This window comes from Ceratotherium simum, chromosome 11, assembly GCF_057802395.1.
Source record: "Ceratotherium simum simum isolate JZ-2026a chromosome 11, ASM5780239v1, whole genome shotgun sequence".
NCBI classification, from domain to species: domain Eukaryota; kingdom Metazoa; phylum Chordata; class Mammalia; order Perissodactyla; family Rhinocerotidae; genus Ceratotherium; species Ceratotherium simum.
The window spans coordinates 13,483,290-13,746,700 of record NC_141910.1 but is presented as its reverse complement, the minus strand read 5'-3'; the positions used below and the strand labels follow the sequence as shown (position 1 = coordinate 13,746,700).

General features: G+C 50.0%; 3 protein-coding genes and 1 pseudogene across 9 annotated transcripts; 1 reads left to right on the top strand and 3 right to left on the bottom strand.

Annotated features, from left to right (window-relative positions):
- Positions 1 to 20,289: 20,289 nt before the first annotated feature.
- On the top strand, positions 20,290 to 37,067 carry EMX1 (empty spiracles homeobox 1). 2 transcript variants are annotated; one of them, XM_004435541.3, is made up of 3 exons: positions 20,290 to 20,815; positions 26,651 to 26,835; positions 36,515 to 37,067. In XM_004435541.3, the coding sequence occupies exons 1-3, from the start codon at positions 20,290 to 20,292 to the stop codon at positions 36,680 to 36,682; spliced, it is 879 nt and encodes a 292-aa protein (XP_004435598.1). In that variant the 3' UTR covers positions 36,683 to 37,067. The 2 variants fall into 2 exon arrangements, with proteins under 2 accessions (XP_004435598.1, XP_087292706.1); XM_087436580.1 differs by having other exon boundaries at positions 20,351 to 20,819; positions 26,655 to 26,835.
- Positions 37,068 to 44,670: 7,603 nt separating this feature from the next.
- SFXN5 (sideroflexin 5) lies at positions 44,671 to 157,895 on the bottom strand. Of its 4 annotated transcripts, XM_087436575.1 has the most exons (15): positions 157,769 to 157,893; positions 147,134 to 147,202; positions 135,594 to 135,671; positions 121,049 to 121,075; positions 120,443 to 120,497; positions 118,387 to 118,412; positions 99,707 to 99,760; positions 98,589 to 98,645; positions 97,093 to 97,158; positions 87,686 to 87,776; positions 83,082 to 83,144; positions 72,210 to 72,325; positions 70,070 to 70,155; positions 63,804 to 63,921; positions 44,671 to 47,791 (listed from the first exon to the last, which is right to left on the bottom strand). In XM_087436575.1, the coding sequence occupies exons 1-15, from the start codon at positions 157,874 to 157,876 to the stop codon at positions 47,714 to 47,716; spliced, it is 1,092 nt and encodes a 363-aa protein (XP_087292701.1). In that variant the 5' UTR covers positions 157,877 to 157,893; the 3' UTR covers positions 44,671 to 47,713. The 4 variants fall into 4 exon arrangements, with proteins under 4 accessions (XP_087292701.1, XP_004435597.1, XP_087292703.1 ...); XM_004435540.3 differs by lacking the exon at positions 83,082 to 83,144; XM_087436577.1 differs by lacking the exons at positions 63,804 to 63,921; positions 72,210 to 72,325; positions 83,082 to 83,144 and having other exon boundaries at positions 157,769 to 157,895.
- A 1,671-nt stretch (positions 157,896 to 159,566) lies between these two features.
- On the bottom strand, positions 159,567 to 198,406 carry RAB11FIP5 (RAB11 family interacting protein 5). Of its 3 annotated transcripts, none has more exons than XM_014791424.2 (6): positions 197,840 to 198,406; positions 176,194 to 176,630; positions 175,348 to 176,044; positions 166,079 to 168,046; positions 162,094 to 162,283; positions 159,567 to 161,818 (listed from the first exon to the last, which is right to left on the bottom strand). In XM_014791424.2, exons 1-6 carry the CDS (start codon positions 198,268 to 198,270, stop codon positions 161,615 to 161,617), a joined length of 3,927 nt encoding a protein of 1,308 aa, XP_014646910.1. In that variant the 5' UTR covers positions 198,271 to 198,406; the 3' UTR covers positions 159,567 to 161,614. The 3 variants fall into 3 exon arrangements, with proteins under 3 accessions (XP_014646910.1, XP_014646912.1, XP_004435596.1); XM_014791426.2 differs by having other exon boundaries at positions 166,079 to 167,734; positions 197,840 to 198,405; XM_004435539.3 differs by lacking the exon at positions 166,079 to 168,046 and having other exon boundaries at positions 197,840 to 198,404.
- An 8,192-nt stretch (positions 198,407 to 206,598) lies between these two features.
- Positions 206,599 to 207,024, bottom strand: LOC101403688 (ATP synthase F(0) complex subunit C2, mitochondrial pseudogene; annotated as a pseudogene).
- Positions 207,025 to 263,411: the final 56,387 nt, after the last annotated feature.

Below are 263,411 nucleotides of genomic sequence, written 5' to 3'. Positions count from 1 at the left end.
GGGCACATTGTCCTCCTTTGGCCTGCTCTTCTCCCAGGTGCTATCACTGCTGGACCTGAGGATGTGCCTTGGGCACTGACTCTGGGCTGCAGAGGTCTCCTTTACCCTTTCTTATAAGGAGCCCTGTTCCCTCTCTCTCTGGTGACTCTTTCCAGGTTGTCATCCAACACCCCCATGTGTCAGGAAGTTCTTTTTTGTGTTTGCACTCCCTCCTGCTTTAATCTAAGCTATCATAAAGGGATTTTACAGCAATGAGGAAGAGGACGCAGAAACTGCCCAGAAAGGAGGGCAGTCTTTTTTTCTGGTACTCCAGTACCAGAAAACAGGGACCCTGGCCGAGGGACACAGCTCCTGTGTCAGGGCTCTTCCCACAATGCCCTGCCCACCCAGTGTTCCCTCCCCAGACCCACGGAACTGACCCTTTCAAGATACAGAGAGTACAAAGGCCCTGCACCCACCCCACAGGCTGGCAGCCTCACCCCTGACCTGGTCTCATCAAAGCCAAGCCCGACCCCCAGGCCATCTCTTGCTCTTTCCTCAGATCCACCAACCTTTCTGCCCAAAGGTTGGATGGGACATTCTGGGCAAGCTGTGAGCGCTCATGTTGCTTGAAGCACAGTGTTCTGAGAGAGGAGATGAGGCCTAAGCCCTTGTATCTGTAGCTCCAGCTCTGTTTTTTCAGGAAGGTGAGAGGCCATAATCTGGGCTATGTTCTCTCCTGGGGCTGGGGTCTCTGTGTGCACACATATGGATACATATGAACCACACATGGGCCTGCCCTGGGCCCCAGCCACGTGTGTGTGTAACTGTGCCACCTTAATATTAATGTTAGTCATCTGGGTGCTTGAACATTTGGCTCTGCTTATGCATGGAGGGAAAGTTTGTGTGATTATGTGTGTACCTGTGTATAAGTGTTTTGATGTAAACCTTCCCAGACAACAACATGTGCATGCAAATGTGGGTTTGGGTGTATAACTGTAAGCACATGCCTATAAGACTATTGCGTGAATGTGAGTGTAAATGTAAACTACTGTGAGTACACACCTGTATTTACATTTGAATGGCAGTAGGTTTGTATGTTTAAACCATGTATGCATACAACAGCATGCATACATGTCACTATGTGTGATTGTGTGTACCCACATGTTGTGTCCCTGCGTTGCTCTCAGTTTATAACTGGGTGTGCATGTGTACACATGCAACAGAGTATTACCTTGCAAGCGTGAACCTGTGCAAAGCAGTGCATGTGATTTAACCAGCGTGTGTGTGTGTGTGTGTGTGTGTCTGGGTGTGATTTTGACATGGTGCAGGTGTTCCTGGGTAAATGGATGTGTTCAGGCCTGTGACTGAGGGACAACAATTGTGTGTTGACAAACTCCATCCACCCCTTAAGCCAGGTCCAGCGAGAAGGAAATGTGTAAAAGTGTTTGTTGAAAACAAAACAGAACAGCAACAAAATGCCAGGTCCTGCAGTGGTGAGAGTACATCAAGGAAGTTTCTCCTCTCTCTCTCTTTCTCTCTCTCTCTCCCCAGTATCTTGGCCCCTCTCTGGCAGTGTTCCCTCACACCTAAGCCCAATGGTGTTTTGCAGTCTTTCAGCTGTTACCTCAGTCCCTCCTCGCCTCATTCCCGATTCACTCCGTTGCTATAGGTATGTTTGAAACCCCAGCGTGGTAGATTTTAATTAGTCTTCCTACAGATGGCCAATTAACATTCATTACTTTTGCCTTGAGCGATTAATTATGAGTTTGGATAGAAAAGGAGAGAAGAGGAGAGGAAGATGGGCAGGTGAATGAAAGGAGAAAAGAGAAGGGGGTTTGATTGGGAGTTTGGAATTTTTACACAGAGCAGGAGGGTGGGGGAGAGGGTGGGAAAGAGCCGTTTGAATCCCCTCGCTCCCAGCGGCCTCCCTTGGCCCACAGCTGCTCCTGGGCCCCTAATCGGCTTGGCTGGCCCAGCCCTCCAGGAAAACAGAGCTCACACCCTGTTTGAGAGCCTGTAAGCCTTTGGTGTTCCCTGACCCTGGCCCCTTTCATAATACTGGCCCTCTTGTTGTTCGTGCCAGAGCTGGGTGGGAACTGTGTCAGGAATCGTCCAAAACACAGCAGATAACCCAGAAATGAAGCTCCACTGACGTTCTCTCATTCTTAGAAATGTAGCAGCTCATTGTACAGATGAGGAAACTGAGGCTCAGGCAGGAAATGACTTCCCCAGCTCATGGGTCTCAGAAAGAGAGTCCAGCTTTGTGATCCCGGCCCGGTTCTGTTTCCACTGCAACCAGGGTGTTTGTAAAGCCTCTGTGCAACGTTTAACATTACAATCTGGAACATACTCCTCTGCATCAGACAGAAGCGTTCTTCAAGATTTCGGATATAATTCACATCCTCCAGTGTTCACCCAACTGTCGAATGCTCTTGTGGTTTCCCAGCTCATTAAAAGACTCCCTGGGAGATGTTGCTGGGTTTAGGAGCAGCAGTTATGTTCTTAATCCTAAATTCATTCCAAGAATGGAGGATGGACTCCTAAATGTAAACAGTGGTCTTCTGGGTGGTAGGATCACAAATGATTTTTGTTTTCCTCTTTAAAATCATCTTTTTTACTTTCTCTAGCACAAATATATCACTTGAACTAGATAAAGTATATGAAGTATGACTATACTTGAAATTCTTTCAAAATATATTTGTAAAGAGAAATAGAAAAGGAGTCCATGTTAGTTTATGATCTTTTTTCAAAGACCACAAATATGTACATCAAAATTTTAACACTGCTTATTGCTTGAGTTCGTTATTGCCTGCCCAGATTCAATTTGCAGTTCTGCCTCCTACTTAAACTGTGTCTCGGTTTCCTCATCTGTTAGGTTGTGTTAAAAAAGAGTATTTGTCTCATAGCATCATGAGGATTAAATAAAATAATGCATGGAAAGTCTTAGAACAGTGCTTTGTATCTAGAAAGAGCTCAATAAATATTAGCTATTATTAATATTAATAAACAGTAAAGTTTTTAAAATGATATCTGGGTGGTGGGATTTCGAAGAATTTATGTAGCTCTTTCTGCTTTCCTGTATTTTGAAAAATTTCCATAATGAACATGCATTTCCTTGGTGATAAGAAAGTATAATACGAAAGAGAGAGAGAGAAGGAAGGAAGGAAGAAGGAAGGAACGGCACATATATTTATTCTGCTCAAAGCAAATGTAGTTCTGCTGTTTTAAATTTCTATTAAATTTCTACTATTTACTCATGCTTCGGTGAGTGCAGTGGTATGGCCATGTCCCCTGGGGGTCTTACTCACACCATGACAAACATTCTCACCTCCTGAAAACTCCTGATGGGAGCTCAGTTTCCTGATCCTTCACATCCCCAGCAGCCTCTCTTGACCTATCCCACTCCTTGCTCAAGCCTTGTCTAGGGCCCTGTCTCAGCAGGTCTCCTTCATTTTGGGGTTGTGTGGTTCACTGTCCAGATGCCTGGTGAGCAGGAACAGGAGCCCTGAGCCTTCCCCCTCAGGGGCCCACTGTGATGTCTCTGCCAATCAGCTCCCTTCTCCTCCCTCTCTCCCAGCACCCTTCATCTTTGTTCCCTCATGACTTCAGTGTGCAGGCAGCCCTGTCCACAAGGCCTAGACACACCTTTAACTGCAACTCCCCTCTGTGTCTCTTAGCTCACATTTCTGAGAGTGAGCCCCTTTATAGGTCACTGGCCAGGCCAAGGATTGGCTCCCGTGGATCGCAAGTCCATTCTTGGTCTGATGAACTGTGGAGAGGTGGGGTGGTGGGTGGCAGAATAGGACTCTTTGGGCCAGAGTTTCCTCAGATGGGGGTTTGGGTGGAACCAGAAATGGTTGGCATCTTTGACATTGTGTTCTTGCCATGTGCTCCCAAAACGCCTCCTGCCACCCACTCAACACCATTGCACACTGTGCCATCAATGTCTGCTTGCTTGTTCTCTTCCACCCAACATGCTACTTGCTAAGCTCCATGAGAGGGGCACCATGTTTTGTCTTGCTTGCTGCTTTGCCATCAGCACCAAGTACAATGCTTGGCATGCAGTAGGTGTTCAGTAAAAATCTGTTGAATGCTGGAAAAGTGCTTCATATAATCACTGCATTCTATATATTTATAAACGTCTTATAGAGATGCAAAAGGTGAACACATGTTATAGAATCATTTGTGAGCTTCAGACTCCTCTGGAGAGAACAGGCAGATCCAAGTCAGATTTAGAGTGGTCAGGGAAGGCGTCCTGGAGGAAGAGCAAATTGCACTGAAGGAAGTGATGGGACAAGAGAAAGCTTGGCTTAGCATGTCCTGGCCTTGTTTGTGGTTCATGTCTGAGCAACCAGAAATTCCACAAACCAGTGTCAGCACTGAGGACAGGTCAGGGCCTGGAGTCAGGTTCCCAGACAATGGGGAATGGGGCCAGCAAGATTGAGTCCTGAGCTGCGAGTGGTGGCAGGGTGGGAAAGGAAGGGCAGACTCAGTGGTGCAACCGAGGGGACAAAGTCTGTGATCCCTGGAGAAAGAGGAGGGTCTCGAGAAGAGCTGCCAGCCAGCTCATTAGGATAACGAGAGGCTCACCCCAGCTTACTGAGAATCCTGGGCTCGCCACACCTGAGCACTAATATGCTCATTAAAGGATGGTGGCTGCCAGGCGCTGGGGCTGAGGGCCTGGGCTGATGCTGTGGTATGGGGCAGAGACAGGGGTGCCCCCGGGGCTGGGTGGGGGTGACTGGGTGAGCCACAGGCTGGGAGAAGCATCTTGTGCTTTTGTGGAGGCAGAAGGAGAGAGAACAACTGGAACCAGAGGCTCCCTGGACATGGGAGGAGGAGTACTAGAAACCCAGACATGGAGGTGGGAGAAAGGAACGTTGTCTGACTCTCTTTTCTCTTTGGGGGGTGGGCCATGGAATGAGGCAAAAGAGGGGTGTGGAGGGCCTGAATTTCTAGTGTGGGAACCAAGGGCAGTGGCTGCCTTGTTCTTTTCATGCCATGGTCCTAGGGAGTCCCATGTCCCTACCACATGCATTCCCTGAGTTACACAAATGCAAGTGTAGGTAGTGGCCTGAAGACTCCAAAGGGTGCTGTTTAGGAGAGGGAAGGTGGGAAGGGCTGCCTGGAAGAAGTGAGACTAGAACAGGCCTTGAAGGTGGAGCAGGGTTGGCATTGGTGGGGAGGAGGAAGGCAGGCTAGGTGGCAGAAACCTCACGAGCAAAAGCACTGAGGGGGAATGGGCATGGTGTGTGGGGACTGAGACACCAGCTAGCCAGGTGGCCCGGGGTCTGTTAGAGAGGAGTGGACAAGGCCAGATGACAGATGCCTTTGAGGCACCAGGGCTGAGGAATTGGGGCTTATAGAAGCTGCTCTCCTGGGGATGAGTGTCTACATTATCAGGCCCCATCCTCAACACCAGGCTCCGGAGACTTCCCAGGGCTGTCTCATGGTCTTCCTCTAGGCCTCTCCCCAGCTACTGATGCCACCAATACTCCAGCCACCTTCCAGGGGATCCAGTAAGAGGTCAAGAGTCGTCCTCCTGCTCTGCATTCCACTCTCATCACATCCTTCACCCGGCCGGATTTCCTAACTCTGCTCTTACCTAACTACTCCATTTCCCAAGGAGCCTGGTGAACATCTACTGTAGGGGGACAGGAGGAAACGAGACATGAGGAATGCTCTCAGAGGCTTAAGAGCTGCTTGGGAGACAGACGTGGGGGAGCAGTTCCACAGTAAAGGCTGTGCTCCTGGCCTTAAGTACAACTTAAGCCTTCTGACTGAAGCCAGGATGGCTTCTCCGCGGGGGCTGCTGCCCTGGGCTCACCCTGAGACCTGGCCCTCCGGAGCTCCAGACAGCGTCCCCACCTCCCTGGTTTGCTGCCCCTCTGTCCACTACCAAGTGTCATTTCCCCTCGGGTCACCTAGTTCAAATGCCTGAGAGAGCATCTCTTTGCTTGAGCCCAGCCCTAAATCAAAGTCATCTGCAAGCTCATGGTGACCACCTGAATCCAATCGGCTGTGGCCAGGAGGAGGGCCATGCGGTTCACCCAGGACAGTAGGGTGTATGTGAAGGTGTGGACGTGACAGGCAGGCACGCTGAAAATTCTTGCCCGTGTTTAGCTGTTTCTTCGTTTAATATACTGTTCCTCTAAACAGTGTGTCTGAAATTTCTTTCCTTTTGCTGTTATCGGCTTTTGAAAACACAAATTTAGTAATACAGCTACTATTTATTGGAAATAAACATTTATTATAAATAGTTTTTCTGATGTAGTAGGGGAAATATACTACCTGAATTACCATGAAGTTTTTTTCTTAAAACAGTTTTTTTTCCACTTTGAAATCTTTGGGGATTACTTTTTGGCATAATTTCTCCATTCTGTCCCAAATGGTTTTGAAATATTTATCACTTCTCTCGGATGATAAACCATGAAATTTTGCTTCTAACTTTGACAGCAAAGAGAAAAATGTCTATAGCTTCAATTAGAAGCTCTTTAGAAAAAAGCAAATTCCTGCAATGCTTAGCCCATTGTTTAAAATTTGTAAACAAAAGGTGAATTCAAATTTGGAAACCAAAGTCAGCCAAGACCTCACTGCACCAGCCACCTATGTGGTTCAAGAATAGCTTGATACAACTTCCCATGTTTGAATCATCTACAGAAGTCCCTCAGTCACAACCAACAATCCAACATGTTTTCAACAACCTTGGAGCTTCCTGTATGTTATGCCTTCACTCCGCTTACAAATGTTTGAAAATTTGCCAGCTTTTCAGAGATGCATGAATAGTATCATACAAAGAATTGACAGTACTGAGATCATTGCGGAGTTCTTTCATACCCCGACAAACCTCAACACCATTAAACCCCCAAGACGTGAATGACAATTTGTGTAAAAAGCTCTTGGCTCATCCTCCATAAACGTTGGAGCAACAACATTAAATCTTTCACTTATGTCAGCAGCTCCTGTGTAGACATAGCCATGCATTTTATTAAAATCAGCTTCCGTAATAATCCAGTGTAAGAGCCTCCCAATGATCTTATCCATACCGGTGGCACCCATGCATGTCTGCTTAATTAAGATGGTTCAGGACATTTTTTGCAGGAATCTTGCACAGGTTGAGAGCTTGGCATCATTACATCATCAGTTGTCTTGTTGTATCTTATGAGTAATTTACAGAAAATGTTCATCTTTATTATTTTATTAATAATTCTAAATGCTTGCTATGTGCCAGCCACTATTCTAAGTGCTTTACATTTATGTACTCATTGAATCTTCCCAACCAACTACGAGGCAGTTTCTATGATTTATTCCCATTTTTCAGAAAAGGAAACTAGCACTGAAAGGTTAAGTAACTTGCCTAAGGTTCACAGCAAGTTTGCACGATCTGTAGAAACCAACTTAAATTAGTTGTAAGTTTTCTTTATATTTCTCTTTGATTTCCAACCCAAAATACTTGCTCTTGTTCACAAATTAGATTCCCTGTGCCCTTGATAGACATAGTTTTCTCAGAAATAAAATATTTTCAACTTTAGATACATTCTACTTTTCTCACTGGGTTTCAATTAATCAGATAATAGTTTACAAAAAGACAATGTCACCAAAAGGTAGATGTTTACTACAAAACTACACAAATATAAATGCATTTCACATTTTTTCTGGTTTTCTGCAATTTTCCAGTAATTTTTTCGAGTTTTAATTGCTCTTTTTTTCCTGAATTATTGTTAGCAGAACAACTAGAATGCGTAACAGAACAATACATCTTTTATAATGCTCTGTTCCATCCATCAACAATCTGATTACAAAGGTTTTAAAAGAATATTTTAATTCGCCTTGAATTTTTTTGTACTCTGAAGGTAGCTTCGGATCGATAAGGCCTATGATTTTTCTTTCATAAATTTCAAAGCATGCACAGAATCTTGGCTTGAAACGTGTTACTCTCTGTATCAACCCTCCTGTCACCCCTGATTAACTCTTGAGGGTGAAATACTTGATTACCCCTCACAATACTATTGGCATCATCATTTGATGGTAAACTCTTGGAAATTTTTGCGAAAAATAGAAACTCAAACTTTTGTTTTGACATCACTTTTTAAATTCCTGTGATTTAAGTATTTATTTAGAATTGCTCAGTGATTGTGTTCCATCTCCAAGAAGAGAATGCCAATGACAGATTCTCTAACACTTCTTGTTATGACACTTTCCATGTTTTCTCAGTTATTTTCTAACCAGATTAATGTCCCAAAGCAGGGCTCTTTCAGCCTAGTGGCATACTGCTGGTATAGCCTAGAAACCACGGATTTCAGATTTTTTTCCGCTCACTACAGTTTTTATTAAGAAACTGTTTTATTGTTATTTAATTATCTTTCATCCTAGATTTTTTTTTAATTCTATTTTTTCCTCTTTTACTAATTGGGAAGTAATACCCTGTTTCTATTCTTTTGGTGGTTACCCTAGACATTTTATCAGGCATATTTAATTTCCAAAAATCTGAAGTTAATCACTATCTTTACCTTCCTTCAGAAAAATACATGATCCAAATATGCTTTAACTTTGATCTTCACTACACCCCAACTTACATGCTATTGTTGTTCAATATTTAGTTCTGTTTTTTCAGTCCTACAAATTATACAGGAACATTAAGGTTTATACTGTCAATATTTATATTTGGAAGAGGGGGTGTTGCTAAGTGTTTATTTTGCCGAAAAGATATATTTAAAGACACACACACTACTTGCTATTGTTATCATCTTATTTATTTATTTTTTATTTTTTAACTTATTTTTTATTGTGGTAAAATACACATAACATAAAATTTACCATCTTGACCATTTTTATGTGTACAGTTCAGTGGTGTTAAGTACATTCATATTGTTGTGCAATCATTACCACCATCCATCTCCAGAACTCTTTTCATCTTGCAAAACCAAAACTCTTATAGAGTTAAGCAATAACCCCCATTCTCCCCTGCTCCCAGCCCCTGGCAACCACTATTCTATTTTCTGTCTTTATGATTTTGACTATTCAAAGTACCTCATATAAGTGGAATCATACAGTATTTGTCTTTTTGTGATTGGTTTATTTCACTAAGCATAATGTCCTCAAGGTCATCCATGTTGTAGCACATAGCAAAATTTACTTCCTTTTTAAGGCTAAATAATTTCCCCTTGTATGTATATACCCCATTTTGTTTATCCATTCTTCCACGGATGGACACTTGGGTTGCTTCCACTTTTTAGCTATTGTGAATAATGCTGCAATGAATATGGGTGTACAAATATCTCTTCAAAACTCTGCTTTTATGTATATACCCAGAAGTGGAATTGCTGGATCATATGGTACTTCTATTAAGTTTTTGAGGAACTGCTATGCTGTTTTCCACAGTGGCTACACCATTTTACATTCTTAACAACAGTGCACAAGGGTTCCAATTTCTTCATATCCTTGCTAATGCTTGTTGTTTTCTGTTTTGTTGATAGTAGCCATCATAATGGGTGTGAGGTAGCATCTCATTATAGTTTTGATTTGCATGTCCTTAATAATTAGTACTGTTGAGCATCTTTTCATGTGCTCACTTGATGTTTCTATATCTTCTTTGGAGAAATGTCTATTCAAGTCTTTTGCCCATTTTTGAATCAGTCAATATTTATTATATTAGCTTTGCTCACCATTCATCCTTTCATATCAAACTTTCCTTCTTGCAATAATTTTCCTTCTGCCTGAAATTCCTTCATTGAGGGTCAGTTGGTAGAAATTTTCATTTTTGATTTGCCTGAATATATCTTTATTTCACTCTTATTCCTCAAAGACCATTTTTGCTAGAAATACAATTCTGGGTTGTAGTTATTGTCTCTCAGTGCTTTGAAGATATGTCCCACTCTCTCCTGGCATCCATTGTTGACAGTCACTTGTCAGCCCTATTGTCATTACTTTGTAATAATCTGTCTTTTCTTTGGCTACTTTTAAGATCTCTTTTCCTTAGGTGTTCTGCAATTACATTGTCTGTGTGTGGATGTTTTTTATTTATCTTGTTGGAATTTGATGGGCTTCCCTAACCCAAGGATTAGTGTAACTCATCGATTAGAAAAATTCTTAGCCATTAGCTCTTCAAACGAAGCTTCTGCCCCATTACCTCTATTCCATACTTCTGGAATCTCGATTAGATATAATCTTTCATACACAACCCTCCATATTTCTTAACCTTTTGATAATTTTTACATCTTTGCCTCTGTTTGTGCTGCATTTCTTCAACTCTTCGGATCTTTCAGTTCATGAATTCTCTCTTCTACTATGTCTAATCTGCTAATTTCTTATAAATTGAGTTTCTAATTTCAGTGATTATAGTTTATATTTCTCTTTGGTACTTTTGCAAGTTTGCTGGGTCCCTTTTGTTTATACTGAGGTAAAATTTACATATTGTAAAATGCGTAAATCTTAAGTGGACATCATAATGAATTTTTAGATATGTGTACATCCATGTAAACACCACCCAGGTGAAAATATAGAACATTTCTAAGACCTCAGAATGTTCCACTGTGCCACTTTCCAGTCAATAATTCCTCAAAGGTAACTATTATTCTGACTTCTATCAATCTAGTAATGTATCTGAGATCTATCCATGTTGTTGCATGTATCCATTATTCATTTTTATTGCATCCCATTGTGTGAATCTAATAATTTATTTATTCATCCTACCATTGATGGGCATGTGGATTGTTACAAGGTTTTGGTGATTATGAATAAAGTCTTTTTGTGGATGTAAGAGTGCATTCTTCTTGTGTATATACCCAGGAGTAGAATGACTGAATGGGTATATTTTAACTTTATTTAAAACTGCCAAATAATTTTCCAAAGTTGTACCATTTTCCACACCCATACTAGGTATTTTTCCTATTTCTTTTTAACACTCTTTTTTATTTTTAAAACATATTAAACACAATTATTTTATATCCTATATGTGATAATTCTAATGTATGCTGTCTCTTCAGGTCTGATTCTATAGTTTGTGGTTTCTGCTAACTCTCATGGTAGATTACTTCCCTGTGTATTTTGTGATTTTTGATTGTGAGTTTATCTTCCATGGAAATCTGTCTGGGGGAGTTATTTGAAGTTTGGCTTTTAAGTATATTCCTCTAAAGAAGGGGATAAATATACTCATTTGCTTCTGTCAGTGGATACTAAATTTTCATCTTGGAATCTTTTAGGGCCTTCTAAAATTTTTGGCCCCAAATCCAAGTAAAGTGGAGCTGTTCTTAGGAACTCTCCAGAAAACATGTTTTCTTTTTTTCCCTTCCACACAGAGCCAAAGCTAAGCCAGACACATATGTCCACTACCTCCCTCTGTGGGGGCGGAATTTTTTCTCATTCACTCAGTAAAGATATCACCTTTCAGGGGTCTCTGATCTGACCTCCTGTCCCAAGATTTGTCCCCTGTCCCTCTCACTGTGGCCCTTTAAAGCGCAAGCTCTTGGCCACCTGTGAACTGGGATTTGTTCCAACACAAACTCCGGCTTCAGAACTCACTTCCTTGTCTCAATTTAAGCGTTCTATAATTTCTGGGCAATTGAGGATTTTTCCTTATTTTTGTGCCAGCTCAGCCATCATTCAAAAAGATGTTTTTAAGACTGGCAAAGATTGATAATTGAAGTTGAGTGATAAACATGTGGAGATTCATTATACCATTCTCTCTACAAAGTGTGTTTGAAATTTCACATAATAAAAAGTCTTGGTTTTTTAAAAGAATTCCCCATAGAGATTCATAGTGAGATATTTAGGGCTGAAACATCATGATAGCTGTAATTACTTTAAAATGCTTCAGAGAAAAAGGGATGAAGCAAAATGGAAAAATGTTAACTATTATAAAATCTAGGCAATGGGGTACATGGGTGTGCATTATACTATATTGTCTACTTTTGTGTATGTTTGGAAATTTTTATAATAAAAAGTCAAAATATAATAAAAAGGATTCTTAGGTGTTCTGTGCTGGGAAGGTTTTCTGGACATCTAGTCTACTGTGTTATTAGAAACAAATTTGACATCATATTCATTGATTGCACTTACAAATAAAGTATCCACAAATGACCCTGGCCAAATTGTTGAACAACTGAAGGAGAGTAAGAAATGTGTGTACTGAGTGATGCAAAGTTGTCCAGATCCAGATATAATCAAACAAATTTGTGTGAGTAGGCAGTTGGGGAGGCGGGCAGGTGAACAGGTTGGCGGAACACCAAGTCAGGTAGGGATGGGCCCGCTGAAGTGTTTGTTTTTTTTTTTTTTTTTCAAAGATTTTATTTATTTATTTTTTTCCCCCCCAAAGCCCCAGTAGATAGTTGTATGTCATAGCTGCACATCCTTCCAGTTGCTGTATGTGGGACGCAGCCTCAGCATGGCCGGAGAAGCGGTGTTTCGGTGCGCGACCGGGATGCAAACCCGGGCCGCCAGCAGCGGAGCGCGCGCACTTAACCGCTAAGCCACGGGGCCGGCCCCGCTGAAGTGTTTTGACATTGAGCTGTACCAAAGGGCTTAGTTTGTCATTGCACAACCCAGATGTCTGCTAGTTGATAGCCCTACCCATGTAATGGCAGGATATTGCTCCCCCCCCTTTTATAGGTTCAGCCTCTCTAGATTTAGGGAGGGAAGATTGTCTCCTAGCTCCAGCCCAAATCTCACCAAGTCCTCTCATTCTAGCCTTCTGCTGCCTCACAGGATGCCTTAGAGTCCGTCACGTCCATCATGTCCAGATCTCCCAGGGTCTGGCCTTGCTGGAGTCCCACTGGGCCAATCTATCACTACATAATTGCCTGATATGAGTACATTTCCCAAAGTCTGGGAATTCCTTCTGGACTGAAACCTGACTGAAGGCTGGAACACCTTCTGAGTGGGCGTTCAGCAGAATCAACAGCTCAGGGTGGGGTTTGGTAATTCTGGTCAAGACCCCTCTACCAATGAGAAGTGAAGATAGAGGCCTCCCTACCCTTCATTTTCCAGTTCTATGGAGAACTATTTAAATAAGAATATGTCCACACTCCCAAGGAAGAGCCTTAATTTTCAGGAACAGAGCAGCCTAAACCCATATGTTGAAAAGAAACATTTCCCTGAGGTAATATTAATCCGCAAAGATAACATCCTATTACAGAGAAGACATTTATATTGTTATGCAGAATACTGAGCCTGGGAGCTCTAATTACTCCATTTAAGAATTGTGCCTTTGGTTTATCTTTCCAAAAACAAGGCATCCATTGAAGTGGTCTTCCTAGAAGAAACAGATATTTGCTCCAAGTTCACACATCTTACAATATAGAGACACACAGGAAGTTTTAAATTTGTATTTCTCCCCACCCAAGAGTTTAGCCAATTACTGGGCAGGATCCAAGTTCAAAGTGTCTGGGTTTCCTTTCCCATCAGTTAGAGGCTCTGCAGGAGAAATCTTCCAAGATGAGGCCTAGGTCCAACTCTCCTTTCATGGCAAACCTTACAGGGCATTTTCTGTCTCTTCTTTATGTTCTATTGTGATGAAAATTTACATTTTTACACTGTCTTAGAACAAACATCATCTTAAATTATGTTTCTTAAGTTCATATGTTCAGTCAAAAAATCTTTAATGAGCATCTATTATATGCCAAGAAACTGTGCTGGGTTTTGGGAACACAGCAGTGACCAAAACAAATGCAGTTCTTGTGAAATTGGCGCTCTATAGAGTTGGCTTCATGCGCTTTTGACAATTTTCCTCTTCTCAGAAGCTGGACTGACACATGCCCTGGAGTAATGTTTTTAAGCAAAGCTTGGAGGGGAAATGTATAGGGCAGGCACAGAGAGCAAAGAGTCCCTGGATGAATGCCTTGGGTGGTGGCGGTATTGCCACAGTGCAGGCTACCCATAGGTGAGCAGAGGACATGAGGCTAGAAAGGTAAGGACTTGCTCACGGATGGCCTTGAATGCCAAGCTAAGGAGTTTGAACTTTATTAGAAACAGTGACACTAATAGTTAATGCTCATTGAGTGCCTACTCTATGTGTTAAGAGCTACACATGAATTACTTCATTTTAGTTCTCTCAACAACTCTCCAGGTACTATCATTATCTCCAGATTGCACATGAAAAACTGAGCCACAGAGAGGTAAAGAAACTGCCCTGCATCCCACAGTTGTGTGGAAACATTTTAACAGGGTAGAGTTGTGTTGTAGAAATCTGGCAGCCATGTGTAAGATTAATTGTAGAGAGGAGAGACCACAAATGGTTATCATAAGAGAATCACCAGGGAAAGATAACACGAGCCTGAAGTAGGCCAGTCACAGGGGGAATGGAAAGAAAGGAACGGATGCAAAGACTGACTGGATGTGCAGGGTGCTGACTGAGAGGAAAATACTGCAGATGCCTCTTAGCTGCTGAGACGGGGTGTCCAGGAGAAAGGTGGGCCCATCATGAAAGAAGGCTGAGCCAGGGAGAGGCACAGATTTGGTGGGGAAGATGTTGAGCTCAGTTTTGGGGTATAGTGAATGTCTAAGGAGCCTGTGAGACCCCAGGAACGCATCCCACAAGCATTCGAAAATTAGTGACTCAATCTGGGGAAAAATAAAGAGTTGGCATTACAAACGTGTACAGGGTCTGCATCAAGGTATTAGTTGAAGCCGTGGGAGAAAAAAAATAATGATTGATGATAGATAGATAGATAGATAGATAGATAGATATACAAACAGATAGACAGATAGATAGACAGATAGATGGAAGGAAGGAATAGACAAAGATGTCCACAGTTAGGAGAAGAAAGGGGAGCCCACAAAGGAGCAATTCCCAGAGGCGGCAGATCCAGGAGAATACTTTGTTAGAAAAAGGAAGGGAAGAGGTGAAGAAATGAATAAAAGGGAGTGAAGGTAGTGAAATGCTGAAGAGTCCATGCATAATTATGACCTAAAAAAACTGGAATTTGGAAAGAAAGAGTCCTGATGAACATTTTAGAGAATGAAGAAAAACACTTAAATTCTGTTCATGGGAGAATAAATGGCTACAACATTTCCAGAGGCCAAACAGGCAATGCGGATCAAAAGAATTAGAATATTGCATATCTGGAAATTACATTTCTAGAAATTATACTTCTAGAAATTTATGTAGAAAAGTAGTACTAATGGACATGCAGTAAATCACAGCTATGGGGCTGTTGGTCAAAATCTTGTTTAAAATAGTGAAAATTTGTAAACAGCATAAATGTCCAACAATAGAGAATATTTAATGGATACAAAGATGCTTGTGATTGGTTATAAAGATAAAGAAGCATGTTACAAAACTGTACAGTATGATCCCCCCTCCCTTTTTAAGGGAAGCACATAGAGAGAACTGGAAGGATATACTGCAAGAATTGCATGATGGTTGTTTCTGGGTGGTAGGATTTGATAATATGTTTTCCCTTCCCCCACACCATTTTACCCTCCCCCACTCTATTGGATTATCTGTATTTTCTATAACAACTCTGTCCAGTAGAAATATAATGTGAGACACGTACGTAATTTTAAATATTCTAGTAGCCACATTTAAAAAGTAAAAAGAAACAGATAAATATAATCTTAATAATATATTTTATTTAAACCCAATGTATCCCAAATATGATCATTATAATATGTAATCAACACAGAAAATACTAATGATACTTTACTTTTTTTTTTTTTACCACTCAGCCTTCCAAATTTGGTTTGTATGTTGTATTTACAGAATATCTCAGTTTAGGCCATCATATTTCAAGCACCCAATAGCCCCATGGCTTTCATATTGGACAGCACAGCTCTATAAAATAATAGCTAACATTTTTCAAGTGCTTACTATGTGCTAGACACCCCATTGGGTGGGGATTATAACTCATCAATCTCACAATGACTCCATAAGGTTGTCATGCTTATTATTGTCTCCATAAGCACATGTTGCTGTTGCAATAGCACCATAAGAAAAGTTTTGGACTTTTTGCAAGTCATTTTCCTAATGTGATGGGAGTGGAAGCCAGGTTGCAAAGGCTTACTGAGTCAAGAGGAAAGGAGAGAGTTGGAGAGAGACAAACTGATTCAAGAAGTTTGGTGGTGAAGAAGGAAAGTTAACAGAGCGAGGGAAACATGAGGACAGAAGACTTTTTGTAGGGCAGCGAGACATGAAGATGAGTGTAAGCTGAACATGAAGGAGGGAGATGAAAGGTAAGAGAGAGATGGCTGGGGATGTTGTCGGACCAAGCTCTCCACAAGAGTGAGGGCTCTGTTGGATAAACATTGCCTGGCCTGTGCCGGGGGTTAAGATGTACACCACAGGTCCTCAGCTGGGGATAGGGGCGGGTCATAGCCTAGTGAGGGAGAGAGAGGAAGACACAGACAACTCCATCCTGCAGGTCAATGTCATGGGGCGGTGGAGGGGGCGGGGCACTTCCCTGGGAGGAGTTGAACTGAGTTGTGAAGAGTGAAGTTAGCCAGCAATGAAGCAAAAAAGAGAGGCAATATAGACTTGAGAAGTACTTGACTACAAGACCCGTGACTGGTTGGATGTAGACAATGCGAGAGGATTTGAGTATGATTCCCAAGTTTCCCACATGGGCAAAGGCAGAGACAGTAACATTTACCGAGGGCCTCACCACATACTTATCTCATTTAATCCTCACAGAGGTCCCCAGTAATGATTCCATTTCACAGACGTGCAAGCTGAGGTAAGATTATTGGCCCCAGGTCTCACCATTAGCAAATGGAAGAGTTGGGATTTGAGCCCAGGTTATTCCAGAGACGGAGGGAGGGAAGAGAAAAGTTGATGTGGGACCAGAGCCAGGACGGATGGTCCAGGTCTTATCTTCTGAATAGGCATTAGGCTCCCCTGCAGAAAGCAAAATGCTGGGTTGTGGGAGATGGGAACCCCGAGAAGGGAGTGGGGTACGGTCGGTCGTGGAGCAGAAGGTAAGCAGCCCGCAGATGCGTGGGACAGGACGGCTCCAGCATGAGGGAGGCATGATCAGCCTGCCTGCTCCTCAGAACTCTGCAGCTTGAGAAGGAGGACAGGAGGGTGGAGAGGAAGGGTTGGGGAACAGAGGTGGGGGGGGCATCAGGTTTGGGTTAAGGTGGGGGCTGTCCACTGGTGAGGAGAGGAGGCATTTGTGTACATGATCAGCTGAGGGGGGCTGGGTAGTCGGAGAGATGTGAGAGCTTGGCAGAGACTGGGCAGGGGAGACAGCACAGGAAAAGACTGCTGTGAGGTGGAGGGCATTGATGCTGGATCCAGAACACAGTGGCAGGCTTAGAGACCCCCTGATGGTGACAAATTCTTCTCTTAACCTACTGTGCAGGAGCGACAACAGGGGAAGAGGCCCTAAGAGGAGTGGAAATAGAGGAAACGGGGTAAGGCATAAATATCTGCAGAGAGAGGGAAGGGAAGGAGGGAAATTAGGGAATTACAGGAGAGATGAAAAGGGGCATTGGGAGAGGGAAAGGAGAGGAAAGATGAAGGTAGAACTCCCATCACCCAGCGCACTCCAGCACCCCATCCCTAACTCTGTGAATGTCCGGTCTTGGGAGAGTCGGCTGCACCAGCAGGGATGTGGAGTGGGGGAATGGGGGTGGAACCTGAGCCAGGCCAGGACCACTGAGCTGTCCCAGCTCAACCCAGATGGTGACCAGACTCAAGTCACTGGTCCTGTGCAGTCTGTTGCTTCATCTGTGAAATGGGGCTAATGACAGACAGCTGGATGTCAAAGTATTTCAAAAGCACCACCACAAGGGAAGGTGTTGTTATAAACGTCTATCTATTTAGATACGAACATGTACACTCAGAGCCATACGAATGAAAGCAGACGTGGCCAGTGTAGATGCAAGTCTAGGAATGGCCCGGTAGATTCCAAGCTCCTCTGCCTGCCCAGTTTAGCGAGTTCTCGGTCAATGCCCAGCCTCGAGGTGGGGTAGGAGGTGGGAGCCTGTGGCTTGGCAGATAGGGTTCATCTCTGGCTAGAGGCGCAAGGCCGTGGGGCCGCGTTCAACTTGCTCCGGCTCTTGTCTTCTCCGTCGCAGCCCCCAATAGGTGGTATGACGCCGCAGAGCACAGGCCCAGGCAACGCTTATCCAGCTGAACCCGCGTCCCTGCGGAGACCTTGCACCAAAAAAATCTCTTGTCATCTCCTTCCATATAGAACGAAAATCTCCTCGTTCTGTGCCTTTGCCCAGCTCCGCGCTCTCGCCCCCTTAGTGATATGGCTTGGTTAGGTCCTTGTGCCCGCTTGGCAGAGCTTCCCCTTTTCCAGGACTGAGGATGGGGCAAAGGAGGAGGGGGAAGAAATAGAGGAAAAGTCGGGGGGGCGGGGGTGAGGAGCAGGGAGGCAGGAGAGGGGGGAAATAGAGAACCTGAGACAGAAACAGGAGAGAGGGAGAGACCAGCACAAAGAGCCAGAAAGATCCCGAGAGGCCAGCAAAGAAGACACAGCGCTCGTCACGGATTCGGTAACGATTCCTTCCTCAGGCGTTTCTCGGGCGCCTCCGCGGTGCTCGGCCCTGGGCTGCCCAGGACGCGTAGGGCTGCAGGGTGCGGTCGCCTCTCCTCCCCCCCATCTCGTCACCCCCTCCCCATCTCTCCTAAGGGGGCCGGAACGGCGTCGGCGCGCAGGGGCTTTTCGGAGCAGTCGAGTGGAAAATAGACTTTAACCCGCTTTGTGGCGAAGAGGACGCCCGGAGCGCTTTCCCGGACTAGGGCTCCCGGCGCTTAGGCGGGCCACTCCCAAGACCCGGTCTGGAGTCCCTGCAGAGTCACGCGGCACGCGGACCCCTGGCTTCGGGTCGCCGGGAGACCCAGCCCTGATCTGCTCACCTCGGCCGAGGCCGGGCCGCTCTGACTGACCCAGGAGGCTGCGAGGAAGCGGGACGCGCTGATGTCCCCTCCTCGCAGTGCGCCGGCAGGGTCCGGGTCCCAGCCTCCCCGCCACCGCCCAGCGCCCTCCTAGGCCTGGGCCTGGAAGGCCCGGGTGAAAAAGTTTGCGGAGTAGTGGTTCTCATTGCCACCCGTCCTCTCACCGCCGGGGAATTAGTGCACGAAATGGAAACTGGCCGGAGCAGAGCCGACCGCTGTTCTGCGGTCGCGGGTGGAAGGGGAGGGTCGGGGGAAACCAGGCCCCCTGCGTTCCCTGGACTGACGGTGTGTATTCTTGGAGACGGGCTCGGACTGTTCGGCCAGCTCCAATTTAAGGCAGTGTCCTCGAGGCCCCGGCCTGGCCTGGCCCGCCTGCACCTGAGCCCCAGGACCAGAGAAGGCGAGGAAAGCAGATCGCCCTGCGCTGAGGCCCGCCGTCCCGGTCTGAGCCGGCCCCCGTCGCAGCGGCTGCGCCAAGCAGCTGCGAACTGCTGCTTGAGAGCTGCGGGGTGACCGCTCTGGCGGCTGCTGTCGCGCTGTCCCCGGCCTGGCCCCTTGTGAAAAGAACTGAGCGTCCCCTTTACGGAGCTGTCCTCCGTAACACCCTGAAACGCGAAACCTCGAGAACGAGGCTGCGGCTTCAGACCGCGGCCCGGGGGACGGATGGTGGGTGAGCAGGAGGGTCCCGGAGGCGAGGGGAGCAGGGACCTGGTTCTCGGGAGAACCTATTTGTTAGACCCCTAAACACCCACCCTCCACTCGGATCCAAGTTGTCTGAGAACTGAAACGACATCCCGGTACCAACTGGAGAGGGTTCAACTGAGTTACACACCGAGGAGTGGGGTTGGAGTTTCTCCCAAGCCCCAGGCCCCTCGGACGCCTTCTTCGGCTCCCACGGAGGTCGAGGACGGTTGCGGCGGCCGCCAGACTCAGCTAAAGGGCGGAGAGGAGACGAGATGCCAGTGGCGAGGGGAGGAGGAGGCCTAGATCGCCCTGCAAAGGCTCCAGTCCGGCTTTTGCCTCCGACTGCTGGCTCCTTCCCCACCCGCCGTCCCTCGCCCCGCCCCGCCCCGCCCCCCACCTTGGGGCAGGTGAGCGGCGGCCAATGGGCGAGCGCGGGGCAGGTGCCCGCTAACTCTCGCCGCACGGCGAGGCGGCCGGGGTCGGGCTGGGCAGTGCTGGGAGGACCGGGGGCGGGGGTCGGTCCCGGCTGGACTCGAAAGGGAAGCGGCCGGGCTCAGCCCCCAGGCCGTAGAGGTAGCTCGCAGCATCGCACAGAACCCGCGCCCGTGCCCGCGCCGGGAGCTGCCCGCTCGGCCGCAGAGGCCGGCGTGCCTAGCTGCGCGCGGTGGCCGGACTCCGCGTTCGCTCGCTCGCAAGCCCCTCGCCGCTCCGCGCCAGGCTTGCCGGCAGGGGCTGAGCGCGGGCGGGCGGGCGGGGGAGGTGAGGGGCGCTAGTGTGTGTGCATGTGCCTGGCTGGGTGCACACCCCGCACGGCGGCGGCGCCAGGACGCGGAGCGCTCCCCAGAGCCCGGCTGCCTCGCTCAGCTCTGGCGACCGCGACCATGTTCCAGCCCACAGCCAAGCGCGGCTTTACCATCGAGTCCTTGGTGGCCAAGGACGGTGGCGCCGGCGGGGGCACTGGCGGCGGGGGCGCGGGCTCCCATCCCCTGGCGGCGGCCGCCTCAGAGGAGCCACTCCGGCCCACGGCACTAAATTATCCTCACCCCGGCGCGGCGGAGGCAGCCTTCGTGAGCGGCTTCCCGGCCGCCGCAGCTGCCGCCGCGGGCGCCGGACGCTCGCTCTACGGTGGGCCCGAGCTCGTGTTCCCCGAGGCCATGAACCACCCTGCGCTGACCGTGCACCCGGCGCACCAGCTGGGCGCCTCCCCGCTGCAGCCCCCGCATTCCTTCTTCGGCGCGCAGCACCGGGACCCTCTGCACTTCTACCCCTGGGTCCTGCGGAACCGCTTCTTCGGCCACCGCTTCCAGGGTGAGTGCCCACGTTGTGCCCGCCTAGGCGGCCGGCCGGCGCCCGCGCTGCGGTGGCACGGGGGAGGCTCGGGTGGCGCGCGAGGCTGTTGAGAAGTTGTTGCGAGAAGCTTGCGGGTCCACAGAGGCCGATTCCCAAGGTGGGAAGAGCCGCGCCGGGTCCATCCGTGCTTCCGCCGCGTCAGGTTCTCTCTCAGAGCGCCAGGTTGGGACCTCCAAGCTTTCCCTGGAACGATGAAGGTCAGGACGCCAAACCCGGGCACATCCTTGGAGCCTCTCCTGGTCCTCCCAGCGGCCTGCCTTAATGTCTCCTGGCTGAGCCAGTCCCAGTCCGCAGAACAGCGCCCACCAGGGCCCTCCCTCCGCCCTGGCTGGACCGGGGACCATACTTCGCTCGCACGTTCACCACCAACTCCCAGGGATCCGCCCTCGCTGGCGCGCCCGGGCTGGGGAAAGTCCACCCCGCGTGCCCCGGGTCTGTGGGAAGAAGGGGCAGCAGGGAGGGCAAACTGGAGAGTTAATGTTCAGTGTGGAGTGCTCTGCTGTCTTGGTATGTTTCTCAGCAACCTCGGCCCCACTTCCCCAAGTCACACGCAATAGCAAATCGGCTTCCTCCGCCGTTCGCCGACTCTGGGAGCCCACCTGGCTGCTGGGGGACCGACCGCAATCCTCCCAGGCAGGGGGCGGGGGCAGAGGGCTTTTAAGGTCGTAGGCAGTCCGAGCCCCCTCGTCTGCACCGGGCAATGGGTTTGTTAATGAAGATCCCCCACTGGCCTTACACACACACACACACACACACACACACACACACACACACACGTTTCAATTATCTGACTTTCCCGAAGGAAAGAGAGTTGCATTTCTTGGAGTTTGTTTTCTTCCTTGAATTTGTTGAAGTTTGTTTTTTCTTTTTTCTTTCTTTTTTTTTTTTTCAAGAGTGGCCTTAATTTGTGCAATAATTGCTTTAGTTTCGGATTTTATTTTGTTCGTGTAGACCGGTCCTCAGCGTTGTGAGGTTCCGTGACTCAGAGGTAGGTAACCGGCTTTTAGTGAAACAAATGAAAAGGACACGGCTAGAGCTTAGGCTCCTGAAGCTAATCTGACGGTAAACCGGGTCTACATAGTCAAAGTAAATTGGATGTGTGGCACAATTATCTAGATAATAGAAGAAAAATGATCTCTTGAAGCTCTGGTTATAGCTTCTTTGCTGTTTCACGGAAAGCCACTTTCCCGGGTCCCGATTTGTCAATTTTCTCAGTCCCATCTGGCCAGTGGATACCAGCAGATCCCACAAAATAAGAGAATGTAATTACTTGAACAAGAATTTTTGTGGGCAGACTCGTCTTCCTGGGGATTTCAAAGATTTGCTCAAATCATGTGAAAAAAAAAAAGCTGCTTAGGGTGTCACCCGCTTTGGGCAAGAAACCTGTCAATTAAATTCAATGTTTACTGATAAGATGACGTTTTGTTAAAAATTGAGCAAACCACCTCGGTCCTCCATGGACTCGGTCCTCGGCCTGGGTTTCGAAACCTGGTGCCCACGGGCTGATTTGAGAACCGCGGCTCTTGGTGAACCTTCCGACCGGGCGGCGGAGGGACGGGCGGTTAGGAGGCTCAGAGGAGAGGGTAGAGCCGGTCCCAAACCCTGTGGTTTCCGCTCATCCCGAGATGGCCTCCTCGGCGGCGCTCTCTGCTGCCCACCCCGCGCCCCACGCCCTCCGCGCCGCCTTTCCCGCCTCTGGCCTCGCCCGCGTGGGCTCGGGGCGCCGAGGGCCGGGGGCGCTTCGCGAGAGATCCAGCTCCGGCTCCGAGCATCCTCAGCCGCGCGAGGCCTGATAAATCCTCCCCAAAACCCTCTCGGAAATTGCCGCGGCTCCCAGAGCCATCAGTCCCGCCGGGCACGTTGTCGAGTTGCAAAAACGGTTGGATTTTTCTCTCAAGAACCGTGTCTGGAGGAAGAGATGGAGCCAAGTGTAGCCGCATTTTTGAACTTGGAAATTTGTTGGGCACTGAAGGACTTTTCGAACCCTGAGACGTTTTAGCTTCGGGGCCGGTCATCGTCGCCGCAGATCCATGCGCTCCCGGCGGCCGTGCGCCCTGCGGTCCCACCGGGGCCTCGGAGTTGCGAGCCGAGCCGTCCCAGGCCCTCCGGCGCCGCGTTTTCTAGAGAACCGGGTCTCTGCGATGCTCATTTCAGCCCCGTTTTAATGCAAGAAACGAAACCCTACATGAACGAAAAAGAACATGTCTGTGCTCTGTGCGCAGCGCTTTCCGGCAGCGCGGTCCCGGCGCGCAGGGAAGCGGCTTCTCTGCTGAGAAAGGCGGTGGAAAACGAAAAGTGAGCGCGGGATGGTCGGGACCAGGTGGCGGGACCCCGAAGCCAGAGGCGGCTTTCGAGGCCTGAAGGGGAGGAGCCGGCGGCGAAGGGGAGTTGGCCGCACTTCGGAGCTATTTCCCGGACAACAGGAACTTTCCAGGCTGGGGAGCAGCGTCGGGAGGGGGCCGTGGGAGACCCAGCCCTCTGGGACCGGCGATGGTAATGGGCCGGTGCTTCAAAGGGCGCCTTTGTTCCGGCTGGAGGAGGCAGAATGAGGTTATCTCCGCTGCCTGGCCGGCCTCTCCCTCTCGTAGCCCCAGGCCCCTCCGCCCTGCCATCCGGCCCAGAGCCCCTGGCCGGCCACGGTCTCTCCAGGTGAGACTGCAGCTCCAGCCCCGGATGCTTCGGATCCCTAGCTCCCACCTCCAGCCGCCTCATTCCTGAAGTCTCTAGTTCTAGTTCCCAGCTATTGCCTTGAAGGGGCCCTCAAGGAGTGGCTAGAGAAACGGAGTGGGGTGGGGTTGAATTCCTAGCTCCAGGGAAGGCTAAGCCAGCCCCTTTCCACTTTTCCACCTGTCCTTTTCTGAAACTGACAGCCCACTCTCACAGCCCAGAATGACTGCATCTAAACAGGCCCCACAGGCACCCCAGCCCCAAGCTTGTTCTGCCCTTGTGGGCCAGTTACCAGAAACTGAAGCTGTGGTAGAGATGGTTGAGTTTCCCTCCCCACAGGTCAGAGTGAGAGGGTCCCAGGCACATAAGCACGTAAAGCATCACTCTTGTCCTTACAGAAACATGTAGCTATTGATCAGTTTCTTGGGATGGTTAGTTTTGTACTAAACATCCTCTTTCTTATAGGGAAAAACGTTGCTTCTTTTGGAATCAAATCTGTCATCACTTATCAGCATCTTGAATAATCTTCCTGCCCCCTGCTTCTTTGTGGTTGGGTCAGAAAGGACCCCGATGTTTCTGCACATGCATATGGACATAGACTGCAGGACACACGCTATCCACCCGACAGGACATTACAATGAACTGGGGCCATTCTCTCAGTGAGGCAGACCCTAAGCAACCTAACTTTCCCCTAAAATAGCCAGACTTGAGGCAAAGGGGCATGTGTATGTCAGAAGGACAGAGAAGCTTGTGGCTTCCATCCTCTACTTTGGGTTTATGAAAACAAACACAGAGAACTCCACCACACAAGTGACTGACACACACCACAGAATTACAAAGCAGCTATCAAATCACACACATTGAGGCAGACCGCAGTCCTGCTTTCTCAGTCCTGCACTGCCCTTCACACCTCCGCATCTCATTCCCTCCCACCCATGGGGCCTCTCCACCACACCCGCCTCACTTCTGACCAGCCTGGGCCAGTCGAGCTGCTGAGACCAAACACTGAGAACTCTGGGATGAGCTAGGCTTTCTCTCTCCCTCCCTCTCCACCTCATTTGTCCAGAGGAAACCACTGTTGGGACTTCACCTCGGCTCAGAATGATGTTGTTTTTTGAAACAAATTATTTTAACATCAACAAGAAGTGTTTGCTTCCCACCCACCCCTCCTGCCTTTCTCTGGCCTGTCAACTGGTCCCCACTGGAGACTTTAATCCTTCTTTCTCCTACCCAGATCAGGCTCCTCCTTTCTCTCCCTCTCACCCCTCTCTGCCTGACCATCTCCTCTCCTGATCATCTGTCCCCTCCACCATGACAGGTTACATTTCTCTTCCTTCAGTCTTCAGTTAGGCCTGAGAGCCCTGGGCCTGCCCTCACCTTGAAAGGCCAAATGGGCAAGGTGTCCCCGCTCCATTTCTCTATGATGTGATCCCACTCCCTTTTGTAGCAGCACAGATCCAGCCACTTGAAATGGATAAGGTGACTGGAAGTTAATGACTTCTTCTTGTTGGGGGACTTTATCTCCCCCCAGGCACTAGCCCCTCATTCCTAGGCAACCCTGTTGCACAGAAAACCCCAGCAATAAAGTTCATCTGTGCAGGTGTCCAAAGCCCAGGGACATGGAGAAAGTAATGTCAGGAAGTTTCTACCAGCAGAGGGACATGAACAGTTACCTGGAGAGTTCTAGCAACAGCATCTCAATTATGTGCCCTTGCTTCACTTACAGAGATATTTCCAGAGATGGGAGATCTCAACTGAATTATCCAAACAATTATCTTAAGAATAAAACGGGTCAAATTGAGTCAAACCAGTGGCCATTTGTGAAGAAATTAATTGGATCAGTCAATCTCAACAGCTAACTCTGTCAAAACATCCCGTCTAGGGCTCTGCACTGTTGGTGGGTCAGGTGGACTGTTATATGCCACTGCGTGAGAATCCAGGGGTGACATCAGGGCCGGTTTGAGTCTGTTCCCATGTGCAACCAAGCCAGAGATTGTGTGAGGGCCTGGGGGGGTTTCATTGAGACTGGAGTTGTGGGTGGAAGCTTGTTTCCGCTTTTGTAGTTCCTGACGCCACCACCCCAGCCTCATTCAGCCCAGTGTCAGCCTCCCCTCCTGCGTGTAGGAGCTGAGTCCCCAGGATGGCCAACATTTGCCAAGGGACAGTCATACTCTTTGAAAATCCTGTATGGTAGATGGAAGAAAAAGACAGTAGGGAGGCTGGAACATATATTTACACACGCCCATGCAGAAACCAATATATCTATATCTATATATATTAGAGGGAAAGATGACATCTAGATATTTATACACGTGTTTCTTCAGCACGGTACTATTCAGGGATGAAGCAAGGCCTTTTCCCACCAGAGAGCAGTAAGAGTCTCCTGTGGGGAGAGGGTTTTACCAGAAGGCCTGGGAGGAGAGAAGTGGTGAGGGGGAAGAATAAGCCTGACCTCAGACCTCCAGCTGCTGCCTGGACATTGACCTAGCCGCTAGCCTATTTGTGCCACTTGCAAGGTAGAGCCTGGGCCTGTTGGCAGGACTTTTCAGAGGGCTAGTAGCCTGAGCATTTAGCTGCAAGGCTGGTTTAAGCAGGTGTGAAGGGAGAGTTCCTTGGGTACCTTCTAGTTCCTGAATCTGTGTTTAGAAAGGGGGTGCCTAAGCTTTGCTCTTCCCCTTATCACCTTCCTCACACCCAGCTCTGTCGCTGCTCTTGGTCCACTTTGAGGAAGATATGACGGGACAAGGGGATAAAAAGAGCTAGGGGACTTTTCCCACCCCTTGGCCTCCTGGGTTGCTCCAGGCACTGTGGATTTGGGCTGGTCGGCGCCTCTCCAGGCCTGGGCCCACCTCGGCGCCTCAGCGCTTCCGGCCGGGTAGCTCTCCGAGTGTGGGGAGGTATTGGGGAGGGGAGGGGCCTTACGGAAGGGGAGGCTCAAGGGAAAGGGGAGACGTAGGGGAGGGGTCAAGGACTGGGGAGGGAGCAGAGGCTCGAGGGCGTGAGCGTGCGGGGCGGGAGTGCCGGCCCCGGCCGGCTCCCGCGGGCGCCCGGCGGCCGGGCTGCGCTCACGGCGCCCCTTCTCTCTGTCTGTACCCGCGTGTGTTGCCGTCGGCGGCGCGGCCGCAGCGAGCGACGTGCCCCAGGACGGGCTGCTTCTGCACGGCCCCTTCGCGCGCAAGCCCAAGCGGATCCGCACGGCCTTCTCGCCCTCGCAGCTGCTGCGACTGGAGCGCGCCTTCGAGAAGAACCACTACGTGGTGGGCGCCGAGCGGAAGCAGCTGGCCGGCAGCCTCAGCCTCTCGGAGACGCAGGTAATAATCGCCCCGTCTGCCCGCCGGCCGGTGGCCCGCGCTCCGCCCGGGAGCCCGGGCGGCGGTGGGGGCGGGCGGGTGCAGCGCGGCCGAGTCTCGCCCCAGCCTTCCCCGGAGCTCTCTCCTGCCCGGTTCCGAAAGCCGCCCTGCGGCGTTCCCGCAAAGCCTGTCTTTAGAGCCCCTTCCCTCCGACTGTGTTTAGCCTCGCAGAGGCCGCAGGACCTTATCAAGCACTAAGGACCCGCCAGGAGGTTGGGATCAAACTTTATCCCGAGTCAGCTCCCAAAGCCCAGAGGAGGTGCCAGGGTATCAGGAGGCAGTGGTTGCCTCGGAGCCCCCACGCCGCCGTCACTCCCGGGCCGCACCGGTGACACCGGAGCTGGCTCAGTCCTGTGACTACTGCAGCCCTCCTCCCGCCACTGTTCAGGGGCGCTCACGGTTTTGTGGGCTGACCAGGCCCTTCCCGCCCTAGCTTCGCTGCTGTTCATGGGCAAAGCTGGCTGAGGCCTCGGCGGCCCACCAGCGGATGTGCTGTGGGGGAAAGGCCCACGTGTCCTCAGGCTAGAAAGATCAGAAGCGGAGGAGATTTGCCAGGGAGGGGCCAGCCCTGCTTGGGGTCCGAGGGTGGCACTGATCTCTGCGCAGGCCGGCTGGCAGGGCTCTGAAACCGTGGTGTGTGCGCGCGGGCATCCGAGGGGCCTGGGAATGGTGGGAAAGTGGAATCTGGGTACACAGGGACTCTTCAGTCACCTGAAGGACTGTTGAGTTGGGGAGGGAATAAACTCCAATGGTGTTGGAGGGGTTTGAACTGAGTAAAATTACAATGACAACGTAGTGTTTTTGTAATTGATAAGAAAAAAAAATCTTTAAAGAACTAGATGAGAGTTATAGGGAGGCAGATTTGGGTTTATTGTAAGTACAGGCTTTGCCGTAAGTAAATAAATGCTGCCTGGAAGCGCCTCCTGAGCTCTTGGTCCGCCGGGAGTACGACGTGCTGGAGGGGCTGGCTGCTGCCCTGGAGGCGAATTCAGGGTCTGGATGGGCCTCGGGCGACCTTGCTCCCTTCCTTCCCAGACAACTCCCAGATCTGCAAATGAGAGAGGTCGGCATGCCGGCCCAGCAGCTCCGTCCCCGCCGGCATTGCGTCATCTGCTCCCCTTTCCTGCTGGCCTCGCCCCCTGCTACACCAACACCCTCCACCCTATTCTGAGATGGTGAGAAGGCGCCAGGCGTGGGGTGGGAGAGGCTTCTGGGGTCTCCTGAGGAGCAGTGAGGATAGGAAGAGGGCCAAGTGGGGGAGTCCAAACCCTAACTGCGTCCTCAGCTCCCGGCGGCCGACCTTATCTGCTTGTCCTCCAGTCGCATTTGGTATCTATTGTCGTGCTATCTGTCCGATGCCCCCTTTAATCAATGCATTGCTCCCATCTCCGCTGCAGGACCCCTGCTTTTTCAGATTTGCTAGCTGGGCTGTTCTAAATGCAGAGATAAAGCTTACAAAACAACGGAGTTAATTTTTAAAACATTTTAAAGAGAGATATATTAAAAAAACAAGTTAATAAAATAATACTCTTTTCCCTCCTGGCAAACAGTGTTTTAAAATTGCTGTCTAAAACAAGGTGTCAATTTAAGAATGGTGTTTATAGTTAACTTCATTTAAAAAGCACTAGTTATTACATTTTAATTGTAGATGTGTAAGAAAATGAAACAGTTTATAATCCCACCACCCACAGATTAACATTTGTTGAAATAATGTTACTGTTATTAAACTTTCAAATTTTTTCGCTGAGTGAGAGCATTTTTAATTAACTTTCTTTCAAACGGAATCTAGCTGCCTGTCAATATTTGCTCCTAACAATGCCAGTTAGTACATGTAATGATGGTTTCTTAAATTTTTCATATAAGATGTTTCAAACACATATTTAAAACAAAACCAGATAGAATAATATAACGTACCCAGCTTCACTAACATCAACACATATCTAATCTTGTTCCATCTATAGGTGAGCTGGTTTTAGCATATGGAACAAAAAAAAAATAATAGAACTATGGAAGGTTTGAGCCTGAGAAACCTCCTTGTAGAGGGCTGTCTTTCCCAGGTCTGAGGCTAGGAGACAGACTGGGCAGAGTTCCCCAAGCAGGCAAATACAATTTTAATATTTGCCTCCCTGCTAACTGACTATGTGACCTTGGGTGAGTTACTCACCTTCTCTGAGCTCTGGTTTTCTCATCCAGAAAATAAGTTAAGGATTAAAGGCACCTAATATGCAGTCAAATAATATTAATTCTCATCCCCAGTCTTTCTCTTCCTTTGTTGAAAGTAATATGTCAAGTTAGTGTTACAAAAGACCCAAACCCGGGCTTCCTGACTCTCAGTCCAGTGCTCTTTCTGCCACATCCAGTCTCCATCATCAGAGCTGTCTTTCTGTCCCTCTCATACCTTATCATTTGGACCTGGGCTGTGTAATTAAGTAATTATCTATCTATCTTTCAGTATTTACCAGGCGAGCTTACCTGTCATTTCCAGCTATCAGCTATTTGTCAAGCATCAGTCACCCACGTCAGCCCCCTACCGTCTATTTCTACTGTCGATATCTATATTTGTCTCTCAGAGCTCTGTAATCTGTCCCGCACAGATAGCTGTTTTATATCTAGCCATGTACTTCTGTCTGTTCTCTTTAAACTGCCTCCCCAAAGCTGGGTAATTTATACTTCCTATTTTCTATTAATTATAATCCTCTTCTTCCTAACAATAACTCCTATTTACCCAACTGTTGATTATCTCTTTATCATCTATGCTGTTTTATCTTCTGTGTATCCACCATCCATCTCAAACTTCCATCTCTATAGATCTATTTAGCAACTGACCGGGTATATTCATATGTCTGCTAATGGTTATCTATCATCTCATCAGCTCTGGCTTTGTCTTCTTGCTAGGCCTCAGTTGTTGTATCTGTAAGACTGAATGAAATGAACTCCAGGGTTCTTTCCAGCCCTGACTTCCTGGCTCGTCTATATTCTACTTCTCTGTGTTTCTGTATAATCCCCCCTCCAAGTTCTCAGAGCTCACAGTATATCTTCCACATGTCATAATATGCGTAGGACTTTGCTGTTAATTATCTGCCATGTCCAAATGTCAGTCTGTAGACCTGCTGTATCTATCTCTCAAAGAAATCTTAAAATACAGATTCTCTGGCTCCACTCAGGAGATTCTCTTAGGAGTTCGGGATGGGACCCAAGAGAAGTTTTTAAAACAGTTCTCTGGGTGATTCTGATGAACAACAGGCCTGAGCATCTCAGCTCTGGGAGGCAAAAGCCAAGCCTTCCTATTTCTCACTGTACCCCAGGGCCCAGCTCAGTGACCAGCAAGGAGTAGTTGTTCCATAAACAAGTAGTGAGTGAATGGGCAAATTTCTCTTGACACACATCCATATGTTAACTGTATCAGTCATTTCCCTTGCTCTCTGCTGTCACTGCTCCCTCCCTGTCCCTCTGTTTTCTATCTTTCCCTTGCACTTTCATCTAGATTGTTGATCTAGTTTTATCTACAAGTTCATGGATAAAACTTCTGGGAGGGTTAAGCAAATCAATGTGTGGGTCTTAATCCAGAGCTCAGGGTCTCTCTATGCCCAAAGCTTTAGCATGGAGTGTTGGAGGTGGGCAACCTGAGCTTCTTTGTTGGGGCAGGGCTGTTTGGTTGGGAGTCAGGTATTTGTGCTGGGATGGCTGTGGGCCAATCCAGGAGGGGGAGGGAGGGGCCCTGGGCAAGGGCTGGTTCTCCCTCTGGCTCTAATTACTTGCTCCTCACTGCTGTGGGGCAGCCCTGGAGTCTGTGCGGCATGATGCCCGTCTAAGCTGGTGGCTGGTGGGGCAGACCTGGGCCTGGGTCAGATCAGAGCCGCGAGTGTGAGTGAGCAAGTGTGCATGTGTGTGTAATGGGTATGTGTAACGTGTGTGCCCACAATATGGGGCACATATGGGCTTAGTGTGATTGGTGCCCAAAGATCAGGTGATATGACATGCACACATCAGATGCCAGGAAGCAGTCATACAGCATGGGGCACAGCTTGCGTGATTCTGTGCATGTATGTGACGGGGGCACATTAGTTTTAGGAGGAGTGAGAGAAAGCATTTGGTTGCTCCAGGCTGATGGATTGGTCAGTGTTTCTAGCTGCCCCTCCTGCTCTGAACAGTTCAGCAGGTGTTTGACCTTCCCTGGCTTTGCGTTTAGCTGAGCCATAAGGGAAAAGGGTACAGAAATGTGGTCCTTGGCCTTGGAGATTCCTCGTTTAGTGGTGGGGCGTAAATGCAAAGTGTGCACATTTGCAGGACATGCGCAAGATGAGCAACTGGAGTCCCCTTGAAGTCACAGTTGTGGGGTGAGGAAGGGCGGGGGAGACCTGCATGGGCAGAAGGCTTCCAGGGATGCATAGGATCCTAGGTTGGTGGGAGGGAAGGGGAGGGTTTGAGGCGGGCAGATTAAGACGGAGCAGGAGCTGTCAAGTCTGGCCACCGTCTTGGAGCCAGAGAGTGTGGAGGGAGGTCTTAGGAGGCAGGAGTGTGTGGTCACCTGCCTGTGGGCTTTTTTTCCCCAGGGGCATGGTAAAGAGACTTCTTGGGGTCCCTTCCTGCTCTGGAATGCTCTGCCTTTTGGGGGATGGATGAAAGGGAGATATCCAAGTGACTTGAATTTTAGGGAAAAGTCAAGAGACCTTTGTTACTAGCTCACTGTGTATCCTGAGACGGACTAATCCCTTCTCTAAGTCTTGGCTCTTCTCCAAGAACCTCTGCACCTCTGAAGTTCCAGGAGTCCAGTGGGAGGCAGGAAAGGGCAGGGGAGATATGGGAGACTGGAGTGGTTCTCTGAGGAGCTGGGGCAGGGGCATGGTGAATCTTGTGATGTCTCCCTGAGAGTGAGGGCAGGCATTCAGGATGGTCTGAGAGAAGAGAGAAGAAGGCTTAGGTAGTTAGGGCTATGGTTGATAGGGAGTTGGAGGTGACCTCAGTTTGGTGGGGTGAAGGTTGAACTTAGCATGGCATTGGGCTTGACCTTGAGAATGGGAGCAGCTCACATGATCAAAGGATAGGAAATGGATCCCCAGGGGAGAGGGCAGGGAGGCGAGCAGGCTGAGGGGTGGCTAGATTGATTTCTCCAAGCTTCTATCTAGTCTGAGGACTTTCTCTGTGTCTGAGGATGACAGAATAGGAGGACACAAGCTTAAATTAAAGCAGAAGAGAGAACAGTAGGACATAGGGAGGAACTTCTTGTATTGGGGTTATAAGACTCAAATACCCCTTGAGAGGGGTATTTGAACTTCTTGAGGAGAGGACAGGTTTTCACCTGAAAGTATGCAGTGTCCAGGAGCCACAGACCCTTCTATTTGGAATGGGCTAAGGTTGGGAAGTGGTGGAAAAGAAGGGACCCAGACTTGGTTCATTCAAACAGCAGATTATTCAAAAGAAAAGTCTGAAATATTGGCTGGAGTTGTAGTTTGCTTGTTTGTTAGTTCGTTTGTCCATTCACTCATGCATTAATAATGCGTGCCTTCATTCCTTAATGCATGCATTGGTCAATCCACTAATGTCTTGATGCATTCATTCATTCATTCATCTACAGCAGTTTCACCTTCTTCATCCTGCCTGACTCAAGCTGACCCTTGTCTCCCTCAACAATGGGTCTCCCTCCCCCAGCTTCCCCCTAGAAATGGCTAATCCAGTCTACAACATGGAGAATTAAGAATTGACCCCCTTGTAGAAGTGTCCACTGAACTAAGCCAAAAAAGACCCTATCTCTCCAGCAGTTAGCACTTCCCAAACCCCTTTTCTGATTAGACCTCAGTCCCTCTGCCATTGATTTTCTCCTGTTTTCCAGGTCTGGCCCAGCCACCTCTTGTCTAGAGCGTAGGGCTAGATCACCTCAGCCCAGCTGGCTGAACAGGCCTGGAATATGTCCCCTGGGGCCCCAAAGCCAACGAACACATCACTTTGGTTCTCAAGGTTCCCATCGTCTAGTGAGGAGACAGTTTCGAGCAAATCAGTTAATGCACTGCTGGGGTCACTGTTACTGAGACAGAGAAAAGTGCTAAGGAACTACAGACAGGTGATGGAGCAGGTCCAGTCTAGGAACATCTGAGCAGGGTTTTGAAGGCTAAGTAAGAGTATTCCAGGTGGGGTAATTCAGGCAAAAGCAGAGAATCTTGGAAGGATCTGGCTTTAGAGACGTTTAGTGAGATGGGGACTTGGGAGACCACAAGGAACCTTTCCCCAAACCCAGAGGGCTCAGAGATGGGCGAGGGATTCCTCCAGCCGACATCCCAACTGTGCCTTTGGGGTGTTGTGCGGGTGCTGGGGGAGGCAGGTGCAGAATCAGCGCCGCCTCCTGAAGCGGCTCCCTCAGAGCTGGTGGCCACACTACGTGACCGGGTTCCTTTCTAGGGCCTTTGTCCTCCAAAGAAGGGGCTCTGGGGTGACCCCAGCGTAGCCCAGTTGGGTTGGAGAGGTTATGGGGTGTCACTCTTACCTCCTACTCCACTCAGAGCCCAGTTCCTTTTCTTTTTCCAAGTAAAAAAACCTAGTAATTGTCAGGAATGCATTAAAGAAAAGTCAGAAAGCAGAAAGCAGAAAGAAAAGTCACCCATACTTTGGGCACATTTCCTTCTAGTCTTTTTTCCTCCTGCAGACCGTTTGTTTTTCCATGGTGGTAAGCACACCGTGCCCACACCGTGCATCCTGCCGTCTTCATGATACAGTGAAGTCATAGCTCCCCTGTTAGTACATCTTTGGAAACAGCATCTGGACACTCAGCCCGAGGCTGTTCTCCGGAAGATAGCCAGGCTGCCTGGGGAGAGGTTTACATCCTTGTTTCTAGGGAGCTGCCTCCCTGACCCCGGTTGTCTTTATGGAGGAGATATTCACAATCACCTTTCATCTGTGTGCCAGGAAGCTGCCCCTGGCCTGAAAACAATATCCTGAAGTTCCACCACTGAAGCTTTCCTTCTTTGGGCCAGTGCAGCTGGGCAAGGGGGGCAGGCTGGGTCCATCCCGCTAGAGGCAAGTGTGATTGTCAGAGTCTCTTTCCTGGAAGGAGACCTGGGAGTGTTCGTGGGAGGGAGAAGGTGCAGAAAGGGGCCCTCTGTCCCTGGTGCTGCCCAGGGCTGCCCCGGATCATCCTATCACTAGGTTGGCCATGCTTAGCCTTCCGCCAGCCCCTGGGGCTCTCAGGAATGCCACCCCAGCCTCGTATCCAGGCCTGAGTCACGCACACGCCTTGCACAGGAGGCAGGGCGAGCTCATCCGCCCACTGGCTGGCACAGTCGCAGTGGGCTCCAGGGTGGGGGGCAGGGGCCAGGCTGGCTGCCAAACGGTTGTGCCGAGAGCCACCCAGCGCCCAGCCAGGGCATCTGAAGCCTGCCCTGAAAATGAGGGAAGGAAGCCCTCTTCTTACTCCATCCACCGAGGCCGGGCACCTCTCTCTTCCCATCCCTGGCTGGCTGCTCAGCACAGCACTGAGCCCTGGCTGTCCCCATCCCCATCCTAGTGCTCTGAAATCAAGGGCCAGGGCAGGTGGTGCCAGGAAACCCTGGGCTGGGTAGACTCCACGGAGAGGACGGAGGGGAATGTCTGGGAATGTGAGGGTGGGGCTTGGGCATGAAACTGCTCCCTGGGCCCAGAGGCCAGGCTGCTTTTGGCTGCCACCGCCTGGCTTTATGGCTAAGGCCTGTGCTTGTCGCCCATTCTCAGGGACTAGGGGCTGCACTGGGTCGGCTTTCTGAGGACCACCCTTGGCCCTGCCCGGAGTTCAAGGATCTCCCCTCAGCCATCACTGCTGCTGCCCCAGCCCAGGTGCTCACCGTCATTCCACACACATGACTTACTACTCACCACCTGCGCGGGCACCACGGACCGCCCCAGCTGCAGCTAGCAGCACCCACTTGCTTTTTTGTTTTCCTCCCCAAAGCCCCATTACATAGTCATATATTCTAGTTGTAAGTCCTTCTCGTTCTTCTATGTGAGCTGCTGCCACAGCATGGCAACTGACAGACTGGTGGTGTGGTTCCACAACTGGGAACCCAACCCGCGCTGCCAAAGCAGTGAGAGCACCGAACGTCAACCACTAGGCCATCAGGGCTGGCTCCCACTTGCTTTTAAATGTGCTGTCATTTCCAGGAAACCATCCATGCCTCAAAACCCTGCCCTCTCTGCATCACCTCCCCGCGACCCTCTGGAGCAAAAGCCCAGGAGTGCCCTGGAGCTGCAAGGGCCCCAGAAAGCCTTTCTCCTGTAGATGAGGGAGGTCACCCCAGAGAGGGGGAGGAACTTCTAGCAAAGGATCAGCACCTAGGCCCATCCTGCCAACTCAGGATGGTCTGGTCTGGCTTGGTTCTGCAAGGCCAAGTAAAGAGCTGCGTAGTCAGGAGTTGACAGACAGAGGCTTTCTCCACAGTCCTCAAGCACTGAGACTGGTTGGGGAGCCAGGATGACCCTCTCAGATCATGGACAAGAGCATGTTAAAGGCTGTGTCCTGGACACTGAACAAACGCTGGAGGAGGAGGGAGAAGAGAGGGATGATTAGAGATGGGACTAAATCTGGGGAGGCTTCCTGGAGGAGATGGGCTTAGCATCATAGGCCTGCCCCTCCCTCCAACCCCATCCCCGCAGTCACAGAGGATGTGATTCCCCTTGTCAAGCCTCCCCTTGTCAGGCTCGCACTGCCTGACACAGAACGGAGAGGGGCTTTCTGTGTTTAAAGAGGAGCTTGCTTCTGTCCCCTGGGATTTCTCCCAACTGTTCCTTGTGTGACCTGTTCTCACATCTGGATGGGCTGCAGGGGCCAGTGCTCTGGAGGCAGGAAGTCCAGAGCACTGCCCCAGGTGGGGCCTCAGACACCCCGCTGTCCAAGGAGCGTAAGGCCTCCTTGGTGGATTTCAGACTACCCTGAGGAGCTGGCACCCAAGGGACCAGGGCTCCCCACCCACCCAGCTCTGTCTCTGATGTGGGATGGGGGGAATTCCACCTGGAGCTGCTAAGACAGGGTCCCCTCGTGAAGCAGACTGACCTAGATGGTGCGTGAGGTTAGAGCTTCGAGCGTGGGGTCCATGACCCTAGGAGTGCTCGGGCTGTCCCGGGCCCTGCTCTTGGGGCGGACACCACCTCCTGGTAGGTAGCCATGTCTATTCTGCCTCTCTGTGCTGCAAAGAGCACAGGGTGGCCCAGGGGGCGCGGCCCACGTCAGGCCCTCAGGGAGCCCATGAGGACCCATGTGATGGCTTTGCCTACATTCTCTCATTTACTGGTCCCATCAACCCTGTGAAGGAGTGATTATTATCTCATTTCTAGAAACCAGTAGAGACCCAGGTCAGCGGGCTCCGGAGCCTGGATTCCTTCCCTCTGCTTTGCTGTGGCTATGGGATGGTGGGCAGCTCGACGTCCCCCTCCCCTCCCTCTGTTGAGAGGGCCAGGAAAACTGCCCCTCTCTGGCCCGCGGTGTCCTCTCCAGGCCCCACCTCATTTGCATCTGGAAGAGCGGTGCTCCAGACCATCAGCCAGCACCTGGCCAGAGGGAAGGACCCTGGCCTCAGTTTCTCCATCTGGCTCCCAGCTCAGCCTGAGTACGGAGGCCCCAGGGGCTGCTCTGGGGGCCTCCTGGGTGTTTCTCACCTGTGCCCCTCCCTCCCTGGCCCAGGTGAAGGTGTGGTTCCAGAACCGGAGGACAAAGTACAAGCGGCAGAAGCTGGAGGAAGAGGGACCTGAGTCTGAGCAGAAGAAGAAGGGCTCCCACCACATCAACCGGTGGCGCATCGCCACGAAGCAGGCCAATGGGGAGGACATCGATGTCACCTCCAATGACTAGGGTGGGCAGCCACGATCCCCTGAGGGCAGAGTGCTGCTCGCTCCTGGCCAGGCCCCCCCGTGGGCCCAGCTGGACTCTGGCCACTCCCCGGCCAGCGGCGGGGAGGCCTCAAGTCACAGCCCCCCGGGCTTGGAGCCTGGGGCCACCACCGGCAGAGGGACAAAAATGGACTGGCTGAGGCCTGGACTGCTCGGCCTCCTCCTCGGAGAGCCTGCCTGCGTGCAGGCCGCCATTACTGCAGCATCCCAGCCCCTTTCCATTTCTCTTTCTCCTTTTTGTCTTGATGCATTTCTGTTTAATTTATTTTCCAGACGCCCGCCGTAGTTCTTAGTGAGCCCCTTGTGTCTTCCTTCCCCATGGGAATAATAAAGGTCTCTCTCTTAGTGACACAGAATCCAGCTCCCACCCAGGGCCCATGAGCCTGGAGTGGGAGACTCCAGCACTCGGGGCTAGTGGGGACTTGCAGGACAAGCTTGTTCAAGGCCTGGGAGCCTAGGGTGGGGCCTTGGAGACCCAGTTCATTAACTCCTCTCCTTTGTTGGTGGTCGACCTGGTTTCTAGCTCCAACTCCACAGCAAGAGAAACTGAGGCTAGACATAGGGAAGGACCATCCTGTGTATGAGGGAGGCTATGCTCAGGTCTTTTCAAACTTATTGAGTGGTGGGAATCAGGCCCAGGTGGGTCAGGAGAGAGAGAATGCACACACTTCCCCTTGCTTAGAGACTCTGGTGGCTTCTCCAGTTGAGGAGAAACCAGAGGAAAAGGGGAGTATCGGGGGCTGGGTACAGGGGCACCATTCACAGAGGCCGACAGTCCCAGCCCCAAGTCCTGGCCCCACCAGGATGTCCCTGGAGAACCCCCCGTGCAGATTAGAGCTTCAGAGACAGGGTTGGAAGCTGAGCCTGTAACCTGTCCCCAAGGACTCGGGGCCTCCAGCCTGGGAACAAGCAGCAAGGCAGGGTCCACTAAGCCCTTTAGCTCACCTGCCCTTCAGTTTTTCCACTTATCTCTCCTGCTTGTCACACAGCAAGATTTCCTTCATCCTGAAAAAGCAAAACCTGTATTCCTAACAACCTTTCCCTTGCAATGTCTGGACTTGTCTCCTCTTCTTCACTCCCACGTGCTCCCCAACCCTCTGCTCTTAGGCCACTGCCCCCCCACTCTACTGATGCTGATGACTGCCACCAACCATATTTACCGCCACCTCATTGTGGCCAAACTATCCTGCCTCCCGTCTGGCTTCACCCGCACTCCAATCTGCTGGCCATTCCCTCCTTGACTCCCTTACCCCTCCCTGCCTTCGTTCCGGTACCTCTGACACCTTCTTCTCCTGCCTCTCTGAGTCCTGTCCAGTCTCGTCCATGCCTCATCGCCTCTGTCCCCCCCAGGGTCAGTCCTTTCTCCTCCTGCCTCCTCATCGTGCCCTCTGCCTGGGGCTCGCATCCACTTCCAGGACTTCTCTTTGGCTCCCCGGTCCACGCCTCCAGCTGACCTCTGCTGAGCTGCAGACCCATCTGCTGCATTCCGTGCCCCTCAGCACCTCAGACTCAGCACGTTCACGGCTGACTCATCTTCCCACCAGTTCTCCAGGATTGCCCACCTTGGCAAACAGCCAAGGCTTCTTCTACTTGGGAAACAGCATTCATGGCTCCTGGGGGGTTGGGAGGGGAGGGATGGAGTGGTAGGCATAATAAGGTTTGTGTGGATGTCAAGGAGGAGGCCCACTTCAAAGGAGGACCGCCATTGTGCCGCTAGGGTTCTCTTCCTCGAGCCCAAATAGGACAGTGTCACCCCCTTCCTAAGCCCCCTACTCGGCCTCCCGTTCTTTCCTACCCTTCACCTCACCTACCTCTCTCCTGGTGCCCTCTGCTTCAGTTTCTCCATGTCAGCCCTGTCCCCCAGTGAGCATGGGTTTTGCCTGTACTGTGCCTTCACTTATGTTGTTCTTGGTGCCTGGAATGTCGTGGGAGCTTGATCAATGTTGAAGTCATTGGAAAGATGTCAAAGGCCCAGCCCTGTGTGCCTGGGGTGCATGCAGGGATCCAAGCACAGAAGGTTCTTCTGCTGGGACTGTCAGCGGCCCACTTGGGTCCAGTCAATGCTAGAAACCAAAGGGCTTTGTCCCAACCCAACCCCCCTTCCCCCACCCATCAACCAGGATGGTTGCATCTTGCAAGTCCTAACCTGGATAAGTCCAGGCTAAACCTCACAGTGGACTCTTTCACTGCCAGGCAGGTGGATAACCTCTGAGGAGCATGTATGTACAGGTGGGGTGAGGCTGAGAAGAGGAGGCATCCTTTTGGCACCAGTGAGGGCAGAGGAACGGGTGAGGGTGAGCTGTTCCTCTCAAGATTCTCTCTCACTTGCTGTGGAAGGGGGTGCGGGAAGATCACAGCAGAGCATTCCCTGTCATCCAGATAAAGTGCTGGAAAGGACCCCAAGGAAACCTGCCAATCTTCCTAGGCCAGGCCTGCACAGGGTGGGGCGGGGCGGGAGTCCCCGCTGTACTCTCATCCATCCCCCATGTTGTGCCTCTCCCGCAGACGGTAAATATTGGTGTTGTGACTTCATTAATAAAGGCTTCTGTGAGCCTGAAAAACATGGAATCAGGATGAACTATTTTCTGAGCTGCGGGCTTGCCAGGTTTGCTAATTTGGGAGTTTTTGGGCCCTCTCCAGGGAACAAACCAAAGTCTCTCTCGAAGAGACACAGATGCAGCCGGGAAGGGGAGAAGGAGCCGAGGAATGATGCTCCCTTCCCTCCCCCAACTGCTCCTCCCGCCTGGAGATCAGGGCCCTGCATGGGTGAGGGTGGGAGGACAGGAGCTGCTCGGCCAGGCATTCCCTGAGTGAGCCTGACGCGGGCCTCCCGGGCCTGCAGAGTCCAATGGGCTGAGGAATGGATGGACACCTGTGAGAACCCCAAGTTGCACACAGCTGACTGGAGGGAACACGGGGAGGTGTTCTTAACTCTCTCGGCTTAAGCCATGTGCTTCACCTTCAGGGAAGGATCTCTACACATCCTCTTGTCTATGGAACTTTCCGGAATCAGTCCCTCCGGCCTCCGCAGCAGCAGGGCTCATGCTCTTACAGCAGCAGGGCTCGTGCTCTTAGAGTCTCTGCACTTGGTTACACCAGCTCCTCCTCATGGGTGCTGTGCTTGCCTCTCAAGGGGCTTCGTGGAACCCTCGCCTAGTGAACTGGGCTCTGCCCAGGAGGGAGGCAGGCCAGGCCCACAGGCCTCTCCTGGAGCCCCTGCTCTGGGGCAGCCGCGCAGGGGGAGGGGTAGGGAGGCCAGCAGGCTGAGCGGTGCAGGCCCAGCCAGCTTTCCTGTCAGACAGGCGCTGCCAATGCGGAGCCAGACATCGGGAACAGGTTTAACCAATTACCCGAGCGCCCCATCTGCTGTCTGGGGTGTGTGTGAGGGTGAGTGCATGTGAGGGTGTCTGGGAGTGTCTGGGAGGGCTGTGGGTGTGTGTGCGCAATTGTGACTGTGTGGGCGTGTGTGGGTGTGTGGCTGTGTACGTGGGCAGTGTGTGGCTGCATGTCCCAGTCACGTCCCCTCATTTGTCAAAGAGCTTATGGCCAGCTTATGGTCTTCCTGTCTCCCCAAAACCCCACGGGTCTCCATGGACCACCCAGCCAGCACCTCAGCCTCTCATTCTCTCCTCTCCCCCTCACCACCCACTCTCCAGGCTTATCAGAGCCCAGAACTGCACCTTCTCTCAAATCACACATTCAGATGCCCTTTCCTATCAGATCACACGTTCTTCCCGCTCACTCGCTCGGTCTTCCTCTATATCCACGTTCTGATCCCACTGTTCCTTAGCTGCACCTGCCTGGCAAAATGGCGAACTTGCTTGAACCTGTTTCCCATCGGCCCTTGCAGCTGAGGCTGTGAGGACATTGGGCAAGCGTGTGGATGGCACCCCTTGAAGTCCGAGGTCCCAGCCTCAGCTGAGGCCTCACCTCTGTTGATAAATCCACTCCCATTCTCCAAGGAGATGTCTCAAACAGTTTCCCTTCTCCCCAAACCTCATCTCCCCTTACCCTCAGCAGAGGACCTTACCTCCATCTTCAAAGAGAAAAGAAGTGCTAAGAAGGGAACACCTTCACAGTCAGGGGCCTGGCGGAAAGAGATGGCCCCTTCAAACGGGGCACTTTGAGGAGAGCTGAATAAAGGAACAATTAACAAATCTGGGGAGACCAACAAGAGATGTTGCAGTACCCTAAGGCTAGCAACAATGGGGAGCCCATATGGCCCTTAAGCCTGAAAAGGCAGGAGCAGTTACAGAACCCGAGAAGACAACTGGATGGAGAGGGCCCCAGACAGGAGCTGTGGCCTTCAGTAGCGAGAGGCCCACAGTCTGCAGGCGAGTCCAGCGGGAATAAATCCCCCCGTCTCAGTCTCCTCTGTCCTCCCGTTTCCTGCTGGTGACTCCCAAAGGCAGGAGCCAGACGGCAAGTTCATCTGAGTCAGCCTCCCAGAAGGGAGAGCAGGTGGAGAGAGGGGCAGAGTGGATCTGGAGGGGCCAGGGAAGAAGCTAGCCTGTTACCCCTCAACTTCCCACCCTCAAACCCACACTGCCTCCACCCAACACATCCTCTCCACCTACCTCCTGTTACCACCCAAGACCCTTCCCCCTTCTGGCCAAGGAGGATTCTCCCTACTTCCTTGGGGGACCTCATTCCAGGGTGGTTCTTCCTCTTTTCCGCCTTACAGTCTCTTCCCCTTGCCCATTAGAGTTTCGACATGCCCAAGAGTCTCCCTTCTAGAGCCTTCCTTCAGCCCCATGTCACGCTACAGCCGTTGTCATGTCTCTCTGCCCAACTCACAACCAAATTTCTTTAAAGAATTATCCACACTGGCAGTCAGTGGGAGTCCTAACTCTCCACCCATGCAGAGCCGGCTTTTGTTCTGACCACACTCCACTGAGAACTCTCTCTGCAGGTCCTTCCAAGGGACATGCCTTGCTCTTCCTCCTCCTTCAGCTCTCAGTGTCTATTAAGTATGTGGACAAGGCTCCTACTTGAAGCATTCTCATCTTCTGTGCTCTGGGATAGCACGCACTCCTCATGTTCCTCTTACCTCTTGTATTAGTCTGCTAAGGCTGCCATGATGAGCACCACAGACTGAGTGGCTTAAACACCAGAAGTTTATTTTCTCAGTTCTGGAGGCTGGAAGTCTGAGATCAAGGTGTCAGCAGAGTTGGTTTCTTCTGAGGCCTCTCTCCTTGGCTTGCAGATGGCCGTCTTCCTGTTCACACGGTGTTCTCCCTCTATGCATGTCTGTGTCCAAATTTCCTCTTCTGATAAGGACACTAGTCATATTGGATTAGGACCCATCCTAAGGACCTCATTTTACCTTAATTACCTCTTTAAAGATGGTACCTCCAAATACAATTGCATACTGAAGCACTAGGGGTTGGGACTTCAACAATGAATTTGGGGGGACACAATTCAGCCCAAAACAACTTTCTTGTGGCTGAGCTTCTTAGCAGCCTCCTGTCTCTTCCCAGGCCTCAGAGATGGGGACTCCTCGAGGTTCCATCCCAGGTCGTCTTCTTCTCACGCTCCAGACTCCCCCTGGGTGGTTGCCTCTTGCCCTTTAGCTCCAGGTGCTCTCAATATATGGATAAGATGCCAACTACATATCCAATCCTGACCTGCCTCCTGAGCCCCAGACAGGCACACCCAGTTGTCTCCTGACATCTGACGTTATCTCACAGGATTATCTCACAGGAACCTCTAATAACTTGTAAAACAGAATGCATCACTTTCTCTGCAGATTTGTTCTTTCTTCTCTGTTCCTTAGCTCCCAGAAATGGCACTACCATCTATGTCCTCAGCTGCCCACGCCAGGAACCCAGGGCCATCTTTGACTCCTCTCTGCCACTCTCCCCACAATTAATCACCAAGAGCTGAGAGTCCTGAATCTCTTCACTTGTCCCCATCCCCACCCCACCACCTGGTCCAGGCCCCATCTTCCCTCACCTTGACTGCCACCATGGCCTCTTCCCTGGTCTCCCCAGCAGTCTTGCCTGTGTCCACGAACACTCCACTCTGTTGCCAGATGAACCCACTTCCCTACTTAAAGCCCCCAGTGGCTCCCAGCTGTCTTTGGCCCTGCAGCAGCTGCCCTCCTATGCTCCCTATTCTCTAAGGACACTGAGCTACCTGCAGGTCACCCCTGAGTGCATGACGGCCCTGCTGTAGTGCCCCTCCTCTGCCACGCTTACACGTGCAGAGGAGGGGAACTAGCTTAGGTGGTTGGGGACTGATGGTAGACCCCTTCCCTCACTTCCTCACTGGATTTGCATGGGGTCTTTGAGGGGGGCGTCTGGTGCCTCTGTCGTCTGCCTATTTGTCCACCTTCTCTTTCCCCTTTTTGTTCTCTCCTTCCTTCTCTCCACCCCTCCACAAGGCCCAGGGAACTGGGGTGGGGTGGGGCTGAGAAGTCCTTGTTGGGAAGTAGCCAGGCTCTGACCTTAGACAAGGCTGCGAAGACTTGCTTGGAGTCGGGCATGGAGAATGAGCACTTCTCAGCCCCTGAGAGAGACATCTGGTACTGCAGGGAAGCGTGGGCATGTGGGGGTTAGGCCTTGCAGGGAGAGCCTGAGACTTTCCTGTTTTGGGGGCCAAGTGCCAGGGGGCTGGGTAAGATGGCAGGAGCAGCAGCAGCTCTGGGAGACTGAGGGAAGCTCCATTCTGAAACTGAGGCCAGCCTCCCCAGGGCCTTGGGAAAGGGTCACTCATCACTGCCCTCATCCCCTAGCATTCTGACTCTCCTTCTAACCACGGCCTGAGTGGGAGGAGGGAGGCCGTAGGGGCCAGTGGGTGGGGATGAGGCCAGGGGAAGCTGCATACCTGGAGTGTTAATGATCTCCGGGCTGGGCAGGAGCTGAGCCCCCAAACCAGCTAAAAACAACAAACAGCTCCCAGGAGGGATTTGTGTCTGTCCTGAGAGTCAAGGATTTCCGCCCGGGATGGGGGCTGTGGCCAGCGGGGCGCTTAGTGAAGACATTCCCGAGACCATGAGTCCCCTGACCTAGAAGTATCACTTTGAGAATAGACCCCTCCCTCATCCCTTTCCCTCCTCCTACCCTCAGGAGGCCCAGCGACCCCCTGACGTCTGGGAGGTGTGAGAGAATAGTCTGGGTGCATTCCTCACCTGGTCTCTCCGGTCCTTACACTATTACAGTGAGTGATGCTGTTCTTGACATTTTATAGCTGACACCAAGACTCCATAGAGAAGATGCTCCATAAACATTGGACCAAATACAGGGGTGAATAAAGGAAGTGACTGGCTAGAAGTCACAGAGTCATGATGGGGCCAAGCTGCGGCTGGAACCTGGGTCTGCCTGACCCCAACCATGGATTCTACCTCTACTACACGGTCCCCCTGGCACAGGAGGCCATCAGCTTCTCCCTGCAGGGGTGGAAGGTGCTTGGAGGTCCCAGAGAAGGGGCCAGGCCTCACTCCCTCTGGGGCTGCCTGGAAGAAGAGGAGCCAGAACTATCAGGAGGCTGCCGAGGCCTGAAGGACAGTGAAAGAGTTAGGAAGGGGCAGGGGTCCCAAGGCTGGTGCCACACACACTGCAGACATCAGGTCTTTCCTCCCTGTGAAGCCTCTCCTGGCCTCCAAGCAACCAGAATAACTCTCCCCCTCCCCCTCCCAGGGAACCCTCCCCCTCCCCCTCCCAATCCCCTGGATATAAACAGTATGAGAATCTACCCAACTCCCTTATCTACTCAAGTTCCTTGCAATGGGGCCCTTAGTGAGCACTCAGCTTTGTCCACTTCCTGCCCTCACATGCTTCCATCATTTCCTCCCATCCCTCTGGGCCTTGGGCCTGACTCCCCCTGGATCCTGGTCTGTACCTTCCTCGGGGGCCTTCCCACAAAGTCCTCAGGCAGCCCTTGGCTTGTTCCCGCTGTGTTTCCGGACCCCCACCTCTCCCACCCACAATTCACAAAGCCAAGCCCTGATGCTTTAAATCCATCATTTATTGCCCACAGTTCATTAGTATTACATAAATCACAGAGATTGAGAAAATTTCTGAGAAGTTAAAAAGACACTGTGAAGTCCCCTGGGTGTGGCCGAGGCATGTCTGCTTGTGCCTCACTCACACTGGCCCAGGGCTGGAAAACCACCCGCTGGCCCTTCTCCTCTTAGGACCCCACTCTTCTCCCAGGCTCCAGGCCCAGGACAGGCAACAAGCCGGCTCACAATCAGGAAGTGGAAAGGGGTCTGTTGGCCATCTTGACTCAGCAGCCATCTTGAAGTCTGAGGGTCCCCGCACCCTGATTGCTCTCTGGAAATGGGAGCAGGGCATCCCCGAGCCTGAGGGAATGTTTGAAGTGACCAGAGGAGGTTTGGGTGGGTACGCCAGGGCTGGAGAACCAGTTTTAGGTATGCCCTGTACTGTGGCACAGCTGGGCCAGGCCTGCTCTGACTGTGGGTTCTGGCTCAGCCTCCTCCTCAGTCAGGAGCCAATCTGCCCACTAGGACTCCCTTCTTCTGGCCTCAGCAGAGTGGGGGATGGATGTTGGCTGAAAGTTTCCCCTTATGGTGTTTTCTGCAGCCAGGCCAGGGCTTAGCAGCATGGCCCGCTGAACCTGTGTCACCTTCACCCTGAGCTAAAAGGATCCTTTGCCTCCCCCCACCCCCCTCCCACCAGAAGGACCCCCCCTTAGCTCACCTGAAATTGCATTTGGGAGCATGACCAGAAATCATCCAAGAGACAAAGTAAGTAGGTTATGAGATGCCAAGGCCACAGGGCTGGGGTAGGCTGGGCTGGGCTGGGCCCGGGGAAGCCAGCACAGAGTGGGAGTTGGAGACTCCATCCCTCAGGCCTCTGGAGGGGGTGGCAGTGGGGCTAGGGTGGGCAGTTTTGGTCCCAAGGTAAAGTGTAGAAGAACAAGAGCTGATGAGAGCTGGGGCAGGGTGAGCTTGAAGTGAGCTTTTCAAAAGAGGACATGCCCAGGCCCCAGTCACTGGCACATTCACATTATGGTGGGATTGGCTCAAAAATACTTGCCCCTCCAACACGTGGCACCCCTCCCCTCTGCTGTTTTGTCCTCCTTGTCTCTGCCTTCTCACTTTCCTGATGGGCAGGGGGTGGGCTGCTCCTTGGGAGAGTGGGGGGTCCTCAGGGCAGTGTCCTGCAGAGCTAGCTGGGGGGCACCAGGGCTGGCTGGGAGGTGCATGTGTCAATGCCTGTGGAAGACCAGCCTCACCACACCCACTCCTGCCCTAAGGAAGGCGAGAGCCGCTGTGGCCACGCCCTTGCTGCCCTGCACTAGCCTTTTCCTGCACGTGCGTGTGCTCACCTCCAGCCAGGTCTCTCCCCAGGTGGAGTCCCCAGGGGAGGGAGGCCCTGTGGCTGCATGTCGAGGGCTCAATTCCAGTTGGAGTCAGGTGAGGGTGCAGTGAGGCCAATGCTTCCTCTTTGGGCCTTTCAGATAAGGGGTTACCCTGTTCACCCCCACATCAGGCCCTGCTTTCCTTTGCAGAGCTCTTTCCTCTTTCCTGGCCGCAAATGGGAGGGAGACAGGAGCCAGCAGCAAGTGGCCTTGGAGGCTCGTGGGGTGAGAGGTGGCACCCATGCACATGTGGTCCCAGACTCAGGCTCAGGCACCCACGCTACCTCCTCCTTCAGAACTATAAAGTGTCTGGCAAAGGTCAAGTGCTCCCAGGATGTGGGGTCACACAGAGAAGGGCAAAGTCCAGGTTCTGAGGCCAACTGCTAGCCATTCCCAAAGGGGCCTGCCCCTTTCCCAGTCCAGTGTCCATGTTGGGGATGTGCCCAGGATGATCAGCATCTGAGCAGGACCGGCAAAGATGAGGTCTAGCTGGGAGAGCAGGTGGGAACGCCTCGATCCAGTCCTCTGGTGCTGGATAGGGAGTGGAGGCTCAGAGAAGGGAGTGGGCTTCTCTAGGGTCACATAGCCCATTAGTGCCAGAGCTGGGGGCCGCCGTTCCTGGGTTGATGTTGCCTCTCAGATAGGTGCATAGACATCTGGCCTCCACACTCTCAGGCACGAGACCCTCCCAGTCAGGAAGCAGTGGGACGGGGCAGGCAGCCTCAGTGGCTAGAGAGGCTCCTCCGATGTGGTCAGTCTGGCTCCAGCCCCACCCTCGGCCCCAACACCCAGCTTTCCAGCCTGGTGCCTGGAAGGAGGATCTTCCCACAGAGGCCAGAGTGCAGGCCCATGGTTCCTGCCAAACATCATTCCTTCTTGGGGCTTCCTGCCTGGAGCTTGGGTCATCTCAGAGGCCTCAAATAGATCAGGGCTCCACAAAGGGTGACACCAATCCCAGTGTGTCACTGGGCTTCATGTAGAGGAACTGGTTCTGCAGATGTGGCATGGACGAAGTCAGGCCACCCTCAGAGCCAGCCACCCAAGGAATCTTCCAGAGGCCTCCAGTGTTCCTTGACTCCCTGGGCCACCTCCTGAGGACCTTAGTCATAGCTGATTCGTCCTGTGAGGTGTAGACTGCCTCCCCTCCCCTCCCCTCTCTAGCCCAGCCCAGCCCAGGGAGCCATCGAGCCTGGCCATAGTAATATCTTAAATCTACCAGCTCCTAGGCCCACTCCTACGCCCACCACCCTTCCACCTGCTGCATCTGGGCAGCTGCAACCAAGGCTCAGACTTGATTCTGATAAAAAATAAAAATAAAAAAGAAACCAAAGTATAAAAGGATCCTAATCTTCCCTGTGGGCACTCTGCAGTTTTTCAGCTTTACACATAATTGTGCTGAGTAGAGTTTTGACAACCCCACATAAGGCCCAGAAATGCACTTGATTATTTTTATAGGAAATGTGTCAGAATTCCTCACCCTTATGTTAACATGTGAATGGGTTAGTCTCCCTACCACTGGGGTCGGTGGAGTGCTCCCCGAGGTGGCCCAGGACTGGTGGAGTCAGCTTGCCCCTCTCTGCAGGTGCAGCCCATGAGACCCCTTCCTTGCCCCCAACTCCCCGGCCGGGACAAGGCTCTGTCCCCAGGCCGGCCAGCTGGGCACCACTCACAGCCCCTTGTTGTACACCACTGTCCGGCTGCTCGTGGCCCGGCCAATCTCAGGCTCTAGTTGGGACGTTTCGATCTGAGGAGAGAGTGAGAACAGAGAGAGGGAAGGGGAGGGGGAGAAGAGGGAGGGGTGAGTGGGGAGGCCAGCAGCAGCAGTTAGGACTACCCCGGTGCCCACATTTCCTCCCTCTGCCCCCGGCACCCCAGCCAGGGCCCAGTGTGCCGCCTAATGACACATCTTCCTTCTTAACCACCTTCTGCCAAGGGGTTCACAGTGTCCCTTCCAGCCCAAGTCTTGCCTTTTCCTCTGACAGCGTGGCCGTGTGGGTGATCATTTGGTCTCTGACACCGTGTCCCTCATCTACAAGGACGTTGTCCACCACACTGCACAGCCCACTCCCAGGGCCACACCCCGGACCTGGTCATCGCCCAGGGCTGCTCCACCCAGACTCCTGAAATCCAAACCCCACCCTCTTGGAGCCCACAGTCTCCTCTCCTTCCAGCACCCCACTCACTCTCCCTGTTTTCAGACTACGGAGACCTCAGGCCCCAGACTCCTGACGGCTCAGTCCTCACATCCTCCCCCTCCAACCAGACCTGAGGGGCCATCACTTCAGCCACTCCCTCACCCCAAGGTCCTTCCAGCCCTGACTGGCAGAAGCCCTGCTTTGGAGGAACCCAATCATGCATCCATTTTCTCTCCACTGGAACCTGACCACCTAATGCAGAGCACTGAGCAGTCACTGTTCCTGACTTTGGCTGGACCCTCAGAGTGGTCAGCAAACCCCCACCCTCTGGCCACACTGCCAGTCAACTCCCTCTCCCATTCTCCACAGAGGCCACCTTAACCCTTCTCTGCTCTCCTCGGCCACACCACCCTCAGCTCCCCACTCATCCTGAGCAGATGAGCCTTTTTCCTACTTCAGGGAGAAAACAGAAGGTACCAGAAGGGACCCCTCAGCGTCCCATCATCAAACCCACGGCCTACCTGTGTCCACACTCTGCTCCACACCTGCCCTCCTGCCACCCCACCGCAGCTATCCCTTCCCTTGGAAGGCAGATCCCCCTGGGCTCCACCTCCCTCCCACCCACTCTGGGAGCCCACTCCTGGATTGTCCTTCCTCTCTCCCACATTTTCAGTCCACTGACTCCTGCCCATCAGTGTTTCAGCACAGACAAGAACCTCCCATCTGAGAAAACTCCCATTAACCCCATATCCCGCACCAGCTACCACCTGGTCTCTCTCCTCCCCAACAACCAAGTATTTTTAAGGCATTGTCTACACTGGCTGCCTCCACCTCCTCTCCTCCCACTGACTTTTCAACCCACAGCAAATCTGGCTTCTGTTCCCACCACACTCCACGAAAATCTTTCTCTCCAAGGTCGCTGCTGGCCCCTTTTTTGTAACATCCACTGGACACTTCTCAGGATCACTAGGGCCCGGTCTGGCTGGGGCCTCTTCCCTGCACACACCCTGTGGGTGACTCAACCCTCCTGGTAACTCTCAGATGTGAGGAACCTCCAGCTATGTTTCTCCCCTGGGCCCCAGGCCCACAGCCGACTGCCTACTAGACTTTTCCATGGATGTCTCACAGGCACTTGAACCCATTTAAAATGGAACTGAATTCACCATCTCCCACTGCCCCAAGCAGACTCCTCACACTGCCACCCAGTGGTGTTCTAGCCAGAGACCCTGGGGCCTCCTCGCCTCCTCTTTCCTTCCCTCCCCTCGAGTCTTACCCACTCCAGTCCATCCCCCACCACAGCCACTGCGAGCCTTCTCAACTGCAGGTCTGGTCATGCCTCTCTTTGTTATAAACTGGCTCAGTGGCCCCACTGCCCTCAGGGACCCAGTCCAGACTCCCGCGCTATCCAGCCCCTGCCTACCCCTCACCACCCTGCCCCTTGGACTGGAGACACGGGCACCCCTACTTATTGCAGTGCCTCAGAGACACTGGGCTAGTCCCACCCTCAGTCTGCCTGAGCTGGCCCCTCTGCCACTTCCTCTCCTCCTCCCCACCCCAATTTCCCGGGACTTCAGCTTATCTTCCGTGTCTCAGCTTTAGACACCTTCCCTCATCCCAGCTGGGGGTGGCCACCTCTCCAGGCCGCCCACAGCTCCCTGTACTTCTTCTGTCTGAGTTGTATCGTGTGGTTTTGAGGTTGACCCCACCCCCCACGTTAAATGGCAAGCTCCACGAGGCGTGAATGTGCTGTGTGATCTTGTTCATCCCGGCCTCCTCAAAGCCTAGTGCCGGTACCCAGTAGGTACTCAGTAAGTGTTGAATAAATGAGTGGAACGAAGAGAGGCAGAAGGCACTTGGAGGATGGGGGCCCCCTGGAGGCTCCACAGCAGCCCAGATGTTGGTCTGCAGCTCCAGGGACTGAGCCAGCAGGGTCACCTGAGTCCCCAGCCTGAGGGAGCCAGGGAGGGAGGCGCCACCTCCGTGAGGGGGCCCCAGCCTGACATGGCCCTGAGCAGAGTCAAGGAAGCACCAGGCGTCTGTAACTCAGCTCAGCTGAACTTGGTCCCAGGTATCTGTTATATGTCAAGACATGGCAACCCTGGGGAGCAGGCAGAAGGTGCCATAGACCAGCCATGCCTTCAAAGAACTCAGTCGTGCCCAGGCCGTGCACATCAGAGGCCAGACAAAAGGGAGTTCAGTGTGGACTAGAGCTGGCGGAGTTCCTGGAGAAGGGGGACCCTTGCCCTGTAGTCCCTGGTACCCCAATAGCCAGGCTCTGGCCACTTGAGAGGGCCAAAGAGACAAGAGCTAGGCTCAGGGCCCAGGCCTCTTCCCCACCCCCTCCTCAAACCACCTCCTCCCTCCCCACCCCTGCCGGCCTCTGAGTCCCCTCCACCCCACCAGCTCCCCTCGTCCCCATGCTGCCACTGACACAATGCACAGCGCCCACGCTTAAAAATCTAAATGCTTTTGAAAATGTTTAACCTAGTTAGACAAATTAGCAAAAATTTGTGCAAAACAATTTAGGTATTTAAAATATTCAATGTTTTTAAAAAACTGGAAAACTGTTCTTAGCTTTCAGCTGCAAAAACCAACAAAATATAACATCCCAGCAATCTTACCATGAGGTGTAACATAACCCTTCGGGAAAGCTGTTAAACAGCTACTGAGGCATCCTGGGAAATAGCACTTCATTTATTCAAATGCACATATGTCAGGCTTTTGCACCATATGTCATTCCAAGCTATTTACAGTAATAATTAAATCTTAATCAACGTTTAACCTCTGTAAAATGTTTGAAGAATCCTAATCACCCTTCAGACTGCACTAATGAAGGAGAAATATATAAACATAAAAGGAAAATGATGCATAGATATCACGCTGGAAAGAACAGTAATTGCAAAATTGTATTTCTTTTAAATATAATCAGTAAATGATGTAAAGTAAGCCAAGGAGTATTTTAAGTTAAGACATCTTGGATGTCAGAGGTGTGAGCAGCTAATTTTGTTCTGCTACCCATAACAGATGTAGCATATTTTATTTTAGTGCCATTATTAGCAACTTCCCATGCCGGCTTTCACTGAAGCACTGAGGCCCGCATTAAAATCGGAGAGCTGCTCAGCACCACGGTGGAGGACCACGGGCCAGGGCCACGACCCGCTCAGCCCACTCCCTGGAGAGCGCCAGTCCGGGTGGAGACCGAAGCCTCGCCCTTGCCATGGAGGCTGTCACAGACCCAGGGCCCCCCAGGCTCCCCACTGTGCTGAGGGCCGCAGGTAGGAGGGATGCACGGGGGAGAAGCAGGCAGTGGGAAGGCTCCAGGGGGAGGTGGTCAAGGCCCTCAAAAGCAGGAGCTTGGGGACAGAGCTGGCATTTAAGCCTTTTCCTCTCATTTCAATTCAGTCAGCCCTCGAGTCAGCAGATGTTTATGGCTGCCAACTCCATACACCAAGGCTGGGCACACAGAGATGGGCAAGACCAGCCCGTGCCCTTGAGAAGCTTGAAGTCTAGGGGAGGAGTCAGATATGAAAGCAGATGGATCTCAGAGAGACAACTGCCATGGAAACTGGGGACGGGGTGGGAGTTTCTGTGTATTTATGAAAGAACAAGGAGGGAAGACTTCTCAGAGGAGGCGGGCCAGGAAGAAAAGGGAGGATTTTCATATGAGAGGGCAGGAAAGCTTGCTGGGTGAAGGGAAAAGCATTAGCTGGCAAGCATGGCCTGTTTGGTGCAGGCAATGTTGGGCAGGTTGAGAATGTGGCAGAAAATGGGGCTGGGACAGGCAGACCCTTGTAGGCCACATGAAGGTGTCAGCACTTTATCTGAGGGCAATGGGGAGCCATTGAAGGATTCTGAGCAGGGGCGGGCCATGATCCAGACTGAGAGGAGTGTGTGCTGGGGATTCTTTCTGAAGATGAAATCCACAGGAGTTGATGACCAATCCCATGTGGGGGTGAGAGAGAGGTGTCGAGGATGACTATGTATTAGATGACTCCTAATTCTAGCTCGGGAGCTGGGGTGGCTGGTGACGCCATTCTCAGAGGCAGGGAAGATGGGAGGGGAATGTGTCAGGGTGGGATGATGACAGGCTCAGGTTTGGCCACGTTGAGTCCCCCAGGTGGAGAGGCCTGGGAGGCAGACAGGTCCTGGGTTCTGGAGCTCTGGGCAGGGGTATGGGCAGGAGAGTGAGCCTGGGGTGTGTGAGCACAGTCGGAGCCCCCGGAGTGGAGGAGCTTGCCCGGGAGAGCAGATGGAAGGGGAGGGTGCCAGGCCTGGGGAACAGGCACATTGGAGGGGCGGGTGTAGGGAACAAGCCCATGATGGCGGCCTCGGAGGATCAGCCCAAGGAGCGGAAGCGGTGACAGAAGGAGCCACAGACACCAGGCAGCATGGACACCAGGCAAATAGTTTCCTGGGTGGTCCCAGTGAGGGCTGAAAGGCTTTGGTCTTGGCAATGCGATTTGGTGACCTCCGGAGCCCAAATTTCCTAAGCCCACTCAGTGCTGACCTGGTCACAGCCTCTCACCTCCGTCCTGGGCCAACTCAACTGGCCGTTGGTTAAGACCTCCCCAGCTCTCTGGCCATGGCTGGGGGTTGGGCCAATGGCCCACCATCTTGAGGTCTCATGGGTGTCAGGACTACTGGGGATCCTTACCACTGGGCTCAGCAAGGGAGGCTGGGGTGGGGACTCCTGGGCTGCCTTCCCCTTGAAGATCACCTCTCTGAGGTGTGGGGGCCGAGTCTCCTCCACGGAAATCACATCTGGGGCCCTGCTGATAAGTGAATGTGATGGAGGTGCTGGGTGAGGGCAGCGGAGTGCCCTGGTGCTGCCCTACCAGCTCCTGGTTCCCAGAGGTAGGGACAAAGGGCTGTTCTCTTGAGGTCCCCCTGCTGTTTGCGGGGGCTGATGGGTAAGAAGCAGAAGCCAGCTTTATGTGCCACGTCGTTAGCAGAATGAATGGTGTGGTGGCCACAGTGGCCCACAGGTGGGTTCTGGAGGGAGGGAGGGCCAAGGCCCAGTGAGAGAAGTGGGTGCAGCAAGGAGGAGCCACCAGCACTAGCTCAGGAAAGGCTAGAGCCCCAGGGCAGTGGGCCAAGGGCAGGGGCTTGGTTCTGACCACAGATGAGCTCTGAGGTGACAAGGAGAAACAGAGCTGGGCAAGGAGTGGCCACAGGGAAAAAGGGTGACCCAGCCCCAGGCTGCCGGGGGCGGCCCAGGCAGGAACCTGTGGGTCCCTCCTTTCATCTGGCAGACTCCTCCCCAGACAACTGATAGCCAGTCAGCAGGGCCCCTCCAGGGAAGGGGGTGTCTGCGATGGGGAGCCAGAGCCCTAGAGGTAGGGGCTGCAGGCACCAGCAAGGAAGCTGAAGTTATCAATCAGCACTGGCTGATGGTACCCCCTAAACCCAGAACTGAGGGTGCCAGGAAGATGTGGGCCTGCTGGGAACATGCCCACCCTGCCATGAGATAAGCAGGGTTTCCCTGCCAGTATTCCTTGACTCGAGGCAGAACTTGCACCCTGGCTCCCAGACAGCCTCATCTGGATGCTGCCCCCATATCAGAGCCCCAACCCCACCCTCCAGACCCAGCCAGACCCTGCTGCCCCTAGCAGCAGATACCCCTAGACTTCCGGTTACATCTAAGGTCAGAGGCAGCAAACACGAAGCACTACGTCTGGTAACCCCCAGCATCCCCTGAGCACCCCAAGAGTCCCCAGAACAGCCTGACAGCCTTCCTTTGTGGTGTAGGAAGAGTTAACCCTGAGCTATTTGCCTCTGTCTCCTGGCTCATCCCGGGTGGGGGGCCAGGGTCAGGAATGCATTTGGGGCCACCTCTGCCTCTCAGCCTGGGGAGCACACACACCTGCAGCCAGCGGCCAGCGGATAGTTTACATATTTGAACCTGGAGCTAAGGTGCCGAGACATAAACAGGAAACTGGATCCCCAGCCTGTGCCCCACTCTCAGGGGCTTTTACCTACTACAAAGAACTTCCTCCTCCTTGCCTTTCTTCTGGTGGCTTTTCTGCCTCCTTTTCAAAGGCGCAGGGCTGGGGGGTAGGGTGTTCAGCGTGACCTTGTGACACGGCTCAAAGCTGCCTCCTGCTCCTGGCCAGGGGTCTGGGCCTCTGAGGGTCCACAGGTGGTGGCGACAATGACACGGGATCCAACGCCCATGCCAGCACCTGGTTGACCCTGTGTGCCTGAGGCCTCTGCCAGGCCTGGAACCAACTTGCCTCCTGGGCAGCCACATCCCACCCTTTCTCACCAGGGCTGGGCAGGGCTCAGGTCCTGCTCAGACACACACCTCCAGGCCCCATCTTTGGGGAAGCTATCCTGAGTATTCTAGAGGGCAGGGGTGTTAGGCCAGGGCTGAGGAGCAGCTGAGGCCTGAGCCTGGACTCCTGGGCTAGGCCTCTGGTGGTGGCTCTGGGCTCCCACTGCCTTCCCAATGAATGTCAGACTCCTTGGCTGGACATTCAAGGCCTTCTAGGACCTTCTCCAGGTTCCTCACCCATTGGCTGCTCTCCATTTCCAGTATGTTGTATGTTTAGGCTTTGAGGCCTAAGTCCAGCTATACCCTAATCCTGTAAGGCTACCTTCTCCAGGAAGCCTCCCCTGATCTTCTCAGACCAAATCCATTGGTGCCACCTCTGGTGGCACTTATTTCTATCTCTATCACATCCCCAGTCACAGGCCAATTTGTATGCTAACTATCTGTGAATACGGCCATCCCCCACCTCACCCCAGTGGGAGCCCCCCAGGTAGCTCAGTATCCCTGTGACTTGTGCACAGTTGGTCCTTGATAACAGCTGAATCAAACTGAACCGAAGCTCCCCACGTGCAGGGATCCTGTTTCATCCTTTTCCACCTCCCCTGTGCGATGTGCACCCCGTGGATGCTCAGGCCCCCTCCCCATTTTGGAGCTTTGCACTGTTCCTGGGTGCCCTCTGGTGGACCAACCTCAGAATCATTCTCTGTCCTCCATCTTCAAAGTCTCGGGGCCTCAGTTTCCCCATATGTGCAGTGGGAAGATTTTCTACCTCCTGGGGCTAGAATGAGGATAATATCAAGAAATGGTTGGGAGAGCCCTTTGGAGCCTCAGAAAACCTGTGGTGCTGCAGAAGGAAGGCAGGACTCCAGGGTCATCCCAGCACCCAGGCCTGGTCCTGCTCACCCGGTCTCCTCACGGCTCGCAAGGCTGAGCCTTTGCCGTGTTCTAAACACTTTGCACATATCAAAGCTATTAATCCTCTCAACAGAAGCTCTGCACAACCAAGCCTCCTCCCTCCCTGTCCTGAATTCAGTGAGGTATTCTCGAAAGTCCTAGAAAGAACCGGGGAGGGACAGGCTGAGAGGCGGCCCTGCTGAGGCCTGTCACTGGGGCACATGTGTGCATGTTCATGCGTGTGCTCGTGCGTGGGCCTGTGTGCACGCGCAGGTTTGGGGTGGGGGTGTGGGGAACAGGCAACATGACAGGTGGCGTTGGCGTTCCTGGGCTCTGAGCGGCTTTGCCATTCCCATCCGTCCCTCCTGGGGGGTCCTGTGGGCAAACTCCAAGAAAGCAGCGGGCGGGGAGGCGGCAGATTTCTGACAGTAAAAATAGCCCACTTTGGAGTTCAGTAGGGACTGATGAAACCAGTAAATGAGAAAAACCCCAAACAAACATCTCCGAGCAAGGTAGGAGATGGATTTGAGATTGGAGGGGAGGAGGCCCCTGCCTTGGGAGATGGTGAATGCCTGTGGACTCAGGAGGGACACAGTATCCCCTAGTCATTGTCTCTGGCCTCACATCAGCCCTGGAAGAGTAGGAGAAGCAGGAACCAACGGAGTCAAGGAGAGTCCAGGTGAGCCATGCTCTGTATTAGCTGTTGATAACGAGGGTCCGTTCTCAGCCTGAGGGACACCCTATGTGTCGAGGGAGGGAGAAAGGACTGTTGTCCCCCAGAGGGAGATGAGACACAGGAAACACATACCACCAGAGTCTACATGTATGAGGTGAGACAGATCCTGATGGGACTCATCAGGGAGGACTTCCTGGAGGAAGGGTCATTTCTAGAACAGCTTGAATGTAGACATGAACTCATTCAAATGCTTTCTCAGAGAAAGAGAGGCAAGGTGGGGGAGACATTTGCCTCTGGTGTGTCACAGCTCCCAGTCAAGCTGGTTCAACAAAACCATTTTCCTCAGGACTGGTGATGGCAAGAGAGATGGTAGAGGTTCTGGTGCCCACTGGGGGTATCCACATTCTTTTCCCATAGAGGGATGGCGGCCTCATTGTTTCTCAACTCTGCAAGCTGGAAGGGGCACAGGATGGGTAGGGAGTAGGGAGTGAGAAGGGAGGTGGCTGAGCTTGACCCTCAGGCACCTCGTTTACAGCATGGGTGTGGCCTCTAAGAGCCACCCAATGCGGCCAGGGCTGCAGCCAGGGCGAGATGTGGCTTCTGAGTGGTGTGAGGACATGAGGAGGGCCTTAGACTTCCTCAGAACATGCTCTCAGTGCCCTGGACCCTCGAGGGCTAAGGTGAGAGGGAGGGGTCGGGGGGGGTTGGCAGGGCTGATATGGGAGGCTCTGAGCAGGAAGCCCTGGGGGGCTCTGATGTCTTTTCTTCCAGTCAAGGTGTTTGGCAGAAGCTGGAGGGGCAGAGGGAGGGTGGGGAAGGGGTGTCCTGCTGAGGGGTGAGGGAAGGCCAAAGGGCAGGGGCCAAAAAACTGACAGCCAACAGACAACTGCAGGGCAGGCCAAGAGGGCAAACAGGCCCAACAGGATACAACCCTGGCTGCTGGTGAACCTGACTCCTGTCCCCACTTGGCCCCTGCAAAGCTGGTGCATGGAAGAGAGAGACGCACACACTCGGAGAGCCCTCAGCCCTACAGAAGCAGCCCAGGGCCCTCTCCTCCACCTGCAGCCCAGCCAGAGGCACATAGCCCCATCTTTCCTGTGCTCCTGCCCCAGCCCCTAGTGCTGCTGGGAGGCCAGAGGGAGCAAGTGAGGGTCTGGGGCCTACAAAGCATGTTCCGAGGAAGGCTAGGCTCTGCCCATTCACCGTTTGGCACCATTCTCAAGCCATGCCTGGCCCCAGAAGGTGGTTCTCAGAGGGCACACTCATGCTGCAGACGAGACACCCGAGGGTCACCATCTGACTTAAGGTCACACAGCCTGCTGTCACCTCTCACGACTCTAGTACCAGGGCCCCGTCTCATGGTTTCACTTCCAGAATCCTAATGGGCAGAGCCAGGAAGAAACTTAGTTTCAATACCTTACCTTATAGCTGGGGAAACAGAGGTCTTTAAGGTTAAGACCAAGGTCATAGAGATAGTTGAGGCTGAGGGATGTCAGCCAGAGGAGAGGATGGTGGGCCTGGGTGACATGGGGAGACCCTGGCCCCAACCCCACCTAAGGACAGGGCAGAGCCCCCAGTGGCCCCCACTCCCCCGAGACTCACTCATCCACAGAAAAGCCCCACCTTTTCCTGTGGACACATTTCAACCTCACCAAATCAGCTAATTATTGACAGTTGGTGAAGAAGAGATTTCACTTTTTCCTCCTGTTAAACTGCTCCTAATTAGTTCCCTGTCACCACGGCTGGCTCGCCCGCCCGCCGCTCACCCGTTCACGCGGTAATCCCGCTGCACAGTGCCTCATTAACCTTTTGCTCCTCTCCTGCCGCCTGCCAACAAGATGAAGACAAAAACAGATTGTCGAACAATGGCTCCGGCTTGTACGTGAAGCCCCGTCCCCAGCCCCTGAGCTCCCGGGGGAATAGTTGGGGGACAGAGAGAGGAATGGGGTGGGGAAGGGAGAGCTCGAGAGGAATCAGGGAAGGGAGAAAGGGGCACAAAGACAGACAGAGACAGAAACAGGCAGGGACGCGGGAGGGGATCTTGGCCAAGGTACTGCTTCTTGCTCCGGGGAGACATGAGGTTCATTAAACGGGATTGGAAGCACTCCCAGGTGGGGAACACTGGCTGCCAGAGTTGGAGGGACATTCACCACACCCTGGGTCAGCCTCTCGTGGCAGCCAAGCCCATGGGCCCGGAGACCGGACCCAGGACATCTCCCTCGAGGGACCCGAGGCACCAGCACGTGTGCATGTGTGTGTGTGTGCATGTGTGTCTGGGGGAGGACAGAGATGACCACATTTGCCTGGAACCCAGAGCCCCAATCTCCAGAGAGGGCAGGGCCAGAAAGGCCACCACAAATCAGGCCCCACAGTGCCACGGCGGCCTCCACAACCCAGCTGACCTCGAGCCACCCTGGGCAAGCACTGGCACAGCCCTCTGCTTTATTTTTATCACCTGACATTTCTTGTTTCTTGGGTTTCTGTCTGTCCTCCCCAGAACGGAGGCTCCCTGAGACCAGGGGGCTATGACAGGAGCCTCCCAGTTACAAGAAGAAGGGGAGAGCATCCCGGTGTCTGTGGGGTGGGGAACAGATTCTGGGTGCAGACGGGCCCGTCCATGCCTGGGTACAGCCCGGCTGAGCTGGCCTTGGCCAATGCCCCACAGCCTTGTTCTGCAGGTCACAGGGTCCACCAGGGCAGACCCCACACTCCCTGCATGGTGACGGGACTGAGGCCTGGAAGGGAGGCCAGACCTTGCGCCCCCCATTCTCACACCCAAGTTAAGGAGGTTCCCCACCTCACCTGCTGGCCCACTAGACAACACCGCCCCCCCTCCCCCCGCCCCCAGTTCTTTTGTCTAGGGACAAAAGCACAAACACCTACTCCAGAAGGCCCCTTGAACGTGGACATGGATTCCCGTGAAGGGCAGGGGGGCTAGATGAGGGCTCTGGAATGTTGCTACTGATAAATGAGCAAGGAATCATCTGGGGCTCATTTTATAGTGAGGTGGGGAAGGACTGGGGAGGGTTATGGGATCTTCTGTGGGTACAGAGCCCACTCCATCATGGCCAACTTTGTACCTTGGGCAAGGTACTTAACCTTGATGTGCCTCAGTTTCCTCGTTTGCAAACAGGGAATAATATTGGTACCCACCTCATAGGACTGTCACGTTCTGGACCCCCATTTCCCTGCCACACCAACCGGGCCCCTCTACTTACTGGACCTAGGAACCCTAAGGAGGCCATGCCTTTCCACCCTGGGCGATGAGCATTCCCTCCCTTTTGCTGCCCTTTCTCCAGGCTCCCAACCCCCAACTCACAGGACACCCAGTGAGTGCAACTTTCTTTGCCGTTCTCCAATGGTTTCCCATCCCTGAGCTCACTTCTCTGAACAAAGAGAGAAACGTGAGTACCATTCTGCCTCCTAGGCTGCCTTGTCTCGCTGTATCACCCAGTTGCCAAGTCTTGTCAACTCCTCCTAGTGGCCCTGCAGCAGCTCGCTTGCAGAGAACCCCTCCTACTTGAAATGACTTTGTCCTCAGCATCCATGAAGCAACTCGGCCAGGGCTCTCCCCCTGCCCCTGGTGCTCCTGCCCTTTCTTGACAGCTCTTCTTCCTCCCACAGTGACCTCACCTCTTCCTCAGCTTCACTTCCTCGTATGCACCGAAAGTTCCATATCTCCAACCAAAATCTCTCCCCAGAGCCTTAGACACCCACATATAACTGTCTAGGTAACATCCCTTGATAGTCGATAATACCTGGGACTTGAAAGGCATTAGGAGGATTTACTACAACAAGGCATACGCAGAGTTCCCAGCATGCTGCCCAGCCGAGCAGATGCTTAGTAAATGGTAGCTGTTGTTATTATTATTTGGAATTTTCATTTTTAAGTTAGTACCATTTTAGTAGGCAGAAGTACTAATTGGAAAAGAGCAGACAAAACTCTCACCCAGGGATTGAACGGGGGACCTAAGTGCTTTCCTTGACCTTTGGGGTTAGTCAGTTGGAGACTCCACACCCATCACTGCAGGCCAGCCATTCTAGGAACCAGTTCCTAAACTCTATCTCCAAGTCCCCTAATTTATTAACTAGTGTTCCAGCAATTACTCCTGTTGACAACCTTGGTGACTCTTGGCAAGGTTGGGTCAGCCCAAGCAAGTCCAGACTTATGGTGGCAAATCCCACTGGCTTCTGGGATGTGAGACACAATCCCTGTACAACAGAAGCAGCACCTCGTTAGAGAGAATTAACTGGGAGGATAGATGGAGGAGCAAGTTCCTCTCAGCCACTTGGCTGATGGCCTTGGTGCCATAGGTCACAGATGGGCCTCAAAACCGCCCATAGTGCTCAGGCCCAGCTGCATCCTGTTGGGGTTGATGCAGGTGAGGACAGGGCTCTGAAAATCACGTCCCTACCCTCCTTTCCCAGAGAACAGACAGTATGCAATGACTATATCCTTCCTGCTCTAGAGAAAGAGGCTTGGGTTGCAATGAGAAGGACTTTGGTTAGACACCCAGAAGAACGAACTATTTGAGGCAGGCATGGGGGAAGAGAGGAGTCCGGACTTCGACATGGAGCCTCTGCAAGGCTGGAGCTCCTCACTTAGACTACCTCTCTGCAGTCAGAGCTGGAGGCCCGGGTGGGTGGACGGTGGCCATCTCTCCATTATTTGCCCCAGAGGGACACCTGCCAAAGGCCCACAGCACTCCTAGACTCTTCTCTACCACAGGGTGGCCCCCAGCTCCCGCTTCTCTCCACTGCCCCAGGGTAGGCAAAGTGGTTGAATGAGGAGAGAAAATCCCACAGAACAAGTAGATGCAGCATTTCCTGGGCACTCTGGACTGGGAGTGGGCCTCTGGGGTTTCCTCCCATGTCAGCATCTGGCTTCTGTGACTTTGGGCTGGTCCCTTGGCTGCTCTAGGCTTCCACTTCCCCAGCAGAGCCAAGAGGGTGGTAAACTGGATGACCTTGAAAATCCTTCCAACGGGATGGTCTCCGATTCTGGACCGTGGGGTTTCTCTGCCCTGGGTCCCTCTCCTCCACAGACAGGGAGAGCTACGAGAGCTACTCAGAGCTTCTGAACACAGTGTGCCCACAAGCACTCTGAGCCTCGCCTAGAACCGCAGACTGTGCAGAGAGATGCAGCAGCTTCCAGGGGTGCTGGGCCCAGCCCTTCTAGGATGGGGATGCCAGGACCACTGAGAAGTGCCCTTCCTCCCATCCTTAAAACTTCCAGGCCACCTGGAGCCCTTGGCTCCATTTGGAGTCCCCAAGCATCAGGTAATAGCTGTTCAGCTTTCAAGGGGGGTGGGGGGCGGGCAAGAGGGCGGGGAGGGGTAGCCCTGGCTTCACGACAAGGCTGGACCCCATGGACCTGAGGGTGCTGCTGACACAGATTACACAGCAGGCTTCCCATCCCAGTGTGCCTTGGCCCCCCAAGACAGGAGCCCCACCCCTCACAGTTTCCTCCTAAAACTCTGGGCTCCCTGGAGGGAAGTGACTCCAGCCCTCACTCTCCTAGGACCTGGGGCCCCTTATTTTCGACTTCCCTGACTTCCCTCCAGGAACCTGCACCCCTCCCACCACCTCTCTGGAGGATTGAGCAGGGTCAGTCCTGCAATCACAGGTCAGAAGGGCCCGTCTCTGGCCACAGCCTCCGTCTTCCCGTGAGCTCAGTTACTCCAAATACCACATTCACTCTTTGACCCCCTTGGGTCTGCCTCTCCATCAGAGTTGCCTTTCCCACTCAGCTTACTCGCCCATCTTCACCTCAACCTGCTAGGATCCCAAGAGGGTCCGCTGCTCCTCCTGATCTCTTACCAACCTCCTGAACACCGCACCCAGCGGGAAGAAACCCACAAAGTGAACCCTGTGGCGCCCCCCACAGAAGCTGGCCCCCAGCACCTCTGGGTAGACAGGCCCTTGCCACACCCAAAAACCCATGTCATCCCTTAGCCGTCCCCTCTGCTGACTCCCTGCACCGCCCACCAGGCCTCCCTGACTTCACTGGGCCACTGTCTCTCCCATTGTCCTCTCTGAATGTCTCAAACGGTCTCTGTAGTCCTAACCTCTGACCTCCCTCTTCCTCTCTGCTCAGTCATGAGAATACAGAAGCCATCAGAACAACTTCTGGAACTTCCCCACCCCCGAACCCCACCCCCAACTGCATCTGCTCCCCCCCCCCCCGCCCCAACTACTAAAGTGGTGAGGGGGCTCTCCCCCTGCCAAGGCAAATCCCTTGAATCCCTACCCCTGTGCTCTGTCGCCGCCCCCTCATGGACTTTGCTCTCCCATCCTCCTCCTCCCAGTGTCTTCCACTTCTCTCCTGGTGCCTTCCCTGTTGCATTTACACAAGCTCCAGTGGCTCCCCTTTAAAAATGGGAAAAATAAACCAATAAAAGCCTCTCTTGATTCCATATCTCCTTCCAGCTGCGGGTCTGTTTCTCTCTTTTCCCTTGGCGCCAGCCTCTGGACGGAGCAGTCAGCTCCGCGACCCGTTTCCTCACCATCAGCTGGGCCCCACCCCTCGGACAGGGTTTGCTTTCATTGCCTGAGACACCGGTGGACACTTCAACCTCACGGAGCCTGACCTCTCAGGAGGGTCTGACCCTGCGGATGGCCCAACACCCAGTGACCCCACTTGGCTCTGTCCTCACTGCCCTGGCCATTCATCCTTGAATACCACCCCCTCCCTGGGGGCCTCCTTTCTCCACACGATCCCGGCTGATCCCACCCACTGCCCTCGCTTCCATTACTGTGTTTATGCCGGTGGCCTCTTCTTCTGTCCCTCATGCCCGGGCCTCTCTCCTATATTCCAGACCCAGAGCCAACTGCCCACAGGCACCTGCACTTGCACATTCCACAGCTCGTCCATCCAACTCAACACGCTGTCCACCCTTAAACCGGCCCCTCCTGTGTCTCCATCTTGTTGAGTAGTACCTACATCTGCCTGGTTGTTCAAAACCGGAAAGCCGGGCGCACATCCTGCCGGCTCCCTCTCCCTCCCACCACATGCAGTTCTTCATCAATTCCCGAGGAAGCTGCCTCCTAACTCTCTCTTAAAAGACCCACTTCTCTCAATGCCCACCGCCAACAGCCTGGTCCAAGCCACCATCGTCTCTTACTGGACTCCCGCCACAGCCTCCCGATGGCTCTTTCTCCTCCAGAGCTCCAACCCAGCCTTACGATGCAGCCATGGGGACTGTCCAAAATCAGGAATCTGTAGTTCTGCTTTGCACAGCCCTTCTGAGGACATTCACCCTCTCAGCTTTGGCTTCCCAGTTCCCAGCACCACCTGGCCCCAGGCCCCCTTACCCAGCCCACCTCATCTTGCTCCACTCTGCTCCAGAGGCAGACTTTCCTCAGCTCTTGGAACATGCTGTGTGCCGCCTCACCTCAGAACCTTCCCACCAGGTGACCCCAGCCTCCGTGTCCCCTCACCCTCTACACACCTGTCCAACCGCAGCCCATCTCCAGGCCCCAGGGGAATGCCACTTCCCTCTAGGCTCAGTTTGGGCCCCCTACTGTCTCCTCCCACAGCCAGCTGAGCTTCTCCCATCCTAACACTCCTCACCCTTCATTTGCTATTCCAGGTTTCATCACTGTGTTCACCGCTTGACCCTCAGCTCTGAGAGGTCAGAGCCTGGGCCAGTCTCATCCCCGGTTCTAACCCCAGTGCCTAGCCCAGCACTAAGGAGTTGGCACTAAATAAGTATTTGTCAATAAATGGCCAAACTGTTTGGTCCTCCCTGTCCTGCCCTTGAGCCCCTCCCCCACTGACCTCTGACATCTGCGGGAAAAGGCTGATGGCCAGTGGCAGGGCCAGGCCGAAGGCTGCCAGGCACACGAGGCTTTGCACAGGGAGGAGCAGCCGGGGGCGCGCCTGCAGGAGAGCCGTCCTATGAGGGAGACAGAAGGAGGGAGCCCCGTGAGACCAGAAGACAGGGTGAGCGGGCCGCTAGCCTCCACGCGAGGTCCCACTGAGTCCCAGGGCCAGGGCAGCACGGCTCTGGGCCAGTGCCAGCCCGTAGCTAAATAGCTGCGGTGGAATTCTGTCTTAGGGGCCTTCCCCAATTGGCACCCCTCTCCCCAGGCTCTGCCCTGAAGGACATTGCTAGTTGAACCCTAACCATAAATCATAAATGAGCACTTGTGGGCACCCACCCTACCATGCACCCAGCCCTGTGCAAAGAAGGCCACATGTGGGGGAGACGAGAGAGAGAGGCTGTCGGCTCCTGCTCCTGGGGGGACACACAGGAGAGTAAAATCGCCCTTGAAGGAGCACGTAATGAAAGAGCAAACAAACCAGAGTAGATGCCAAGTCCAGGGGAGGAGACAAACCACACACACACACACAGAGGCACACACACGCATACATATATACACGCATACACACATGCACGCACACATACGCACAGCAGGGAGGGGATGTTCCTCTTCTGTGTATGGGAACAGAACACACTCACTGACTCCCTGGCCAACTGCAATCCAAGAGCCACAGAGAAGGCAATGACTTGCCCAGCACCAAGGCCAGGTCTGCAGAAGGCTAGCGGGGCTGCTGCCTGGACTCCTGACTCCCCGCGAGTGCTGTCACCCTGCACTGCTCCCGGCTCCTGCCTTCGGGACCCTCTGCCAGCTCCATCACTAGCATGTCACAGCTGGCACCCACTCCCCATGGCAAGCATCAGAAGTGAGATTCCTGGGCAGGAGAGGGGTATGAAAAACTTCCCGCCAGGGCCCTGGGCCCCCAGCTCCATGACAAAACAGGCTCTCCAGACAGATGAAGGGCCATACCAGCTGGCAAAGACACTTTCATGTATTGTCCATCAGAGCTTTACATTTTCCATAATCCGGCAGGCCCTTTGGTGGGGACCACCAAGCATTCCACTTGGGGAGGCCAGGGTGGGATGCGCCAGCAGGATGGATGACTGGACTGTTTGCCAGGGGGTGCTGGGTGGGCACTACATCTGACCTTGGTAACTGTGTCTCCTCCACGGGACTCAGACTGGCTCCTGCTGTGGAGAGGCTATAATCAGGGCTCTCGCCCCTCCCCTTTTGGAGCAGGGCAGGCTGTGGCCACAGGACAGAGAGGCCCTCCTGGGGGCAGGCAAACCCCACACCACCTTCACCTCCAGGGACAAGAATCCCAAGAGCACCTGGTACTGAGCAGACAGCAAAACGGGGAGCAGCAGTTCTCAAACTTAGTGTTTAGGCAGATGGTTAAAAATGCAGACTCCCAGGGGCCCCTTACCCCCATGAGACCCTGATTCAGTTGGTACTACACCTGGGAATCTGCATTTCAAACAACCCTCCATGAGTCTGACAGGTGGTCCCCAAACCACACTTCTGAGAAACCCAACCCCAGGCTGTTCCTGCTAAGGTGCCAATAAGCCCAATTACTTGTAAATTCTATGCGAGTAAAAGGCCTGGGCACAGGAAGCATTGTTCTGGCCCTTCTTACGTGCAGGGAGGAGGGACAATCCTGGTGGCTGGGCTGTGCTCTAGCCCTTCCCACCACTCAGACCCCAAGATCTGTCCAGCTGTTGAATGAAGCCTGAACTGTGCTGTTGGGGAGGGGGATTTCCTCAGGATTAAGAGCAGCAGGACAAAGGTGCCCATATCAAGCTCCAGCCCGTCTGACCTTCCCGTCCACCTCAGTCCAGCGCCCCCTCCTCTCCGTCTCCTCCAGGGAAGCCTCACACCCTATGGACTCAGCCCAAAGCCTCCAGGGTTGCCATGGAGTCATGGTGGGGCAGGAAGTAAGGCCCTGAGATCTCTTCAACTCAGATCACCTTCTCCAGCGGGACAAGGAGGTGGGATCCATAGGCTTACTCCACACTTGCACACAGGGCCCGAAGCCTGGCTCTGAAGAGGCTGCACTCCTCCAGTGGCAGTGACTGGGACCTCAGTCCCTGAGGGGGATCAGAGCAGAGGGAGGGGCCAGGAGGTGTGAAGTTCTTGGAGGCACAGCCCTGAGGGTCACTGAGGGCAAGGAAGGTGACAGGGAGAAAGAGTGAAGCTCCCTCCCTGGCAGGTGAGGGGCAGGCCATAGACTCATTCCTTGGGAACTCTGGTGGGCACACGGGACAGACCCCCTTCCACGTGGGGCTGAGACCTTGGCTCCTCTCTCAGGAGTGACTGGCTGAAGTCCCCACTGAGAAAGGGGTCCAGGAAGCACCAGGCCTGTGCTCGACTCAAGAAGGAGGCAGGCCTGAGACAGCAGCCTAACAGGAGCCTCTGAAGTCCCAGCCCAGAGCAGGCGGGAGAGTGAACACAGCAGGACGGGGGAGGGGAGCAGGAGAGGGAAATGGCAGGGAGGGATTGGAAAGGCAGCTGGGGGAGTTAAAATATGCAGATGGAGAGATGTGCGAATGCCTGGAAAAAGGAAAGACCCGGATTCCAGGGAATGAGGGAGGCTGGGGAGCGGCCTCAGGAACCACCATCCGGGATGGTGGGTTGGGGCCGAACCCCAACCCAGCTGAGACCCAGCCTGTGGGGGAGGGCAAACTCCAGGGCCAGGGATGCAGGGCCGGTGAGAGCAAGCTGCTGCACTGGCCTCTACATTGGAGGGATTATGTTGGGGGGATGTGATCCCCCAGCCCTGGGTCTGAAACCAACCAGCTTCCTCCTCAGGATAGTGAAGCTGGAATGTGAGCCCTCAGCCCGAGGGGAGAGTGACAGGGGATGTTTCAAGTGTGTGAGCATGTGTGTGTGTGTGTGTGTGAGCGTGTGTGTGAGCGTGTGTGTGTGTGAGCGTGTGTGTGAGCGTGTGTGTGTGTGCGAGCGTGTGTGTGTGTGGCGTGTGTGTGAGCGTGTGTGTGTGTGCGAGCGTGTGTGTGTGTGCGAGCGTGTGTGTGAGCGTGTGTGTGTGTGAGCGTGTGTGTGAGCGTGTGTGTGTGTGAGCGTGTGTGTGAGCGTGTGTGTGTGTGTGTGTGTGTGTTGGAGGACATATGTATCCCCATGTTCTGGGCTGGGATGGAGGCTCCTCTGCTTCTGACTTGAGACTCTTTCCTTTCAGTCTCAGCAACAGGGACACCTGAACACACCAGGCTCCCACATCTCTTAGCCAGCAGGAAACCCAGGACCTCGAGGATCTCTGAGTGCTCCTCCAGAGAGGAGAAACTGAGGCCAGAGGCGAGGCAAGCAGGGCCCCAGCCCGGGCCGCCACACAACAGCTTGTCTCCCATTGCTGTGCATTCCCTCAGCACTTAGAGCACAGTTTTAGTTTGCACTCCATTAATTTGCAAGCAGGCTGCTTTGTAAGTGTTCTTTTGTCTTTTTTCCCTGGTTGTCCTGACTCCCTCACCCAAGTGGGGCTCCCTGAGGGTGGCGCTGCCTCCCCCATCAGCCTCCCCCATCAGCCTCCCCAGCAGAGGCCCTGCCACCAGCACCCCTGCTTGGAAAGGGTACGGGGTGCTCAGGGGGCCGCTGCAAAGAGCCAAGGGCCTTTGGGACGGTACCAAATGCAAAGCGTAGCAAATAAGGTGGGGAAGGGGGCAGGTGCCTCATTCTCTAGGTGGGAAACTGAGGCTGAGGGAGTTTCCTTGACCAGCCTGGCTAGAAAGTGGGGGAGCAGGAACCCAGATTTTGTTTTCCTACCAGGAGTCTCGGCTGTCCCTCCTGCCACACAGTCTTGCAGTTCCCTGGAGATATGGGAGGTTAGTAAGTCTTTGAGGGAACAAATGGGGTCTGGTTAGCTTGATATTCTTGGGGGAACCCGGGCTGGACTCTTTCTCCTCCCCAGAGACCCTCCCAGGAGCTTTAGGGAAGGACCAACCAAATACACAAGGCTGCCGGAACTGAGCGCTAACCCGGCTCTACCTACCTGAGGGGCTTCTTTGGACCCTGAGCTGAGCCAGACACAGGGCAGCCTGGACGCTGGGCAGATCCCAGAACTAGAACAATCCCCCACCACCTCCCATGCCTTCCGAAGCTGAGTTTAAGTCCCCAAACCAATGGGACACTAACCATCACCCCACTTTCTGTAAATCCAACTCAGATGCCAACCGGGAAGGCATCTCAGACCACATTTTTCCCCAGCAAATTCCAGGTTCGGGATTCAGTAGCCTTGAAGACAGAAGTCCTACTTTCCTCATTTGCCTGGTGGTCTCCCTGTGTGTTCCTGCAGTCACTGGGATGTGGGGACAGCCTCAGTTCACAAGGGTTAGGAGCACAACAGCAATTGCTCCCCTCGGATCTGTTTATTTTTGCTACTTTCATAAGAGGTTAATTTTCTTAAATCCCAGCGCTCAACGTGCCCACCCCTGCTCAGGTACCCCCACCCCTCAACTCCCCCCTCTTCTAGGGTGACGAAGGGATCCTCTCGGCTGGACACAGGGCCCCTCATCAGCTGGCCCCAACGAGCACGCTTTGCTTCTGTCATGCTGGACTCCTCAAAGTCCACACAACGGGCCCACACCCTGCCCAGAAGGCCCTCCCACCCCCAGAAACCCTGCCCTGCTCTCAGAGGCAGCCGCAGCCCCTCTCCTCCAGACCAGCCCTCCCTCCCCTCAAGGTCACCTTGGTCTCACCTGCAGTGGACTTGTGTGGGTCATGCCCATCTCTCTTATCAAAATACAGGCTTTCTGAGGCCAGGCCCCCAAATCTGCTCCTCCCTGTCTCCACGCAGGGCAAGACCCAAGGACATCCTGATTACGCCATGTGATCTGAAGACCCAAGAGGCAGCCCCTGTGGCAGGAAGAGCCCAGCCTTGCAGCCGTATTCCTGGGCCACTCCCGGCTCTGCCATTTCCTAGTGTATGACTATAAGCTTTTGGCCTTCCTTTCCTCATCTGTAAAATGAGGAAATCATACTTACTTCATTGCACTGTTGTGATGGTTAAATAAGATCATTCATTCATTCAACAAACACTGAGCATGTACTATGTGCTGGAACTGTGCTAGATGCTGTGCGGGGCAGTAAACAAAGGAATTTACTTGCCTCCATGGAGATTACATTCTCGTGGAGAAGACAGATAATAAACAATGAGATAAAGAATCTCAGATATTGATAAGTGCTGTGAATAAAAATACAGCAGTGTGGGGGCAGGGGAGTAACAGGGGGCTCTTATCTCAATGGGGTGGTCGGGGGGCCTCGTGGAAGAGATGGTTTTTGGGCACAGGCCTGGCTGAGAGAGGGCTGAGATCTAGGAAGTACTGAATAGATGTCAGCATTATTATAATTCGTATTGTGGGAATAGGAAGGTCCCCAAACTGGGGAGAAGCCCCTGCCCCAGAGCCCAAGTGGAGTGGCCCACGCTGTCCTTATCCTGCATTGCCCCCAAGCCCAAGCGCGGACTTGAGGGGCCCCCACTCAGGCTAGGCCTCCAGGAGGGCGGGCACGATCACTTCATTTTACCTGCACCTCCATGCTTTTATTCACTTTGCTCCCCACCCAGACCCTGCCCTGCTCCTTGCTGTCCCCCTAGACTCACCCTAGTCCTCAGGGCCTGCCCACACCTGCATGAAGATCGGCCCATCCCTCCCTCCCTGCTCAACCTCTCTTGTGATCAGCATTTCCGTCTTCACGATTCAATTTCACACTCATTAGTTAATAGAATCACTCTATCATTGTTGTTATTATTGCGTTCCCTTATTGCTTTATAGTCATGACAAGTATATGTTCTCAGAACATCCCTCTGTGGGAGGCAGGGAGGTTAGTACTATTCATACTTTATAAATGGAGAAACTGAGGCTCGGTCAGTGGTGACTTGCTTCATGGTGGATGCCTGAAAGGGGTGACGCTGGCCCCAAATCTAGTCTTCCTACCACAATCTTCAGACTCTCTCTTCACAACTGGTTCTGCACTATGCACTAATAGAGCACATTCACACACATGCACAACTGCACACACACATGCACACAGACATGCACACTACAGAACCGCCAGCTCCTCAGAGCAGGGCCAGCCTGCCTGGGAGAGTCTGGACAAATCGAGGCAGGAGGGCGGCCAGCTGCTCCCTCTCCCTTGCCCTGGGCCAGCCAGTTCCCCTTCCCTCGCCGCCTCCTCCCCGATGGCGGCCCCTCTGTCCTGGCTGCCCCAACTCACTTCTCCAGCACAGACATGACGATCGGGGGTAGCACCAGGATAGGCATGGGGAGGACCACTCGCGTCAGCGCTGTCTCCAGCAGGGCCTGAGGGGCAAGCAGAGGCTGTGGTGAACAGGGGTCCTGGGTGGGGGACAGCCGCCTGGCAGCAAACCCCACCCCGGAGCTCCTAGGTGTGTGTAGCACTGCTTTGCACATCTGGCTGAATGGAATAATTCATGGAATTGCTCACGAAACTGTATTCCAAACAACAGAAAAAAGCCACCCCCGTCTTCCCACCACATACATTTGAAAAGAGCAGATCCCTGTCACCTGCCACATGGCAGGGAGGGGTGGCAACACAGAAGCAGCCTCAGGGAGGGGCCTGTGCCCAGGGAGGTGCCTCCCAGGTGGCAGGGTGCAGAGGCTGGGGAGGAAGCATATGGAGGACTTAGGATGCTCTAGAAACAAAACAGGCGCTGGAAGAACCAGAACAAACAGCTGGGGCCTGCCGAGCCGCGTGAGGCTCGTGGTGCCGAGGGAGGACAGAAATTCCAGGATTTACTTTTTCTTTCTTTTTGACATCCCTTAAAGTCAAAGATCTGGAAGATCTTGCATCTCCTGGCTCTGGATGAGAGGCTTTCTTAGTGACAAGAGGTTGGCTTTGTAAGGGGTAAATGCTTCTGCTGCGTGTCTGCTGTGTCTCCTACGGGGGCTCCCTCGGGGTTCCTGAGGAGCAGGGATGTGGTCAAGGCACAGCTCAGTGCCAGTGCTGCACTCTGACAGTCATCGTGGGGAGTTCCTTTAACTCCACGGGCTCCCAGCCCTCAGAGAAGGCTCCAGGAATGGCTCGTAGCCCACGGATCCCTGGAGCCTTTCCCCAGACAGCAAGGGGCTGACCCAGCCAAGCTGAGGGAAGCCCAGGCTGCAGAAGACCTGGGGGTTCCCTGCTGTTTGGACCACGAGGAGGAGTTATCACAGTCGGCCTCCCTCACAGCAAGTCAGGGAAGAGGGTACGGCTGGATAGGAGGTTGGGTCAGGTAGGAAACTGAGGTCAAATGCCCTCTGATGATGGGCTCAGGGCTGAAAATCTCTTCCAGGACCTTGGGTCCTTCATGATCAGCCTCAGGAAGGCCCAGGAAAGGGTCCCTCCAGTCTCCTGAACAGGTGTGGGAATGACAGGGGCCCAGAGCCAGTGCGGCAAGCAGAGGATGCAGGGTTGACACTGGCACCCCGGAGCCCTGTGCCCCTCACAAGCCTTGGACAGGCACTCACCTTCCCTGAGACCAGTGGGGAGGGGAGGACAGGGACAAGGAGAGGGGCCTTCCCACACCAGAGGCCATGGAGAAGGCCTCACAGACACAGGGGAGGCTCGAGGCCCCCGTGGGAGCTGATGAGTGACAGTGGCTGGAGCAGAGGTGAATGCTCACAGCTGACCACCGTCCCAGCACTTGGAGGCCGGAGCAGGACAAGCCATTAACCACCATTAGGATAAAGGCTGGAAAGCATAGGGAGATGCACAAACAGACTGGAAATTTTCTTTTTGAATTACAAGTGCTAGAGTGGGTGAGGCTGGTGAAACCAGAAATGAAAGAGGGCCTTCTTGTAACAAAATATCCTTCCCCAAACCACGCCCGTGGCTTCCCCCTCGAGCCTGAAATCCCTCCACCTCGGCCACACTCACTCCTGGGGGAGGTGTCACCTGCAGAAGGGCCTGTTAGCACAGAACCACAAACCACCGGCTCCCAGGCTTCCTCTTCTTACCCAAGAGGATATGAAGGCCAGGGAGCAGGGCCCTAGGCTCTGGGGAGGGAAAAGAAAGCTCTGGGGCATGGGGGTTTGCTCCTCTGCGCTCACCAATTAACATATCAGAGAAGCTGGGTCCTGAGGGGTTGGGACAAGAGATGGGGCGTTTCACAGTGGTGATGACAGGGCAGTCAGAGAGAAGCAGGGATGTTCGGGGAACAAGCATGGCTGGGAACAGACCTCGAGGCCTGGGGCTCATATCGGGAAGTGCGGACAGGGTGAGGAGGAGAGATCTAGAGGACAGAGCTAGCATGCTGTGGACAGGAGCCCCTGAGAAATGAAAACGTTTACAGAAATCCAACCCCCTCCCCGTTCCTGGCCCCCCACCAACCCCCGGAGCCCCCGGGCCGACCCACGTGTCTGGCTGCGATCTTGGAGGAGCCCACGAGGTTGCCATCACCATCCAGGACATCGATCCCTTCTTCCAGCTCCCCATACCGCATCAGGACCACGTTGCAGATATTGGCGCTGGCTGGAGAAAGAGAGGGGAGCAGGGAGCAGGACTGAGGGGGAGGATGGCATTCCGCCTGCTGGAGAAGACCACTGGGCTCCACCCTCGCCCCAGCCTCCCTTCCCCAAGAAATAAACGTTCTGAGTAAGTGCTGAGTCTGCGTTCAAACGCAGTGGGTGAAGGTGTGGTTCTGCTGTGCATCTGCCTATCAGCCTAGTGAGGGACTTGGGGGCCCTTGGGGACCTGGTGAGCAAAGGTAGAAAATAACCAGTGTTAGGGAGGAGGGGGAAACTGTTCAGGGCTTAGAGAGCGACCAGTGATGAAGGATGCTGCTTGCCTCTCCTCGGGAGCAGGCCCCACAGGCAGGCGAAGCGATGCCCATCTGGGAGGGCTCTCTGGCCTGAAGACGCATCATTGGCACCTGACGCTCCACCCTCAGCAACTCAGTCCCCTGGGCTGCCTTTCTGGGCATCCTGTTGAAATGCCAGCCCCCCACATTCAGCCCCTTGTTCCTTAGAGTGAATCAAGTTCCCAGAGATTTGCTTCCCTGACAGCAGGTGCCAGAGCAGGCAGGAACCTCAGTGCTCACCCAGCACCGCCCCCTGATCATATGGATGGAAAATTGAAGCTTGGGGGGTGGGGGGTGACATCTGAGGTCACACAGCACAGCAGGGCAGGGCTGAAAGGCTACAGTGCCTAATTCTTTGGATACCCAGGAGATGGGAGGGTTCGGGGAAGGGGGGTCAGGCAGAGCTAAAGGCATACCTCCTACATTCTTGCTTCAGACAGTTGAGTTTCCCTCTGTGGCCCTGCCCCCCCATCTAAGCTGAGACCATGGGGAGCCAGGCGGAGGGGAGGGTTCCTGGTTCCTTAGTTAAGCACTGGATCCCGGAGTTTGGGGGCCACCTGTCAGCTGGTCACCAGCACAGGGAGCCTCTTTCAGCTCCTCTCTCCTGGGACTCACATGGCCGGGCCTAGGCCAGGACCAGTGCCGGTGCCGACCTCGCCTGAACTCCTCCAGCCCTGCTCCAGGATGGAAGTGGGGGGACTTAGGGGTGGTGGGCGGGTGGGGAGTGGGGGGTGACAAATGTGGAGCCCGCCTGCTTCCCTCCTCCCCCAAAAGCGCCTTGCTGTGTTTAAAGTTTTAATTTTTGCTAATTAATGTCAATTAATTTTGTATAATGAGTGTTTAATTTTGGGGAGTGTGTGAGCCTGGGAGCGACTGCAGTTCTGGGCTGTGAACGCTGATTAGCATCAACACCTGCTGCTTCCCCACTCCCTCCAGTGGGGGGGCACCGGGGTTTGGGGAGCTGGAGGGCGGCAGGGCCTCGTGGGCAGGTGGAGTGGGAGGAGGACCACAGATGCTCCTGGTGCCCGAGCCAGCACTGGGAAGCAGAGTGGTCCAGGGTGCTTGAAGCTGGGGGACAGGGGTCTGCAGGTGAGGGGTGGCTTGAGACTGGGGGGTCTCTGAGCCTCAGTCTCCCGTTTCAATAAAGTGGGGAGGTGGAATAAACAGAGGGGAAGACCGAGATGCTCTGCAGTCTTTGGAGAAGAAAAGCAGGAGACCAAAGACAGTTTTAAAATGTATTTGTAGCACATATGCCATCTCTGAGGAGCTCTCATGTTTCCACACGACACTCAGCCGCAGTGGCAACCACGGGCAGACCTCTTCTGCGTCAGGTCCCTCCTGTCCCCACAGCAGGCACGCTTACCTGTCTTAAACAGTGGCTCTCAACTGGGGGCGATTTTGTGAGTTATTTGGCAACGTTTGGAGACATTTTTGATTATCACGACCTGGGGTGGGGGTATCTAGTGGGCAGAGACCAGAGATGCTGCTAAACATCCTACAGTGCACAGGACAGCCCTCACAACAAAGGATTATCCAGCCCCAAATGTCAGTAGTGCTGATGTTGAAAAAGTCTTGTCTTACACACATCGAGACTGACAGAAGTAGGAAGGTGCATCTGAGGTAAAGGAGGAGAGGTTGGGAGCCTGGGTTTCAACCCAGCTGGGCTTGGGTTCCAATCCTGGCTGTGCATCTCCCCCTCCTCACCCTCAGAGGTGAGCTCCTGCCAGCCCCAGGGCCCCCTAGGGCTCCCAGGGTGGCCTTGGGAAGGGGGCACCCGGCCTGTGTGTTGGTGACACGCCCTCTAGTGGAGGTAGGCATGCTCTGCATCCCTAACGCCCCTGGGACTACCAGGCCCTCAGTTCCCAGGAGACACAACTGTTGGAGAGGATATTGGGGTTTTCTGTCCTGAAAGGAATCAGTCTCTGCCCTCTGAGAGCCCCTCCACCACCGCTACACCACCACCACCATTCCAGGAAGGGCAAGGCTACAAGAACATGGTCCAGGCGACGAGCATCTGCTTAAGGTCAGGAGCCCTGGCCCACTCTGCCCGGCCTCCCCAGGGGTAGAAGGATGGACTGCTTTTCGCGCCTCCACAGGATTTCTGGGCGCTGGCTGAGCTCACAGCCTCTGCACCCATGCCCAAGCTAGGGATGTCGGAGACATTGTGTGTGTGTGTGCGTGTAGGAGACAGACAGACAAAGAGAACAGAGAGCATGGATTTGGAGGTGATGGTCGACCAGCCCCAGGCTCATGGTGGCACCTCACTTGCTCTCTGCAATTTCTGAATGTGCAATGTAACCACAGCAGGACACAGCAGGACTTTGGTTCAAACACAAAACCACTTGAGATGAAAGATAAAGCACGAAAGGAAGTGAAAACCGAGCCTCTCTGCCCTCAGACAGCCCCTCTAGGACACTTTTTGGGATGACAATGCTCCCCTCTCTTCTAAGCTTCCTGGATAGAAAAAAAGACAGAGAAAACCCTAAAAGCCACCTCAGAATGACAGCACCCACCCCCAGCCTCCTCCCTCAGAACACCCACAGTTCTCACTGCCTACTCCAAAGGCACATGCCCTGTAAGCTCTTCTGTTGACTGTGTACACCAGTTGTCCATTTTGGGGCACCTGCTGTATGCACAGGTTACTAGCCATCCATGCCTTTGAGCAACAAGAACGCCAGTTTGCTTCAGTGATTTCATTTCCATAATCTCATCCAGAACTTTCAATTCTGCCGTATTCCTTTCAAACCCTCCTTAGTCCCTCCCATCCCACTTCTGGAAAGTCCAGCTCTGGAGACACAGACATTGAGAGCCTAAGCAAATGGAAAAGAGAGACCAACCACGGGCCATGGGTCTCCTTTCCAGCACATCAGCAAGATCTATTATTGACAGTATCAGCAGGTTAATTAAGCAGTCTGTTAGTGATAATGTTAAGAAAGCTGGCACATTTTCAACTCAGATTGACACCATTCAAGACTCAGGCATAACTGATGTTGGAGCAGCAATGCTGGGAGATGTCACAGGATGAGAGAGAGAGAGAGAATGAGAGACAGACAGAGAGAGCGACATTGCTTCACACTGATGGCAAGCTCAGTGTCCAGTCCTGGGGAGAATACGCTCTTGACTGCTGCAGGTGTTCTCGCATCAGATCCCTCGCGACGCAAAATCATGCAGATTGTGAACAGCTAATCAAGCACCGTGTGAAAGGGACAGTGTGGGGAAGAAGAAAGAGCAGTAGACAGACAGACAAATGTGCAAGAAAGTTCTCAAAAAGACGACTCCAGGGGAGCTGGCCCCCTGAACCAGCACAGGAACAGACACACAGATCAATGGAGCTGATGGTTCAGAAACACACCCATCTGCAGGGGAAATGAGGCTGTGGTAAAGCAGTTGCGCTGACTCGCAGGGAAAGGACCATTCAAATACGGGGCTGAAGCAACGGGCTATTCATTTAGGGAAAGTAAAACACCATAACTCCTCTGTTCTAAGATGCATTTTCTCATATTTTAATATACTAAAAATCATGATGTGCCTTACCATGGGGGGACCTTACCTGCTCCCCATCACAACCGCCTGTGCATGGGTGAACTTGGCCATGTGTAGAGGTATCTGTTCATTCAAGTGTCACCTCAGCTGCCCACAGCAATCCACACAGAATTTGAACTTAAACTTAGATTCCTAATTGTTGCCTAAAACATCTTTTTAAAACTTACACTATAATGGAGCACGGACATGAAAAGTTATTGTACATGCAGAAGATCGTCTGCCAGCTACCAGGCAATGCAATTAAAGGCAGCAGAAATTGCCAAACCATAGATAGCTACCCTAAAGAAATGCTTGCCCATATGCACAAAGAGACATTTACAAGGATGTTAATTATAGCACTGTTTGTAAGAGCAAATAATTAGAAACAACCTAAATGTCCACCATTAGGAAACTCACACGGGAAGATCTCCAAGACAAACTTATATGAAAAAAGTACCGAGTATGTACAAGATTATTTACTGAATGTAAAACCCTGTGGCTGGTATACACACATATGTGTGTGCATAAATCCACAGGTAACATTTTGGGAGATTCACACTTCACAGAGCGATCCCCTTGGGAAGGAAACTAAATTTGGGAATTAGGGATTGTTGAAGGACTTCCACTTTTTTACCCTAAATTTTTCTATACTGTTTGCATTTTTATAATGAGAATATAATCATGCTTTATTTGTCTACAAAGTGAAATTGCCAAACTTCTTGAAGTAGATCATAAAAATGTTAAAGCCAGCAGGGATTGGTGTGACCTATTCATGGGTCCTATACGTAGGTATCCATATGTCAGAAACTTTGTAAAGAAGCTGATTAACTTCAGGAATATTGTTTCCTTCAAGTAAAGAAAAAAAAGGAAACCACAAGTATATACAAATAGGAAATGCGGACAAAAAATTCCCAATATTCTTTTATATGCTTTGAAATTATACTGTCAATTTAAAAGGGGCTGAAAGGGTCAAGATTAGAGGCAGGGATTACAAAAAGCGGCGGTGGCCATGATGCTGTGTTTAACAACTAATGTCCAGAAGAGAATTGGAAAATGTGAAGAAGGCTGAGCCTCCAGCTCTGTGGTATTGAAGCAAGTGACATGGATTGAATACGTAGGGAATGCTTGTTTATTCCTTCAAATGAACATGAAATACAGTTCTCTCCTCTTCAGAAAGGCCATTATATTAATGCCTCTTATAACTGAGGCATCTTAGACTGAGAAATATGGCATTCGAAATCTATTTATGAACGATGCTATAATAAATAGGAAACTGAGGAAATATATTTATTATATATGACAAAGGGCTACTAATATTGCTCTATGGAGGGTCACTGACTCCCAATCTACCCCCAAAACATTAGTCTAAACCAATTGTAATCATCCCACCCTTGCCGGTGGTTGATTTAGGAAGTGAGATGTGACCCATCCTAGCCAAGGGGGGATGTCTGCAGGGGACTTCTGGGAAAGGTCTCCTCCTAGCTCAGCAGAGGTGGCCTGTCCTCTGGGCAGTGGTGGGTCCTGGATGTGATGCCTGAATTGCTGCCGCCATGCTACAACCATAACAGGAGCGAGCCTGAAGAATCAGCTCCTTGCAGAGCAGAGAGATGGAAGAGCCCCGGCTGCCTCACTCAGGACTCGACCTTCATAAGTAACACATTCCTTTATTATTTAAGCCAGTTTGAGTCTGTTACTTTCAGCCAAAAATATCCATAAAATGTATACAGAGTTTTAAAAATTATTAAGGAAAACATACAGTGATTGAAATCAGAGAAAAATATTCAAGTAGGAATTCATAAAAGAAATATAAAAAAATCAATGAACATGAACTCAATCGATAGATTTTTGAATCTAAGAAAAAAATCAATCTGTAGAAGTTCTTTACATGTTTTGGAGACTAATCCTTATTGGTTAGATGGCTTACAAACACCTATTTCAGGCGTATGGCTTGTTTTCCCATTTTGTTGATGGTTTCTTCAGTCACAGAGTTTAATATGTAGTCAAATAAGGAATCTTTTCCTCTCTGGTATACACTTTTTGTGTCATCAAGAAACTACCCCTACTCCAGTGTTCACCTCTGTTTTCTTCTAGGAGCTTTCATATTTTACTTTTCACATTTAGGTCTTTAATCTATCTGGAATTTATTTTTGTGTATGATACGAAAAAGGGATCTCCATCTTTCTCTCTCTCTTCTATTTGGAAATCCCAATGCTCAATAAAGTTAAGAAAAAGTTCTCAAGCATACTGGAAATTGGAAAATTGCAAATTAAAATGAGAAAAGAACTATCTCAGAAGGACAAAAATTTTTAAAGATTGATAATACCAAATGTTGAAGAGCTGTCAGAGAGGATATAGGGAGGGCCGGCCCCGTGGCTTAGCGGTTAAGTGCGCGTGCTCCGCTGCTGGCGGCCCGGGTTCGGATCTCTGGGCGCGCACCGACGCACCGCTTCTCCGGCCATGCTGAGGCCGCGTCCCACATACAGCAACTAGAAGGATGTGCAACTGTGACATACAACTATCTACCGGGGCTTTGGGGGAAAAATAAATAAATAAAATTATTAAAAAAAAAAAAGAGGATATAGGGAAACAAAAATTCAAACCCTGAAGGCAGAGTAAGAGCCAGTATGCTCATCATCTGGCAATATCTAGTGAAGCGAGAGATGTGCCCGCCCTCTGACATGGTCATTCCATTTCTAGGTACAGATCCCAGACTGGTGATTCTCAACACTGGCTGCACAACTGAACCCAAATCTGAGGAAGGGCCCAGAAAACCTCTGCCCTGGAGAAACTCCTACTCATGTGCACATGGACCCATGTACGAGGTTGTTTAGTGCAGTCCTAAGCATAATAATGAGAAACTGGAAACAACCTAAACGTCCCCAGTTAATCAACTGTGGAATAGTCATACAGTAGAATGCCTGTAGCAGCTGAAATGAACGGATATGTATTGACATAGATAAATCTCAAAACCTAAATGAAAAGCAAGTTTTAAAAGGATATGTACAGGGCCGCTCCGTGGCTTAGCAGTTAAGTGCACATGCTCCGCTGCTGGCGGCCCGGGTTCGGATCCCGGGCGTGCACTGACGCACCGCTTCTCCGGCCATGCTGAGGCCGCATCCCACATACAGCAACTAGAAGGATGTGCAACTATGACTACCGGGGCTTTGGGGGTGGGGGGAAGGATATGTACAGGGCCAGCCACTGTGGCCTAGTAGTTAAGTTTGGCGTGCTTTGCTTCGGTGGCCCCGGGTTCAGTTTCCAGGCTAAGACTGACACCACTCTTCTGTCAGTGGCCATGCTCTGGTGGTGGCTCAGATACAAAAAGAGGAAGATTGGCAACAGATGTTAGCTCAGGGCGAATCTTTCTCAGAAAAAAAAAAAAAAAGGATGTGTACAGTACATTACAGTTATTGTAAATTAAAAAACACATAAACAATACAATTTTTGGTTTGTGGGTACATACACATAGGATACAATATAAAAATATAAATGGGGAGGATGCAAATCAACAGCCTTCCAGTCAGGAGAGAAGGAAGAATCAAAAAGGTTGACGGGGGGCGGCCGGGTGGCGCAGTGGTTACGTGCGCACTCCGCTTTGGCGGCTCGGAGTTCGCAGGTTCGGATCCTGGGCGCGCACCGACACAACGGATTGGCATCGGATGTTAGCTCAGGGCTGATCTTCCTCACACACACACACACACACACACACACACACAAAGATTGAGGGCACAGAAGGCTTTGGGTCAAACTTTTTTTCTCTATTTCCTATAATATTCCATGTGTTTGAAATAATATTTCATAATTTTAAAAAAACAGGCACAGAATAAATTATTGTGGCTGTAAAAAGGATAAGTTGGAGTTTTATGACTGCCATGGAAAGACATCCAAAACTTATTGTGAGGTTAAAAAGCGGTTTACAGAACAGTATACACAGTAAGACCTCATTTGTATTAAATATATGTTTACACAGGCATATTTATATTAAATAGAGATATAACAAATGGGCAGAGATGCCGACACCTTTAGATATTTACTTGAATTTGGAGGGATATATATCAAACATTTCTGGGGAGAGAAGTAGGATTGTTTAACTTTATAATAATAATGTATTATCTGATAATCATATATTAGAAAAAAATAGAATCATTTTTATTAAACAAAAACATAAACACTCTACTTGAGCTACCATCCTGGCTCCAGACTGACACTGAACAAAGTTCCGTCCACTCCACTTCCTCCTCTCGCTCTCTCCCCCTCTCCTATTTTGTAGACAACATAGTTACATAGTAAACAATTCAAATCGTGTAAAGGGGTAAATAATAAAAACTAAGTCTCCTTCCAACTCCTGACCCTTAGCTTCACCCCCTCCCCACAGGCATCCACAGTAGCCAGGTTCTGAGTCCCTGCCGGACACAGTTTATGTATTTACAAGCAGACGTGTTTGTAAGCCACCACCTTAAACACACGTACACAAACACTCACACGCACATGAATCGCACCAGAATACAGCCCCTTTGCCTCTAGAAGAGTGATGATTATCAAATGGGGATGTACATCCCAATATTTGCTTGATTTCACGATATTCCCCATTATTCCCCCTGAGAGGCACTGCTATAGGGCACAGATTTTTCTTTTAAAAACTTGAGAATTTGGGGAGTTTCACAACCCATATTGAAGTGTCACAAACTCAGGATTGGCAATTTCTGGACTGAAAAATCAGCCTGTATATTTAGGTGTAGGCTGACTCTGAAGTTCAGGATCTCTTAATAAAAGGTTCCTGCTAACACATTCATCTTCTGGAAAATTCCTTTTCATCACAGCTGCTCCCTAGCTTGAGACTCTCCAGTGGTTCCCCATTAGCCATGAGATAAAGCTCGACCTCTCAGCTAATATCCAGGGCTGCAGAGCCCCCTCTCCCCTTCCCCTTCCCCAACAGGCCCGGCTCCTCCCACATCCCTAACCTCCCTTCCTGTCTTGTGCTTCTCCGCCTTCTCCACCTCTGGATTTCTCGAATTATAAAATCTCTGAATTGGAAGTCCATCCACTCAGCAAGCATTCACTGAGCACCTACTGTATGCCAGATCCTGGGCAAGCCACCTAGAAGCAGACGACTTGGTCACATGTGAGCGTCCCTCACACTTTTTGGGCCAGGCTGCTACACGGACACTTCCCTAACTCGGGGTCAGGCAGCTCATTCCAATAACAGTCAATTTTGCAGAAGATCCTGCTGCTCTTGTTGGGCTCCCACCTTTCAGTGCTACTTTTGATGTGTAGAGTTCAGAACTAAACAGAGTCCTTTGTTCTGGGCCCTCTATCTCCAGTAATGCAGCTGAAGTCCGAGGGAGCCTCATCAGAGCCACACACCCCACTGCGGGCCTATTCCAAGCATACAGCCCACAAAATCCCCCAGTCGTTATCCTAAGGACTCAGGCCAAGGAAGCTCTCAGGCCCCCACAACTTGTGCAGCTGCATTTTCTGACCAGCAAGCCTCTATCAAACCTCGTGAGGTCGTGGATCCTGGTACTCACCCACGAAGTCACAATCACTGCCAAGTTGCTGTGCCTGCTCTTTGAATGTGACCCACAGTTACATGTGACCAAGGCAGTTACAAAATAACTGAAGGGGATGAAACTGAAGACAGAGCCCTAGGACATTCCACCAGAGACCTCCCTCTGGCTGACTTAGCCCCACTGCCCCTTTCCTTGTGGGGCCTGACACACACCAGGGGCTCACGCCAGTCTGGAGCTGCCCCCAATTCTGGCACCAAACCCAGCCCACCCATCCTCCAGATCCAACCCAGAGAGGTTGGAGGATGTGCCCAGGATGACCTGGTAAGTGGTAGACCCATTGGTCATCCACCCTAGGCCTGCCATCTAAGAGTGGATGACAGTGTCAGCAAAAACTTATATAAGAAAACAGAACATTCAAAAAACAATTTTAAAAATGAAAAAAAAAACCAAACAGAATATATGTCTAAGAAGCCACAGAATGTGGTCACCAATGTCATCAGGGTGGGGTTCCACTATGGGTGCCCAATTTCAAACCTTTTCTGCCAAAGCACTCATTTGATCACCGAACAAACTAACATCGAACACTGACTGTGTGCCAGGCACGGAGTGGGTCTGGGGGTTGATGATGAATGAGATCCAGTCCCTGTCTTGGGGAGTTCACAGTCTAATCAGGGAGGCAGAGTCGGAAAGAAAATGGGCAGTTCCAAAATAGACACAGACACACACGGGGTGCTGTGCTCTAACCCTGATGAGGCTACCAGGGAAGGCTTCCTGGAGGAGATGGTGTCTGAACTGAGAAATGAAGGCCTGGCAGCTAAGAGAAGGTAGAGGGTGGGGCTGAGATAGTGGGGAAGAGCTGGGACTCCAGGCAAGCAGGGCCATACTGTACAAAGGCTGGGGGCCCAGCAAGAGAGGTAGGAGGGGAGATCACAAGTTTCACCACAGCTGCAATGGGGTACGAGTAGGGGCAAGACCAGGGGCCAGGCCTAGGAAAGGACTCGTGAGCCTTCAGAGGAGCCTAAGGGCTGTGGACACCACATTATCACTGACCTGGATGGAGGGAGCGTAAGTCATGCAGCCCAGGACCCAGCCAACACAGGCGCATCCTGCTGCCTTCTAATCACAGGGGATGAGGGACGGGAGAGGAGCAGGCCCAGACTGACCCTTGGGGCTTGGTCACATGGCTTGGCCACCTCCTGGATGGGGCAAGCAGGGCGGATTGAGCACCAAGGGAGGAGTGGTGAAGTGAGGGGGGAATCAATGACACCAAGACTCAAGTAGCCTGGGGGCAAAGGAGAGCATGGAGATGGGGGGGGCAGGAGTGGGGCACGTTGGTATGAACGAATAGAAGACCTTCTCCCAAAGATTGCCCAGACATCCTGAGGAATGGACTCACTGGTGAACGCAGAGATTTTTTCACGGTGATGAAGTAAGCTGTGACCTTTAATGTAAGGGACTCCTGCAGACAGAACAGGAAGAAGTCAGTTCCCAGTGAAGGGAGGAGGAGGCTGGCATTTCCGGTCCAGGCAGGAAGCTTATTCCCTGTGCGAGGAGTTGGCTGGCTGGTGCGGAGGCTCAGGCCTCCTCCACCAGGTGCTCAGAGCCCAGATGGGGGTCTTTATTAGCACACGATGCTGCTTGTTCCCTGCTCTGTGGGGATTCAGGCAGGCAGCCTGGGGGTGACCTTCAGAGCCTCCTGCCCTCCCCCTGCACACACATACACAGAGCCTGGGTACACAGAGGTGCTTGCCAGGTGACATCTGGGATCCCCACCTCTCAGCTCCCAGCTGGAGCACCTGCCCTGCCCAGTCCTGACAGAGTGTGTCTACTCCTCCCGCCAGTGCCCCATCATGGCACCCGGGACCTGGCACGCCCTCCTGCTGGTCACCCGTCCCAGCCCCCACCCCAAGGCCTCCCAAGAAGGCTGTTTGTGGGGCTGCCTCCCCTGGAATGGACTCTGCTCACAGAGACTGGTGGCTGGACCTGGGGGTGTGTATTTTTCCAATGCCTCCTCGATTGACCTTTAATTACACTGTTTGCCCAGCTCCCCAAACCATTAACTTTCACCTCGCAGCAACCGCACGTCAATTAATGGAGGGCCTGCTCTGAGCTCGAGCTCCTGAACACAATTAAGCGTGACAGTCCACAAATAAGAAAGAACTGGAGAATTAATTAATGTCTAAACAAATTAATTACCAGTCCCCAATCGATTCTGATGCCAGCACACATGCTCCTGGGCTCACCGTCTCTCCTAACATCTCCGTGTATAAATAGAAACCGAGATTTCCCACGTGATCGCTGTTCTAGACCAGGGCAGAGCCAGGCTCTGAAACCACCTTGAGGGGGGGAAGGGGCTGCAGTGAGCGTCCTCAGGGCTTCCCACATACTCAGCACGCGCACGTGCACACGCTTCTGTTGCACACACATGCACACAACCCCGGCTCAAAAACCAGGGTGGACTTGGAGGTGGAGCGCTCCTGGTGGGGCAGCGAGTAGCCCCAGCTGCCTCTGGACCACATCCCCCAGTTTCTCGGCCGCAGGGGTGAGGGGTTATCCAAGGGGGCTTGAAGTAGCCCTAGGCTGGGCCTGGGAGGCCTGGGCTTTGGCCAGCTCAGCATAACTTGCAGCAAGTCTTACTTTGTTTATTCTTCTGTAAAATGGGGATGGTTCACTCTGCCATAGGGTCCTCCCAGAGAATGAGAATGAGGAGAGTTGAGGGGAAACAGAGGCCTGCTGGGGGAAATTGCAGAGCCCCTGAGAGTACTGGGCTCTGCCAACCCAGAGGAGGCATGCAGTGACTGTCATGGAGGTCCCACTGGGAAGGGGATGAAGTGGGGTCTGGTCCAAGGCCAGAGAGGGGTGGGAGTGGGAGAGTCAGGTGCGGGGACCAGGTGTCCTGTACCCAGAGTCTCAGGCCTCTCTCTTGGGCAGCGTGTGGGACCCAGTGAAGAGAGGTCTCCTCCCACCTAAGCAGGAGCAGCTGGGCAGAGCGGAGGGAAGAAGAAATTGCCTCCCAGGAGGCTCCTTATGCCCCAGACCTGAGTTCCCAGCCTGCCCAGGAATGAGGGAGTGAGGATGTGGCCTCTGAGCACAGGGCACACAGGCCCCTTCAGAATCCCCCTTCCCCTGAAGACCCCCTTCTGCTCCACCCCCCACCCCACACACATCCCAACAACCAGGGCTTAATCTGATCATTTCCATTTGCCTCAACCTACTTCCCGTGTGCACTCACGGCTCAGTGAGTCCCGTCTCCCCATCAGGCCAGGGGTCTGAAGGGACAAAGGACCCTCTACAAGGAAAAGTATGTCCTGAGCAAGCTTCTCGGTGGCCATAATGGTGGCTTGGCCCAGTCTGGCCTAGTCTGCTGTAGAAAGCAGGGTGAACACCTGGCAGGACCTAGGCCCTCCCAGCATGCAGCGGGGCTTAGAGATGCTCTAAGCTGGGGGATAAGGCGGAGGGAGGCCAAGTGTAGGGACTAGACGGTGGCCTGAGAGGACCAGGGGGCTTTTGAACCCCTGGAGGGTGAGGGGCATGCTGTTCATCTCGTCCACCACTCTGTCAGTGTCGCCCACGGGAAGTGCCCATTTGCAGATGGGCCAGGGATGGACATCAGGTGCCAGAGAGATGGAAGTCTGCACGTGGGGGAGGAGAGACTGGGGCAGGGGGTAGAAGGCAGGCAGGTGCACGGCCAGGACTTGGGCAGCGGGCCTGAGGAAGCAGCCAGAAAGGGCCCACTTCTCTCACGATCCTGGTGAGCTAGGATTATCAAGGCTGTAAACCACACTGTGTGCAACCTGTGCAACTGGTGAGGGATGCATGGGATCTCAAGACCCCTCAACAGTGGCTGGACAGTGCGGCGGGCTGCAGGCTCCTCCCGGACAAGAAGACAGGAGAGGAATCAGTCTGGAGCCCAAAGAGGGACAGGTCCGAAAGCCTCAGGTGGGAATGGCAGAAAGGGTCAAACCTGAAAGCAGGTACCCTCCTCCTGAAGGAGCCCCAGAGAGGTTAAGACCATCCCCAAGGTCACACAGCAAGATGGCCAGCAGAGCAGGGCTGGAATGGGCCCCCGGCGAAGCACTTGTCTGAAGCTTGACTCAAGGACAGATTACATCTCGGCTGAGACCAAGATCCAGTCCAGTGCAGCTGAGAGCCGCCCCCTTCTTAGGCTGCATCTGACCCTCCCGCCTGGGATGGCGAGGAACGCAAGATTGGCGGCTGTGTTCGCTCAATTAGGCCCCTTAACAAAGTCAGATCTAAAGAGTTATTCCATTAATGGCCCGTGCCAGAAATAGCTGAGGGTTCATTAAAAGTGTGGAGTTGCTATAGCAATTATCTGGGTCGGCTGAGGCTCAGCCGGGCGGTTGGTCCTGGGAGTTCATTAGCCTCTGGGCCATCGAGGGGGTGGCGCTGCCCAGTAATGATCTCCCACCTTCTCATGGGGGCTTTTCATGTGCTTCAAAGCACTTTCCTATGAATGGAATCTGGTCTGTGGTCTCATTTGATCCTCCCACAGCTCTGGGCTGTAGGAAGGTAGGTACCGGTGCCCCCATCATACGGATGGGGAAGCCGAGCTGGAGGTGAAGAAGGGGGTGGGGACCGTGAGCCTGAGTCTGACCCCTGGCTCTTCAGACTGAGCCTTGGCACGAGGGAGGTCCCAGGACCTCAAGCCCCTCCTGGGCCAGCCCCCATCTTTGTCCTCCGGCATCAGAGGGGAACTCAGGTCAGGGTTCAGGCATTTGCTCATACTTCTCTTTTGAAGACTAACTGCGGACTGCCTTGCGTTTCTTTTTTTTTTTTTTTTTTTTTTTAAAGATTTTATTTATTTTATTTTTTCCCCCCAAAGCCCCAGTGGATAGTTGTATGTCGTAGCTGCACATCCTTCTAGTTGCTGTATGTGGGACTCGGCCTCAGGATGAACGGAGAAGTGGTGCCTCGATGCGCACCCGGGATCCGAACCCGGGCCACCAGCATCGCAGTGCGCGCACTTAACCACCAAGCCACAGGGCCGGCCCTGCCTTGCGTTTCTTTCCACGTTGTTTATTTCTTTTTGATTTTTAAAAAACTTTCCGCTGCGGTGCCCTCTCCCCAAACAAGGCATAGGCTTCTTAAGAGCCAGGCTAGGCTTTGCGGGATCCCCAGGGCTGTGAGCTCAGAGACTCCAAGACCAGCAAGGACTTGGTTGAAGGCAAGCAAAGTCCCCTCTGCACACATGCGTTCACCCACAATTACCTGAATAGGGGTGGGGGCCCCAAAAACCTAAAGGGATCACAGTACCCAGAGACTTGAACACTAGACTAGCAGGAGCTCTGAAGCTCCTTTTGTGCCAGGAACCCCTGTGTACCCCTCTCTGAACAATGTCTCTAAATGCATAAAACAAAATACATAGGATTACAAAAGGATTATATTTAATAAGTTATCAAAATATTTTCTCAATTGTGATATAGTAATAGATGTGCTTTTTAACAAATGAATTGAAAAAGAAGATCTACCAGTGGATCGGTTAAATATCATAGTTTTGAATTAGTGTTGAGCATAACTGATATTTTAGGATCTCTGTGACAACCATAATGTGATATGAAAATATCTATGATTTCTATTGGTGACAAAGCCACAGGTCTTGCTTGTTACTGTGGTTTGCTGCCTACATTCACAATGGAAGGAAATGTTAAATTTCAGTCAGAGGTTAATATAAATATTTTCCCCAGCCAAGTTCACAGGATTCACTACATTCTATCTACTGACCCTTTGGAGGTCTGGGGGCCCCAGATTGAGAATCCCTGTGCTAAAAGCAGAATCTGGGCACAGAGCTGGTCAGCAGGGCCCCTGTCACCCTTACGTCTATCTACACATGTTTTGTTCCAGCTCCCGCAGCCAGGAGACCCCTGGTGTCAGGAGTGGTGCGGAGGGGCAGACCTGTAGCCCTGCAGCCCTGCATGCCCAGGCGTGGTGCACGCATGCCCCTGCACACGAGCACGGACCTCCGCACCGTGCAAGTCTTACCTACGGCGGGGAACGGCACAAACCTCTGGACGAGAAGGCGGGTGGCCGGGGTGAACTTGTTGGCTTTCTGCACCAGGACATTAAGGCCCACCTTAGAAAGAGAAGAGAGAAAGTGCGTGGTGCTCAGCGGCCTGTGGCAGGAATGGCTGGCTGGAGAAGAGGGAGGGGCGCTGCCTTCCCCCACATCTGCGCCCCAGACCCCTAATCCTCAATGTCACTTGATGTTGCAGAGCTCCAGTGTGGCTATTCAAAGCCACAGGAATCCCAGTTAACCGGCCCATGAGAAAGAGGGAGAGGTGAAAACATCAGCTACACACACACACACAATCTCTCTGGGGAGGGGAAAAGGGATGGTGGGGGTGTTGCTGTTAGAAGAACACATAATCTGCAAAGCAATGAAGTTTAGGAAAGCTTCATTCCCACCCCAGCCTCTAAGCACCACCTTTCTGAGGCCCCATTGTGGGCCCAGGCATGGGCCTGGCCAGACCACAAGGGCTCAGAAGAGGGAGATCCTGCCCACAGGTGACTGCAGGGCTAAGCCAAGCAGCCCAGAGCAGGACGGGGTGTGCAGTGGACATCCTGGGCTCACTGCCCGTCTTCACCCAGACCCCAGATCCCCTCACCCAGCCCAGGACATCGGGCACCCCCTCGCCTTTGCCTTGGGCCACCTCCCTCCAGTCCATCCCCCGTCTTTCTAGAACACAGGTCCAATCACATCCACCACCACCAGCTCTTCCCCACGACCTGTGCAAGCACCTATCATCTCCTCCATGCAGCAGTCGGCCTCCATAACCTCAATCCCACTCCCCCAGCACCCCATGTTCTCCCTCCATGAGTCCAGTCCACGCTCATGGGTGTGATGCCCCCGCCAGACTGGGAGGGAGGGGCTGTGCCACTTTAATCTTTGCATGCCCAGCACTAGGGCGATGGACGGCACGTGGTGCATGCGAGTACCCTGTGACTGAGGAATGAATGCATGAACCAACAAATAGATGAACGGATGGAGAGATCAGCAAAGACTGGAAAGAGGGCTCCCTGGAGGAGGGGAAGGTGGGACAGTCTAGGCAGAGGAAAAGGACCTGTTGGTGGGGAAAACATCGTGCGCACAGGCGTGGAGAGAGACAAGGCAAGATGCATGTGGCCAGCCCAGAAGACGGAGGCATAGAGGCCTCTGCTCCACCACACTGAGGCCAGAGCCAGCCCCTGCCCTGTAGATCTTCCCTGGGAGGAGGGGCAGCAGGGCTGCCGCAGGACTCTTGGCCTGAGGGGGCCTGGGGCAGCCTGCTCGGCTCTGGCCCCAACCTCCTCGGTTGCTGGGGAAGATGCAGAGCCTCAGGAAGGCCTCCAGTGCTGGGTGCCTGTAGCAGTCAAAACAGGGCACGGCACAGCAGGAATGGCACGAGAAGACAGGAAGTGCTAGCCCACCAGCCCCTGGGCAGCTCAGGGCCCCACGGAGCCAGAGTGCTGCCCCAGGTCTAACCCAGGCTGGGCTCTGGGGTGCCTGGCCTCCATGTGAGGCCTCCAGCTGATGCTCAGAGTCCAGTCCTTGTCCACTCTGCTTGCTCAAGGGAAGGCAGGGAGGCTGGGAGATGCGTGGCAGCTTGGACATCCTTCAGTGGTACAGCAGGGCAGGCTGGGGAGCTGCCAGCCCACACAGGCTCTGCTGCCCCTGCCACACAGATGGAACTCAAGTCCAGGTCTCCCCAGCTCTCAGCAGTGAGTGACTGTCTATTTCTGTGACAAAAAATACCGGGGAACATGTTTCTAGAGAGTGCAGAGAGGGAAAGTGTGGATGGAGGCCAGAGGACACGCAGGCAGGCATTAGTGGTGGAGAAGACGAGGAGGAAAGGGGCGTGGGGAGATGCCAGGCCATGTACTGAGAATGTCACATGAAACATCTTAATTAAATCCCCACAAGGCTTTTAGATAGGGCGTGTTGCCCCTTTTTACAGATTCAGAGAAGTTCAGACAGGTTCAGAGAAGTTAAGTAACTTCGCCCAAGGACAGACAGCTGTTACGAGTCAGGTAAAGCCAGGATTTGAACCCAGGGTCTAATTCCAAAGCTTTGCTCTTTACTGCTGTGTTATTTACTTTCCAATTGTCTTCCATCTCAATGAAGAGTGGCTTATTGTGGGACATGCCATTTTCTTTTTAAGACATGCCATTTAAAACTGGCTGTTTGCATAGCAAAAGCCTCCCTAAAAAGACTGCTTAGGGCTGGGCCCCAGATAGTGGAAAAGGGAAGGGAGCTCCTGTCAGGGAAGAGAGGGCCCTTGAACCGTACCCCCTTCCCGCACCCCCCCCCCCCAGCTAGAAACCCTTCTGGGTTCAAAACCCCCCTCATTTGGAAAGATGCAGGAGGTGCTGGAGGAGTGGGAAGCAGGAGCCCTCTGAGAAGCCAGCAGGCAACTCGGGCCCTTCGCCCCGCAGCCTCCTGGGGGCGGCAGAGCCTGAGTGCGGAGGAAGGGAGGGCAAGGAGGATGGTGGTCATCCTTTGTAGCAAACAGTCAGACTTGCCCCTGAGCTCAAATCTTCCCCTCCCTGGCCAGCTCTTCTTCCCTCTGGCTAGGATGGCACGGTGCAGAGTGAGTGACCTAGCCTGTCTCCCTGACCTGTCTTTTGGCCTCCCCTTCCCGAAGTCCACCGGGGTCTCCCCAACACAGATGGGGTGAGATTTAGTGAGGCACAAGCATGTTTCTGAGAGCATGGCCCACATGCCCAAGCCCAAGGAAGGAGCTAGGGACCAACAAAGTGGGGAGAAGGGTAGGAGCCGGTGAGGTCACCCCGCCCACCCACCGATGATGGGCCTGGGGGCAGGAAGGCATGAACACAGGGACGGCAAGTGGCCACTCATCCTTGCTCCTCCCACAGTTCCCAACCCAGGCCTTACTCTCCCAGCAGCCAGGATGGCCACAGCCCGGGAAGGAACCCAGGGTGGGCCGCAGCCTGGGAGCTGGGAGCCCGTCTGTTCTGGTTCCTTGGGGGCCCTTTGGCCTGGAACATTTGGTGGAGCCCATTAAAATTAAAAAGCCAAGTGGCTGGTGGCTCCGAATGCCAGCTCATTTTCCCTGGCATGGTGGGTCCTGTTTAAGGGAACCAGCTGGCATTAATGGCACACAACTCATCAAGAACAGCAGCTAGCGATCAGAAAAATCTGAGCTAATAATCGGGTTCGGGAAAGATAATGAGATATGGAACAATCACTGCTGAGGGTCCCCCAGGGTCTGTTTTAACAGCCTCCAAATAAGCCACAAAATAGAAATTAACCAAACAGGGGCTCCATTTCGGCGGAGGGGAAAACAAACAGGGTGTGGATTTTGCACCAGAATTCCCCGTGTGGCCAGCACATGAGGGTCCTGGGAGAAGCAAAAGCCCAGGACGGGTGGGACATCAGCAAAGGCCTGGGGAAGCAGTGGACTTCTCTGGCCACTTCTCTCCAGCTCTGGCTCCCAGGCCCTTATATTTGCCACGGGTGGCTGACAGGAGCAGAGGAAGAGGAGGGAAGACTAGCTTCCTGACAATCTCCCGCAGTGAGGCCAAGTGCTGACCAGCCCCAAGAACTGGGGTGGGGTGGGAGCTCCATGACACAAGAGCTTCAGCGCCATGAGCTATGTGGCTGATAGCTGTATCCTTAAGGATCAAGGACTTCCAGGCCAACAGCAGCCCAATTTCTGCAAGGCCAGCAAGGAGACACGGGCTGGGACTTTAGCAATGCACGCAGCCATCTCTCCCCCAAGCCTACTCCACCCCATACATCCAATCCCCTGAGGGATGCCTTTATTTTGATGGGCTTCAGGCACCCCACGTTCACACGCCCTGAATGAAAGTTATCTTGCTCTTCCTCACCACGCCTGTCCCCCTCCCCCAGTCCCAGCTCCTCATGCTGGAAACCTAGGTGTATTCCCTGACGGGAGCCGCTCCTGCCCCACATCCAGCCCATCATGCAGAGCTACCTGTTCTATCTGCTGGATATCCTGAATGCAGCTACTTCTCTCTCTCTGCTCCCACCGCTTAGCTGAAGTGCCCATTACTTCTCCCTGGACAACTGACCCTTCTAGCTCAGCTCCCTGCTTGCCCTCTTGCTCTGCTCCAGTCCACTCTCTACACAGCAGCCAGAGTGGTCCTCTAAAAATGGATACCAACTTAAGCAAGACCTTTCAGCGGCTTCTCACTGTACTGACAGACCCACACGGCCCCATGTGACTGCCAGGCTGTGCTTGCAAGGCTCCAGCCACCTCGCCATCGCCCTGCTCCTCCGATGAGGCAATTCTCTCTCTCCTTTCCCTCTCTCCCTCCCTCTCTCCCTGGGCCTTCAAGCACTGCCCCTCCCTCAGCCTCCTCACTTTTCCACTTGACTGTCAGACCCTCAGAGAGGCCTCCTCTTCACTCAGGGCTCCTCTTGTAGTCTCTCACGGAACCTGGAACTCCTTCCTCCACGGACCTATCACAGTCTCTAAGTATATATTTATTTACCTTCTTAAAATATTGAGAATCAAAGTAATACATGTATATGATTGAAAAACTGAATCATACAGAAATGTTTCTCACCTGTGGACTCTATACTAAACATCTGTCTCTCTCAGTAGGCCCCAAGCACTGGGCACAGGGCCTGTGTCTTGCTTATTCCTCATGGAATTCCTGGTGCCTGGTAAAATGAGTAGGTGCTTAATAAATGTTTCTAGAATAAATCAGGTGAATGATTTCTGAGGCAGGAAAAAAAAGGAGACTTGTCTTGTGGGGTCACTGCTGGCCACCTCAGCAAACGCAGGTCTAGGGGCTGGAGGCTGCATGCACGGGTCCAAGTCCACCTGAGTGGTGGCTCATCCTCTCTGCCAGGAGGAGGGGCCTTGAGGGGGTGCCCCAAGGTCCATGAGGGCTTCTGGGAAAGGAGATTCCTGACTGAGCCCTGAAGGGTGAGTAGGAGGCAGCCAGGGTAAGAAGGGAGTGGGGCGCAGCAGAGCTTCAGAAACACAAAATACCAGGTTATCTGCAGCCAGCTCTGTGGACTCTACTGGTGCCTGCCATAAGAGGGTCCAAGAGACCCTGGAGAACAATGGAGACCAATGCCTGAAAGGAGGGATGGCATGAGGTCAGAATTTAGATCCACCCTTGGATGGTGGATAATGTAAGGAAATGGTCAGGGGTTTGTGTGGGCCCTGCGGGGCCCAGCGCTAGGGCAGGTCAAGGAATCTTTGAGGTACCAAAAATGCCCACCAGAGGGCACTCATTGTAGAAGAAAACTCTTGGTAACCAATTGGACCCATGACCCTCTGTGGAGGTGAATTGTCCTGCAACCCCAGTGAGCCTGTTGAGAAAAGGGCCAAGGTGGCTGGGACAGAGCCATGCATAGGCTAAAATGCCAGTCAGTTCCAACTGCGCCTGAGTGGCTTGTTTGCTAGCAACAGCGACCAACCCTGACCCCTGCACCATGTCCCACAGGGACCTGCTGACCACCTGCTGGAAAAACAATTACATCGGACCCCTTCCATGTAGGAGGGGACAAAAACTTGTCCTACCCAGAATAGATGTGGAGCTGACATCCGTGTTGGACTTGCCACTGCCAGCATTACCATCTGCAGACTTCCGGAACTCTATAGATTCTGCTACAGGGTCCAAGCAATGGGCCCTTCAACCCAGAAGCCACTCATAGGAAAGGCAGTGAGACAATAGTCTGGTCCAGGATTCTTAGGCTGTCACCCCCCTACCTCCATCAAGCCCAAAGAAGAACAGTAGGGCCTGAGGGACACCCAGGACCACAGAGAACGCCCTGAGGGACACCCTCAACCACAGAGCCAACCAGGTGTGGTCTTGCAGGAGGCAGGGCATGCTCTGGATCAGGGACAAATATATGCTGCTGAGTCGACTTTGGCCAGAAAACACGGGCCCGGGAACCAAGTGTGAAGGTGGGCGGAGGGTCTAACCCCCTTACGCCTAAAGAGTCACTCGAAAATTTTTTCCAGTCCCCATTGTTTTCGGGGTAGCTGGGGAGGGACTTGTCTACCAGGGATGGTAACAGATCTTTCAACCTGGAAGCCAAGAACACTGGGTCCTTTTAAGCAGAATAGTGTGTGATTAAGCCTGGGTTTGAATTCCAGCTCTGTCACTAACTTCACCTCTGTGCCTCAGTTTCCTCATTTGTAAAATGGAGATGGAACCTCAACAGTGCCCGGCACATGGCAGGCATTCCATAAGTGTTAGCCATTATGACTACTGTGATTATTTTCCCATCTGACTATCACAGGGACGTGGAGCTGCCAGGAAGCAATGGGAACTGGGAGGGGTTCAGCTCAAGGATCCCCTGGGACACCTCCTTGTACTCAGTGTCTAGTAAGGGTTAACAGACAACCACTGCATCCTATACAGAAAGGCCCCCCAGGCCCAGACCCTTTGGGAACAGAGGTTGGCACTGCCCCAACAGGGGAGTCCTTGGCCACCTAGGCCCTGGCTGAAGGTAAAGGGTGTGAGAAGCAGGCATGGAGCGCCTCTCATACTCTGACCCCACAACCCACTCCTGACCAGTCCTGTAGGACTTGAGCCTTGAGCCTTCCTCTCCAGCCGAGGTCCACTCTCATCCAGGATCCTGTGTCCCTGAGGGTGGTCCATCTGCTGGGCTTGCCAATCTCCCCCTTCTCCAGCCCACTTCTGCCTGCACCCCCTGTGACGCCCCGGGTCCCTGAGCCCAGGCAGGGGTTGCGGGCATGGCTCCCTGACTCCTGAGCGAGGCCCTCACAGTACTCCACGACTGCCAGCGCCTGCTATTCCCCCGCTTCATCATCACCTCCTCACCATCACTCCTCACATGGCAGCCACACTTATTTTCCAACAGCTTCTGGAATGTGTCATGCTCTTCTTCTCCTGTGTGCCTCTTCATGTGCTGTGCCCTCTATCTGGAACACACAGCCCTGCCTTTGGCTCTCTCTGGTCTGTCTTAAAGGAGTCAGCCTTGTGTGAATTAGGGGCCCCCCTCCTGGGTCCCACCACACCCAAGGGTCACCTTCATCATAATTCTGGTTATACCACAGAGGATCCCCAGCTTCCCCTCTCAGCATCTTGAAGGACACTCCAGTCTGTGCATCTGCATCTCAGCATCTGCACAGTGCCCGGCACATATGCACCCCTGAAGGGAGTGAATGCGTCCCACCCTCACGGAGCCAGGCCCATCGGGGGCTGACCACAGAAGTGCTCAGCGCGAACTCCCAAACTAAAACAGTGAGGGCTGACGGCGGCTTCCTTTGTTAAAAGACAGCAAACTGTTAGACTTCAAAAATAACTTAAGATGAAATTTCTTTTTTATTCTTGAGCAAGAAGCCAGACATTGCCAAATCTATTTAGAGGGTTCACCAAAAGCTGCTAACCCCACACTGGTGGTCCCACAACCAGCATGAGACTCCATTTGGGGGCACGCAGACCGGGGGTCTCTGATTCTGGGGGTTGCTGGCCAAGGTCAGGGGGCTCTGGTAAGAGGCGAAAGGGGCTCTGCAGGGTTCAGAGAGGAGGCTGGACGCCGAGGGCCTGGCCTCCACCCCAGCTCGTCCTCAGTCCCTGGGACCTGCCCTCGGCCTGTCAGCCCCCATCCATGCCGCCTGCTTGTAGGGACTCGTTTTAATTAATGCCAGAGCCGGGCCAACCACTGGGGCCGTGACACTTGTTTGCAGGTCATCTCCTCCTAACAGGCTCACCCTGGGAGGGGATTTGTCACTAATTGAAGCAGAGATCAGTTAATGAGGCCGCGGGGCCCAGGGTTCAAGAGAACAAGGGAAAGGAAAATAAAATAAAGCCTCTTTCTTTGGAGGTTTTGTGATTTACACACACAAAAGAAAAGCAAGCAAGCTGCAGATTTTCCAAGTCAGAAACTCCACTCCATCTGCCAGAGTTAGACCCTCACTGTGTGAAGACGTCAGGCTGAGGGACGCCGCCACCGCTGAGACTGGGGGATGGAGGGAGAGGGGCCTCCTGAGGCCGGCAATCAATAAGCAACCTAATTAACAAGTATTTATGGAGCAGTGCTCCGTGGCCCCTTCTGTGCGGGAGAAGACACAGGGCCTGTCCCCGATTAACTTGTAATCCAGTGAACAATGAGAGGACAGGACATGTGGCGTAACTGAGTCAGTATGTGGGAAGGACAGAAGTTTCTAGAACTTAGGGCAAGGGGAGAATAGGATGGGCTAGTGTGGTCAGGGAAAACCTCCTCAAGGGGCTCTGCAGCTAGGCAGGGAGGAGGAAGGAGCGTGTTCCCGGCACAGGCACCGCCCCTGGGGGCTGTGACAGCCCAGCATGAGGCCCCCAGTCCCTGCGGGTGAGACCCTGGCTCTGAGAGCCCTGGAGGGCCCCAGGTCCCCAGTAACTCTGTGGCCTGGGTGTCAGAACCCCCACCCCACAATCTGGGCTAGCTTTGGCCTTACTTCGTTGGGATGGAATGATTGAAGGCCTCCTGAGTGGGACAGTGAGGACTGGGGACACAGAGAGCCCGGGGCCCTGGGAAGAAGCCGTGTTCCCATTCCCGGAGCTCCAGGCCTGCAGGAGGAGGATGTCCCACAGGGACAGTGATCCCCTTCACTCAAGCCCTTCCCAGCCAGGGCCCTTAGATATTCTCGCTGTATGGTTCCCCCCTCCCGGCTCCTCCCCATCTCACCCTTAAATCCCAAAGAAGGAAAATGGCATCTTCAAGCTGCTAAAACAGGCAGAGCCATCAGCTCCTCTTGTCATAAGGAGCAAGAAGGAGGTGACAGAGCCCTTTCCCCTCTTGCGGAAGAGCCCCTAACCTTGGTCAGCAACCTCCCCAGAATCAGGGATCCCCAATTTGTACGACCCCAAATGAAGTCTCATGCTGGGTTGCAGGACGACCAGGGTGGGGTTAGCAGTCTCCTGATGAGCCATCTAAATAGAGGTGGCATTGTCTGGCTTCTTGCTTGTGGTAAGACATAAGGATTTAGGGAAGGGGAGCAATTTGGGACATGAAATGGGGACCCCCCCACACACCTAACTGCTATTTGGAGGTGACCTGGTCTACACAGGAGCAGAGTCAATGACGCCATTTCAGAACAACCTCAAATCCCGACTTTAGAAGAAGAGTGAAACAAGTGATGGTGTGTGGTACAATGGCTTAGCATGTCCTGCTCTCGGCTGGAGTGGGCAGCCCTTCATATTACCCACGGGCACTGCCTCCCCTCCCACCTGCTTTCCAAAATCTGGAGCACCAGTCTGTGCCCTCTCTATTGAAGTGTCACTAGGATCTACTCTCTTCTCTGCCTAGAAAGCCCGCCCTGACGGTCCACCCACAGAAACTTCTGTCTCCCACACTCCTGGCCTGGCCCTGACCCTCACACAAGGTCTGGCCCAAGACGCTGGGTAGGGCAGCCACAGAGCAGCAGGACAGAGAGGAAGGTGGGGAGTGCGGGGTTACTCACAGCGATGGAGACGGCACTGATGACAGCTCCCAGGTAGCCCTGGATGAACTTGGACACAGGTGAAGGCTGGAAGACAGAGACAGAATCTCAGGCCCCCTGGGTGCACAAAGCTCCTACAATCCACCCTTGCAAACAGCCCCAGCCGGCAAGGGGCATTCCTGCCCACCAGCCTGGAGGGACAGGCGAGAAGGACGAAGATCCTCTGGAAACCAAAGGGATCCAGGCCACTCTCAGCGCAGTTCCATACATGGAAATACAAGGCAGTGATGTCCAGGGAGATGCCAAAGGGCCCCCTGCACTTTTGCCCTCTTCTAGAAAGGTCATTGGCAGACACTGCTGGCTGGAGGTAGAGAACAGCAAGAGCCAAATGGGCCATTTACAGCCAGGGCAAGCAGACCCAGTGGAGGAAGACTAAATGTTCCAAGTGGGCTGTTTGGCACCCAGAACACTTTCTAGGTGGAAATGGCAGTGTCAAGGCTGGCTACAGCCTGGCTGGCGCTCACAGCCCTTGTCAACCCATGCAGCAACCGGGCTTCCATGCCAACAGAAGACAGTTGCTCAATATTTCTATGGAAAAATATATCCCAACTTGCAACGTAGAAAACTAAGAAAGAGCTGAGGAACTTGCCTTTAACTACGCTCTGATGGCAACTTGGGAGATGCTAGATTTAAGGTAAACAGGAGCCATCCAAGCAGAGACGTACATGTGTGAAGCATATGAGCAAGATGTGGGTTGAAGGTTTAGATGGGGGGAGGGGGGCGTCCCCAGAATAAAAGGCCCTGAAGTTCCTACCGCCCAGGCCAGCTCCTAACTGCCCCCGTCTTCCCCAAGGTTAGAAAATGCTCCAACTGTCTCCTCCCCAAACTGACAGCCCCCAAGGGGAGCTAGGCCCCTCCTTCCCTCTCACTGCCTTTGGATGGAAGTACAGGAGAATCAACCAGGAGGAGAGGCAGCCTTGCCAGCGAAGCAGGGGCCCAGCCCCTTCCTAGACAAGAGAATGGTGACCAGGCCTCCACCATGAGTTCGTCTCAGGAGTGCAGGGGACTTTGGGGAGGAGGTGCCAGTCCTCTCAGACCCCTCATCCCTCAAGAGCAGCCCTTCAGCTTTGCAGCCAACAGTCTAGGGGCACCAAGGCAGCTTCCAGGCAAGCCTGGAGGAAGCTTTAGGGGAATTCACTCCCCACGTGGCTGATCCTGTCCTCACCCAAGATCCAGGTATAAGAGCTGCCCAACGAGAATTCTGAAGCCAGCAGAGACAATCCCTTTCACCGCCCCCACCACACTCCAATTTTACGGGCCTTCTTCACTTTGTGTGAACAGCCCCTCCCCAGCGGGGCCCCACCTGAAGCGTTGGCAGTTTAAATAAGGTGCCTAGAGGGGGCAATGCTTAACCCAGAGGAGGCAGCCCCCAGTGGTGGCATGCCACACCGTAGGGAGGATGAGGGTCACCCCAGCCTGAACCCCACCACTGGGTGGTGGTGGTCTGTGGTGCTCACCTTGGTAGCATTACGGTTTGCATAGTTGACACAAGCGTTGTGGCTCTGGTTCAGCCACTGAAAGGCAATGGGGGAGAGGAGAAGTCAGGGAAGGCGTGGTCACCTGCCTGGAAGCCAGGCCTGGGCTGGGGAGGCCACGCCTCTCCAGAAAGACGTGGGTCTCTAGCTCATGGTGGTGCCACCCATCCCACAAGTTAGCATGACCAACCATCCCAGTTTGCCCAGGACTGTGCCAATTTTAGCACTGAAAGTCCCCAGTTCTGGGAACGCCCTCAGTACCTGGCAAACCAGGACGCTGGTCCTGCCTACCCCGCAGTCCATCCTGATCCAGAGACAGTACCTCTCCCGGGAATTATGGCATTCACTGCCCCAAACGGGCCCTGTGCCTTTGCCACATCATCCTTATTATATTACTTACTGGACAGAAGGTGGACATTTAGGCCCCTGGAATGATTGACAGCCCTGAACCTCTTTCAAAAATATCCAGCCCAGCGTCCTGCACCACCCGCAGTGACCAGACACAGACACTGTTGGAGTTTTGTCCAGGGAAGACTGACATTTTCTCCCAAAGACAGACTGGTTTTTCTTCCTGCCTCTCCTTCTCTGCACAGACATGCACACAGAGCTTCAGTTGTTTTCAGAGAGCCACAACCAAGACTCTCTGCAAGAGCAGAGACCAGAGGCCGTGATGCTTCTTCATCCACCTCACTACCTTGGGGTCGGGAGTAGATTTATCTTCCTCATAGATCTGGGTAAGGCTGATGTCAAAATGAGGCTATGGGCCTTGAAGTCACTGGCCACGGCACAAGCAGCCAAGGGGCAGAGTGGGCGGCCACCAACGAGCCATCCAGGCAGGGGCACCAGCCCAGCCCTCATCACCTCCATGCAAAGGTTAGAGTGACACATAATGGCCTTAGATGTGGGCTGCTGGGGACCTGCTCAGCAGAGCCCCAAGTCCTGGGGTTTCCCCCAGTGGCTTCTGGGTTGGGGAGGGGTGGGAAGTGGGGTGACTTTCCCCAAGGGGCCTTGACGGGAGAGGAGACACTGGGGCAGGGAGTTGTACCCAGCACTTGTCGGGCCCTCCCTTCAGGAGCCCCTGTTTGCCAGGAGACTGTTACCTGCCAGAAGACAGTGGACGCCAGTGTCTGGTTGGGCAAGAGAAGACCGACCACCTACGAGAGAGAGAGGAGAGGCTGAAGAAGGCAAAGAAACACCCTACACTTTTGCAATGAAAAATGACGTGCCACAGAGCTGGATCTGCACACACTGCTGAGGACGATGTGTACATACAAACTGCGGCCCACAGCGAGATGATGTGCGATGAAAAGAAATTCAGGTGCAGAATTATATTACAGCATAATCCCATTTTTTTGAAGAAAAAAAATCTCATCATATATATCCACATACACAAACACACATACATAGCCATGTCTCCAAGCATGAAAAAACCCGTAGCACAGCCCGTAGCTGTCTCTGGAGGTCGGGTTACACGGTACTCTCTCACATTCTTGTTGAATATTTCTGTATTCTTTTTAACAGTGGACATATGTTGTTCCCATAATCAGTGGGCAAGGGAACAATAAAAACAAACAAGCAAACAAAAGGAACACCTTCACTTTCACTCAGCTAACCGGCTCCTTCACACCATGGCCATCCAACAGGATTTTTGTAAGGATTAAATAATCATTTCAAAAGCCTTAACTGCTTTACGAATATAAGTTGGGGGAATTTATATCTGTTATCTCGGAGCCCCCATGAAGCAAAGCTTACACCATGTTTAAGCTATTGAACAAAACACAGGTGTCTAATAAATATTTGTTAAATGAGTGAATGAATGAATGAATGAATGAACAAATACACTCACATGGTTAAGTATAGCTACATAGGTGTGGATCCATTATTCCCAAAGCTCAAATATTACCTGAGACCTAGACTCTCTGACTTTGTTTTTCTGGTTTAAGTCAAGATTAGTTGTCTGATCTTGACACTGGCCAAACCTTGGCCTTCAGGGACCCATGTGTGTCTCTCAAGTTCACCTTCTGAGTGCTTGTGTGCCAAATAACATCTACCACGTACCGCTGCATATGGAGGAAATGTGCACAACCATCCACATATTGACTTATTTATTATTCCTGTAGATAAAATGGCTCTTTGGCAAGAATTTCTGTAAGGAACAAGTATAAACATTCAATTCTATGTAGTAAATCAAATTCTAGACATCCTCAGCAGCATTAGTAAATCATGTTTTAAACATTAAAATGTTTTAAAACAGCAAACACACACACACACACATTTATATGTATTGGCCCATATCAGTTTGAATAAAATTATATAATGTGACGCCATCCCATAGCTCCAATAAGGAATTATCCTATGAGATATTCTCCCAAAAATGAGATCGCAATTCGATTTTTCTTTGCAAGTACAGCTTAGGACACTGGAGTGAGAATCAGGAGACCCTGGGTCTTAGCCTCAGCTCTGTCCCCGTGTGACCTCCAGCAGAAGACAATCCCCTTTGGGGTTCTGGCTTTCTTACCTATAGAGTGAAGGGGTTGACTGTGGAAGTCCTATCTCAGTTTAAAATTCTATTCTCAGGTTCCAAGTAGTAGGTGTAAAGTCAATAGAGATAGCCCCATTGTGAAGGGAACCCCCCTAGCCCTTGCTGAGAAGTATTGGGGGACCCAGGACCTCCTCCTAGTCATCCCCCAGTCAGGGGCCAGACCATAGAAGGAAGCTGAACCTAGAGAGGACTGAAGCTGGGACTGGGGAGCATGAGCCAGCGAGTGTGTGCGTGTGTGTGCACACCTGCACGTATGTGTCCTCACGTGCGTTTCTGACTGCCTCCCAAAGCCTGAGGAACGAAAGTTGCTCTCCACTGTTGGGAGCATATCATTCCCCACGATCTGCTGGTTTACATAACATGAGAGTGTTATGAACGACATTATCCCCTCCCCCTCCACCCCACTGCACCCCCTGAAATGGGCTTGGGCCACCAGGAGCGTCATAAGATACAGCCCCATGGGACTCACTGTATCTACGAGACAGCTCTTACCCAGGACATTCACTGCCCAGTACATCACAGGGTTCCCTTTATGAATCCTATAGGGAGAAATTTTTCTGGTCTCAGGGTCAGAAATTTATACTTCCAAACATCTGGTTTGCATCAGTCTTGCAGACACTGGGCATTTAACTGTGTCCCTCTTTGCACTGACTGTCAAGAAGCTCAGGCCAGATCTCCACGGCCCACATTTGCCAAGTGTATGGACGTCACTGCAGGTATTTTCCGCCCAAACTTCACTCCTGGCTTCATCTTATGTTTTCTTCCCTAAACTTCCTTTCGTCTCATTTTCATCTTCACCTGTTGTTTCTTATGGCACGCATGTTTTAAATACAATATCAGTTCTTTTCCAGAACAAACCACAGCCCTAAACTAAACTAGTACCCAGTTTAAACACACACACACACACACACACACACGCACACAGCTTGTAACCAATGAGCTTTTCACCTTGTTGGCCAACCCCGACCAGACTCCTGTCCCAACCTCCTGCCCTAACACGGGCCTGATGTCCATGCCAGGTACCTTGGACCCCTATGCTTTCTCAAAGAGATTGATTGATTGATTGATTGACTTTGCTAAGAATTTCCCTTCATATCACTTACCGTGATCCTTATTATAACTCTGGGGCTCAGACAAAATAGAGATTACTTTCTACATTTTGCAAATGGGGAAACTGAGGCTTAGAGAAATTCAGTGATCTGCCCAAGTCTTCATAGCAAGCTAGAGAAAGAGGTCTCCTGGCTTGAGGGCCCTGGCTCTGATTTTAGGGGCTCTTTCTCCAGCTCATCCCCCTGAGCACAAAGGAAGAGCACACGCCATGCCCATTTCGAGCATCTTCTATGCACCAAGTTCCATGCTGCTCCCAGTGGAGAATGTTGGAAGAGAGGAATATACAGCACCTAACCACAATAAACACAAAGACTGAACAGGAAAATGTAGAAGAATGTCCTCTATGACACCTGGGTGTGAAAATGACAAGATGGTCTCATGAGGTCCTAGGGTGTGTGTAAAGTTGGTAAATTCTAACATCTAAACAGGAGCTCAGGAAGGGAGAGGTCAGTATGCTCTGGTTATCTGCTGAAGGAGGAGGAAAGATGGAGCTGAGGTGCGCACGCGCGCCTGTGTGTATGTGTGTGCACGTGCACGTGTGTGCTCACCAGAGCAGGAAGAGGTGCCAAGAGACTGGTCTCATTGAAGAAGGAGGTTTGGGAAATCAGCAGATGGGAGTCCAGGGAGGGTGAGGTTAGAAGGCAGCAGAACACCATGTTGCATTGCCCAAACGGGCCCAAGGGAGCCATTGGAGGCCGAGGCCAGGGGAACAGGGATCCCGCCTTCCAGGTCCTGCAGTCAGGCTGGCGGGGCCAGGAGCAGGCAGGTGCCAGCCCCATTCCCTATTAGGCAACACGCAGCACCATCTGCACAATCCCAGGAGCAAGAGCAGATATTTTATAACTTCCTTTTTTCTTTTTAAGTCTAAATTAAAAATAAATGTTCCTTCAGTTCTCAGATGTATATCTCTGGTACAACCTGCCCACATTCCCTCACGCTGCCCTTTCCAGAACATGGCAGGGGAAAGGAGGAAAGAGATGGATGGAGAGGGAGCCAGTCCACCCAGCTTCAATGCCAGTGGATTGCACCTCTTCCAAGAGGGAAATGCTTCAGGCGTGGCCGCGCAGACGAGTGGAGAGAGCCCAGAATGTGGCTGGTACCAGGGAAAGTGGAAGGAGAGCCAACAGCCAGAATTTCCAGCCCAGCCTCCACCCTATCTTGCTGCAGGACCTTGGCCAAATTGCACATCCTATCTTTGCTCCCATTTATAGTTCATACCATGACTGAGGTCCCCTCCACAGCTCCCGCCCCCGGCAGCTGTCCTCTTCGCACATCTATCTTTGCTGTTCCCCTTCCCCTCGGGTGGCCGGCCATGGGCCCTGGTGATTATCACTCAGGCTCTGAACGCAGGAAGAGCAGGGCTCAAACCCTGGTTCTAGTATTTACCAGCTGTGTGACCAGGGGCAAGGTACTTGAGCTCTTGGCGCCTCCGTTGTTAAATGCAGATGACTCTGGTACCTCTCTGGATGGGGTGAGAGGAAGGAAGGCATGGAAAGAATTTGGCAGAGTGTCTGGCATGCAGCAAGTGCTCACTAGGTGCTGGGTGTTAGTATTGCTCCCTCCTCCTATCTTGTTCTTTTCTAGTCTTTGCTGGTCTCTCCTTTCTCTGAACTCCACAGTCTGCATTACACAACCGAGCATCATCTCGTCCCACATCTTGTCTTTGAACGCAAGCCTTATCCCTCAAAGGACAGTGAGCTCCTGAAGGTAGAGTCCCCCAAAGCACTCAGCACAAAGCTGGGCCCACACTACACACTGGAAGAACATCGCTAATTCACTATCAGGAACGTCAATTAATTCTTGGTCAGAGAAGAGAGCTACGATGGATTGTGACAATGACCGCCATCACTCATCTCTTCCTTACTCCTTTTATTAAAGCCTGAAATGCATGGGGGTGTTGGCCTTTGGAGAGGGGAGCAGATTGAGATTTTGGTCCTGATTCTTCACTCCTCCCTGCATCCATACCCTTGCCATGGGAGGAACGTATTTCCACGCCCTTGGTGTTGCTTGACCGTATGACTTGCACTGGCCAATGGCACATGGGAGGAGGTGGCAGTGTGTCAGTTCTCAGCCCAGGCTTCAGAGGCCTCACGTGTTTCTGCTGGCCCTCTTGTGCTTCTAACACTGCCATGAGGAGACCAAGCCCCGACTAGTGTCCTGGTCCAAGCAGGACGAGAGACATGGAGAGCAGAGTCTAGCCTGGCTCAGCTGACTCCCAGTTGACCCCAGCGAGACCTGCAGTGAGAGGCAGAACTGCCTCAGTCAAGCCCAGTCTAGACCAGTCAAACCCCAAGCAACCACAGATCCCCAAGAATAAATGCCAGCCATAATGCTGGCATTATGGCTGCCACTGAAATTTTGTGGATGTTTGTTACACAGCACTAGAGTAGCAATAGCTGATTAATACAGGGATTACCACATATGAAGAGTGAATATGCTGTCCTTCCTGGTCCAAAATTCTGTACCATTACGAATGTACCTTGAATTATGTCTTCACTAGTGATGTTGGTTCCTGAGCAGCCTAGCTTATCAACCTACTCCACTTGGACCATTAGCCCAACTCTGGGACTGCCCTGGCCAGTCCAGGAAGAAGGGAAGTCTGTGCTTGAGCCTCGTCTCAGGACAGAATCAGGAATGGGGTCAATGGCACCCGTATGGCAACCAACTTACAAGAAAAATCACATCTTCGCTTCAGGCCTCCTCCTTCAAGGTGTTCTAACCTCTGCAGAGAGATGAGGTCTCCATGTGGGAGAGTGGAGCCACCATATATCCCAGTCTGCTTAGCCAGAAGTAGGATGCGAACAGCTGAAGACAAGGACCAGGGAGCAGGGCCACTGGTCACAATTCTGTGTTCTGTGATATTGGGCCTCAGAAAGAGAGAGAGAACTGAGCAAACCCCACCCCCTTGGCTGCCACCCATACAAAACTGACTCAAGTGATGGGAGAGAGAAGATTTTGTAAAAGTATGGAAAATCTGGAGAGGAAGCAGGGGGTGTGTCAAAACAACTGGGTGGTGACACTGAAGTCAGGGGAAGAAGACAGGGTACAGAACTATCCTGCTTGGCAACAATAACTGTCCTGCTCACCCTCCACCCTGTCTCTACTTGGCTAATCCCTCCTCATCCTCCAGGTTTCAGCTTAGTTGTCACTTCCTCCAGGAAGCCTTCCCTGACCCTCAAGATGAGGTTAGGTCCCGTCATATGCTCCCCCCACACACTGCCTGCCTTCTCTGCAGGAGTCATCTCAGTAGTAAGTATCTGTTTAAAGTCTGTCTTCCTCTAGAGCTTCCAGAAGCTTCAGGGGGGTGAGACCACATGACATTCACTCCTCACGTACCTGGGAGTCCTCGCTGGTAAAGCACCAGGCCTTTGGCATCATACCCCTTTCCTCCACACTGACTCACTCAACTCTCACATGCTCCTCTTCATTTTCAAAAGACCTGCCATGGCCCAGTACTCAACAATTTGCTGGGTTTTTTTCCTTCCACTTTGTCTCCATCTTCTGATTTACGTGGCTAATGATCTGAAAAGTAACACTTCAGTGCATTAGGAGGGCTGCTATTTAAAGGATCTCAACCAGTTGAGGGAAATATCTTTTGTCAAATGAATGTTTGTCCCTGACTGGTCAATTCCAGCTTAACTGAGCAACACCTCTTGTATGGTGTAACTAGGCCAAAATGAATGGGTCCAGTTACAGTGGAGGTAGACCAGCAGAAAAACTGGGATTGGGATTTAAAGGTGTGAAAAAGCAGGGTCTGGGATGAGGAGGGTTGAGAGATGTCAGAAAGGACCTGGGACACAGCCAAATCCTCATGTGACATGAACCCTCTGTGGTCCACCCCTGTCTCCCCAGAGATGAAGTGACCCACATCAGCACCGTCTGAGAAATAGGGTTTCTAAGTCCATGTGATCATCTGTAGTGTTAAAATGAGAGGATTCGGAATAGAGTCCAAGCTCTGAATATCCCAAGACAGAAATCTGGTGTGGACGTCATTAAGCCAAGGCCACTGGATTCCCTGACTGGATGATCCAGGTCTGCCCTCCTCAGTCTCCCAGCTGGATAGCGGGGATGGGGGCCTTGAGTTTTGAGAGCTCCAGAATGATAAGGGAGGGGGGGAGGACAGCAGTGTCACGGGAGCTCAGGACTAAAGAGGGAGGCACTGGTGCCACCTAGGAGAACCTCAGACCCACGAAAGAAACCCAGTTCCTGGCATCTGAAGCGTTATGGTGGCCACGGTTGCAGGGCACAGGCTGGCAGTTGGGGAAATGTAGAGAGGACAGCATGGGGGCCGGAACACCAGCCCTGCCTCTCCCCAGCCACACGTGCACGGAAAGGATGGTGCCGCACACCTCCTAGTGGAAACCTGGGAATAAAGCTGCCGACTATAAGAAGCAACTACTGTTGGTGGGGTTCTTGCAGGAAAGAACCCGAAGATGGGGAGCTGTGAACTGCACTAACCTCGGGAACAGCCTCCATGCCCTGGCTTAGCCGCCACGCTTATGTATAAATCAGGATCTCTTTGCCACACACCAAAGGGGGAAAAGTTCCCATCTTCAAATGTTAAGCTTAAAATAAGACGCTACATGGGTGCCAGTGGATCTGTGAAATGTGCTGACTAAACTGGCAGCAGCCTCTGGGAGAAAACCAGCTCGTTCCTCCTCAGCTCAGGGAGTGAGCAGGGTGGGGGTGGGGTTACTCTCAGGCGAGGCGGGAACAGCGTGGGGGTCAAGCAGGGATGCTCACCTGGGCAGGAGGCAATTTGGATGTTGCTTCCAGAAGCATCTCAGTCGAGGCACCTGCCAGCCTTCCTCTCCCCTTCCCTTCATCACTCAGGGACCCAGTTCCTAGCACATTCGCTGGCAACCCATTTCTATTTTGGTAAGCATTTTAGTGGCTCCTGCATGTGTATATTTCTTGCGCATTCTATCACACCAGGGGCTTCCCTAAGGTGTGGACTGGAACCCTCGCTCCCCTTCAGACCAAGTGTTTGCTGAGATGTTGAGGGCTACCGGGCAACAGCGGGGCCTTAGGGGAGCTGATGTGGCTGAGGGAGCCAGGCCTCGGGTGGAAGTGCCAGAAAAGCCACAGTGCTCCTCCAGACGAGGCCAGGCAGGAGCTGGGGAGGGATGGGACTGACGAGTCCTCACGTTGCTTATCCACATCGAAGTGCCAAGACGGACGGCTACAGGTTCTCCACGGTCAATGGCTCCTCTCAGGACCTGGCCTCTGGGCCAGCTGTTCTGAATCCTGGGATATGAATATTGGCAGCTAGGAAGCGGGGCTAGGTGAGCGTTGTCATTTTGGCTCTGGCTGCCACTGACATCTGCTGGGAGATGTCCCAGGTCATGCTGCCCATTCTCCTCAATCAAGTGTCTGTACAGGACCTCAGAGGCCAGGCCATCCTATTCTCATACCCCACACATTTATTCACAGAGGGATGTCTGTCTGCCCCAGGCTGGGAGACGATTGGGCCTGAAAGGACATTCACAGCATCTGCTTCAGCAGTGGACCCCTGAACGGCAATGGAGTACATCAGCACCTAAGTTCCCAGGACGCCTACAAGGCCCTCGTGACCCTGAAATGACTGACCTGTCTTGGGTAGGAAGAGGAGAGTAGGAAATTATAGAGTGTCCTCAATAACACCTTGTGGACTAGAGATGGTGCTGGCATCCCCTGGGTTAGCTAGTTCATCCTATTTGATGGTAGCCATTAATTCTGCAAGGGTCTACTTGGCCTCTTATGGGGAAACGAGTCCAAAATTCAGCTTCTCTGGTTTGGCAAAGAGAAGATACTGCTAAATGATATACCTTTGTTTTTTCAAGCATTGATGGAATATTTATAAAAATTATTATGGCAGATTCTTGTTTGCCTACCTATTAACCATTCTTCCCTTGTTTCTTACTAACAGAATCCCTATAATTGGGGATTGACTATTTTTCCAGCTAAATTCTATTCTAATCTAACAGCAGTTGTAAGACTTCGAAGAAGGCTCTTAAAGGGAATTGACTCAGTTTGGAGGTACATCCCTTTACTTCTCCCTCCTTTCTCCTCCCAGTAATGTGGATGTGATGGCTGGAACTCCAACAGCCATGTTGGGTTATGATGTGATTCTGATGATAGAAACCAGCACTGAGAATGGTGTAGAAATGGAAGTCTGGGTTTCTGACAGTATTATGGGGATCTAACTATCACCAAATTTCTTTGCCATGAGAGAGCAATAAATTATTCTGTTTAAGCCACTGTTACTTTGAATTTTTTTATATGCAGATAGTCCTAATCCTAACTGATATAATCATATACTATGCCACAAACACAACCACCAGACATCGCAAATGGCAGAACTGTAGAGGTCACTCTCTCTAAAAATAGATAAACTAGAAAATAATAACAAAAGAATACATTTTTTAAAACCCAACCACTTGGGATTTAAAATGTGTTCTTCTATCTAATCAATTAAAGAGGATTCAAAACTATAGTTTCAAACTTAATTAGAGGATAAAAACATAGATCACTAAGTATGAAAACATGTTAGATAAAGCCAGGTATTGGATATACTCAGAAGCAAATTCACAGCCGTAACCACTTTTATTAGAAAGAAAGAATGAGAATAAATAAATTAAGCATTCAAGGCAAAAAGTAAAAACACCAACCACAAACAAACCAAAGAAAAGAGGAAAAAAGGATAAAACAAAAACAAAAGCAGAAATGAACAAATTAGAAAACGAGAACAGAAGAACTGATAAATACACCCAAGAGCCGATTCCTCGACACAACTCTCACAAATCCAGTTGTTTTAATAAAGGAGATGGAGGTGGGAAGTAGAGACAAGACTCAAAGTCAATCCAAGGAAAGATCATTATATTTAAAAACACCAATATTTTAAACTTTTCTACAACAAAGACACCAGAGAGTAAAGGGAAAGTAGCTGGGAGAAGAGATTTGCGATATATATAATTCAAAGGATTAGTATCCAAAATATATAAAGAACTCTTACAATCAATTAGGAGAATACAGCCAGTGGAAGCATGGACAAAGGAGGTGAAGAGGTAATTCACAGAAGAGGAAATATAAATGGCCAATAAACAGATGAAGAGAAGCACAATTTTTTTGGTGTTCAGGGAAATAAAAATTAAAACTATAATGAGATGTTATTCTTCTCCTATCAGATTGGCAAAAAACACTAAAAATGTGAATACCAGAGTTACAAAGTTGTGTAAAATATAGACTTTCTGAAGGAAATTTGGCAATTGCTATGAAAAATTTAAATGTGCATAGACATTTATGGAGCAAATTCACTTTCTAGACTGGGCCTTTGAGAAGTCCTCATACTTGTGCAAAAAGAGCTTTACAAGGATTTTCCACAGCACTGTTATTGTAATAACAAATAATCAGAAACAACCTAAATCCCTCACTAGGGGAGAGAATACTACTCAGCAGGAAAAACAAATGAATGAATGAAGCAGATCTTTATGTAAGCAAAATCCAAGTGTAATAAGCTAATTGTAGATAAATAAGTATATTGTTATATATACATATGTATATATATATATTTTGTGTGTGTGTGTGTGTGTGAGGAGGACTAGCCCTGAGCTAACATCTGATGCTAATCCTCCCCTTTTTTCTTGAGGAAGAGTGGCCCAGAGCTAACATCTGTGCCCATCTTCCTCTGCTTTATATGGGATGCCGCCACAGCATGGCTTACTAAGCGGTGCGTTGGTGCACACCCAGGATCCAAACCTGCAAACACTGGGCCGACCGCAGCGGAGCGCGCGCACTTAACCACTTGTGCCACCGGGCCAGCCCCTATATTGTTATATTTTTAATGAAAAAAGTACAAAACAAAAAAAAGGTTTATATGATGATTCATACGTATGTAAATGTCTAGAAAAAAGCCTGAAATTTCACACCAAACTTCTAACAGAGGTTACTTCCGGGAGCAGATTTAGGGTTGAGGGTTGTCAGAGGAACTTTTACTTTTTTTGTATTGTTTTAATTCTGAGCTGAGAGGATATATTCAGGTATTACTTGTATAACTTTTAAAATATTCTTTAAAACATTCTTGGTTGTATTTTTGAATTCCAAAGCATATATTCATGAAGTACTTGTATAATTTTACAAAATATACGGAGAAGATTTTTTTTTAATCCTGAGGATATTTCTGAAGAACTCCAAAGGTAAAGAGAAAAATACCAAAGGATCCTAACAGGAGGGAAGAGGTTACCTATAAAGGAAAAGAGAATCTGGCCAACTATTGTTCATGTACGAGGGAAAAAAAGACATTTCCAGATATGCAAGGACTCAGAAAATGTATTGCCCACACATTCTGAGTATTATTCAAAGAAGTATTCTAGCCAAACATAGGAAACACACACACATAAAGCCTAAATAATTGTGAGGTTTAATACAGGTGTTAAGCAAGGATTCAAAAACCTGATGAGATTCCAAATTATTTCCAAAATCTTGGCAGGTGTGTGGGTGAAATAGTAGAGAGCAGAGTAAAATAGAATGCTAAAAGTCTCTTCCTTTGTGGGTAGGGTTGAGGAGGTCATATTTATTATTCAATTATTGATATGGATAAGGTAAACATAACGGAACCTTTCTGTAAAATATTACAGACGAATGATAATTAGAGAGAATTAGGATGCTCCCCTTTCAAACTACTTAAGAAACCAAAAGGACCAATGAAAACAATCACGTTAGTACAAATCAGGAAAAGAAATGGAAACAGTAATAAAGCTTAATAAACAAACTAACAAACCAACCACTTGATGGCTGGGATAAGTGGTCACAACAACCAGCTGCAGAATAAATATGAATGGGTTCCCTTTATTATTAAAGACAGAATTGCTCAAACTGGGTAAAAAAGTAGAATTCAGCTAAATTTTTTCTACAACAGACATATAATACAAAATGACACAGAAATTAAATGTCACTCTGATCTAAAGCTGTAGGCAATGATTTACAAAGAAAATAAACAAAACAGGAATAGAAATATTAATACAAGATGAGGTAGAATTCAAGACAATATTCAATGAGACAGGGATATTTCAAGTGTACGTGTGTGTGTGTGAAAGAGAGAGAGAGAGAGAATATGACATCAAGAAGATAAAACTGTCATGCACACATCATTACATTGAAATACATCCAGCAACAACTCCAAGAAATGCTCGGAAATTAAACACACACAATTATGGCTGCAAACTTATAATCCTCTCTCAGAATATTTCAGAACAACGTAGGAGCTTCAGGGAAACTACATAAGGATAGAGATGTGAATAATACTCACTCTATATATTTATATATATTTAAATATATATATAAAATGAAATAGTTCAAGCATACAGAAAAAGTATAGAGGATAACATGATGAGCATCCACGTGTTGTCAAATCTTATAGTTTTGTCAAATTTTTGTGAAAATTTTGCCTTTTTGAAAGATGAAACACTACAAATACAAATGAAGCACTCCTGTTCTGCTACAGCCTACGGCCTTCTCTCTCTCTCCACAGGTAAACAGCACCGTGAGTCTGTTGCTAATTGTTCCCATGAATGTTTTTAAGGACACATGAAAAATGTACCCATAAACTATACATAATATTGCTGTGCATATTTTTAAACATTATATAAATGACATCAGGCAGTATTATTACTCTGCTATTATTTTTTTCATTCGACATTGTTTCTGGGATTTATCCATGTTGATAAATGTAGCCCCTGTTCATTATTTTCTTTCCTGTGTTAAGAATTCCATTGTATGACTAAACCACGACCATTTTCTTGTTGAGGGACATTTCAGTGGCTTCTAGTTTTTTGCTATTATAAACAATGCTGCAAATATTTTCTTTTCATATTTAAATGTGTTTTTGTGTTTGAGGTGAGATCCAGCTTTCTTTCTTTTCCATCTAGGTAGCCAACTGTCTTAGCACCATTCATTAGATGGTCCATCCTTTCCGCCCACTGATTTGTAATGTCGTCTTGGTCAAAGATCAAGTTTCCATATGGGCATGGGCATGTTTCCAGGCTTTCTATTCTGTCCCATCAATCTATTTGCTTATCCCTGTACCAAAACCAAACTATCTTATAATATTTGGTAGGATGAGTCCTCTCCTATCACTTTATTCTTGAAAAGTATCTTGGCTGTTCTTGGCCCTTAGCTTGTTCATATAATTTTTAGCATCAACTTGTCAAGTTCCATGAAAAATCCTGCTCAGATTTTGAATATAGATTTTAAAGAAAATTAATACTTGATTGATACCTTGATTATAACGAGTCTTCCCATCCAAGATGATATATCTCTCCATTTATTTAGATCTCCAGCATCCTTCAATAAAGTTTTATAAGTTTTTCCATAGAGGTCTTGCAATCTTTTCTTGATTTTATTTTCATGTACCTTATAGTTTTAAGTGCTATCGTAAATGTTATCTTTTTTTTTAAATCATGTTCTAGATGTTTGTTATAGGATTATAGGCATACAACAAAATTTTTGTATAACTCTTACATCTAGAAATCTTTTAAAATAGTAGTTCCAATAGTTTGCCTATTCTCATAGATAATTTTGTTTCTTCCTTTCCAATCCTAATACTAGTTATTTATTTTTCCATGTCTTACTGTACTTGCCAGTCTCCTAGGAAAATGTAGGATAGAGGAAGCATTTTCAGGCATTCTTACCCTGTCCCAGACATTAATAATTTACCTTTATATGTTTCATCTTTAAGAATGGTGCTTGCTATGTGGTTGGGATTTTTTTCTCTTTTTTCTAAAATTATAAATGTAGTTATGTTTTATTTTATCAAATGATTTTTTTGTATCTACTGAGATGATCATGTTTCTCTTTCAATTTGTTAATGTGATGAATTACAGTAATACATTCTTCAATAATATCACTCTTGGTAAAAATTATTTGATTATGATATATTTTAACGCATTGCTGGATTCAATTTGCTATTATTTCATTTAGACTATTTAAACGTAATCTCATAAGTGATATTGGCCTATAATTTTCTTTTTTTTTTAATTTAATTAATTAATTTATTTTCCCCCAAAGCCCCAGTAGATAGTTGTATGTCATAGCTGCACCTCCTCCTAGTTGCTGTATGTGGGACGCGGCATCAGCATGGCCGGAGAAGCGGTGCGTCGGTGCGCGCCCAGGATCCGAACCCGGGCCGCCAGCAGCGGAGTGCACGCACTTAACCGCTAAGCCACGGGGCCGGCCCTATAATTTTCTTTCTTATAGTTACTTCTTTGGTATTGGTCTCAAAGTGCCTCATAAATGAATTGAGGAACATTTCCTCCTTTTCATTCTCTTTCATGAATTTTACAAAGATTGAGTTTGGCTATTTCTTTGAGTGTAGTCACCTGGAAGATCATGGGAACCTAGTGTGATTTTTGGGTTGTTTGTTCTTCGATGCTTGTATTTTTATTTATTTTTGTGTGTGTGAGGAAGACTGGCTCTGAGCTAACATCCATTGCCAATCCTCTTTTTGCTGAGAAAGATTAGCTCTGAGCTAACATCTGTGCCCATCTTCCTCTATTTTGTATATGGGATGCCTGCCACAGCATGGCTTGATGAACAGTGCGTAGGTCTGCGCCTGGGATCCAAAACTGTGAACCCCGGGCCGCCGAAGTAGAGCGTGCGAACTTAACCGCTACACCACCGGGCTGGCCCATGATGCGTGCATTTTAAACAACTGATTTAATTTCTTTCTATTTATAGGTCTATTCAAATTCTATATTTCATCTTGCTAGGCAGTTTTTGGTGAGCTGTACTTTCCCAGAAATGCATTCATTTCTTCTGAGTCTTCAAATTGACTGCCCCAGATTGTTCAATGCATTCTAATCTTTTAAATTTCTATTATATCTGCAATTATTGTACTTTTTATTCCTGATATTATTTATTAGCATCTTCTCTCTTTTTTCTTGCTTAATGTTGCCAAAAATGTACATTTAATTAGTCCTTCCATAGAAGCTAGGAATTTATCCTCAAGATATATCTCCAACAATATCAAAAAACACATGTACAAAATTATTCATTCTAGCATTATTCATAATGGCAAAATATTGGAAGTAACCTAAATGTCCATATGCAGGAAATTAGCTGAATAAATTATGGTACTTCCACATAGTACACTACTATGCAGCTATAAAAAAAAAAGAATGAAGAAGATCTCTATAGAGATTAGCTTTTTTCATATTAGCCTAAAACTGGAAACAGACAAGAATGACCAACAGATAAAGATAAAGATAAAACAATAATATGTCATTAAGTGAAAAAAACATTGTGCAAAAGAGTTATATACTATGCTACCTTTTATATAAGAAAGAAGGGGAAATATATCTGTATTTGCTTATTTTTATAAAAAGAAATAAGAAGGATAAACTTGTTTACCTACAGAGGGTGGGTGGGAAGGAGGTAGAAGGGATGGAGAGGGGAATGGAACATTTACTATGCCTTTTTATATAGCTTTTCATTTTGAACTATGTTAATATTTATATATTTCAAAAAATAAATCAATAATAATGGGGAAATAGCTATAACTGGATGCCAAAAGAAACAAACAAACCTAACTGAATATCAAATAAATAACATAAACACAGAGAAGAAAACAAATTAATTCAAATAACACTTGAACACAGTTCTCTGACTGTTTACTCTCAGTAGCCTATATTCAATAGACAAAAAGAACTTCAAAGAAATCTTGGACTTTACTTAATACATTTTTGGAGGATTGGCATTGATGTAGCAATTCTGAAATTCTTTTATTTGTATGTATAAGATTTAGTAAGTGAATATATATTGTTGTTGGATTCTCACTCAGGGAGAAGGGAAATATAAATATGGAATGGAAGGAGGGGAAGAACCTTGAGATGTTGGATTGGACTTAGAAGTATTAGTATGCATTAGTATTATTAGTATTAGTATTAGTATGAACTCATGACTTTTAAAAAGTTGTATCTCCTGGCTGTGTCTGCTAAGAGGGCCTAGTAACAATGACACTCCGGTAACACTGGATGAGCACACTTAGCTCATCCAGATCTTGGTTTCTAAATACCATTCCCCTCTGAAAGGAACTGTGGCTCCTTGGAGAAGTGGATGATTCCAGGACCGGGGCAAAAAAAACTATAAGATGCGTCTGGAATATCCATATATTGTGCCAGAAAGCAGTGAAGTATTCAAAGAAAAAGGAGGACATGTCAAATGGATAGAGAAACTGCTTTAAGGGGTTCCTATTGGTCAAATTTGGCACAATTTGTATATAAAAATGAATAATGACAGAAGCAAATTATTATTATAATAATATTTGTATTATTAATACAAAATATTATTTTGTATTACCAAATACAAAAAATACACAAGACCATACTGATAGTTTTAAAAAAACATTAAAGATGGGCCGGCCCGTGGCTTAGCGGTTAAGTGCGCGCACTCCACTGCTGGCAGCCCGGGTTCGGATCCAGGGCGCGCACCAACGCACCGCTTCTCCGGCCGTGCTGAGGCCGCGTCCCACATACAGCAACTGGAAGGATGTGCAGCTATGACATACAACTATCTACTGGGGCTTTGGGGGGAGAAAATAAATAAATAAAATCTTTAAAAAAATAAATAAATAAATAAAAAACATTAAAGAGGGAGGCAGAAGGGAAAATTCTTTTTTTTTTAATTTATTTTTAAATTTTATTTATTTCTTTCTTTCCCCCCAAAGCCCCAGTAGATAGTTGTATGTCATAGTTGCACATCCTTCCAGTTGCTGTATGTGGGACACGGCCTCAGCATGGCTGGAGAAGCGGTGCATCGGTGCACGCCTGGGATCCAAACCCGGGCCGCCAGCATCGGAGTGCGAGCACTTAACCACTAAGCCACAGGGCCGGCCCAGGGAAAATTCTTACTTACAGGACGGTGCCAACTAATAAACATAGAAGGAATGACATATATGAAATATGTAGGGAACTTTTAGACTGGGTAAATATCTTATTCCCAATCAGTTTTTGCCCAGTGGTTTTAACATCTGTTGGTCATTCTTGTCTATTTCCAGTTTTAGGCTAATATGAAAATAGCTACTATAAACATTTGTGTATAGATCTTTGTGCAGACACATGTATTCATTTCTCTTGAAGTAAATATAGTGATGTGCTGCATAACGATGTTTTGGTCAACGGCGGACCACATATACAACGTGGTCCCATAAGATTATAATGGAGCTGAAAAATTCCTATCTCCTAGTGACGTTGTAGCCGTCGTAATGTCGTAGCACAACACACTACTCATGTGTTTGTGGCGATGCTGGTGTAAGCAAACCTCCAGGTCCTTCAGGAGGTATTCCAGAAGAAGGCATCGTTATTATAGGAGACGACAGCTCCATGCGTGTTACTGCCTCTGAAGACCTTCCAGCAGGACAAGACGTGGAGGTGGAAGACAGTGATATTGATGATCCTCACCCCATGTAGGCCGAGGCTAATGTATATGTGCCTTAGTTTTTAACAAAAAAGTTTTAAAAGTAAAAAAAAAAAAAAATTTTAAAATAGAAAAAGCTTATAGAATAAAGATATAAAGAAAGAAAATATTTTTGTACAGCTGTACAATGTGTTCATGTTTTAAGCTAAGGGTTATTACAAAAGAGTCAAAAAGTTAAAAAGAATTAAAAAGTTTATAAAGTAAAAAAGTTACAGCAAGCTAAGGTTAATTTATTATTGACAAAAGAAAAATACTTTTTTATAAATTTAGTGTGTCCTAAGTGTAAGTGTGTATACAGTCTACAGTGGTGACAGTCATGTCCTAGGCCTTCACACTCACCGCTCACTCACGGACTCACCCAGAGCAGCCTCCAGTCCTGCCAGCTCCATTCACGGTAAGTGCCCCACACAGGTGTACCAGTTTTTATCTTTTATACCGTATTTTTACTGTCCCTTTTCTATGTTTACCTAGGAGTGTAGTAGGCTATACCATCTAGGTTTGTGTAAGCATACTCTATGATGTTCACACAATGACGAAATCACCTAACGATGCATTTCTCAGAACGTATTCCCCGTCTCTCAGTGACCCATGACTGCACCGAAAAGTAGGGTTTCTGGCTCACATTGTAAGTGTAGGTTTAACTTTATAAGAGACGACAACACCATTTTACACACACTCCTGCCCCGGTTCCCAATCCCGATCCTAGGATCACACACTGCACTTAGTTGCTATCTCTTTAGCTTCCTAGGTATAATTCAAGAGAAATGAGGGTATATCGATCCTCTAAAAGACTTGTACAATCACGTTCAAAGCAGCACTATTTGTTGTGAACTCCAAACTGGAAACAACCCAAATGTTCACCAACAGTAGGATGGATAAAGAAATTTCAACATAGTTATAACAATGGAATATTATGCAGCAAAGAAAAACAACAAACTAATACTATGTATAACAATAAGAACAAGTCTCACAAACAATTTTGAGTGAAAGTAGCCAAGCCAAAAGAAGTACATCCCAGTGATTCCATTTATATAAAGTTCAATAACAGGTAAAACGAGAACATAGTGAAGGAAGTCAAAAGAGTGGTTCCCTGTGGGGGAAGTGACTGGGGGGGGTACGTGAGAGGTTTCTGAGATGCCAGTAATGCTCTAAGTCTTTATCTCAGTCATGTTTACTTGGATGAGCTCACTTTGTGAAAACTTACCAAGCTGTACATTTATGACGACTGCATCTTTCTGTATGTTTGTTTTACTCCAATATAAAAATAGTTAAGAGTAAACTTAACCCTGATTCCAAAACCGAACAAAAAGAATACTGAGTCCTTTCTGAGTTAATTCTAAACTTTAGTTTTCAAAAGGTACTCTTAGTTTCCGACTTCTCAAGCTTTTTGGGAAAACTTCCCTGTAACCAGCATGTCCTAATGACAATACTTGGGATGGAAAATGTGCAGGGACGAACGCACTGCGAGGCTGTGTTGGGTGTACATACGCACATCTGCTATGGAAAGAAGTTTGACAATACACATCAAGAGAATTAAGAAGAAATATATGCTATTTTATCCAATAATTCTCCTCTAGGAATTTATCCTAAATCAATAACTCAAATATTTATGAACAATGATGTAAAGTTATACACTAAAAATTTTTTTAGAAAAGAAAATCCTTTGAAAGTAATACTTACAATTGGCGTCCCAAAAGGAATGTAACCTGTGAGAGGAGAGAGAAAAGAGTCAGGTCTTGTAATCCCACCCCACTCCGCCCTACCCACCTCTCAACTAAGATACCAGAAAGACTTCTGGGCCTGGTCCTGGCAGTGGCCCAGATGAAGGGGCTCAGGTCAGTTAGGCGAGAGGCACCTGCAGCCCCCAGACCTTTTCCCAGCTCTGTCCTCCCCAGGACAGAGGGTTCCCCTGTGTCCCTCAGCCTCCCTCTCTCTGTTCCCCTGTAGCCAGACAGTTCTCCCTCCCCTCCAAACCCAGGGGCCCATTCCCGAAGGCAGGGCTGCCCACCGCTGGGGCACCACCATGCCACGCTTGGTCCTCCCATGACCTCCTCCATGAGGCACAACGCTCCCTGCTCACACTCGCTGGATGTCTTTGAAAGCCCCAGAATATCCTCCTTCCCTCAGCTTGTCTTTCTAGCACACATCCTTACTGCCCCAGCGTCATGAGCATTTCCAGAAAGGGAATTCCCTACCCACATCACAGGATGCCAGAGCTCTTTAAATCTCTAGTACCTGGCTAGACAGCCTCAGGAGAGCAGGAGAGAGCAGGCGCGAAGCGCAGCCAGGCCCTGGGCGCGTTTCCCCACTGCTCAGGCCCCTAGACTACGGTAAGGCTCCCTCCACCACACCCCTGCTGTCAGTGGCAGCCTCCTGTCCCCAACCTCTAACTTATGGCAGCCAGTCAGTTGGTGGCCAGACAGCAGAGAACCACGCTTATCTGTTACGTCTAAAGCAAAAGGTCACGTCGTAAGTGTGCATAACTGTGCGTGCACACAAGCCATCACTCTCCTACACGCATCCCTCTGGAGAGAGGTCTAAAGCCTGACTGGAGAATTACAAGAGAAGCCAGGCTCAGAGTGAGAGCACGCCATGGCTCTGTGCAGGGACTGGGGAGCACCTACAGCCATGGCTACAAGATGCTCGGAGCCTTTGCTGTGTTGGAGTTCCTCATGGCAAAGCAAGGGGGTCACTGGGCACTAACTGCCCCATTTTGCATGATGATGTCACTGGTTGTTTATTCTCTCGCCCCCGCGAGATCAGGCTCTCTGGGACTGGGGACCCTGCCTGGCCCACCTGACTGAGAACACTCACTGGTAGAGACCCTTTCTCCAGCCGCCTGAGGACTTCCCAAGGCAGCAGCCAGCAGCCCTCCCACCCACCCCGTAACTAGGGGGTGGGTACGCCCCCCTGCCCTGAGAAGTGGAAGGGAGGTGGCATCAGCACACTGGTGAGTCTGGCCTCTGCGGTGTGACTCTGGGCAAGGCCGGTAGCCTCTCAGAGCTGTAGGCAGGATAGCCACACCAGCCCCAGCCAGCGTGTGTGCACGTGCTTTTGAGGCCAGTAAGCTCATACGTACAGAGCTGTCCCTCAAGTGACCACAGGGTGGGGACTTCTTGGGGGCAGACGTCTTACACCCACACTCTCACCCCCACCCCCCCATCCCCCACCCCCCACCCCCCCACCCACTGGTCTCCACAAAACTGCATCCGCCTTCCCTGTGTGTGCAGAAGTGCAAATGCATTGCATACATTTTAAAGGACAGGTTAACAGCACAACCAGAGACCAGGAAGTTAGTCTGGGGATTAACTGCCTGGAAGGGCTGAGCAGGGAGCAGGGCTTAGAAGGAAAGGGCGCTGCGTGCACAGGTAAGAGAGGAGTGACTCTTAGAAGGCAGGGCTTGCCTGTAGCAGGCCTTACCCGGGAGGCAGCGCTGAGTGAGTGGCGTGTAACCTGGGGGCCAAGGCACCAGATTCACCTGTGGAGGGCTCCACTCCGCCCCAACTGCTCAGGCAGAAAAGGCAGACAGGCACATTTTTAAAAAGCTCCATAGGTGATTCTGAGGCCTGGCCAGAGTCCTGCATGGCTGAGCCCAGGTGAACATGTGGGCGCAGGTGTGGCCGCGTGTATAACAGGCTCGGTCCCCTCCTCAGGCCGGCACATGTGGACGCTCATGGACCTGTGACCATAGTAAGCAGCCCATGCTGGGCAGAACCAGAGGGTCCCAGGGGCTTACCTGACATTCTAAAGGGCATGAAGATCTTCTCATTGGTGTCCGGGTGTAGAATAGCCTGGCAAGAGCCGGGAACAGAGCACAGGGTGACAGTGGGGGTGGGACAGGGGACGGGGGAGGGGAGAGGGAGTAAGGAGGGAAAGGAGAGCTCCCCCAGGAAGACTCAGATGACCAGTGGCTGCTGTATCTTGCCTTGCAGCCAGTCTGTCCTTTCCCATCATTCAGGGCAAGAGAAAACCACAACAGGGGCCACCAATAGCACTTCTCCTCCTGACTAATAATGCTCAAAGCTGAAGGCAGGGGAGAGCAGGGCTGCGCCCACCTGGCAGGCCTTCTGTGACCCGTAATAAGGATTTTGCGGAAGGAGCCCATAGGGAAGGAGCTCAGGGGCCCAAGGAAAGGTGAGCTGGCCTGAACTCCAGTCTTCAGAAGCTCAGGCCATGGCTGCTGGGGCAGAAGCAAGGGGTGAGGTGTCTGGGGACAAAGGGAAGGGAGACACCGAGCAGCAACAGCCATGGGAGGAGGGGCTTCCACTGGATTCTGGGACAGGGCGGGGCAGGGTCCAGGAGAGCAGGAGAAGGGAAGGAAAAGAATCCAAAATTGGATTACCTGCTTGATTTTCTGTGCACTCCAGAGCTGTAGGGAATGCAGGAAAGGGAAGGAGAAAGGAAAAGAAAAGAAAGAACAAAAATTAAAAGCACATATCAATTTAAGGTCTTGAAGCCATGGTTTCTAACCAAGAGATCCAGCTCCAAAGGGCACAAGAGGCTCAGGCTGTCCTGGTGGCCCAGGTCTGGCAGCTTCCCTGGGGTGTGGTGTCAGGGATCCTAGACCAGCAGAGGTAGGGGATCTCACTCATCATTTAAACCAAGGGTTCTCCACTCGGGCTGCACTGTAAAATTACCTGAAGAATTCTTCCAGCATCTTTCTAAAGCTCTCTAGTTGATTCTAAGGTACGGCTAGGCAATAAGCCCCAGTTTAAATGAAGATACTTCAATTGTCTCCCAGAATCACTGGAGGCAGCATAGCATGATCTTTTCAGAGCTGGACAGACTGCAGACTGCCAGAAAGACGAACAAGTGGGTCCTACAGTGAAATAAGCCTGAACTATCGCTGGAGGAAAAATGACAAAACTGAGGCTGTCCTACTTTGGGCACATCATGAGAAGGCAGGACTCTTTGGAAAAGACAATAATGCTGGGAAAAGTAGAAGGAAGCAGGGAACGAGGGAGACCAAATATGAGATGGGTTGACTCCATGAAGGAAGCCATAGGCATGAGTCTATAGGGGCTGAGTAGGGCTGTTGAGGACGGGACATAGTAGATGCCACTCATTCACAGGGTCGCCAGGAGTCGAAGCCAACTTGACGGCACTAACAACAACAGACAGCCTGCCTGGATTCTCAGCTCTGCCAATGCTACCTCTGAGCCTCCGTTTCCTCATCTGTCAAACGCGGATGACAGCTGTGCCTCTACCAGTGTTGAAGAGGTGTATGAAAGTGCCTGGAGGTGTGCCAGGCACATCATAAGCGCTTTATAACTGCTCACTGTTGTAGATATTATAATTCTTATTGTTGCTGTTGTTATAAGAAGGCTGTAGGGAGAATAAAGTTGCTTTCAAATGAGTGGTGAAGTTGTCTCTTTCCAGCCTGGGAGACAGGCTGGAGAAACAGAACAATCTGTCAATTCCGTCAAATGATACAAATACTCTATTTCATTGAATCTAAGACATCACTGATGCTAAGACACACTACTGTGCACCACTGAGAAAGAAAACTGTGACATAATGCCAAGATCCCCATCAATTCAAAGACTCATCCCATTTAAGAGATGTTAAAATGTAATAAAATAGGCCTTTTAGAATCAAGAAAACATGGCAAATAAAAACTTACACTGTGTGCAGACCAAAGGCCAGTGCATTTTCACTGGGCGAGAAAGGGGATGAGGTGAGAGGGAAGCCGCGGCCAGCAGGTGGTGTGTAAAGTTTTATAACAGAAGTATTCAGTTATACTTCATTTACATGGCAAGGCTGTCACCTGGATTATAAATTAAGCTGCAGAAGGCTACTGGGTAGCAAGAACAGAAGCTATAAAATCGATATATTAAAGTTTACACATTTTACTCACAGCAGAGTCCCTCAAGCCTTCATTCACAGTCTAATTACTCGTATTTTAGATACATTTCAAACATATTTCATCATCTGCTATTCCAGACCCAGGAAGATTAGAAGCAAGAGATTTTTAAAAAATAATAACTGGGGAAAGGAGGGGACTGAAGAGAGAAAAACCGAATGCAGAAGCACTGTTAGCCAGAGAGGGTGAGGGAGAGCACAACAGCAGAGAGGTATAAAAGTGATGAAGGCTGGTCCTTCTTTGCTCAGAAGGTGCCCTCCTGAAGTGCACCCCCAGGTCCCAGCACTGTCCTAGGTGCGACCCCAGGCCTGTGCACAGACTCCTGAGCCACGCTCTCTACCCCGAATCAGAACCCTCTGTTTCTGGGTCCTGTGGATGCACCGTCCAGCTCCTCGGAGGCAGGGGCTTGCCTTTCAGCACTGTCCCCCAGCATCTCCCACAGCGCCAGGCACACAGCAGATCTAAAGCTATTCTAAAATTAAAATTTTATTTTAAAAACTCAGGATCTCTTCATACCATTCTTAACAAAAAAGAAAAAAATTCCCCAATATTCTGATGAACAGCTTGGGTGGAAAACACTGGTCTAAGACATCAAAGACAGTGTAAAGAAAAAGGGCGTTAGAACCCGGCAGGCCCGCGTTCAAATCATTCACTGGAAATGCGGCCCTGAGCAAATTACTGTGCCTCTGTGCCTCAGTTTCTCCATCACTAAAATGGGTTATTGTAAGGTAGGGCAGAGACCATGCCTGGAGCTCCCGACAGTGTGCCTTTGGGCACACAGCTAAGCCTCTACTTCCAGCCTCCCCACCGTCAGGTGAGCTCACATGACCAGGTGCTGGCTAATGGACTGAGGGTAGAAGTGATGTTCGCCACTTCCAGGCCTGGCCCCAAAGCTTCCCACAGAGGGTCCAGTGGAGGACAGTGAGGCCCTAGAAGATGGTAAAGCCATGAGGTGAAAGGAGCCTGGTCCCTGGACAACAGCATGTGCCAAGTCCCCTAGCTGCACTGGACTCTGACGTGAGTGAGAAATAGACCTTACTATGTAAGCTCCTGAAATCCAGGGTTGTTTGTTACAGCACCTGGCTTACCCTAACACACAGGTTTAAATGAGATATGCATAGCTAAAATACTTGGCCCACAGAACATGCTCCATAAATGCCTAAAATAGAGGGGAAGTCATTCAAATGAGCAATATTTTTTTTAGTTGACTTAATTATTTTTCAAAGTAACTTCATCTCCATTGTTGTATTTGTACAGCATGCCTGTGAGGTGGGTAGATTATTTTCAGACAAGGTAACTCATCTCAGAGAGACTAAGTGACTCAGCTAAGGTCCCAAGGGCCTGGTGGCAGGATGGAGATGGGCACCCAGGCCTCCTGGCTGCCAGGCTCGCGTCCTCCCTGCTTTCCAGGGCTCCCTGGAAGAGATCGATGCTTGGTCTGGCCAGGGTGACTGCCAGGCCTGAGGCACAAGAGGAGGAAGAGAATTGGCTGACATCATCCTGAGGTCCCAGAACCTCCTCCTTACAGCCCAGAAGCAGACGCTCCTCGTCAGTACCTGTCGCCTCCTGCCCTCCCGACAAGTCCAGCCAAGCAGCACTTGTAATCCACAGCCGCATCTGTGTCCCTCAGGTTCAGGGACTGCCTCCTCCGCCCCCACCCAGGGAGCAGTGATGAGAGTCAGGCAGATGCTGGCTCATCAGCAAAGGCAGAAGTTCAGCAGGGGTGTCAGCAGGCAAGGCCAGGAACCCAGAGCTTAAGACATGTTCCCCAGCCCACAATGACACCACCACATGCATGGCCCAGGCAGGCCAGTGCCACAGATAGGAGGCAATGGTAAACCTCGTATGACAATTCCATGCTTTCCTATTTTGCTGAGCACTCCCATTAACTATTTGATTCTCACACTCAGAAACCTGTTTCCACAGGACAGATGAGAAAACAAAGCTCAGAGCCACGCCCAAAGTCTCCCAGATGGAGCCAGAGCTATAGCTCATGACCTCTGACTCAGATTCATTCGTCCATTCATCCTCATTCATCCATTCACATTTAGTGAACAAGTGCTACGTGTCAGACAGAAAACCCTACAAAGGGTTTTGTATCTACAGTCACGCGCTGCATAACGACATTTCAGTCAACAATGGACCCCACATACGACGGTGGTCCCATAAGATTAGTAACATATAGCCTAGGTGTGTAGCAGGCTGTACCATCTAGGTTTGTGTAAGTACACTCTATGATGTTTGCACAATGACAAAATCGCCTAAGGACGCATTTCTCACAATGTATCCCCGTCGTTAAGTGACACATGACTGTATTAACTTACTTAACATCCCCTACAACCTTATGAGGCAGGGACTAGTATGTCCCCCATTTTATAGATGTGGAGACCGAGGCACTGAGAGGTTAAGTGACTTGCCCAAACTCCCACAGCAGCCCTGGGTTTGGAACCCACACAGTCTGGTTCCAGAATCCCCACTCTTAACCACCACATGTACTTGTCTCTAAATGCTAGCACACCAGTGCACACTGTTCTGTCCCTTTAGGCATCTGATATATTTTGGAGATCTTTCCACATCAGCATGCAGAGAGCAGCCTTATTCTTCCTCAGAGAAACCTTGAAGGAATATATTGTAAACTGTACCCCATTAGTGGACTTTTAGCCTGTTTCCCATCTTCTTTTTATTGTGGTAAAATATATGTAACATAAAATTTACCATTTTAACCATTTTTAAGTGGCAGTCCAGTGGCATTAAGCACATTCATATTGTTGTACAGCCATCACCACCATCCATCTCCAGAACTTTTTCATCTTCCCAAAGTGAAACTCTGTGCCCAGTAAGTACTAACTCCCCATTCCTCCTTCCCCCAGCTCCTGGCAATCACCATTTTACTTTCTGTCTCTGTGAATTGGACCACTCTAGGTATTTTATATAAGTGGAATCATACAATATTTGTCCTTTTGTGACTGTCCCATCCTTTGCTATTATAAACATGTTCCAGTGAATTTCTCTGGAATTACCATTATTATATCTTTAGCATTTAAATAAAAAGGATAAATGTATGCAGATATCTCTGGCAGGATACAGAAGAAACTAATGGTTACTCTAGGGAGAGGAAGTGGGCAATCGGGGGACAGGGAAAGGGAGACTTGTTTTTCATTCTCTACTTTTTTTGTATCTTTAGAATCCTGTAGATTGTCCATATGTTACCTATTCAAAAATAATTGTTAAAAAAAATTAAGAGTAACCACTAGAAAAATAGAAATAGGATGCATAACTTTAAGCTCTTTATTAACCTCTACAGCACAGAATGTTAACTGTCCAACAAAATCTATGTCCCCCTCTTCCATAGTAATAGAACAGTAGTGGACAGGTGGCTGACCTGTCGCACTACATTTCCCAGCCTCCTTTGTGGGGCAGGTGGCTGACCTGCTGCACTACATTTCCCAGCCTCCTTTGCAGGGCAGGTGGCTGATCTGCTACACTATATTTCCCAGCATCCTTTGTAGTTAGACTTATCCGTGTGACTGAGTCCCACAGTGGCATCTGAGGGGAAGTGAGATGTGCCTTTCTCTGGCCAGCACCTCCCCCTCCATGCTTTCTGTCCCCTGCCTGTGAGCCAGAGCAAGGATGTGGCTACAGCCCAGCCTGGGCCAGGCAGAGAGGACAACCCAAGGTGATGGTGAAGCAATGTGAAGGAACAAGCCTGGGTCCCTGAATCATCCTGTGGAGCAGAGCCACCTGCCCACCTGGAACTTGAACTGGTACATGAGAGAGAAATGAATTTCTATCTTAGTTGAGCTAGTGCATTTGGGGATCTTTTTGTTACAGCAGTTATTATAACCCTAACTAAGATAACCCATTTGGGGTTATGGGAAATTGCCCCCCATGATATCAGGGAAGCCTTTCCAGGGGAGAGAGGAAGGAATGAAAACTAAGATAGCGTTTGAGGCTCTTCTCTTGACATCTGGCAATGCTCCCGCCTCAGGAGGTTTTTGGGTGAGGTGGGAGGGACATCTCATTTTAAGCTAAAATGCCTAGTCATGACCTGATCTCTTTTCATTTCATTTCATCTCCAAGCTACAGCAACAATAGTCAAGGTCACGGATTTTGGCCCTGGCTCAGCCACTAACTTGCATGGTCTTCCTGCGCAAGTCACCGCACACCTTAGACCTACATTGTTTCTTCAACTAATCAGGCAGGAGAAGGAGCAGGAGGTGGAAATAAGTCTCTCCAGAGCCCCTTCCTGTCTGATGCTGCCAGGCCCAGCTTACAGAGAGAGCAAGACAAGGACTCGAGTCTGACCCCTTGGGTCTGGGCTCTTCCCTGGGACCTGCTGGACCCATGGGTCAGACACTGGATGCAGACACGGCAGAGGTACCGCCCACAAGCCGAGAGCTGGTTGCTAGTTTGAAGCTTTACCAGCCAGTCCTGCAAACAGGTTACAGGCGAGGATCCTACTGAGATGTATAGCATTCGATGGGAGGCCAAAGGAGATACAGTGGATGGTGCATCCACACTGAGAATCTAGGACAGGGAGCCCCAGCGTCTTCTCATCAGCCCACTGACACAGCTCCACTTTGAACTACAATTCCTGGGTGTGGTGACCTGATCTTTGGGCTCAGCCCCTCTCCTTCTGTGCCTCTGGCTGAACATAAAATGTACAGGCCTGATCCCTGGAACTTCCTGGCTGCAGCACAAACCAGTGTGGATACGAGACTTTGGACCTTGCTTGATTTCTCAGCTTGGAGAATGAGGACAGAGGGGTGTAGGGGAAGCAGTCTGGGTGAGAGGTTGCTGGAACAATGCAGAAGTTTGCTGATTTCAGAAATGGCCTGCATCTCAGCTGAGCTGCCATCGGAACCCATTAGAACCCCAGTGTAGAGGCCAAGGGCGGGGCAGAGGGAGGGCTCCAAAAGAGCTTCAGGAGGAAAAGCCCTGCCTTCTGGGGTGGGCAGGGAGCAGGGCACACCTGCAAAGCCAGACCACAGATGAGGGGTAATTGCCCAGGCCCCGCCCCCAGTCTGGCCAGCTCCCCTTCCCCTCTGCCTCCTTGCAAGCTGCTTCTCCAAACCTCCAAAGGCAGCAAAGACGGAGCCTATTTAAAACAACCTCCAGAAGGTAATTAAACAGAGCCTGAAGGGGATCCTTCTATAAGGCAAAGGATGGCTCCATAAAACAAAAAAAAATCTTCCTAATTTATCATTTGGGCCAATCCCATTATTCCTCACCATTAATTTTGTTGCCATTGTTACTCCCAGGTAATATGTACATATGCAAGTCTATGTGGGGTGAAGGTACCCCCAAATTCTACAGATACATGAAAGGAGACAGAACTTCCCCCAGTTCTGCGGCACAGCACACAGCAGCCGGCATAACTTCTGTACACAAGCGGCTTCTCTCTCTAAGAGGATGGACCCTGGAGTCAAACCCGGGTTTGAATTCCAGATCTCCCACTTGTTGGCCATGCGATTTGGGGCAATTTACTCAAGCTTTTTGAGCCGCCACTTCCTCATTTGTAATATGGGGATTACTTTCAAGGTTATTGTGAAGATTAAAGAAAATTCACTTATTCAACAAATATTTACTAAGCACCCATTATGTGCTGGGCACAGCTCTAGGCACTAAGAATACATCAGTGAACAAAAAAGACCAAAAATCTCCACGTTCATAGAGCCTATATGCTAGTGGGAACAGGCAATAAGCAATAAAAATAATCAATAAGTGAATTCCCTGATCCGTGAGAAGGAGGGGTGCTCCAGGAAACACGGAAAAGTAGGACAGGTTGAGGATAGGGAGTGTGCACCAGCAGCGGGATGGATTTTGTCTTTAATTTAAAATTTATTGTACTGGGGTCTGCACAAAAGGAGGGGGTGAAGGGTGGGGAACATGCAGGGGACACAGGAACATGAAGACATTGCCAGGGCCACAGCTTCTGTCATGGGGGCGAAGGATGAAAAGAAAAGGCCAGAGCTGGAGCTGGGGGAGGAGAGGGAAGGGGGAGGCACTGTGGCAGCATTCCCCCCCGTCCCCAGGAAGCACGGACCCCTCCCTTTACCCAGACCCCATAAGATCACATCTCTCGTCCTACCTCTGGCCCCAGTTTTGCTAGGACTTTGTTCTCTGGATTTTTTTTCCCGTGACAGATTCTCAAATAGGATGATGTTCAGGGCCTGACAGTGTAGTAAGATGGTCAGGGTAGTTTTCATTGAGGTCACACTGGAGGAAATACTTGAAGGAGGGAGGGAGCCATGCAGATATCTGGTAGGAGATTGTTCTAGCAGACAGAACAGTCAGTGCAAAGGCCCTGAGGCAGAAGTGGGCCTGCCCAGCATGTTTGAGGGACAGCACAGAGGCCAGTGTGACTGGAATGGACTGAGTAAGGGGGAGAATAGTAGGAGGCAAGGTCAGAGAGGAACAGGGCTTTGCAGGCTATGCTAAGGACTATGGCTTTCATTCTGAGTGGGAAGGGAGGACATTACAGAGTTTCTACTAGAGCAGTAGTTCTTAACAGGGGGCAATTTTGCATGCAGAGGACATTTGGCAATGTCTGGTTGTCACGAATTAGGGGAGATGGGGTGCTACTGGCAGCCAGTGAGTAGAAGACAGGGATGCTGCTAATCATCCTACAGTGCACAGGACAGCCCCCACAACAAAGAATTATCCGGCTCCAAATGCCAATTGTGCTGAGGCTGGGAAATCCCGGAGCAGAGGAACAAATGATGTGATGTGTGTTTTCACAGATCACTCTGAGTGCTGTACTGGGAATGGACAGAGGGGTCCAGGTAGGATGGGGAGACCACCAGGAGGCTGCCATGGTGACCCAGCCCAGAGATGCCTCTACAGCATCCGGTACAACACCTAGCACATTACACAAAGGCTTCAACTGGTACCGATCACTTGCCTGTTCTGTGCTAACTATAAGGGCCAACCTGGGGCCAGGCCAAGGGGCAGGGTGCTGATCAGGACCCCAGAAGCCTGGAGCTAGGGGTCAGGGTAAGCGGGGTTTGGCCAAGCCTTCCCTTCAGTGATAAACGTGCTAACACCCAGAGAAGATTTAGGGTGCAAGGATTTTTTACTCAGTATTTTCTCTGCTATTTTCGGCAATGCCCAAGCACAGCTGACCCCATTTCCTCTCTGCCACAGGAGGAGACTTGCAGGCTCTCTTCCATCCCAGCTGCCCTTTCTCCTTGGAAGGTTGCAGGCAGAAAGCCATCCTGTACAGGGCCTCTGAGCAGCCAATACATTTATTATGCTGGGTCCTGAGTAGGCACTTAATAAAGAGGGGCTGGTTCCCAGCCTCTGGGGAACGTGGAACGATGGACGAGAACCTCCACTCAGAAGCCTACGGTGGCTCCTAGAGACCTGCTCACCTCACTCCTGACTTCTCCAGTAGCTGCCATGATGGTCTCCTTAACAGCACTAACCCACGCCCCATCCACCTGGCTCTCTACCAGAATGATCCTAGCACAAAACACTCTCATGCTGCTCCCTGGCTCAAGAGCTTCTGGTAGCTTCCTCTTGCCCCACACAACACATCCAGCAACTCTACCTAGGTTTCAAAGACTTTTTTTTTTTGTGAGGGAGATCAGCCCTGAGCTAACAAAGACTTTCACAACCTGGCCTGTCACTTCCCAACCTCCTCTCCAACTTTCTCTCTCTAGTCTCATCTTCTCTCCCCACTCCTTTCTCCCTCTCTCTCTAATCACTCTCTCATCTCTCATCTCTCTCTACTCCACTCTATTTCTCGGCTTTGTCTGTGACTTACAGGGAACCTCCCTCGCACTGCGTGGGGCCTCTCTCTCCATTCTGCATTCAACCTACCTTTCAGGGCCCACTTACGTCCCCCTCGATGACAACTTTCCTCATCACCTGCGCTCTCAGCATTCTCTCACCCCTGAACTCCTACGCACTAGCTCCACACAGCTCAGCCACCAGCCTGGCCTCTAGCCCCCATATGTGTGTGGTTGCCTGGTCTGTGATGGGAGCTGGCTGCAGGAGGGCAGGAAAGACAGCGCATGCTCACTTGGTGCCCATCTACCTCAGCACCTTTTACATACTGGAGGCTCAGCACATGCCCACAGCCTGGATTGATGGCGTTAACCACAGGTTAACTGGGGCTGTGAGACCTTCACAAACACCAAGATCTTCTGACAGCACACCACACCCCACCCATTCGCTCTGCCTCTGGGTTTGTGCATGTTATTCCACTCCATTCCCTTTCCAAAGCCACCTTCAGATAGTGGGAGAGTGATAGGCATTGGATCTAACAGGCCCAGTGTCAGATCCCTGCCCTACCACATGCTGGCTATGTGACCTTAGCTAAGGAATGTAACCTCTCTGAGTCTCTTGCCTGTAAATTGGGGTTAATATAGGTACCTACCAAATACGGCCTCTGTGAAGACTAATTGAGATAATATGTGTAAAGTGCACGTCCTTAGCGTGGTGCTAGCACTTGGTGAGCATGCAGAGAGTGGTGGCTCATTACCAGGGGGTGGTCCTCCAAATGTAACCCCACCCATCTCCACCCACGCCAAACCATTCCAGCAAAGCCCGGCATATAAAGTGCACACAGCAGAGTCGACATCCAGAAACTTAGCTGCCTATGTTTACGTTCTTGCTCTAATCCATGGCTCTGTTGTTTAACTGATAGTTACAGGGCTTATTAGGGTTCCTAGCACATCAAAGTTCTACCTGTCAAGCCGAAAGGGTAAATTCTACTTATTTCTATTTTATCCTCAGGACTAATTTTCCATTGACGTAGCAACCTTTTAACAAGTTAACAGTCTCTGGAGGAGATATCAGCCACCCACTAACCAAGGACATCGGATGTGAACAAACTATCAATCCACTTGCAAGCATCCCCTAGTGAGATGTGGTAACTGGAGGGCAGGTTAGATAGCTAATTGACACATAGGTTACCCAGCACTGCCCATGACACTGGGACAGGCCCACAGGCATCAGGACACAGCCACAGGCTTCTGACCCACACGCTTGCAAAGGACATCAAAGCAGCCACAGGGCCCGGGAGCAGACAGGGCCGCTGTCCAGACTGAGATGGAGAACGACCCTGGGCCTCTTCAGACAGCACAGACATGGCCCTCCAGCAGGGCCAGCCTGGACCAGCAACAGGGGACTGTCCTTAATCCCAGACTGCTGAGGTTTCCCCCAAACCCTGAGCTGGTATGTCATCACCCATCTCCTCTGTTCCTGTGTCTGTGGAGGCCAGAGGCAGGGCATGGCTCTGCAGATGAGGCCCAGGGAGGGAGGCACCATGAGAGCTGCTGCAGAGCCCAGTCCCCACGCTCTGGGGAGCCAGGGAGGGAGGGAGAGGCTGGGCCTCCTTATCAGGGGAACTGAGCAGCAGGCTCACACCTAGAGCACTGTGCTACCCAGCCACCAGATGGACACTGCAGGCATCACCAACACGAGCCAGAGTCGGGAAGCACAGCTAGTGCCAGGGCCCCCCAGCTCCCTCCTCCCAGCTCCCTGGAGGCACATGGGGGCTTTCAGGACAGAAAACAAAAGAGGCCCAGGAAACAGGACAAGCAGCTTTAAGCTACCAAAGGGAGCAAAGAGGCAAAACCCGGCCTCATTCCTCAAACTCTGGAAGCTGGAAGGCGTCCCAAGGGGCCAATCTCAGCAAGGATGGGCCTGAGGCAAGCCTGGGCTGGGAGCAGACACAGGGTCAGGAAGGGCTTGGAGGCTGGACCCACCCCTGATGTGTCTGAGAGGAAATGCAAGGGACTTCAGCCTAGAGAGGGCGTGTCAGGACATGCTACCCAGGCTCCTTGGGACCATGGTCCTCAGGAATGAGGAGATTCCCACCTGCCCCCCCCGCACCCCCGCCCCGCTGACACCTGCCCCTGACTCAGCAGGCAGCGCAGACGCCTGAAGATGGACCAGGCACTGCACCATCTCCCGTCCCTCTCCAGGGCCTGCACAAGGACATCTGGCCAAGGTGCTGCACCCACTCGGCACTGCTCTCCCTCCACACAGTTGAGCACATTCACTGTCACTTCCCCTGGAAGGGCTTGCAGTCTCTGCTCATGACGTGCTTCCTCATCTGGACTGTTCCTCCCCAGCGTCTTCTCCTCACCAGCCCCTTCTCATTCCTCAAATCTCTGGCCAGAAATCTCTTCCAGACATCCCTCATCTGGGCAGGTTACTCCTTCCTCTGCTCTCCCACGGTACTATGCGTTGTCACTGTCACTGCCTAGATTCTGGGGAGTCCATGAGGCAAGACCCTCCTCCAGCTTCTTCCTTGCTCTCCCCCCCAGGCCCTAGCACCAAGCCTGGCCTGTAGGTGCTCCATAAATGCACACTGAAATGAACTGGATTGGGGAGGGCTGATGGCTAAGCCACCTGCCCCAGGAACACCCAGCCAGGCACTAGTGGGTCATGTCGGCAGCACAGAGCCTCAGCATGGACTTTGCGCCTAAAGGTGTCAGAAGGCAGGGCAGTGCCTCACAGAGTCACCAAAAGAAGGAAGAGGAGATAACAGCAGAGGAGGGACAGCAACATGGTTTTGGATGGAAAATGAGTGGAGTCTTAGTAACCGATCCAGCAGAGAGGAGGAAGCCATCCTCCAAATACCTGAAGAGGGCATGGGTCAGGAGCCAGCCCACCACCCCCAGGACACCAGCAAAGCTCAGGACGTGGAGGGACCAGGTACCACAGGACAAAAGGGCTACTCAGAGGGCTAAACACAGGGGATTGGTTGAAAATCTGTCCTCAAAGCAGGCAGACCCCCAGGCCTTCCCCGCACAGCAAGGTGACTCTTAGCACCCTCATCTGTGTCCCCACCAGACGCTAGAGGTTTACCAACCTTCTGGAGAAACGGCATCCAAGTGACTCCAGACTTGAGTACACTAGCACAGTGGAGGGTGGGAGTAGGTGAGGCTAAAAGCAGGGAAATTAATGAAAGTCTGCAAAGTGAATTTTGAGACCCCAGCCTCCTCCTTTTTGGCTTCCAGAATGCAGAGAGATGAAATGATACTGTATTCACAAAACAGTAAGGGGATTCTATTTAAAAGAATGCAGAAAAGAAACAACCAAAGAGCTCTTGGAAATTAAAATTATACTAGCTGAAGTTAAAAATTCAATATCCATGTTGAAAATAAACTCAAGGAAATTTCCTGCAAAGCCAAACAGAAGGACAAAGTGATGGAATAGAAGAGGAAAAAAGATAAGAAAATCAGAGTGTAATCTAAGATGTCAAATATTTGATTAACAGCAGTTTCAGAATGAGAAGAAATTATCAAATAAATAGTATAAGAAAATTTGCCAAGACTTAGAGACTGGAGTCTTCAGATTGAAAGGTGTCACCAGAAACCCAAAATAATGAATTTTAAAAGAGATGGCATTGTGGAATTTCATAAATAAATTTTATAGAGAAGATCCTAAACATTCCCAAAGAGAGAAAATAGGTTACCTGCAAAGAACCAGGAATAAAATAGTATCAGATTTTCAACAGCTAAACTGGAAGCCACAAGATAATAGAGCAATGTCTTCAAAATTCTGAAGGAAAATGACTGTGAACCTAGAATTTTCTCCTCAGCCAAACTGTCAATTAAGGTTGAGTGCAGAATTACAATTTTTTAGGCATAAAAGGGCTCAAAGTTTTCTTCCCATTTACTCTTTTTTCAGGAAGCTACTGGAAAATGTGTTCCACCAAAATGAAATTGTATACCAACAGGAAGGCCTGGAGCTGGAGGAGGTGGGTCCCAGAAAGGAAAATTTCAAAGAAAAAAGTGAAACTGAAGGACATGAGTCTTCAGATTGAAAGGAAGCACTGAAAATACCAAAAGGCTGCTGGAGGGTGCAGTAAGAATTAGAGATGGTACCAAAAAAAACTATGCCAATGAGAGAAAAAATGAGGCAATTATTAACTCCAGATAAAACATAAAGTTGAAAAAGAGAAGAAACAATCATGATACAACCAACTTGACTCTACGGTAAATGTTAGCTATATAATTGTAATAAGGTGAATATTGAATATCCATAGACCCCAAAACCATGATAACTATTTTGGGAGGGTGACGAAAGCAGGGGGAGAAGTGTGTTCATGGTGCTGGATAACAAGAGAGCTGACTTCTCAACTACCATAATAGATAATACAAAATAACTAGTTGAGAAATAGCAGTATAGATAAGGCAAATTAGTTTGAAATACAGATTTCTATCTGAAGAAACAGCTAAAAGTATTTGCTTCTGGGGAAAAGGAATGGGAACTGGGGAGGGTGAGGCAGCATACAATTTTTCCTTACAAGTGTTTTAGTATATTTGATTTTTTTGAACACAAATGTACACAAATTATTTTGTGTATACATATTATGTATATTATGTACACAAGGTATTTTGAAAAAAAGTAATATTAATGTTTTTTAAGTTTTTGAAATAAAGTTTATGAACAAAAAGAAAAACTTTGGCACATTAACCATCAGTCTCTGTAATCATTAAAGTTACCCTATACTACATCCCCCCACCGCTCCCCTAAACCAAACATGAGCATCAGTATTTCAGTTAGCTCTAGTTCAAGTTCCCACATGATATAAAAAAACGAAATCACAGTATCCTAGCCTAATCCCCACCATCCTCCCCGATCTTTCCCATCCTCAACTTGAACTTTTGGGTAGTAGTATGCTGGTAAATGTTTAATAATAGTTTCTTTGGGGGGAAAAGTTCTGATTTGTAGCATTTGCCAATTTCCATGGTATAAATACTCCCCTTATGCTGATTTCAAGCTACCTCTGTGATGTCACTGAATGTGGAATTGGGAAGAGATGCACATTTCAGCTGCAGCAAACTACTTTCTTTGGGCCCCTCCAGCCTTTTCAGCCTCCATGCTTCCCACCAGACCCAGGGTACGGGAGAGACCTGAGTATCCCCTCCAAAGAGCCAGAAGTCCACAGAGGTACACAGCAACAGAAGTGGACACTGAAGGGAAGAGGAGTGGTTCTGGCTGCAGGGAAGTGTTGCGAATTTGCCACCTTCCTTCCCCTCCCTACCTCCAGCAGAGTTACCTGTTCATTGGTGACCCCCGGGCGCAGGGTCCCATGCTTATAGTCCTCCAGCAGCTGCACGGCCTCTCTGAGACGTCTCTGCAGGGGAAAGAAAAAGGATGTTCAGGGGCACAGATCCAGGGCTCCTGCAACTCCTTCACTTATAAGAACCCATCACTGTCAATCAAGTACTGACAATATTTACAGCGTGCAAGGCCTGCCCTCCGGTTCACGGGACACGAGAAAAACAATAAAGAAGGATACAAACTAAATGTCCTTCCATGGGAAAATGGCTAAACAACAGCGGCATCATAATACTATGGAACATTATTCGGCAGCTTAAAAAGTGAAGTAGATCTACATGCAATTCCACGGCTGTATCTCCAAGATATTTTCTTGAGTGAGAAAGCGACTTGCAAAGCCGTCTGATGCCATTCGTTGCACCAAACAAACAAAACACACACACACACACACACACACACACACAGAAAACAATATTTTCTAGGAGAATATTTATATGTGTAAATGCAACAAAAAAGCTCTAGAGGGAGACCCACAAAACTTGTGACAGTGTTACCTTGGGGTAGGAGGAAAGGGCCCAACCTGGGCAAGGGGTGTCAGAAGCAACGTCAACCTTAAGTATAATATTGAAAATTTTTATAAAGAGAACATATTTATGTAATACTTATATAATTTCTTTTCAATATTTTAAAAACACTAGCAGAGATTTACATAGTAAAGCACATATGGCTACAGTAACTGATGGGGAGAGAGAGAAAATAAAAGAGGATGGAATTGTATCATTTTTAAAATCTTAAAAGCTAAAGAGACAGCAACAGTGATAGAAGGCAGCCTTGTCCACCAAAGATTTGTGTAAGAATACTCATAGCAGCGCTATTCAAATAGCCCCAAACTGCAAACAAGCCAAATGTCAATAGTAGACTGGATAAGTAAATTGTAGTACAGGCACACAGTGAAATATTATATGGCAATTAAAAAAGCAAACTACAAATGCATGTTACAGTGTAGATGAATCTCACAAACAATGGGGTAGAATGTATTCCCAAAGATGGCCACCACAATATCTCCCATCCCCCATGCTCTTCTAGAGCCTTCCAGCATCTGCATCCAGAGGTAGAGTCTACGTCCCCTCCCCTTGACCTGGGCAGGCCTTCATGACTGCCTCAACAAACAGAGTGTGGCCAAGCTGAGGCTATGTCACCTCTGAGGCTAGGTCATAAAAATGCCTTGCAATTCCACCTTGTTCTCTTGGGATGGTCACTTTCTTGGAGCTCAGCCCTCATATTGTAAGGAAGACCAAACAGCCTACGGAGAGACCCATGTGGATAGGAACTGAGGGTCTGGCCCACAACTCCCGCTGAGCCACCAGCTGATGGTCAGCACCAACTTGCCCACCATGCAAGTCAGCCATCTCGAAATGGACCTTCCGGCCCCCAGTCAAGCCACCCCAGCCGATGCTGCATGGAGCAGAGTCAAACCATCCCCTCAAAGCCCTGCTCAAACTGACCCTCAGTGAGCAAAAGAATTGACTGCTGTTGTTCTAAGCCACTAAGTTTTGGGGTGATTCGTTACATGGCAATAGAAGGCTGATACACATAATGATAAGTGAAAGACGTCAGATGTAAAAGAATATATAAAGTTCAAAAACAGGCAAAGCTCATCTATGGTGGTAGAGGTCATTATAGTGTGACCTTTGTGGGGGGTAGTGACATGCAAGAAGCATGACAGAACTCTCTGGGTAATGGAAACATTCAATGTCTTGATCTGAGTGGTGGTTACACGGGTAGAAACATGTGTCAAAATCCACTAAGCCATAAACTTCGGATTTGTGCATTTTACCATACGTATATTGGACCTCAAAAAAATTAACAGTAGACAACAGTCATAGCAGGCAGCCTATGTCAAGGTCAGATGAGGCACTCAGACATCAGGGATGCCCAGCATGCAAGAAGAAACCCAGTGAAGCCGCCCTGTTCTCCTTTTGATGAAGGGACGAGGCTGGCTGAGGACGGGAGTGCCAAGACTCCAGCATAAGCCCCTTGGTCTGAAGGCAGGATGCAGTATCAGGAAGGGCACCCAGGGGGCCAACGGGGCATTTGCTGAGCAGGCTGACCTGGCTGACCCATAGGATTGGGAATGAAAGCCACCTCCTGTCCTGTAGCAGCAGGAATAACTGCCAGCCCAAACAAGCCAGCCAGGCCGCCCCCGACCCGCCAGGCCTGTGTGTGGAGTGCCGTGGCCAGGCTGTTCTAGCCCAGGGCAGTCAGGGGGCCAGGGAGACTTCTTACTTGGGAGCAGCCTGACTGCTGGAAAGGACTGTCCCTCCCCTTTCAAATGTATGCATATCAGTTCCAAAATTCAAGAATCCCTTCCCAGAATCTGTTTCCAAAGTAGAGATAGCTTTGTGTTTTTGTTTTTGTTTTATCCAGTTATACTAGTAATCCATGCTGTTGAGAGAAAATGTTAGAAAAAAATAGAAAGGCACAAAAAGTAATTTTAAATAACCTGTAAACATAAACTGAGATAACCACTGCAAAAGTGAGAATGATTTTCCTTCTAGACTGAATACATTTGTTTTTCAACAAAATGGGATCATGTTGATTGTTTTAACTTGCTTAAGGTCACACAGATAGTAAATGAGCAGTTTAGTATTTGAACCCAGAATTTAGTCAGATGCTTGCTCTGTCCCTCCAACATCCCCCAGAGCCTCCTAGTGACACGGTCAGCTCCCCACCCCAAGCCTGCTTCCTCCTGCTGCCGCAGCCTCTGCCACAGGACAATGAATGCTCTACTTTCCATGCTGAATGGTGAATGGCCCGTGTTCTCATTATTTTCCCACTCCAGGGATTCTCCCGAGTTCCTATAACAACGTGGCCAGATTCCATCTCATTTGACGCGGTCATCAAAGGGAGGCCTCCTGCCACAAGAATAAGTTCCAAAGAGCCCTGATCTTGGCATGGATTGAGGGAGAACTGAATCCAAAATTCCTGAAGACAAGTCTGAGAATCCAGGACTGAAGGAAGCTAGAACATGCTTTTCTGCCTCTGGGCCTTGCTAACCCTCATTCAGGCACCCCTCTGTCAGAGGCTGAGAGGCTGGGGCTCCAGGCCCCTCTATGGGACAGGAAAGGCCTCAGGCCACGTCTTGAGAGGTCCCTGAGGGCTGGCTGTTCTGAGGGCTGGTCTCTTCACTGCAGATAACGGGGCTTGAGGGATGCGAGGAGGGTCTTCCTGCTTTAAACTCTCCTCTCACCCTGATGCATTGTGAGGCTTGGCAGAAGAGCCCTGGCTTCTTGAGGGGTGTGGAAAGCTGGAGGTTAGTGGCAGGGTGAACTTTGCAGGAAGCCTTTTCAATCAGGAACAAGCAGGCAGCCAGACCCTGAATGCAAAACGGATAAGGGGCCCAGCTGGTCAGAATCGAGGCTGCCCGCCCTTCTCTGGAGCCCGGGGGCCAGGGGGAGGGACAACCCAAGTGGAGAGACAACCCCGAGGGAGGGACGGCACAGGTTGCTGCTTCCCAATCTCCATCACCAGCCTGCCTGCCTCTGGGTCGCCTGCCAAAGTGTCACCGTGAGGCTGTCTCTTTGTATTTGACGGGGGGCATGGTCTCCAGAAGGTCCCCCTGGAAACGCTGGCACCGGGAGGTCTGCTCCAGCAGCAAATAATTTGAACAAGGAGAATCCCAGCCCTGAGGGTCCCGCCCCAAGGCCCTGAGAGGAAAGAGAAGGAAGCAAAGAGGCAGGCATCGGGCATCGCATGGAGTGTTAGGGTGGTGGCCAGAGAGGGCAGGAGGCCCATGCCAGAGGGGAATGGGGATGGAGGCACACAGGAAGGGAAGGGCACAAAAAGGAAAGCCGGGGGGGGGAGGGGGGGAGGTCATTAGAAGCAAAACTAATATTTTCGGGGGGGGGGGGAAGAGGGGGCACCATAGCCCACTTCCAAACTAAATGCAGACTGAGTGTAATCCCTGCTTGGCTAAAGAAAGATGTCAACTGATTTAAATATGTAATTTATTATAACAATATTTACTACATTAAATATACGATGGTAGTGACAGCACCTGGCCAGGATGTGAGTAGCACCCAGAAATATTTCACCCCCTTCTGGTAAAGGGACCCACCCACTGTCCAGGTGGTGCCTGCATGTTCCCACTCCTGACCTTGCCCATACGGTTCACCTCACCAGGACACCCTTCCTCCCCAACAGTCCATCACCTTCCCCATCCACCCTTCAAGGCTCAGGGCCACCTTCTCCAGGAATCTTCCAGAAATGTTTCCTCCCCTCTCTGAACACTCAGAGTGCATTTGGTTTGCTCCTCTCACAGGTCCCTGACCACATACCACGCGTGTGCCCATGTTATCTGTGAGATTGCCAAGTGCAGGGAGCAGGGGACTGGTTAGGTATCTTTGCAGGAACACAGGACCCACCCACCCCAGCCCATCACCAACACAGGGCCACACACAGTGGGCATTTCACAAAGATGAATGATTGAGGCTGCTGGGGGAAGGTGAAGGGTATGGTCAAGGTTAGGAGTCCAGGTTCCAGAGTAGCAGATCAAAGGCCCCCGACGGTGATGCTGGTCACAGAATCCCCGGATTCCAAGAGACTATGCCCTGTTCACCCAGGAAGTGGATAAGAATACCCCTCTGCATGTGTCTATCATAGAACCATCTAGGCCACCCCTCTCTGATGAGACAATTGAGGCCAGAGAAGGAAGGGCATTTCCGTGCCCAGGGTAACAGAGCAGCTGGGTGGCACCTGGAAACCCCAAGTCCCCTCAATCCCAGTTCTAGGCCATTTCCACGAGATGTCAGCGTGGAAGAACCCCCTGTCCTCATGACAGTAACTGAGAGAAGGGTGGTCTCCCAAAGAACCCACAGCAATGCCTGCATCCCCCCAAAGCTGAGGCCTGCTAGGGCAGGCACCCCAGGCAAGAAAAGGAAGGGCCTTCTTCATTCACTAAAAGCCGAGCCCAGCCTGACACAGAGGAACTGGAAAGCATGTATAGAGAAAGCGGGTACCATAGAAACATGGCCATTTCAGGCAAAGTGGAGAGTTTGGGAGTCCCAAGGCTGGCAGAACTAAAAAAAAAGAAAAGAGAAGAGCAAGGTCAAGAGTCAGGAGAGAAAGAATTAGCAGTGGGGGATGGGGAGGAGGGTGTATGTATGAGGGAATGGAGCAGGGCTGGCTGGGCAAGTGGGGGGGCGGTGGGAGGTCCCCCAAGTCATGTCACATCATGCCTTGATTGCTCAGTACCTGATGGTTCTCACCTGGGCCAGTCTTGCATCTGCCAAGTGCAGGGCTATGCATTCTTACCTTGTCTGAATCAAGGCTTTTTCCATTCCTATTGTGGCCCCCAGGCAGTGGGACTTGGGGGCCAAAGCTAACGATTTATGTGCTGGCAGAGTCCCAAGTCCTCCTGTCTTCCCTCGGCCTTCCCAAGCCCCTTCTTGTTCCCTCCCAGCAGTCCAGGGACCCATGGGGCTATCTGTCTGTGCTGAGATTGGTCCCTGGCTCCCAGCAGCTAAGAGACACTCTCTGAGAGGCCTGAGGGGAAGAAACTAGGGACACATGGGGAGAGGCTCTGCTTTCCCTGTGGCTGACCTCTGGTCACCACAGAAATCGATATAACTCTGGCAGCATGACAGTGGTGCAACCCTTTAGAAAATAAATCTGTCCAGCTGCCCAAGAACTGTAACAACAATCATGGCCTCCAGTCTGGATATCCTACTCTTAGGAATTTTTTCCAAAAAAAAAAATTTAGCAGAAGTGAAAAGTGATATGCCTGAGACTGTTTTTTACAGGAACATAAATGATAGGAAAGAATCTATCTGTTAGACCTAAAAGTCTAACAGGGATGGTTATTTACAAGACATGATTTTTAAAAATAATAAAGGCTTGGAAATGAATGAAAAAAGCAAATAAAAAGTCTATGTTCAATGTAATAAAGATGCCAAAAATGTATGCAAATGGGCAAGAACTTGAAGTTCAAATGGGTACTGACATTTGGGTATTTTTTTAATTAAAAATCCATTAAAGATTTTAAAATTAGAACATCTAATGCTGTCTAGAATGCATTTAAATGGACCCCCTCACTCACTGCTATTGAGAGAATAAACTGATATAATCTTGGTACAGGTTGGTACTATTTGCAGGGCAATTTGGCAATATATATGAAAAGCCTTAAAATGTCTTTCACTCAGAAATTCCACTTCTAGGAATTTATCCAAAGGAAATAAAGAGAAATATGGGTAGATTTATGTTCAAGGATATTTATCACAATATTATTTATAATGGCAAAAGACTTGAAACCACCCAAATGGTCAACAATAAAGAAAATGATTAAATAAATTATAGAATAACCACACCCTGGACTACTATGCAGTTATTAAAAACATTTTGAAACACATTTAATGACAAGGAAAAATGCTTAAGATACGCTACATGGAAAAAAGAATATACATCATGTATACATATATGTTATGTATACATATATCATATCATATCATATATGATTCTTTATATATCTATCTAGATAGATCTATCTAGATAGATCTATATAGATATATATACACACACACATATATATACATATTATATAAACCATCCTAATTTTGTACATAGACATACACCAAAATGTTAATGGTGATTATTTCTGGCAGGTGGGATAATGAGCAGTTTTTATTTTCTTCTTTAGACTTTCACATATTTTCCAGTATTTAGGGATTAATGCCAGGACCACATCACATCAGGAGGCACATAATGTCAGTTTCTTTCATAGTTAGTGATACTAAGTTTGTTCACCTTGTTAAAGGGGTGTCATCCAAGCTCCCCATCGTAAAGGTACCTTTCCCCCTTTGTAATCGATAAATAATCTTCGGGGTGATACTTACTTGATAACATATCCTGTTTCCCAACAACATTTTACTCTGCAGAAACAGCATCCATTAAAGATCCTGTTGGAATCAGTTATTTCATTGAGGATTACACAATGGTTATTTCCTTCTACATTTATTAGCTGATATTCTTCTGTGAAGAAGAGCTTCCTCCTCCCACATTTTTATTATTACTATGGACTCATGGATTTATTAGTATTATTCAAGTGTGTTATAATCCATTGCTTTTATTATTCTTAATGCTCAAATTGTCCCAAATGTGGCCAGTGGGTTTCCTTTCAAGCCAGTTCCTGTGTCTTCATCATTCTTTGAGCACTTTCTTACTTTCCAGAGCAACTCTCCTTGCCCCAGATGTGGATTTGGTCATCTCTCCAGGGAGCCCTGGTTCCTCTTAGTGGATAATGGTACATTGTTTCTGGGGTGTCATTGTCTCTAGGCCCATTCAGTGAACAGAGGCAGGAAACTGGGAAACATAAATGTAAATGCGTGTGTGTGTGTGTAAATCATGAGTTCATACTGATACCTCCAATTTAAATACAACATCACAGAGTTCTCTCTGTCTTGTCCCTATTCTATATGTGTATCTCCCTACTCCCATGGTGAGAACTTTGGTTCCCAGAATTAGTGTAGTTACTTATTTATTCTATCCTACAGTATACCCCAAAGAGTTTCAGATTATTATACCCCAAATAGTTTCAGATTATTATACCAACATCAGCACTCAGTTGGTGTTAACACTATTTCAGTTAGTTTTCTATGCCCTTCAGGATGATAATCCTTCAATCATTCATTCTCTGAAATAATTATTGAATTCAGAATAGCAAATCCCTTTCATCTCCAGTCTGTAATTAAAAGTAACTTAAACGTCAGCTGGTACAGCCTCGCCCTCAGAGATCTAGATGTAATTCCACAACCTATGTGGAAGGCCAAAGCTGGGCTTCTGCCAGTTCCTAGTGGTTTCCTTCCTCAGGCTTGATTCTGCACACACTGCACCCTGCCAGGAGACTCACAGCCCCTCAAGATGCCCCCAAATAACCTACTCCTGCAGAGATATCGTGAACCAAACAGACTCTACTGACAACTTCCCAGGAATGATGGTGGAGGGGACAGTAGTGCGACATATCAACAACTTTCACAAGAACAGTTGGCATGACCAGTCTCAAAAGAGCCCAGCCACTGGCCTTTCAACTCATCGCCGTCACTTGCTCGCCTTCCCGCTGTTTCTCCCTTTTCTTCCTTCTCTCTTCTCTCTCCTTTTAGGATCAAAAAGCACAGTTCTTCCCCCTCTGTCAAGCAGACCAACCTCCTCCTCCTCTGAGGCCTTGCTCAAGACATTCTTAGAACAAAGACAGCCTTCTTCCTAAGAGAAATTACGGTGAATACAATTTCCTCCGCCTCATTACACATACAAGCGTTGGAATCTTTTTAAAGCTTGGTCAATTATAAACTGCAAACAAGTAGCTGCAAACTCTCTCAAGATGAGTCTATCCATTAACTCAGTTAATGCCCCTCAGAAGCAGGTCACCAGATGGCTCAAGCTGCCCAGGATCTTTCCACCTCGAGAACCGCCGGCTTCCAGAGCCACCTCCTCATGTTCTACCCTCCTACCCTCACAGGCAAACAGGCCTGTCCAGATCTCCTCTGACTGGGCAGCCACTGCCCCACACTGCCTCCCAGGACATGAGCCAATAGAGAAACAGTGTCCTACAGACATGAGCCATGGTCTGTGGACTGAGCCCAGCAGAAGGGGGATCCTGACTCTCCTGGTAGTGCCACAGTTCATGAGGCAAGGGCTCAGATAAGAGACTCTTTCCTCTCAGTGCCTCTAATTTCTCATTGCTTCCATGCAGATGGCCTTGCTAAGCAACCTGCCTGGTCTAGAACCAGTGAGAGCCCGAAGGTCCCATGCATGGCCCTTCCAGAGTTTTTAGGGCCTAGAAGATCTTCTGCAGGCAGAAACTTTCCAAAAGGCCAGCAGGTAGTGCTGAAAACAGTCCCCAACTGCGGTGTGGTGGGGAGAGGAGGTACAGATCTTTCTGGGAAGCCTATCAGAATCTTTGATGAGGGAAGGGAACACAAGAAATTCCAAAAATATTCTAAAACTACTGTTGCATTGTTTATTTTCTGGTCAGTAAATGGTTAAGTTGCTTTGATATTTCAGTTAATAGTAAAGTATGGGATTTTTGTATTTACCGATGAGGAAACAGACCAAAAATGGTTTAGTGATGTACAAGAATGTTGGGGCCTTTCAAAATGCAAGAGTTAAAGAAGAAAGATGTGGTACAGGAGGAGTAGAGAAATGAAATGGTCTGGGAATGAAAGGAGGGTGGATGGAGAGGAGGGAGGGTGTGAACCACCTGGAACAGGTGGCATGCCACGCTGTAGCTGCCCACCCATCCCTAAAGCCCCTGCCTGCTTGTGGTAATCTAGGGAGCACTGAAATACCTCCCGACCCCCCAAGGCTCCCTCCATCATCTCTCAACACACCTCAAAGTCCACCATCAGCACCTCCATCTGTTGAGTTAAGCACGGGCCTCTGCTGCCTCCTCCATCAAGCGGGTGGCATTTATCTTGGGATTTATGATGCACCTGTATCTAGTTTTGCACCATTCTGGAACTTTCTAAAGACACATAACCTAGGCTAGGTAAGCAGTTTCTCTAATTTGGTGTTCTTCTAATTGTTACGTGATTGCATTGATTACTCCTTAGGAGAATCCAGACAGGGCCCAGAGGTACAGCAGCCTTGCCCTTAAGAGGTGGTACATCCAGAGGTAAGCCCAGTCAGTAAAATACTCGAGCCTTTCATCCTTGCTGAGATGCAGTAGGAAACAACATATCAGGGTAATTCCCACATTTCCCGTTACTGGGCTGCTCCTCCAGGCACAGTGGGGATGGTTCTAGGCCCAGGTGCCTATCAGGCCTGTGCTTCTTTCCATTATGACTTTGCCCTCCCAGAGCTCATCAACCCTGGGGCTGAAGCAAGCCAATGTTCAGCACAGAGAAGATGTCCAGAGAAGTGCTGTTCTCTAGGAAGCCGACTCAGAGGCTCCATGACTTGCCTCAGGGTATGTGGGGGCCCAGGGCAGGAGTAACCTTGGGAGAGTTCCTTAAACTTGAGTTACCTGAACAGGAATGCAAACTGGCTAAGAATAAGGGTTCTAGAGACAAGCTTACCTGGGTTCATACCCTGGCTCCATCACTGGCCAGCACCATGTGCATGAGACTTAACTTCTGTCTGTTTCCTCATCTGTAAAATGGAACTTATAATAGTATCTACCTCATAGGGTTGCTTTGAGTTCATCTGACAAGCTAACACATGTAAAATGCTTACAACACTGCCTTGCTCACAGTAAGTGCTTAATAAACATTTGCTACTTTGTATGTGCATACATTCCTACATACATTTGTGAATACATATACAAAGACTATAAAGACACACTTCTTAGTATGGCTGAAATAAATTTGACAATAAATTTAAATTTGACAATACCAGGTACTGGTGAGGATGTGGAGCAAGTAGAACATTGTGATGGAAATGTAAAATGTACAGCCACTTTGAATAACAGTTTGGCAGTTTCCTATGAAGTTAAACATACACTTACCACACTTACCACATCAGCCAGCAATCCCAGGCCTAGTTATTTACTCAAGACAAATGAAAGCAAACATCCACACAAAGAATGCTCATCGCAGTTTTATGCGTAATAGCCCCAAACTGGAAAGAGTCCAGGTGTTCATCAACAAGTAGATGGATTAACAAATTCTGGAACATTCTTTCAGTGGAATACTACTCAGCCATAAGAAGTGATGAAGTACTGATACATGCAATGACATCGATGAATCTCAAAAGCACTATATGAAGGGAAAGAAGCCAGACGTACAAAGCTGCACACTGTAGGATTCCATTTATATGACATAAAACAGATGAGTGGTTGCCAGAAAACGGGTGGGGCAGGGGGGGACTGATTAAAAACAGACATGATGGAACACTTTAGAGTGATGGAAATGTTCTGCGTCTTCACTGTGGTGGTGGATACATGACTGAATGTCTGTCAAAACTCACAGAACGGTTCATATATAAAAGGTAAATTATACCTTAATAAACCTAATATTACACGTGAGAGGAGGGAACTGGGTAGGGAAAGTGTATGAAGGACGCTTTTTTGTTCTACTTAAACACATCTATACTGTTTGAAATTTTGTAATGAGCATATAATTCATGTGTTTGGTAATACTTTTATTAAAGTTTGAAATAATAATGATGATATACATCCACCTTAAAGGGATGTTGTGAGATCCAAATGAGATGAGATAATGTGTCTAAAGCGTACACACAGGGGGCCGGCCCAGTGGCATAGCCATTAAGTGTGCTCGCTCTGCTTCGGCGGCCCCGGGTTCGCAGGTTTGGATCCCGGGCGCGCACCGACCCACACTGCTTGTCAAGCCATGCTGTGGCAGCGTCCCATATAAAGTAGAGGAGGACAGGCATGGATGTTAGCCCAGGGCCAATATTCCTCAGCAAAAAAAAAAAAAAAACAAAGAGGAGGATTGGCATCAGATGTTAGCTCAGTGCTCCATGGATCTGCTAAAGTGACAAGGTACAAAGGCCAAGGGGCCTCCATTGAGAGTTACAGCCATGACTTACCTCAGTGACAAACAGTGTGCGAGGGTCAATGATATCCAAGAAGTGCCTGAAGCGACCATAGAAGGATGTCTGGAGCGGGAGGAGGAAGAAGAGAGTAGATCAGCTGCTGTACGCCATCCTCCAGACACTGGGGAACCCCACCCCACAGCCCACCCTTACTATTGGGGTCGCACAGTCCCTAGGACTCCCCATGTGGGTGATGAATACCAACGAGGCCTCACTTCTCAGTGACCTGAGGGCAGCTTTCCCAGGTCTGAGGGCTTTCTAAAGTCAACTCAGAAAGACCATTACGACACTGAATGACCAGTCCCAACATCTCTTCAAGGTGTGTCCCACTTTTTCCCTCTCCCCCCAATGCCCTGAGATCCTCTCCAAGCCTTCTAGTAGCTCCCAAGCACTGCTGAGCACACAGGCTGGAGGTGAGGCCTGGTCCCCTGCCCTCGCCCAGCCTTCCCTGCCCACTGCAGCCTCCCTGCTTTGCTTAGGACCTCTCGAGTGAGGGAGGGTCCCTCTCCAAGGTCCAGCTCAGGCCCTGCCCCCAGAGAAAGCTCCCACAGGCAGAGCTCAAGCCTGATAGTGCCCAGCTTGCAGACCTCAGGCCCTCCTTCCCCCATAGCTCTGGAGCTGCTGTGAGGCCCAGGACAAGGGGCCAGCTCCCCCCAGCCTTGCCCCAGAAAACGAGGGCTTTGTGCTAAGCAGGCCACAGGCATTAGGACACAATGAAAGGAAACCGAGCAATGCTACTGCTGGGCCTTCTGCCTGGGGGCCAGAGCCAGCTTGAGGGGAGGAGAGAGGGCACCAAGCTGGGCTATAAAGGGGAGAGCTGCAAGCGCTGGGAGTTCATGCCTCGCTACACTCCCGGCTCTCCAGCTTGGCACCAAATCCTCCCTGGAGCTCACAGCTCTCCAAACCATCCTCTGCACTCCCTCTCCTTGCGCACTAGGACACCAGACCCTGCAGCCAACTTCTGCTCCTTTCCCTTCCCCATAAAGACCCTACAGTAGGCCCCAGGTCACCTCAAAGTCCCCTCCACACACCAGGCCCCTTGCCACCTCCATCTCTCTGCTCCCCATGGCAACCCCTGCGTGAGGCAGACCCTCCACTCACTACTTCTACCCCATCGGGGTGCAGTCTTTCACAGACCAGATCAAGCTTCAGCACCATTCCTAACGAAAACAGTGGCTTCTCTAACATCTTATAACTCAAGTGGCCTAAACCATTTCCCCACTTATACCTGATGCTCACACTGTTGTCTAGCAAAATTGCACCTCTAAGAATTTAGTCTAAGAAAACAATCAAGAGATGTCCAGAGGTGTGGTCAGAGGTACATGCTGAGGACACTCACTGCTGCATTATTTATAAAGGTAGATGGTTAAATAAATGATGGTCCATTCATATGACTGAACACTATGCAGCCGTTTAAAATTACGTTTTCAGACAACGTTTATGACATGGAAAAATGCTTATGATTTTGTGAAATGCATCTAAACAGGATGATTCCAACTTAACAGACAAGGAGATAAACAGAGCTAGACGGGTAGTAAATGGATAGCAAAGAGACAGAATGACATCCAGATCCTGGTCCACTAGAACAAACCAGGGTTCCGTAGAGAAGGGGCGGATTCCAGGTCCGGGGCAGCGAAGGTACAAGACGGTACATTTTGTTGTGCTAGAAAGTAATGAAGTACCACTCCACAAAATGATGGGGACAGGTTAAAAGGATCAAGGAGGGGCAAATGGACATTGTGTGCCTCTGGATGTGTTACTCTGAGAAGTTCCCTGTAGTACTCACATAGTATTCTGGAGGGCCTGAATCTAATCATGAGGACACATCAGACAAACCCAAACTGAGGAGCGTTCCATAACATAATCGGCCTTGTTCATCAAATATGTCAGTGTCATAAAGACAAAGAGAGACTGAGGAACTCCTCCACATTAAAGGAAACTAAAGAGACAAGACAACTAAAGGCAACACGTGATTCTGGATTGAATCCTGGGCTAGAGGTGAAAATGCTCTCAAGGACATTAAAAAAAGACAATTGACAAAATTGGAATAGGGATTATAGATGAATAAAAGTATTGTATCCATATTAAATTTCCTGAATATAATTGCTATAGACTGAATATTAGTGTCCTCTCAAAATTCATATGTTAAATCCTAACCCCTTAGGTGACAGTATTTGGAGGTGGGGGTCTTTGGGAGGTGATTAGAAATCAAGGCAGAGCCTTCATGAATGGCATTAGTGCCCTTATAAAAGAGACTCCAGAGAATTCCTTTGCCCCTTCTGCCATGTGAGGACACATTGAGAAGAATGAACCAGTGGCTGTCTATGAACCAGACAGCAAATCCGCCAGTACCTTAATCTTGGACTTCCCAGCCTCCAGAACTCAGAGAAATTAATTTCTGTTGTTTATAAGGTACCCAGTCTACGCTATTTTTGTTATAACAGCCCAAACAGACTAAGACAAAAATGTAAGAGAATGTCCTTGTTCTTAAGGATACACTGAGTATTAAGGGATAAATGAACGTGACCTACTCTCAAATGGTGGAGAAAAAATAATATGTGTCAATATACAGGGTGGTGATAAAATCTGGAGAGTAAGTACTATTATTTTATTTACAGATTGAAGATGTGCTTGGTATCACATATCTCTGCTGTGTTTCTGGACTTTATGACCACCCGGAGACAAAGAGAATAGTAAAGGAAATGTGACAAAATGTTAAAAACTGGTGGATCTAGGCAAAGGGTATATGGAATTCCTCTGTATTCTTCCTGCAACTTCTCTGTAAGAATGAAACTGTTTCAAAATAAAAAGCTCAAAATTATACTTTTTAAAAAGCTAGATGAAAACATTAAAATGTTAACAGAGATTACCCCTGGGTAATAGGAATATGAGTGATTTTTATTTCTATATCTTTTATATTGCTTTTAAAATGAAAACGTCAGCACTATGTATAATACATAGGGGTAATATTCTATTTAAAATATATATATATTTAAATTAAAATACAAACTGGTATATTACTCGATTATAAGCTCCTGAAGGATGTGGGCTATTGGACGCTCTCTCCATACCCTCCTTGGTTTCTAGTCTCGTGTTGCACATCTAGAAAAGGCTCCACAAACACACCTGCCACAGGAATGTATGAAGGGGCTGGTGAGCAGCCAATGGCCAGGTGGCTTCCTGGAGGAGGGGAGCCAGGGCTGGGCTTTGAAGGGAGGGTAGGATTTGAAAGCACAAGAGCATGGCAGTTAGCGGCCCAAGGAGGGAAGAGGATCAGCAGGGGCAGAGGTGAGGGCCTGGAAGGAGAAGAGCCTGAGTGAAGCAGCTTCTGGAAGATGGTCCAGTGGAAACTTCCATGACTTACCCTGTGGTCTGGCATTGTTTTCATCCTGTCCCAGCCCTGCCAGCCCTGTCACTCTCCACCACTGCCACTGAGAGAGAGTCCTAGGTAAAACATTTTGCCCCACAGATATCTAGAAACCCCTTCTGAGCTAGGCTGAGGGAACAACACAACGGACAAGCCCTCAAGGAGCCGAGTCTATCAAGAGAGACAAAGAAGTAAACAACTACAGAACACTGTGATCAGTGCTTAAATGAGGCATCGTACAGTGCAGTAGGGACACAGGTTATTTCTTCCTAGTGAGTCAAGGAGCCTTCACAGAGGAGCTGGGATGGGCGGATGGATGAGTTTACCAAGCAGAGCTGGAAGGCATGAAGGCTGGAGTCAGAAACTGCCCCAGAACCCTGAGGTTTATTCATTCATTCGCCAAATAGCTACTGAGGACCAACTGTGCGCCCAGCACTGTGCTACGTCCTGGGAGTGGAGCAAGGCTGACCAACTGGGCAATGAGGAAGAACAGAGAGCCACAGATCATGCTGGATTTCTAGTTAGACACTAATGCTTATTAACCAGGATAAGGAAAGCAAGAAGCAGACTGATTTAGTGGAGAGGGAGATAAAAGTTCTGTATTCGTCACGTACATTTGAGATACTTAAAGGGCCTTCCAGATGTAACTTTTAAGTAAACACTTGGAAATGGAGGCCTGAGATTCAAGAAAGGCATTCTGAGTTGGAAATACTAAGCACAGATGATAATGTCCTAGCCCAGTCAACCTAAGACCCCCCCAGAGACAGACCTGTAGACTGACAAAGTCAGGTTTACTGACTCATTGCAACGGGGGAGGCCTCACAGCAGAGGAACTACGGGGTATTTCACCAAACAGACGGAAAAAAATTGAGTTAGTATAGAATTCTGGAGAAAGGTGGAGTAAATTTTAAGTGAAATAGTGCTTTAATAGGCTCAAGGCAAAGCAAGGCTGTGGGGAAAAGGGTCCACACAGATCTGGACTGAGAAGTGGGTGCAGAATCTTGTTTCCTTAGAAACTATAAAGTTAGGATAAATGTGGCAGGTTGCATCCAGACTCCCTATTTGAAGCTCTGCACTTGGGCTGATTCTCTGAGTTAAAGTGACACAGACCCACCAATCAAAAGCGGGATGTTTCAGTCCTACTGATATGGTTTTAAATAGTAACGTTTCTGGCAATCTATGATCTTGGAGAATGCATTTTCTCAGTGAGTTGGAGAGTGGTTACTCAAAGAAGGAAGTTGTTAGGATACTTTATAGCTGAAGCCGGTCCTTGCGAGAAACACTGTTTCTTTGTAGCTGGCTTTATGGGTGTGTCCTCCCAGCCTGATGAATGGCTGGGAAGGTTTCTACTTTCCCAGTCTGATTAATTTTTATTTTCTCAATAGTTTAAAATGTATGACCTTTTTTTCCCTCCAAAATTCAGCCCCCATCTTTACCCAATCAGAGGATGTTTTTCCTTCCCTTTTTCTTAACTGGAAGAATGAGACAGACAAGTGATTCCTTCCCTTTCCCTCCAGTAAAAAGGTGAGTCAGCTAATTCTCAGCAGGGGCTCAGAACAGCAGCAGCAAGCTGCCTTGCCACCTCCACCGCCCCTGGGGCAGAGCGGGCCTTGGAAGCAGGAGCTGAGGGGAAAGGCCTGAGAAGAAACTGACAGCCCTCCTGGACCCAGACCTCTAAACCACTGCTCTTCTGGATTAGGAATAGAATACTCATTGAACCTGCAGCCCAAAGGCAGAAGAAGGGCTGGACCAGCTCAGTAGTCCTCAACCAGGCTGCACACTGAATCATCTGGGTATTCCAGAAACCAGGCTGTACACCCAGGGATTCAATTCTATTGGCCTAGTCGGGGTGCTCCAGGCATCAGTGTCTGTTAAAAAACCTGCCCAGGTGATTAATGTGCAGCAGGGGTTGCGAGTCACTGGACTAGGTGTTGGCCCTGTCAACAGCACAAACCAGGCCCAGGCCCAGCTCTGGGAAACAGTCACTCTCCAGCCTATAGGATGGAAATGATGAAAACACATAACTACCTGCAAGGCACTTTCATTTTAGAACTTATTTCAGGCAAACTATATGAGAAATTTCCCCACTGCCTCCCGACTCAGCCCACAGACACCTCTCAGCCTTGAAGTGAAGAGTGCATCCTCCTGCCCAGCGAGCTCCTCCTACCCCAGAGGGAGCCCTGTGAACCCACCTGCTCTGCCGTCATAGGCCTCGGTCGATTTCGGACCCAGCACACACACAGTACACCCACACCCCCAGTCATCTTAGCAGAAAAGTGAGACTTCCAAAGGAGCAAGGAAGTTTAGGGAAAAAAAACAAAACAAACATGTTTCTGGATAGACTGAAACACAAATGAGAAGAAGCATGTGTGTTTGTTTCCTGTCCTGGTGCCTCAACTTGCCAAAAACAAGTGGGAAGAGGAAAAGGAGCAGTCAGCTCACAGAGCTTCCCCGGGGGTTGTCTTGTCATCTTCCTTTCGCTAGGCAATATAGGGCAGTGGTTAAAAGCACGGATTGCCAGTTTATAGGAACAACAGGGGACAGAGGAACCTGTTAAATAATACCAGAGACACTTTCAGGCACATTCAGAATGAGGGAAATTCTACAGGACAAATAACCCAGTTTCTTCAACAAACAGAAAAAAAGAGGGAAGGAGAACAAATGGATGAGAAGAGACAAAAGGGACATATCAGTCAAAGATAATTGTGGGCCTTCTGGAATCCTGATGCAAACAAACCAATTATTTTAAAAATGATGTGACAATCAGGGAAATGCAAATTGTGCAATGGACTGAACGTTTGTGTCCCCCTAAAAGTCTTACAATGAAATCCTAACCCCCAAGGTGATGCTATTAGGAGGTGGGGCCTTTGGGAGGTGATGAGGTCATGAGGGCAGAGACCTCATGAGTACGATTAGTGCCCTTATAAAAAACACCCCAGAAAGACCCCTCCACCCTTCTGCCATGTGAGGTTGGAGCTAGAAGGCGCTATCTATGAAAAAGAAAGCTGGTTCTCATCAGACGCTGAATCAGCCAATGCCTTGCCTTGGACTTCCAGCCTCCAGAACCATAAGAAATAAATTTCTGTTGTTTATAAGCTTTCAATCTATGGTATTTTGTTATAGCAGCCCACACAGACAAAGATAAATAGTGACTGGTTTGCTAATATTAAGAAATAATTATTTTAGGTGCGTTAATGGTATTGTGCTAATGGTTATGTTAAAACTAATCAAAAAAACCCCTCTGACACCAGATGAAAAAGAAGGCACTTCATCTCTGTGATATTCTTCCCCCAAAACCATAACCCCAGTCTAATCATGAGAAAGACACTAGACAAACCCAAACTGAGGGACATTCTACAAAATATCTGACCAGTACTTCTCAAAACCGTCAAGGTCATCAAAAACAAGGAAAACCTGAGAAACTATCATAGACCAGAGGAGACTAAGGAGACATGACAACTAAATGTAATGTGGGATCCTGGAAGGTATCCTGGAACAGAAAAAGAACATTAGTGTAAAAAGTAGTGAAATCCAATTAAGTCTGGAGAGTAGTTAACAGTAATGTCCCAACGTTAGTTTCCTAGTCTTGACAACTGCACCATAGTAATGTGAGATGGTGATATTAGCGGACACTGGGTGAGGGTTAGACAGAACTTCTGTTATCTTTTTGACTTCTGTAAATATAAAATTATTCCAAAATGAAAAAGCTTATTAAAAAAAAACTAACCAAGGGGCCAGCCCAGTGGCATAGCGGTTAAGTTCACGTGCTCTGCTTCGGCAGCCCCAGGTTCACGGGTTTGGATCCCGGGCACGGACCTATGCGTGGCTCATCAAGCCATGCTGCAGCAGCGTCCCATATATAAAGTAGAGGAAGATCGGCACAGATGTTAGCTCAGCGACAATCTTCCTCAAGCAAAAAAAAAAGAGGAGTATTGGCAGCAGATGTTAGCTCAGGGCCAATCTTCCTCACCAAAAAAAAAAAAAAACCCACAACAACTAACCAAAAAGTCCTTATTTTTTAGAGATACTTACTAGCAGGTACAACGAAATCATGGGATGTCTGGCCTTTGCATTAAAATAATCCATTGGTGGGGGGCATATAGATGAAATGAGGCTGGCCTTACAGTGTTGAAGTGGAGTGATGGGTGTATAGGAGTTCATTGACAATTGTCTCCATTTTTGTATGTTTGAAAACCTCCAAAATAAAAAAGTAAGAAACAAACATGGACTCTGGAGCCAGAGTGCCCAGGAAGTTAGTCAATCTGTTGGTGTGCTGCAGTTTTCTCACCTACAGTATAAGGGATAACTGTACCTGTCTCACAGGGCTGTTGTGAAAATTAAATAAGTCAATATGCAAAAAAGGTTGGAACAATGCTTGGCTATCAGCATCATCTTACAGGGAAAAAGGTGGTCACAGACCAAAGCCCATCAAGGTGAGCTACCTTCCTCCACCCTGACGCTGCTCAGTGCCCTTCCTCTTCCTGCCCTCCTGCACAGAGAAATCCTTGAAGGAGGAAAGGAAGTAGGTTTTGGGACAACTCCAGGGAGTGAGAAAAGACCTTGGCACTTGGTCTTGCAGAAAGCGCTGAGACTGGTTGGGGATCAAGGGTGGTGTCCATGGTGTGGGCCCTGGGAATGGACCCTGGATTATGAATCACTCAGGGTTCAAGAGGCTGAAAGCAGCCAGTGTGGTGGGGAGGAGTGTTTGAGGGGGTGGGTGGGGGTTCAATTCGAGGAAGAAGAGGTCAGCATGAGGTGGGCCATGCAGGCCTTTGGAGACTCTTCAAAAGTGAGGTCTTTATCTCAGAAGCAGGGGAAGACAGTGGAGGGTGTTTAAGTGGGGGAGTGGGGGGGTCACCTCATCAGACCTGCATTGTTGGGACTGCCACGCGGAAGAGGGAGGGATTGGAAGAGGGCCAGAGTGGAAGCTGGGAGACCTGTCAGGAGGCTTCCACAGCCACTCAGGAGATAGATGAAGGGGGCTTGGTCTAGGATTCCAGCAGGAGAGACCGGTGGATTTGAGAGCTGTTTAAAAAATGAGAACGCTGGGCCTCTGGTTGTATTTAGAGGGTGAGGGTGAGGAAGGGAAGCATATAGGCGACTCCTAGGTTCCTTGGGAGTCAGTTGGGTGGCAGGTTGGGCTGCGTGCACAACCAGGGAGCAGTGTGGGAGGAGCAGGTTCAGGGGAAAGAGAAGTTCCTTAACATGGGTGAACTGCATGCACTGTGCTTTATGCAGGTCACTGTGCTGGAGGAGGGGTGCTTCAAAGGGAAGTACAACAAACACTTCTACTGCCCTCCAGAGCGGTGCCAAAAAGAGATTCCAGCAATGGCTTCCAGGATGGGGGTAGTCTCAAATGTGCGTTTATGGCTCCAGCGGTGATCACAGCAAAGGGCTCAGTCATTAAACCCATTTGGAAGTTCTCAATAAATATCTGTTGTGTGACTGAATGTCCCAGAACAGGTACCGGAAGAAAATAACCCACGAATCTTTATTTAGCACATTACTATGTATCTAGCCCCACCTGGGGCGGGGGGGGGGGGACGACACAAGAGAAGGGCAAGATCAGCCCCTTCCCTCAAAAGGCACACACACACGGGTTGAAGAGACCAAGAGATCACACAGAAAAGTAGTTGAGGACCACAGGGCACACTGTCAGGAAAGGCTGACCTACGAGGATCACACTTTGGGTGGCCGAAGAGGCAGGAGGGAGTCATGACCTGGTCCCACCAGGGGTAATGTCACAGGGGAAGGGAGGAAATGTTTCCCGAGGAGGTGGGCCTGACTGAGCCTTGAAGGATGAATAGAAGGTGTGTGGAGGGCCAGGAACAGGGGACAGCCAATGAAGAGTCACTTGAGTCCAGGCAGAGGCATCCCTGACAGTCATCCTAGGTGGCATCCTACACGGGCAGGGAGATATGAAGTGTCGCCTTAGACACCTACATGCCGAGATGGTCTATTTTTTAAAGGAATTCAAATCCTGTTTAAAAACAGTGGGGACATTTTCTCAGAAGTCTCAGGACTGCATTTCCTTAATTATCAGCGAACCTTGCTGCACCACTTTGCTGGAACCAGTCCCTCTCCTACCACCACCAAAAAAACAAAACCAAACCCACCGCACCGACCTTTGCACAATTTCCTTCCTTCCTGCAAAGTTCTTTCTGTCCGCCTCTGCTGCCCCCACCCAAGACAAGCCCAGGTCACTTCGGCAGAGTCTCTTCGCCCTTTTCCTAATAAAGTCCATTTCCTTGGCGCTGGAGGCAGCGGGGGACAGAGTACGCGGCGGCCCGCGGCGTCGGAACGGCCCCTCTCAGCCTCCAGCCCGGGCCGCGGGTTCGATCCCCCTCTCCGTGACCGAGGGCGACTTAGCGACGCCCTGTCGGGGTCCCGGAGTTAAAGGACCGCTGTCATCGCGCCCCGAAGGGCCCGACCGGGTCGGACAGAGCTGAGCGCTCGGCGGCGCCAGGGCCCGGGTGCGGCGACCCCCTGCGGAGGTCGCAGCGCGGGAGGGGCTGGGGCGGGCTCCGGGGGACGCGGACCCCCCGAGCGGCCGGCGGTCCCGGGGGATGACACAGCGTTTCCTCCGCACCCTGGCTCTCCCTGCACGTCCTCGCTCTGTCCCCTGCAGGGCACCACCGGCTGACCTGGTGCGTCAGCGAACCCCCGCGAGGGGACAGGGGTCGCCGGGCCGCGGGCACCCCCGCCTCCTGGCCCCGACCCGACGCGCACGGCGGACCCGGTGTGGGATCCAGGGCTGGGAGCGCGACCGCGGGGCGCGGGTGCTGCCCAGAGGCTCCGTCAGCAGCTCGGAAAGAAACTAGTCACCACCTGGGGAAAAAGTTACACGGCACCTCGGCCACGCCAACTTCTCACCCAGGGCCAGACTCGAACTTTCCGCCCGGAGCGGACGGCGGCACAGCCCAAAGCGACCCTGCAGACCCAACTCGGACCCAGGCCCCCGGATTCCGGGCCGCTGCCCTCAGTGGCCAATCACAGAGCGCCTCGGGCGGGAGAAGCTGGGGGGCGCGGGCAGCCGCGGAGCGACGGCGCCGGCGGCCAATGGGGAGCCAAGGTGGGAGTCCTCGCCCACCCCACTGACCAATGGGAAAAGGGCAGCTGTGGCCGAGGTCCCCGAGGCAGTCGCGGCAGGCTCCCCAGTGGCCGCGGGTCGGACACCCTAGGGCTAAAGAGGGTTTGGGAGCGGAGTTTGCTCACCCTCCCTGTGCCACCTGCCAACCCGCAGCCCACAGCCCGGTCCTCACCTGCTGGAAGCGGGGTTTGCCCAGCTGGAAAGGAGGTGCATCGGTCGAGGCGTTAGCGGCACTAGCCGCCGCCGCCGCCGCCGATGCTGTAGTCGCTGTATCCGCCATGGCCACTGACGCCCGCAATCTCCGGCCCTTTTAAAATGTCCCTCCTCGGCCCCCGCCACAGCTGCCTCTCGCGATTGGCCGTAAGCAACCGCAGCGAGCCGGAGGCGCAAGGGGTTGTGGGGAGTGTAGTTTTTCTCGTCACGGCGCTGGACACCCCTAGACTGCGGAGAGTTGCACCGACTCAGACAGGAGCTCGGTTCCCGCCGCCAGTTTTGCAGGGGTCGGCAGTCCGGGAAGAGCGTGCATGTACGACTCTTAAGATCCCGACAGGGGGCTACGGGGCGACCCCTCGCTGGTGACCTGCCCCTAGAAGTTTGAGTTGCTGCGGTGGGCGTCTCTCCTGGAGCTGCAGCCCATAAGAGCCCTACTCAAGCGGGTCAGACCCGGGACCAGCTGGGCAAGAACTCCAGGCGCAGCAGGGTTAATCTCGGAAGGCTTTCTGCAAGGAGTTGCACTGCGGGATCTTCATGCAGTTTCTTCTGTCGCCACCCTGCCACTCGCCCTGTACTCTCCAGCCACCCCGACGCTCCGTTTCTGGAGCGTGCTAGGCGCTGGCTGCCCCGACCCTTGAACTTTCTGTACCCAGCAGACTTTTTATCTTCGCCTGATGCTGGCTCTCTTTCTGGCCTCAGTCTAAACACTGCATTTCCCGATCCACCGCCCTACTTCCACAAAATCCACTACATGCTCCTATAGCACTCAGTACCTCTCTTTTGCAGCACTTGCATTTATAATTATTTATGGTTTTGGATATTCTGCCTTCTCTACTATAATGTACACAGGGCAGGAGTTGTGAATTTTGATTCACTGCTAAGTCCTCAGTGCCAGGCATAGGAGGGCTCACAGCAGGGACACATATTTGTTGGCTGTATGAGTTAAATAGTAAGGGCTTAAGAGTTTTGGCAGCCTCCACGTCCTTTGGTGGAAGATCCCTCCTGGGCCTAATTCCTGGGCAGGAAGAGAACTGGGAGTTGGGGATGGGGTTCAGTAGTGTTTGTCAAGCACCAACTACAAGGACTTTAGGTAAGGGGGAGGACTGCAGACCACAGAGCAAGACACCAGGGGAGACGATAACCACCCTCATGCACAATAGAGTAGCAGAGATTCCTAACTGAATTGTCCGGTCAGTGAGCCAGACTGGGGAAAGGGGCGGGAAAGGGTGAAACGGGGGAAACTGCCTGTTGCACCCAAGAGGACAGTAGAAATATTTGGTTTTGACCCTAGGGAACCCCACTTTGGGTCTCCTTTGTATGGTGCTGAGGTGCAGGGCTGGCTCATGCCTGCCCATGTCTTTCTGGACAGGCATGATCTGTAGCAGTCAGTTCCTCATCCACTAACGGTTGAACCACAAGAAACAGACACTTCCTAAAGCCGGAGAGATTCTAGCTAGCCAAAAAGAAGCATTTGAATCTTGGATTTGTATCTTATCATTTCCTACTAGACTAAGTAGCTTGAGAATAGGAATCAAGTTTTTTACCCCTGTATTTTCCCACAGTACTCAGTAAACGTGGATATCCTGGGAGTGAGAAAAGACTGAGTCCAGGCCACTGGGCAACACTGTGCTGCTGCCCCTGATGTTAGGGCAAAGGCAGTGTCATCCAAGAACCCCATCACCTTGATTTAAGGCTGCCTCTCCCCCAGGAAGCCGCCTTCACACACTCATCAAACAGGAACACAACAGAGCCACCTGCAGTATGTGAACTTTTTATTCTTCATAAAGTGCTCAAAACATGAAGAATAAGCTCTTTATAAACAGGAGTTACAACTAGGAAGACAAACAGCAAAGCAGAACTGTGCCTGCTCCCTGCCTACCCCTGCAGCTCTCCTCCACCTTATGGCCAGGAGCAGAAACACCCAACAAGAACCTTGGGCTTCAACTCAAAACTCGCCCGAAGACATTCCTGCACTGGGCATTTTGGAGGCCCATACTCAAGGATGAGTAGAAGATCAGGATCAGAGCTGGGACTGAACAGAGCCCACAGGAATTAGAAGAGTGACAACCCCCACCCCCATGAAGAGACACCTCTGCAATCTCCAATGACCCCAAAAAACATGACCGAAGTCCTGAGCACCTGTGGACACTTTCCTCAGCTTTGATGAGTCATCCTTAAGGTAGATAACATTACAGGGGCTTTCCCCCATGTGTGGGGCTCCTCTGCCTCATCCTGGCAGAAGACATCACGCACAGAGCACATCTCCTTCCAAGGCTTCCCGAGCGATCCCACAGGCCCTCAGGAAGAAGAGGCAATCCCAGAGGAGCTCTCACCTCCCACCTCCTCACTGGGCCAAAAGTACCCTCCTTCAACACCTCCTCACCCCACTTTTGCTAAAGCAGGGTACCCCAGACCACCAGAGGTTCCCTGCAGATGCCATGGGGAAGCCTGCCTTGTTTCTGCAGCAGGGGCTGGGCCAAAGAATAGACACTTCATTTCAAAGTGCACTGCAGCCACACCAGGCAAGGCCATGGGGCAGAAGGGACAGGCTGGGACAGCAGCTAGTAGATGGATGGGAGGGCAACAAAGGCTTTTTCCTAAGTTATAGGCCGAGTAGATAGGCAGGATCTGGGCACCTCCTACATCCAGAATGTAGTTTTTATCCTAGGACCCTCCTCAACGAGGGTTGAGGGAGGAGGAGAAGACGGCAGGGAGGGTGAGGGGGCAGCAGCAGCTTGGCCACACCCTTAACTGAACTCCAGGGGAGGGGCAGAGAGCCCAGCAGGGCTGTCCCCCTCCTCCTTTCCCATTCCCAGAGCCCTGACAGATCAGCCCCTTGTGCTCAACAGGTAGGGAGGGCGACACCAAACAGAGGGAGGGGTCTCATCCAGAGGCTCTTGACCCCACCCACAAAAGGCACATTTTAATTGGTTTCCAAAAGTTCAAACCCTGCAGCAGCACAGTTTTGGCATCTGGACAGGCAACTAGAACACAGACGGAGGCTTGATCCCCAAACCCCAAGGCCTGGAGGGGCCCACACCTTGAAGATGGGTGAGGAGGCGCTTTTCCCTCACCTGCCCCAGCTCTCCACACATTCACACGCGACACTTAAGGGGAAGGTCAGAAGAGGAGGGCCGGGAGTGGCCTGGAGAATGCATCATCTCCCTCCATCTATACCGCACTTGCTCTGCAAATAGCTAGAAACAGACAGACTCAAGGCATAGCAGAGACAAGACCAGACCAGATGGGCTCCTTGCTCTCAGGGGAACGGACATGAGGCTGAAGAGCAGGTGCCCTGGTTGCCCATAACCCACAAATGGACAGCTCAGTCCCTGCCACAGCCCCGGTAACACTCAGAGCCCTCCAGGGGCTGGAGGGAGATGAAGAGGATGAGGGTTTAGCCGTGGAAGAAATAACTGACCATCCTTGGGGGATAATAAAGTACGTCCCAGATACCACATCAAATTGCAGCTCACCCCTGCTCCATCTGGAGGACTAAATGCTTTGTTCCAATTCCCTGAAGCCCCCACAGCTAAGGGATATGAAAACAGGCAGGTGGGAAAGACCCAGGGCTCCCAAAGACACACAAGTTGCACATGGAACTTGATGCCTCCAATGGGAGTCCAAAGGGTCCCCTTCCAGCAGCCCCACTGAGGCAGGAGGGAGGGGGAGCAAGGAGTGACAATGGAGGGCAGACTGCACCCTGCCCCAGGGGAGAGTGAGTTCAGTGGGAGGGAGGGAGGGTGTGAGCCCTGTTTGGGCAGTGGGTCCACGCCAATCCTCCCGGGGGTGGGAGTGAGGAGGGCTACTTGGGGGTGCCGGGGGGGATCTGCAGCAATGTGGGCGAGGTCTCCATGATCCGCACTAGCAGCCGGTCGATGTAGCTCTCCAGCTCCTGCACATGCTCATCCCGCTGGCTCAGCTCCCGCTCCCGCTGCAGAAGCAGGCTGATGAGCTCGTCGTGGGTCAGGTGGTAGTACTTGGCTGACTGGTCCAGCACACCTGAGTCCTGGGGCCAGACGGAATGCGAGTGAGCAGGGCAGCCTCAGGCCTGCCTGCATGCCTGCCCACCAACACCCCAGTTTTACTCCCACAGGCCCCTGGAGCTGCCTCAGTCTCCAATGCCAGAGACAGCCTAACTGGCTTCAGGGCTCTGGTGTGGGGGACCAGGCCTGCTCCTTGCTCCGCCCTGCCCAGCACCCTGCTCCTGACCTTGAGATGCCTGACCTCTCCACAGCACCACACATCTGGTCTGACACCCCCTGGCATCCTGCTGGGCCTCACCTTCAGCCTCTTGGTGTCCACCGTCTGGCCAACCTGAGGGGCCGGAGCCACAAGCTGAACACTGCCAGATGTGACTGTCTTGAGCTTCTCCAGCCCGCTGCTCAGGGCTGTGCTCAGACTGGAGCGGGGCTGCTTCCTGTCGGGGCTGCCCTCCACGGGGGTAGCACTGAGGGGCTTCACAGGGTGGGGACTGCAGAGACAGACAGGAGATGCGTTACGGAAGGGATGGGAAGCACAAGGGAAAGGTGAGGCCACCTTCTCTGCAGGGTCAGCAGATCTGCCGGACAGAAACCCACCACTTGGTGGTGGCTGCCCCTACACAGCCAGGGCCGCAGGGCAGCTGTGCCCAGCATTCCTCAGCAACCCTTCTCTCCTCCCCCCTCACTGCTCCCCTTATTCCTCACCCCACCCCCTACACCCTCCCCATCTCACTCCCTCAGATGACCTCACCCTTCCCAGGGACAGCAGAGGCTGTCCTACAGACTGCGCCGCACTTATACCCAGTCTTCGCCAGGGCCGCCCCCTGCCCTCCATCTTCCCTCCTGCCTCTTCTACACTGTAACCTTTCCTTAGGGGAGTGATCAACGCTCCCACTTTCTCAATTTTCCCAGGACTGAGGATTCCCAGGATGTGGGACTTTCGGTGCTAAAACCAGGACAGACCTGAGCAAATTAGGACTCTTGGTCGCCCACCTCTCTCCACTGGTGGCTTCCCCTCAGCATCTACATAGGGCTGAGAAACCCTCCCTTGACCTCGTCTTGGCCCAGCTATCACCCTCAGTCATCCACCTCTTCCTCCTTCTCACCCAGAGCATGCAGGCTGCATTCTGTCTTTCTGAGTTCTTACCTCTTGTTGACTCCTCAACTTGTTGACTCCTCAACCAGTTACAACAGGACGGCGGTCCCCACCAGCCCATCACAGGTGTTCCTGCTGAGGCCACCAGCCCCGTGGCTCTCACCTCCGTGACCTCTGTGGAGCTGACCCTTGGAGCTCTCCTTCCTTTGGGTTGCTCTCCTTCTCCCTCCTTTCCCTGCAAGACTTCTGTCTGCTTTTCTGACCTCTGACAGCCCCTTCTCAGTCCAGACTACTGTCTGCCCTTGGGTTCCCTCCCCTCCACCTCCTCAGCTCCCACCACCGCTAATCTCCATCTCCAGCCCAGACCTCACCCCTGAGCTCTAGACCCACGTAGACAGTCGCAGGCTGGCTCACACCACTCAGGGTCCACCCCAGGTGCATCACACTTGCCCTTTCCTGTGCTCCCCAGCGGCCAGTGGCACCATTAGCTTCCTGTGGCTCCAGTCAGAAACCTGGGAACCCCTCTGAATCCTCCACTTCAGCTTCAGCCTTAACAAACATCTGCCCTGCTACCTTCTCACCTTCTCTCACACCATCCCCTCCTCTCCAAGCCAGTGCTAGCTGAACCTTCCTTCTGGCCACAGCCGTCTTGCCTACCTCCAACCACTCCTCCATTCTGCTGTGCGATAATGTTCTCAGCCTCTCCAATGCTTAAGCAGCCTTTCCAGCCTCCCTATCAGGGTAAGAAAACAGAGTCTCTAACACAACCTGGCCCCTGCCCTTCCTCCAGGCCCTCTACTCCACATGCACGCCAGCCAGGGGAAACGTGCTCTCTCTCATCTGTAGGCTCTGACAAAAGCTGTTCCTCTGCCTGGACACTGCCTCTTCACCTGCTGGCCTGCTAACTCCTACTCTCGTTTCAAAGCTGTGCAAGGCCACTTCCTCCAGGAAACCTTCCTGATTCCCCCAGGCTGACTAAGGTGACCCTCCTCTGGGATCTCCCAGTACCCTGTACCTGTGATGGTCACCCCAGCTGCAAGCATCAGGCCCTCAAATCAACTAACCTGCCCCTTGGGGAACCTCTTAAAATGTACGCTTACTTCACAGAGGATTTGGAGCATTCAGGAGTAGCCCAAGGCCCCGAATGCCACTGGAGGAGGGCTCACCCAGACCCAGAGAAGCCAGCTCTGTTACTCAGGATAGGGCCGTGGATTCAGGCTCACAACCTGGGAAGAGTGGCAGAGAGCCCAGGCACGGGGCAAATAGTAGGAAAAAGACTTATCTCAATCCTTCCTTCCCACCTAGGAGTTTGCATTAGGGATGGGCGAGCAAGGCAGCTCTACTGCCACCTATGGGCTGTGCTGGGGGAGGGGAGGAATACCAGAGGGGCATAAAACACCCTGAATGAGGGGCCAGGAGTCCTGGGCTCCCGGTCTGACTGCCCCCCTATATCTGAGGGACCCTGGACCTCTCATGGACTCCATTTCTTCATCTGAGAAATGGGGACAACTCTATTTAGCCCATCCACTTCATGATGTAAGGAACATGCCAAGTACAGACATGAAGCCGACTCTGAAGAGAATAAAACTTCTAAGAAGTTGTGAGTCGGGCCTGCCCCATGGCTTAGCGGTTAAGTGCACACGCTCCGCTACTGGCGGCCCGGGTTCGGATCCCGGGCGCGCACCGACGCACCGCTTCTCCGGCCATGCTGAGGCCACGTCCCACATGCAGCAACTAGAAGGATGTGCAACTATGACATACAACTATCTACTGGGGCTTTGGGGAAAAAAAAAAAGGAGGAGGATTGACAATAGATGTTAGCTCAGAGCCGGTCTTCCTCAGCAAAAAAAGAAGAGGATTAGCATGGATGTTAGCTCAGGACTGATCTTCCTCACAAAAAAAAATAAATTAAAAAAAAAAAAAAGGATTATGTAAGAAGTGGTGAGTATAATTTGAAGTGGTGCTGGAATGCAGCAGGGCCAGCTGAGGATGCTATCATCAGAGCAAGGAGGCTGTGACCACCCCTCTCCCACACCTCCAGGAATGGCATCACCACCTACCAGCAGCCGGGGGCAGCTCAGACTCCCTCCCCCACTTCTCATAAATCAGCACTGCTACCCTGAGCCTTCCCTTCAGGGGGTCACTTCTGTCTCCCCCTCTGGACTGGGAACTCCTTGGGAATCCAGGGGGGACAGTATCTTTCACCTCTGTTCAGTGTCTGACACACAATGGATGCTCGAGAATTTGGATGACCGAAGGTATGAGCAAGCAGGCCGGGGCCTCACAGAGGCCAGTGCCGGAGCCTGTCCTGATCCCCAAACCCCTCGCCCTGCCCTGCTCATCAGAGGCAGCAGCCACCTCTGCTCCCCCCCCCCACTTCTTCACTCAGGCCTCCTAGAGCACTAGCACCCCTCTGGACTCTGCTGCCCCTGCTAAGTCACACCCCATCACCCCCCAGTGACCTGTGTCTCCAGACCTCAGCTCTGCTCACCCCTCAGCAGCTACCCACTGAGGTCACAGCCTCATAATTCTTCCACAACAGACCAACGCCACAGTGACCACAGTCACACAGGCAACCACTGTCAATTCAGCACATGGGCACCACCCCGAAAGGCACAAATGCAAACCAATGAAGCCCCTGATGAGGCTAGAGACCTTTCTTCTGAAGGTCATATACATGGGAAGCATTTTCTTTTTTCTTTTTGTCCTCTGAAGCTGTCTCTGGCTTTCCTCTCTGACCTCAGTCTTGGTCCCTCAGTCTCTGCCTTCCACAGCCTGCTCCCCCAGGGCCTGCCGTGGAGGACGTGGCTCCCATTTGACAAGCTTCACAGCCCCCAGCCTCTATTTCCTCTTGCAGCTAAGTGCCAGAGCTCTTGTCCCCCTTCCGCTGCCAGCCTGCATCACCTCTCCCCACCCCATTCCTCACCCCCTGCACCTCATCAGCATGATCCCCAAACTCCTGGCTTGTGGGGGCACCTGCGTGTCCAAGACCCAAAAAGGAGGCAGCTTCAGAGCCAGTACCACAGAAGGCTCATGTCCTCAAACCTCCCCTGTCCTGACTCGGAGTGAAGGAGACCCTCACCCGCCTCTGGAGGGGCTGAGGTTGGAATGGGAGCACCTCAGCCCTTGGGCTGCTCTGCCCCCCTCTGCCCCCTTCCTCTTGGAAAGTGTTCTCAGGGTGGCTGCTCACCTGGCACTGGGCTGTGGCTCCTCAGCTGGTCGTGTCTCCAAGGGCAGAAGCACAAGCGGGGAGGCTGGGGTGGCTGCAGCGCGGTCCTCCCCAAGTAGGGCGGGGGAGCCCCCAGGTGGGGAGCCTGGCTCCCCGAGGGGTAGGGAGGAAGAGGTCAGGGGCCAGGCTCCAGGCAGGGGAGAGCACGGAAGGCTGGGCCCCTCGTGGCGGTGGCTGGCCCAGGGCGGGAGAGGGGGCTGTGGAAAGGCAGGCTCTGGGGGGGTGGGCAGCTCTTCTGGACCAGAGTGGATGGAAGATTCCCTGGACCCTGGAGGGGATGTGGACGGGAGGCTGGGGGGATCTTGGCTCCCCCGAGACAAGAAGGGGTTCAAGGCATCCTCCTCCGAGGCCCACAGGTCAGCCTGTTGGGAGCTGCCAGACGGGGGCCCAAGCCCCTCTCCTCCTGGTCCCTGGCTCTGGGCCCCAGGAGCTTCAGGGCCTTCTCCTCTCTCTGGAGGCCCACACATCTGCTGACTCTGAACAGCCAAGCTTTCTGAGTCACAGGGTATGGGGGCAGGACCCCCAGGGCAGCTGGTGGACAGAGACAGGCAGGGCCCAGACCCAGGACGGCTGGCATCCTCCTCTAGGTCTTCCAGGCCTGGCTCACCCGGCAGGGTTCCAGAAGAATGGCTGTCAGACTCCAACCTTGGCTTTTCGCCCTCCTCCTTGGCCTCCTGGAGACCAGCAAGCAGCGCACTTCGGAAGGCATCTTCTCCTCCTGTCTCTGCCTCCCTGCTACTCAGTCCCCCTGCGGCCTTCTCCTCTTCCTCCTTCTCCTGGGACTCTGAGGGTGTGAAGAGGCGCGGTGGCTTGGGAGGTGGGGTGCTGGGCTGCAGCCCCTTGTCAGACGCCCCCTCTGGTTTGGGATCTGGCTCCAGCTCCAGTGGGGGAAGCCCCTGGCTCCCCTTGGGGCTCACAGGTTCTGGTGACTCTGGCTGCACCTGGGGAGGAGGCGGCTCCTCAGACTCTCCCTGCAGGACTGGTGAGAACGTCTCAGCTGCAGGAGAAATGGTGACCACATCCCAAGGCCAGGAATTGTCCACTGTATTGAGCTCGTGCAAAAGCTGGCTTTCGCCTTGGGAGGCCTCCTCGTCCTGGCCCTCAGGGGCGTCGTCGGGGCCAGGCAGCCTCTCCCACACACTGATCACTTCTGGGGAGCTAAAGAGAGATGTTGCACTGCCTGCTGGACTCTGCCCTGCTTCCCCTCCTGGGGCCGGCGGCTCCCTGTCTGCTTCAGAGTCTGAGGCTCTCGGGTGCAGCTGGACTGACGTGGAGGGCAGGCAGGCCCCTACCGACCCAAGGGGCCCCGGGTCAGCCGTGCTCGTGCTCTGGCGGTCCAGTCCCAAGTCCAGAGGAACCCTGGGCTCCAGCCACATGCTGCTCCCACCTCTTCCTCCTCCCCCAGGGTCCCCCTGGGGCTCAGCTGCCTTCACTGTCATGGCCCCGGGCCGTGGGTCTTGCAGCCCAGTCACCTCCAGCCCCACTCCTGCAAGGGCCAGGATCTCGCTCCTGGCCTCTGGACGCAGCCTGCTGGCAGCAAAGACGTTGAAGGTCTCGTCCCACTCAGGCGGGGTTTTCCCAGGGGAGGCCAGGGGGGTGGGGCTGGCCCTCGAGGCACTGGGGAGAGAGGGAGCAGGTGAAGGAGAGTTTAGTGCTATGTCGGCTACGAGTTCCTCGAAGAAAGGGTTGCTCTGCAAGGAGGTGAGGAACGGGTTGGTGATACCCAAGAATCCAGATGGGGTGGCTTCAGGGGCAGCGGTGGTGGCAGCAGCAGTGGCAGCAGCGGGGGAGGTGGCTGCAAAAAGGTTAGTGCTTAGCATGGGAGCAGCGGTGGGAGCAGGAGTGGGAAGGGCCGGAGCACAGGGGGAGCAGGGGAGGTGGTGAGGAAGAGCAGCTGGGTCAGGTTCTACCTGAGGAGACACGTCCAGGCTGTGGAGGGAGACAAAACCATGAGCCTCCTGGTTAATGCCAAGACTGGAAACGCCCCTGCTGAATACCGCCCCTTGCCGCCCACCTGCCTCCAGACGAAGTACCACACACCACACAGGGTGTGTTCAGCCTTGTGGGCCAGGGGACAGAGGGACATGTCACATTATTCGGCACCATCCAAGGAGGAAGATGCTGGAAAGAGCTCCTTTAATCCTCACACCAACCCCAGAGAGCAATAATCCCATTTTACAGGTAGGATCCCAAGCTAAACCTAGTATCCTTTCCACTACCCCACGCTGAAGGTTCTACTCGACGCCAGACTTACACCTGAAGAACCAATCAGAAAGAGCCTTACATCCCTTTAAGGACTGAGAGAGAGGAAAGAAAATACCAGCTGGCTTGGAGGGAACCAGAGAAAGGCCAGGCCTAGGTATCTGGCTGGACAAAGCCAGCACTAATAGAGCCCAGCAGGGCACCTGGAATTCTGACTCCTGAAACAGACGGGGTTCCACTGACCCCTCGCAGAAACAGGAGGTAATGATGGGCTGTCATCAGGCATGACGAGGTATCAATCAAAAAGAACCCACCCCTCTCATTGCTTGGAGGGGTACCATAACCAGCCAAGGGGAACAATAAGACACTGCTGAGGATGTCTACTGTCAGGTGTCCATACAGCCGGGCACCCAGCAGACAGTGTCCCTCACCAATGGCACCTACAGGCCAGCTTTGAAAGCAGGCCTGCTGGGGAGACAAAGGCTGGAATGTGGCAGCAGAGGAAGCAGCAGCAACTCTGGATGTCACCAGGGGCCTCCTCGGGTCCCCCACACAGATGCCTGGCTCCTCTGGGAAATCCATTCCACAGCAGTGAACCTACACTCCCAAAGACACTGGAGAACACTTGTTGGCCTTCAGGTGGCCCCTCCAGGGTCCTCTCCAGGAGGCGGCATCCCCTGCACTTGCACCTAATCCACAGCATGCCACTGACTTGAAGGGTGTAGGCAGGGCAGATCTGGAACTAGAGCTCTTGGCTGCCCCAGGACACCCCCGGGACGCAGACAGAAGACAGTGCAGGAGCCGACACCCCAGGTGTCAGCAGCCTGACAGAGGTGGCGCCTGCCTGGCGGCTGAGCCCACCTGTCAGACCAGACCTCAGTGGCCTTGCCTACTATCTGAGCCCAGTCTCCCAGCCCCCACTCTAAGCCCCAAGACCCCCTTGACCCCTGTCCAGGTGGAAACATCCTGGGGAACTTCTCTTCCCACAGAGAAATGCAGGGGCCGAGCCTTGAGGTGGCAGAAGCCAGGCTCACCAGTCACCCCACAGAAGTCCAGGCTGGGGTAGGAGGGGCACCTACGGAAAGAGGCCAAGGAGTCTGGAGCTTGCCAGTGTTCTTCTGGGAACCTGGGGCCCAGACAGAGTGAGGCAGAGGCAGGGCCAGCTTGTCCACAAACACCAGGGGCAGACAATGGGAAGGAGTCCAGTTCAACCAGCAGCTAAGGTGGGTTTCCCAAGACAGTCTGTGAGTCTGTGGCTCAGCCTCACAGGCAGGACACAGCCAGGTCTCAAGCCCCTGGGTTTCTCTTAAGATTCCAGCTTGCAGAGACTCTCCTGACCCTATTTTTGCCCTACAATAACTCCCCATCCAAGGGTGGGTTCTCAGTCTCATGCCACCTTCTAGAGATGGAGAGAGAGGAGGTAAAAATCCCCATCCACTCCCACAATACCCGGGACTCCCAGCACTATTCTGCCTCTGTGGTCATGACCTGGTGAAGATACTGGAAGAGGAAAAATCCTGGGCCCAGAGTCCCAACCCTTGCAAATGTCCCTTCTCCCTTCATTCCAGGCAGGCCCCAGGGCCAAGGCACACATGCCTACCCTGGGGACCAAGGAGAGTGATGTACCACCACCATGGGGGTCAAGACCCTGCCTGAGCCGCCCCCCACTGAAGCACCCATACCAGATACAGCCCAACCCTGCCAACAGGACTCTGACCCCAGGACAGGGCTGGGGTACTCTGAGCCACCTTTCTCCCTAGTCCCCTTTGTGACGAGTGGCCAGAGGGGTCTGAGGGAAGAGAGCTCCATCAACATTAAATAGCACCAAACTTAGCTCTACACCTCTTCAGCCCCGGCCTGGCCCCACTCACCCACCCAGTCTGCAGCAATCTGGTTGGCAGTCAGAACTGCAGAGCAGGAGAGCAGCAGGTAAGTAGGCTGGAGCCCCAGGCTAGGCTGGCAACCCCGACGGGCTCCCCAGAGATGCACACAAACCCGTTGGTATGGAACCAGCAAAGGGCTCTCCCTGAAGGAAGGGACTCCAGGTGTCAGGCCTGGCAGACTCCCCAGAGCTGGTGGCACCTCTGAGACCAGCCTGTCCATGCCTTCTACCTAGCAACATGCCCCACTCCATGCCTCCCTCGCCCTTGCTCCACATGAGGCGCACATTCTGAAGTTTCTCACTTTAAAATGTCCCCTCCCTACCATTCCACCCGGCACAGATCAGAGACTTCCTCCCATGTGTGCTTATCTCTGCAGGTTATGCTCTGAGGACAGACATAAACACTTGCATCCCGGAACCCACCGAGCCAGCCCAGCATAGCGCCATTCCCCCACAAAGCAGCAGGAGCTTCAGCATATGCTGATTTGTCTTCTCTTTTAGGACGGAAAGTTGGGGAAAGAAACCAAAAGTCCAAATGTCTCTGCCCCTTCAACCTACAGGAATAAATCTTTAGGGCCTGCAGGAACCTTAGAACAACTGGTTGAACCTGCCACTTAATGCAGAAATCACCTGTTCACTCTGACAGCTCCCTCTTCTTAAACACTGTTGCTGGGCAACTGACTCCACCACCAGGCCACCTCTGTAGCTGGAGGCCAGGTTTCACTGGTGGACAGCTCTTCCTTAGGCTGAGATGAGCTCTGTGTCCTTGTTATTTCCACGCATTGCTCCCAGAGGTGGCATGTGGATCTGGAAAGGCTCTCTACCAGGCCATCCCCCAAAAGGCCAAAGCCAGCTGTCAGACCATACCCACCCCTAGCCAACCTGCCCTTCAACCATCTCTCCTAAGACACGATCTCCTGGCATCTGCCTGAGATGTGCCCCAAAGTCCAGGAAACGTGTCCAGGAGACTGGACATATCCTCTCCCCTCATGTGGGCACAATGAGGTGACATTGTAAGAAGGGCCTTGTAAGTTGTAAGTAGGGAGAACATATAATTTATCTTCCAAACCAGAACATTTTTAATATAGTAAAGGGGCATTATTAACTATGCCAGGAAATCAGGCACAAACAGGACACGTGGCCACACTAACTGACTGGGCACACACCATAGTTACTCGTTTACTCCACTGAGAATGCTGCTGAGACTGCACACTCCAGGCTCACGGGGACCTTGTCCACCACTCCTGATAAGGGGCTGGGCGGATGCAGGGATTGCTAAAGGCCACCACAACACACTTGCCTCTACATGGTACCACACTTAGCCCCAATTAAAAAAATGTTTGCATTCAACACTTGATCCCCTACTGTGCACAAAGTTCCATGGTCAGTATAGCGGGAGGGGCAGTGGAGCACCAGGGGTCCTGCCCTCTGGAAGCTCATACTCTAAAAGGGTCAGAAAGAGACAGACACAAAGACAATCCACTGTGGCACTGCGGGCGTACCACCCGTGGTCTCAGCAGTCCTAACACACGCTAAGTAGCCGGTGCTGCAGCTCAGGGTGAATGGCTCCCAGCAGGGCTGCTGAGCAGGGCTGAATCCCATGGCCCAGATGGGGCTTAGTCTCAACTACCCACTGCCCCGGATGCACACAGCTTGGTAGAGGCCCAGTGTATCAGCCATGGGGACCTGGCAGAGAGAGCCAGGTCAGGAGGTACAGGAGGACCATCTTCTCTGCCCTTCACACTCTCCTTCCCTCTCTTCCAGCCACTGCTGCCTCCAACAGCAGCAGCTTTTTCTGGATGCAGACAGCCAACACATACTGCTTCAGGCCTCTCCTGAGGGGCATCAATGCCATGGGGGAGCACTAGAGGGCGCCGCTGCCCTTCCTAGTGAGGAACACTCAGCAACCTGTAATTCAGCCCCAGGCAGACGCACCCCAAACCTCTGGGCCTGTGGATAGGCTCCCTGTGCCCCGCTGTGGATCATGCAGCTATATTCAGTCACTCCAGTTCTGGGTGTCTAACCTACAGCTTCTTGCCACGAGTTAGCTCACTTCTCATTCTCTCCTCAAAAGCCCTACGCAAGCCCTCTGGGTAAATACCAACAGTCATTTCTTCCAAGCCAGCCTCCCCGGCTCTTCAAGGCACACAGGGCCAGGCTGATGCTGATGAAGCTCAATGGCCAGGTCTCACACCTTTCCAGGCCAGGCCACTTTACCCAAAGAATAGCTCCTCCTGCCCCACCTGGATGCAAGGCCACAGAGCCTGCCCCTGCAAACAGCCCCAAGGAGGGCAGGAATGCCCGGGTACCCTCCAACCAGCTGAGGACAAGCTGAGAATTCAAGTATGAGAAGAACAAACACCTCAGCTTCCTATGTCCATCAGTGACCCTACTTCTCTTGACTCTGAAAGGCTATTAGGAGACATGGAGAAACAGGAGAAGGAAAACGGAGGCTGTAAGCAGGAGCAATGACAACCCCAATATCACTCAAAGTCAATGTCACTCAGAGTCATGGCCTGCAGGGGTCTAAGCCCAAAGCCTTGGTACATGCCCAGAAACGACCTCACAGAGAGACGTCCGCCCAGCACCTGTCCTGCCCCAGAAAAGGCCCAGAGACACCTCACAAATGAGCCCATGGTCTGTGCCCCTTCTGACCCAGGCCCCCAGCTCCTCCCAGCAAATGCCCTATCCAGGGCTCCCACCACCTCCCTCCAGCCTACCACCTACAAATATCTCTGAGCTGTCACAGGGCCACCAGGCTCAGCCTGGGTACTTGAGAAAGGCCCATCACCTCATCCCACTCTTCCCCCAGGCTGTAGGTGGCCAGCAGTTCCCCTGGGCTCTGGTGAGTAGGGGGCTGAGCAGTAGGGACAGAAGCTGCTACTAAGCAGGGGAGGCATCACCCAGAGACTGACCCACCCCACACACCCGTCTATGAGGCTGTATGGAGGGCTGCCAGCCGGCCAGGGCCCAAACCTAGAAAGGTCCTGGGGGATTTCTCTCCCCAGTCCTCTCAGCAGACTCAGAATTTCACAGGGAAAGGGAAGAACCAGGACTTCCAGAGCCCTCTCCCCTCTGCTGGGGAATAGGTTTAGGGGCCCTCCCTCTGCCCTATTTCTTGACCCTTCACCACTGTGCCCAGCCTTCCCACCCCACCTCCTATCCATATAACCACAGAGGCGGAGGAGCAGGCTGGCCGAGAGAACAGAAACAGCTGCCCTTGCCACACTGGATGGGGTTGCCGCAGATGCTGCCTGTCCAGGGCTGGCCCCAGGCCCTTGGGAAGGGGGGAACACCTGCTCCTATGGCCTATGCCTGGAGCCACTCCCTGGGCCCTGGTGGACAATGCAGCAGCCTCTGCTGACTAAGAGTTAGGAGGAGGCAAAGGGCTAGGGTGAGGGTCAGGGAATGTGATATTGTGATTTATAAGAAATAAATATTTGGTCATTCAGATGACCAAACCTGAAATATATACATTTGCCATATATTTTTGGTCTTCATCCACAGCTCCTGGCTCACAGTTCCCCAAGCCCTTGGAATTTGTGGAGTGATAACAGCAATAGGCGCATCTTTTGCTCTAATATTTGGTCTCTTGTCCTCAGTTCCTGAAATAGCTTCAGAGCCATAAAGGTGAAAGGGGTGCCTTGTTATTGGTGCCCCTTTCCACCACACCTGGGTCTATGTTAATGAGGTGACTTTTGGAAAGAACGTAAGGGTAGGGGCTGGTTGCCAGGGCAACCAATCCAGTGACTGGAGGGTTGGAACTTTCAGTCCTACTCCCTGACCTCCTGGGAGGGGACAGGAGTGGGAGGTTGAAGCAGTCACCAATGGCTGATGATTTAATCAATCATGCCTATGCAATGAAGCCTCCATAAAAAGCCAAAAGGATGGGTTGGTGAACCATCCTTCTGAGTTGGTGAACACGTGGAGACTGGGGGAAGAGTGGCACACTCAGAGGGCACAGAAGCTGTGTGCCCCTTCCCCATACTCTGTCCTATGCATCTCTTTCATCTGGCTGTTCCTGAGTTAGATCCTTTTAGGATAAACCAATAATCTAATAAGGAAAATATTTCTCTGAGTTCTGTGAGCTGCTCTAGCAAATTAATTGAACCCAAGGAAGGAAGGGGTCGTAGGAATCTCTGATCTATAGCTGGTTGGTCAGAAACACAGGTGACAACCTGGACTTGCGACTGGCATCTGAACTGGGCGGGGGGGGGGGGGGGAGTCCTGAAGGACTGAGCACATGTGGAATCCGATGGTATCTCCAGGTAGATAATGTCAGAATTGAGTTGAATTGTAGGACACCCACCTGGTGTCAGAGAATTCCTTGGATGTGTGGGGACACCCTCCCCATGTTGGAATTGGGTGCAGAATCCTAACTGGTACCAGAATTCTCTTAGGACCTCTGCCCAGGGCCTGAGCTGAAGGACTCCTGCATCCCTCTCATGGGTGGGACTCAGCACATTCAAAACAAAGCAGCTATCATCAGCACTTGCCATACCTCAACACCAAGAGACACCACAGAGGGCCAGAGCCTCAAGGGTCTCCAAGGACAGAGGGTAGGTCACAGATTTCAGGGGAGCTACCCACAGCCACTTGTCAGGCCAGGGGAGCCACCGGGGGTGGAGGGGGGTATCAATTACTTGACCCCCATCTCTCAGAGGGAAGAGATCACAGCCAGCTGGGGCAGCTGGGGTGGGAGGTTGTCTAGCTTCAGAGAGGGTGAGGGAAGTCTGAGGTACAGTCCCCAGTCCCCACCTCTCTACATGCCAAGGTTTCCTGACCTTGAGGTCGGAGGGCAAGAGGTGGAGGTTGGGAAGCAAAGACTTCATACAAATGGCCTTCCCAGCTTTTCTCCTATTCTGGCCCTCCCTCAGGGGGTGAAGCGAGGCTCATGATTTAGGAAGTGGGCTCCTCAACCCGCGGGGCTCTCAGAGCGCTGTGCCCTTGCAACTCACCTGTGTCCATATGCCGACAACGAGCCTTGGCTTAGGGAGACAGGGTTCTCCACTCAACCATGCAAAGCCAGAGTCCCAGCAGCCTGCCCAAGGGAACCACCTGCTCTGCCCTCCCTGCCCCAGGGTCCAGGCTGCAAACACCCCAGCATCCTCCCCAAGGAGCAAAGCTAGTCTTGCCAAGCACATACCTGGGTTTCTGAGTTGGTTCCTTGGTTTCTCTCAAGCCAAACCAGCTACTCTTAGCCTTTTCCTCCCCGCTGGATGAGTGGTGGGGGGAGGCCCCCAAAGTGGGACCTCCCTTCTCCCCCAGAGAACCACGGCGGCCCATCTCACTCCGACTCAGCCCCTGGTGGTGATGGTGGAAGAGGCCCATCCGGGGCTTCCGCTCTTCTTTCCGGGCTCCCTCCTTCTCCGCCACAGCCTCAGAGGCCACCATGGGTGTAGTGACCTGCACTGGCTTCCCCTCTGGGGGCCGCGCCCCCTCCTCCTCTCCCGAGTGGCTGGCCCCAACAGCCAATAGTTTGGCCTGAGAGCTCAGCTCCTCCTGTCCAGGCACCACCTCTGAGCTGCTGGTGCTGCGGCTGCCTCTGCCCCAGGAGTCATCTGCAGACCGAGGCCCCTCCTCGGAGGGCCGAGAAGAGACACTATGCAGGGAGCTGGAGGGTGGGAATGGGCCCGAGATGGAGCTGCGGTGCCTTAAGGGGGCCTGGGGCTCCTCGTTGTAAATGTGGCTCCCATTGACACAGAGAGAAGAGCGAGAGGCCGAGTCCAGGTGGCCCTGAAGGTCGAGAAGGGCCCGGGGAGGAGCCGCTCGCACCTGGCTGGCCTCGTCGCTGTACGTCCTTTTGTGGGTGGGCAACTTGGGGGACTGTGTAGAGTCCCTGCCTGGAAAGGAAGCACACAGGGTTAGCACCAGGAAGAGAAGCCCTGTTTCCAGGCCCAGGCCTTTCCTACCACCTTGAGGCGAGAGCCCACCCTCCTCTCCCCTCCTGTCCCCTCCCCAGGGAGGCACAGCCCCTCGCTCTCTTGCTCACCCCCCTCAGTGGACAACCAGCTGCTGCGGCTCGGCGAGCGGGTGAGGAGCTCGGCGCCCAGGCCCTGGTAGGCCAGGCTCCCGCTGGCCGAGGACAGGGTGCTGTCCGAGCCCAGCGAGGTGCTGGACTGGGTCAGGGACGACTTGCGCAGCTTGTTGCGGAGGAAGAAGCCTTTGGCTTTGCCCATCTTGCCCAGGCTGCCCAGCTCGGGATCCTCCATGGCGCTGCTTGGGAGGATGGCGGAGGCGGATTCCAGGTCGTACTTCTTCTTGCCCTTCATCTTGTCCTTGATCTTGCTGAAGGGGGACCGCGGCTTGTCCTTCATGGACAGGTCGAACATGCTGGCACTCAGGTTGTTGCGAGTGAACTGGATGGTGACTTGGATCTCACCACGCTCCTTCTCCTTCTTGCCTGCCTTGGAGTGCAGCTTGTACCACCTGCGAGAGGAGGGGAGTGGGCCGAGCTGGTCACAGGCACCTCACAGAGCCCCTCCCTGCCTTGGGGGCCATGGCAGCCTCTCCCCACAGGCTCCTGCTCTGACACACAGGCCCTGCCTCCCAGGCCACAGGCAGAGACGACAAACTATCTGCAACTTTTCCATGACGGAGAAAACCACATCCTGAGTAGGGGCAGCTCCTAATGTTACCAGGTGGGGCAGTGGTTACCATGTCATGCTGCGCCCCCCGCCCCAGCACCTTCTCCGGAGCTCAGAGACCTCCCCCTCTGCCCCATCCTCCTACATTTGAAACTCTGAGGCCCAGAGAGGCAAGCTGGGTCTGGGAGGGACCCTTACACTCCAGGCCCCTGGTATAGACAGACCTACTCACATTTTTCTCTGTTTACATCATCTGTGACCAGTCCCAGCCAAAGCTCTGCTCTGAGCCACCAGTGAGCCCAGGAAAGAACAGCTCACCCAGAGGCCCAGGGCCAGAAACACTAGTGCACGTACACACACACCCCCCTCACCCACTCACTGACTCACGCCAAGCCCTGCCAGGAACACTTCTGCAAGATGGAGGAGCAGTCAGGAACAGCATAAAGGGCCTTAAGAGACCCAGGGAAGGGAAAGAGCACTCACATCTGTTGAGCATCTACTGTGTGTTATCACAGAGGCAGGGGTTCTCATCTCACTCCCATCTACACTCACAACAAGCCTGGGGCGGGGGGCGGGGGCAGTCAGAGACACTAGCCCATTCTACAAATCAGAGATCGAGGCTCAAAAGTAAAGTAACTCATCCAAGAACCAGCAGCCAGGAAGGAGAGGGGAGACTGGGAGGCAGGTTTTCATCACTCCAAAGCCCATGTTCTTCCCACTGCACACTCCCAGAGAGACCCTTAACACACGACCACTGCACAGCATGGGTGCAGCCCACCCTACAGGGGAGGAGTGTGCACGGAGTTCTTCCTTCCTCTGTTTCCCCAATCCTCCTCCCCAACCACTCAGACTCCTAGGAGAAGGCCTAAGAAGGAAGGCTGACCAATCCGATCTGCCTGGCTGGTGGCACCGTACAGCACCTGTGTCAAGCAGCTAGATGGCCCCACGGGTCCCCTTCCTCTCCACTTAGCCAGGTCACAGCCTGCCCCATCTCCTACAGATGTGAGCACAGAGATCCTACAGAGAAACTGAACCACAAAGGCTCTGGACTTGGGGACACCAAGCCCAATGCTGGGGTCAGGTGCAGGGCTGAAAACAGGAGCGACTGAAAATCAGCCCCCTTCTCACACCAGCACCCAGGATGCGTAATCTCCCCAGCATACGAGAGCTGAAATAAAATATTCAAGGGATATGTTCCAAGACAAATTGGAGGAAACCTCCCAGAAAGCAGAAGGACAAAAATGAGGCAACTATTAGAGGTTAACCTAAGGAAGTTCAACACCAAGTCACTGGCAAAACAAAAAGGGAGCAGCGTCTGCCCTGGTGTTTGAGGGGCTCGGGAGTCGTCTCTCCCGTCCACAAAACAAGAAAAGAGCTGAGCAACCTGAAAAGCAACAACTCACAGGGGACTTGTAGGGCAGTGAAACTATGCTGTATGATACATGTCATTATACATTAGTCAGAACCTATATAACATAAAACACAAAGATGAACCCTAATGTAAACTACAGACTCTAATTAATAGTAGGGTATCCATATTGGCTCCTCAACTGTAACGACTGTACCACATTAATGCAAGATGTCAATTACAGAAGAAACTGTCACAGGGCAGGGATGTAGTGAGCATTCGGGAGCTCTCTGTACTTTCTATTCGTTTTTCTGTAAACCTAAAACTGCTCTAAAAAATAAACTCTATTAATTAAAAGAAGAGACAGTGTGCACACAGAGAACACAAAGAGGAAGAAACTAAGAAAGAAATAACACAAGAAAGTTTTCCTGAACTGAAGGCCATGAGCACCAGCACAGAAGGGCCCGCACAGATGCATCACAGTGAATAAAGAAAGCCCCAGCCCTCAGGTATCACTGTGAGGTTTCAGAACACCAGGCATAAAAAGGAGACCCTGAACGCTTCCAAAGAGGAGAGACAGGTTCACACATTCAGGAATTAGAAGAGCATCAGGTCCTCAGCAGCAACACTGGGCATCATATGGAGTAATGCCTTCAAAATTTTGCGGGGAAAGCTTTCCAGCCTAGAATTCTAGACCCAGCCAATCAAGCACGAAGGTGGAATAAAGCCTGGTAGAGATGGTCAAATTGGTCATTGAAGGGCTCAAAGTTCCTCAGTACATACACACATACATACCCTTCCACCATACACACACACACACACACACACCACACAACGTTACACACTACACCACACCCCACACGCCTCAGTCAGCGCTACGGCGGTCATCCCCCACCTGAAGTCTGCCTACCCTACAGCTCCAACTCCTTGAGCTTCTCATGGACATAAAGGGGTTGGGAGTGGGGGATCTTTTATGTGAAAAGTCCCCATACATCCAAATGTCCAGAATTAAGTCATCACAAAGGCTTGGTGGTAGTAGTGGTGGTGATGGTTTTTAATGCTGAAACTTAAAAAAAAAAAAAAAAAAAGGCCTTCCCAGGGGAACTCCAATTGTATCCCTTTGCAGGAGTCCATCCTGACTAACCCCTCGTGTGCTATGCGCCTGGCCTCTCCTTGGCGACCCACTCGATGGCCTGAGCAGAGTGAGCCTGGTCTGTTCTGATGGTTTTCCCTCCCAAACCTGAGACCATCCCTGGGAAGGCTGGGTCAGGCCAGCCAAGCAGGGAGGGCTCAGAAGCCATGCTCAGAGGGTATGTGTGCATATCTCCAAGCTCCCATAATAAGCAAGGGCAGGGAGGAAAGATGTGGGGGAGAAGGGGGAAGGAGTGAGGGGAGAAGAGAGCTAAGAGACAGAAGGGATGTGTGTGAGGATGTGTCCAGGGGCAAGGGGGACGTTTACTAGAAGGATGAACCAGCTAGCATCAACATCCTTACATCCCTACTTTCTCAACCCGATATCCACCCTGGGCCTGACCCTTTGACTCTTTAAAGGGCAAGCCCTACTCACTTTCCCCAAACCTGGACTAGGCCCCATTTAGCACAGGAAGATCTTGGGAGGTGGGACAAAAGAGAAGTGTATGGACTACAGCCCCAAACCCAGTAAGCCCCGAGTAACTGGAATCAGCAAGCATGGCCATACTTTGCTGGGGCATAAAGGTCAGGGGCCCTTGGCCCCAGCTGGTCACACTCCTCACACCACAGCATTGACCGTGGTTATCTCTCCAGGGTGAGTCTGCAGGGAACTACCACTTCTGACATTGTCTATTTTTGTCCTGTTTGAATGTTTTATAAGGAGCATACATTACTGTCATAATAGGAAAGAGAGACAAGAAAAGGCCTGTTCCTATCTTATCTCCCCAGCTGCTTGAGCCACAGAATGGGCTGCTCGCCTCTTCCCCCACCCCTCAGATGAAGGGAGGATACATCACTAGCCTAGGGGGAGGCTTAGGTCCTCCGCCCAAAGGATCTTTATTCCCTGCCCTCCCAACTCCCTCCTCTTTAGGGTCACCTCTGCTTCTCCTGCTCGTCCCCAGGGAATTTGGAGTTCTCTCTCTCTCTAGACCTGCTTTTCAGGGAGGCCAGAAGGGAAAAGAAAAGACTTTCCTCAACATTTTCTGAGACTCCTCCATCCAGAGCAGAGTTAGGCTGAGAACGGCTGGGATCTGCCTCTGGACCCCCAGCCACTGTCTCCCATCTGTCTCCCTACCAGCCCAGGGCAGGACTGAACTGGACCCTGCCAGGCACTTTGGGTGCCCCTAGGACTCGACCAGAGCAGGCCTTCTCCCAGGAGCGTGACCCACACAGGCTGAGATAGCAAGGCCACACAACCACCAGCTCCTGGAAGGTCGCATCCCTCCCTCCCTCCCCCTGCTCCTGCCTCCTCCTGCCTGTCCAGATGGCCCCCGTAAGAGACCTGGGACCTGCCAGGCACCGCGGCACACGGTCCATTGGGGGCTAGGAGGTCATGAACATTGCCAACATGGGCCGATGATCCTTCAGTGAAACAATGGAGACTTTCTCTTTACAGAGCCACACGCAGTAGACCCCAGAGCAAACAGGCTCTGAGCATCTCATCCCTACAGACTGAGGCTCCCATGGGGAACGTGGCAGCAGGGACCTGGCATTCTCACAGGTCCTGTGGCCCAGTTCAAGTTCCACCTCCTCTAGGAAGCTCTCTCAGCTGCCACCATCCCGGCCTGGTCCAATCCCCTCTTTCCGACCAGGCATACACACTCTGAACCAAACTCTACAACCAGATCTGGAGGCACTCTGCTCCACGACCACCTAGTATTGTCATTTCCTGGGTGCCCGGGGTCTCCCTAGCTGGACTGTGTTCCCTGTGGATATTACTGAATATCCCCTGGGCACACAGCTCCAAAATAAAGAAATAAGGCATGGCAGTAAAGCCTGAGATGTTACAAGGCCTCAGTGATTCACTGCCCACCCTCCCTCATTTCCCTCATTTCCCCCTCGCTCAGAGCCCTCACTGGGATGCATGTGGTAGCAGAGCAAGCTGGCTCAGAGCTGGGCTCTGCATCCTTACCAGCGTGTGACCTGCACTCACCAGATTACTTCTCTAAGCCTCCGTTTCCTTGGCCATCATCAAGGCTGCGAGCAAATGACGCACCCAAAGCCTGGGTCAGCACAGAGCCAACGCTTCCCATTGAGTCCTGCCCTTCTCTCCCATAGCTGTGAGCTCCCAGGACTCGTCTTGTTCTCAAATCTCTAACTCTGAGCACTGTTGCTGGCCTTCAGATTCCTGGCTCCTTTAACAAATATCCCCCCCACTCTCCCAGGACAGGCCACAAAGGAGACAGGCCCATGGGAGGAGCAGCAGGGCCTCCTACCCTGGCCTCTGGTTTTGGAGTTTCTGTTCCTCCTCCTTGCCCCCCACCCCCACCCCCGGGCTTTCTCTCTCTTACTGCCCTGCACCCGGCCTGCTCAGCTGGGCTACTGCAGCCCTAGGAACTCTAACTCCAAGGCCCAAGCTGAGGCCTGACCTGCCACTCCCATCCACAGCTGAGACCTGGCCAAAATCAATCAGGATTTGACCCAGGCCCCAACACACATCTGGATGGTGGCTCATGAGTCAGCTCTCATCTTCAGAGCTCCACAGCTGTGGTGCCCAACCCTGCCAGCATCAGCGCAGGATTTCTTTTAAATCTACTCATACCAAGGCAGCACCTAAAACCTACTGAATTAGAAGGCCCAGCCCTGGGAATCTATATTTTTAAGTGGTGGGGGAGGAGTCCCCTCCTCAAGTGACTGAATTCACCAGACCCCATGTGGGATGTCCCCTGCCTGCTTACATCACCTCGTGGATCAGAGACCAACTTTCCCTCCACCGGGGTTTATCGTCGACACTCAAGAGATACCCAGGAAAAACCTGTGTCTCTCCCCTGCCGGGCTAAGGCTTGCCTTCCCAAGTCCAGAGGACAGGTTTCTTCTGAGAGGACTTACCCTGGAAAGGCTCAACCCTCCCCCGGAGATGACTATTTACCAGAGGAACACATTCATGGGGGAGGGGCAGGCACCATTAAGAACTTTCTATGAATAAAGAGTGCTAAAATGAACAAGGGCTCTTTTCCACAAAACCACTCCTGAAACAGCACTCTCGCTGAGACGGGAGGAAGGACAGTGATTCTGCCCCAACACATTTCCTCTGACACCCACCCAGTTCTCAAAGCTGGGTTCCTCGGCCCCTACCACATGTAAATCACCAACCTACACATCCTCCACTGCAGGTACTAAACTGCCCATGTGCATCGCACCCACCTCGACTCACGCACTGTCTGGGGCACCTGAACTCTCCAAGGCCCAGGCAGCATGTGCTCAGGAGACAAGGGTTTGACAAAGACAATAATTATCTGGGACTTGTCCTGGGTGCGCCTGCAGCCAAGACATGATGGGCATCATCAGAAAAGGGGCAGTAACAGAAAATTCCTTCTCTCTGAAGAGGTATGCACAGCTACGGATGCTGCTCTTCAGGAGGGACATACATCAGTGCTTCTCAAACTGCCAAGTGCAAAAGGATCACTGGGTCTGGTTAAAATGCAGCTCTGACCCCATGGGTGCAGATGGGCCCAAGAGGCTCCATTTCTACCCAGCTTCCAGGGGATCCTGGTGCTGCTGCTGGCCTGTGGACCAAGCCTGAGCAGAGGGAAACGCGTCACGGGGCTAGAGAATCAGCTGACCTAGCCTTACTGCATGCTCACAGTGTGCCAGGCTCCGTGCCTCTTCTACTACCCATACAGGCCAGGAGACAGGGTCCATTATCCCCATTCTGCCAATGAGGAAACCAAGTTACAGAGGTTTGTGACTTGCTCAAAGTCACACAGCTAGTAAGTGATGGAGTCGGAACTTGAACACGAAGATGCCTAACTCCCAGCGCATGCCCTTAACATTTAAGGAGCAGCATTTCTCATCAAGTTGAATACAAACGCTTGGGCCCCTGGACACCCTGAGAGGACAGAGGCTGGAAAAGGCCTGGATGTACACCTTAGACTCCTGGAGAGGCATGGAGATGGAGCATGAAGATCAGAAACCCACTTGAACAGTTGGCACAAATCCCAGGAGGATGAAGCCCTGACAGGTCATTGAGAGAACCTCGGGGTTTTGTCTGGTCACCAGGAGATTAAAACCTTGTCTGAGAGCAGCCCAGCCTCCCCGAACAGCCATCAGGGTCCTGAATTCCTGGGAGGGCAGAATCACGGGAAAGCTCCTAAAGGCCCCCTGCTCAGCAGCAACACCTCCCCCCGCTCCCTTGGCCTGACAAAGTTCAGTAGGCCCAGTGTGGACTTAGGACTCAGCCCTCAGCCTCCTCCTCTGCCGGACTCCTCTTCAACTGCAGGGGCCGAGGACAAAGGTGGGATGGAAGGGCGGGGGGCTGGTTCCCTCACTTGTTACCAAGACTATGGCCCCAGTTATTCCTGCTAGTGGGGCTCCCAGGCCCACCACACCCAGATTCCACCCATTTCTTAGGAAATACAGCTGGGCTAACAGTGACACACACATAACTGGAAAAGCCCAACACCGTGGGAGAGCAGACCGAGGGCAGATGTCAAACACACACGTGCAGGTGCCAGGGCGGTTCCTGTCAGAGACTACAGGGGGCGGGGGGGTGACAGCCACAGGCCCAGGCACGCATGCCTTGTCCCCAGTTCTTATCAGTCCAAAATTCAGTTTATGACCCAAATGATCATGCCCCTTCCTGAGCCCCCACACGTCATTTATTTCAGACCCAGGAACCATCTTCGTTTCTTCTTCCCCCTCACACCCCACATCTAAACTTTGAACTCTTTTAGCTCGACCTGCAAAGTATATCCAGAACTCAACCCCTCTCACACTGTCACTCTAGAGTGCAGTCCACCGCCAATGCCCTGCTTACCTGCCTCCTGCCATCCACGCTCCACCCAGCAAACAGGTGAAACCAGAGCTCATCATACCCCCTCCTCAGAATGGCAGAAAGGACCCATCTATTGGGCCCCGGCTCCTCTGACTCTCTACGCTGGCCCTCCTGGTGTCCCTGAACCCATAGGCATGTTCCCACCTCAAGGCCACTGCCCTTGCTCTTCTCTCTGCCTAAGACACAGGCCCAGATCTCGGGCCACGGTTCACTCACTCTCACCAGGTCTCAGCTCATGTGAACCTCCTCAGTCTTCCCCGAGTACCCCAACTACAACTGCCCCTCATCCTGTTTTATCTCTTCAGCATACTTAATGTTACCTGATACTGTGCGTGTGCACGCACGTGTGCATGTGTTTTACACAGGAAAATGATGCATGTATACAAGGCTGTTTAACATGTCTTCCCCTGCTTTATTCTGCTCATCTCTGCTTCCCCAGCACTTAAAGTAGTGGACACTCAAATATTTGTTCAGTGAACTAACAAATTAATCTATGAATTGAACTTGTTTGTCCCTGTTCACAACTGAACAACTGTGTAACACTTCTACCAACACAAACCCATGGGTCTTACCTATGAGACCAGGAGCTTCCCAAGAGCAAAGAGGGTGCTTCCTGCCCCCCACCCCCAACAGGAGCTTCCTGAGGAAGACATAGGTGCCAGGCTTCGAGGGGACAGTTCTAATAGGGGACCTTCTTTAACTCTGAGACCCTCTTCCCCTACCTCTGAGCTAAGAATCTCACTCATGTCCCTCAGAGAGAAGACCATCCAGACCTGGGAAGTGCCGCGCCCCATGAATGGAGGGTGGGTGTTGACCCACTCTACCCTAACACTAGGCCTCAAAGGCCAGGAACGTTATCACCATTAACAACCACACCTCTCAGTTAGCACTTATGGTGTGCAGGCTCTATACTAAGCACTCAACACACCAAATTATACCGCACTAATCCTCTTCACAGCCCTGCAAGGTGGGTGTGGGAGGCAGACCCCGAGAGGAGCTCCCAGCACGGACTTTTGGAGCCAGGCTGCCTGCTTTAAGTCCCAGCCCCTCCACTTACCACTATGTGACCCTCAGCAGGTCACCTTAACTCTCTACGCCTCAGTTTCCACACCTGTCTATAACGTGGGGGTAATGGACGTCCACTCCCCGCCAGACCACCATGAGGATTACGTGGATGATGTGTGGAGCACTCAGAGAACAGGGCCCAGCACCTGGGAAACACCACGAGAGTGTCAGCTCACACATTTTCACAGATGCGGACACTGGGCACAGAGATGTCCACTGGGTTAAGTCACACGCTTATTTCTCTAAAGCAGGGGGTATGTGTTAGATGGGAGATAAATTACATCTTTATTTCCCCTAATCTCTATCTGAAATTTAGTATTTCTTCCAATTATGAATTTTTGCAACGAGTACTATAGTAGCAGTACCCACGAGTGTGTCACCAAGAGAAACCAGGTATTTTCATATCACATTACAGATGTTGCAGATGTCACAAAATATTGTTTACCCTCATCAGTATCTTGAACTTTAAAGTTATTAGACCACCACTGGATCATATTATTTAATAAAGTAATAAAGCATATGTTATTTTAGCAAATGTTTTAATAATTAATGTTTTAATATATTGATAACTGTGTTTCAGTATCACTGGTGTACTTTGTAACTCTATATACATACTTTGTGTATGTGTGTGAGGAAGATCAGCCCTGAGCTAACATCCCTGCCAATCCTCCTCTTTTTGCTGAGGAAGACTGGCCCTGGGCTAACATCTGTGCCCATCTTCCCCCACTTTTTTTATATGGGACACCACCACAGCATGGCCCGACAAGCGGTGCATCGGTGCATGCCCAGGATCCGAACCTGGGCCGCCAGCAGCGGAGTACGCGCACTTAACCGCTATGCCATGGGGCCGGCCCCATGTAACCCTATATATTTAAAGACCTTGTTCTGAGAAAGGGTCCGTAGGCTTCACCAGATACCAAAAGGGTTCACAGCAAGGAAAGGACTAAGCACAACTGCTCTAGAGTAGGGAGGGCACAGGGGCAGCAGGAGGGCAGGTCTTTCCCTTCCTGATAACTGCACGGCAGCCAGACTGAGATCTCAAAGCACAGACAGGTGCTGTGCCCCATTTCCCACTCAGAGGCCCAGGAAAGCCTGGCGAGAGGCAAGAAGCTGGCCAGAGGCCCTGAGGCTCCCCACATCACGCTACAGTGCTCAGTCTGACCCTCAAACACCCTGCACACCAATGAAGGTGACTCTAGAGAAACAAAAACAGCCAAGCGCACCTGCTAGTTAGGGAGCCCCAACAGGCCTGAACTTCTCTCTTCTGGCTGTGGCTGCGGCCAGGCCTCTTCAGAGACACGCCTTGCCTCAGGCTAGTGAACAGCTGGAGGGGCCTGCAAAGCTGACAGTTATAGGAATCAAACCCCACCCCCTGAGGCAAAGGAAGCCAAGAGGCCCTTAGGAGAAATAACTGTGCTGTCCCATGTACTGGCTGGAGAATCTTCTAGAAGGGAAAGTGAGGAGCCAATGTGAAGGAAAGGAAGATATGCTGATCCAGTTCTCCTGTCCTGACCTCACTCTCCCCATCTAGCTTCCCTTAGAGAGTTAGCACAAATGGGGGGCTGCAGGGTTCCAGAGTAGAGAAGACGCGTGACTCAAAAAGTAGGTGCCAGGGAAAACTGTAGGAGAAAACACCAAGGTATCTGTTCACAACATTGTCTACCCCAGATGCCTGCTCCAGGCCAGCCGTCAGCCATTTCAAACGATGCTGTGTAGATTAAATCATCTGCCCTCAAAAGGCCTGCAGTGTTCAGAGCCATGCCACCCCGTCCCCGCCTCCCCCAGGCTGCCCTGCAATGTCTACTCAGGCAGGAAACTCCCGCTATGTAAATGACTAGTATCACGCACACTATCGGGGGCAGGGTGGATTTTTAATTTGAAAGTCATCACTAACTGAAAAATAATGGCAAAGAATCGCCATTCCTGCTACACCTGAGTGAACTGTGCCAGCCTGCCATTCCTACTGAGAGTGACCACACAGTTGAGAGGGAAAGCTCTCCCTTATGGCAGATTCCTGAAGATACAGAAAAGATAGAACTAGAGACCCAGGTGGCAGTCATCAATGGATACTAAAACCACTGGAGAAAGGGCGACGGAGAACTTCATCCGGGCTGGGTGGGGCTAACAGCCCAGAAGCCGCTTAATCTGGGCCTCACTGAAGGTGAGACAGAGACGGTGCGGCCATGAAGTGGAGGGAGCCAGCCCAGCAGGACTCCTGACAGGAGGTGGGGCGGGGGGAAGGTGCCCTCCAGACCTAGTGACTAGTGCTCAGCGGCTGGACAATTAGGGTGAAGGGCATCATGAGGAACCCATCAGCAATCAGCGAGGGGCAGAGTGTGGGATATTCTCAGGGTGGGATATTCTCAGGGACAAAGCACCTCCATCAGGTAGGGGTACAAGACAAAGAGAGAGGAGACTCTTTGGGAGACCAGGCACAGTGTGGGAGCCCTATTTGGATCCTGATTCCACAAGCCACCTATGAAGAGAGAGTTCTGATGTCAGGGAAATTTAAATATGGAGTGGATATTGGATGATTATTAAGGAACTATTGATTTTGTGTGTGTGATAAGGGCATTACAGTTATCGTATTTTTTATGTTGATTTTTATTTATTTATTTATTTATTTTGGTGAGGAAGATTGGCCCTGAGCTAACATCTTCCTCTATTTCGTATGTGGGACTCTACCACAGCATGGCTTGATGAGTGGTGTGCAGGTGGGCACCCAGATCCGAACCTGTGACCCCGGGCCACCGAAGCGGAGCATGCACGAACTTAACCACTATGCCACCGGGCCAGCCCCACAGTTACATTTTTTACAAAGCATCCGAATCTGTTGGCAATGGCTAGAGACACATACTGAAGCATTTCGGAAGCACTGGCTCATTTATACTCTCTTTCTGGTCCCACTTGGGACTAATGCTGCATTTCTGTTAGACCCTGCAGAGGTCAGGGGGTGGCCTGGGGCCACTTTTTCTCCTTGTCCTAATACTGAGCCCTGCTCCTGGTCTCTGAGCCTTGTGCTGACCTGTGAGCTCAACCCCACCTACTCATGGCAGCAGCACCCCCGCACAGGGCCTGGCCTGTGGGGTCCTGACAGCCCACCCTGACACTCACAAGGTCTTAGAGGCACAGGGAACTTGCCAGTGAAATCCCACCCACCAGAAAAAGCCTCAGCCAGGCCTCCACTCAAAATATTCCCCAAGTATTTGCCAAGAACAAGAAAGGGAGTGTTCTCGAGAAGCTTACACCTTGGTGGGGAAATAAGATAGCCACATAAATAAAGAAAGGTGATCAACACCACAAAAATGCACAAATAAAGCACACAGGAGGTTCAAGGGGAGTCGTAAGATGGTTTTGGGAGGGGTAGTGAAGGACACGGCATTTATACTGGGCCTTGAACACTGGGTAGGAAGGAGGCAAGGCCGGGGGGAGGGAGACATTCCAGGTGGAAGAACACAATATGCTGGTGCCCAGGGCTGGACAGGTGAAGACAGGCAGAAAGGGGCTTTGGGGTAGACAGAAAACGGCCTCAAACATCCCACTGAAGAGCTGTAACTTTATTCTGGGCCCTGAAGAGCACTCCAGGGCACAAAACAAAGACAGGACCTGATGGATAGCGGGCTGTAGGAAGAGCCTGGGACGGCAGAGAAGGGGACGCAGAGAGAGACGAGGCAGGGAGAGCGGCAGGAAGCCGGCACAGCCCAGGGCGGGTCCCATGGCCAGGCTGACCCGAGCCATTCCTTATGCCTTAGTAGTGATTTCTCACTTTCAATTAATAAACAGGCGTTCCGGTTTATAAAAAGGCAGCAACAGCTATAACCGAGCAGAGGCAAAAAAAAAAAAAATTCCTAAACCAGGACAGGAGCAATGGGGAAGGTGGGAGGAGCCAGGAGCGCCCCCTGTTGGTCCCCCTGCAGCGACACTGTGGCAGAGCTGCTTGGCCCTGCACTCTCAGCACCTACTGACAGCAGGGCCTCTTATTCACCTTTTATCCCCCACAACCCAGGGACCGGGCCTTGATATATGGAACACCTTCTAAAAGAGATGGAATTGGCAGGGCTCGGCTAGTCCCAAAAATAAGTTGGAAAAAAAATTATTTTAAGGGCATAGTGGGAAAACCCCAGGGGACTGGAAGATAGGAGACCCGGTTCTAGTCCTGGATCTGACTTATTAAGTGGCTTCAAACCAGCCATTTCACCTCTGTAAAGGGGGGTGATAAAATAAGCCAGTTAGGGGCAGGGAGAAGGGCCAACTAAAACTGCTATTACTCAGAATCTGGAGAGACAGCTGGAGACCTGTCCCCCAGAGCCTCCTCCATCCGGATGCCTTTCCTCCTCTCCAAACCCCCATAGGAGCAGTCCTCCTTTTACACTATCAGACAGGAGGTATGTGGCCGCAGGCCAATCCCTCTGGCTCCCCACACCCACAACCTAACCCACCCTTTGATTTGGTATCTACAGTAAAAATGCAAGCCAGACACAGTCGTAGGACAGAATAGTGCCTCTTATCAGGCCAGAAGATGATTCTTATCACCTATTCTGGCACCATGCTTGGCACCGACAGTCCTCAGAGCCCAGACTGTCACTTCATTAGTTACCCCTGCCTCCGTGGGCATGGCTTGCTCAGCTCAACTCACGCCCCAGACAGGTCTGCCTCCCTCCCTCCTGGGCACAAACATTTCGCTAATCTTCATTCCTCCTTCTGCTGGAGGCTCCAAAGGTCTGTCATTGTCCGCTTGCCTCAGACGTGCCCAGGACCATATTCACCCAGCCAAGGAAACGCTATAAAAATGCCTGGAGACAAGTCTGACCACTACAGACAGCAACAGTGAGCACGTACAGCTGAAGGCACGATGCAGGAAAAAAAAAAGCACTGGGCTTGAACGTCAGAAATCTGGCTGCCGCTAACAAGTCGTGTGACCTCAGATAGGTCATCCCACCTCCTGAGACCCCAGTCTCCACATCTGTAAAAGTGGAGGTCACCCTGCCTGCCCTCAGAGAGGAACAACATGAGGTGATGCCAGGAAAGCACTCTGAAAAGTAGGCCAATCCACACATACAGATTGGGGTTTAATGTCTACCAAGGGCCTTTTACAGGCTTGTCATCAGCTCTGTGGGAGCAAGGTGGCCCAGGACTAGCTGGCAATGACCCTGCCTGGGAGAAAGGAGAGAACCAGCAAGAAGACCTCTCCCAGGGGGTCTCCGGCAGATGGAAGAACATGGAAGAAACTCTACTTAACCCACCCCTCTCCCCAGTTTGCTCTTAACCCCATATTCACCCCAAACAGGAGTCTTGGGTCATGGAGGACAAAACTAAGTAGTGCTCACCCCTCTGCCAGGGTCTCAGTTCAGACTCACATCGGGGGGAGACAAACAAAAAACATCCCCATGTGGGGAAGTCAGGCTGACTGTAGTACAGACCTGTGTGTGGAGAATGCTGCATTTGTACAAACACAGGGGAGGGGAGACGAAAATACGTAACGCATTGGCTTTAAATGCACGGAATGACTTGGAAGGTTACACAAGAACTGGTAATGCTGGCTGCCTCTGGCAAGAGGAGCTGGGCGACTCAAGGTCGGGGCAAGGGAGATTTTTCATTGCATATCCTCTGTACCTTTAGAATCTGAACCAGGTGAACTACTCAAAAATAAATAAGCAGAGAAAGTCAGTAAGTTTGGCTCCCCTCCATTCCCTCTCCTGGCCCAACTCCACTACACCACCTCCCCTTCCCAAGAGCAGTCTCCCTCCCCATTGAAAATTTGCCCACCCCCTCTCATGCCTCACCTGTCATTCAAGGTCCTGCCTCCCCCAGGAAGCCAACCCTGATCACTCCAAACCCGGTGAGTTCATCTTTCTTCTGACCCTTTCCTTCTCTTATCCTTTTTATATGCTGCCTTGTGGGCTAATTATCCTTCCTGTGTAAGTCTTGTCTCAGACATATTTTCACCCTTCTAGGGCTGTATATTTTCTTTCTCTTCTTTCCTCCAAAGCCCTGACCTAGGCACAGTGGCTGCCCAGCAACTGCTTCCTGGATGTCGAAGGGGAAAAAAAAAAAACCAACGACTGCATGGCTTGTAGGAGGAGGAACTAGATGGCTCGGCGTGCTCTGTCACAGTAAAAGAAGCATGTGACATCTCGGGAAAGGTCAGGAAGTCTTGTCTGCTGATGCTCTCAAGCCCTGTTCTATGCAGTGGGAACAAATCTCCCCAGGGTGGGGGCTGCCAGGGGCCAGGGCAGAGCTTCCCAGGCCTCCTGCCACTCCTGGGAGACATTCTGGTGGCAGTGATACGCTCCTTCCCAAAGTACCAGGCAACAGCCCATCCTCAAAGACAGACACGACCAGACACCGAAATGCAGACCAAACATGCTTACCCCAAGCAGCCAAGGCCTCACACAGGAGAAGCAGGTCATGCTTACAGAGCCCCAAGCCTAACCACAGAGAGCAACTTTGGGGAGGAGAGAGGAACCCTAAGGAGGGCAGCTGCTGAGCACCTGGTCCTATGCAGAGCTGAATCCTGGGAGACATGGAGGGAAACTGAGATGGGCAGCACAGCATGGTGCTGAAGAGCACAGACTCTGAAGCCAGGCTGCCTGGGTCCAAATCCTGACTCTGGGATGTACTGTGTGCCTTTAGGAAAGTCACTTCACCTCTCTGTGCCTCCGGTTCTTCATCTGTTAAAGACATTAACAGTACCTACACCTATGGGGTTGCTGTGAGCTACTGTAAGTCAAGTCCTTAGCACAGTACCGGCACCTAGAAAGGGCTTAATGGATGACACTAAACCAACAAAGCAGTAATAACGCTCCAAAACAGAGTGCTACATGCTATCGGTGTGGGAACTCGGGGAAGGGGGGTGGCAGACAGACTCTCTGATGGCCAGCCTGACAGCTCTTTGGTGTATGTCCCCTCCTCAAGGAGGCCTTCCCTGACCACAGCTGAGCCCAGTGGCTCTGTCTGCTCCGAACACCTCCTGTGCTATCTGGCTAGGCCCCAAAATACAGCACCTGGATATGGCCCTTCCTGCAAATTCGGGGGTCCATCCTCCTAACAAGACTGCGCCCTCTGGGCATGCAGGCTGGGGTGTCCATGTCCTTCCCTCCTTTGGTCCTCCCTGCCAGAACCCCTCTCAGCCTCTGCCCAGCACTTTGGATGAGAATGCCCCTCCAGGGTTGCAGATAAGCCGCAAGGCCCCCTCCCCTATCCCAGCCGAAATGTACCTCTCTCACTAAAACCCCGCAGGCACTTCCACAGAAACCTTGGTATGCAAACAGGGCCCCAAATGCCATCTCCTCTTTATCCCAAATCCTACAGCTCTGCAGGCTGCCAGGGCCTAACAGAAACCACACAGAGCCCCACCCTCCACTAATTGCTGAGTAGCTGAGACCATGTCACTCTCCCTCCCCAGCCTCAATTTCCACATGTCTAAGCACTCTTCTAGCCCTGACATTAGAATTCCATGATGAAAGGCTGCGCTTCCCCTCCCCCCACACACCCCCTCCCCCGGGGTCAGTGGAAGGTTGAGGTGGCGTGTGACAAAGCCCCTCCTCCATGCAGCTTCTCTGAAGCTCTGCCTCCTGGGAACTGAACTTGCAGAGATCCTGCTTGCTTACTGCTCACTGAGGAGGCCTGAGCCCAGCCCCACACCCAGGCCTCAGCGTGACCTGCCAAGCCCAGCTTTCTTGTCTAGCTGCCATTGATCTTGGGGGAAGAAATAACCTAAGGGGTCCTCAGCCAGCTCGGTAAAAGCAAAGACATCAGACTCTTCCCTGACAGGACTGCCAGGTGCATTAAGGACCCACATTGTGGACTTATTTTTATTCCTTGGCCGTGCGGAAGGGCAAAGCTTCTTCATGACCATGCCATTATGCAGAGGACTGGCCCTGCACAAGGAAAAAATAGAGTACTGATTCCCGGAGAGCACACAGAGCTCCTGTCATTGTGTTAATTATCTGTCCCGGTGCAGGGTGGGGAAGGCAGGGGAAACATCTGGACAAGGCCAGACCAGTTGTTTAGCGTGGGCGAGAGCGTCACAGCACCAGGGCGGTGGGCAGCCCCCATCAGAGGAAAGGGACAGCCCTCAAGGTCGCCGGGGACGGAGGCCCTGCTGAGTTGCGCTTTCCCTGGCTGCCTACAGGGAGGGGAGAACAGGGCAGAGACAGGGTTCTCACCCAGGGCCAAAGGCGGAGGGAAGGGGAAGCTGCTGTGCCAGCCAGGAGGAGCCGCCCGGTCTGATGCAGGAGTCACTTCCTACCCCTCCCCATGCCCCCAGACGCTACTGCTCAAACAACCCCAAATAAAAACTGCCCCAGACCTAAGGGAGATGGAGCCTCCTTCGTCCTAACGTCCTAACGACTGGCTTTTAAGTACAGCCGCACCCTTCCCCAGCAGCCCCAGCAGCCTCCAACTCCAGGTCTGGGGCCGGAGCAGGAACAGAAGCCAAGGACCCTCATGGCCTCAGCCGCTTCCTGAGGAGCAGTCACATCTGGAAATCAGGGAAGAGAAGGCTGTGGGGTCATGTGCCATCTGCCTACAACAGTAACAGGCAGACTGTCGGGAGGCTAAGGGATGGATGGAAGCCCTTAAAGACCATCCCAACCTTAGGCCAGTAGGCTGCATTTTCCCTCAGGTGCCTCTTCCAGTGCCCCCAAACCCACCTTCAAGGAGGTGGTCTCAAGGAGGTCTCAGACCCCCAGGACCAGCCAGGCAGAAGACTCTGGTCTCCAACCTAAGTCCTCCTCGGCCACAGGCCTCCCGGAGGACCCCCCCCCACCATAAAAATCAATCAGACAGGTCTGACCGGGGCCGACAGAGCCTCTCAGGGGGCCACAGTTAGCAGCCTGTCCATGATCACAAGGGTTTTACTCTTTATGATGAAAAAAGACAAACTGTTCCCAACACAAATCAACCGAGCCTACAGACTCAGCCTTTCCAGGGGCCAGGCTCTAACTATGAATCCAATAGGCCCAGGATGAGGGCTCTTTACAGAAGGGACCGTTGTACCCACACAGAGCACCCATTGGGAAGTACTAGGATGGCTGCCGGAGGTAAAAACCAGAAAGGAAATAGTAGAGAAGCATATCTCAGGATTTTCGGACCCATGATGATCCATTTATGGCTTTACCAAGGGGAGAGGACATATCACATTAAGTTTTGTTTCGAGAATTTCCTCTTTAATTATTTGAAAGCCTCCAGTGAAATCCCTCACCTCAAAGAGCACCCCACTGACAAAGGGGCTTCAGAGGCCGAGGAGGCACCTAGCACCCCAGCCACCACCATCACCATCACCACAAAAAGCAGGTTCCTGAGAGCAACCCCAACACTAATATTTTGAAAGCTTGTTATGTGTTGGGAACTATACTAAGGCTTTTATAGACGCTGTCTTTTTAAATCTGAACACTATGATTACTGTCACACACGACCTTTTTAGAAATGAGGAGGGCTGGCCCGGTGGCGTAGTGGTTAAGTTTGCGTGCTCCGCTTTAGCAGCCCGGGGTTCGCAAGTTCGACTCCTGGGCATGGATCAACACACTGCTCATCGAGCCAAGCTGTGGCGGCATCTCATATACAAAATAGAGGAAGATGGGCACAGATGTTAGCTCAGAGCCAATCTTCCTCAGCACAAAGAGGAAGATTGGCAACAGATGTTAGCCCAGGGCCACTCTTCCTCAAAAAAAAAATTTTTTTTCATGAGGTTATAGTATCACCAACAAAAATTAAATTAAATAAAAAACAAACAAGGAAACAAGTTAACTAACTTGCCAGCTAGCAAGTCACTGAACTGAGAGTGAAACCCCAGTCTCCAGGTTCGTAAACACATTGTTGTCCCGCCTTCCCGAGAGGGCAGGGGCAGCTCCAGGCAAGGCTGCCAGGGAGGAGACCGGCAGAGCTGCAAGCTGATCTCAGCCTGGCTGTAGGACTGCAGAGGCCTCCTAAGCCCAGCCCCAGTTCTCAAACCTCTAGTAGCAAAGAGAATGGTGGAGGGCTGCAAAGAGCCAGCACATTTCATCTAGAGCTCTCATACTCTTGCGTGTACCCTGCCTCCCACCGTCCTGGGGCTTTCCCAGGCTCCAAGTTCTGTATTGTGTCCTCCCATTACATGAGAGGCTCCTTTAAGGCAGGTGACATCTCCTAGACTAGAGCTACCAGATTGTTACCAAAACCTCCCTCTACCATCACTGCTGTTCACTGACCACCAACCATGTCCAGGAACCGCAGCAGATGCTTTAACTGCATTCTTATTTCATCCTTTACATCAACCGTGTGAAGGTGTAAATTAGACCCATTTTACAGATGAGAAAACCGAGGCATTAAGAGTTTATTTGACATGCCACAAGGTGGCAGGTTTGGGACTGGAATCTGTTCCATGTAACTCCATAGTCCCCTCCTCTTAACCATGAGGCTGCCCTTCCCCAGTCAGGTTCTGTCTTGGCAACACAAGGCTACCATCTGCCCTCCTTGCGACCACCACTCCTGATTCCTGGAGTTAAAAAGTGGATACTGTTCTTTTCCACCACTATCCAAAGCTGAGGAGGGTACATCCTGGTCCTCTTCATCTTGCCCTCTACCCACTGGACAATGTGCAGACTCACTGTCTTAGCAGCCCACGCAGGGTACTCCAGGAAAGGCCACCAGGAATGGCCATTACAGCCAGAGGTGGGAGGTGGGGCCCAGAATGGGGGTGGTGGCCGTCACCCTCTGTCAGTGGATATGCTGCTAGGTCCAGTGAACTAGAAGATGAGGCCAATTCCACAGACTTTTCCTCTGCCCACCACAAGTGCCCCTCTCCCCTCCTGTCCCCTCCAGGCTCTATAAATAACCCAGGTCAAGGCATCAGAGGAAAGGCAGCCAGGTGGGTGTGGAGAGACCTGGTGGAAAAGATGACTTCTATAAAGTAAAGTATGGCTCTCATGCAGATAGGGGTGGCAAGACAAATTCTCCAAGAGGGACTGTCCTTGGCTGCAAACAGGCTCACCTGGGCCTACAGGCACAGACAGCTCAGCTAAGGAAGATCCAGAAGCCAAAACAAAAGCAGTGGCAGGAAGGGAAAAAAATCAAAGGGCCCTCCCCACGTCATCAACCTCACAGAAGCCCTCTCCACCTCACAGAAGCCCCTCCCTACAAGCCTGGAGACTTTTTTGTCTGCCCCCAAGATGTGTCATCTACCAGTCTGGTCAGATTAGCTGAGTGGTGGAGGCTGACGGACTGGAAAAGAGGGGCGGAATGAATTTGGGAACAGAAGCCTCTGTGGAAAAAGAAAGGGCTCAGTGATCCAGGGGAGAGCCTTCCGCCCCACACCCATCCCCTTGGGCTCCCTGAGCCAGGAAGGAGGGAGAGGACAGAAAAAGGGGAGGAAAAAGACAAAACAAGGGCCAAGCTACACATGATCCCACACCCAGCTACCAAACAGCAAGTCATGAGGGAAGGAGAGGAGAAGGCAAGGGGGCGGGGGATGCAGCCAGGTCACAGCCCTGCCCGGAACCTGCCCTGTGCTAACCTGCTTCCTGCCCCAAGCCTCAAAAGCCACGAAGGCCCTTAACTACCTACAATTTGAAAAAACGTTCAAGGTCAGATCCTTTTCTACCCAAATCCTGCTTTCATTTGGGTCTGTACCAGGCTCACCCTCCTCCTCCAGCAAGCCTTCCTAGATTTACTCAGTTGGATGCCATTCCACTTAGGCAAACCTGTCCAGCATCTGTCCCCACTTAGGGCACACCTCTGCCTCCATCCCCTTAACCTCCCCATCCAGAAGAGGCATCACCCCCAGTGAACTACTTGAGTGATCCACAGCAGGTTGTCAGCCCTGGGGACTGGCTTCCAGATCCTGCCCAAGCTCAAAACAGGAAATGGGGCTCCAAGTCTGAAGCCTTGATCCTAACACAGGGAAGGCTAAACACTGCCAAAATAAATGATTAAAAAAACCCACTGGCCCTTCTAGGTGGAAGTGACTGGGAGATTATCTCCTGCTGTGCATGAACCATGCTACTGCCTTCACCTCAGGCAGGAGAGACAGGACGCTTGAGGTCTGACTAAAGTGTTTCTTTCCTTTATTTGGGAGGTTTTCCTGTTCTTAGACCAGGGACACAGAGGGGCAAGGAGGTGGGGGGCGTCTCTAGGCGGCAGCGGGCATCTGAGTACCAGGCAAGAAGCAGCCGCTCTGCAGTCTCTAGGTTTGGTGGGGCGCCTCCGTTCAGTCTCGCCCTCGAGGCCAACACTGCACCTTCCTTCCTCCATAGGGCGAGGCAGCGCCTCTCCACTCCGCTGCGGGCCTGGCTTGGGGCTGGCGCCCGCAGTTCCCCTCCCCTTCGAGGAAAGGGAGAAAGGCCCGGAGGCACTAACAATGGACCCAAGATTTTCCTTCTTGAGGTTCCCACAGTCCAAGAGCCTCCGGATCCCACTCCTAACTTTACGTGACAATCTACTCCTAACGCTGGGCCACCATTCACACCTCCCCCGGGCCTCCCAAGGACCCACCAGCGGCCAAGCACAGCGCACATTTGGGGATCCAAAGGGGACTCCCGATATGCAAAGAACCGACCTGTCGGTTTACGCCCTTGAGCGCGAGGCAAAGGGCGCACCGCTCCGGCCGAGGATCGAGAATCCGGGTCCCGCTCCCCCACCAGCCCCGCCCCGGGAGGCCTTTAACCGTTTCCGCGCCTCCGCGCCCCTCACTCACTGTGTGTGCTGGGCGCGGCCTGCGCCGAAGACCTCGTCCAGCGCCACGGTGGCCTGGCCCAGGAACTTGTCGACGCCGATGAGCGAGCGGTGCATGGTGGTGAGCACCAGCTCGCAGGCGCCGGCGGAGCCCGCGGCCCAGGGCGCCGGGCCCGCGTCGGCCTCCTGCGCCCGCAGCAGGCCGTCCAGCGCGCCGGGCGGCAGCTCGAAGGAGCACTCCTCACGCCACTCGGGGCAGCCCGGCGTCTTCTCCACCACCGACGTGCTGTACTTCTCGCGGCCCACCTGGATCACGGTGTAGGCGTCGCTGGTGCTGCCGGCGCCCGAGCTCTTGCCCCGCAGCCCGCGGGCCCGCAGCACGGTCACCTGGACGTGAGTGGGGAGCCAGCGGGAGGGCCCCGCCGCCGGCTCGGCGCCCCGCACTAGGGCCATGGCGGGGAAGCGGCGGCGGGAGAGGGCTGGCCGAACCGGGCGCAGACACGGGGACCAAGTGAGAAACCGGGCCGCGGCGGAGGGCGGTCAGAAGCCGGCTCGGAGCGCCGCCACCGCCCGCAACCCGGCGCCGCAGCTGCGGGCTTGGCTGGGCTGGCCGAGCCGGCCGCCGCCTCCCCGCCTCCCCGGCCGCCGGTCGCGCCGCGACGTCAGCGCCCCGCCCCGCGCCCCGCCCCGCGCCCCCTACCCGCGCGGCGGGGCGGCGGTGCTGCGGCGCCTCTGGCCGCCGCGCCCCCGCCCTGGCCGCGGCAGACCCTCCTGGGGCTGGAGGGGGCGGCCCGGCGCGGCGGAGACCGGGGGGCGGGGCGCGCGGCCTCTGCAGAGGGGTAGGCGGGGCTCCCGCGTCGGCCCCGCCCCGGGCTGGGGGCACCCGTGAAATCCCGCCTGGCCTGGGGGCAGCGCGACGCCCTCGGCCGGGTATGGAATGCCCGCTCTGCGTCTCCCGGCCAGTCCCAAACCTTCCTTCAAGATGTCCCTGTTCCAGAAAGCCCTCGCCCTAAAACTGCCCGGGCCCGCCCCTCCCGGGATGACCATCCCCGTGGCGCGGGCATGTAGGTGCGATGTGGACCCCCGCTGCCCCCCTCAGCTCGAGTCGCACTCTCCCTCCTCCAGCCCGCCCCTGCCCGGGAAGATGCCTGCGTGAAACCAGAAGCGATCCCCGCTCCGCCACGTGACGGCCCCGCATCAGCGACGTGGAAGCGGGTGAGCCGCTGCTGCTGCTGCTTCCAACCTCTGCGCACGGGAGGGCACCGCGGATGAGGGGGACCGCGGATGAGGCGGACCACGGCGCGGGGGGCCAGAGAGCTATGCTCGTCCTCAGCGGACACTGCGGAGAGCAGAGTAATGAATAAATGAGTAACCACATCAATATTTAAGTGTTCACTCGGAGCGCTGGAGCTCATGCGTCACAAGTTGGGGAAAATTATAGGCTCTGGTGGGGGTTTTAAACAATTACTTTCACCCATTAGTAAATGCCTACTATGTGCAAATCTTTGGGTATTACTGGCACGCTTGGCTTATTATTAATAATGACAACAATGGTAATGATAATAGATGCTGAATTTCGGCCAGTGCTGGTTCGTGTGCTGTTATGTGTATTACCTCATTTTATCCTCAGAGTAACCCTGTGGGGTGGGTATGGGTTTTATCCCTGTTTTCCGAAAGATAAAATTGCAGCTTAGAGAAGTTAACTTGCCCAAGGTCTGTAACTGGCAGAGGTGGGAGATGAATCCACACAGATGACCCCAAAGCCTGCACTTTTTTTTTTCTACTTTCAGAGCTTGTGCTTTTAAAATAATTTTTAAATAAAATGTAACACAGCTAAAAAAATAAAAAATCAAATAGGACAGAAACACTTACTGATGAAAAGCAAAAAACTGCCTCTCCACTCCTCGATCCAGGAATAACTACTTACATAGCCAGTTGTGTTTTCAGGCCTGGTGGTTACCTCCCTATCTCCATATAAAATGCTTACACAGCTATATCTGGATTTATCAGTATTGGCCATTATCTATTGTTTTCCTGCTCTGATAGACAATGATTTAGCTTGCTTACACCCACTTCCTTCCCTCAGTCTTGTGTAGTTATCCTATTATTTTTAGTTCCTCTGTTGGATATCTTTATAATGGAAACTTTTATTTGTTCTTGGGGAGGCTCTCCCCAGTACCCCTTGACTTGCCATGCTGTGAGAGGAGGATGCCAAAATCCCCACTCTCCATGCCAGGTCCTCCAACAGGGTTGTGAGTGTAGAAAACCAGTACAGGAGACCCATGGGAGCATGCCCACCACAGGCCCAATCCTGATAGCCTCCCACCTTAACTCTACGATCAGGAGACTGGGGTGGGGAGTCTTTGGCACTGAGCCCCATGATCCAGCATCCTGGTAGACAGCACTTAGCTTTGGAGACAGCCAGATCTTCCTATGGATCTTGGCTCTCTGCCACTTAGCAGCAATGAGACCTGAAGATTAAGCCAGCTCTCTAACCTCTCTCAGCCTCATTTCCTCATCTAGAAAATGGGGATAATGATTCCTCCTTCAAACAATTGCTGAGATTACATGAGAAAATATTGTCAAAGATTTTAATGCTGTAGAGACCTTCACAAATGATCTCAAGGCATCTGAACATCATATACAGCTTTTTTCTGGTTATAAAAGTAATTTGGAAAATTCAGAAAAATATAAAGAAGAAAATAAAAATAGATCCTAATCTCACCATCCAGAAATAAACACTGTTAACAGTTTGTTGTATTTCTTTCCAGTCTTTTCTCTACACTGTATGTTGTTATATATGCATTATGGTTGTGAGGCACTGTAGTGTAAGGGTTAAACCTGTGGGCTTTGGAGTCCTGGTTCTACCATATGCTCATATGTATGATCTCATTTACGTCTGAAGACAACCATTTAAAGCAGGTGCTAGTGCTGCCCTCAGATTCACTGATGAGGAAACTGAAGCAGAGAGCTTGGGTCATTTTTCTCAAGTCTCCACGTGGAAAATTGCAGAGACTGGACTTGAACTGGAGTCTGAGTAACTCTACTGTCTGTGTCAATCTGCCCTCACACTAGCTTGTTGGTCGTTGAAGCACTACATCCATTTGAAGTCAATAAAGTAGGAAGTGTTATCATACCCATTTTACAGGTGAAGAAATTGAGGTATGAAAGAGTTAACAGACTTCCCTGAGGTTACAGAGTCAGGATGAAGCCCCCACTTTAAGAATGGATTCCCCAAGGGCTTTGCAAATGAAGACATCTTTACCAAACTACACTGACATTCAGTTGTCCCTCTCCTTTAACGGTTCTGTGTGATCTGTTTCCTAGCTCTCCAACAGGACTGGACGGCCTGCCTCCCCCTCCCCCATGCAGTAGCAAGGCTCCCGGAAAGGGCAAAAGAGAACTCAGATGGGCTACTCCCGCTCTCCTTCCTCCTGCCCTGGCCCACGCAGTTTGGCAAGCTCAGGCTTCCTGCTGGCCCGGGATTGTGGCTGGCTGTAGGAGGGCAGCGAACCGGGGCAGGGCTCCCCTGCGGGTCACTTGGCCCTAGGAGGAAAAGGCGGGGTCTGCTAGCTGTGTGCGGGTGAGAAAAGAGCAGAAACTCCAAAGGCACTGAGGTCTTGGCTACCTAGGAGTGCGTTTCCTCCTCTAGAAGATGAGACCACCAACACCTCAACCTGCTACAGCCTGCCATGAGCGTTAGAGGGAGAACACTGCCGCTTCCTCTGCCTGCCCAGGGCTGGGTGTGCTCACGCCCTCCTGGGTCTCTCTAGTCCTTAACGGACAGCTCTTGCTTTAAAAGAGTGGTCCTTTGTGTAATTTCCACTCGTTGCTTCCCTCTGCAATACCATAAAAGCCCATTCACCCTTCCACATAGGCACTTCAAATATATTTGCCTGGCTCTTCAAGCTACGTTTCCCCCTGTCCTTCACCCTCCTTCTGCCCCACCCCGGGCCCCCCCACACACACACATACAGCCCAGGTTCAAATCCTGGTGTCATCACTTACTAGCAGTATAAGCTTGAGCACATTACTGAACCCCAATGAGTCTCAGTTTCCACATCTATAAAATGGGCCTAATAATAGGAACTCACCTCATAGGGTTAGTATGAGAACTGTGTCAACACATCCTAAGCAGTAATGAGTATTATCATCTTAGAGATCTTTGCTGAAATCAAAAGTTTGTACCTCCCTGTTGTTTCATTTGCATTTCTTTGATTGCCGGGAAGATTGAACATTTTTTTCAGTTATTAGTCATTTGTATTTCCTCTTTTAATGAGTTGTCTACTTTTTAAATTATCTATTTTCTATGCTCGTTTTTCTTTGAAACCTTAATTTCTTATTAATTTATATGAACCCTTTATATGTTAAGAGCAATAACACTTTATCTTATATTTATTGCAAATACGATTTTGACATAAGAAGTTATGTAGTCAAATCTTTTCACTTCTTCCATTTTTTCAAGCTTAAGTTCTTCCACACTGACAGGTCCAATAATATTCACTCATATTCCTTTTTTTTTTTTTAACTTTATTTTATTTTTTTTCCCCCAAAGCCCCAGTAGATAGTTGTATGTCATAGGTGCACATCTTCCTAGTTGCTGTATGTGGGACACGGCCTCAGCATGGCTGGAGAAGCGGTGTGTCCATGCACGCCCAGGATCCAAACCCCGGCCGCCAGTAGCGGAGCGCGCGCACTTAACCGCTAAGTCACGGGGCCGGCCCTCACTCATATTCTTTCTAGTTAATAAGTTGTTTGGCTTTTCTTTGTTCTTTCATTCTCTTTAAATTCTTCTACAAACTATTTTGGTAAATGATTTAAGGTGAAAATCTAACCCTCTCTCTCCAACAGCCACCCAAGTTTCCCAATACCTACTGTAAAACCTTATCCCTCTGCCATTAGTTTTTTCATATGTTTTTATATATACTATAGACAGAGTCTGAACTTTGTATTCTGTTCTACTGAGGTTTATATCATTCTGCCAGTGCCATTCTGTTTTAGTTATCATTGCCTTTTAAATGCTTTATTACAATGGAAGAGCAAATCTCTCATTTCTTTTTTTCAAGGATTTTATAGCTACTCTCACCTGTGTATTCATTCACGTGAGCTCTAATTCTTTTTGGAATTGTGAGAGAAATTCTTGTGAGAAAAATTGACATCTTTACAGATAATAGCCATTAAAAATCACAATATACTCCCTAAAATTAGGAATAAGACAAAGATGTCCTCTCTCTCTCCACTTCTATTCTATCAATGTTGTGCTGGAGGTTCTAGCTAGGGCAATTAGGCAAGACAAAGAAATAAAAGTCATTCAGATTGGAAAGGAAGAGTAAAACTATCTCTATTTGTAAGTAGAAAATCCTAAGGAATCCACTAAGAAACTATTAGAACTAATAAATGGGTTCAGCAAGGTTATCAGATACATGACCAATATACTAAAATCAATTGTATTTCTACATACTAGCAATGCACAATTGAAAATAAAATAAAATAATTCCATTCATAAGATTATCAAAAAGAATAAAATACTTAGAAATGAATTTAACAAAAAGAAGTATAAGATGTGTGCACTGAAAACTACAAAACATCATTGAAAGAAATTAACAAAGACCCAAATAAATGGAAATACATCCTATGTTCATGAGCGGAAAGACCTAATATTGTTAAGATGGCAATGTGCCCCAAATTGTTCTACAGATGCAACACATTCCCTATCAAAATCCCAGCTGCTGTTTTTTCAGAAACTGATGAGCTGATCCTGAAAATCACGTGGAAATACAAGGGACCCAGAATAGCCACATAAATCTTGAAAAAGTAGAACAAAGTTGGGGGACTTATACTTCCCAATTTCAAATCTTACTGCAAATCAAGACAGTGTGGTACTGGCATAAGGAAAAACATATAGATCAATGGAATAGAATTGAGAGTTCAGAAATAAACCCTTATATTTATGGCAAATTGGTTTTTCAATAAAGATACTAAAACCACTCAATAGTCTTTCCAACAAATGATGCTGGGACAGCTTGATATTCTTATGCAAAAGAATTAAGTTAGACCCCTTCCTTACACCATACACAAAAATTAACTCAAAATAGATCATGGGGGGCCGGCCCCATCGCATAGCGGTTAAGTGCTCGAGCTCCGCTGCTGGCAGCCCGGGTTCAGATCCCAGGTGTGCACCAACACACTGCTTGTCAGGCCATGCTGTGGCAGCGTCCCACATAAAGTGGAGGAAGATGGGCACAGATGTTATTTCAGGGCCACTCTTCCTCAGCAAAAGAAGAGGAGGATAGGCATGGATGTTAGCTCACGGCTGATCTTCCTCACAAAAAAAATAAAAATTAAAAAAATAATAAATCTTCCATCTTTAAAATAAAAATAGATCATGGACCTAAATGTAAACACTAAACTATAAAAATCTTAGAAGAAAATACACGAGTAAATCTTCATGACCTTTGGGTTAGGCAAAGCCTTCTTAGATGCAACACCAAAAGCATAAGTAACCAAAGAAAAAATAGATAAACTAGACTTCATCAAAATTAAAAACTTTTGTATTCCAAAGAACACCAACAAGAAAGTGAAAGAAACCTGTAGGATTCGAGAAAATATTTGCAAATCATGTATCTGATAAGGGACTAGTATTCAGTATATATAAAGAACACTTACAATTCAATGATAAAAAGACAAATAGCCCAATATAAAAACGGGCAAATGATTTGAATAGATATTTCCCTAAAGAAGATATACAAGTGGCCAACATGCACATGAAAAGACACCAAAAACATTAGCCATTAGGGAAATGTAAATCAAAACAATGAGATACCACTTCACACCCAAAAGAATGGATATGATAAAACAGACAGCTACTGACAAATGTTGCCAGGATGTGGAGACATTGGAACCCTCATACTTTGCTGGTAGGAAAGTAAAATGATGCAGCTGCTTTGGAAAACAGTTTGGCAGTTTCTCAAACTGTTAAACATGGGAGTTACCATATGACCCAGCAATTCCTCTCCTAGATATATACTCAAGAAAAATGAAGACATGTGTCCACGTAAAAAGTCGTGCATGAATATTTATTCCCAGATTCCTACCCCAAACCTATAAACCTATCACCACCTGCATTTTTCCCATCTCAGAGGAAGAGGTGTTTTGTGTTCTTGATTTCCCTCTCTTTGCCTTGGGGCTGTCTAAGGTTCCATCTCCTCCTTCACTTCTGTATTTCTTATCCACTGGCTCCTTCCTCTCATCATCTAAATATGTTCAATTTACTCCCAATAAAAACAGAGAAAATAACAACCTGCCTCCTGCTATCAGCCTATACCACGTCTTCGTTCTCCATCAGGTTTCCTGAAGATGATTTGCCCTCCTAGTCTTTATCCCCTCACTTCCCCATTCACACCCCAAACCACTGCAGCCTGGCTCTCCATCCTCCTACCCCATTCAGAAATGCAAAATACCAGGACCCTCCTTCAGTCCTTATTTTACTTGACCTCTCTTTGGCATTCAGTAGTTAAGCACTCCCTTCTCCAAACGCCCTCAACCCCACCTTTTGCCTCTGGGACTCCACTCTTCCATGCTTTTGCTCCTGCCTCTCCCTCAACCTACAACTTCTGGGTCTCCTTCAGGGGCTTCTCTTCCTTCCTTCATTTCTTAATGTTGGTTTATTTCTCAGCCCTCCTCTCTCTTCACTCCTCAGACTCTCCCTGCTGATTCACTTTTACACATGTGGTGTTATCCACTCTGTGTATGTCCCCAACTCCCATATGTCTACCTCCAGGCCAGTACCCTCTCCTGAACCCCAGATCCACACTTACAAACGCCATGAAACATCCATAGATACCTCAAACTCAACAAGTTTGTATTAGTTTACTAGGGCTCCCATAACAAAATACCACAGACTGGGTGGCTTATACAACAGAAACTGATTTTTTACAGTTCTGGAGGCTAGAAGCCCAAGATCAAGGTGTTGGCAAATTTGGTTTCTTCTGAGGTCTCTCGCCTTGGTTTGCAGGTAGCCATCTTCTTGTGCATCCTCACATGGTGGTCCCTCAGTCTATGTGTTATCTGTGTCCCAATCTTCTCATCTTATAAAGGATACCAATCCTATTAGATTAGGGCCCATCTACATGACCATATTTTACCTTAATTACCTCTTTAAAGGCCTTATTTCCAAACACAGTCACAATCCAAGTACTGGACATTGGGACTTCAACATATAAATTTAGGAAAGACACAATTCAGCCCATGACAAAGTTAAAAGTTGAACTCAACATCTTCCTCACCCCCACCTGCTCCCTCTCCTGTATTCCCTCTCTTGAATCCCTCAAGGCCCTACCCAGAAACCTAGAAGATGCGGTGTTGTCCTCTTCAAGGGTGAGACTAGGCAGAGGTGCTCCCACCAAACCTAGAGGCTGACGAGGGCATCTTTCTCTTTCCTGCTTCCCTGATGCCATATTGGAAGAAAGCCACCAAAGGCTACTGGGATTGTGTCAGAAAGGACTCAGGAACCAACTTGAGAGACTTTCACTGGCCAAAGGCACAACAAACAGAGCATCAATAAGGATAATAAATCAGCAGATTGAAATACATTAAATATATTTAAATCCATGATTTCATAATGATTTTTTTCTTATTAATACAGTATTCATTTATCTTCCCTTTGTCAAACCCCAATGCCAACCACTTTCCCCAGGCTGCCTGGGGAGGTATAGGAAAAGGAACACACACACAGAGCAGACAAGACATGGGAGAAAGAACTATGGAAGATGGAGACCGCTCCTTCACATGGGGAAGAGGATGAGAAAGGCCACCATCAGGCAAAAAAGCCCCATGGCCTCCGAGAGGGCAAAGCCCAGAATGGCTTAGGAGAAGAACTGTTGCTTCACAGAAGGGTTCCTGGCATAACCCATGATGAGGCTCCCAAACACAGTCCCAATTCCAGCCCCAGCACCAGCCACCCCTACTGTGGCAGCCCCAGACCCAATGAACTTGGCTACTGTGTCAATGTCCCTTGAAACGGTGCTGGTTTGGAAGCTGCGGCAAGGAATAAGTGAGGTCAGGGGACATGGGGCTGCCAAGCTGCTGAGGCTCTCATCTCTCAGTATCTCTGGTCGTTTCAGCCCCACTGCAGGCAGTGATCAGCTCAACAGCTGAGAGGTGTTGGGGGGGGGGGTGCGTGGAGACAAACTTGGCGCAGGTGTACATCTCCAGGGGATGAGGGGCTGTGGCAGGAGAGCTGCTCCCACTGCCCATAATGATTTTCAAAAATTAAATGTGTCATCATTAGAAGATGCTAAGGAACCAACACTTTATTTTGAAAACTGCTAAATGAAGGGAAAGAATCCTGCTCTTTCTATATGAACTGTAACACTAGGTGACAAAATAGTCTATGAGAAGAGTCTCCTTTTAGAAGCGTTCCAGCAAATGAATGAAGGAGGGATGATTGAATTGGAATATCACCATTTTGCAGCCCCAATGGGTGAATGGATCTAGGCAGTGATTGTCAATGGCTGCTGATTGACAAAAAAAGAGATAACCAGAAATTACATGCCTCCTGGCGGAAGAACACACTACCACCTATGAAGTAGTCTTGCCCAAAAAATCTAACCAGAATCTGATCAAGTTTCTAGATCCAACTATAAATTTACAGGAACTATAAGGGACAGAGAAAAATGTTAAACAACAACTCAGGAATGTAACCAGCAAAATCCAGACTGTGGGAAACTACAGAACACAAAATCCAGTTTTTTAAAAAAATAAATTGCAAAAAAAAGAGTTTGGGGCCGGCCCTGTGGTCTAGCGGTTAAGTTTGGGGTGCTCCGCTTTGAGGACCTGGGTTCAGTTCCCAGGTGCGGACCTACACCACTCGTCGGTGGCCATGCTGTGGCAGTGACCCAAATAACAACACAGAGAAAGATTGGCACAGGTGTTAGCTCAGGGTGAAGCTTCCTCAAGCAAGAAGGGGAAAATTGGCAACAGATGTTAGCTCAGGGCAAATCTTCCTCAGGAAAAAAAAAGAAAGGAAAAAAAGAGCTAGAAGAGGAACCTAGAAACTTTAAAAGCAAATTTTAAAAAACACGTAAATGCACCAATAGCAATGAGCACATCCAGCACCCAGACCATGGTTTCTAAATATCATTTTCCAGTAAAAAAAACCAGGCTCATTGGAGAAATGGCTGATTCTAGGACTAGGGCAGGGAAAATACAAGATGAGCCTGGACCATTTTGTAATGCCAGAAAGTAGGGACATCCTCAGGAAAAAAAAAGGGGGGTGGGGTAATGTCAAAAGAACACAGGAGCCAGCCTGAAAGAACTCCCAACAGCCAGAGCTGGAACGACTTGAGCCACAAAATAAATCACAATAGTATTGGATTATAACCGATAAAAAAAATAAATATCCATGAGTTTGTAGTGATACCAATAAATGATTGAATGGATAAATGAGGTAAATGGAGAGGAAAATCTTCCTTACAGAAGAATTCTAAAGAAGACATGTAGATACTGCCCCCTCTAAGACGTGGAGCTTAATTCACCTCTCATTGAGTGTAGCTGGACGCAGAGACCTGCGTTCAAAGAACAGAGTATGAAAAACAGTAATTTTACAATGACAAACCTGGCAGACACCACCTTAATCAAATGATCTCGATTAACATCCCCCGTGATAAATCATATTGATTAACATGTACCCCCGATACGATGCAGTGAGAAGGGCACTTCACCTCTGTGCCTTTGTGAAAATTCATAGTGGCCTTCTAATCAAGGGAAAACCATCAGACAAATCCAAATTGAGGGACATCCTTCAAAATACCTGAGCAGGGGCCGGCCCGGTGGCACAGCGGTTAACTGCGCGCGCTCCGCTGCAGCAGCCCAGGGTTCGGATCCCGGGCGCGCACCAACGCACTTCTTGTCAAGCCATGTTGTGGCGGCGTCCCTTATAAAGGGAAGGAAGGTGGGCACGGATGGTAGCCCCAGGGCCAGTCTTCCTCAGCAAAAAGAGGAGGTTTGGCAGATGTCAGCTCAGGGCTGATCTTCCTCACACACACACACAAAAAATACCTGAGCAGTACCCTTCAAAATATCAAGGTCATGATAACCATCACAGACAGGAGGAAACTCAGGAGACATATCCTTCCTTGAGGGGACCCGAGCTATGTAGGTCTCTGTCTAACACATCCCCCAAGTGCGATCCCTAAACACTGTATGTCAGTTTTACCTGTTATTTTTAAGAAAAGACTAAATTACCTTTTATTCTATCTTTAGAAAATATTACAAAATCATTGTTATGTAACAACATGACCAATGAAACCAAAAAAAAAGTATTACAGAAGTATGTGAAGTGGTTAGTTTTTTAAATTACATTATTTTCTGGATTTGAGGATGTTTTTGGTATTTGTCAGCTTAAAATTTTTTTTTTTAATTTTGGGATAATTTTAGATTTACAGAAAAGCTGCAGATAGTACAGAGAGTTGCTGTATATCCTTCACCCAGCTTCCATTCAGCCTCCTTAACATTTTACAGGTAATTTGTCCAAACTAAGAAACCAACATTTGGTACAATATCATTAACTAGACACAGACTTTTTTCAGATTTCACCAGTTTTTCCATTAACATCATTTTTTCTGTTCTAAGATCCCATCCAGGATCCCACACTGCAATGGGTCATCACGTCTCCTTAGTTTCCTCCCATCTGTGATATTTACATGATACCAATTCATTAAATGGTACATTTGCTGTATATGATTTTCCGAATTTGTGTTATATATAACAATAACAAATTAAAACTGAAAACAAAAACATTGTAACAGCTTCTCATTGCTCTTAGAATAAGGACAGCCATCCTCAGCCTGGACACTGAGGCCCAAAAGACCTGGTGCCAACCCTCCTTTGTAACCTGTCCCTGCCTCACAGTGGCCTAGTCACACTGGCCTCCTTTCAGTCTCTTGTGTTTTACCCTGCTCTCTCCTGCCACAGGGCCTTTGCACCTGTTGTTTCCTCTGCCTGGCACACTCTTCCCTCCTCTTTGCCAAGGTAACTCCTATCCCTCTGTTGATATCATTCTGGCATTCCTCTGGCAGTCCAACCTTGCCTGCCCTCCTTAGCTGGGTAGAATCTTCTTACCACAGGCTCTCATTGCTGCCCACAGGGGCAACGCTATATTGGTTTGGGATTTCTGTTTCCCTCCCTGCTGGGCCATAAGCTCCAGGAAAGCAGGGACCACATCTGCCTGGTTCACCTCTATCCTCAGCTGCTCCCACAGTGCCTGGCATGTAGGAGGTGCTCAATAATATTTGTTGATTTCAGAAATGAACAAAAATCATGAAACAGGCTCAAAAGGTGGGGGAGGAAGGGAGAAAGGAGGACGGAATTACCACGGTGTTTGTAGGTTGTTCATTCATTTTTCATGGAGAGGGCGACGGGAGTCCAATAAATACTGGTTGTGTGTGACAGCCCATTAAAAATTTCTCAGAAGGGCAGATTCTAGAATATCAGAAGATGACCCTTCTGTTTCTGCCGGGCACCTGGATGGGTTCTGGGTGAAGAAAGTTGGTCTGGGAGCTGGGTTGCGAGCAGAGGCTGGTGAACCTGAATTGCAGTGAGAATTTCAAATTTCCAGGAGCCATCTAGCAATCCAGGGGGGAGGAGCAGGTAGGAGCGATCAGAGAGGACAGAGCAGCCAGCAAAATTGCAAGAGGCAGGTGCTTTTAAGCCTTACTTTTGTTATTAATTTCTAATTTTAGTGCATTGTGGTCAGAGGACATGGTCTGTATGATTTTGATTCTGTGAAATTTATTACAGATCCTTATATGGTCAGTTTAAATGTTCTTCCTGTGCTCAGAAAGACTGTGCTTCTGTATTGGGTGTGGAGTTCTATTCTATCCAATAGATCAAATTTACTCATTGTATTGTTTAGACCTTTAATATCTATTTATTTTTTGTCTGCTTGCACTTTTGGTTTCTAAGAGGAGTGACTTTGGAGTTACACAGGCTTAAGCATATTTATTTCAAACTAAAAAGATGAGGATTAATATTTTTAAATTATACATTTTTCAAATTGTTGGAGGTGGGAAGAAACAACAAAGAAAACACAAATCAGAAAGCAAATGACAGAAAATAAGGAAAACAACAAGAGGGTATTAAAAAGCAATCTGAAATTATGAAAGAGGACAAGACTAAATCTATCTGTATAACAATAATTGAATGGGAGAAACTTGCCAATTAAAAGAAAATACTTTTGGATATGATTAAAAAAATAAATAAATGCAAACATCTGCCATCAATAAAAGATATGCCTAAAATAAAATTGCTCAAGGAGTTTGAAAGTAAAAGAAATGAAGCTCAGTGGGTTTTAAAATAACTTGACGGACTGATTCTAATGTATATTTAAAAGAGGAGATTTCAAGGGTAACAAATATTTGTCGAGTGCTTACTTAGTCCCAGGCATGTGCTATAAAGCTGCAATAATTAAAACAATGTGGGCTGGAGCCAGAGGTAGACAAATAGAGCCAGCAGAAACAGAATAGAAAGTCTGGAAATAGTCTTACACGTGCATAAGAATTTAAGCTATGATAAAGATGGTATTTCAAATATGTAGGAAAAGGACAACTTTACTTTCCATCTGTAAAAAATAACAGTAATAAATATTAAATACAAAGTTAGAGTTTCAACTCATTAAAAAAATGTCAGGTAGAGGCCAGCCCCGTGGCTTAGTGGTTAAATGCGCACGCTCCGACACTGGCGGCCCGCATTCGGATCCCCGGCGCGCACCGACGCACCGCTTCTCCGGCCATGCTGAGGCCACATCCCACATGCAGCAACTAGAAGGATGTGCAGCTATGACATACAACTATCTACTGGGGCTTTGGGGGAAAAAAAGGAGGAGGATTGGCAATAGATGTTATCTCAGAGCCGGTCTTCCTCAGCAAAAAGAGGATTAGCACGGATGTTAGCTCAGGGCTGATCTTCCTCACAAATAAATAAGTAAATAAATAAAATCTATTCCATGTTAAAAAAAAATGTCAGGTATATTAAAGATCTAAACATAAAAATCCCACTCAAGGAACAGAATAAAATATAGCAGTTTATTTTTTATATTTGGGGTTCTATCTCAACTGCTAAAAGAATTTAAATAAACAGTTCACAGGGGAAATGTAGAGGGCAGTTAAATGTATGAAAAGAGGCTTAACCTCACTACTAGTTTACAACTGCAAATTAATACAAGGATATACAGTCTGGGAGCCAAAAGGACACCCTTGGTGTGAGTCTGAACTGGCATAGCCTTTTTGGAGATCCAATCTGCAACATCTATCAGCAATTTAAAATGGGTTGTCCCTTCAATCTGGCAATTCCATTTGTAGGACTTTATCCTGTGGAACTCCTCATACAAGTCTTCAAAGAACTTTGCATAAGGATGTTCTTTTCTGCATGATTTAAAACAGTAAGCCACGTGGGCTGGAGCCTAGCTATCCATTAACAGGGATAAAGAAGTCATAGCATGTCAGAGAAAGGGCCAGGAGCACTGCTGGCTGCTAGAGAAGCGGGAGCTGTAGCTTTGGCTCCCCTCACCTCAGAGCCGGGCTCCCCACCCTGGGCCCTGTATGGAGGAAAACCCTCCTCCACAGAGACTGCTGGCCAGAGCAGGGCGGGGCACTGTGACATTCAGTCCCATCCAGGATGAGCTGTAGTCTCCAAGCGTCAGGGTTTCTTTGTGTTGCTAGACCTCATCTTTGGTAACTGACGTCTTGTTTATTTGGAGAAAAACTCAAGTCTTGGGCCTTTTGGTTAGGCAAATTATAAAGATATATCCAACATCAAATAAAAAGGATTAAAACAGTAAGAAACTCTGCATATTTTAAATTGTAGGGGATCGAGGGGGAGAAGAGTCTTTGTAAATGGTTCCCTATCATTCATTTATTGATTCAAAAAATGTAGGAAAGACAGTCCCTCAAGAAGCTCCCCTGATCAGGGGGGAAACTCTCATGGGGGAGATGGATATTAAATACATAACCACAAAAATATAAAACCACAAACTTCAGTAAGCACTGTGAGGAGAGAGCATAGGATTATGGGAGCCTGTATTATAGGGGACTTTATTTCAGTTGGGAAGTCAGGAAAGGTTTCCCTGAGGAAATTACATTAGGCAAGACCAGAGAAAGACGAGAAGCAGAAAGGAATTTCAGACCAGTTCGCGTAAAGGAGGAAGGGCTTGTGCAAAGGCCTGAGACAGGGAAGATCTGGCATGACATTAAGACAGTATGACATTAAGAGAAGCTGGTGTGGCCTGAACACAGAGGGGAATGGCAGGAGGGAAAGGCAGGAGCCACCCCTCCAGGACCTGTGCACCACTTCAAAGATTTGGGATTTTTTACTAAGGGCAATGCAAACCCACTTAAGGCTTAGGAAAATGTTTCTTTTTAAAAAATATGATTCCGACCAGGCAGTCTCTGCAGCTATGTTTTGGGCAAGGGTGTGGATATATCCCAGTGGGAGCAGTTACCCACAGGAAATTGGGAGGAGAGCCAGGAAGGCAGCTAAAAGGATTCCAGGCAAAGCTTCTTTTCAGAATGCGGACCCCTGAGGGGCCTCGGCTGGCAGTGCCAAAGCGCTTTTGCAGGGCTGTTTCATGCGGCTGTGCACAGCTGTAATCCAGGTTGATGGATCCTGACGTTGGGACGTTGGGAGGAGCACTGAGGAGGGGAGCACCGAGGAGGACTGTGATGTTCTTGGGTGGGGACAGGGTGCAGCAAGCCGGTAAGTTTTTGTCAAGTTGTCAGTCTTTCTGGAAGGAAACCGGTCAGAGTGTGGAAAGACCAACCTTAGCATCCTGACCTGGTGGAGAGAGTTGTGGCTCTCATTTTCTTGAGGGATGGGAGAGAGGGAATGCTCAGAGGGGGCTTAAGTGGGGGCACTTGGCCTTTAATGCTGGAGCATCCTAACATATACTTCTTCTTTTTTTTTTTTTTTGGTGAGGAAGATTAGCCCTGAGCTAACATCTGTCGCCAATCCTCCTCTTTTTGCTAAGGAAGACTGGCCCTGGGGCTAACATCCGTGCCCATCTTCCTCCACTTTATATGGGATGCCGCCATGCTGGCTTGACAAACAGTGCGGTGGTGTGTGCCCGGATCTGAACCCCTAGCCACCACAGCGGAGCGTGCGCACGTAACCACTACACCACGGGGCCACCCCCCTAACATGTACTTTTAAGATGTCTTTTCTGTGCATTGTAATTCACCCTAAGACTTCAGGTAAGTCTGCCAACTTTCACCTGTGCTGAAGCGAATAATTAAACAGGTCTGTATTCATGTCTTAGACTCCAGAATAGCTTTCCCAGTGGCCCAGTCCTGCACCTCCGAGGCCACCAAGATGCTAACAACATCTTCCAAGAGAGGGTGATGGTCCTAGAACTTCTGGAACTACGGATCAGTACATGACAAAGTGGAAAAAACAAGCAAAGTATGGACGTGAGAGAATCCCTTGCCCCCAAATATTCTAGAAAGGCCAGAAGCTTGACAGGGGAACGAGTCCCTGCAATAATGTGGGCAAGAGCTTGTCCGCCAGCAGATGTGTAAGTGACAAAGCATGAAATAATTGGGCAGTTTCAGAAGTGACCACTCTTTCCTCCTTGAGCCTCTCAAAAAGGAGATAGTTATAATCCATGCTAGGAAGGAAGATGCTGCATCCGTTCAAAGTGACTGAGTCACGTCCTCAGATACAGATGCAAATACAGCTGCAAAAAGCTACAGCAACAACTCTAAAGTAGGAGTCCCAAACTCGCATATGCCTACAGGAGCAGGGCAGACATAGAGAAGCAAGCAGGCCACAGGAGACTGCAAAGGGTAATGAGGCATGCTCAGTTCAGGGCTATTATTACCGCCATGTTATGGGGAAGATCTGTGCTGCCTAGTATTCCAATTAAAAAAACATAAATCCAGATTATAATGTGAAATTAAAAAATTTTTATGTGTTTGCAACTACTTAAAAGTTTATAAAATATAAATCAAATATATTTGAGGTTGGATATTACATTAGTTTCCTGTTGCCACTATAACAAATTAACTGCAAACTTGGTGACTTAAAACAGCACAAATGTGTTCACTTACTGTTCTGGAGGCCAGAAGTCTCAAATCAGTTTTTTTTTTTTTTTTTAAAGATTTTATTTATTTATTTTTCCCCCAAAGCCCCAGTACATAGTTGTCTGTCATAGCTGCACATCCTTCTAGTTGCTGTATGTGGGATGCGGCCTCAGCATGGCTGGAGGAGCGGTGCCTCGGTGCGCACCCGGGATCCGAACCCGGGCCGCCGGCAGCGGAGAGCACGCACTTAACCGCTAAGCCACGGGCCGGCCCTCAAATCAGTTTTACTGGGCTAAAGTCAAGGTGTCAGCAGGGCTGCGCTCCTCCTGGAGGCTCTAAGGGAGAATGTGCTTCCCTGTGCTTCCTAGCTTCTGGAGACTGCCTGCATTCCTTCATGACCTTCCCTCCAGCCTCTTGCTTCCATCTTCACATCTCTTCCCAGTCAAATCTCCCTCTGCCTCTTTCTTATGAGGGCACTTATGATTACACGTAGGGCCCACCTACCTGGATAATCCAGAATAACCTTCCCATCTCAAGATCCTTAACTTAATCACATCTGCAAAATCCCTTATGCCATATAAGTTCACAGGTTTAGCTAAAGATTTCTCAATTTTCTTAATATTTTCCAAAAAAATAACCTTTTATTTTATTGATTTTTTTCCTCTATTGTTCTGTTTTCTATTTCATGTATTTACACTCTAATCTTTATTATTTTCTTTCTTCTGCTTGCTTCTGATTTAGTTGGCTCTTCTTTTTCCAGTTTCTTAAAGTGGAAGCTTAGGTTATTGATATGAGACCATTCTTCTCTTCTAATATAGATATTTAAAGCTATACATTTCCCTGTAAACACTAGTTTGGCTGCATTCCATAAATTTTGATATGTTGTATTTTCTTTTATATTCAGTTCAAAAGATTTCATAATTTCCCTTGTGACTCCTTCTTTGACCTATGGATTATGTAGAAATGTGTTGTTTAATTTTCAAATATTTAGAGATTTCCCAAACTTCTACCTACTCCCAACCCACTACCAATTTGGTATTCTCTAGAATTTTAATTTGGGGTTATTATGGACACACTTTCTTTTTTTCTTTTCCTTAGTCTTAAGTTTGTTGTTCTTGCAGTTGTTGTTTAGAAATCAGAAAATTTTACCAATGTATTTAATCACACATACTCTATATTTCTTGCAAAGTCTCCTGGATTTATGTCTCTTCCAAAATGTTTTAAACTTTTTTATTATAAAAATTTTCAAACTTCTAGAAAAGTAGAAATGATGGTACAATGAACATCAATATATCTCTCCACCTAGATTTAACAACTGTTAACATTTTCTTAAACAGTTTGCTTTATATATTAGGTTAAACCATGTGAAATTACTCCATTGATCTTTTCATATGTCCTTGCCTTCTGGCACTTCAGAGATTTTTTTTTAATGTAGCTCTTTATATGGCAAGCATTTTGAGGCCTTGTTATCTAAGAATTTTTGTTGTTATCTTTTCACATGTGAATAACAACCTGGCTGGATATAAAATTGTAGCTTCAAAGCTATTTTCTCTTAGTACTTGAGAAATATTACTCTATTATCATCTTGCACCCAGTGTTGCTGCTAAGAGGTCTAATAAATGATTTAGAATTTTCTCTTCAATATTTTAAAATTTCACCATCTGGTATCTTGTGTGGGTTTTTCCTTCTTTCTCTTATTTTCTGCTCTATGGCCCTTTCAATCTCAGGTCATTCATCCTTTTTAAACCTGAAAAAGCTATATCTATTGTTTCTTCAAATATATTCTATTCATTTTTGTTTGTTTGTTTTTCCTTCTGAATTCCTGTTATACGGATGTGAACATTTAAAGGTTCCAGTCTTCCAATTCCAATGTGTGGGGGGGTGTTCCCCCAGACCACTGTTGAAATAAATTTCTAGGCCCAAGTCACTCCTGCCTGGGGTGCCACGTCAGCAAACCAAACCTTAAATAACTTTCATGTCCCTGTAAATGCTCTGCTTGACCAGAAATGCAGTATATCCAGTCAGTCAATCTCCAAATGCCAAGCCAACTCTAGGTCTTCCCACATAAACAAGGTTGACTATGTGGCTCCAGCCAATCAGATATTTTCCATTTTTCTCTTCCTTGTACTTTATTCTTTATCCTATAAAAGCTTCCTGACTTCAGCCCCATTTGGCAGTTCTCCGAAAGGAAGAATTGAAGTACTCAATAAAGTTTGTTTGTATCACCTAAGTTGTCTTCTTTAACCATTTTTTTAACACCACCAAGCAACTCAAGTCTGACACTACCTACCCCGAGATAGTAGATCTACCTACTAGACCTATCTAGTAGATCTATCTTGGGGTAGACCCCACAGGTTAAGGGCTCAGTCCCACAAGACTGCTCCCTCCCCCACCACTTCAGATGCCGGTTGCAAGTCCCGGTTGTCACCTGGGCTTCTGACTGACCGACTATAGATCGGAGGTTCCAACGACCCCCTCCTTGGGTTCGATTAATTTGCTACAGCAGCTCACAGAACTCAAGAAACTCGTTTACTCATTAGATTACTGGTTTATTATAAGAGAATATAACTAAGGGACAGCCAGATGGAAGAGATACACAGGGCAAGGCATGGGGAGGGGCATGGAGCTTCACCAACCCAGAAGCTCTTTGAACCCCATCTGTTTGGGTTTTTATGGAGGCTTCATTGTACAGGCATGATTGATTACATCACTGGCCATTGGCAGTTGAATTCCATCTCCAGCCCCTCTCCCCTCCCCAGAGGTTGAGGGTGGGACTGAAAGTTCCAACCCTCCAATCACATGGTTGGTTCCCCTGGCAACTAGCCCCATCCTTAGGTTCTGTCCAAAAGTCACCTCATTAACATAAATCCCGTTGTGGTGGAAAGGGGCTTGTAATGAGTAACAGGACACCCATTTCACCTTTATGGTTCTGAGGCGATTTCAGGAACTGAGGACAAGGAGACCAAATATTATGACAAAAGATGCGCCCATTGCTCTTATGGCTCCAAGGGTTTTGGGAGCTCTGTGCCAGAAATGGGAGGAAGACCAAATACATATTTCTTAATATATATCGCAATATCATCATAGCATTCTACTTCTATCCTCCTTATTAAATTTATTTTTTTATCTCTTCATTGTTTAATGAGTTCTTCTTGGAATGTTTTTCAATATGATATTTTGACTAATTTATTCTTCACCTATTATTTATCTCATTTATTGTGTTCTGTATTTCAACTTTTATCTTTTTCATACCTAATATTTTCATTTGGTTCTTTTACATTTCTTCTTGTTCTTATTTTACTCTGCTAACATCTCTTTGGTATTTTTATAGAGCTGATTTGAAATTCTTGGTCCATCTGTACTAATACTCCTGCTTCCGTCTTGCCGTTTCTGATGTTACATGTTATGCATTTCATTTTTCTTTTGGTTTAATTTTACTCTTTGAGTGTCTCATTATGGTGGCTTGTAAGCCCATATTCCCCAGGGGTATTGGCTATTCTGCCCTGCGCTGCCCTTTGGGGCAGGGCAGAAGGCCCCTCAGTGTCTGCTAGTCTGCTAAGTTCAAGGAAAGGACAGGGACTCAGATCTTGAGTGGAGCACCCCACGCATCACACAATCACAGGTCACCACTCCTGCCTGTTTTCATCTGGCCCCAAACTCCTTGGGGTTTTGGTTTCACCTTCCACCCTGTGCTGGAAGGAAGCTGCCTCCACTGATTGGATGGGCCAGCCTGGGAATTTGGAGGACAAATTGTGGAGGTGTGAGACATTGCTCAAAAACAGTTGTTCCCCCAATACATCAACTCTTCACTCTGGCAGGGTTTTTACGTTGCCCTGAGTTCATCCCCATGGACGCCCTGACCAGTGGTCTGAGCCACTGCCACCGCAGTTCTGCAGTGCGGGGCAAGCAGCGACTGTCCAGGGCAAAGGTGCGGGAGAGGCCAGAGCAGAAAGTCAATCACTTTTCTTTTATCCTTCAGATATAGTCACCTCTGCCTCAGGCTGCAACTATCTCCCACCCACACACTATACACCCACAACCACAAACACACACAGTCCAGTTCTAAACGGCCTTTCAGCTCCTCAGCGGTTTCTTCTGTGTTGTTGTCATTTCCTGGATTTCATATTGCCCTCTATAATTCCTCCTGTGTTTAGCCTGGGGAAGGAGCCAGTAGCCCAAGTGAATTCTCGTCTTGGCAGGAACTGGAGCACCCACAAGAGGCCTATTAGTCAACTCAAAAGAGAGGTGGACTAGGCAGTTGGATAGATAACTAAAGGGAGAGACTAGGTTGGAGATACATATTTAGGAGCCATCAGGGCATCGGTGGTTTTTAAAGCCATGAGCCTGATGAGATCTCTTGGGGAAGAAGTGTAGACACAGGAGGAACCTTTTGAAAAATATATCCCTTACTGTAAATAAAAATTTAGATCTGGTTTGTACATTAATCTCTTATCAACTTGGCCAGTGTGAATCAATCCTGGTGACACTGCTCACTTTGGGGACCCCTACAAAATTCAAGTGTCTGGTTCGGCAAATCTAAGGCTCAGACCCTGGCGTATAGGGTCTCTGTGGCTTGTGCCATCCCCTGTCCCCACCACCAGACTCCCTCTGCTCATATTTCCTGTATCATTTTAAGTTTCTGGGATAATGTGAGGAATAGATAAAATGGCGCTCATGAAAAAGTTTTAGAAAGTCGACAGAGGATGAACAATTGTTAAATACTTAATTTGCTAACACTAATGGTCCCTTTCTCTCTGAGTGGGTAAATAAGTGTTCACATTATCATGGGATGCTCAAGGACTTTAGGACAAGCCCCCACATAGGCTGAAGATCCATGAGTCAGGGGACAGCAGATGCTGAGGCAGAATGAAGAGCACCACCAGGTGTTGCAACTGCTTGGGGTGCACCTAGGAGCTCAGGCAGATCTCCGCTCAGCCAGGCAGTTAACTGAAGGGCTAGTGAAGGCACAAGCAGAGGACTACCTGTCATCAAGACCAGTGAGTGTGGAGGCCAGAGACCAAAGCCTGGAAAAGCTGAGACCCTGGTGGGGAAGGGAGGGCACTTCCAACCCTTAAGATCTCCCAGCACTCCAAAACCCTCACTTGGTTTCCTCAAAAGACCTTATCCTCCACCCGACTCCATCAAGCCATAGCTGACATTTTATCATGACCAAAACCATCCCACTGTTGAAATCTTAGTCTCTCAACATCCCACTTTCCGACCCCAACCTCCCACCCCTCCAAATGTTATACCCTTAGTCTCACAACACTTGCTCTTCAATCTGATTGAGGCTTCTAATCCCTTGACAACAGTCAACAAGTATTTATTGAGCATCTACTATGTGCCAGGTACAGTATTAGGTGGTTTCCTTCCTCATTTGACTGGACTCCAAGGGGCATCACTTCAACTGTCTCTGACAGCACTCTCAACCTGGCCCTCAACCTTCCCCTGCACCTGCCCCAAACAAGGGTCCACCACCCAACTTCAGAGACCCTGCTCTGCAAGGCTCCTTTAATCAGGCACCAACACCCTCCGCCCCCACCCCAGCCATCACACACAGGCACACACACTCAGAGAAATGAGCCACTAATGTCCTTGAATAATATTCACAGCCTGCTTCCTGGACAAATCATCCTGACCCATCTACCCTTCCCAACCTGTCCCGATCCTTCAGACATCTGGCTCCTGGTTTCTTGTTTAGGACCACACCTTGCCCCTCACACCTGGCTCTGGCTGCTCTCGGCTCTCAAACTCCATCCTATTAGAACCTTGACTTACCCTGCTCCTATCTGCTGTCTTTCCCAGCCTTCTCCCCTTTTCACAGGTGAGCTTCCCACCTCCACGCCCCCTCTGGCTCTCCCCTCACCCTGCAGCCTGGCATCCAGCACATCAGCAGCTCTTCCTGGAGTCACCAGTAGCCTCCAACTTCCCAAATTCAGTGGACTCTGCACAGTCCTTCCTTGGCCTCTCTGAGGCAATCGACACTGCAGACAACTTCCTTTTTAAATGGGAATTTACATAAGCAATATGTAACTACCTACTCATTATACCAAAAGAAAACAGAAATCAAACCATACTGATGTATATAAAGAGTAAAACTTAGCCTTGGTCCCCACCCCTGTGTCAGCTTCCTCCTGTCCCAGAGGTAACTATTATTAACAGATTGCTGGGTACTCTTCAAGACTTTTTTCTATTTCTTTACCTCCATATATATTGACTTGGACTTTTTCTAATATATGAACTGGATCATGCCACATAGAATTCTAGCTTACTTTTTCATTTAACAACATGTGTTGGAAATTTTCCATGTCATTACACATAGGTCCATCTCTTCTTGATTTAAAATATTCCATAGTGTTCCACTGTACTGATGCTCCATAATTTGTTAAATTGTCACCCTGCTGATGGGTCTTCAAGTTGTTTCCACATTTTGTGTGTGTGTGAGGAAGATCTGCCCTGAGCTAACATCTGCTGCCAATCCTCCTCTTTTTGCTGAGGAAGATTGGCCCTTGGCTAACATCTGTGCTCATCTTCCTCTACTTTATATGGGACACCGCCACAGCATGGCTTGACAAGCGGTGTGTTGGTGGGCACCCGGGATCCAAACCTGCAAACCCCGGGCCACCCAAGTGGAGCGCATGCACTTAACCACTATGCCACGGGGCCCTGCCCCTGTTTCCACATTTTAATTCTACAAATTATGTTGTAGGCTCCTACTTCCAAGAGTGTGGCCGACTAGATACTTACAAAGGGCCCTCCTGCTACAGAACAACTAGAGGCCACATACAGCGTCACGCTTTTGCTGGGCTCACTGGAAACAAGAAAAAGCTTGAGAGAGAAAAGAAAAAAGAAAAAACCTAACACAAATATCAATTATAAACACACTTTTATCTCAATTATGTATAAATTATGCACAGAAATAAAAGTGTAATCTGGGCCGGCCCCGTGGCTTAGCGGTTAAGTGTGCGCGCTCTGCTGCTGGCAGCCCAGGTTTGGATCCTGGGCGCGCACCGACGCACCGCTTCTCTGGCCATGCTGTGGCCGCGTCCCACATACAGCAACTAGGAGGATGTGCAACTATGACATACAACTATCTACTGGGGCTTTGAGGGGAAAAAAAAAAAGTGTAATCCATTAAACGTGGAAGAGATACGAAAAATAGTTGACACTGCATCCATGCAACACAGTAGAGCCACGAAAAATACACGCAACTCAGTTACACAAACCAACACGACAAATCTCATGACCGTGAAAAAGCGAACTGCAGAAAAATACACACAGTGTGATTTACAGGAAAGCCAAAACTAAATGAAACAATATATCGCTAAGGAATGGGCATCAGGTTGGACCATACGAAACTGCTTAATACATGTGTGGTAACACTACAAAAACAAGTAAAGTGAAAACACCAAATTCAAAACACCTTGGGGATGAAGGGGCTAGGGTCTGGCAAGGGCAGCAGGGATTTCAAAAGTTCTGACTAATTGGGTGGTAGAGCCACTGATGATGGCTTTGTTTTTATTCCTTATATTTAACACGTATGTAATAAATATTCCTTTGTATTTATTTGGCATTTATTGAGACCATTTGTTTAAAAGAGTGAGAGGAAATTTATTACAGTGATATTTATTGCTGCATCTGGGTATTTTGTTTTAAGTGTGAGTTTTTTCCCCCTCTATATTTTTTTATGTCATAAAAATTTTGTACAGTGGGCATGGATTACTTTTATAGTCACAAAAGAATCTCCTCGCTAAGTTGGAAAGTTGGCAGCAAAAAGATTAACATTTTCAGAAATAAGCCTCCTATTGAGGCTATGTTAAAATGTTAAAAAAACAAGAAAATTTAGGTGTGATGTTTTACTAGTCTTCATGTAAAAGAAGGCAACAACATGTGTTTTTTTTGTATGATGGCAGCAATGTCTACCTCACAAGGTACTGCGATGATCTCAAAGCGATGACATTTTGAGAATCTTACATAGTATTCCACATGTATTAATCACTGAGAGAAATGAATAAGAAAGACTAAGCAAAATTGTTCAGATAGAATTTATAAAGCATTCTCTAACAGTAAGAACTGGGAGATTCTGTAAATGTTAACAAGATATAGCATAATATCCTTCTCTAGAGTTTTAAAAATAACTTATTGTGGGTAATTTCAAACATACTCAAAAAGTGGGGAGAACAGTTTAATGAATTCCCATATATCTATTACCCAGATTCAAAAATTATCAAAATTTTGGGGCCCGCCCTGTGGCTTAGCAGTTAAGTGCTCGCGCTCCGCTACTGGCGGCCCGGGTTCGTGTCCAGGGCGCGCACCGACGCACCGCTTGTCGGGCCATGCTGAGGCCGCGTCCCACATACAGCAACTAGCAGAAAGTGCAACTATAACATACAAATATCTACTGGGGCTTTGGGGAGAAAAAGGGAAAAAAAAATTATCAAAATTTTGTCAGACTTGCTTCACCTTTTCCTCTCGTGTGTGCATGTGTTTGTTGTTGCTGAGGTATTTTGAAATAAATTCTAGACTTAATAAATCTCTAAAATGTGTGGACATTTTCTTATATAGACATAATGCCATTATCACATTTAACAAAATTAACAATAATTCCTTGGAATTTCCTAATACTAAGTCATATTCAAATTTCCCCAATTATCTCAAATGTCTTTTTGTAGTTGGTCTGTTTACATTAGGACCTACATATTGCTTTTAGTAATTGTGTCTCTTAAATTTCTCTTAGTCTAGAGAAATCCTTCCTTTTTTGTTGTTTTTTGTTTGTACATTATTTTTAAAAACTTTATAAATACCATGTAAATGACTTCATAATATTCATTTTATGTATATATAATAATTTACTTAAACATTCACCTAATGATGGAATTTAATCTTCCTTCAGTTTTTCACCAATTAACAATACCTCAATAAGATAGCACTTTATCGGGTACATTGAAGATTAGACAGAGTAGATACAGCTGAAAAGAGACACAGCGAAGAGAGAGCTGAAGAAATAACTTAAAATGCAAGCGAGAGAAACAGGAGATGGAAAATGTGAAAGAGAGTTCAAGAGCAATGGAGCATAGAATGAAAAGACTTGTCATTTGTCTAATCGAGATCCCAGAAGGGCCTTATGGGAAGAATTTAGGAGAAGCAACATACTGTATGAAGAGATAAAGGAAGAGTATTCCAGAACTGATGAAACATATGAATCCACATATACAGGATGCACACATAATATCAAGCAGGATAAATAAAAAGAAATCCACCCCTAGATTCTTGTAAGGAAACGGAAGAATACTAAAGACAGAGAGACTTGTAAAAGCAGCCAGAGGTTAAAATCTTTTTAAGTTCAATTAAAAATCTTGTAATCTTAAAATTAAGTTGGAAATATCAATATGAACTCAAGGCTTACTTTTCTTTTTAAATAATATGTATTTTCCAGCACTGTCCTCTGAAGAAATGACAACGACCAGGATTTAGAATCCAAATTTTGCTCTCTAAATACCGTCTCTCACTAAAAGGAACCAGGGCTCCCTGGAGAAATAGCTGATTCCAGTTCTAGGGCAGGAAATGTACAGGAGGAACCTGGGAGGTCTCATTGAGCCATAGGACATTGTCAACAACTACTGGGGTAGTGTTAAAAGGACACAGAAGCCAACCCAAAGGGATATTGACTAAAGATGGGATAATTTCAGCATCAAAAATAATAATAAATAATAATGACTACATTTTATTGAATCACATGAAATATAGAAACTTCCATAATTTCATAATCTCACACACACACACACACACACTCATCAGTCACCTTGATGGGACATTAACTGCATTTCAATCAAGTAGCTGAAGAAAAAAGATGAATTAGATGGATTCCAGCTAATAAATGGAGAAGGAATGATAGAATTAGAAGGAAAGCACCACTTTGCACCCCCTAATTCAGCAATGGATGAATTTAACATCAAAGTGCAACAACCAAACCCAGTGTGCCTCCTGGTGTGATGCAATAGGAGAGACACAGTGCCACCTATGACAGGGTTTTGCCAAAATAATTTAACCTAAATCTTATCAAGGCTCTAGATATAACTACCAATTTATGGGAAATACAGAGCCTACAGGAACCAGTGAGATGACACCAGGAGGAAGCGATCAGCCAACTCCTGATTGTGGGATGTTCTATAAGACAACAGCATAAAAAAAGGAGAGGGAGTGGGGCTGTGAGGGATGAACAAAGACTGAAAGTCATATCAACCAAATACACAGTGTGGACTTTGGATACTGAGTCAAACAAACCAACTGTAAAAAACCCTTTTTGGAACAATCAGAGGAATTTGAACATACATGAGGAATTCAATGATATTAAGAGAATAATATAAAAAAAATCAAAGGAAAAGTCCTTATCTATCAGACACGACATGATCCATATATATATCTGGAATTTGCTTAAAATACTCCAGCAAAACCAAACAATTCCTCGGGGAAGGGGAGGCAGAATAGAGGAAACGCTATTGGCAAAATGCTGTTAACTGTTGAAGCCAGGTGTTGGGAATGTGGAAGTTCATTAAACTCTTCTCTCTACTTTGGGCTACATTAGAAATGTTCCATAAGAAAAAGATTTTTTAAAAGGCAATCAGAAAGAAAAGTCATATCATCTCCAAAGAAACAACAATTAAGCTGACAAAGATTTATTGACAGGAAAACAGAAGATAGAATAATAAATATACTTAAAGGATTAAGAGAAAACAGCTGTCATGCTAGAATTATATATTCAGCAAAACTATTTTGAAGAATGAGGTGAACTAGGGACATGTCTACATAAACAAAAACTGAGGTTAGCGCCAATAATCCTGCACTAAAGAACTGCTGAAGAATGTTCTTGCAGGAAGAAGGGAAACGGTCCTAGAAGGAAGGTTGGAGATTCAGGAAGGGACGGTAAGCAAAGAAATTGGTAAACGTGTAGGTAAACAAATGTTGCCTGTGTAAAATAATTATAATAAAGTCTAATTCGTGGGGTTTAAAAACAGAATTAAAATACTAGACAACAATAGCATCTAGGAACATGGAGTGTCTCCCCATTTGTTTAGCTTTTTTCCTCTTCTCTTAACCAATGCTTTAGAGTTTTCTTCATATGGGTTTTCTCCTTTTTTATTAATTTAAATCCTAGGCATAGTATTTTCTATTTTTTATTGTGCAAAATATACATAAAATTTACCATTTTAACCATTTTTAAGTGTATATGTACAGTATTTTATAGTTTTTAGTTGCTATTGGAAATGGTATCTTTTGAACTTTATGTTTTTTAATCACTTATTACTGGTATGTAGGAGAAGTTGATTTTTGTATATAGATCTTATACTGGGCGCCTGATTCTCTTGCTAGTTATAATAGTTTTTCAGTTAACTCTCTTTTCTAGGTACATAATAACATCTGCAAATAATGATATTTTGTGTTTTTCCTTTCCAAAAATTATACTTTCTTTTTGTCTTCTTGTCAAAATAGGACCTTCAGTACAATGTTGAATAATGGCAATGATAATGGACATTTTTGTCTTGGTCTCGCATTTTATGGGAATGCTTTCAACATTTCACCATTTTTGATTTCTGGGAGTTTCCCTTGTCATGTTAAGGAAGATTTTTCTATTGCTAGCTTGCTCAAGTTTAATAAACTTTGCTAAAGTTTAATGAATTCTAATAAAAGCTGAGGTTCTATGTGGTTCAAAGATGTGTTTCATACCGCGATAATAAAAAAAATTTTAAAAATTTTAAAAAGATGTGTTTCATTCAAAGATGTATTATGGGCCTTCAAGGAGAAATTTCTATTTATACTCTACTAGAACACACTTTCCAAGAGCCCCTTTTCTCTCCCTCTCCCAGTTTTCTTTTACCCTGGAGCTACCCTGCAGACCCTCACACTCCCAAACTGCAAAACTTTTCTTAACCCCAATGCAGTGACCCCTCCACCATGGATTTTCTTTCTCTTGTATATAATTTTTTTATTATGTACTGTTTTTATTATGTACTTAGCCTCTCTAGCTAAGAGCCCCCCGTTCCCTCCACCTTCTTGGTTTTGTCTCTCTTTTCCCACTCTCTGGACCACACATCATGAAAGATCCTGGGACCAGCCTGGCAAAGTTTCTTCTTTAGAGGGCTGGCAATGGAGACACTCATCCACTTGTGAACTCTCTTATCCCTCGCATCCACCACACTCCCTCTGGGTTATTCTACAACCTCTCTGATAGCTCCGCCCCCAGTGCCTCTCTTCCCAGCTGCTTAAATACTGGCGCTCCCCAGGCCTCTGCCTTTGGCCTGCTGCTTTCTCGTGCTTCCTGGGCAATCAGCCACTTCAGGTCTCGCATCATTGCTCACACAATGACAACCCCACATCTGCATGTTTAACCCCAATCTCTCCCGTATATTAGTTGCCGGTACACATCCCATGGGATGTTCCTCAGGACCTCACATTCCATAGATTCAAACCCCACTCGCTTTCCCTGACTACAACCACACTGCTACTCTCCTGGATTCCTGAGTTCTGGATGCCATACATGCGAGAAACGTGGAAGTCTGCTCACCTCTCCCTCACACTTGCTCCCCTCATTCAATCGCTTTTCAGAACCTTCCCATGGTATTTTGGCACACAACCCTCCCCTCACGGAGCAGAGGTGAGCTGAGGGCGCCCTCTGCTGGTAATTTGCAGAACTCCAACTCCTTCTGGCGGCTGTGTTCAAGAGCCGCTGGCCAGAGTGGGGTTAGGACAGGGTCTCTCCAAAGTATAAGGTTGCTTTGCCCCAGCGAGCACGGCCGCCCCCAGGGCGATCTGCGAGCCGTGAGGAAATCAGTCATCCCCTCCTCTCCCAGCCCCTGGCCATCCTCACGGCCCGCACTGCTCCACAAGGCACACCGCCCTTCGCCCTTCCCTTCGCTGTTCCTCCCTCTTCTCCTGGCTCACAGCCTGGGTGGGGCCTCCCGGAGGCAGTAGCCCCCCTCCCTTGGGCTCAGCCAGGCCGAGCCAATGTGAGGGTGGACGTGCGGCCTGCTGGACGGGACTCGGGGCGTGGATGGCTCTCATTTCGCGTTTGAGTGTTTAGAAAGAGGTGCCGCTTCTGACGCAGCCCTGAGGACATGCAGCTTCAAAGGCACCCCTTCCTCCTGGATGGGGGCGTGGGGGGTGGGGGAGGCGTGGGGGACATCCCCGTGCCAGGTCTCACAGCTTGGCGCCCTGAGAGCAGGCTGGATTTCATCTCCCGTAGCATCTTACGAACGTGTCCTGGGTTCACAGCTTGCTGGCCTCTGAGATGGGTCCCCTAGTCTAACGAAGAAACAGACAAACAGCAGGCAATAGAAGATGGTGGAGGGAGGCCAACAAGTTTTAGTGTCATTCAGAAGGTGGAATCAACTGGATTGGTGGTTGATTAAAGTTATTAAATAAATATTAACTGACTGCTCCTGAGTGCTGGGCACAGTGTGGAGTCGAAGGAAGGGGGGGGAGTTACTCTCAAGTTCCTAACATGAGGATCTGAAATGGGGAAATGGGAAGAAGAGACTAGAAAGGCTAGGGGAGGGAGATGCTGGGTCCTGCGTGGACAAGCTGAGTGTGTGGTGCATCTGAGACATCCAAGTGCGAGGCCCAGTAGAAGGTTGATATACAAGTTGGAGCTCAGGTCCGACAGCAGGGAGCAGATGGGACCTGGTGGGAGCCCTCAACGTACAGACGTAAGCGAAACCATGGGGTGAGTGAGCTCCCCGGAGAGGGGGTGTAGAAGAAGAACAAAGAGAGAGAGCCCGAAGATCACTCGCTCTGAAGATCCTGCAAAAGAGGCCACAGAGGAGCGGACGGACAGGTGGGGAGAAACTGTGTGGACACGGAAACCCAGACAGAGTGCTTCAGAAAGGAGGGAGGGGGCCGCAGCGCCCACAGTCCTAGGGTAGTAAAGGACCTGAGAAGGGTCTATTGGACTTAGCCACAAGGCAAGTAGGGGAACAGATTTGCTGAATGGATGCAGGAAGAAGGTGGCTACAGTAGACCAAGAGCTTGGGAGTGAGGAAGGGGAAGCAGTGAAGGTGGGCATTCTTGGGGAAAGAAGGGTGTTGTTTGTTGTAATGGGAGAGACCTGAGCAGGGTCTGGGAAGGGATCAGGGAGGGGGGATTGAAGATAAAGGACAACGTGGGTGATAGAGTACGCAGTATAACATGTGGCCCAAAATGATTTGGCCAAAGGTAATCTGGTCTGAGATGGGATGGAATTACTTAAATATCCAAAAAGGGGGTGGTTAGGTCAAATAAATGTCTAACAACATGGTATTTATTGAAAAATAATTGTCTAACGATAGGTAACTAATTGGAACAAACACAACCTCCAACAATATAATTTTAAATGTTTTCTTTTGTTATGTTTTTTATCACAAAGTAATACATACCCATTTCAGGAAAAAATCAGAAAATACCATCAAACAAAGGCACTTAAAGAACACTCATAATTTCATTCACCCAAAGTTATTTATATTGGTATTTTGGGTTCCAGACCCTTTTCTATGCATATACCATTATTCCGTAAAAACTGGGATCATAGTATCCAACTGGATAATTGGATAGTATCCACTTATCCAATCATATTATGTATGTTAGGATATGTGTATTATCAATCTCCTACTGCAGAGCAAAGTACCCCAATTCTTAGTGGCCTAAAATGACAGATATTTATAGTTAATCCTCATTATTCATGTATTCTGTATTTGTGAACTTACCTACTCCCGAAAATTAATTTATAACACCAAAATCAATACTCAAAGTGCTTTCACGTCATTTGCATATACATGCAGAGCAGCAAAAAAATTGTGTTGCCCTACACACACGTTCCCAGCTGAGGTCGAACAAGGCGATGCTCTGCCTTCTTGTTTCAGCTCCCACACTGTAAACAAGTACCCTTTTCACAGTCTATTTAGTGCCATGTTTTTCACATTTTTGTGCTTTTTGTTGGTGACTTTGCTGTTTAAAATGGCCCCCAAGTGTAGTGCATAAGTGCTGTCTAGGTTCTTAAGCACAAGAAGGCTGTGATGTGGCTTATGGAGAAAATGTGTTAGACAAGCTTTGTTCAGACATGAGTTACAGTGCTGGGGCCAACTTTTGTTGGTCATGAGTTCAATGTTAATTAATCAACAATACATATTAAATAAGGTGATGTTAAACAGAAACACACATAACACAAGGTTATGTATTGATCAGCTGAAAATGTGACCAGAGGCTCACAGGAACCTCACCCTGTATTTCCCCTAGGAGCAACAGTTCAGTATTTGATAAGTCATTGTTCTCGGTGACTTTATAGACCATAACCACCGTGAACAACAAGAATCAACTGTGTTATCTCACAGTTGCTGTAGGCCAAAAATTTGGGAGCAGCTTAGCTGGGTGGTTTTGGCTCAGGGTAGCTCATGAGATTGTAGTCAAATGTCAGTGAGCACAGCAGTCATCCAAAGGCTCGCCTGAGGCTGGAGGACCTGCTTCCAAGATGGCTCCCTCACGTGGCTGTTGGCAGGAGGCCTCAGTTCCTTGTCATGCAGGCCTCTCCAGAGGGCTGCTTGTGTGTTCTTGTGACATGGCAGCTCGATTCCACCAGTGAGAGCCCAACAAGGAGGAGGCTGCAATGCCTTTTATGCCCTAGTCTTGGAAGTCTACCCACCACTGTAAGCGAGTCAGTTAGTCCAGCCCACACTCAAGGGAGGAGTATCAAAGAATTTTTGGACATTTTTAAATGACCACTACAAAATATCTCTGAGAAAATATATGAGGGGCCAGCCCCATGGTGTAGTGGTTAAGTTCAGCATGCTCCACTTTGGCGGCCCAGGTTCGAGGTTCAGATCCTGAGTGCAGACCTACACCACTCGTCAGCCATGCTGTGGCTGCAACCCACATATAAAATAGAGGAAGACTGGCACAGATGTCAGCTCAGGGCCAATCTTCTTCAAGCAAAAAGAGGAAGATTGGCAACAGATGTTATCTCAGGGCAAATCTTCAACAACAACAACAACAAAAATACATGAGATACTAATAATATTTGTTTCCTGTGAGGAAAAGAACTGGGTGGCTGGGAGATGGGAGGGAGGGAGGATTTTACTTTACATCCTTTTTATTTTTAGAATTTTTAACAATGTAAATCTATTCATTATCCAGAAATAAATAAATAGAATTTTAAATGACTCTGGAATATTCGTTGTTTTTTTTTTTGGACCAAAGTGTTTTACTGTTCAGCTTGATTTTGGCCAAACTGGTTTCAGTCCAGCATAGCTGCTAAAATGAGACCTCTGGGAAGGTAGGACTGGTTGGAGTGGGAGCACAGAGGCTGGGATTTGTGTTAAGGAGGAGAGGAGAAGTTTTGGGGCAGGAGTTGAGGGTATTCCCTTTTTAAGGCCACTATTTTCTTTGTGAAGCGGGAGGCTTGGTGGAGGAGGTGGCGTTTAGCTGAGCCATAAAGGATGGGGTGAATCTGACCTGGCAGAGATGAGGGATGATGGCATTCCCAGCAAGGAATTGTGTGAGCTGAGTGGACATGTGGGAATGAGAAGGACACACCAGGACAGCTGGTGAGGTGCACATGGAAGTGGGGTGGGCAGGTCGGGCCCAGTGCATGGAGGGCCTTGAATGGCAAGCCAGGCATCAGGGCTTTATTGGGAGGCAGTGAAGGCTTTTGATCAGAGTTGTGGCATAATTAGAGCAATGTTTTAGGAAAATCAATCTGTGGGCTGATTAATTGGATTTGGTAAGATCTGGAGGCCAGACGGTATGTGGTGAGACAATCTCAGTGAGCAAGGAGGTGCAATGGTGTAGTTACACGCACAGGCTCTGGTCTGCTTGGGACCAAATCCTGGATCCACACTTCCTAGGTGTTTTACCAAATCTGAGCTTTAAAGGGCTAATAGAATCTTGTAAGGCTGTGCGAGGTTTACATTTGCTGGGTAATTCTTGCACACTGCCTGGCACACAGTAAATGCTCAGCAAGTGTCAGCCCTTATTGTTAAGGGAAGCCCAGCCCCAGGGTGGTGGGTCCTGGGATTAGAGGGGAAGGACTATGGGAAAGGTGACTTTTGGTGACTAATTAATGGGAGGAGAGAGTGAGGAGATGACAGCACATGTATGTGTATAGGAGCCAGACACACAGTCTCCTGGTTTCCTGGCAGCACACAGCTCCATAAATAAAGGCAAGGCAGGCAGGTGAGGAACAGGGCAGCAAGTTGCTGAGTCGGGTCTGGGATGCTGGTCCCACAGCATGGGCAGGAAGTTGACCAGTGCTGAGAACAGAGGTCAGACTGTGGACATAAAGTGGGAGCTGCCTGAAAGCAAGTGTGGCTGAAGCTGTAGGGGGCAGGAGAGAGCCCAGGGAGCTTGCTGAATGTCTGCAGTAGGGTTGGCAGGAGGAGGTGGAGATGGGGAAGAGACCATCAGAGAGGTTGGGGGACCAAGAAAGACCAGAAGCCCCCGAAGGGAATGTTGCAAACACAACAGTGGCGTCAGCAACATTGCCTGCTCAGAGAAATCGAGGAGGATGAGTGACAAAGGGCTGGTGGTGAGGCCACAGGCCTAACTGCTGTGGACCAAGGAGGAAGGGGGGAGGGGAGCAACTGGCCGTTGGGAGGTACATCACTCTTTGAAGAACTCCACCCGTGAGTTATCCTGTAGTTGTGCAAACAACGGCACAAGAAGCATACACAGGGATGTTTATTTAACTCCCTAGTGAGGATTTCTGGGTTTTTTGAAATTACAGTGTTGTAATGAAGTATGGTACATCCGCATGTAGAATACTATGCAGCTATAGAAAAGAACGAGACAGAACTAAGAATGTATGATGTTCAAGATCCATGAAATAAAAATGGCAACAAAAGCAAAATATGTTTACTAATGATCATTTGTATTTATTTTAAAGATTATATGTTCTCTCTCTCTCTCTGTCTTTCTCTGTTTCTCTGTCTGTCTCTTTCTCACACACACATCTATCTTTGGAAAAATACAAAAGAAAAAGTAACGGAGGTTGCCTGGGAGCTAGAAGACTGGGAAGGAGATTTGCTTGCTCTCTTTCTTTATTTTTTTGTGAGGAAAATCAGCCCTGAGCTAACGTCCATGCCAATCCTCCTCTTTTTGCTGAGGAACACTAGCCCTGAGCTAACATCTGTGCCCATCTTCCTCCACTTTATAGGGGACGCCGCCACAGCATGGCCTGACAAGCGGTGCATTGGTGCGCACCCAGGAACCCGGGCCGCCAGTAGCAGAGCGCGCACACTTAACTGCTATGCCACACGGCCGGCCCTCTCTTTCTTTATTTTTATTTTTTATTTTATTTATTTATTTATTTACTTACTTATTTTGTGAGGAAGATCAGCCCTGAGCTAACATCCACGCCAATCTTCCTCTTTTTTTTGCTGAGGAAGAACGGCTCTGAGCTAACATCTATTGCCAATCCTCCTTTTTTTCCCCAAAGCCCCAGTAGATAGTTGTATGTCATAGTCGCACATCCTTCTAGTTGCTGTATGTGGGACACGGCCTCAGCATGGCTGGAGAAGCGGTGCGACGGTGCGCGCCTGGGATCCCAACTGGGGCCACCAGTAGTGGAGTGCCTGCGCTTAACTGCTAAGCCAAGGGGCCGGCCCTTTATTTTTAAATAACTTGCATATGACCTAGAAATCCCACTCCTAGGTATTTACCCAAGAGAAATGAGAACTTGTATTCTTACGAAAACCTGTACACCAACATACATATAGCAGCTTTATTTATTTTAGCCCTAAACTGGAAACTACCCAAATGGCTGTCAACCCCTAATGGATAAACCAACTGTGGTCCACCCGTGCGGTGGAAGACTACTCAGGACTGAGAAGGAACAAACAGTTAATGCCTGCAACGGCGTGAATGAATCTCACATGCATTATGCTGAGTGAAAGAAGTCAGACTGAAAAGGCTAGACACTCTAGCATTCCATTTATATGACATTTTTGGAAAAGCTAAAACTACAGAGAAGAACAAACGAGTGGCTGCAAGGGGTTGGGTGGAGGAGAGGTTGAGTAGCGTGAGATGGGAGGAGGGAATTTGAGGAGTGATGCAACTGTTCTATATCTTGATTTTGGTGATGGTTACAGGGCTCTCTGCATTTGTCAAAACTCAAAAAACAATATGCCAAAAAAGAGTGAATTTTACTGTGTTCAATTTAAACACTGGAGCGACTTCTCTGGTCCTTCCTTTTTTGTTCCACCCTTGTGTTGTTTGTTTCAATTGAGACAATTCCAAAAGAAGAAACATGGTTGTTTTGAAGGTTACTTTTAATACTTTTGGATGCTGTTTTCAGGTTTCTAAACAGATAACATCAAGCCCTGATAGAAGACGAAGTTGAAGGCGCTGGCCTGGCGGCCCAGCGATGGCTAAGATAGGCCTGGCTGTGGGTGTCAAGAAGGAACCCAGGTCAAGGAAGGGACTTTGGGGAGCGGGGTGCATTAAGAATGCTTTTTAGCAGGACTGGAGAAGAGACGAGGGAGGCTGACATGAGGAGAGAGCCCTGCGGAGGAGGTCACCTTGGGCAGGAGCCGTGCACCTGGTGGAGGGGAGGTGCGCGCATGGCGCAGAGGGGGCAGGTGGCGGCGGCCCCCACCTTCCCGGGGGAGGTTAGGTCGGCGCAGATGGTGAGTCGCTCCCGGGTCTACAGGGTGTGTCTGCCTCCTGCCTCGCCCCACGGGGTCAAGGGGAGGGCGGGCCTGCCTCGAGGGCCAGTGATGGCCGAGATAGGCCTGGCTCTGGGGGTGTGTGGGAGCGGGCGAGTCAGGGGGCAGCGGCCAGGCCCCGGTGTCGGTCACAAGGGAGCCGGAGTCGTGGCTTATCAGCCTCATCTGCTCCCGCCACACTCCACGTCCCATCACCCCTACTGCTCCAGCCCGCTGCCCCTGAGGGGAGAGGGTGGAAATGGGCTCACCCGGATTTCATTCATTTCTGCAGTTAATTGACCACTAAAGGACTTCCCGCCCGCCCCACCTCCAGAGCAGGAGCAATCAGGAGGGAAAGTGGTATAACGATAACAGCTTACGCTGGCTGAGGGCTGGCACTGTTCTTAGGGCTCTGCCCGTACTAACTCATCTTATCTTTACAACTCCTTGAGGGAAGGAGGTATTATTATCTATGCCCATTTTACAGAGGAAGAAACTGAGACACAGAGAGGTTAAGGAACTTGCCCAAGGCCATACAGCTAGTAGTTCATTTGGATTTTGAACCTGGGTAGCATTTGGTTCCATTCTTAACACTGGGCTAGTGGAGGAGCTTTGTGGGTCCCTCATGTGCAGTGTTCTGAGTTCTGTTTTTTTTTCTATTTGGAGGCCTGCCCCTAATGCCTTTCAGTTCAGGAGCCCCCTAGAGGTGGGGGTGGACATAGGCGACAGTTCAATTCTGGTTTAAAGATAATCCTATGGGCTGGCGCTTGGATTGGTAGTGAATGCAGCCAGCACTGCCACCTTGTGGTCATGCCAGGGAAGAACGTCTCTCCCTGTTCCTTGGGACTTCAAGACTCTCCTGACCCGGGGGTCCCCGAGGACTTGACGGTCAAGCCTTTCCTAAGAGGGCCCTGGAGCCCCATTAGTTTAGGCAGAGTTTTCCAAACTGCAGTTTGGAACCCATTAATGCTCATGAAATCTATTCAGAGGATCACGACCAGTATTTTTAAAGGGAAAATTAGGAAAGAATAGAAAATACTAGGATGCAGGATACGTCCTAAATGCAAACATCGTTTTGTGGAACTTCTGTTTCAAATATGTATACATGTGTGCACTGAGATCAGCTGAAAACCTATTTCTCACTATGACGTGAGGCGAAAATGACTGAAAAATACTGATTCAAGAATCTAGACTCCCTGCAGTTAAGAATCTATTTTCTCTGGCTGGCCTGGTGGCACAAGCGGTTAAGTGTGTGCGCTCCGCTGTGGGGGCCCAGGGTTCACCAGTTCGGATCCCGGGCACGCACCGACGCACTGCTTGGCAAGCCATGCTGTGCCAGCGTCCCATACAAAGTGGAGGAAGATGGGCACGGATGTTAGCCCAGGGCCAGTCTTCCTCAGCAAAAAAAAAAAAGAGAAGGATTGGCAGATGTTAGCACAGGGCTGATCTCCTCACAAAAAGAAAAAAAAAAAGAATCTATTTTCTTCAATTTATCGTTAACTCCTACACCCTCCTTAAACATAGCCATTTCTTTTTTTTTTCTAACAGTATTCCTCACTATACTTTTTTGTTTTAATTATAGGAGTGTTATAAGAACACGTTCTGGCTGTAAGAGTCAAGCATTTCAGGAGAGCAGAGAATAAAATGAGAACACCCGCCTTCCCCTCACTGTGCCCCTGTGCAGAGGTCACCCCCAGGAACAGGTTAGTGTGCTTCCCTCCGGCCCTCTTTCCACAGGTGGACAGGCATATGCATACATGTGCATGTTATTTTCACTTAAATTAAACTGTATGTACTGGTGTCTGCGTTTTTTTTTTTCACTTACAATATCTTAGAGATCTTTTCCTGTCCATACATGTAAATTTATCTCATTGCTTTTAAGGGCTGAGTGATACTCCACAGTATAAATGAACCAGAATATCCTTACCCTCTGCCCTGAAGGGTCCTTCCCGATTGTCTGCTGCCCCTCCTATGAGCCTGAGCCTCCCTTTTCTAAACACCCCATCCCCTGCTTCTCTCTCCAGTGCACTCGCCTCCCTCATCCTGGCCTAGAAGCATCGGGGGCACCTCCCCACCAGCCTCCTGGCTCCTCCCACCAGCCTCTCTCAGATCAGCATTGGCCAGGGCCTGGCTGGCAGCAGCCACAGCCTGGCATGAAGGAGCCTCCAGGACTGGAAGACATTTGCCGAGGACGCTTAGCAACACTCTGAGTTAATTATTTAATTGGGTGAAACATCCATTAGGGAGGATTCTCACTTTCCAGACAGCCTGTGAGTAAACATGTCGAAAAGAGAAGCGTGAGGTGTTGGCGAAAGCTGCCATTCACTCTGGCTCCTCCCCTGCCCCCCACTCCCCAGCTGGGGAAGTGGACCCTGAAGGACTCTGTCCAGATGTTTCTGTAGGCTGGGCCAGCCTTGGGCGAGGACAGGCTGGCAGGGCAGGCCTCAGAGACACACTGTGGACATGAGGAGGGAAGATGTAGCTCAGCGCCCGCAGCTCCACTACCAGCCTGTGTGAGGAACAATGGGACAGTCAGGAAAACTCACTCACACCGGGTGTCTTACTACAGAGGGCATTTGATTTGAAAACCCAGTTGTGTTGGAAGAGCTGAAAACAGGGGAAGGTGAGGCAACTCAATGATGAACAATCGCAGGAAGCTCTACCACCGCTGGAGCTCGCCAGTCAGAGGAGGAGACGGTGTTTACCAGAGCCGGAGCTGGGGCTGCCAGTCAGAGGAGGAGACGGTGTTTACCAGAGCCGGAGCTGGAGCTCGCCAGTCAGAGGAGGAGACGGTGTTTACCAGAGCCGGAGCTGGAGCTCGCCAGTCAGAGGAGGAGACGGTGTTTACCAGAGCCGGAGCTGGAGCTCGCCAGTCAGAGGAGGAGACGGTGTTTACCAGAGCCGGAGCTGGGGCTGCCAGTCAGAGGAGGAGACGGTGTTTACCAGAGCCGGAGCTGGGGCTGCCAGGTCAGAGCTGCAACTTGGAGGGGCCGACAGCTGGGATCTGCAGCCGTTCAGGGGCATGGTGCCTGGCAGAAGCTGGCTGCACAGTATAGACGCCACAGGAAACAGAGAAAGAAAGAGGATGAGAAACACTCTGGCCTTTTCCCTCCTCCTGCCCTCCAGTCTCCCACCAGCTTTGCACTGGTTGAACCCAGCAGGAAACCAGTGGACAGGGCAGCCTGGGAAACGTCATTTGCAAAGGTCAGCGCCCTGCCTACAGGACAGGGCAGGAAACGAATGGAAGTGCAAACAGGCAGTGACCAGCACAGGATCCGGGCCGCTCAGAGGCCAGGCTGCTGCAGGGTCTGCTGGTGTGAAGGCTGAGGCTTTCGTCAGGAGAGGGAGACCTGTGTTGGGTGCTATGCTGGGCGTGTGCAGGAGAAAGAGAAGGCCCGTTTTGCACCTGTGCTTGTCGAGTTTCTGAGTAGAAACCCCTCTGGGCATTTTAACCAAGGAGAGATTTAATACAGAGAATTAGGTGCTTTCAAAATCGCTGGAAGGGCCAGAATAGTGGGTTCTAACCTGAACATCCAGGAATGATTTCCAGAAGAATCTGAACTGACCCCAGTGGCACTACAATCTCTGAGACCATCCCTTGAACTATAGGTTCAAACCATTACAGTTGCAATACGGAGATCAGGAAACCAGATTCAGGCCACTACTGACATTGTCACCACTGTCTTTGCCTCTTGACACTCAGAAGCTAGAGAATGGACCATGGGAAGCTGCTGCAGGAAAAAAAAATAAAATAAAAAATCATGTTTCTACATTCTTGCTGGCCATCAGAAACAACCAGAGCAGGAAACAGCCTTGGCCTCATGTCCACCTTCTGAATTTCACTGCCAGAACCCTAGCTGCAAGGGAGTCTGGAAGATGCAGTTTTTAGTTTTCCAACCTCTCCAGACAAAAGGAGGGTGGCATGGGAGGGTGAGGGAGCCCATCCTCAGGGTCCACCACACCACTTGTGGGAAAGTCAGGTGGAGGAAACAGTGCACGATTGCAGGCCACATTGTGTGACAGGGACTCCAAATGGTACAGAATTTCTGAGAGGGTGGCTTGCACTACCACTGCCCAGGGTGGTGAGCTAACATGTGTGCACGTTCACGAGGGCCAGCCCCTTGCACCCGCTCATTCCATCCTCCCACTTATCTCACAAGACAGGTACTAGAATATCCCCGTTTATTGACAGGGAAACTGAGGCTCGAGGAGTGAAATAACCTGTCCAAGAGCACACACTGGTGAAGGGCAGAGCTGAGCACGGAACCAGGGCTGCTTGACACCCAAGCTCGTTGGCTGGGTGTGAAGAGAGGGACGGGAGTAGAATGGATGGGAGGAGGGAAGGGCTGAAGGAAAGCCCTCCAGGTGAGGAGCGGCGCAAGCAGAGGTACGGAGGGGCTTTAGGATGGTGAACGTGGGCCGCAGTGAGCAGGTCTGGTAGGGAGTGGGCACGACGAGGAGGAGGGCAGAGAAAGGGTGAGGCCATGCTTGGGAGGAGACTTCCTGCTGCTACATGGTGAGGGCATTCAGTGAGCATGGAGGGAAGGGGAGCTGCAGGGCCTGGCACAGGGCAGGAGCCCACGGGGAAAGGGGCAGGAATCAGGAGGCAGGCACTGGTGAGGGAAAGAGCAGGGCCAAGGCCAGAGGAGGCAGCTGAAGCTCAGGGGAGCACCAGAGCATGAGGGGACCCTCGCCCAGGCAGAAGCTGTTCTCTCCACTGCCAAGTAAGCGTCATTTCTGGGCTGGAGAGCAGGCACTGCCAAGGGGAAACACAGCATGCTGACAGCCCTTCAGGAGCCAGGGGTCCTGCCTCATTCCTCCCCAAGAAAGCCTTCTTGGATTACCTCCACCTGGTGCTCCTAGAGCCAGGGCCAGCTACATGGTGTGTGGCCTGCACAGTTGCCCAGGCCCCATGCTCGGAAGGTGGCTCCATGCTTGGTTTAATGCCCTGTCATCCCATCTTGAAATTCTCAATAATTTTTTAACAAGGGGGCCCTGCATTTTATTTTGCACTGGGCCCCACTAATTACAAAGTTAGTTCTGCTTGGAACAAAGAATAATTTAAGAAAGGTTTCCATGACTCCTAGGGACAGGGAGATGGGGGGGGGGGTCTCCCCATGGACCTTTCAGGGAGGGCAGGTTGAAGGCCTGGAAAGGCATTCCTCCTGTTGTTTTAGATTTCACGTCCACCCCTGATTCCTGCATCTCACCTGCACCAGGCATATTCCTTTATAAACCTGTGTGACTTGCCCATATCCTGTACCCAAACCTGCTGGAAGCTCTGAGAAGCAGGGCCTGTGTCATCTATCTGTTTAGTGCACATCAGCCCCCACCCCTTCTGACTCCACAAAGGGCCCTGCACACAGTGGGTGCCCCTTGGGACTTGCTGAGCTGACCAGAAGGCCAGGCTGTGAGGCTGGTGGACAGATTGACCATCTTTAATGGTCCTCTTTTGCAGCCTGGGCAGGAGTGGAGGAGGGGGAGAAGGGAAGGAGACTGTGTGTGTGTGTGTGTGTGTGTGTGTGTGTGTGTGTGTGTGTAACAGAGGGAGGAAGGGGGCGCATAAAACAGAAACAAATAAAGAGTTCAAATGTGAAACGATTAAAAAAATAAATCGAAGGGAGTGAGATAAGGCAGTGGAGCCTCTGCTCCCTAGTTAACATTCATTGGATTGAATAATCAGGCTTCATTATCTCAAATTGTCTGCATATTTGCCCTCAAAATGCTAATTTACAGTTGGCTGGGAGCAGTCTCGGCCTATTTTGACTAAAACGTTATTTCACTTTATTGAGCATTGTTCTTAGCTGTCGGGCATCTTGGTTTGCAGGGAAAGGAGGGGAAGAAATAGAGGGAGAGAGGAAACATTTTCTATCAAAGCTCTGCCCGCTCAAGTCTGATTATGGGCTGCCTGTTTTGCGTAGAAATGGCATTTCTAAGCCTCCAAGTAAAATTAGAGTCTTTATCATTTTCTTTTAGGGGATAGACAGTTTATCATTAATCTCAGAGAAGGAAATAGGACGAATAATTTTTTTTGTTTTACTGAAGGGGTGAGAAATCTCGCTCATCACTTCCCCTCCTCTCCTCAGTACGGAGGCACCAGCTCCCCCTCCTCCTCCACTTCCTCTGCGACCTCCAAAGGCCGAGCCATCTCTGCTTCTTGCCCTTCTCTGTCCTCCAGACCGAAAAAAAATGCTCATGGGCTACTCACATTGGCGCTGGAGTTTGGCTGGAGTTTCCCAGAATCTCAACCCTGGAAGTCTAGAGATGTTGGCTCCAAATTTAATTCTAGAATTGAGTTAGGACATAGCCCTCCCTGGAGCTAAAAGCCCATAATCATCCTTTCCAGTATTTGTTCACATTTGAACACGGTGTTCCAGACAGCAAGGTGTGGGCCTGGGCTCGGTTTTCAGTCTGGGGATGGGCTGCCCTGGGCCCTCCACTCTCTCCACCACCCCCATCCCAGCTTCCCTTGTGAAGGAGGATGGGAGCTAGTATTAACCACCATCTGTGTCAGCTCTAGGCCGGCCAGTTCTGTATGTGTTTAGAGTCACGGAAAAAGAACCTTAAAATCATTTTATTCCACTCCCTGAATCAAATGACAGAACTGAGGCCAGAAAGAAGTTAGTTGTTGGAGGTTACGAATCTAGTTAGCGAGTCCTCTTGGTGGCTCCCATTCTGTGTGGGAGGCTTCTCTCTTCTCCTCTGTTAGACTCCTTTCTGAATGCCCTTTGTGGTCAGCCCTCCTACCTTTTCTGTCTTCTCTTGCTGGTCATAGCTCTTCCATGGGCAATGAGTGGCCATTCTGGCATTCTGTGGAGCCAGAAGTTTCTGGATTGCTGGTGCCTTATGCCCTGCCTCGCTGTGAAGGCCAGCCCAGGACCCAGAAGACAGTATGCCCAACCAACAGGCCTCCAGCTAGCTTGCTCCAAAGCCACCCCCTCCCCAGCCAGCCAGGCCTTCTGTTTCCTCCAAAGCCTGAGAAGAACGTCGTCTTCTTTTCTACTTCAGAGGAAGCAGAAGTCACATGTTCCCAGGCTAAGGTCCAGGGTCACCATGTACAGTTGAGCAGGTCGTATACTGCACAAGAGCACCTGGCCAGGTGGGCAGTGGGGCTGAGATCCAGCTCCTGCTTCCTTCACTGAGTCCTGTGCCCTGGCATGGAGCTGTCTCTACCCAGAAGGGTGCCAAATGGCCCTCCAGACCTGGCTCACTTCTCTACCCCACCTGCCCCAACCACCTGAGCTCAGCCTTCTCCCAGGGCTCCTCTCCTTCTGAATTGTCCTGAGCCTGAATGGTTGCCTGGATTGAGACCCAGATATGCCAGGTCCACTCCCCTCCCCTGCCCAGGATCTGTGTGGTGCATGGGGCCTTGCCATTTGTATTCAACAGGATTCGAGGCCTCCAGGCGCTGGCATCTGTCCACTTAGTGCAGTCAGAACCTGGCCCTGCCTGTGTCTCCATGCCTGGGTCACAGCAGTTACTGCCACCCCTCAGCTTCCTGACTGCCTGAGGCAATGGACTTCCCAGACCCTCTGTTCATGCCTCCCTAGCCAGCCCAGGCCTAAGGGCAGCAGCCTCTAGCCAGGCACAGGGTCACTGGTCAGGGGGTATGTCAAGCATTTTACACAGAGGCTTCTGGAAGGCAGCATCACGATACAGCCTGCAGGCACCCCAGCCACCTACATGCACACAGAGCAGACAGTACACACATACATCCCAGTCAGCACTGCACACACTCTGCAGACACCCCCCCCCAGACACACTTACCTTCACCTTACCAAACACTACAAATTCACAGACACAACCCAAAAGGTAATACATACACACCCACACTCAGCAGACACACATACCCAGCCAACACCCCCACCAACCTACACTCATATCTAAGAGTCCATACACACTCTCAACTGACACCACACACACACACACACCTCCCCAGGCACACACACATTCATGCACGGACACCACACACACACATACCCCCAACAGATATCATCCACGCTGCCACCCACTTGCACATGCACTGTCACATTCATTGGAGTCAGTGGCCATGAAACTGGTATAATATGAGAAAGCTGAGAAGCACCCCCCAGCCCGCACCTACATGCATGAGGCAGAGTATTGTACCTTCATAATTTGCCTGATGCAATTGCTAGACATGAGGAGGAGATCCCACTGCTTCTGGGAGGCAGGATCCTGGCTTCTGCCCAGCTCTGGCACTGCAGAGACCTGTGACGTGGATCACCCTCCTCCTCAACCAGAAATAAGGCACTAGGAGGACCTGTCCAAAGTCTTCAGATGAGCATGAGGCCCCGGGTGTTCGCCATACAGCACATACTGACGGCCACCCTGGGGTGGGTGCTACAGGGCAGATAAGGAATTCTAGGCCAGGCTTGGTCCCTGCCCTCAGGGACTCAGCGTCTGGCTGGAGAGAGAAGCAGGGCTTAGTATCAGAGGATGAGGGAACAAACACACAGCAATTGTGCAAATTCACGCTCAGGCGGAGGGCCTGAGGATTAAATGGGGTTCAAGGTAAAGCAAGCAACCCCAGGTGGCCACTGCAGCCAGCCTGTCTAGAGGGAAGAATTCAGACTTGGGGGCGAGGAGGGTGGGAGATACAGGGTCATTTATTCATTCGTCAGCTATTGATTTATTCAGCACTCACTTCCTACCTAGGTACTGCTCTTGCCAGTGACTTCCAGGGATGAGGTCCCTGCCTCGTGCAGCTTCTGTCCCAGCTGGGAGACAGTCAGCACCAACCAAGTGAACAGTGAGGATGATGTCAAGGTGGTGTCGGGTATGAGGCAGATCAGCAGGTAATGGGCAGTGACTGGGGCCACGTGAGGCCAGGGGAGGGCTCACGTAGAGCAATGAGGGGAGGCAGGAGACCAGGGTGAGGCAAAGCCCTTGCCTGTCAGATGCCGACCCTAAACTTGGGCGACTTGAGAGGGAGTGCCTGCTTCAATCTGTGCCCTCAGGGGTGCCTCACTTGCCTCACCCTAGTCCCAGCCCTGTTCAAGGGTGTAAGGGGAGGCACCTAGGCAGGAGGTCCTAGCTTGCTGTGGAGTCCTCTTAGCCTGATTTCTCTCCTACATCTCTGCTTTTGTGTTCCATTTCTGTAGACTCCACTTACCCTGGCCCAGGCTCTGCCCCCAGCCCTACCTTTCTTTCCCTGGGCCTCAAGGTGTCGGAGAAGGCCCCTGCTCCCTGGGCTGCTGAGGGCCACAGCACCAAGCCTTGCCCCTGCACAGAGAAGCAAGCTCTGATCTGTGGGCCTAGGCCCAGGGAGGTCACTCAGAAGGCCAAGGCTCAGATTCTCTGGCCTGGGGTGGCTGTTCCAGGAGGGGAAGGGGTGCAGGCTGGGGGCCTGGATAGGAGGCTGGGAAGTGAGACAGAAGACATAAAACTCACCCCAGCTGGGAACAGTCTTGTCCCTGTGAAGCCATCACTCTGACCTCAGTGGGTTTGCCCCCAAAGGCTCCCATATTACCCTATTTCTCTCTTCCCCTGCACTGACCTCTCTCATTAAAGACTTGTAGAATAGGTCATGTCTATTTCCCAGCTTGGAGCAGTTTGGCACTCTGCACCCCCCTCCATCCCCACGTTCAGTGAATGAATGACTGAATGAGATCGCTGTGAGACCCAGGCCCCTCTGGGCTGACCACAGGAAGCGGGGCCTGGCTGCTGCAGAAGCACTGGGGCTTTGAGGGTGGTTTGGGGCACACAGGAACCTCCCAACCCCCAGCTCCATAGTGGGCTTTCAGGGTGTCAAGCCCAGCTAGGCCTCTGTGAGTCCTCTGCACCCCTTCCCTCACCAAGCTTAGGACAGCATGGTCTGGGAGTCTCACCTCCCTCAGCCTGGGGTGTGCCTGGGCAAGTCTCCGGGTGTTCCTCCCCCCGCCCCTATCTTGCCCCTGGCAACCTCGATGTCCTTTCCAGGGACATTCTCCGCCTCCAAGTCCGGATGGACCTTGGCTGGAGAGGGGCGCGGGGGACTGGGGACAGAACGGAAGAGCTAGGGGGAGGGTGCCGACTGCCTGCTAGGCCCAAGGTGGGAGGTGGTGCGCCCCTCTGGTTGCTGGGCTGAGCCCGTGAATCCGGTGCTAATCAATCGGCCGAAGCCGGCGGGAGGGGTCGGGCCGGAGGATTAGGGGCGGAGAAGGGCAATTACAGCCGACCGGCCCGCTCCGGCTCAAAAGCCACATTTCGGATGCAGCGCCGCGCTCCGCCTGTTTGCTCGGGGAGCCGGGGCCCCGGGGCAGGAAGCCCACTCGCAAGTGTATCAGAGATTAGGGCGCTCGGCGGCGGGGGCGGGCGCTGGGCAAACACGCGGCGGCCGCCTCAATCCCCCGGCCTCGATTCCGCCCGCGGCGGAGCCGGCCGGGCCGTGACTCGGCTGCGTGCGGGGTGGGAGGGGGAGGCCCCGGCCCCCTACCCTGCCTGGCGACCCTCCGCGCCCACCCCAGGGGAGGCTCGGCGTCCCGGACCCGCGAGCAGGCGAGGCGCGGGGACCCCAAGGAGGCAGGCACCGGGTGGGGGAGCAATGGATTTATTTTCTTCCTTCTAATGTTATGAATTTTGCCCCTTTTCCTTAATGAGCTCACACGTGGAGGACTAACTCCCGTAAAAATCGGGTTGGTGCAAAAGATCACGGTGGAAGAATGAGGGAAAGAAAGAGGGCACCGGAGAGAGCAGGACCGGAGTAGGATCTGGCGGACAAGGAAAGGGCAGAGGAAAGAGAAGTGGGAGAGCGAGTGGAGGAAACCCGAGCACCGTCACCTTTAGTCCCTCCGACCCTCCTCGACTTGTCCCCCAGGCCTGGCTCTAACCCTTCCCTCCCCCCGCACCCCTAGTTCTCTGCGTGCCTGGTGGGGCGAAGGGAAAGAGCTCCCGGCTGGGGATGGGGAAGGAAAAAGAGCCAGAAGTGGAGGTGTGAAGACCTCAGAGTGGCGGGCCCCTGGTCCGGGTGCACAGCCAGGGGCTGACAGCCTTGCAGCAGAGCCAGCGGTCCGAGGGCGGAGCAGCCCGGGACCAGCGCGGCGCGGGGGAGGGCGCCCCCTGGTGTCCAGGGGACCGTGCTGCTCGGCGCTGACCGCCGCCCCAGATCTGAGTCCTCGGCTGCTTGGGGAGGCGAGCCTTCGACAGGCTTCTAGCAGCCCCAGGGGACGTCTCCAGAGTCTTAAGCCAGATCTCCCAGGGCCCCGGGGGTCGGAAGGGCAGTCTAGGACTCCGGAACAAACTCCTCTCCTGGGCGCTGTAGGACAACCCCACACAGGCCTCTGCCACATCCCCAGCTAGGGCTCCTCCTGCCCTGCCCCCCCAATTCACCCTCAATCCGTGCTCCTTCCTGTCCCGAGCAATCTGATCATTTCTACGAACATGCCTTTGCTCAGGCTTCTCAGAGGGTCCAAATCTTGCCCACTCACCACAGCACAGCTAACGTCCAACCTCTTCCTCCAGGGAGCCTTTCAGGGCTTCTCCAGCTCAGAGGCTCTTTGAACCAATTTAGCGTCTGATTCTGTCTAGGATCCCTCTGTGGCGGGTCTTAGCCTTCTCTCTTCTCCTTCAAAGAAGGAGGCTGTATGTTCTGTTGGAGCTGGCGGTTTGGCCAGAGATAGGATTTCCCCCCACCTCCAGACAGATGCTGGAGCTTGAAAGAGCAGTGGGCTGGTCCCTGAGGCACCATCTCCACTTGGGCCCCTCTCTCTCAGGAATGACAGTTTTCCTTCCAGGGACCCTCACGCATGCCTCACTCCTACCACTTGCTGCTCTGTCCCCACAGCCACCCCCTTGGGAGATAAGGCCACTGTAATCACCCCTCTTCTTGGAGCAGTTATGAAGTCCTTTCTCATGCCATTGACATTTCTGAACTGAACAAACAAGCCCCCTTCCCTGACCTGTGCCCTCCCTTCCTCTTCACCCTCCCTTAAGTTCCTTAGTGAGTTGCTGGGACCTCCAGAAGTGACCAAGTCAGGCAACGACCAGTTTCAAGAGTTGGGGGGTTCAGCCCTCACCTCGACTTGCCCTCACGGTGGGTGGACATACTGGCCAGGCAACCCAGCCTGTAGAGGGCAGTGCAGCAACATCAGCTAACATTTCAAATGAGCATCTCTCTCATCCCAGCAAGTGCACATTTAAGAATCTCTCCTCAAGAATACTTACAGGGAGCACAGTGCCCACAGGGATGCTTGTCATGAGGCAAAATGGAAAGCCACGGTGGGCTGGCTCAGTGAAGTGTGTCAGCATGCTGCACAACCATTTATTAAAAGCCACGGCCCCGTGGCTTAGCCGTTAAGTGCGGGCGCTCTGCTACTGGCGGCCTGGGTTCAGATCCCAGGCGCGCACCGACGCACCGCTTCTCCAGCCATGCTGAGGCCGCGTCCCACATACAGCAACTAGAAGCATGTGCAGCTATGACATACAACTATCTACTGGGGCTTTGGGGGAGAAAAATAAATAAATAAAATAAAATTTAAAAGTGAGGCAGAGCTATACACACTGACACTGGTGTCCACTATATATTAAGTGAGAAATAAAGGAAGTTAAAGAACAGTAGTACAGGGGCCGGCCTGGTGGCTTAGCGGTTAAGTGCGCATGCTCCACTAGTGGCGGCCAGGGTTCAGATCCCGGCCAGGCATGCACCGGTGCACTGCTTCTCCAGCCTCTCCCACATACAGTAACTAGAAGGTTGTGCAACCATGATGTACAACTATCTACTGGGGCTTTCGGGGGGGGGAAGGGAGGAGGATTGGCAATAGATGTTAGCTCAGAGCTGGTCTTCCTCAGCAAAAAGAGGGAGATTAGCATGGATGTTAGCTCTGGGCTGAGCTTCCTCACAAAAAAAAAGAACAGTGGTATAGTTTGATTCGATGATTTTTGTAAAAATCATAATATATATGTTAGTGCATGTATGGAATAGAAAATAATGAAAAATCCCGTTCACAGAGGTTATTTTGTTAGGGGATTATGGGAGGGCTTTTATTTTCTTAATAGTAATTTTGGTAATTTTTTATTTTTATGCAACATGTATATATTAGTTTTGGAATCAGAAAAGAACGCATTTTGTCAGGACAGAAAGGCCTTGGTGGGCAGCACATTTGAGGCTGGCAAGATTGCGGTCTGGGAGCAGGAGGATGGGTCCCTCCCCACACACACTGCCACCTCCCAGCTGTGACTGCGTAGCAGGAGGGTCGCTTTCCGCTCCCCTCCCTCCCCCGCCCAGAGTCGGGAGGGGAACCAGATGAAAAATGGGGTCTTTTCCGTTTTGACATTTAGGGACCTCCTGCAGTTGACTGACACTACACTCTTCCTCCTGGGAGTGGGGCGGTGCTTGTTTCTCTCCCGCAGTTAGGAAGCGCTGACTCCACCAGCCGGAGAGCAGCGGTTGGCGCCCGACACAGCGTCCCTCCTTCCCACTTCCCACTCCCCGCCTGTGCTCCACCGCCCTCGGGACACAGCGCCGCGCCTCCCCCCCACCCCACTCCAGCTTCATTTCCCCGAGCTTCTGAGGGGTCTGCAGACCGAACTGATCCTAACTCTTAGGCTCCTGTGTAAGAGGCCTCTCCCTTCTCGCACAGCCGCCTCTCGCGCCCTGGCCAGGGCTGCTGAGACCCTGGGGTCGTTTGCCGCGGGCAGCCAGGCAGCTGGTGTCCCCATCACACGGTCTGCGCGCGCCCCCTGCTTCCCACCGCGAGGAAAGCCACTCATTGTCGGCCGGCCGGCCCTCCAGTCCCTCTGTCCCAGGCACCCCCTACCTCTCACAGCGCGGTGCGTTCTCATGGCCTCACTGGGACAGTGCCCAGGAGGGAGAGGCACTTAAAAGGAAAAATGATGCCTCCATGAATGGGCTCAGGACCCCCTGAGGCTATCATCCAATTTCACAAGGGGCCTAGGTGACTTTCCTGCGTTGTGTCACGCAGCAAGTTATAGAACAGGACCAGAGCCTAGGTTTCGTGACAGCAAGTTGAGGCCTCTACAAACCATTGATGGAACAGAGGGCTTAAATTCTCCAGGGCACTGTACAGGGAGCTCTGTGGAGACTGAGAACACAGCGTCCTGCCCCCCAGGAACCTACAGCCCCAGAGCAGGCGCCCGCCTAATTCTGTGTCCTGCCAGCTACCCACAGGCCAGTGGCCGGCGTTGACAGTCCACCTGTTCTGTCACTGGGCAGAGCCTACCCAGCCAGTGAGCACTGACAGGGTCCTTCCCATCACCAAGTCCAGGTGTGTTTCCAGCCAACGGAGAAGCACCCTCTCCTCCAGGGCTCAGGCTGTGCGTTCCCAGGGGAGGGAGGGACAATGCAAGGTCAGAGGAGTCTGGAGGGAAGAAAGGGTGCCCCTCTCTTCTGCTATGTACTAGCTGTGTCACCTGGAGAAGGGGCTTACCCTCCTTTCCAAGCCTGTGTTCCTTCTTTGTAAAGAAGTATTGATGATTTTTCACAGGTTGTGATGAGGATTCACTATGATTTTGCCATATCCAGCACATAGCAGATGCTCCATAAATGGTGGTCCCCAAAGCCCTTAGATCCCCAAAGGATCTCCAGTCAGTCTCTAGAATGGCCCCAGTGTGGCCATTGGCCCAGAACAGCAGATGCCATCCTTTGCAGGATTGTTCAAATAACCAAAAACTGGACACAACCCAAATGTCCATTAACAGTATAATGGATAAAGAAATTGTAGCATATTCATCTTGGAATACTCTACAGCAATTAAAATTAATTGCGGCCCCGTGGCTTAGCAATTAAAGTGCGCGTGCTCCACTACTGGCGGCCCGGGGTTCGGATCCCAGGCGCGCACCGACGCACCACTTCTCCGGCCATCCTGAGGCCACGTCCCACATACAGCAACTAGAAGGCTGTGCAACTATGACATACAACTATCTACTGGGGCTTTGGGGAAAAAAAAAAAAGGAGGAGGATTAGCAATAGATGTTAGCTCAGAGCCGGTCTTCCTCAGCAAAAAGAGGAGGATTAGCATGGATGTTAGCTCAGGGCTGATCTTCCTCACAAAAAATAAAAATAAATAAATAAATAAATAAATAAATAAAATTAATAAACTAGGGCTACATATATAAAACTTGCAAACATAGTGCTGAGTGAAAGAGGCAAGCTGAAGAATGATAGGGACAGTGTGATGCCACATACATTAACTTTAGCAGCATGCAAAACACTTCATGCCATATGCTTCTTATGGATAAGTAACTGTGGAGTAATTGTATGAGACCATGAATGGGAATGATAGCACCAAATTAGAATAGTAGTTAACTCCAGTCAACAGGACAGGAGAGGGGTTCAAAGGGGCTGTGTATGTGTCTGCAATGTGCTTTTACTTAAAGAGCAAAAACTGAAGTAAACATGGCAAAAGCTACAGTCGATAAAGTTGGATGGTGGGTTCATATTTTTATCTATAACTTTAAGGTTTGAAATACTTTATTATAATTTTTTTAAAAGAAGGGGAGGAAAACAATTGCTCACCTAATGATAGACCCTCTGATAACCCCCTGCCTTCAGCAGCTCAGCCCACCCATCTCTCCACTTGACTGTTCTCCATCTTTGATCTCATCATCCATTGATGTTTTTCTTTTCAAACTAGAACCCTCACCTATCCCAAATCCATATCCAGCCCAGACACCCTCTCTGATCCAACTTCTTATCAGCTATCTCCACTGGGGTGTTTCTCACACACCTCATCCTCAAGACATCCAAAACTCCCCCTCCAACTGCTTGTTGCCTGAAGCTGGAAAGACATGTTGAGAGAAGATAGATACCCAAGCATCTTGTTGAAACTTTTGAATGCTGATGATAAAGAAAAAAATCTTTCAAGCTCTTTAACAACAGAAAAGGTTTTCTACAAATAAAAAATCAATCTGACAACGGACTTTCATCCACAATGTGAAATACTAGAAAACAACTATTAGAAGCAATGAAACTTCTATGTATACAGCACCAAAGAGAGACCTTTAAAATAGTTTTGAATAGAAAAAGAGATTTATACACAATACCCTTTATGTAAATTAAAAACATATATACGAAACGTTCCTACATATTTTACATGGATCAATAAATAATCAATAACAAATAGCAAATCCACCAGAGAGAGGCTCATTAGGGGAAGAGAAGGGAATTGGCAATGGCCCGGTAGCCTAGTGGTTAAGTTAGCGCACCCTGCTTCAGTAGCCCTGGGTTTGCGGGTTCAGATCCCGGGCACAGACCTATGCACTGCTTATCAAGCAATGTGTGGTGGCATCCCACATATAAAATAGAGGAAGATGGGCACAGATATTAGCTCAGGGCTAATCTTCCTCAGCAAAAAGAGGAGGATTGGCAACAGATGTTAGCTCAGAGCCAATCTTCCTCACCAAAAAAAAAAAGAAGAAGAAAAGATAGACAAAAAGAAGAGCAGGGTCTAGTGTGGACCTCTGATGGTAATGGCCATGAATGAGGAGGAGAGGTTACCTCAGCCCTCTGCTCCTGAGGTCCAAAGGGGAAAAAACATCATTAAAAAAAAAAAGTGTTCTTAATTGCAGAAAAAAGGTTGACAATCATTGGATTAAATGACGAATTATAAGATGATTTGGAGAGATGCCAGGGGGAGCTTGCAGGAACTTGAGTTCGGGTATTTATTTTTGCTTAGAAAAACAACAGGTTTCAAGTGATATGGTGATGTATTTGTCCCAAATCAATCCCTACCCAGAACTCCCTGGGTGAAAGCTGAAGCCCTGGTAATCCTGGACCAGAAGCTCAGGCTGATGGCAGCTTACCTGGCTCCTTTAGAGCCCTTGAGAAGAACACTTGGCCAAAGGGGCTGACATGGATCAGGCTGATGAGCTGTCTCCCGCTCTGCTCACATCTCCTCCCTGATACCCACACATATATGTGCATGAGCCTCTGTCCTGTGCCAGGAACTGTATCTTTAGTACTCCTTTTAGTTTTCACTACATCCAGTAAAGTGGGCTGTATTAGGTGAAGCTAACATCAGTTACATTCATTCATCGGTTTATTCATTTAACAAATATTTGTGGGCTGACCATTCTGGGCCAGGCTCAGTTCTAGGCACCAAAAGAAAAAGCAGTAAAGAAAGCAGATAAAAATCTCTGCTTGGGGCCGGCCCCATGGCTTAGCGGTTAAGTACACACGTTCCGCTACTGGTGGCCCGGGTTCGGATCCCGGGCGCGCACCGACGCACCGCTTCTCCGGCCATGCTGAGGCCACATCCCACACACAGCAACTAGGAGGAAGTGCAACTATGACATACAACTATCTACTGGGGCTTTGGGGGGAAAAAAAAGAAGGAGGATTGGCAATAGATATTAGCTCAGGGCTGATCTTCCTCACAAAAAAAAAAAAAAATCTCTGCCCTTGGGGAGCTTACGTTCTTGTTGAGAGAGATAATAAACATAAATAAGTTAGGGAAATATATGTTTGTTGGTTGGTGACAAGTACTACGGAGAAAAATTAAGTGGTACAGGGAAATAAGGAATGTAGGATAAGGCAGAGAAGGTCAGGTCAAGGAAGGTGTCTTTAAGAAGGTGACCTTTCAGCAAGGACCTGAAGAGGGCGAGAGAATGAGCCATACAAATATCTGAAGGACAAGTACTCTAGGAAGAGGGAAGAGAGTGCAAAGGCCCTTGCTGAGAAAGGATGACTGAGTTTTTTGGCCTGAGCAGCTAGAAGGACGAAGTTGCCATTTTCTGGGGTGGGAAAGGCTGCAGGGGGAGCACGATGGGGACAGACGAGGAGGCGTGAGGCTCCCCAAACTCTCACAATGTGCATGTGCACAAGCCTGATGTAAGCCTAGGTCTGTCTGACTCCGAAGACCTTTCTTCTTCCACTCCTCCACGCTGTCTGCCCCAGAGAAAACGCACACGCGGGGTCCTACCCCTGCCCTCCTCTGCCTTTACCTAGTTCAGCGTATTCTGGGGAAATTACACCTTTGAACACTGAATTGTAGTTAGTTTTTGACCTGTTGTATTCTGTACGCTGACTTCATCTTCAAAGATCCGTCCATTTACTGAACAAGCATTATCATTTGTCATTGGTCTTAGCCCATGAGATTTCCAAAATATTGACCTGCCAGTGCCTCCTCTCACGGGTCTCCCATTCTGCAAAGGAGTCAGACCATGCAATGTGTTTTGGTTTTCTGCTGTTGTGTAGCAAACCACCCCTCAAAACTTTGTGGTTTAAAACAACAACTATTTTATTCATTCACAACTCTGGGGGTCAGGAATTTGGGCAGGACTCAGCTGGGATGTTCTTCTGTTTCACATGGTGTCAACAACGATCTCTTATGAGGTCGCAATCAGGGCTGGCTTCATGGGTGTGTGACTTATGCAGTTGCACAGACCCCACACTCAGAGACCCTGCAGTTGGTTTAATGCTCTGCTGTTACTTCCTTGAAATTTTTAATCATTTTTGAACAATGGACCCTATGTTTTCATTTTACACTGGGCTCCACAAATTATGCAGCTGGTCTGGGCTGCAATCAGATGGTTTCTGGGTCTGGAACATTCAGGATGGCTTCATTCACAAATCTAGGGTCTTGGCAGGGTTCGCTGGGAGACTGGGACCTCTCTCATCCTCTCTGCATGGCTAGCTTGGGTTTCTTCACATGGAAGCTGGATCCCAAGGGCGAGCATCCCAAATGGCAAAGGGAAAATTTCAGATCATAAGGCCCAGCCTCAGAAGTTACACAGTGTCACTTTCCCCACATTCTATTGACCAAAATAAATCATAGGGCTAGCCCAGATCCAAGAAGGGATGGGGAAATGGCAAGGCCTCTCTGCAACAGAGCATGTGGGAAGGAAGGTATTGTTACAGTCATGCATCACATAGTGATGTTTCGATCAACGATGGACTGCATATACAACAGTGGTCCCATAAGATTAGTACCATAGAGCCTAGGTGTGTAGTAGGCTGTACCATCTAGGTTTGTGCAAGTATGCTCTACGATGTTCGCACAATGATGAAATCACCTAACGACACATTTCTCAGAATGTATCCCCATTATTGAGCGACGCATGACTGTATAGCAATCTTTGGAAACATACTCTACTACACAATGTTTGTGTCCTGTCTGCCCATCAGGCCTAAGTTCCCAAGAAGACAAGAGAAGGAGTGCCTGCTGCTTTTGGTCCTGCCCTCTCCCTACCTCTGCCACACTCCACACCTGGAGCTAGTTGGATCGGTTTGTCTCAGGTAGAGTCAGGGATCTGTTTTGTCCACTGAGACCCTGAGAGTGACTGGAGGACTGGCCTTGGCCAGAAAGGCTGTGAAGTCTATTGATCACTTTACCAAGTAAGGTGGTGGGAAAAGGGTGGGCCAGGTGACTGGGTGCAGGAAGGTTGGGGACATGGCTCTACCCTCTTCCCTCTGAGCAATGAGGACAATTGGAATGAGGAGTCCAAAGCAGGTATGGAGCCTTGCTACTCAAAGTATGGTGCCTGGACCAGCAGCACTAGCATCACCTGGGAGTGTGTTAGAAATGCAGAATCTAAGGACCCAACCCAGACCAACTGAGTCAAGATCTGCAATTTAACCAGCTCCCCAGGTGATTCGCATGCATGTTAAGGTTTGAGAAGCTGGTAGACTCTAGAACAGTGGTTCTCACCCTGGCTATAAAGTGGAAGCACCTGGGAAGGTTTTACTACGTTCTGACGCCCCAGCCACACCCCAGACCAACTAATTCAGCATCTCAAGGTGGCACCCTAGCATTAGGACATTTTGTTCCTCACTAGGCAGTTCCTGTGATGAGTGAGGAAGCCGAACTCCAAACCCTTCCTAACTCAGGACTCCTCACTGGACGAGCCCCACCTGGCTCTTCTCTGGAAAGCAGGGAGCCAGGGCTGAGCTTCCAGTGGGGTCCCACCCGCCCTCTCCTCAGCAGGAGCTTGTAGACATTGATTTTCCCAGATTATTCTCTGGACCCTGCAGGCTCTGAGCTCAGCCCATACTCCTCCTTCCCACGCTGACCCCTATGTTTGAAGCCAGGACTCCAAGGGGCAGGTCTCCATGCAAGTGTGAACAGCAAACAGATCAGTCTGGACACAAACAAGGGCACTTCCTAACAGGAACCTCAGTTCAGTGCTGAACAAACAGGCGGCCAGAGCCCCCCGCCCCACTCCCAGACCCCCAGCTGGCGGCAAGGCCCAGCCTCTGCACCTGGCCTGGAAAATGAGGCTTCCTAGGACTTCCAGTGCCCCTCCCATACCAGTCCTCTCCCAATCTACCCCCAGCCTCCAGACTCAACCTCCCCAGCCTTAGTAGTGGGTGGCAAAGGCTTGGTGACAACCCCAGAAGCCCACTATTGGAAGATCCTTAAAAGGTTACAAGGGGATGAGGGACGGTCTGGGCTGGAATGCAGGGCCTGTGACCAGTCTGTCCTCTTCTCCTTGCCCAAAACTACCCAACATCTACCTGCAAGACACACACATACACACACACACCACCAGTATCACCACTACCACCACCATGGTCATCATCTATTTTCCTTTCTCTGGGCACAGAAACTTCTTTCTGTGTGGCTCTCTCATCCTCTCCTCTCTCCAACTCCATCTGCTTACAAGACTCTTGGAGAGGTCACACACATGATAACCAACTCTTTTTATGTCTTTCCATTTCAACAATGCCCCTGAGCTTCTGGATCCTCAGACCACGTTTGAATGTCCGTGATGCAGAGAGGGGCTGAAGCCTGATAGGCGGTGACTTTTAAAAGAACCAACACGTTTGTTCACCTCTTCTACTGGTGTTGGAAGTTCAGTCAGTTATGAGTAGTTAAAACAAGTTACTTCTTAGAGGGATTTACTCTCTCACACACACTCTCTTCCACTACAACTCCATCCCCCATTCATCCCCAAAGGAAAAAATTAATCCTTTCCCCTGTGAGGGCTGTGGGCACAGAGGAGAAATCAATTCAATTAAATTCAAATTCAGTCATTTAAATTTTCACTCTCATTGTGGAATAGAGTCAGACCCGGGTTTGAATTCTGGCAGATCACCAGCCGTAAAACAAATCACTTAGCTCCCCAAGATCCAGTTTCCTCATCTGTAAAATGAGAATAACAGTATGACTGTGGGGATCAGCAAGATAGCATGGTGCCTGGGGCGTCATAGGGGTTCGGTAAAGGATAATCCCTCTTGTCCCTTTCTTCAGACTGGAGGAATAAGGGAGAAATGGAATTCAATTCAGCAAATATGTGTGCACCTACTATGTGCTAGGCACTGTGGTAGGCATGGCTGGTGAATAAAACCACATACAAGGTGCCGACCTGGGTCTTGGGTTGTCGCGGGGCCATGGTGTAGAGTGAGCTGGAAGCTCAGAGTCCTGAAATGAGTTTTGCCTTTCGTGCACATCACTCCCCACTTAGTTGGGCCTCAATGTCCTTCCTTTTCCATACAACAAAGGGTTTTGACTAGCTTTCTGCCAAAGTCCCAACCAGCTCTAAAGTACTCTAAGTGGGTAGGAAACATACTAGTCTCACTGCACGAGGGTTGTTTGCCCTGGTCCTCGTGCTTCCTCTCTGATCATTCCTTCCTCCCTCTGGCTTTGCCCATTCTTAAAGTTGGGAGTCCCCAAGGGGTCCATACTAGCTAGCCCTTATCTCTTCTCTTGTAGCATTCTCTTCCCGCATATTCTCGCCTGCTCCTTGCCTTCATAGGCTTTCCTCTCTTTGGAGGTATCTGCAGAGGAAGACCTCCTCCAAGGAGCCTCCCTGGATCTCTGAAGTTATAACTAACCTCTCTGCTTCATACACCCATAGAATCTGCCCCTTTAGTCTGACAGTTGCATTACTTGGTTGTGGATGAGTCTTTCTGCCCCCCACCCCCACCATGAGCTTGTGAGTTCCCAATGGGAAGAAACTGTATTCTTCATTCCTTTGTACCCCTCATAAACCAAGCACATAAAATAGGCCTCAAACAAACAGATGTTTGTTGACTTCAGTCTAACTGAAGAGCGTAGGATTTCAGAGAAAGTCTTAAAAGCAGCATACATAAGAAAAAGTTAGGAAACAGTAGGTAACTGCAAAGTGCAATGTGTGTTAGCATATAGGGTGCCTCCCCTGTGTCACTGTGCTTCCCGGGTGAGAGGAACAAACAACAACCTTGTTTGCTCTTGGCCTGTCAGGTGCAAGGGGATGCAAGAGGGGCAGAGGAGAGGAGGAGCAGGTGTGGCTGGAGCTGAGACAGCCCGGCAGGGGGAGGAGGTGTGGGGCTTCCCCCAAGGTAGCCCTTGGGCCCTCTCACTTGTAGGTTGAGTTTGACTTGAGACTTGATGTGTGTGGGCTCTGCATCTCAGCTCCAAAGACCTGCATATTCCCCATTTAGCACCTTTCTTCTGGATGACAATTCTCCCTTTGGAAAGATGAAGAGAAAGAGAGATGGAGAGAGATCTTGCAAAAGAAAGGGTGAAAAAGGAGAAAAGGGACAAAGATTTACTAGAGTGCTGGGAGAAAGGGCAGCAAAGGGGTCTCCCAACACATCTTCCCCAACTTCCTAGGTCCCCAGTGGCTCTGGGATCCTGACGAGGACTCAAAATGTTGGCGTCCACAGCTATGCTTCTTTCCTGTGTCCAGAGAAGGAAACTCGTTCTCTACTTAAGTGAAATAATCCAAGCGCAAAGCTCAAGTGATCAGTAAATATTAGCAATTATTAGTATTAGTACCACTTTTTCCCTCTTTCTCCTCCTCTCTACATTTCAAATGTATAAACAAGTATAGAGAACAATAAAAAGACTATCCATATGCCCACCACCACCCACTTTATCAGTTTTACAGTTGTTTTAAGAAATAAAATATTATAGAAAACTGCCAGCCTTTGTGCCTCTCCCTATCGCTAGTCCCTTGTTCCTCCCCAATGCTCATCCATATTTTAATTGTCATATTTATCATGCTCAAGAATGTCTTTATACTTGTACCATATATTTATGTTTTATGTTATACATGTTTTAAACCTTTTTATGAATATTGTGTCAACTTAGCTAAGCTAGAACTACATTTCCCAGAATTTCCTTCCCTGCATGGTTCTGGGCTAGGGTTGGCCACAGGAGAAATCCACATGACACTTGGGCGCCAGAAGTGAAGCAGCAGTGGCCATGTTTACGCTGTGTAAGGCAGGCACTGTGGTGGCTCACGCACTATGACCGATTTGCTGGCTCACCTTGCTGGTGGGGGGTAGCACTGGGCACGAAGCTCCTTTATCTACCACCAGACCCTCTTCAGTTTCCCCAGCTCCTGGGCTAGGTGTGTAGTATTTAGCTCCAGAACAAAGGACACCGGATTCTTTTGCAGGTCACCTGCATTAACAAAATTAGAGACACAGAGGTGGTGTGAGACTGAAGCAGTTTCCAGCTCATTTTTGCTCTTCTTCCTGGCTTCCATTTTGTCCTTGCTCCCCCACTTCACATCCATCGTTCCTTCCTGACTGTCTGCCCTGTGGAGTTCAGTCCTCAGCCCCAGACAAAGAAGTAACAGCCTCACATAGACTACATAACCAGCTCCCATATTGCATAAGGTCAATTTCTCATAACACATTCCTTATTCTATGTCACTCCGAGTGGTTCTGCTTCTCAGATTGGATCCTGACTGGTACAGAATTTGCTACCAGACATAGTTCCAAGAGGAACAGAATCTTAGTGAGTGATGGGTTCTCTGAATTTGGTCCGGATTATCTAGAATTGATTCTGTGAACTAATTATATTTAAAGGCATAAATGACACTTACCAAGGATTATCAAGGGTTACCAGGGGTAAAGGGGTCAGTGGTACTCCATGGCATACAATAGGAAAAAAATATTCTTTAAATGATCACCTGTAGACAATTGTAATCAAGTGCCTATAGAAGTCAATGCTTTGATTGACCAAGTATTTGCCTGAACATAACAATGGGAATGAGATTGGTGGGTTGTTCAAGTGCCCTGGAGAATTGGAGAAAGAATATGATGAGTCAGGGCTTTAAATTCCCATCTCAAGTTCCATGTAAAGGACCTGAAGTTTCCGTGGCTGTCCTATAGGACAAATTATGTTCCCAACCTCACAGGTCTCTTCTGTTAAAATTGGGTAGTTGATTGGGAAGGAGTGGGACCATGAAAGTTAGGATGGAGACAAATACAGGTAGATTCCAATGAATCTGGGGACCTTGAGTCCCTAAGCTCTGCTGAACCTCCTTTTTCAGTAGAAACAGCTTCCCCCCCCCCATCTGAGGACGTTAGTCTCCTCTTGCCTGAAGGACCGGTTATGGCCTTCCCTGAAGTGATAGTCTTGATTTTTCTCAGGATCTACCTCCATTATCTCTCATTGCTTATAGACTCAAGTCCAAACAGGCTCCAAAGGGTGAAGTACAAAGCATGATCCATGAGAAGGTGTTACACGCACCAAAATAATTGCATGATTTTGCCAAGTTATATTAATATATATAGAAAACCTGGGGAAATATACAGACATGTATCCCTAAGGTGTGGGATTAGGGTGGAAGGAATATAAAGTCAGATTAGGCTGAATTGATTTATTAGGACTCACTAAGCAGAGATTCCTGATGTGTTAGCTTGAGCGGTTCTAACTGCTCAGTTGGTTGATTGAAATCTGGAGGCTGAAATGCCAGAACTTCTTTGGAACACTGTAGAAGCAAGGACCCAAAGGCTAAGGAAGACTGGAATGCTAGAGTAGATTTATCATATAAGACCTGTTTACCTGACCCCTAAATACGCACTCAGGAAAGTCCAGAGGATACTCCTTTCACCAAGCCTGTGAGAAATATATTCACATGGAGAGCCCTGATATCCTTGAAGAGCTCTATTGTGGCTATTCTCTGTAGGCCAGAAATGATGGTAGCAACATATGCTGTTGAACCTGGCTCCCCAAATTCAATGAGGATAATAGGATCTCAGGTTAGCAGGGACCAAGTGATGGTACCCAATCACCAAAGACAAGTAGATGTGGTATCTGTAATGAGCTTATGACAAATGTGGCCATGGTGGGAGGGATGCAGGTTATACATAGCTTAGTAACATGGATTCCCACTCATCAAGGCCAGTCTGGCTACAGCCACTGCCGAGTGCCCAGCCTACCAACAGCAGAGCCCCCAATTTGGAAATCAATCAGCCACCTGGTGGCAGGTTGGTTACACAGGAAGGGGCAGTGCTTTGTTTTCACTGGAATATCCAGTTACTCTGACATGGATTTGCCTTCCCTACCCATAATGCTTCTGCCAAAAATCACCATCTGTGAACTTACAGAATGCCTTATCTACTGTCAAGGCATTCCGCACAGCATTGCTTCTAACCAAAAAATTCCTTTTACAGCAAATGAAGAGCAGCAATGGGCTCAGGCTCATGGAATTCACTGGTCTTACCGTGTTCCCCATCACCCTGAAGTAGCTGCCCTGAGAGAACAGTAGAATGGCCTTTCGAAGACTTAACTTATGGCACCAGCTGGGTGGCAAAACCTTGCAGGGCTTGGGTAATGCCCTTCAGGATGTGCTCTAAATCAGCAACTGACATATGGTGCAGTTTCTCCCAAAGCCAGGATTTGTGGGTGGGGAAGCAGAGGGTAAAAATGAGAACAGCTCCCCTCAATATCACACACACAACTCCTCTCGCAAAACTGCTGCTTCTTGTCGCTAAAACTTTGGGCTCTGCTGACCTAGGGGTCTGAGTTCCCAAAAAATAAGTATTTCCATAGGGGACACAGCAGTGGTTCTATTGAACTGGAAGTTGAGTCTAGCACTGGCTACTTTGGCTTCTCTTGCCAGTGAATCAACAGGCAGAGAAGAGGGTTATTGTACTTCCTGGGGTGATTGGTCTTGACTATCAAGGAGAGAATGGGGAGCCTCTTGGTATTCCCGTCTCTTGTAACTAAAGTCAATAGCAAAATTACTACAGCCCAATACAGGAAGGAGTGCTAATGGCCCAGACCGGGAACAAAGGTCACCCCACCAGGCAGGGAATATGGAAGAGTATTTACAAATAAATACCAGCTAGAACAACACAACCAGTTGCAGAAATGAGGACTGAAACTTTTCTTCGTATATCAATGTAAATATTTTTGTGTTTTAACCAAATTTTTCCTTCCTTTCCCCATTTCTCCACTGTCTAAATTAATTTTAACATTATTTGTCAGTAATTAAGATACAGGATATCACAGGGGAAGTGTGACTCAGCTAGAAGAGAAATGAACATCACTGAACCATGAATGAAGAGACTTCGTATCCTCTTTCGGCAGCGGAGGGTTAGGAATGTACTTTTTCTTTCTCCATACGGATAACAATTGATCTGACGTTTTCATTGCGCAAGGGATAGGCGCATCGTGTTAAGCAGAAGCACGATTTTGCTGTAGTTTGCTTTCAAACTTTATTTGAAAGTTAAGTATGGTGAAAACGGGTGTTTAGGTATGCCAAGTTGACAATTGTGGCATACATAATTGTGGTGGCTTTGTACTGTGTCAACTTAGCTGAGCTGGAATCCTACTTCCTAGAATTTACTTTCCTGTATGTTTCTGGGCTAGGGTTGGCCACAGGAGAAATTTGCATGATATTTGAAAGGTAGAAGTGAAGCAGTCATGTTTATACTTGGAAGGTCGTTGTAGGGTCAGGTGCTCTTGCAGCTCAAGTATGGTGTTGTAGATCTGTTGGTTCACTTTACCGGCACAAGGCCACAGCCGGGTCTGCAGCTCTTTCAGCTCTCATTGGATCTCCTCCTTCAGCTTCTCCAACTCCTGAGCTTGGTGTGTTTTTAGCTCTGGGATGAAGGTTACCAGATTCTCCTACAGATCACTTACATCATGGAATTTGGAGGCTTGGAGGTAGTGAAAGAAGGATGTGAGTTCCAGTTTCTCCTTATGAGCTTCAGCAATCCCTCGAAGGTTCCAGTTCTCCTTGTTCTTCCCACCTCATGTCCACTTTTCCTTCCTCACTGCCTGCCCTGCTGACTGCAGGTCTCAGTACCAGATGCAGAAGCAATAGCTGTGCGTGAACTGTTTAGCCAGCTCCCATAAGTGTATAAGATCAAATTCTCATAATAAATTCCTTATTCTATGTCACTCCCAGTGGTTCTGATTTCCCTGATCAAACTCTATCAACTCTGTGGGTTATAAATATCTTCTCCCAGTTTATGACTTGTCTTTTATCTTTGTTTATGGTGTCTTTTATTGTATGGAAGTTTTAAATTTGAATGTAACAAAATTTATGGTGTGTGTTTCTTATATTTAAGCAATTGTTCCTTATTCTGAGGTCATAAAGCTATTCTCCTATATTTTCTTCCAAAAAATTTGAAATTTTGTTTTTTACATTTAGGCTTTTAAATTCCTCAAAATTTATTTTTGTGTATGTTGTAAGGTAGGAATCTCCTTTTTTCTTTTTCCATATTTATAACCAATTAATCTGGTTATAAATCTCCACATTTTTGAGTGGTCCATTCTCCCCCACTATGTGCAGTGCCTCCTCAGTCATACTTCGGGTTTCCATATGTATCTGGATCTGTTTCTGGGCTGTCCATTCTGTTCCACTGGCCTATTCATCTATCCCTATGCTGATACCTCACTGTCTTTATTACTGTAGCTTTATAAGTGTTGATATTGGGTAAGGCAAGTTCCTTCATCTTGTCCATTTTATTCAGATCATCTTAGATATTCTTGGTGCTTCATTCTACAGTTTTTGAATCAGTTTATCAAGTTCTACAATTATATTGGGATTTTAAAAATTCTAATTGCATTTAATTTTTAGATAATTTGGGGAAGAATTGTCATCTTCTGACATTGAGTCTTCCCATTCATTTATTCAGGTCTTATTTTATGTCCTTCAACACTGTTTTCTGATTTTCTCTTTAAACATTTTGCACATCTTTTAAGTTTATTCCTGTGTATCTTATAATTTATGTTGTAGTTATGAATGAGATATTTTATACATTTGCTAAGAATATTTACCTTTACCAATTTTTATATATTTATCACATATACAGCAACCTTACTATATTTTCTAATTAGTTTTAAGAGTTTCTCTGTGGATTTGCTTGAATTTTCTCTATAGACAATCATATTGTTTATAACTCTCTGAATTATATTCAATATATCATATTGTCTTTCAACTCTCTGAAACAGTATAAAATCAGGATTACTTGTTTTATAAAACCATTGGGACTGGATGTCTTTTTTGGGAGAAGGGGAAGAGGTGCATAAAATTTTGATTACCAATAGTTAGTGGTGTATTGTTTTCTATTTTTTCTAAAGTCAGTTTTGACAATTGATATTTTTCTAGAAAATTATGTATTTCATATAAGTTTTCAAATGTATTGACAATGTTATTTATGATAATCTCTTACAATGAAATAACCTCTATTAATTTCTAGCCTTGCTCTCTGTCATCATTCCTAATAACACTTTTTATGTTTTTTCTCTTTTTTTTTTTTTTGTGAGGAAGATCAGCCTGGAGCTAACATCAGATAACAATCCTCCTCTTTTTTGCTGAAGAAGATTGGCCCTCGTTAACATCTGTACCCATCTTCCTCTACTTTATATGGGATGCCGCTACAGCACAGCTTGACAAGCAGTGTGTCATGCACACCCAGGATCTGAACCTGAGAACCCCGGGGCCGTCGATGCGGAGCGCGCGCACTTAACCACTGCACCACCAGGCTGGCCCCCTCTCTTTTTACTCTTGATAAGTCTTGTTAGTGGTTTGTTTACTCTGTTATCTTTTCCAAATAACCATTTTGGATTTTGTTGATCTCAACTGTACCATCTTTTTCTATTAACTGTATCATTTTTTTGTATTTCATTACTTTTTGTTGTTATCTGTATTTTTTCTTTTTTTTTTTGTGAGGAAGATCAGCCCTGAGCTAACACCTATGCCAATCCTTCTCTTTTTGCTGAGGAAGACC

Coding starts and splice junctions, on each gene's coding strand:
- EMX1 (XM_004435541.3), top strand. CDS start 20,290: ATGTGCCTGGCTGGGTGCACACCCCGCACGGCGGCGGCGCCAGGACGC. Junction 20,816..26,650: donor CTTCGGCCACCGCTTCCAGG/GTGAGTGCCCAC, acceptor GCGCGGCCGCAG/CGAGCGACGTGCCCCAGGAC. Junction 26,836..36,514: donor TCAGCCTCTCGGAGACGCAG/GTAATAATCGCC, acceptor TCCCTGGCCCAG/GTGAAGGTGTGGTTCCAGAA.
- SFXN5 (XM_087436575.1), bottom strand. CDS start 157,876: ATGGCGGATACAGCGACTACAGCATCGGCGGCGGCGGCGGCGGCTAGT. Junction 87,777..97,092: donor TCAGTGCCGTCTCCATCGCT/GTGAGTAACCCC, acceptor TCTCTTTCTAAG/GTGGGCCTTAATGTCCTGGT. Junction 47,792..63,803: donor TTTTCCCGCAGATGTCAGAG/GTCAGTGGGGGA, acceptor CTCTCTCCTCAG/ATCGAAACGTCCCAACTAGA.
- RAB11FIP5 (XM_014791424.2), bottom strand. CDS start 198,270: ATGGCCCTAGTGCGGGGCGCCGAGCCGGCGGCGGGGCCCTCCCGCTGG. Junction 176,631..197,839: donor GGCCGCGCCCAGCACACACA/GTGAGTGAGGGG, acceptor CTCCTCTCGCAG/GTGGTACAAGCTGCACTCCA. Junction 162,284..166,078: donor GAGCCACAGCCCAGTGCCAG/GTGAGCAGCCAC, acceptor CTGTCTCTGCAG/TCCCCACCCTGTGAAGCCCC.